This window comes from Dermacentor variabilis, chromosome 4 (genome assembly GCF_050947875.1).
Source record: "Dermacentor variabilis isolate Ectoservices chromosome 4, ASM5094787v1, whole genome shotgun sequence".
In the NCBI taxonomy this organism is placed as follows: domain Eukaryota; kingdom Metazoa; phylum Arthropoda; class Arachnida; order Ixodida; family Ixodidae; genus Dermacentor; species Dermacentor variabilis.
Window position 1 is genome coordinate 37585187 of NC_134571.1, and position 257200 is coordinate 37842386.

The window sequence follows — 257200 nt, forward strand, 5'->3', positions numbered from 1 at the left end:
AAAGCATATGAAAGCTCCAGCACCAGTTTAAGGCACAAGATTAGACCAGATTTCTTGAACAGAAAAGCTGATTTAACACATTATTAATGTACAAGGAGGGTTGTCCATGCTACCTAACCTGACAACTATTGCTTCTAGACCCTAAAGAATGCAGTAAAAAAAAGTATGTGCTTGCAGCAATGGAGAGAAACAAATTTTTCCTGTACCATACTGTAGGTGCTTACCCATTTTCAAGTTTGCAAAGCGAGTGCTTTCCTGCATGGCATGGCCACCACTATGGCTAATACTCATGCTACCAAATCTGCATATATTGTATCGCATGGTTTAACTTACAGAAGTTGGGAACTAGAAGCAGGGTTCATACTTTGTATATTTGTTTTCTTTCGTTCATTAGTTATAGTAAAAATAGCAAATCATTAACTTCATTCATGCTCCTCCAGTCACTTTTCTTTTATAGAATGTATTCTAGGGTTTTATACGCTAAAACCACGATTTGATTATGAGGCATGCCATAGTGGCGCAGTCCGGATTAATTTTGACCACGAGGAGATCTTTAAAGGGACACTAAAGCAAAACAATAAATCAGTTTAGACTAATGAAGCATTGTTTGAGAACCCTGCAGACAGTCATTTCAAGAAAATAGTTGGATTATTAGATGAGAAAATGAAGGTCCAAGTATCAGTATTTGAATTTCGCGCCGAAACCCCAGCGCCGGTACATTAGCGTGACGTCAGGGATTCCGAAGTATGTTTTTGCATTTGGGCCGCGTTGGCTGAATGAAGGTTCCTGAAACTTGCCATGTTTAATATTTGGTTCCTTTAGAACTCAACATAGTCAATCTGTACCGCTATATATAATTAGTAGGCCCTAGAAGATGCCATTAAAATCCACGACGTCACAGTCCCCAGGTGCGGGAACTCAAGCAGGCGTCGCCACCCGTATTTCGTTCTTGCGCTTTTTCTGGCTTACCAAACGTCTTAACGTTGTAACAGTGGTGCTTTTGGTGTTGTAGAACGGTGATTTACTGATGCAGAAGAAATCATTTTTCACTTTAGTGTCCCTTTAGCGTGCCACACAGGCGTTTCTTGCATTTCGCTCCCATCTAAATCTAAATGCGGCCGCCACGGCGGGTACATTTTTTTTAAACTTAAATATGCAATTCCTAAAAAAGATCCATCAGCAATTATTCTGCGTTGCTTCGATTCAAAATGGCAATGATCAGCATACAATTTAATGTACGACGGTATAAGTTGCAGCTAGTGCATGGTCAGATAAAATGTTAAAGCATGAAAGCACCATAAATGAGCACATTTCAAGCAATAAGTGAACAAGTCAATTGTTCACTCTGCAAGCCCGTAATGCAAAAATAACAGGTGCAGCGGTAATCGCGCGTTGCTTTGAGAGAATAAGCAAGTGTCTTACCTGGCATTGTCAGAAAGTGATACCTCTCATATTCCGGCTCGAAGAAATGCACGCTGATATGGTGGGACTCCAGTTCTTTCAAAGTCAGGGCTACTTCACACTCGTCGCAGTTGTCCTTCGGGTGAGTGATTTTGTGCACAAGTTTTATGTGCCTCTGCAGATTGCAATTGCTCGCTAACCGCCGGTCGCAGTACTGACATTCAAAGGAAGCAACATTCGCCATTGCGAGACTGCGAAGAGAAACATGGGTTTCCTAAAAACCGATTACGTAACTATGCTCAGTGCATGCGAGCGGGCCTTTTATATCTGCGGGTGCTCTGACCATGGAGGAAAGAAAAAGCTGAGAGATGCTGACGTCACTCTTCGCGAAGCAGGTGCGCGCGCGCCTGCAGCAATCCGAAAGCATCTACTATTCTGACAAAAGATGCAATCGCGATGTAACGTTGGCGAAGTCTGGGTATTCTGCCCTGGCATTGAAACAAGTTCAAAATAAACTCCTCACATTAGACCGTCACGTCGGACTCCGCATCTTTTGCGGGATTTTGTGAAAAAAGCAATATGGTGTATTGGTCCAGCCAACTTAAACTGTCCTGATGGCTTGTAGACCCACCATGTTGTATTAGTGGTTTTGGCGTTGCACTACGAAAGTGAGGTTGTGGGATCACATCTCGGTCGTGGAGGCAGCATTTCGACGGGGTTCGACGAGGTAAAAATGCAACGCTCGTGTACCGTACGTTGAATGCATGTTAACGAATGCTGTGCGGTGAAAATTAATCCGCAGTTCACCGCTACGATGTGCCTCATTATCAGATCTCAGCTTTGGCACGTGAAGTGTCAAAATTCGAATGTTTGATTAACTGCAGGTGAGGTGGCTGCCTAGTTCCTGCGTCATTTTAGATGACCTTTATCGTTCATTTCTACCTTCGTTTCCTGTTTGGGCTCCCTTGGGCTAGACCATAGTGGCTATGGCTAGACGCACCGATGAAAAAATCGACGAGTCTAGAAGCGTTGCAAATTTCGGTTCCTTAAAGTCAACTTTGCCATCATACACGGCGGCGAAGTATACCACGAATGCAAAGGGGCCACTGTGAGGGGACACAGCACGAATTCCTTCATTATACACGTGCATTCCAGTTTTCTGTCACAGTATGAGCATGGACACAACTAATAATCAGAACTTTATTTCTAAGAAGTCGTTACAATTTGTTGGGGTCCTTCAAGCGAGAAGCTGTTACAAACAGCTTGAAAGTGCTTGACAGCACAGCAGTCAGTGTAGAAGAAAATAAAGCACGCATATAATTATATATTGACACGTGTATGCATATATTTATCGGGCAACCACGTTTCGCCGCCTAACAAATCTTATCGCACAGCGCGGCACGCGCCTGCATGTATCCGAAGTTTCTGGAAAGTTATCGATGCTTCTATCCGCTGTCTGTTGTCGCCGAACCTTGTGTTATCCGATTTCATCGCGTGACGCGAATGGTGTAGAACTCTATAGAAGGCACACGGGTCCCAACGATTAGTCTGGAACATTCGATGACTACTGTATAAAAGCTGACGCGCTGGACCCGCTGATCAGATTTTCGACGGTCGCCGACTGTGTTCGCTGCTATCATTGTGCTTTAAGTGTAGCCTGTTTTGTGGGCACAGGTTCGCCCAATAAAAGCTAGTTTTGTCTTTCACAGTACTGCTGCTGTGTTCTTTAATGTCACTACCACGTGACAATATAGTGATATAGTACATACTATATTAGCTCGTGCTTAACAATGGTAATTGCACAGTTATAAAATAGTAAAGATGATGAAGAAATTACGGCCACTGACCAAGTGAAGGTGAAAGAACACACAGAGACGTTTCGGGACCCGTACGGGTTCCTTGATCACACTAAAAGCGGGCAAGAGCCGCAAGTCGTTTTTATGCCAAAATGTGACGTAGGGAATGGGTGTAGTTAGCAGGAAGATTTCCATCAGTCCTGTTGATACTGTTGTCAGTAGTTTGAATAAATAAAGATTCTAACAAGAGTCGCGTCATCGAATTCTTTTCCTTAGCCATTATAGCAGCGTTTTCCCAATCGATGCGGTGACTGCGATTATCAGCGTGTTCGGCAAGGGCGTTCGGTACTTTTTTCTTGTTGGAGACATCCCTTTGGTGCTCTTTTAATCTTCTCGTGAATTTGCCGGTTTCATCGATGTAGCTGCAGCTGCAGTCTGCGCATGGTATCTTGTATATGACACCGGGATAATTGGCGCGTCACCCAACCCAGCTAGAGTAATCTGCGCCGTGGAACGCGCCGTCACTCAACTTCCTTCCGAAGTAAGAGCTCGCACCCGCGCCATTGGTGTTCTTTCAAAGTGGCGGACGCGCAACCCTCAAGCCCGATTTTCACCTGCCGAGAAACAAGCCGTCGACGGCCTCCGGAACAATGACTCCATTGCCATCCTTCCTGCAGATAAGGGAAATACCATTGTGTTGCTCGACAGAAGTGACTACAATGAGAAAATGAAGGATTTGCTGTCAGACGAGGATACGTACGTCGCGATCCAGAAAGACCCGACGGTCAACCTGCAAACAAAACTGCAGAAGCTCCTCTCCAAGGTTTTTAAATTTGTTCCACCGCAGCAAAAGCATCTCTACCATCGCCTCTTGTGTACTAACGGGTCCGCACCTGCAATATACGGACTACCGAAAGTTCACAAGCCAGGCGTTCCACTACGGCCTATTGTAGACTTTACAAGGTCACCGCTGCACCGGTTATCAGGTTACCTACACCAAGTGCTGGACCCGCTCACCGGCAAGACAGCGACGCACATTTCAAATTCTTCAGCCTTCGTGGAGAAAGTGCGCGACATCTCCCTGGATGAAGACGACATTATGGTGTCATTTGACGTGAAGTCGCTCTTCACTTCAGTGCCTGTTGACCTGGCCGTAGCTACGTGCAGAGATGTCCTGCTGGCGGACGACACGCTCGCTGAGCACACCCCTTTGGAAGTAGAGGAGATTTGCGAGCTTTTAGACTTCTGTTTGAGCAACACCTACTTCACTTACAACAAACAGTTTTACAGGCAGATCAACGGAACTGCCATGGGTGCTTCCATTTCCATTACTACCGCTAACTTGGTCATGGAAGTCATTGAACAGAAGGCCCTCACTGACTTCACTCCCGCGCCGAAGGTTTTCATCCGCTACGTAGACGACTGTTTTTGCATTGTGCGAAAGCCGGACGCTTCACGCCTCCTGCGACTTCTCAACTCAGCAGACGCAGCCATACAATTTACCACAGAATACAAGTGCGACAACAGCCTCCCCTTCCTTGACGTCCTCGTGCGGCGAAGTGGAACGAGGCTCTCATTTGGCGTGCACAGGAAGGCGACTCATACCGACCAGTACTTAAACTTCAATTCATGCCACCCGGCTTGCCATAAGCAATCCGTTGTCTCATCTCTCGTGACGCGGGCCACACGCATCTGCTCAAGTGACCACGAAATGCAGAACGAACTGAAGAAAATTCGTCACGAATTATCCAGGAACGGGTACCCCAAGAAGTTTATTGACAAAATGGAAGCCCGGGTCCTCCATCCAAAGCCGTCTCGAGGCAAGTCATTCATGAAACACGCTGGCATCCCATATGTTCCTGGCGTCAGCAAAGCTCTTAGCCGCGTATTCTCAAGATACGATCTCAGAATAGCCCACATGCCATCCAACAAGCTGAGAAATCAGCTTGTTAACGTTAAGGATCGGCTCGAAAGCAAGAATTATCCCGGTGTCATATACAAGATACCATGCGCAGACTGCAGCTGCAGCTACATCGGTGAAACCGGCAAATTCACGAGAAGATTAAAAGAGCACCAAAGGGACGTCTCCAACAAGAAAAAAGTATCGAACGCCCTTGCCGAACACGCCGATAATCGCAGTCACCGCATGGATTGGGAAAACGCTGCTATAATAGCTAAGGAAAAGAATTCGATGACGCGACTCTTGTTAGATAGAATCTTTATTTATTCAAACTACTGACAACAGTATCAACAGGACTGATGGAAATCTTCCTGCTAACTACACCCATTCCCTACGTCACATTTTGGCATAAAAACGACTTGCGGCTCTTGCCCGCTTTTAGTGTGATCAAGGAACCCGTACGGGTCCCGAAACGTCTCTGTGTGTTCTTTCACCTTGACTTGGTCAGTGGCCGTAATTTCTTCATCATCATGTTACCTGACCAGACGAACTTTCGTCGAACTCTTGACTACTATAAAATAGTAAAGAGTGGTGGACAGTGCAACTCTATGTCTCAACCGAAACTAACATGAACACTGTGTGTGTATATATATATATATATATATATATATATATATATATATATATATATATATATATACAGAGAGAGAGAGAGAGAGAGAACAGCGCATTAGTAACTTCCAGTGACGGATATCCATACATTTGTTCCCACGTGCAGGCATCATGTAATGAATGATTCTAGACCAAAAATTATTTCGCGTTTCTTTCCGGATAAAGACATGAACATTAATAATGCCTTGGTTTTCATACTTATTAAGAAGTTAAGGAACATTACAGGTTAGCGATTGCATTAGATAAATTGTTAGCCTTTTTGGCACGAGCCATCTATCCTGGCTGTAGTCCCGACAGTGATTTTACAAGGGAAGAGACTTTGTTAGAGGAAAAAAATATGAATACAGTAAAGGAAGGCCATACACATCTGGCAGTTTGAAAAGTGGTGATGTTGTGAGGAGGTATGGAATGTTAGCAATAATTCCGACGAGCACGTTTCTGAAGAAAAAGCTTGTGTTAGTGTTCACAGTGGTGCCCCACACACGCATGCAGTAGTTAATGTGAGACGCAAATAGTGCTTGGTAAATTTGTAATTTCAACTGTTCTGGAAAGAAATAATATTTTTAAGGCTGTTGTGGCTGGACCATCCCAATGAAGTGGAAAGGAGCGCGTTCGCTTTAGGAATGACATCGCAAGCCTCCAGACCAGAGACAAACAGGCTGGTATCATCCACATATAGAATGGTTGTTGCCTCGCTTTCTGCGAGGGTTCATCGAGCAATAAGGTTCCCAAAGAGCTCCAGCTGCACGGGAAGGTGCGAGGTGAAGTTCGGCAACACTCATGCACGCGGCTGTTCCCCCACTCTCCATTCCCCCCAGCTGCGCTTTGCTTCGCTGCACCGCTCATTCTTGGCTCAGCAGCCGTCCGATATGGAGGTTCCCATTGTTGATCCCGCCAAGTACGAGATTCGTTCCATCATTCGCTTTTTGCACACCAAAGTGACTCCACCCGTGGATATTCATCATCAGTTGACAGAGGTGTATGGCGACAAGTGCACGTTCGTTCAACACGTCCGAAAGTGGTTCAGGGAGTTTAGTGCCGGTTGAAAGAAAGTCCACAATGAAGAATGGAGTGGAAGACCGTCAGTTTCGAAGGTGGTTATCAAGATGGCCCAACGCAAAGTGCTTCAATCGAGGAGGATCAACATCCGTGAACTTATTGCTCAGATTCCTGGAAGTTCTTATGGTACAGTGGAAAGAGCTTTGACTAAAGTATTGGGGTATCAGAAGTGTTGTGCTCAATGGATACCGCGGCTATTGACATCAGACTACGAGGAGAAACGCCTTGACTGTGCTCGCCAGTTTCTTCAAAATTGTCAAGAAGATAAGGAAGGATTGTTGGACTCCATCTTTATGGGAGACAAAAAGTGGGTGTTTCATTTCACTCCTAATATGAAATAAAAATCCAAAGAGTGGCGTCACCCAGAGTCACCAGTCGCAAAGAAGTTCAAACTCCTTCTGCTGGCAAAGTCATGGCCACTGTTTTTTGGGATCATAAGGGGGTACTGCTGATCCGATTTAATGGAACGTGGGACAACAATCAACTCAGAGTTATTGTGCAACACTATGAAAACTCAGGCAAGCTATCCAGAACTGCCGGCGAGGACGACTGGCAGCCAGTGTAACACTGCTTCACAACAACGCCCGACCTGACATCTCCTGTCAAACCCAGGAACTTTTGACAAACTTTGGGTCGACTGTCATGCTCCACCCACCGTACAGTCCGGACCTCGCACCTAGTGATTATCACTTGTTCCCCAAGCTAAAGGAACACTTGAGTGGCCAACGCTTCCAGAGCGATGAAGAAGTCGGAAGAGGTGAAATGCTTCCTCAACGGGTCGGCGGCAGACTTCTACGACACTGGGATACAGAAGTTGGAGCGCTGTATACAAAAATGCGTAGAAAAAAATACCGATTATGTAAGTTTCATCTTTCCAATAATGTAAATTTCTATGAGAATAAACAATGTTGTCTTTTTCTAAAATTGATGGGAACCTTATTTCTGGATCAACCCTCGTATGTCTTATCATGTCATTAACGTAAATGTCGAAGGGGACCTAAAATGCTGCCCTGTGGGACACCTAACAATATTGCCGTCGGAGGAAATACTATTTCCAATGACAATGTATTGCCTGCAATCAAGCAGATACGAACACAACAAAATGTGTCATTCCGTGTACACCGTTGGCAGTCAACTCTGTTAATAGAATCTTGTGTTGCATTGTCAAAAGCCTTGCTGTAGTCAATAAATATCCGGACTACTAGGTTTCATTTTTCTAGCTTCTTGATTAACGCCTGCTGAACAAGCAGTGCAGTTTCGGTAGAGCAGGTCATCAAAGCTGTTTCTCTATCGCCAGGGTTCGTGTCATGCTCTCCAACCATGATTCCTCGCTCCTTTGTGCCCTCCAGAGGGGCACGGTCATGGCCCCCCAAACAAGGGGCTTAAATCACCACAGCAATGAAATTGCAATTTTTCGCTTTTAATATGCTTCAATGCAATACATTGCATAAGCTTCCCTGCTTAACTCAACTGTAATGTGGCAGAGGTGACTTTAGGAACACTTTATAGACATGCCAAACAATATGTGCATTTCTGGTCGGAACTACACCTGATTTAACATTCCGACACGTCGGCATATGGATGGCCCTTGTGCAGTTTAAGAGCACGAATACGCATGCTGGTTGTGGCTTGAGGAAATGTGATTGCTTAAACAAGTTTCAATGCCAATGCCCTAGACTGAGCTTCACCGCAATGCAGTCGTGTTATGCACTGGAGCTTCCGTAATGTATTGCGGTCCATCACTGCAGCAACGTCAGAACCAGCTTTGAATGGGTGTCAGGTGAGTTATTAGATGTCTCGGTGCTCATACTGTGACAGATGACGGCACATGTGCGCATGTATAGTCGGGAACATGTGCAAGGCTGTGTTGCAGTCTCGTATACGGAGCTTGCAAGATGGGCGAAGCAAGGGCCCAAATCACCACAACCCTGCCGGAAATAGCTCTATATCCCTGCCTGTACACTTCTTAAGGGTCTCGGTGCTTTTACCGTAACCGGAGATTGCACATATAATAGTATATTTTCAAAACTGAGCTCATTGGAACATCTTCCTGTTCATGCTACGCACACAAAAATGAGGAATAAGAGAAAAATTATGCAGATCCCACCTCCTGTGGGAATTGATGTAAGTGAAGCTTTCCATGCTGGATGCTCTGATTGACGATAATTAGCAGTGTTGACGGCTAAAGCTTAATTTCTTCAACGTTTAGGCTAACATGAGATTGGCGAATTGATGTTAAACGTTACCTTGTGGGCACCACTGCTGTTTGCCTGCGTAATAGGCAGAACACACAGGGAGAGGTGTTTGCATGAGGCATTGTTGTGGGCCATATCTTATAACCCCTGAGAGGGTTGAGTGTTGTCATTTCTTCATATGGCACATCGCGTTATGGCAGAAGTATTAAACTTGAATTGGATTATGGGGCTGTACGTGCCAAAACGACACTCAGATTATGAAGTACGGCATAGTGGCAGACTCCAGATTAATTTTGACACCGTGATGTTCTTTAATGTGTCCCAAAATCTAAGTGCACATGGGTTTTCTATTTCGCCCCCGTCGAAATGTGGCTCCCGCGATTGGGATCAAATCCATGACCTCTCGCAATGCCATAGCAGCAGAGCTAATGCGGCGGGCACAGAAGTGTTGATTTGACGGTCAACCACTTCTGTAGTGTTTCCTGGACGCTGCGGTGCATTTTAATTAATGCGGCTCTGCTTCTGCACGCCCTGTGTGAGTTGCCCACTTGACATATTTGCATGGTGTTTATTTTTTCAGAAATAGCAGCAACATATTGCACTGTGCTTTGAACATAAGCACCCCGCAACCGCTGTTGTATGTTAGTGGAGTTTCCTTGCCTTCTCACGTCACTTCCCCCATCTTATATGGGAACTGCCTCTTCTCCCTCTTCTCTCTACAGTTCTATCTGTGTCCCCTCTCACCTCGCACGTAAGCGCTGCAGTTTCTTCAGTGCTTCCGAAAGGAGTCACGGATAATTGCAGCTGTCAGGTGGCTAATGTGACAACGGCCAGGGAGCTCCAGAGGGCATTGTGCACATTCGATGCGGTGGGGTGAAAACAAGCTTCTCCCATCTCCTTTCCTCTCTTACTTGTGCCTGTCATGTATATATACACTCTGAACACCCCCCTCGCCCCCCCCCCCAACATGGTGCGTGTGACATCAGCAGCTGGAGTGGGAAAGTCAAAGGAAGAGACAAAGAAAGCTTCACTTTAAAACAAAATGCGTAAAGGATTCTATGCTTACCCAATGAGGAAACCCGTTCGTCACGTAAGATGATTGCTTTCAAGATAAGGCCCCCATGAGCGAGCGAATTGTAAGATCGGGCCTGCGCAGTCGCGCCATAAGCAGCGGCCGCTGATGTACAGTTGATAATGGTTTGCATCGAGAGCAGGCAGCATCAATGACCACATCTACGTATGACGTCTACCTAACGTGACACTGTTCAATTACGTCACGTAGAACAGCACGCATTGGCCAATGCTCATCTTCCATGAAGCAGCAACATCATCCAAACGCACCATGATATAAAAGGAGTGAACAGTGCCACTACTGGCCTCTGCTTCATACTCATGCTGGTCTTGGTTTAACATTTTGGTGTTGCATCTGCGCTTCTCCATTTCACAATTTTTTTCGTGGCATTTCTCGCAATTATATGAAACGCAGCAGCATATGACGACAAAACAGCAGGTGATCAGTAGCAAATGCTTATGCATCATTTAGATAACTCCGACAGGATACTCTGCATGTAATTTTATCTTTTTCCACTTTCACTATGCTTCAGCGCTATGGTATGCTTGACCGCGCAACCTTGCTATGTCCAGTGTTTGTGACCCTTTCCCACTGTAGGTATACTTCATCACAATGCTAAGTGCATGGTTGAATGCGTAACACCACTGTATTGGGATGAAGCTAACTTATGGGTCTGACATTAGACAGCTTTAATTTAGCGTACGCAACTATAGCGTATGCTATACGCTATAGTATATATGGCATATGCTAAGCAGCACACATTTCTTTTAGTTTTAGTTGGCCTGTGAGATGTTCAGATCTCAGAGGCCATGTGCCGTCATTGCGGCTATCTCCCGACTGTAGCTATAGGTGGTGCTAACATGTCGGATGTTTCTTTCGTTAGGCTTCGACTCACTCGAAACGAGAAGCGATCTCGAAAACACCACGAGGTTATCCATAATACTCTCATCGAAGCAGCCTCAGACTAAGCGAAAGCCATTTACACAGTCAGTTGCTAAGAACGAAGTCCATTTACAAAAGCAACGCCAAATTCAATTCGAAGCTGGCAGCCGGGGCCGCCGCCATGTTTCATGCAAATTCCGCAAACCACACAAAGACTCTAATGCTAAATCTGAGAAATAGTGTGTGTACGCTATATGCAATGGGTCGTTTAGCGTTCTGCGCATGCGCAGTGATGTACGCTAAACTAAAACTGTCTATTATGCAGCACATTTTAGATGCTTGCTGGTTTTAAAGTACAAAAGCTGAGATACAACAGCATCACACACTATCACGTGAGGAAAACGAACCGCTGCATGCAGCAAGTAGCGTCAGCATAAGCACTAGATTACAATCGAACAGCTCTACAATGAAGACCACAATTAATTTGCCTGTAAAACAAAGAAACTTATGCGTCCCTGGCGGCTGATTTACGTTTATAAAACGAATGCCGCACCAGTGCCGCCACTGCCCCGCAAAGATGTCACCAGGGTAAGCTGTGCGCTAGCGCTAACAGCAGTGTATTTGAAGAGCGTGCTGATATTACTAGTCCTGTTGCTCTGCCCCAGGATTCACTCGCCTCATGTGCTACTTGTTGTAACGGATCAACGGCTGACGAATGCATGGATAGGCCGCGAATGTCAACGAAGGTGACCAAAAATTTTGTAGCAAGGGAGGCTTAGGGGCACTAGACAATCGGGGGCTTTGCTTTGCATGGTTCCTGCATTTGTTTGGAGAGCAAGCTGGAAACCTCAATGGAGCACAGGGTGGCTACAGTAGAACATGCTGTCAGGGATATTTTGCAGAGAAAGTTTGCGGTCTATTTCATTAAGTCTCTCTTGAATTCTTGTTAAAGATTTTCTTTTGTTGAAAGTGCTTAGCTATTGTGAGCAGTGAGCTGCGCAACCTTTAAAACAAAGTGACCTGCATAGCGAAGGATTTTGAAGGTGCGAGCACTTTGTTAAAAAGGCTTTGACTACATAGATACATTCAGAGCAGCACTTTCTGCCCTTTAGCCCATGCAGAATTTGTAGGTCCTGTTTGCGCCACCAGGATCTGCCGATGTACTGCAGTGAAGCCTTTAATATGTGTCCCAATGTCCAATGCTGCGGAGTTCAATATATCCATTTAATGTCTGAGCAAGTTTGATGTATGAAGTTTCATATACATGTAATTCTCTTGGTGATTCACCACCTGTTATTTAAGCAATAATTCTATTTATAATTGTTTCATATAACAAGGTTCAATTGTAATGAATTATTGCTATATGACATTCTTCCCATTATTATAACTAATACTCTCAAGCTTGGAACCTCCCAGCTTCCTCATACAGTTGGCCAATGTGACAGTACACCTGACACAACAAGCCATGTCATACACTTGATCTGTGCATATTCACAGCCCATGAAAGCTTGTGCTGAAAGCTTGTTGCTGCTTGCAGAGGTAAACATTTCACTTGACTGTTGTAATGACCTCGCTGACTATGTGATGGAATAAACAGTTACTCCACAATAAAACATAGTATGAGGCCATTTTGTAAACACGAGCTTGAAGTAAAACTGTGCCATGCATCGTCGAAAAAGGAAAACAACATTACAGGGATGAGCATAGTTATCGTGGGCTTGTCTCTATAGCTTTTATGTCTTGCTTTGTCCACATTATGCTGCACAGTATTAGTTGAAGCGGTTATTGGCTGGCAGACGTCTTCCCATCATGTTACTACGAGTTTTGATGAAAGCAGTCTTGGCTAGCCTCTCTACCCCTGGTTCTCTGGCTTAGGTGCTGGTGCCTCCAGTAGTTCAGATTTGAATGGGTGGAAATTAATTTTCCCTCTAGTGAAATGATACCAACTTTCCCAGGTTACCGGGCTTCTACAATTTCTCCTAAGTTGGACTTGTTCAACAGCTTTACCGAGTACTTTAAGTAGGCGGTGTATTCTATGTCGTAGGGCAAACAGAAAATTAGCATAAGCACTCTAGCTTTCAGGCTGCCATAGACTTCGAGTTAAAAGTGCAGTCCAGATCAACATGTCCGACCTTGATCCCTCCAGCCTATGTGCCAGCCTTCCCTATGAGCCAATACTTGTGCAGGTGAACATACCTTCTTTGTTCCATGCAAAACATTTTGTTAACTGTTTCCAGGAAAAAGTAGTTCAAGCATAAATGGCTAACACATGCTCTTCATACCAGGTTGCCATGGATAATGGAGACGATAGGAAAGTACAGGCCAGCGTCGCTGTCCCAGATCCATCCGGCAGCTTCTCTGTGTCCTAACTGCTGGTCTTCAATGGGAGTTGACACTGTCTCCTTCTATAGGGGCATTTTCTGACACGCTCTTCTGTGGGAGAATGCCCCATTCATAAAAAGAAACAACAAAGATTGGACACGAAATGGTGCAGCTCAAAAAAAAATTACTTGCTGGGTTCGCCACCGGGCCATATGCGTCGGCGGTCGTGACTCGACAAAAAGCAGCCGCAGCGGCACGCGCAAGCTCAGGCTTCACATAGTTTCGTGCCCATCGCAAGAGAGGCACCTCACGGCTACATTCGGATATTGCCAGCGCACAAGGAGGAAGTGCAGAAACATGCACACTTGCAGTCTCGGAGGGATGCGCATGCGTGCAAACTCGATACCATGGGTGCACAGCTAGAAGGGGAGAAGGGTCGTTTTGTCACACGCTCGCACTCCCTGTAATATTTTGTGGGCGAGTGTACATACTAGACATATTGTCTGTAGTGCTTATTTTGGAAATGTGATATTTTGGGACATATAATACATATAATATGCATCTTGGCTTTGTTGCACATTAAGAATTTATTTTATAAATACTATATAATTATCTGAAAAGATGAATGTTTCTTTAGATTTCACACATTTCTTTTGCTACATTGTAAATGTATATCCTAATAGATTAGTGTTTCGTATGTTATATGTTTGCCGATAGGAGACTTACTGCTGCCATGCGAGGGCCTTCAGGCACATTAAAGCTGTATGTTGCAGCTTTTCGCCTGAAGGACACCCAACAAAGTTTGTTGGAAATAAAACCATTTTTGGTACAATAAGTCGAAAATTCTATTTGAAGTCGCTGCCTCTAGACCCTTCGTGCCAACCGCCATTTTGGCAAGGCTGTGTGATGTCTGGGAATAAGGCTACTTCGATGGATTTCAAGACCAAATAGCAGCCTTCCTTCACACACTCTGGCACCAAAAAGGGCAGCACAGGTGTCAGTGTTACTTGTGCTACAATTCCTTCACTTGTGCTATAAATAGCAGCAGCAAACTGCCAAGATGCAAAAGCAAAACAATGAATGAAGGCCATAACGTATTTCCCAGCTCCTGAAATCAGTTCCAGTTTTTGCAGTAGACAAAAGCGTGGCCTTCAAGATCAGCTTCGATTACCAGTGGGAACAGTTTCCGAGGGCATAGAGTTTCTCACTATAACACCTAGAGGGTAATCTGGCGCCACCGTCTATGGGAATTTCTTAAGGGGGCACCGTGCCGTCATGGGAATGACGGTATATGTGTCTGCGAGGCTCGTGTTGGCTGGTGTTGTAAAAGGCTTCGTCTAAAACGTGGCTATGGCTACGCAAATAACGCGCTCTCAAAGTAAAATCTTCATAAAAGGCTTCTATTCACACATATTACATCTTTACTCACCCACAATGCATGACCAAGTGAAGAAAAGCAAGAACAGACGGCCAACTGTTTCAAAGCGAGCGCGAACCTTGTCGCCTGTCCTCCAACTTTAGTGGCACGCTGATACTTTTTACGTAACATATAGTCGTACACGCAATAGCAAGTTTTCATAGTTAAACAAAACATGTTTTCGCGTAATAATAAAGCTAAAATTGCTTTTTACGCGCTGTTTTAGTAGAAAATGAATCATTCTGACAGACTGAACGGTACTTGCCAGGCGCGTCTTCAAGGTGTCCTGTCTCTCCGAGAACGATGCCAATCCGAAGTCACAATATACCGGCATTCCCATGCATACCACAGCGCAGCAGCGCCAGATTTCCCTCTAGGTAATGTAGTGAGAAACTCTATGTCCGAGGGTGCCAATTCATTTCATCAAGATTCAGTGTTGCCACACTGCTTTTGATTCAAGTGTGAGAAAAAAAAATTGAAGTGAACATTTTCTAACACATTGAATGCAGTCAAATTTTCTTTCTGTTATGCTTTCCTTTTATTTCAAAGCAAAAAAAACCCCCAAAAATCTAAGAAAACAAGAAGCAAAACAGAAAGAAAAATATCTCAGTATAGGGCGAACACCATTGCACAGTGTTGTGAAACCAGATGTGCATGCCTGTGAGGGTGATGATTGGCGAAGTGTGTGCACTATACATTCAGTGATGCTACAGGCACGCACTGTGCTGTTTGCGTTTCATTTGACGGTGATAGTACATCCACACAATGTAGCCATAGGGACAAGTGAGCAGTCAAGTGAAGCTTTTTGAGATCATGTTTAGTTGGATCATGCAAATAAAATGCATTAATTAATCATATGCCATGGAAGATACAAGCACAAGTACACAAATTACTGTGCATGACAGGAGTGGCTGCGAAGATGTATAAGGCTCACACAAAGGCCGGACAGCAGACAAGGGACGATGATATTTAACTAATTTTGCCAGAAAAAATGACTTGGAAGTTTGTGCATTAAGTATGAAGAAAATCCGAGGACACCTAAGCACTTCTTATGAGTTGTAAATACTTTAATGTCCAAGTGAACGCCACTAAGCAGTCCGAGTTATGAACTCCTCGTGGGCAAACGGGCACGTTAAGACGCTTGGCATATATTGATTTAGCCTTACCGAGGCGCAGTTAGAACACACACAAGAGCTTGAGTAGACAAGGAACAGGTGGTAACACAGGCTTGCGAGAGGGAAGGTGATGTGTTGTCGTAGCAATGCACTCTCCCCTCGCGAAGTAGCGCAGCAGCAGATGTTCCCCTTCGCTCGCTTTCCTCTGCTGAGACACGAGCCAGCAAGTGCAAGCTAGTGTCATGAGCGCGCCTCCTGTGCTCACATGGCGTCACAGTCAACGGGAAATTAGGCACCGTTTTGCTGCTGCAGATGCTGCCGGCTTTTTAACTGAAGGAACCATTTAACTCTTGCATAAAAAAAAATCCTGTCACTGACCACATAATAAACAGCAATAAAGAAATTCCATTAAAAGTATTGCATCAAACCAGCTCAGAGCACGAAAAATTGACCAAAACTGTCAGGCTTGGCTGCTGAAAATTAATGTCTTGTAGCAAGGTTTAACGAGCACAAATGATATGCAAGAATACTCAGAATGATGCGAATGCTCAGATGCTAAGCTCTGCTCTTGTGCAGGAGCTTGGCAATGCAGCTGGCATAAATGCCAGTCTTCTGACTACTACACTGGTTTCATGAAAAGTAGGTTATTCTGGCAAGAGTATCACTGCAACATCACTGCACTACACTTTTACTTCATTGTGTCAGATAAACAAGTCAACAGACGTCTGAAGTGGTTCAACCACAATTCACAGCTGGAGAACAGGATAGCAACCATAGAATTTGGCGAGATTATTAGACAACAGGCAAAGGAGAGTGGACAAAAGTTGGAGGTGAAAGCTGTTCTGTTTGACTGTGACGAGGTGTATTGGAGTCTTCAAGCAACAGGCAATAGCGATGGTGCTTCCTAGCGTGCCGATATTGTTCTGGCTTCAAGGCACATAATGGTGATTATTGCATTTTATAGTGTCCCATTCTTCTTTAGATGACAAAGTATTTAAATTTGTATATTGGTTACATTTGCAGTGACGTCCAAAATCTAGATTTGTACTGGGCAAAGACAATACTTAAAAATTAAGCTCAGTGGTTTTACATGCCAAAATCACTAAATGATGATGAGGGATGCAATAGTGAGAAACTCTGGATTAATTCTGACCACCTGGGTTTAACGTGCGCCCAATGCATGGCGCACAGCATTTTTTGCATTTTGCCCCGATCGAAATGTGGCCGCAGGGGCTTGGATTTGATCCCACGGCCTTGGGCTTCGCAGCCAACACCAAAGCCACAGCACCAGTAACATTAAAACAAACTAGTGATTTGATAAAGCGTGTAAGAGCACAACAGTTTTTAAGCATTGCTTCATGCTAAGGTCTAAGTCATAAGCTCGGTACTGTCACACAACAGCCACATTAACGAGATGAACAATGGGGATAAAATGCCAAATTAAGCTGCAAAATTATGAAGCAAAAGCCTTTGAAGCTGTGAAGTTCTTTAGGAACTTGGAAGGTGTGGACATTTGGACATGCAAAGGATGCAGTCTTTGGAAACAACTTGCCAAGTTAATTAGTTGTTTTTTACCAAAGCAATATTTCATCACAAAGCAAATAGCTATAATTTCAATATGCTCCAAGATTGAATGCCCTATGATAAAAATTTCTATTGCATTTCTAGCAAGTTATATGGAGCAACCAAAGGTAAGAGACATTTGAGGCTAGTGTTCAATAAATTTCAGTTATTAGAAAGCACTCGTCCTGTGCCCTTCTGTGTGTCTTCCGTTATTTCCGCACTGATTAGTAAGTATGACGCTAGTGACTGCAATAGAATACGTGAAGGCCGAGAAAATAGCAATGGCAATGAAGAGCTATTGCTTGAACAACAACGACAAAAAAAAGCTTAGGTGTAGTGACAAAGCAGAAAGGAGAACATGAACGAAAAGTATGTGCAAAGTCATACATGACAAGAGAAAGCAGCAGGCAAGATGTGGTGAGCAGGGGGGTGGGGAGGAGTATTCTGTAAGAGCCCACCTAGTGGACTGTCCATTTCGGCCGCTACTGATTGGCTAGGGCTGCTGGTCTCCTCCTCTCACAGCTGAATCCAATCAGCAGTGGCCCAAATGGACAGCCCACTAGGTGTACTCTTACAGAATACACCCCCCCCCCCCCCCCCCAGGAGAAAATGATGAGATGGATTCTTGCCTTGTGAAGTGCAGCAACTGTTCTTTTTTTTTCGGTTCAGGGCGAACGTGAGTGAGACTGGAGATGTAAAGGCTTTGATGTGGAGATAAGCTGTGGTCTGGGATGAAGCACAATTTTGGTTTCCAGCTGTGGATGAATTTCCAGGAGACCCTGCAGATAAAAGTTTTTTTAGCAATTAATAATTCACGTATCTGGCAAAGGAAATCATTACAGTGAACATGCGGCATAAGCAATAGACAGCCAGGCACATATAGCAAAAGACAGTGCCACTGTAGAGGAATGGCGACAGGGAAGAGCAACAAAAAGTGATCAAGCATGTGCAGGGAGAAGGGTACAGAAAAAGTACAAGGGATCACACAAAGGAGATCAGTTTGACAGTGACGACAAGAGCAGCACTTATCAGCACAAATTTCAGAAGAAAGTAGCAAATTAATTGGTTCATCACTTGCCAAAGAGCAAGCATTTTCTGTCACGAATGCTACTGATGCCAAGCATCAGTCCTGGCGCTGTTAAGGAAGTGAAGGCGCAGTTGTGGCAAGGGATAGCAGCAGCTGGTGTCTCATAAAAATGGCAGTACCGGGCAGTACTGGGCTACAGTGAGCCAAGTGTACCAGCCTGTGCTTCTGGAAATCTGTCACCTAGCTATGTCGAGTTGAAATGTACTGCTAAAGTGGGTGTACGTCGGAAAGACTTTCTCGCCCGTGCGGCGCTCGTGCCGAGTTGGTGATGGCGGATTATTGATTTAATGAGCCATCTTTCGTCTCATTAAAGATGTTTTGTGTCTCTTCCGGGCGAGGAGTAGGGGCCATAGTGCAGACCAGGCATGCTCTCCTGGAGCAGTACCTTCGCTCGTGCAACGCTTTTTGTACGCTGCTCTCTGACTTTTAAATGGAATATTTGAATGGTCCCCTTCGATATAAATAAAGGTTCTTCAGCAAAACCATGTGCAATAAATCGGTAAGCGGGAGCCGCAGAGCTAGTGAAACGGAAGCAAAGCAGGCAAGTCGGACGTACATTTAAATTAAATTATGGGGTTTTACGTGCCAAAACCACTTTCTAATTATGAGGCACGCCGTAGTGGAGGACTCCAGAAATTTCGACCACCTGGGGTTCTTTAACATGCACCTAAACCTAAGCACACGGGTGTTTTCGCATTTCGCCCCCATCGAAATGCGGCCGCCGTGGCCGGGATCGGATGTACATTTAGACAGAGCGTTATTATAAGCTCAGGTGCTCTCGTGAGGGCTCCGTTTGCCGGTGACGTATGCCGTCCTGTCGCAGTACTGGTAAAAATCCATTATATCGTCGGGACGAAAAAAGCACCCCGCCACTTCTATAACACCAGTCGGTACACTGCGGCCGCCATCACGTTTCAGAGTGGTCTACGGCCATAAATTGCATAACGACTTTCGCTTTTCCCAGCTGCAGGGTGCTAAATGTTCACGCGTATCTCTTGAAGGGTGCAGTATGCACCGATAACCAACACACGATGGACACGGCGTAATGCTTTGGCATTACGCCGTGGCATTAAGTTATCCGATTGGTCCTCGATATCACAGGTTCACAGATCCCGTCGCACGTTCCGTATGTTACCAAAAAGCGCAACAAACCTACCGGCAACATCCAAGGAGCCGCAGGAGGAAAACTTGTGCACGAAGCACGCACGGCTTCGTCAAGAAAGGCGCCATTCATTTCAAGGATCGCCATCCGACACACGGCAAAATGCGCGCCTAGGGACAAACGCATACGGAACAAGCAAATCGGCTTCTCCTCCGTGGTACCTAGGCAAAGGGGGAAATTCAAGGCGCAAACGCCCCCAGATTTTCCCTCTCGCACCCGACAAACGACTGGCGATTCCTACAATGACCGTCTCGTGTAGACTTGTGCTATCACCTGCACCTCTGCCTGCACTAACGTTTTGGTCTAACATGAGCCTTCTAGTGGCTGTTTAACGCTGAATTTTATTTGCATTTTCATACTTTTGGCGAGTCTGGCTGTCGTTTTCGTGTATGTGGTCTCAAAATTGAAAGTTTTCATCTGCAGCTCCGCAGCACAGAAACAGCCAACTGAGTAGGCCGCTCTAATCATTTTAACATTATTTACCGCATTCTCATCCTTTTGCTCTTTAAATCAGATTGATTTTGCAATCAAAATTGTCAAGACTTTTTTTTTCTTTTTTTTTTCTTACTGCGAGCAGAAAAAAAAATCTCGCGCGTCCGCTCACAGCGCCCTTTGTGTCCAATTCCACAAACGACGTTTCAGATGACATTCTTTTGTTTCATCAATGCAACAGCTACATATACTACAACTATACGCACCACGTATCTGGTGAAAGTAACGTGGCATAATGTGATAATGAATTTGCATCACTTTTATCGTCAAGCGGTGATGGTCAAGGGCAAAGCCCAGTGAGGCGGTAAGCCTTCGCTGATTGAATAAAGTCCAATTTAGGCGCGATGATGATGATACTTGTCTCTGAAGGTCAAGTTGTTGCGAGTCGCGAGTCTTCCAGCCAACAACAGTAGATCGAGCAGATGTGTTTTTGGTGATAAGACATGCGCTAAGCATCGCGCGCTGCGCTGCATATGCCGTGCAGTATCCCGTGTGTGATAGTGATGGTGTGATGTTGCTATTGTTATCAGTAGCACCTGTAGTCTTGGTTGTAAATTAGTGAATGGAAAACAGCATACAAGTTTATTTGTCAAGCGTTTGCTTCATCGTATCGAATGTGGCGGTCAGGCTTTAGAGGTAAGTTCCCGTGTCGCTCGAGGCGCTCATCGAGTGAGCACCGGTGGGGAAGCGCTTGATCAACGTCGTATCCTTTTTTTTAGGTTTCGTGCGGTGGGGACTGCGGAAGCAACGCAAACCCAAGTCGGAAGACTCTCCTGACAAGCAAGACACTCACAGGTGCGACCCGTGTTCAGTTTTTCACGCTCGCGCTGCGAGCCGGGTCGTGACATGCTGTGTTGCACTTTTCCGGTAGATTCGTTGTCCCGGCTACGAATTTCGGCGCCAACAGACAGAACGAGCACGATCGACGTAAAAGAGAAACTTGCCACGAGGACGGCCGCTTTTTTACGAACAGACCAGCATGCAGCTTTGTGGAAACTGTCGGTTGGGTGGTGAGTATACCGTCTGCATTGTGGTTGTGCATTGAACCACATTTCTAAGGCGATCGCTGATATAGAGTGTAGTTATCGCTTCCGTGCACCTACCCCCTACATGCTAGCATTGTTGCCTATCTCGGAAACACGCCACTCGAACAAGATTTTCATGCAGAAGCGTGTGTGTGTGCGTATAAGAATATTGGAAGCTATTTCCTGTCTACTCACCGCGGCAGCACAACTTAAAATTTCTCGTAGTGCGCCCGCATGATTTCAGAGGAAAGGAGAACAGTCAAGTATTACGTATGCGGAAGGCCAGGTTACAAGAACTAGCCCGGAAACGAAAAGTTGCATTGAAATTTGAGCTTGAATATATATTCCGTTCTTAAGTTAAGCCGCGATGTCACTTCGTGACAAGGTGTCAAATTCGATAGCCAATTTTCTTGAATTAGTACTGTTTCTTATTCTTTAAAAAAAAAAACTAGCAAATTGCATCGATGTGCCTTGCTCACCTTGCCAAACTTAACATACAACAAAGATTGTATTTTTTGCTTGGCACAGCTTCGTAGCCACTCAAATTTTGGGCCAGTAGTGTATTGTGTAATAATCTGTGCATTAAAATCAAACATTTCATGTCAGTTTGTCCTGTTAATTGAGCAAAAATGAAAGACCACCGTTATCTCTGCACCTGTGAGCTCCACCAGTCAAGCGAACTGGTGTTGCCTCCTGCTGACAGAGCCATGCTCTGCTGCCTTCCATATTACTTGTTTTCGTTGCCCAGCAGCAGATGACTTTAATTCTTGCCTAATACAGGTGTTGCACAGCGCATGGTCGATCACAATTGAGCCCGATTCAAATCGAATTCCTTGACTGAGATTGGCTCCCTTCTGCAGCTTGCGCAATTAAGCCAATTGCAATTGAGAAATATGTTTATTTATTTCACAATACTACAGGCCAGATTGGCTCAAGCAGATCCTGATTGGGCTGTGTGAAAATGCACTGTGTGAAGGCAAGGTTCTGGCTGGTGTTGCATAAGTCATGGGCCGCTTTTTTGTTGAGACGATAGATTGGATTTTTTACAAGTACTGCTCCAGGAGGGCACATGTAACCGGCAAACGGAGGCCTCGGGAGAGCACCTGAGATTATAATAAAGAAGACAGCGCAGGATCTCTAGGGCACCAAAGGGGTAGTGGAGGGTTCAAAGCTGGAAGCAGAGCGGCCTGTGGGTTGGGGCCGCAGAGGCCGAAGCATCGTCCAGCCACCAACTTGTGACGTGAAGTTCAGCACTACCGCGCCCTGCAACTTCTGCAACACCAGTCAGAACTTTGCCAGTCAGAACCCATAATATTATAACTCAATTTACTTTTGCCCATAGCCAGGTGCACGCACAAAATATATATATATGTAAGTTTGCTGTGAAATTGGATCGCCAAAGGAGCAGTGGGGCATCAGTGTATTTTATGGAAATGGTACCTTACAAGCACACGGATAATATATTTGCTCATTTAAGATCCACACCCGCTACTTTCAAGGTAAAGAAAAATAGGGGAGTGTGAATATTCTAAACTTGTGAATAACATATGGAATAGTGTCTTATTTGGTTCGGTCTTCGTATTGAATAGTCATTATTTGTAAATTCAAGTGTTTTTGAATATCTTTCGAATATTTCAAGATGTCATCTGTGCCGAAGCAAACATAAAATTGGAGAAAATGTATGGTAAGCTTTCACCTCCACGAGCACAGTATAGACATAAAACAAGAGAACTTGCGTAGCAGAGCAGGCTGCATCACTAAGGTCGTCATACTTTACAGGTATGACGACCTGTAAGACCTGTAAGTGATCATTCGCGCTCTCTGAGATGGCCTGCACAAGCAAAGAATCTAGTTGTTTGGCCTTAATGCTCCATTTTTGCTTTTATTCAGCAATGCTTTGTAACTTACTATGTGCAATATGTATGCGCAGAAACTTACTAACTTTAAGAATACTGGGATGGAACATCATTTTGTATTAATTCCGATACGGCTACGAGGAACTTTATGAAAACGATCCTGAGAAGCGTCGCCCCTTAGGGCGACACTGCGGACCGCTCCCATGGGGGGACAGTTAAGTCTAATATTAATTGCGATAACGGCTTTTAATTGTACAAAAACTATTCAAAAAGTATTCCATTCGCTTTCGGCACTACTGTATTCGATTCTGTCTCAAAAATCACTATTTGCATACCCCTAAAAAGATATGAAAAGAAAACAGGAATTTGCCCAAGTTACCAGCCACAATACATGCACTCTCACAGCGACCATCATTGGGTGTGTGCTCATGAGGTGGTAAGCTTCGGTGACAATGGGAGTGACATCACAAGCAGGAGCGCTTAAAAATGAAAAACTTGATCAGTGATGCTGAATCTTAAATAGGTGTGTGTGTGTGTGTGTGTGTGTGTGTGTGTGTGTGTGTGTGTGTGTGTGTGTGTGTGTGTGTGTGTGTGTGTGTGTGTGTGTGTGTTTGTGTGTGTGTGTGTGTGTGTTCGTGTGTGTGTGTGTGTGTGTGTGTGTGTGTGTGTGTGTGTGTGTTCAATGGGTAGGTAGTATTTACATTATTTTTTACATAGTTTGAGACGTCATCCACAGTTTTAGCAGGTAGTCATATGCTCAAGTCATGTGAAAGCCATGCCCTGCCAAGATTCAGAAAAAAAAGGTGCAGGTCTTGTATCATTCACTGCGGTAACTTTACATCATTTCCTTCTTTTTTATGTTTTATTTCTTTACCTCACATTTTCTTGAGAATAAAAATTTAGCGCCCGTGTTTTACTTCTTCACAAGGCTTCTCCTCTTCAACATTTCAATTTGGTACGTTTAAGTAGCGCTGTGTCAAATCCTTGAACTCTCTTTTGCCAGTGTTGAGATAGTGCAATGTCATCATTGTGAAAGTGAGCTCAGCAGTGCCTTGAGAATAACTACACATGCTTCCTCTTTTATTGGCATAGTGCCGCGACCTAGCCCCCTATTCGTGACGAAACATATTTGGCCAGAAACTTAAGGGTTGGGTCATGTACCTCAGTGAAGTGGTTAGAGGAAATGTTTCATTACTAAGTTTAGTGTGTTTACTTGCATAGTGTGTTATTAAACCTTCATATATTGTTTTAAAGTATTTACTACATGCAGTTCTCCTTATGGTAAAGATAGACTGTTGTGTGTGCTGTGCATGTGCTACAAATTTCTTTTCAGCCATGAAGTGCAGAAGGGAGATGAAATGCACAAACTGTGTTCTAGGATGGATGACTGGCTGTATTGAGATAGTGCAGTACGTCAGTTGCCAAAGTGTTCTCTGAAACAATATGCTGAAAGGACAGTTTAAAATTCCTTGACCTCTTTCTTTGGAAACTTTTTATGCACCATAGGGGACGCTGCTTGCAGTGGGTCTCAACCTGCAGCTACAAAGTAGGCGGTGCCTGTGGGGCAACAATCAAGCTGGCCATGCCATCGCCTGTGATAATGGAAACCCAGACAGCACTGCACAACCTTGTTTCCGTGTGTGCCACCTTTTGCGCAACTTCATCTTTCGCCTTGTCATTGCCTCTCCACGTCCTGTCTCATCGAGCTCAATTCTACCTCGAGAACATCAGTCCTCTGTGGATGTCGTGGATCTGTCCTCAAATGGTGACCACACTCTTGCAGAAGGAAGTTTCGAGCCACCACTGTCAGTAAGTGGTGTTGCATCTGCTTTGCCTTCACTGTTTTACACATCTCTTTCATTAAGAGACTTTTTATGATATATATTATATTTTTTTCTTTGCAGTCTGCTGAAGCAAGTGAGCAGCTTGCCAGTGTGATGAATGAATATTTTGCCTGTCTTGAAGACCTCAATGGTGCCCAATTACTGCTGACCAATGAGGCTGAAGCCCTAATGAGCTTTGAGAAAGCACAAGCACTAGGCTCTGCCAGGGCACACTACAACCTGGGAGTCTGTTACGAAACTGGCAGGAGTGTCAACAAGGACTTGGAGAAGGTAGTGTAAGCCTATGTGGCTTGGCTCAAAGTATCAATATCCGTGAAAGGCTGGCGTACAACTAGCCCTTTTCTTCCATGATAATTTTATAAATTCAAAGTGTTGTTAAAGCATGAGTCAAGATGCTTTAACAAGAAAGTCCTAAAAAATGTCAGGCATATTCATAAATTATTTCTTAAATCTTGAATTGATTACTTTTCATAAGAACAAGCGATCCTCTGAGCCTGCTGTGGTGTTCCAGAGGCTACAGCATCCTGCTGCTCAACCCCAGGTTATGGATTCAGGGTGGCTACCAACCGGGAATACCGGGAATTCTCAGGGATATTGAATAGTCTTCAAAAACTCAGGGAAAACTCGGGGGATTTGTGCTTCAATCAGAGAAAATTTGCTGTCTTTTTAGTGAAAGGGAACGAAAGTCGCCCTGCTGCTGGCTCGAGTAAAAGAGAGGAATCGTAACGAATTGTCCTTGACGCCGTGTCGTCGGCTGGAAGAGTTGCCAGTGTACAGTCAACTTCCGATTTTCCGGACGCCCGATTTTTTTTTTTTTTAATGCCCGATAATGCGTGCGATTTCGCGGCACCATCACATGCCCCATGGAGTCAATGTATAACAACGTCTCTAATTTCAGACGCAAGAATTCTTCCCTGTCCGATTTTCCGGACTGTTTGCCGTGACCGCAGGTCCGCAACGGCTTTAAAGCCAACACCGCCGTTTTGATTGTCTCGCCGTCTCAGACCAGCGCTCTCGCACGCAGATCCGCTGGCAGCTGTAGCCACCACCGCAGCAACGCTAGGTTTAGCTGCTTCGACGTTCGCTATAAAAGTTCTTGCCGTTCGGTACCGTGTTTTTGATGGGAAGAATTCGCCGCTGTCAGTAATGGCACCGACCCTGCCTCTGTAATCCTCGCGATTGGCTTCGAAGCTTGGAAAACATGACGCGTTGCATAATGCCGGTTTTCGAAAGGCAGCTTCGCCTCAGAACAGCGATGTTAGGCGGTGAGGCGTACGTGAAGTATTGCGGTGAAGCTTAAGCGTGGGAAGGGGCAATTGTCACGGGACACAGTACGCATTCCATAATTATACACGCGTGCACCCGGCGTCTCCTGTCACAGTACGAGCACCGATATGCCTAATAACTGTACTGGCGGGCCTTCACAGCTTTTTCGGACGTACCCGGGAGGATTTGAGCCTTTATGGGCAGTAAAAGACGCATTCATTTTTTCGGACGTTTTCGTGGCCCCTAGACAGTACGAAAAATCGGAGGTTGACTGTACAACTGACCGAGAGGATGCTTCAAATGTCCTGGGGCGCACATGCGGTGTAACGAGGACAAGAATAGGAATGACTGTCGCATTGATCAGGAAAGGAAATGTGCCGCCTCTTCTTTAAAGGCGCTTGAGTTAAAAAATACTAAGTGTTGGCTGACGCAACAATCCAGGTGACCTTCACCTAAACAAAAATAAACTCTTGAAAGCAGTGAAACACAAAACGGAGGCATTGTGCATGGGCTAAGAGTATGTGAGGACAGTTGAGGTTGACTTTCCAACTGCTGAGAAAATCTCACTTGGGACAAATTTCGGGCCTAATACCAATGATCTTGCTATCACTTGATAAAAATAGCTCATTTTGAAAATATTTGCTTCTGTATGCATCTCTTTTTATTCATATTTGAAAATGTTCGACTCGATTTACAATGGGCTCTATCATTTTTCTTTTTTGCAGATACTTTATTTTCTGTGCTTTTTACTATCTCCTACCTTCAGTTTCCTATTTTAAATAAAATACACACTACTCCTTACTATTCAAACTGAATTAAGTTTTTTTTTTTTTTAATGCTTACTTGAGAGTGACAGCATTGGGCGATGTAGTGTCAGCCTGTCTTGACATGAAATAAAGTTATGTGTTGCACAGGAAAAACCTGGAAAACTGGGAATTTGAAAATGTCAACTTGTTAGACACCCTATGGATTTGATTCCCAGTGACATTAAGTAAACAAAAATGACCATGCACAGGTGTATGCTAAAGGTGTATGCCAAAGACCCTAACAGGATGAAACTTAATACAGAGCCTTTGTATAATAACAAAGGCTCTGAATTGTAGCTACTGCCTTGGAACAGCTGAATCAAACAATAAAGCCAATCAAACAACAAGCCAGAAGGCATTGTGAATGTGGAAGATGGGTGGCAACACCACCTTCACTCTCTTGGTACGCCTTGTATGGCCTCACCTTGTACACCTTGTAAACAGTCTCCATGTAGAAACCAATGAGCCATCGCTTACAGATAGAAGAGCCATGCTCACATGCTCGTACATTCTAAAAATCCGTTCGCTTCCCAAACACCTATGTTACCCCATAGTCACAAAGTGCCCATCAAGAACACTGCTTAACAACAAACCACAAGCAATTAGGCCACTCCTGCGTTTCGAAGAGATGTTCCAAAACCTCGCCATGCTAGACATATTGCCAAACATTGCCCAAAGACGAGGTTCACTGCCGCCATGGCACAATTTTCCCGAAATCTGTGATTTCACTCTGACACACTTCCGTAAAAAACAAATCCTGCAACAACATATAATACAAGAATTCCTAAAAAGTACAGTAATTTTGCAGATTTTTGCACAGATGGTTCAAAAACAGATGCTTACGTAGGAAGCGCAGCTGTACAGGGGAATTGGAATGAAATAGTAAGACTTCCACAGTGTGCTTCCATCTTCACTGCGGAAAGTTATGCCATCTTTGTAGCCATAGAAAAAATAGTGGAGAGCCTCACCAACAGTGTTATTTACACAGACTCACTGAGTGTGCTCGCGGCCTTTCATTCTGGAAATGCAATGTCTCCTCTGCTTGGAGACCTCATACACAGCATTACAGCAGCCGCAGCTAAAGGCCAAAACATCAGGCTCTGCTGGGTACCAAGTCTTGTCGGCATAAAAGGCAATGAAAGAGCGGATTTGTGCGCCGCTCAAGCTTACAGCAAGCAAATTAAGAATGTAAATATGCCCTATAGAGATTGCATGAACTTACTACATAGTAATGCAAGGAAAAAATGGCAGTCCACTTGGAACAACGAACTAAATAACAAGCTACAATTAATAAAACCAGTTCTAGGTGAATGGAAGTCATGCGTGCACCAGAAGCATTTCAAGGAAGTCATTATCTGCCGTCTCCGTATAGGTCACACACACATTACACACAACTTTCTGCTGAAGAAAGAAGACAAACCAATTTGCACTTGCGGAGATGAACTTACAGTCAATCACATTTTAATTTCATGTTGTAAACTGGAAAAGCTACGGAAAAAGTACTTTTCCCCATATTATAACCAATGCATCCCTTTTCACCCAGCACTGCTCTTGAGTGATAATGCAATTGTGGATATGTCTAGCGTTTTCAGATTTTTAACAGAAGCTGGTTTTCTTAAAAATATGTAAATCATCACGCAGTACTTCACCTCATACACCACAGCCATTTCTCGTTCCAGAGAAAAAGGCTGAGGACTTTATTTGATTCGCTGGGGCCTCGAGATCCTTGCCCTGGCAAGGATGGCCGCTGAGGTTACTCGACGCCCTTTAAAAGTTTTTATTAGTACCCATTGTTAGAATCTTTTTCTTACTTCATCATGAGGTACCTCTATCTATTTAAGCACTCAACACCACCGACGATTTTTTACATTTTTATAAAATTACACGAAAAATTCTCCTATACCTCGAGCTTGGCACATGATGGCCTTAGTTGCCTATGTGCCATAAAACACAACACAACACAACACCCTTGTATGGCTGTGTGTTGGGCTGCTAAGTACAAGGTCGCAGGATCGAATCGCAGCCATGATGGCCACATTTCGATGGAGGTGAAATGAGAAAAACACCCCTGTACTTAGATTGAGGTGCACGTTAATGAACCCCGAATGGTCCAAATTTCTGGAGTCCCCGGGCACTATGGTATGCCTTATGATCAGATTGTGGTTTTGGCATGTAAAACACAATAATTTAACTTAAATTTTTTTTGCACGGTTTTGTTTACTGACCAAAGCTAATTTATTGTTTTTATTGTAATTACTTTGCAAACACAAATGGAAAAACCGATTGTTGATAACTGTGGGATCTTTTTATGGGAAAGCGTCAAATTCTGCGACATCATTCGACAGCAACACTTGTGTTGCGGTTGGAGTGTAAGAAGAATAGAAGGAAAGATTGGCCTTGCAGTTGTTTCTCCTAGCAAATCATTTGTGTCCATTGAACAAAATTTGTGCTGGGATAATGTTCCCCTTCTAGCTTCATCTAACCTTGAATGCGTTTTTAGGTTGTCTGCCAGCTGTGCTTTTACAAACCCGGCCTGCTGCTTGGCACTACTGTCTAAATTGATGTCTTGCTTGCCTGCAGGCAGTGATGCACTACAAAGCAGCTGTCCTTGGTGGCCACCCAATGGCAACATACAACCTGGGTGTATTGTATCTGAAAGGCCATGGAAACTCTAACACTGGCCAGTCATTGCTTGAGAAGGCCTCCAACCTGGGAGTCCCTCAGGTACTGAGTGTACAACTGTGTATGGCAGTCACTTAAAGGGTGTCTTGAACAGTTTTTGTCGTACCCCTAGACACGGAAGGTGTCTCTCAAGGAATACTTTCTCACAAGAATTTCATGCCAGCGCACTATAATAACACAGGTGCTAGTGGTCAAACATTATCCTTCCCTCAAGCTGCGGTGTTTCCCCTCAACATTTGCATTGTGTGGCCCTTGCTATGTCCCGCCTACTTCATGTGGTTACGCAAGTGTTGTCTACATCCAGTTGATTTGAACCGAGTGTGTCCTGCACATTATTTCTCGTCAAGCTTGGGCTACATGGAGTGAAATTTAATAAAGATGAACTGCGTGTAGCAGATGGAGATGCAGTGCCACTACCCACAATGGTCGCTGTTTTTTATTACTACGTGAAACAGTTGAAGATTACTACAGTCAGCGACCGATTTTTCGGACGTGCACGATAATTCAGACGTTCTCACGGCACCGCCACGTACCCCATAGAGTCAGTGTATAAGAATATTTACCATGATTGCAGGTATGAAACAGCATTCATCGAAGCCAACACTAAATTAAACCAGCATGCTTTTACCTAGATCTTACAGTAATGTGATTCTTTATATGCCATTGTGTTTTTGCCTTGCCTGGCAGAGTAAATTGTTTCCATGCACATGAAAAATGTACTGTAATCAAAGCTGTAGTCAGAAGAAATGTAAGGGTGCTATGCAAATGCCTGCTGTATTGCAAATGGTGGGTTTCACTTGCAGGCAAAGACATTTGTTGCACATAAATACCTTGAAGAAGGAAACTTTGATGAAGCTGTGCCATTGCTGAAGGAAGCTGCAGCTGCCAAGGTACCTTTCGCCCTTTACAAAGAAATTTGGAAAGCAATACTGAATGGTACTTCATTGCCTCAGGATCCAGATGCGCTGTTCTACCTGGGCCTGTGCTGCGAGAGAGGCCTTGCTGTTCCAAAGGACCATACAGCAGCTATAAAACACTATTCACGAGCGGCTAGACAAAATCATGCCGCTGCTTTGGATGCCTTAGCCACCATTCAGAGGAAGGCAGAACCAAGTACGTGTTTTTGAAAGCACGGCATCACTGTTATCAATCCAAATGGGCAGTTGCTGTCTTTCAAGTGAAAGAAATACTACCTGAAAGTAAAGCGAAAGATTGGAGATTAGCATAAGAGTTCTTAAAACTTACACAACAAAAAAATTAGGGTTCTGGTGTCTGTCTGTGAGGCACTTCACCTAGCCCGAGAGTGAGGTGAAGTGCAAGTATCAGTTCTGTTAAACTGATGGCTTGACACCCAGCGCTCTTTTCAGCAACAAAGGCACCACAGTACATTACTTAAATAATCTGTGCCACACTTCATATGCAAAATTCATCACTAGGAGCATTGTACACACTGTAAATCGCCACACACTTGCAAATCTTTGATTGCCCACTTGTAAGTTCCACCACACTTGCGTGAGACTGTGTGGGAGTACTTAAAATCACCAGTGCACCTAGAATTCTCTGCAACTTTGTCTATGCAAAAATTCAAGTTATCTTTTCATTCCATCACAAGGTGTAGGTACTTGCTCTCCCAAACCTTCTCCTCATACCTGATTAAATCAGTAAAATCAATCGGTCACGATGGTTGTAAGGTGTCAGCATGGAAGACATAAAAAGTAGTGGTCAGGGTCTTAATTGATCCTTAACCTATGAGCCATCTAGTTACTTATTAAGGGTTTTTCTTTCGTAATGTTGATTTCCTAAGCTTTGACTTTCAGTACTTTGTGGTCTCGATAATTCTATGGCCTTGTTATGGAATGTGCATACAGCATATACACTTAAATCTCGTTACAACGAAGTCGAAAAGGCGCTCAATTTTGTTCGTTATGAGCATTAGTTCGTTATAGCCACTGGCTAATAATTTGAGACTAATTTATTGCACACGAGCATGCACTTACTACAGGTAAGCCATCGCTGCGGTATCAGCTCCCGTCGCGGCCGAGTGGCTGCGTCCATGGCAAGTGCTAATCGCCCTTACCGATATCACACACAGGGAGAAACTGGAATCAAACACATGAGAACTGATTTTATTGCCTTCCATGTCGATGGCGTGAACCTTTCATGTTGACGGCGCAAAATAATCGGTTATGCTTCGCTGCTGTGTCTTCCTTTTGTCCACAGTTGTCAAGAAAAGGCATATCTTGCGATTCTGCCTCTTCAACGTCTTGTCCCAATCATGCAGCCATCCCGTAAGAACTTCCCTTGTCATCCAGGCTTTTTGGTTTGATAAGTACTGCGGTTGATGTCACCCCTTTCCTCTAAAGCATTGTGGCGATGCGCTTTTTCCTATCACCAAAGGTGGCATCTTCTCTGATCCATCCATATTCGTACAAAGGAGCACAGTGACGCCGACCTTACTATGCTTCCTGCCGTGACGGAGCTCACCTTTTAATGATAGGGTCTTCTGTGGTAACATTTGGTAGAAGAGAGCTGTTTCGTCAGCATTGAACACATCCTTCTCTTCATACTTTTGAAGGAGAGGACCAACGTTAGCTTCCACCTACGCCATTGCGGTTTCATTGTCGACGGCCTCGGACTCGCCAGTGACGACTCTGCCAACTATATCGCGGCGTTCCTTAAAACACTGCAGCCAGCCATCGCTTGCAACGAAGCTGCCGCAGCCCATGATGATAGCAAAGTCCCTCGCTTCTCTCTGGAGCAGTGCCCCACTCACGGGCAAATTAGCAGCCCTTGCATTCAAAAACCACTAGAACAGCGCCTCTTCCACGGCTTCAAAGGCAGGTAACCACAGCTACTTCCGGCTACCTTTCACGCCACGTGCGCCAGCGATGACTATGTAGAAAGGGTACTCAGCGCGATGCTGAACTACTTGGCTACTTGAGTTTTCTTCGTGCCTGACGCAACAGCGCTAATTATGGCTGGCTTCTGATCCAAGACGATAACTTTACGTTTTAGCTTTAAGCTGCTGCTGGCTGCCATTGATTTCTCTGTTGTGAAACTGGCAACATGGAGGAAAAAGCACTGATGGGCAGTGTATGGAACAACGCAAACAAAGGCGTGCGGCACTCGGCTGGCAGTGCGCACTGCACGCAACGGACGGAGTGGCTTGGCTGCTTGGCCAGCGTGGCTTGGCTTGGAGCATTGCCGGATGATGGAGGGGTCGCCGCGGGAGATTTGAACTGCCGCATTGGAGGGCCACAATGCATCACGCAATTTAAGAAATCTATATGTTGTGTACAAAGTGGCTTGTTAGGTGCGATTTTGGAATTAAGATTTTTCGGTATATCCGTTGATCAATGAATCTTTTTTCGTTAAAACGAAATTTTAAACACATGGGTTTCTCTGGGGACTTTCAAGGGCAATTGCAATTCTTTCGTTATATCCATTATTTCATTATAAGCCATTTCGCTATAAGAAGATTTAAGTGTAGTGGTATACACTACCTAATGGTTTACTCTCATTGTTATATCAACTCCATTATACTGTGTCCTCTCCTTCGTCCTCATATATTCAAATGCTTTATATCTGTTACTATGCTACACCAACAATACGGAGCATTAACCTTTATCAAGGTCATCATGTATAGTGTGTCTCTTAAGTGTGCTGTTTCTCACATGGTGTGCTTTTTTAGAGCCCTGATTACATTACACATGCTAAAAAATAATATGCAGCGTTTAGAACCTTATATCGCATTTCTTGACCTGTGGACGCTAGCTTGCCATTCTTGTTGCCTTGCTACTTTTGCACGTTAAAGTCCAATTATTCATAGTCTTCTTTTTTTCACTTTGTTCTTCCATCAGTTCAGTGGAGCCAGTATTCAGCTTATACCCCTGTCCAGCGGGCAAGTTAAATACACTTATGGAGAGTGCACTCGGTTTTAAGTGCACTTTCCCGCGTCTAAACGTCGCAAGCTGACTGTACTCGCAGAAGAGTGCACTCCAGGCGGAGTGCATTCACAGAACGCACTTTGCTGGTTGAGCACATAGTCTCGCCGCCTGCGGTTTCAACAGTACAAAATGTAATGCATAGAAAAAGGACACAGAAGTTAAATCTAGCTGTTGAACAGCTTTTAACAAAATAATCAGAGCATAACTCGCTGATATTTTGTTCTAGCAGGATCAAATGCTGCCTCGTCGCACGTCACCATCGTGTTCTGAATTGGCTAGGCATACGTCTTGGCCGGCCTTGACTTGCAACACTCTTATAATAAAAATACTTTCATTTTTTTGTTGAGTAAATATAGATTATGATTGTTTTTTATTTATAATACAACTAAAGCAATCGCTCTTTATACGTTTTTAAAATTTTAATCTACATCTTCAAAAAACATGGTTTTAGTCTGTCGCCTTTTTCTTTCTTTTTCTTTTTGTGTGAGTGCATTCTGTTTTTCCGTTTAGCACCACGTAGCCTAAAGTGTCACTCAAGGTCCCGAAGTGCACTCCCCATAAGTGCACTTAACTTGCCCGCTTCACAGGGGTATTAGTGTCGCTTTGCAAATACTAAGAAAATGCTGTTATATCCCTTTAGGAGTGCAAGTGGAGCCTGTTTGCACCAGTGAGCCACCCGAAGACCCACCATCAGTGAAGCGTGCGCACAGTTTTGGTGTGTCTGAAATCTTGGCTTCCTCATTGCCCAGTCTCACATCTTGCAAACAGAGGCCAACTCCCCTACATTAGGTGAACATACAGCTTACATTGTTGTATGTTCACTGAACAAGTGTGCTTCCTGTGGAAAACACTAACAAGGAATCATTGACTTGCACCATCCTTGGTGCAGATTGCAAATAGTAAATTTGGCCTCAGATATACTCATTGACAGCAATGTTTTTCTTTCAGAGAACTGAAAATGTTTTGCAAGAGTAGCATACCAGTTGAAACTGGTTTATTTCTTTTTATCTTCATTATTTCCCCTGTTCACCCTGAGCACATTAATAATCAACTTTCATAACTTATTAAGTATTCTTAAAGGGGCCCTGAGCTACCCCTCTGACTTGAAGAAATAACATAGTCCACAGGTAGCATACGCTGCTCTGAACCTGTTAGCTAAGTTTTGTTGTCATACACGGTGCATTTAGCTCGCAAGCAGAGCGCAATGTCACCTTAAACACTCTTTTTCAACAGAAGCCTGCCTCCTTGCGCTCCTCTGGATGCTTTATTTCGTAATAAAGCGGATTCCCATGCGTAGCTACTATTGGTACCTGCAGTCAGCTACGTAGCTTAGATACCGCAGCTCACTGAGTACTACCGTGTTTGGCTTAAATTTAGCACATTGTAGGCACGAAATCGGAAGTACAATAGACTCCCATTAAGACACTCAAAGGGACCATGAAAATTTACATATCATATCAGAAATTTGTCTTATCAGAAGAATAACTGGCAGCATGACCAGGTGCATCCAAAATACCTAATTCAATATGGTAAATCAAATAAACTTAAAATGGGGGAAAATGACATTCAAAGTATTTATTTAGCTGAACTTAATAGAAAAATCTTTTCAAGTGGTACTCTTGCCTGGTTTCATCCAGTCCATGATGAAAATTTGGCATTTCTGTACAAATTGGCAAGCAGCCATAAACGATGTCATCTCACCTAACGACCTTAAATATCCTTCTGTGCCTTTGTGCTGCTGGGAAAAGTTCACTAGGGAGTAAAGCAGGCATCTGCCGTCTATCAGGTCATCAGTGCAGGTTCCAAGCTAGCAAAAGTATGAAGAAGCGCGCAGCAAGACAACGCAACCTAGATGAGTCTAGGTGACGTTGAGGAAAGTGGGGACGGAGAAACGAGGCAAAGCTTCGCGGAGGAGGAAGGTAAAGCAGAGGCATGCTGGGTTGACCTCCTCTTGCAGTTGCTACAGGTTTCGTTTGCCATACGGCCATACTGGATTCGTTTCCTGATAACATTGTCCTCGCACACCGTATGTTGTGTGTGTGAGTGAAAGTGTGCGATGGTGAGCAGACAATGGCAGCCCAGTCTAGCTTGCACAAAGGAGGAAGGGGTGGGGGGGGACCACGCAGTCTTCTGTCGCGCTCATGGCACCGGGAGGGGAGTGTTGTACTTAGGCTACGCACGGTCGCAGGGCTTTATCTTGAATGCGATCTGCTTTGGGGGCACAGTCTAGGGGGCCGATGACTCGTAGCTTTTCGTGTGCTGTGTTCGTGCCGCTCAGCGTTGAAGTGATAGACAGCACAAAGGTCACTTTGCTCGCTATTGTCGCGATTCCTCACGCCAGCGTTCTGACAGCGAGCGTTGATGACCTTCGAGTATGATGTGTTCATATTTGCCTGTGTGCGTTTACACTATGCTTGTTAATTTAGTTATGAATATTTACAAGGGGGCGTTCTACTCCGGCGGCTGCGGCATATGGCGCGGCCGCGCGAGCAGTCTTGAATACGCTTTGCAACGCGAACAGTCTAGGCGCGCTGAGGGCCGATAGCTTCGTATGTGCTATAGCACCTATAAGCTTGCACGTCACTGTCTCTTCTTGTTTTCTCCTCTTGTTTTCCACTCTGTCCACGAGCAATGTGCACGGCAGGCCTCCAGTAGGGTGCCTTGATGCACGCGCCCCCGGGCCCGGCGCATAGAGGCACCTTAGCCTCCGGGATCGGTAGTGGTGGCAGTCATTCCGAATGTTCGATTTGACCGAAGAGCATGCCTGAGGCATTTCATCTTAAAGCAGTTTTTTTTTTGCACTGAGTCTATTGAAAATCAAACAAACATTCCAATATTCTTGGTTATATGCAAGAATTCGGCTTAACCGAGTTCCTCTTAACGACAGTTCTCTTTAGTGGTGTTTAACATCCAAAATTAAATTTGAACTGCACGCCACAGTGACATTGAGAAGTTGGAACATTGTGGGCACACCCCACTCCGCCGTAGCCTTCGCAGTGCGAGGCATTGAAGGAGTGGACGCACCGCTAAGGCCGTGTTTGATTGCCAATAACTGTGCGTCTGCTGAAGGTACTTTTTGCAACAAAGTATTTCTGAAATAGCCTATTTTAAGTTCGAATGCATTTCTCCTCTTCGATAAAAAGTGGTTTGGGGCCTCTTTACTGACGCAGCCTACGACTTGTGTGGTTTAGTGACCCAATACAGTCGACTCTCGTTACAACGGACCCTCATAATCCAACAAAAAACATTCGTTTTATCTGAAGTTCGTAATATCCGAAACACCTCACTTCTGAAAATTTGGTCGTGATGTGTAACAACGTTAATGAAGAAAGTGAGTGACAAACGCCCAAAGTAAAAAACAAAGAAAAAATGTCACAGTTTCGCCCGAAAGGCAAAGCATTGATTGTGATAGCAAATTAGTAGACATCTGTGCAAAGTAGGGATAGTTTCACTGGCCATATAAAGTTGTAAACATTCGCTTACTAATTAACAAGCACGGCGTCACGCGCGCACAGGTAAATATGAAAACATCTCACTCAATGATCACGGAAAGTCGCTGTCAAAATGTAGGAGTAAGAAAGCGCAGCAGCAGCAGCGAGCGAATTGACCATCGCGTTGTCTCTCGCTTCAACACAACCTAAATGTTGAAAGCACAGCGCATAAAAGCTACTGGCACTCGGCGCATGCACTTTGACCGAATCGCAGATCATTTTGAAGATTAAGCCCACACGGGTGCACACTTTGTCCACATCGCAGATGGCTTTCAAGATATGGCAGCTGCGCCGTAAGCAGCAGCCACTGGAGTACGACCCCCTCTCCCTCACCTCTTCCCCCATGCCTCGCATGCGAAAGAAGGTGCAAAAGAAGACTGCACGCTTGCACCCCGCCTTCCTCTCTTGTGCACGTGATAGAGCACAGATTGTCGGCTTACCCTTGCAAGTCACTTGTCAGCCTGCATCGGCATGGCAAAAGTCCGTTTTACACGCTCAATTTTGATAAAAATTGCCGCTATTTCATCCGTTGTAGCGCAGTCTGTTAAAAGTGAACTTCTTTGCATTAATAAGATACGTAGAACAAACTACGGCTGAAATATGGTGTGTTATATCCGAAAGTCTGTTGTATGTGGATCCATTGTAACTAGTGTAGACTGTAATTAAAAAGTATGTACAAGGCTTCCATTAAGTCGACCTTGATGGGACCAAAGAAATTGATTGAATTATCCGGTGGGTCAAATTAAACAGTACACAGAAAAAAAGTTTGAAACATTGCTGCTTCATTTGGCACTCTTCTCCCAATTCCAGCATGCCTTCAAATCAAACGTGTGTCCAATTTCTATGTGTCCAAAGCAGAAAACTAACATATAAGTTGCATAAAAGCTCCTAATCGAAGTAGAAATCTAACGTACACCCAATTTTTTAGCAAGAAATATGCTCTAATATCTGTCGCACAACACGGGCTGATTTCCTTAAGTCAGCATGGTTGTAATATAATCATTTTATGCAGTAAAGCATGCATACAGCACAAAGGCACTTTTAGTATTGTACTCGATTGGAGCACGCAGGCTATTTTCGGCGCAACTTTCTCGGGGAAAAAAAGGGGGGGTGGGGGGGCATGTTAAGGTAAATTCCATAATCAAACATAGTGAGCTGTGGTTATTGCTTGAAAATCTTCCTAAAGGAGGCCAAAAATAGGTGTTTTCGATAGGAGATGATGTGTGTTCAATGTATTCACTGTCCCCTAAGCTTTGCTGAGACAGACGCTGCCTGTTGGGGTCAAGTGCCTGCATGTCAACTGGTCAATTTGAAATTATTTGACGAAGGCCAATTTAAGGATCTAAATAATGAAAGTTTGGGCCCTTTGAAATGCATGGGCACCAGCCGGGACCTTCAGCTGGTGTCGAATTAATGGAAGTCTACTATAGTATTGAAACAAAATGCTTTGATTCTTAAGTGCTAACATTGCATTCCCAGTTGGAGCTTTTATAATTTACTCATAGCTAATGAGCTATGTGGCATTGAGAATAAGATATCTTGATAGTGGTGCTAGTTTCTGCTCAGTGGATATTGTGTCTGTACTGCCCACCTTCAGCTCTGCATCTGTGTATTAGAATATCACTTAAGGAGCTTTATAAATGGTCTTGCCAAACATTGTGGTTTGTGGTCCACCTTAAGAGGCATGTGGGTGCTGTCGTTTTGTAGAAGCCAATACAATACTGCCATATATACAAAGGAAACATGTACATTTATTTCTTTCCAGAGCTGCATTTCAGTCCATACAACCACAGGCTAGAAGAATCCCGAGATGCTCTCATCAAGGAAGTTCTTGTAGATGGCCATGACTTTGGCCACAAACGCCTCCAGGTGGTAGATGGCCTTGCTTCCTAGCTGCAACCTGTGCTCGTACTGTGCTGCTAGAGCAGTAACCTCGCCCTTCAGCTGCCCATCACAGTTGGCCACCACCTGCTTCAGCAGGCCCTGCATGACAATGTTTAACAGGCTGTGTACTCCAGGTCATGATCACGAACAGCAAGGTTTGCAAGGCCCCAAGTAGCATGAGGCTACTGGGAACTGCAGGGTCTCCCTGGTAAAAGTACTGCAGAAACAGACCTTAACGAACAATGGTCATGTACTGCACCTATTCGACCTATAAAGTGCAAGCAAAACTGCTCCCCAGTGTCAGGTCGGCACTTAATGCGAACACAACATAAGCACATACATACATACATCTGAGAAATCAGGAGTGGCCAACTGGTTTCAGAGGTTTGCTTTTCCTTTACCAGTGATGACTGTGTCTATTATACTTAGATGACAGCAAAATGAAGCAGAAATTCAAATTTGTTAATTTTTCTTTTTCACTCCCATCAGCATACTTTATTAATATCTCTCACAGCAAATGCCCTTATTCGTCCTGTCCTCTGAAGAGGGTGCTTCTGTGTCATGTCTATAAGAGAGCATACTGAATGTTTTAAGCGCTTGCAACGTAAAAGCGCTTCAAAGAAAAAGTCAGTACTATTAACCCATAAGACAAATGTGGTGCACATTTACTAATTGTGTCCTTCTGTGATCTCTTATGTTGCTGCTTTAGAAGTGCCTGTTTACATGTAGCCCAAACATAGCTTTGCTGCTGTTTAGTGTAAATGTCTTGTAAATACCATAGTTCCAAGTTCAGTGTGCGCATCCATTTTGTTGTAGAAATGTGCAGGTTTGACTATGCTACCTGTTTGAGTGCCATCAGTATTTAGAACTCATTATGTGTATGTTGTTAGGCACATCTTCAGCTGTTGAAAGTTTAACGGTGAGTGAAAATATAAATGTACAAATAAATGATTTTTTTCACAAGGTTTAGTGCTGGTAATGGTTGGATTGCTTTAAAGTAGCTTTTCATGCAACAGGGTATGGCTCATGTAAAACACACACAAAACACTGCATCGGCTTCTGTCCTTGCCTTTTTCAGAGTAAACTTCACTTTCTTGACAAATTTCTCACATGGTGTTGCTACCCATAATGAACAGAATTGTTTGCATGTCAAGTTGGGACCATAGTCTCACTTGTATGCAGTGAAGCTCACCTTTGTTACAATGTAAAAAACAAACTTTTTTTTTTTAGGAAAATTCACCTCTGAAAAATTTTTCCAATGGGCTTGCGTTATATGATCATACAAATCGTTTCGGCAAGCTTCTAAAATATTTTTACCATCCATAAAGCGTTAACGCACATGGCACACACTTGAAACTTTCTGGCTTCCTGGGACAGAGCAAAATCGATAAATATAGCTGGTGGAAATACACTGACCCTTGTATTCTCAAACAACCCTCCACTCCAGTAATTCGAATGGAGCGCCACCCCTCAAGTGAAGGCGACTCTGTGCTTCTCAAGAATTGCCTCGGATTGCCATTTAAGCGCAGTGACCACTTCTGTCAAGAGGCAGCGCTGAGCAGAGGAACATTCTAAATATTTCTTATTCATTTCAAAATACTGCAAGCCACCAATCTGGCTCAAGCAGGAGGGGCCACAAGATGAAGATACTAGACAACTGATAAAATAAGTATACAACAATGTAATTTGCAAGCTATCAAACAGTATCAGTAACACAATAGTATATACATTTTCGTTTAATAGGAAGAAAAGAATTGCACAATTGCAGAATCAAAACCACTTGATGCAACAGTAGCTGTGAGAAACAGATTCCAGTCCTCAATAGTTCTCAGGAAAAAAAACTAAACTTAAACCTGTTTGTCTTCGCAAATATTTGTCTTCGTTTCCGGCTGTGACACATTTTTCGAGTGCTGAGGGGACGAACACAACTTGGTAGATTGTGATTAAATTTTACTGTCAGGTATTTATGAAGAAAAGTCCATTTTCCTGGTAGTATGTGGTCAGCTGTCATAAGAAGAAAAGGTGAATCATGTCTTTCATACTTGCCAAATATAAATCTCACTGCCTTACAGTTAATATGCTGCAGTTGTTTAATCTTCTTATAAGGATACCAGGCAATTGTGGAATATCTTAATTTTGCTCACGGGCATTATAAGCAAACAATTTAGCATGCACCTGGGTGTTTCTTAGCTTTCTTTTAAGAAATCCCACTTTGTGCAAAGCTGACCTGCAAAATGAAGTGATGTGCTTTGACCAATTTAATTTATTGGAGATAACAATGCCAAGATCCATCCACCACCTGCACTGTACAGTTACCAAGTGAATATGAGAACATGCTGGGAAATGTCTTTTTGCGTGCATAAGCACGGTTTTCTGTACATATAATTCAATACCCCAATGGTCACACCAATTGAAAATAGCAGTATAATTGCATCATGTAAAATTGTATGATAATCCTGCGATAAAATTTGTTTCTAAATTATGCGACCATCCACAACTATTTTTGTGATTACCCTTTCTGTAATATGGGTGTGAGTCAACGTGAGCAGTCAAATCATGCTTATTTATGATGTTCAGGCTACAGTGTATGTTGAAAGGTACTATGCACCGTGGGTTGGTCCCACTGATCTTGTCCCACATTCATGGCTTTGATATCCCAGATGTGTTGCAAAAAAAGAAAAAAAAAAAACATTTTTTAAGAACTAACCTTCAAGATGACATCTGGTGGGATGAGATGGGTCAAAAGCTCATAAAGGCGAGCTCTTACTTCGGACAACCTGAAATTAAAAATTTATAGATTACCACATGCTGCCTCAGTAGATGCACTAGGATCATACAATAATGTATGTTATATGGCTGTAGATGCAAATGCAACTGTGCACAAGTAGAAGTATGGGACAGTTCCACTATCTACTGGTATACATACCATAATTGTATACCATAATTCACCTTACAGTCACAGGCTCACAGCCTACACAAACAAAATGTTAAATCCAAAAGCAGTGTGCGTTCTAAAATGCATTTATATAAATTAAGTATTCTCGCCTATAACTCGGTAGACTAACTTGGAGATGCTATGTGCCACTGGTGTAAACGTGAAGCACAGAAAAAAGGGATGCATATTACCTATGTGCAAGACTATGAAGTGCAAACGCTGCATGGCCACTTTGTAAGCATGATGCAGTCCAAAAGCGAAGTTACAGAGCCTGAATCGCACCAATGTCACATAGGCGTGTTAATCTGCAAATGCAGACACACCTCGTAGTTGTTTTCAATATGCTCGCTAAGGGCTGCCAGTGAGATGGGTGAAGGGACAATTGCTGTGGTTTGCATTTTTTTTTTTTTGTAATGTTATTTTTTATTAGCCGTGTACATGGGAAGCAAGCAGTCATATGTCAAACATGAGGATAGCAGGGCTGTAAACACTCACAATTATGTGTGTCCTGTCATTGATGCCCCTCATAAAACCCGAAGCTTAATTACACATAGGTCACATTTTGCTCAGCAAGAGGCGAGGATAAGTTTTGTTGTTTATGAGACACTAAAGAAAAAAGTTGTTGCAGCTGCATTATAACTTGCTCTTCCACAATAACAAAAAAGCCACTCTTACAGTGAGGAGAGGTTTTGTAAGCCAGAAAAGACACAAAAGCGAAACGCTACTGGCGACACCGCATTGAAGTTCCCGCGCTCGCTCACTGTGACATCATGGATTATGATGGTGTGAACTCTGGCCTAGTTAATTTTTCATCAGTAAAGATTTACTGCGTTGTACTCTATAGAGGACCCAAAAATTGAAGTTGGCAAGTTTTGAGAACATTTATGCAGCTGCAACAGCCCAAATACGACAAACTATGAGAGTGAATCAGGAAGTCTTCGCCCCTATTTTTTATTCAACACACTAAGGTACATACAGGTAATTACAAATATAGTTACTATTCTACATACCTTACACTATTCCATCACCGGTCCCACCACAGCGCTAAATTTGAGATTCCCCTGTGGTAGCAGCGACGATCGCGGCCTCCCCGAATGCTTATTGTCATGCAAGTCTTCACAGCCCTTTGCGAAGTCGCAGTACCACCACCTCACACTTCTCAAAGCAAGACACCTTTCCCCATATGTGGGCAGCACATCCCTGTGGATTTCGATGATTGTTCGTCCCATGCTCCATAGAAAACGAATCAGACTTCGTTGTTCATACGCCGTGGACATGTTCAGCACAACTGCCATCTTCAACAACTGACAGCAGCACCGTGCCACGGAGCTACAGGCAGATAAGGCCAGGCAAGTACAAGAAAGGTCCACCGCTGGGAATGGATATGTTGACTTCGCATTTACAGCCGTAATTTGGCTAAAAAAACATAGGGGTAGAGACTTTCTGATTCGGCCTTGTACATTTGAAATCTGCGATGTCAAAATGATACACCAGTGCCAAGATTTGGAGCAAAATTCGAAATATGAAAATGTGACTCGTTTTCTGTATTGATAATCAATATTTTAACACAAAACTAACGAAAATAGGATGTTTAAAGAATATGTTATCAGCCTAAAATTCGTATTTCTTTTTAGTGTCCCTTTAAGTACAGAATCTTTGATCACGCACACACACACATGCTCAAACTCCATGTGCACAATTTGCAGTGTCAGTGTGAACACCAGTTAGCAGCACACACACTTTTGTGCACCCAGGATGCTTGCAGATGACTTGGTAGCAGTCAGAATTACTGGCAATAACTATGACTGGGCACTTACAAGGCTTTGTGCCTTAAAGGTTTCTCTCTCTTTAGCTCCAGTTGTCTGTGTAGCAACGGAAGTGGAAGTGCCAGTACACAAGTTCAAGTAGGGTGCATCTAATTATGCCAATGCCCATTTGTTACAGACTGCAAGCAACATTTGGCTCACCTCCTGACACTTTGTTCTTGAACAATCATCTTTGCAGTTTCTTCAAGATACAGCTCCCAGTCGGGCTGGCGCACTTTTTGGTTATCTGAGAATGGGTATCTGTAGAAGAAGTGCATGCATGTGGCATTCATTTTGCATTCACGAAGGCAGCTTCAAGGAGTTCCCTTTAATGAAAACTCGAATTTGACTGCCAATGCTTAACCCTTTACTTCACGCTTCTTTTACAAAAGACGATCTGAGCAAAGTCCATGCATCTCGTTCTCTCTTTCACGCAAAGATGGCGCTACAATACCATTAAAAACTTGGTTGAAACATTTTTTATAATCACCGACAAGGAAAATGGCGTCCTCATCGTGCAAAGAAACCAACTTTCTCCTATACTTGCATTTCTTTTTTTTCTGTAGTCAAAAATATTGTTTTGAATACATTTCTTGGTTATGTACATTGCTGATTCCAAAGAGCATTAAAGAAAAGTTATATGATAATTTCAGATGCACTCACTTAAAAACCACTCTAGCAATTTGTGCAGAAACTTCCAGACTAAAAAGAGGAGTGAATTCCAACAGCTCATGGGCATGAGATGTTAGGGAATTCAGCCATAAATTGTAATCAACCAAAAATGTCAGAATGTCGCTAATTCCTCATCAAAAAGCACTGTTGCTTTACAAAAACATAAAAATTATTGAGGCTGCCCTTGTCATGAACTCAACACAGACAGAATTTCCATCTCGAATGGACATAAACATAAGCACTGAGAGCTTCGTGTTTAGCTTTTGCTAAAGATAAACAAGGAGTTGACAGAGCAGAAAAGTAAATGAAACTGTAATTAGTGGCTCGGAAGGAAATTTGGGGATGCTTACTGCTGAGCTCGACACGCTTCGAGCATTAGCACTGCCCGCCTCAGGTTACGATGACTCTGCGCTGCTATAGCTCGAGCAAGGGTGTCTGGAAGTGTTATGCCTTCTCTTCGTGCAACAAGATTCAGCACTGTAATGACCTAAAGAAGCAAAATGCGGCTGTTTTCAGGGATATGTACCACAAATAGCTATGTTGCTATTCTCGTGTACTATTAGCATAAATTGAAACACAAACAAGAAATAGCATGTAATCGCTCTGTAGCCAGTTTCCAAGCATGGAGTAGTCCCGAGTGTACTAGTCTGATTTAACTCGCTGTTGCAAATGCATGTGAACCTGGAAATGGAATATTATGGTATTGGAGTAGTCTTGGAATCGTTCACATTTGAATTTATTCTGATAGCATCGTGTACATGTCCATTTTCTTTCTGTCCATTTCTCCTTCTTTTAAATCTCTGTAATTTTCTGAGAGCTGCATGTTCCACTGTACTTGCAGATTTGATGTGCAAGTTTCAGACCTGGCAATGTCAACTGCCTCCACTAGCACTACTGAAACATGTGCTACTAAAGGCATGCAATACTTGAATTGCACAGCCAATGCAGCAGTTTAATGTTTAAAACTGCTAGACACCAATGGACAGGTTTTCATGGTTAAACGGTTCGAGTGTGTTCACCTGCTGTATGCATGCCACAATATCAAAGGATGATCTAGTTCTCATGTTCCAAGGCACGTATATTGAGAGTAATTGAGCATACTTAGGATGCCCACCTGGTCAACAAATGCCTGCTTTTTTTTGTTGTTGTTAAGTTAAAAGAGTAAAAATAAATATAATAAAGAGACGCAAATCAAGAGTAAAAGCTAGCCTTCCAGTTGTGACAGAGCCATTCATGCAGGGAGTTTTATAGCGTGTTCTGTACTTTGCTGGTGCAGCCAAGTATGGTGACATGTTACCTGCAACAGTTTTATGACAATGATTTGCTTACAACACTGAAAGTAAAGACAAATGGTCAAAGGAAGCCTTAGTAAGTTGCAGCAGAGCCAGTTACCTCATCAACAGATGGTGCGGCCACCCTGATCGCCAGGCACCTGCTTCTTATAGCAGGAATCACTTTGCTACACGAGTTGCAACACAGGATCAGCCGGCACGTTGCCATGTACTTCTCCATGGTACGTCTAAGGGCATGCTGGGCATCCTTAGTCAGCTTGTCGACTTCTGTTAGTATTACCACTGAACAAAAGAGAAAACATGAGAACAGCACAGACTAAAGGATCAAGCATGTGGAGCTGAGCTGCGCATACATGCCTTTAAAATCCCTCTGGGCACTACTCTCAAGTTGCTGGGTCTGGGCAACTGTCTTCAACAATTCTTGAACCACAACTCTGTCGTGGATGCCAGCCTCGCTGAAAAGTACCATCCATAAAGATGCTTGAAAAACAGGCACACACCAGAAATGCAGCTGTGAAAGTTGTTAAATACTGTTGAACGGTGCGTATTTGCTAATTAGCATCATGAAAGCCATCAATTGCATAGGATGATCACTTAATTCACAAGTTGATGTTTTTAGCAGCCCAGTTGAACGAGGAGGAAAAGGGGCACAATGGCACCACTATGGTCTTTTTTTTTTTCTCATTATTTTATACTCTAGTATGAACTAAGACAGAAGGTAAGAGTTGTCACGTGCCCTAATTTTCTTTTCATAGTGCACTGTTACCTACCATATAACCTGAGATATAGGTCAAGGTGCTAATCCAAAAGATGTTTATATACAAGTGCTGCTCATGGTGCCAACTTGATGGTCAAATGTAAAATGTTTTGGCCTGGAACTTAAAATACTGTCCGTGAATGAAATTGAACATAATGTTGACAGATGGCATGCATGGCAGCTTTACAACGCTATGCAGTTATACCTTTGAGAAGCAGAGAAGGGCCTAGTTTCCTTGTCTTAACAAAGGAATTCCAGTGCTTCTCGTCAACAGTACAGTGCGTCTCAGCAATGTACATGATGGTAGACTTGTGGGAGCGGAAATGTAGTTCATTAATGACAAGTAATTTCAATCACAGTGCACCCAATAAAGCTGTCACGCAGAATGAAAAAGCAAAGACCACGAAAAAAAAATTGTATTCACAAGAGTTCAAAGCAGTCACAGTTTCCAAGCCAATTCGTTGTCAGCTCTTTTTACTTCAAATAGATCGCAAGCCAATTTTTTGAGATATAAGAATGGGCTTTCCACTAACTCACAAATGATTTCGACAGTCCAGACAACAAACAGGTACGGAAAGAAACAAAGACAAACATTCGTTGTTGTTTTTTCCTGTCATGTATGCACTGCATGAAATCAGCTGTTTTGAATTGTAAGAAGTAATTGAGTAATTGTGCTTGGGACTAAGGCACAAAATATTTACACTTGCACATGCGTCAAGTATCTGACCTGAGCTTTCTTAACTGGAGGCGCCAAGTCAAATACTGCCTTTTGCTTCATGTGGTTGCCATCACCCAAACTAGTGCCAAAGCTGTAGCCAGTGGTACTCGCCTCGGATTCACCTCAATGTGGTAGTTGCTTGCAACAGTGACAATCTCTATCTTTTTCTTGGATGGCGTAACAAAGTTCTGATGTTCTATCCTCAGCCTCTCCACTCCAGCACCATACAGCTCTCGCAGGACACACATAATTCGTGTCTTCTTTCCGGCTCCGGACGGTCCATATACAAGCAGGTGTGGAAAGTCGCCGCCGTGGACCTGACAAGTGAAAGCAAATAGTCATATATAATGACAGGTGAACGTAGTAATAATGACTGATGAAGGCAGTCATAATGAGAGAGAGCGCCATACAAGAGCAAGTCAAGAAAGTCACCGTCGTGGACTCGACGAACAGAAGTCGCAACTGTCATACTGGTAAGTCTGCCACTAGACACTGCACTAATTCAAGGAATAAATTGTCAGAGGTCTCTCAAACTAAGCGCTGCATTCCAATGCCTTGAAAACGCTGTTTCGCAATCCGGGAAGTTTATTCGTTTAACCATCGCGGTGCTAAGGTTGGTTTTTATTGAAATGATCACATACCTACTCTCGCGCTTTGCGAGATGAGTAGCAAGCGTTTTGTAAGCTTACTGGCTAAACTGTCCATTGCAAAAGTGATCAGAACCTTTATCAACTGACAGCTCCCAGAGATGTAGCAAGAACGCGAGCGCACAGTCCAAACCCGAGTCTCTCTTTTCAGACACCATTTTACACAAGAGCGTCAAGGTCGTGCCTGCCTGCGCTGCGTCTGCAAGCGTTACTACTAACGCGATTTGAAGTGCTTAACATTTTATGGAATGTGTCTTACCCGCTATTCAATGTGATCGGAAGCAATGAAGCAAATAATCAGACCATGTATCACGCACTTCGACTTTGAACATGGAAAACAGACGAACACCGTCGCACGCACTTACCAGTTTCTTCAAGTAGGCCGCCTGTTCTTGGTGGTAGTCGAGTTTCGAAAGGTTGGAAGGTCGATGTTTATCCACCCACAAGCTCATTTTCGTTACAGTTCAAGCGTCTGTTCAGTGAAATTCTACGCAGGAAACGAAAAATGCGCGCGAAAGGCGCCTGAGCAGCCGGCAGCTATTTAGACGGGATGGCGCTGGGTAAAAGACGTGCAAATAGTCCACCCATTGCAGGATCATCATCATCATCATCATCATGTTATGTGGACGATGTAGATCAGCGTGGATGGCGCCCTTTCCTAAAGCCCCGCAGAGCATCGGCGTATGATTGGCGCCCCTAGGCGAAAGCGCGCGATCGCGTTCGTAGTCGTCTTCATCCTCAGCTGGCACCGATGCTAGCCGAAAAGAAAGTGTCCGTCGGACACGACTAAATACGCGAAAATGTTACCGTGTACAGCAAAATAACATCTGCTGGAGTTTCACGTCTTACCTTGCCCCGGTTCCCTCTCTTCGAGAGGGGTTAACTTGCATCACAATTTGCACCAGTTGTCTAGTTGATATATTGCCTGATGCCATAAAAAATACATTGTCCATAAATATGATCTGCCTCGTACAAGTGGCGACCTCTCTCAAAAGAACCCACGCGACAACCATGCGCTGCCTCAATTACCGCGTGAGTAGCGCGCAAAAAGGTTTAAGCAATTAAAAAAAAAAATAACCTCCTTGAGCGCTAATCACGCGGCAATGGAGATCGCGACAGCCAGGTAGAGCGTGGTTGTCCCGTGGGCGTTCACATTCTACCATGGGAAATCCATTCCAGGCAGAATGGTAGCCAATGAATTTCGTTGGTTGCAGTCCCACAAACTCGAAACCATCACCGCCAGGTGCTACACCATGATTGAGCAGCTGCACTACTTGTTGATCTCCACACTTAACGTTCGCACCCTTGTGGCACGTGCCAAGGATGTACATATCTCATTCTATGGCATGCCTCTGTAGTTTGCCTTGCGGAAGCATGCATAGATCCCAAACAGCTGCTCGAAATCATGGATTATGAATACTGCTGTGGCGCTCGCAGAGACCAGAACTGAGCGGCAGGAGTGGCTATTTATTTGTGCACGGGGCTATCTGAAGTACCCATCAAAGTTTTTGGTATGTCTGATGAACTTGGTGAACTGTGTGCCGCAGAGTTGGACAACAGCTAGCTGGTAGTGGCTGTCTACTTTTCGCCTATTGCGCTCACCAAACATGTACTTCCTGTGCTTTGCATTAACTGCACATCAATCCACACCGATGCTAGTAGTGGAAGACTTTAATGTAAATAAGTGCAAATGAGAACTTCCTACCACTTATGCGCGAGAACACCCTGTTCCTCTTCATTGTAACTCCTCCCACTGCTGTGACGATCTCGCAAAACACTTGCATAGACCTCATCTTCGAGAAGCTGGCATTGGTGCGGCACGTATGTGTGCAAATGAAATATTGATCTCTAACTGTACATACATGCATGTGACTTTCAAGTTCCTTGCCTCAATATATAGCAGAATGAAAATGCGTATACAGCTGCAGTCAAATTTTGCATTAGAGTATCGTAATTGACAGTGACTTTTTGGTTAGCTTTGCTGCATACAGATTATAATGAGTAGATAATCACTAATACATTAGATCGCCTATGGTTAGGCTCTTTGGTAACTGAGTGGAGTTATCAGATGCCCTGTGTGTCCATTCATTCAGGATCCAGCTATTTATTCTCTGAGTGATTGTGTTGTGCTTTCGCACCGAGCTGACAAACCTGGGTTGTTGCAGCAAGGACATGGAACCAACACACACAACAAACGGATGGATAGAGCAGGCGCTTAAACGTTCTTTCAGACAGGCAAGGCCTGCATGCATGTTTAGCATGCATGCTTCAACACCCTGTCACATTCATGCGACAGACGTCCGACAAGATTCCCAGAGAAGTACATGTACAGTGCAGCATAGCTATTAAAGGGAACATGCAAATGAGGGACACAGTCAAATATCCATTTCTGGCGAACCTAAACCTGGCTTTGCAGCAACAAACTATTAACTGACATTAGTTCCTCAACAAATTAAGAATTATAGAAACTCTATGCTAACAATCTAAAATCACTCTACAAGGGGCTTATCAACATAGAGTTACAGAGTTCTACATGATTGTACAGTGTATTGACGTTTCCATGAGCAGCCACAGCTAGCTGAAGGACACTAAAAGTATGAGCCGCAAGTGCCATGTTCTCTTAAATGTAGTGTAAAGTCATAAAGTATTGCTGAATGGTCAAGTTGGTGCACCATATTCTTGTCTTGCTTTAGCGCAACCCAGTTTGAGTATGAAGGAAGAGGACAGCTGACAGGATAGTGCTCATCCTATCACCTGTCCTTTTCCTTCATACTCAAACTGAGTTGCACTAAAGCAAGACAAGAATATGCAAGATCATCATCATCATCATCAGCTCATTTAAGTTGGTTGTAGCAGTTATAGGTGGAGTGTACTAAAGATAGCTGTTCTATGACAAAGGCCTTGCACCAGCTGACTCCATCTTATGCCTGAAAATTTCCTAATTTTATCAGACCACCCAATTCTCTGCCGTCCTCAACTGCCCTTCACTTATCTTGGTACCTATATTTTGTTTAACTTTCATAGGCCATTCGTTTTCTTCCCTATGCATTATTACATGGCTAGCCCGAATCGACTTCATTGTCCTAATGTCAACTGCAGTATTGGCTACCCCTGTATGCTTTTTAATCAAAACTGCTTCCATATTGTTCATTTTGTGGTCCTTAAATTTTAAAGCTTCTTTGTTAACTTCCAAGTTTCTGCCTCTTATGTTAGCACTGGTAGAATGCAGTGATCGTACACATTTCTTTTCAAGAATAGCAGTAAGCTGTCATACAGTACCGGTCATCACCTGGTAATGCTTGCCATATGCTCTCAAACCCATTTTTATTTTTCTGTCAATTATCTTCTCATGATCAGGATCCCCAATAAGCAATTGTCCGAAATAATACATATTTTTTCACAGGTTCTAGAAGCTTACTGCCAATCACTGTGCAACTTCCTGTTGCCAACACACAGCAGCAGTACTTACTCCTCAACACTATTGTACTGCAGGGTCTGCACTGCGATATAACATATGATCATAGCTGCACTTCAAAGGAAGTTGTAGGTCATTCACAACTCAAATATCTTTATTTTGAATACATGTGAAACACAAAAATACTCACAACGTGACAAGCACAGGGCCAAATCCAATAGGCTTTTTCAGCAGATTTAAAGTGTAGTGAATAAGGAAAGCAGAGTTTATATTTTAGGCCCAGTTTTCTACAATTACCAGAAATAGCAAAATTAATCATCTGCATCAGGAAGACAATTATTCTGCATGACGTTAGTTCCTAAATAGCACAAAAGTCATTACTTTTTGTATGTTGCATTCGAGTGGCCTATTAGAGAGACTAGTTCTCACGGACGTTTCCAACCTTCTCTATTTATTTTTCATACCTTTACTTTTTCTCTGCTATTCTTTCAGTCTTTCATTTCCCTTTACCCTTCCTTCAGTGCAGGGTAGCAAACCACAATCTTCTCCCGTTAACCTCCCTGCCTTTCCCACCCCGCTTATCTCTCTCTCTCTCTCATTTTTTGTACGAAACTCTATACTAAATAGTAACTATGCAAAATTGATGCAACCAACACAATAATTTTGCATTAAAGCACTAAAGGTGAGGTTTCTCCCGGTTCTCATGTGCAAGAAACTAGGTCTCTAAATGCAAACTCGATTTTCTACCAGTCTCTAGGTCGAAATGCAATCTGCATCGAGTGAACAATTTCTGGGCAGTTATTTTTTCATTCATGTATGTTTGGGTAGAAATGAACTACGAAAAGCTTTCTCCATGTCACCTCATGGAGCATCAGCTATCAGTTGATTTACAAGGTGCCATGTTCGAACTACAGCCTCCGTCAATGTCATGATGCACAATACACACATTTGCTTGGTGCAGCATTACAGCTGAAACCCGTCGGTAACCTTACCTTTTAGCACTCCATTGCTTTAGCACACATATGAAGTGTGGAAAACATTATGTTGTTTGCAAATGTGACTGTAAGATATGCTTTGTCCATATGGAGGCTCAGGCTCTCAGTCGCATACAAAAGGTCATAATTCACACTGGTATGTGCCCACCAGACAGTTAATTAGCTGCCCCTCTGTTAACTCCTTTCACAGAATCCACTGCCCAATTAACGTGTCTGCTACCATGAAGTCCGGATCTTGTATGACACGATTCACCAGTGGGCTACATGTCATATGCTTCAGGTGAGCTGTTATCCACCACAGCTTTACCACTGGGACGCAGCACTTCTTCAGACATTGGGGCTCCTTCGTGAAGCAACTAGGTTTAGCAAGCTTCTTGCTTTTTTTTCTGCGCCAACTTTCTGCAAAGACGCACTTTCGCAATACGAAATGGACATGTTTACTTACTCCCACAGTGCATTTTACTTGACCCACCAGCAACTCGGAGTACAGTTTAGACAGGTATTAGAACAAAGGTTCAGTTGGTCCAATACCATGTTATGCCGCTTTCGTATGGAGTCCCTGTCCCATAGTGATGATCACATCACAGTGAACAAGTCAGCCATGGCCGGCTTGAGTGTGAAATGCTTTGCATACACTGTGGCAGGTTGCATGCATTGTAAATGCCACAGCCTATGCAGAAGAGCACAGGCATCACCCTGAGGCCAAAGAAGTACAAACACAACTAGCTGCAACATCAACGATAGTACACATATATCTTTATATTTGTGTCATTTGCATACACAACGATAACAACAGAACAATCTCTTATTCAATGCCAAAAGCAGAGTTTAGTGTTTTCCTGGTGTACTCATATGCAAGAAAAAGGGCTCCAGTTGCTGGAAACGTTCTCAACAATGTTGGTCCCAATCCATTGTAAAGGGCTAGAACACCTGAAATTAAGAAAGAACTGTGTCACGAGGCAACAAGAAGCAATGCCCTTTTTTTTTTTCATTCTTTTCTTGTAACTATATAGCATTAAATTAGTTCTACCAAGAAACACCTCAGCACCTTCATGCACAGCTGCTAGCAATTCAAGTACAGACAGGAACAAAACTTCACAGATATAGGTGTTGCAAAAAATACTAATTTCCTGTTCTGGCTTGCCGAGTGGAATCAAGAGGCACAGCTTATACACTTGTGTGCATTCGTGTTTTGTAATCGTTGCACCACATGCAACAAGGTAAAAACAAAATGTGCTTTTGTTTTCACTGCAGTAATACCGTAAAGACTCGTGTAATGAACATACCTTTTCAAAAGAGAACAGAGGCAAAGGTTGGGGATCAGTTTATTATGCAGGGTAAATTTTATGGGAACTTTTTCAAAACAGCACAGTTTTAAAAGACTGTAATGATTTGAAAAATGCACCTTTGCAGTAAAAAATACATGCACACCATTTGCAAACTGCAACTGTGTTTTATTGCACTGCACTCCAAGCGAGCAACAGACTCGCGAATTCTGTGCACCACGCACATTGCATCGCGCCCTTTCCTATTTCGAAGTGGTAAAGTTGCTGTACGCTGCAGAGAGTAGTTGCAAGTTTTTGCTCTTAAGTCTGCGAGGTGCTCTTGAGCAGGCACTGGCGGTAAGAACAGGCCGAGTTGGGCTGAGCGTCATTGTGCTCGCTCTTTTCGCTTCTGCTTGCTTGTCACAAGTGTTCTCACGTAATGGCTCTGCCGTCAGCTTCTCAGTCATCAAACCTACCGCCCTTTATGGTGTGCCATCTCGTATGTGGATATGCAGCCTACATGTGTTAGCTGTAGAATTTCGTTTATGGGATTTCAGCTTTTCTCGCGTGGCATTATTATTCCCAACACAGCGATGGGCACCGAGATTAAGTGCGCTTGCATTAAGCACATGTATGGGAGTAAAAGATTCCAGTCTCCCAGAAAGACAACATGGCCGTTCGATCGTGGAACTGTACAGGACCAAAGTTGGGGTTGCAATTATTATGCGAGTATGTTCATTAGGCGAGCACATACAGTATTTAAATTCTACTATGTACCCGGGGTAGGTAGTAACATTAGTGGCTTAGGTATTGCGCTGCTAAGCCCGAAGGTGTGGGATCAAATCCCGACCACAGTGGCTGCATTTCGATGAAGGCGAAATACAAAAATGCCCATGCACCGAGCGTCAGGAACAGGTTAAAGAACCCCAGGTGGTCGAAATTAATTTAGAGCTTCATAATCATATTTTGGCATGCAAGACAACCCAATTTAATTAACTTTTTGAAATGCTACTCTGGTGGTCATGGCTATGCCTATTAACTTACTCTTGCTAGCGATGCAGTAGTGTCAGAAGTGGCAGTGAAAAAAACATCGCTGCTCACGATTCAGAACAGTGACCAGACTTACAAAACCATGCCCCATATGTCCATGCCACCACTCACCATTGGCCATCCATTAAGGGGGGATGGTAGGATAAATGGGTCACACTGTTTCTGGCATTGTCTTGTAAAAACTACTGCATATGATAATCCACAATTTTGCATGCTGAGTGGAGGCATAACCTGTCAACACTTCAGATGGAGTTTAAGGTTTCAATGTGCCTTTTCTCAGAAACTATGGACAGGCTGACAATTTAAGTTGGCAGGTAAATTCCACGTATTGCTGTTTTCAAACTGAACAAAACAAATTTTGGTTTGTACAGGCACTATTTGAGAAAAAAATATTCTTCACACCTACCATTACTTAAAAGGTGAGAACATTGAGATTAATTTTTTTTTTGCCAGTACAACATTAAGAATGCTTTAATATTTTAGGTTAAAATTGTTGACAATAGAATTCCCTGGAAGCTGTAAAAGTTTGACTGTAATCTGGCGAGAAAACACAGGTAAAATTCGGCAAACATCAACAATCCAGTCACATGGACACAATACGCTACAGAAGCCACTCACTATCAAAATTTGTAGAGACAGCTAACAAACGTGATAAACAAATGTATTTTGCATATGAAGTCACATTATTCAATAATACCTGGAAATATACAGATTGAAACGGCTAATACAACATGAAAACACAAACAGCGTGTTTTTAAATACCAGGGTGCCTTGGCTATGGAGCCATTTTTATATGACTTGGAGTGGTCATCCACACTCACTGTTGCACTGCCATGTTCCTCAGGTTTTGTATAATTTTTGTATGCTAAAACTTAGACAGATTATAAAATGCTGACAGATTTACGACTAGTAATTTTTAAGCTGCAGACATTACTAAAACACACAGACGAGACAAATGAGAAAATTAATATGAGTGCCTCTTGTACATACATTGCTCTCAATACAATCTCGTCTTTAGGTTATAACAATGCCTGCAGCACTGATATCTGCCATTGTTACATACCAACTATAGCCCCTAAAGCAGCTTTGGTGGGCTGTTAACTCACCTTCAGTACGCATTATAGATCTCGCTACAGACAGAGCCGGCTCATTGGATCCAGAGATCTGAATGCGAGATTTGATAACGTCAGCAGGGAAGATAGAGAGCCAAAGGCATGTGCCACCTACACCGCCACTAATGATAGTTCTGGCAACACCTGTTGATAAAAAAAAAAAGAACAGAGACAAAGTTAGACTGATACTTACAGGATATGCTGGACTAAAGGTAAAAAAAAAATAGGAATCATAGCTAAGCTAGTAATGCTACCTCAATCAAAGCATGAAATGTGCGTGTACAGCGAGACTGAAGCCAAGTTCTTGAGAAGCCAAGTGTTCTTGAGAAGCCATTTCTTGAGAAGCCAAGTGTGCTTGAAAATGACCATGTAGCAATCCTTCACCAGCAGTGTATTCAATTTGCATTGACTGAAGAATGCTCTAAAGCTCCCATGGGACAGGAGCCCAAAGCAAGAAGAAACATTGCACACATTCACACACACATTGCAAAAGAACAGAGCCTATTATTGTTGGCTCTTCATGAGTATTCCACAAGACAGTGCAAGTTCAGAGCTAGTGACTGCAAACCAGGCTCACCTATTTCATCTTTCGTCTTTCCTGGTGGTGTGAGTAAGTAACGAGCTCCCTCATAGCCTCCAAAGAAGCAGAAATATCCAGGCATCTCCCTGACAAGAGTAGCTGAAAAACCTTTGAAAAATCCGAAGAAGCCATCTTGTCTGTAGATTTGCCTGGTAAGCTGCCACGTTCCACTGCAAGGCAATGTAAAAACCACTCTTGTGTCAAAAATATGATCAAGAAAACCAAAATGATTACATGTCGAAGTACCGTTGAGCTTTCAGTTCACATGAGTACAACCAACAAATAGTTACGAAAAAAACCACAGTAACTTCAACAAATGGATGGTGAAACAAATACTGCTCAGCATTTTCAGTTAAAATGGAAGAATGACAATAAATTATGGCAAGCTTACTAAGAACAATTCAATGAAGCACTTCAGAGTTAGACTGTACCAAAGGGTACTATATTCATCATACGCGAAACGTACCAAACAGCCTGTCTGACCTAAGTAGCAGCAGCTATGAGACAAAAGAATCTTGAGAACCTTCCTCACTGCATGCTACATACATGGTCAAGTGTGCATCTCATCACAGCATTTCCTAACAATTTTTTTCTCTCCACAAAGTCTCGTTAATGCATTGGGAGCTCTAGATACATTTTTCACAACTGCCATCTGCACTATATAGGCTTTTTTTTTTTACATTAAACAAAAAGCTTAAAAATCGCCCTTGGCATGTAGCACAATTCTGCTTCTTGAGCTGGATTACTCAAGATGGTGAACATTATTTGCATAAGAAATCAAAACGCACAGTCAATTGATTACCAAGATCTCACTAATTAAGCTTTATGCTATGTGCTTTAACACACATATTGCAATTTATAAATTGTAGCCAGTGAGCTTAAATTCATATTTACATGGAACAAATTCTGAGGATGACAACACCTTTAAGACACGTCTTTTCAGAGTGTGTGATGAAATACATCGGTGCTCGTCATTTTAGAGCTACAAAGCAAAAAAGAAGTTTTGTTAGAAAGGGAAAGTGGTCTAACCGTGCTTTTTTGTCACAAGTTTGACAGAACTTAGTTATCTCAAAACTGGTGCTAGTTTTAAAATTTGTTCGAAGTGAATGTTTCCCTGAAATCACTGACTTCAAGTCATAAATTGCAATGTGTGCACTAAAGTAACTAGTTAAAGAAAGGATAAGTGAAATTTTGTTAATTAGTCAATGATGCATTTTCGATTTCTTGGGAATGTAATGTCACAGAAGAAGGCCGTGCAAGCGCTGCTGCGCTTATTGCGATCTATCGGCCTTTGTGAACCTTTCCTCTGCTATTCCTTTTCGTCTCTCTCTCTCTCTCTGTGTCTGTCTGTCTGTCTGTCTCTTCAAGCAATCCAGCTTAATGGGTAGATTTGTGCTACATATGCCATAGGTGATTTTTAAAAAATTATTTTAATGTTAAAAAACCACCAGGAATACATAATTTTTAAATTTATTCGTATTATAAACTAATTCACGAAATGTAGAACAACAAGTCATGCTCCTGATAGCCACTGAGCCACTAAAATGGGTGAAAATATATTTTAGCTCAACAAGCTGGTAGTTGTATAAAGCACCAAACTCGCTGAAAATTGTTTGTACAAAATGTATGCTGTATGGTCGTACAGTACTGGTTCGATAAGCATCTGATACAAGGTCTTCACTGACATGGTATGTGTACACATCGCAATATTTCTTTTTCTTTAAACATTAAGACTGCTCTGCAAACACGTCACTATAGTTTTTAAACCATAATTTTGCCTTGCATTTCTAGTTAACTGCATCTCCAACTGATTTAAATCTTCAGTAATAAGAGGTAACCCCTTCCGTGGCTTGGACGATCTGGGTTCATCCACACATATCTGGTACAACGACGAGCATAGCTTGTCCATCAGTGGTACTTTGCATTTTACAGTAATGCCATGGACAACCTTAGTTTTGTCTCATTGCTAAGGTAGCGCTTTTGGTAGATGGCAGCACACAACCATTAGGGATATCGCACAAAGGAGCAAATTTATCCTTTCCAAGGTAGTAAAATGTATTAGGAAGCGGGGTCATTAAAATTGTTTGGCTGATTTTGGTCAGAATTAGGAATTATAGAATGACACGGAAGGGGTTAATCTGTGATGTTAAAATATGATGACCTTATATAAAAAGGTCAGTCAATCAGGACAGACAGCTGTACCAAGCTGTCCTCTAAACTGTTTTCAACATGCCCAGCACAGCTTAAATATTTTATTCTGTTGCATGAAATGGATGCATCCTGTGTTACAGAATAAGGACATCCTCTGCAATCACGCAACAACCACAACATGTCATTTTAAGTATAAAGCTTTAAGTAAGGCCTGTGGCATTTTTTGAACATTTAATGTGTTTCATGCACTTTGTGCTTCTGATAAATGCCCTACCTAAACTTACTTTACAGTTTTGTTCTGCGACACAGGATGCACTTGCTTCACGGAACAAATTAAGCTGTGCCAAGCTCGTCAAACAGTTTAGAGGAGAGCTGGGCACAGATGATGCAGGCTCGTCCATTTAGGAGTTGAAGGGATGCCCGCATTGAATATGATGGTGTCGAAAAAGATGACCCAACCAAACACACAAAATATGAAAGGAATGCAGGCGCAACTCACATGCCAGCCTGACTGGTGGCCCCTTTCACTTGAGCACTTTCTCGCATCGACTGCAACTTGCACTTGACTAGCTCTGTGGGGCAGAGGGTGAGCGAGGAAAAGAAAGCGGCAAGGAAACCTGCCGAGGCGTTGTCCAAGGGGCTCAGTTCCTGCACGGTGGGCTTCCGAACCAATTTCTGCACAACCCTTTGGCACACTCCATACGCACAGAAGAGAACTGAATTCTCTGCTACATTGGCCACCAGGGCGGGTACGGTTCCAGCATACAAGCCCCGCACACCGTCCTGAGAAAGAGTCTTCTGGAAGCACTTAACGCTGCTGGGGTACAACTCGGGGAAGGTCTGCATCTTCACTTTGACCGTGTCAAGCGGTTGACCGACTGCCACGGTGGCAGCGCCACCTGTCAGGTGAAAAAGACACGAGCATGAGATAAGCACACGCACGTCTAAATTGGACAGGTCAGCACATATAGGCAACCATACTCTAAACCGTTCTGTATGCGAAAGCAAAACTGCACGAAAGTTTGCTAGCTGGGGATCGTTCATTGGACGCCAGCCGGCAACCGGAAATGGCTAATTTTCTCGTGACATCTTGAAAAAAGAAAAAGATATAGAAACATCAACTTCGGTATGCTTCGGTGTTGGTAGTTGGGGAAGTGACAGTACCATATCTTACGCAAGCACATTCCCGCCAAAGTAATATGAAACAATCAGCGACTACGCATGCAATTGACAAGACACTTCAGGCCACGTAATTCGGCATCTGCAGCTTGGCTAACTATTTGTTCAGTTCTTATATTTAAAGTATAATGTATAGAACGAATACATTCCGCGAAGCGCCGACTTTCAGTATGCAAATCGGGCTATTTGCGATTAATTAACATCATCGTGTGGTTCCCTGACTTTGACACACTGCTGCACATGACAACAGAACGATGGGAGTGGCAGATAAACTGAACAGGAGCGGCAATCATGCCCTGCAGTACAACTTTATACGTCGGTAGGATTGCATAACCTCGTCGCTTACCGGCGGTTCCAGCGATCAAGTCGACTGCTGCTGCTAAGTAATGCTTGTACACCGTTCCTCCTATCTCTGGGTGATCGCGAAGCTCCTGGAGGTCATGCAGCTCGGTCGGAAGCGGGTTAGACATGCTGCCCGCTGAAATGAAACCGAAGATGAGCAGGTGTCGGGTGGCGGCGATCCGTACGGGTTGTCCGCACGCCCGGAAGGACGTGCAGCCCGTCCGTAGAGAAGCAACGAGTCAAGCACTTACGTTTTGTCTCGCCGATGTAGAAGGCAGCGCTCTCTGTGCCTGCTTTAATAACTATGCTAGTCACGGAAACGTGTTTGCCGCATTACTCAAAGACCTTCGCATTGACACGGCTTCCACACTGCTGACCGCATGATACCGGCGGCAGCGAGCGAAGCGGACGGACCACATGTGCGTGGCGGGAAGTGAACTCGTAAACGATAGATGGCGCGTGATTCGTGACAAGAGGTGTACATATAATACACAGGGTGGCAGCACATGTCAAGCGTTAACTATTTCCCACTAAATTTAAACATATTCATCGTAGGTCTTCCCGGCTAGCGCTCTTTTCGGTTCTTTCAGATCGCTTCGTTTTCACCTGGACTTCTAGTCGATCATCGGAAACTGAAAAAAGTGTGCAGGGGTGCAGCCAGGTGATGGCGCATTACGCACCGTGACCCCGCCCCAGAACTTTCTTAGATTGTATACGGCCTGCCCCTCCTACCCTCCTTCCCGAAAAGGGAGGAAAAGTGCTACACCGAATCTACCGTGCCCGGCAGATTCAGTGTAGAAACTCTTCATTGCCTGTTGCACAAGGCAGGGCAGCAGGCCGAAGTACCGATTAGAGACAGCTCCTCGGATAATATATATATATATATATATATATATATATATATATATATATATATATATATATATATATATATATATATATATATATATATATATTAGGGGTGTGCGAATATTCGAAATTTCGAATACGAATCGAATATTTTCCTTATTCGAATAAGCGTATTCGATTCGAGAAATGCATGTTCGTAAATTCCCGAATATTCGAGGACGGCCGAATAATGGTCGAAACGGCGAATATTCGGATAGACTGTGAATAATTTAGCAATTAACGAATTATATGCTTGCTCCACATTCTCCTGAGAACATGTTTATTCACTGAGAGCTTCACATGATCCGCTCATTATCTGTATGCTCTGCATCAAGATGGCAAGTTGGGCCAGTTGGTTGGGATTCATAGTTAGGTTCGTTACAGCGCAACACAGAACAAGGACAAAAGAAGGTACCAAACGACGACACAGCGTTACAGCACTGTGATCTTAAGTGCTGTAACGAACCCTATTATGAATGTGTACGCTTTGTTCCAGTCTATCTGCATCAGGCCCGTGAGACATAATCAGTTTCGATTTTTTTTTTTACCAAGCTTTATTCCAGGGCTCTTTCATAACAATATATGATGTACTTGCGGGCTTTGTAATATGCGCTATAAAATATGCACTTAGAAAATGTTACCTGGACAAATGTTGTCACAGTGCATAGAGAGCCCTTACTTTCTGAACATGTTGAGCAGTCAATTTTCCTTCGCGATAATCTGTAACAAGCGTTTACCTGACAGAGCATTACCTGACATTACCTGAGTGCATTACCTATAATGAGTGCCTCTTTAACCTAAAGCAACCTCGTAAAATGCAATATTATTTTTAAAAGGGTAATAAAGCTATTGTTACCTCGTTTTGCAATGTTTTAATACTACACATATATTCGATATTCGACTAGATACTTTAGACAGTTTTTCGCCTTATTCGTATTCGATTCGTATTCGAAAATTTCAATATTCGCAAACCCCTAATATATATATTATAATAACATTAATCAATCAACCATTTATTAACCGTGCCCAGGATCAGCCACAAGGTTTGAGTACTGACGCGCACAAACACTTAAAAAAAAGTTGCAGGAGAATACAAGTAAAAAAGAAACAGTCAGTAAAAAACAATTTTAATAAAGAACAACGATGATGACGATAATTATAGTGGTAAGAGTGATTATGATAATAATATTATTTATTTTATTGTGCCTTCAAGACCAAAGTGTTACAGGGGGAATGGGTAAACAAACGCACACGCACGCACAGAAACAAAATAAGGCAGCAAGAGATACTGAGCAGGCAGCAAATGCGTACTCTTCTGAAGAGATACTGATTAAGATCAAATGAAGCCTATAAGCTGTGATGTCGACTATGGCCATACGAAATTTTGCATTCTCTTCAATCGCAAACGCCCAAACGCGTACTCTTCTGAAGATACTGGTTAAGATCAAGTGAAACCTGAAGCGGTAATGTCGGCCATGGCCATACGAAATTATGCATTCTCTTCAATCGCAAACGCCCAAACGCGTACTCTTCTGAAGAGATACTGATGAAGATCAAGAGATACTGATTAAGATCAAGTGAAACCTGAAGCGGTAATGTCGGCTATGGCCATAAGAAATTTTGCATTCTCTTCAATCGCAAACGCCCAAACGCGTACTCTTCTGAAGAGATACTGATGAAGATCAAGAGATACTGATTAAGATCAAGTGAAACCTGAAGCGGTAATGTCGGCTATGGCCATAAGAAATTTTGCATTCTCTTCAATCGCAAACGCCCAAACGCGTACTCTTCTGAAGAGATACTGATGAAGATCAAGAGATACTGATTAAGATCAAGTGAAGCCTTAAGCGGTGATGTCGACTATGGCCATACGAAATTTTGCATTCTCTTCAATCGCAAACGCCCAAACGCGTACTCTTCTGAAGAGATACTGATGAAGATCAAGAGATACTGATTAAGATCAAGTGAAACCTGAAGCAGTAATGTCGGCTATGGCCATAAGAAATTTTGCATTCTCTTAAATCGCAAACGCCCAAACGCGTACTCTTCTGAAGAGATACTGATGAAGATCAAGAGATACTGATTAAGATCAAGTGAAACCTGAAGCGGTAATGTCGGCTATGGCCATAAGAAATTTTGCATTCTCTTCAATCGCAAACGCCCAAACGCGTACTCTTCTGAAGAGATACTGATGAAGATCAAGAGATACTGATTAAGATCAAGTGAAGCCTTAAGCGGTGATGTCGACTATGGCCATACGAAATTTTGCATTCTCTTCAATCGCAAACGCCCAAACGCGTACTCTTCTGAAGAGATACTGATGAAGATCAAGAGATACTGATTAAGATCAAGTGAAACCTGAAGCGGTAATGTCGGCTATGGCCATAAGAAATTTTGCATTCTCTTCAATCGCAAACGCCCAAACGCGTACTCTTCTGAAGAGATACTGATGAAGATCAAGAGATACTGATTAAGATCAAGTGAAGCCTTAAGCGGTGATGTTGACTATGGCCATACGAAATTTTGCATTCTCTTCAATCGCAAACGCCCAAACGCGTACTCTTCTGAAGAGGTACTGATTAAGATCAAGTGAAACCTGAAGCGGTGATGTCGGCTATGGCCATAGAAAATTTTGCATTCTCTTCAATCGCAAACGCCCAAACGCGTACTCTTCTGAAGAGATACTGATTAAGATCAAGTGAAACCTGAATCGCTGATGTCGGCTATGGCCATATGAAATTTTGCATTCTCTTCAATCGCAATGACCGCGCAGGGAAGATTGTTCCATTCTTGAGAAGACCTGGGAATTAGACTCATGAGGCACTGCGAAATTCCAACCTTATGGCGATGATCAAAGCGAGATAAAGCGTATGTCGGAGGTGAAATAATTAAAGTTTTAGCGCAAATAGTAATTCTGGAAGTGTGACTTGTGAAACAGATCAAGGCGAAAGTACTAGAACGCGGAGGAAGTTGCAAGGAGTTTTTCATAGAAGTTACGCGTGCTGTACAACTATAATTGCTAAAAATAAAACGCGCGACAATATTTTGAACTCGTTCAACTGATTTAATCAGGGTTTCAGAATGCGGATCCCAGATGGATGAAGCGTATCCCATTTTGCACATAATGAACGTCTTTTATAAAATTAGGTTTGATGATGAAGGACTGAGAAGAAGAGAAGTTTCGGAGAATATAATTAAGCATGCGGTTAGTATTGTTGAATGCGTTACCGATGCGTAAAGACCAGGAAAGTGTCGAGGTTCTACGAATGCCTAAGTATTCGTAAATAGGTTACGGCTTCCAAGGTAGTATCTTTTGGGCAATAGGTCGGAGGAGGAGGTTCACTGCAATTTACACGCATAGATTCGCACGTAGATGGATTAAGTTGCAAGAATCATATGTCACACCAGTTAGAGATAGCGTTAACATGGCCTTGCAGGCTGTTAGTATCAGCCCTGTCAGAAATTTTTGCGAAGAAAAAGGTATATGTTCGAACTAATTCCACTAGGTAAACCATTATGTAAATTAAAAAAAAAAAGATGCAGAGGGCCTCTAAAACGGATGCAATTGTGGAACACCAGATTCAACAAGGCTAAATAAAGAGAAGTGGTTATTTGACGCAACGAACTGCGACCGATGAAGAGGAAAATGCTCAAGCCATGCAGACAGGTTAGGATCCAGATTCAGCTTACTAAGCTTAAAAAGAAGCAATTTATGGCAGATTTTATCGAATGCTTTGGAAAAGTCGAAGAAAACACAGCCAGCGCAGGGCTCTTTGTCAAGCGTCTATAGATTAAGGCTGCGGGTGAAAGAAAGGAGTTTCACAGGACAAAGCTGCCCGGAAACCATGCTGTGCTCGTGCGAATAAATTATCGTCTAAATCCTTTACTAAATGTGAAAACAAGATATGCTCGAGTACTTTACAATTAAGGAATGCTAGTGAGAGAAATTCGGCGGTAGTCGAGAGACGATCGAACTTTTGCTAATTGTAATAATAAGGAGTTGAAAGGCGATTTAACCTCTAATTGACGTAATTGGCGCCTGACTTCCGTTCATTAGATATCCATAGGACTACACCTACATGTTTCCTTGTCGTCTGCTTTCGCATTTAAGTTGCGGCTAGCGCGGAAACCTGCAAGGTGTGGCGTATCACTGCCATATTTGGGCGAGTAAACCGCAAAATTGTGCTCACATCTGTCGTTGAAACTTACAGACAAGTTGCGATTACCAAAGCATCGAACCAATGTGATTCTTATGGTTTCTTTCCCCCTTTCTGTATTTCTTTCTTTCTTTCTGAAGAACGGTGGATATGAGCACGGGATGATCACGCATGCGGGGAAGAATGCAATATGTTTTTCTTTTCTTTTTTTTCTATTCTTTTAATGCTTAGTTCTTGCAGGAAAGGAGGCAGAAATTTTGTGGATTGGCTGCGATCCCCGCTCTCCCTTGTTACCCCGTCTCCTCACCATCATCAGCCGCAACATGGAGGCACGGACATGTTACGAATAGTGTGCCTAGGCATATTATATACGGGAATAATACGAAGAACGCATGGGTCCAGGGATGAGGTTTGGAAGCTGCCGCTTAGCTGCCTCAGATGGTAGGCGACTCCGATAGCTACGCTCATAGAGTTTTTTGCAATATTACCAAGAGGTAAATGGGGCGCCACCGTCTATGCGAGTTGCCGAACGTTCGCCAAGCCGTCATGGTTACAGTGAACTGTAACCCAGAATTCTTGAACATTTGTCTCAGAAAGTTGCTGCAGCCAGCCACGGGAAAGCCGGGAAATATGGGCATGCGAGAATTTGCCTCAAACGTGGCTTGGCCTGAAAACATGGTCGTTGCTGCGCATTTAAAGCTTCCTATAAAATAAACGCTTGTGATAACAACTTTTGACTCACCCGTACTACATCCTTGAATAAAGTCAGTTACGTGTATAGTGCATAAGCAGCCGTGGAAGAAGAAAAAAAAAACAGACGATGAAACTGTCTTATAGTGATCGCGTACCTTGTCTGTCTTTCAACTTTAGAGGCCTGCTGGTACTTCTTACGTTTAATATCATTGTACATCCCAGTACTAGCCTTCATGATTGAATAAAAAGGTGTTTTATGTTATACAAGAAAAAGAAACGCCATTTTTCATGCTGTTTTAGATTAACCATTGTAATAGGCGGAACGGTGCTAGCGCGCCTTCAAGGTATCCTGCCTTTCCGAGAACGATGCCGATTCGAAGCCACATCCCGGCATTCACATGCATACAATGGGGGCGTTGCATTAACAAGGCCGTGTCGTGTATACTAACAGACATTTCAGGCGGTATTCCACTAATGGGCCCTACTCCCCCCCCCCCCCCTTCTCCCATATGCGATTATACTTATGTCTTCGCCAGTATATTACAGTGGGGAGGAAAGGGCTGGATTGTGGTTCCTGTTCAATTCATTTTGATCCTTATTCTACCCTCGTAACCGCTCGACTGTATAGGTCATCTTCTCAGAAACCAAAGTCTGAAGAAAAAATCGAGGATGACCCTCAAAGTGATCAAGGAAGATGAAAAGGCCTGTTTACGCTTCGAGGGTTTCATATCCGTATTTATGGAATAATTCCAGCCGATGGTCTTGACCTTACACAAATTGAATTCATCAGTCAGATCTATTGCCATTCGACTGACTGGATTTAATTCCCGGCCGCGGGGGCCACATTTGAATGGGGGCGAAATTGAAAAACGCTCGTGTACTTATACAGAAAATGTTTCATTAAATGATGCGGACCAAAATGCGCAATCTGGCTGCGAAATTTGAGTGAAACCAAATCATGCTATAGCGGAAGGCCGCTAGGACTTCTTTTAAAGTTCTTATATATCTAAATAAAAAAAAAAACTATATGAAAGTGCACGAAGCCTACCGGTCCAATATGATGACCGCTAGCTTCTAAGGGCTACCGTTTTAAACGGAACTTCGACAAGTATAGTAATCTAGCCTGCTCGAGCTAATCAGGTTTTACTCCATCTATTGCAGTCTAGCATTTTTCCCATGTCTACTTTATATTATTTCTTTTCAATAAAACATCCGCCGTTATATTGAAAAGTTACTTGTGCCTGTAACGACCCAGGCTCCATTTCTTCCTCTTCTTTTCTTTTTTTTTTCTCAACATTACTCAGAGCGCTTTTTACTTATCTCTGCCTCGGACCTGCAGTTATCCTGTTACGAATATCTGTCCCTGTATGTTTTTGCGCTCAGGGCAACCAGCTCGGGTTTCAAACAGCAAGACGCTGCCCATTGTATTGCCGTACAAATTGTCCCTCCTGATTTCTTGCTTGCCGTCTTTGTAAATCTCCATGGACCTTTTCGTTTCCATCCTGTTGCACCCGTTGTAATTTACCGTCTCTGTTTCTGTCGTTTTCTTATTGATGAGTTCTGGTTTTCTATTCCCACTTCCGACTTCTCTGTACTTGGTTTCCAACTTTCTTGACCTCTTCCTTCAATCCAGGTCTACTCTTTTGAGGAAATCCAAATATTTGTGCACCTTAGCCGCCCATTTCTTCGCATCCATGTTGCTTCAAAGAGGCGGAGCCCATATCACCCCGCACTGCCTCAACTGTGGTTTTACTGTGCGCCCCCCCCTCCCCGCTCCAATGCCAGTTGGCCCACCGACCTTTACATAGGTAATATATATGTATATACAAAGAAAAAAAGCGACGCCGTTTTCCGCCTGTTATTTGTCGCAAACCTGGATGTTTTCAGACTTGGCACTGAGAGGACTTAATTCATGCTATGTGTTTCCTGATATGTGTTTCCTTTAATACCGTATACAAACTAGGCGATCGACTTTCTTTTTGTTGTTTATGTTTTAGTTTGGAAGCTAGAAGCTAGCCGGGTGGTAACCACGTGGCACGATCCTTGCGATCGATAGCTACCAGAAGTACATCGTGGGCGAGTGGCGTTTGTTGTCAGTGCGCATCTTGTTTACAGCACAAAAGGACAACAACAAAATTATGTAGATCCAACGTATATTTTGGAATCTACGTGAAGCGAAGCTTTCGTGAAAAGCTTAATCGAACGTTATGAAACTACTTTAGTAACGTCTGCTACCGGGCTAGTTGGTACATGGCTTTTAGAAAGGGTTTAAGGCGCAATATATAGGACACGGACAGCAGAATAAAACACACGGACAGGCGCACACTGACAACTGATTTTTATTTTTCCCGATGCTTCACTTATATCTCTATCTATCTCATGTGACCTCACCTGTGTATGCTTCTGTTCACATGCCTGAGGGTATATAAGTGAAACATCGGGAAAAATAAAAATCAATTGCGAGTGTGAGGCCTGTCCGTGTTTTTTATTCTGTTGTCCGTGTCCTATACTTTGCGCCTTAAATCATTTCTAAAAGCTATGAAACAATTTATCTTCTGCAACGCGTTTTGCATGCAGCATATAGCGATTACGTATGCCTGTCAGGCAAGACAACAACACGCGGGGACACCTACCACGCGACCACGTGATTGCGATCTAAACTGCCTCTGGGATCGGTGCAGTTGCATATACAGCGAAGATGCTACCCCCTAGTTGGTAGGGATTTTTGGTGGCGTGCTCACCCAAAAAACGGCAGCTGGAAAAGGGGTCCCAGTTTCAGCGTAACAGAATTATGTTTCCTCGCATATTCGAATTACACTCCGATGCTATCATGTCCGTATAGGTTGCGTGCAAGTCGCACTTTGCGCATTTTTTGACGTAATTAGCATTTGAAGATTAATTTAGTTCAACAAGGCACCTGCGCTTGGCGGACCGCCTAGAAGAATGAGCATGCATGCTGCACTTCCGTACACGTGCGTGCGTGCGTGGCGTACGTCGCGTGTGGTGGTGGCGTTTGTGTGACGTCGTCTAACGTCACACAAACGGTACTGAGGTACTTAATTGTCCCACGTGCGCACCAGATTCGCTGTACATCCGGTTTCACGGGGTGGAATACAGGTAGGCTTTTCTTCTCTTCTTTATTACACCATGCCCGCGATAAGCCCCGTTTACTGTTCCACTATCTCCGGGACCGGTCCAGTTCACTCGGCAAGAAGTCGACTGAGCAGATGAGCTAGAGCCCGCGAAAGAAAGCATAAAAAGCTCCACTCAATAAAGGCAGCGTGCGGTTAACGGCGCATACGCCGGACGTTTTATTTTATCGAAAGCAGATTTTTTAAAAAATTATTCGTGACAGGTAGCGCACTTCTACTTGTTGAGCTAGTCATATCCACTCCGAACGAATTCTGAGGATGACAACAATTTCGACATATGGTGTTGGGCTGCTGAGCACGAGGTCGCGGGATCGAATCCCGGCCGCGGAGGCCGTACTTCGATGGGGGCGAAATGGGGAAACACTCGTGTACTCAGATTTAGGTGCACGTTAAAGAACTCGAAGTGGTCGAAATTTCCGCAGTCCTCCACTACGGCTTGCCTCATAATCAGAAAGTGGTTTGGGCACGGAAAACCCCATAATTTAACTTAATTTTAATTAATTTAGAGATAGGCCTTCCCAATCTCTGCCACGAAATTCAGCGGTGTTCTAGTAACTTTTGCGGTTCAACGCATAAAAAGGGGTTTGTTAAAAGTTCAAGTGGAACAACAGTGCATTTTTACGGCATGTTTCACTGCGCCCATCTCAAAGTGGAGCGAGGCCCAAAATTTGTTCCAGGCGTTTACGGCCTTGTGAAATGACTGGCTTCAATTCGTGTACTTCGATATGTGCTCGCTAAAGTAATTAGTTAAAAGTTAATTAGATAGATTTTGTAAGTAATTCAATTATGCCTATTTATTTTCCGCGTAAGTATAATGTATACCTTTTCGAGTATTCCAGCTTAATGAGTAGATTCATGCTAAATACCTCAGACCATTAAAAAAAATCGTCTGTTAAGATTAATATAAAACACTCGGCATTTGTTGCAATCAGGATATTTAGGTTACCGTCTGTTGTTTCCCAGCAGAGTTGCGTAAAGAGCAGAGCAGGCGATGGTCACATCTGTGGAGGTAGTATACAGACGGAGCTATATACATACGACGTAAGCCTATTTGTTTTGTGAGTGACGTCCTGTGTGTTAGCTATCGCGCAAGACAGCAGCAGAAGCAACAGCCACGATCATCGACGTCCGGGTAAGTTCGCCTAGAAAGCTTCGCTTTCAAACAACGACTGCGGGGCTTCCTCGCGATAACCGCGAGTCGGATAGACAGGCGAACGACGACGGTGTGTCTTCCACGCCATCTTCCGCGGCCCTGCAGTGAAGCGTATCAGGCGCGTCGGGCCAGGTGAAGACTGGGACGTCCCGCGCGCGCTGCCGCGATCGGCCCCCTGGGAGGGGGGCGTGATTTGCGGCGGCGCAGCACAATGGGCCGGCGCCGCCGTCGTTTGGCGGCCGTGACGGACGGGGCTCGCGGGAGCCATCGGTCCTCCTGCGCGCACGATCGCTCCTCCGCCTCCCCCGTCCTCCCTGCGAAGAGAACAAGGGGGAAACGGCGCGGCGGCGAAGTAGCGCGCATACGTGCGGCATCATGGAGGAAGCATCAATTGCGATGGCTCCGCGGCGCGGCTTCTCCCCCACATCCCCACGCCGGATCATCTCTCTATACGTCGAGGCGGCTAATGAAAAAGCGCGTTTTGGCGCCACGCGCTCCCGTTTACGACCGAGCAGATTGGGGAAAGTTTGCTGGCCGCCAACGCCAGCGCCAACGCCGTTGCGGCGACGCGCCATACGGCGTGCACACTTTAGCCACTTTTCATACCCTCCCACCCCCGGGTCCGCTACGGTTGCTAGCTGCACCGACCGACCGACCGACCGACCGACCGACCGCGCCAGCCAGCAGGAGCAAACAGCGGGCTCGCGAGTGGCGCGACCCTGCTTGCCGGCAAACAGTCGTAAAATCTGGTCCTCCCCACATTTTTTTTTTCCCCTCCAACCGAACGCACACCGACAGCGCTCGGGAATTAAGTAAGCCGCGCATGGTCGTATCGAGCCCGTGTGGTCTCATTTTATACAGACTTTGGGCAAGGGTTTTCGCGGAAGAACCCTTCCGGCGGGGCAGCTGTTTGACTGCGTGGGTTAGACACAATCCATTCGCGGCACGATGCGGATTCCCGCAGGTGTCGGATCGCATGTTGTGTGCGATGTAGTTATTGTGAGGATTAACAAGTAGCGAAACAAAGTTCGAGCACGCGCGATCGGCCCTGCATGCAAAAGAATCCGCGTAGATATCCTGCATTATATGCATGTGCACTGTTGCTGATACTACTTGTGTATGCTGAGTCGCTTCCATCCGCTGTTTCTGGATATCTTCAAAGCAGCAGGAAATGTTGGACCGTGGGCTCTGTGCGTATTATTCTCTGACTGCACGAGTCGCACAGTGGCTTTCAAAGTCACAGACGCCAACACATGCACGAGAATGTATACCATCTGAGCCAACTGTACCAACTAGCCCATCCAGCTAGTTTTCATGTTCTACCACTTTCCTCGGTGCCGTTTTTCCTTACCTTCACTCAACGCAAGCCTTGGTTCAGGTCTGGTGTGCTTTGTGCACAGTGAGCCAGAGCATTCCTCCTTCTTTTTTTTTTATCAAACGCAGAGCAAAATGTAATGAGCGCAAACTGGATTTAGTTTCACAAACACTGAAAACAAAAACGTTATTACCCGATGGAACTGCGCACAGCACTGCCTCGTGGTGAGGCGCACGTTCGCGCACTGTCGGTTGTCCGCTGCCACATGCAAAGAACAGTGCTCAGAGTTCGCCACACAAGTCATCGCGTGCCCATAAAGTGGTCCGTATAAACACGCCGTAACTTGTAGTCCGTGGCACCACGTGTCCATGCACAGAATAAGAGTCCTGTTCTCCACCACGGCGCCATCTCGAAGGCGCGCACATTGTCCATTGCACGATGAGCCCCGTTGGCCTGCGCGTCCGTGGAGAAACGTATAGTTTCGTACAAAGATTACTTGAAAACAGTCCGGCCGTGCAGTCGTTCACTCGTTATGGTAACCGTTGGTAGGACATCGATTTTCTTCCTTTCGGCTTGGCTTCACCGAGAGTGCACGCTAAATCAGCCTCAGAATGCTTGCGTGCATAACGAAACAACACGCCTGCTACCTTTGGCTCTTCATCCTACCGAGTTGAACTTACTATTTGAAGCGAAAGGCCGCAATGAACACACCAGCCGATACACGGGCTCTGTCGTCTGCATAGCGCTAATTTGCTTTCGACTACGCCGAGTCAGTGCTCATTCTTATTTCGAGATCGTTATCTTCCCTCAGCATGTCCTTTTCTGCGCCCTATGGTGAATGACGAGGAAAATCCATGTACCTCCTGCTTATTCCCATCATTAATCCCTGTGCAGGTGGCTTTGAAACGCGACGTCGGTACACTGAACTAGAATAGTTCATTGTAACTTCGGTGCCCCGCACCTTCACCAGCGCCAGATTTCTCCCCTAGCGGTCTTCGTACGAAACTATACGTTGGCGAGGGCCGCCCGCGGCAGAGAGGGAGGGTGTGTCCACGGCGTGCATGTACTATGAGTAGCCGTCGGTGGGCGCCGCCGCCGCCGAGAAAGGCGGCAGCGTGGCGGTAGGAACGGGCTCTGCCTTGACCAGCTCTCGGTGCAGCATCTCCTCCTGTTTCTTGGCCTGCTTGCGATCCTTGGCGCGCCGGTTCTGGAACCAGATCTTGACCTGCCGCTCGCTTAGGCCCAGCATTGCCGCTAGCTCCGCCTTGCGCCGAATGGTGATGTACCGACTGTAGTGGAACTCTTTCTCCAGCTCCAGCCGCTGGTGGTCGCTGTACACGACGCGGTACTTGTCCTTGGTCCGGGTTTTGCCTGCGTAGAGGAAAGAGAGAAAGCACGATGCTGTACAACCATTATTGCTGAAGAAATTGAACGTTGATGTGCTATCACCAATTCATCACTATTGTCATCATCAGAAAGTTTACTGCAGGGCTCGAAGGACTTCTCCCAGGCAACCTACAGTTATCCCTGACCCAACTACGCCAGCAGATATCCTAATATCATCACTTCATCTAGCCCTCTATCGCCTTCGACTGTATTGCCCTTTTCTTAAACCCATCCTGCTATACTCTACAATAGACCACCGCTTATCTGTCGTATACGCATCAGATAGCCTGCACAACTTCATTTCTTCCTCTCATTTCAAATGGTCCGAAGCGAACAGTAACTCAAGATATATTCGATTAAATTAAATAGTTTCAGCACCGTCACTAAGTTCGCCGGCTTCATGTCACTTAAAACGTTTTGCATTTAGAATACACATCATCTGTGTCGTACTCATATTAGACTTCCCTAGGGAATAAATATGAAACTGCGCAGAAACGTCATGTATGATTCTGTTTTGCTAATTGCTGAAGAACGGCCACCATCACATAAACGAAAGCGGCTCTAAATATCAAATTCATAACAACACACATAAAAATTTATTGTTCTTGCTTTTGTAATAAATTTTATAATCGTTCTATCTCGTCTGTCTTTATACGCCTAGCACCATATATACCGTCTTGTAAATATCACCATCTTATGAGGTCAACATATCCCATAGCAACACAAAAACCCATGTGGACTCATTTTTAATAAAATAGATAATGACCAGACTACATGCATTTTCACGTACCGGTATTGCAGACTCTGCCTTTTTCAAACGCGTATTAACTTATATTGCAGTAATGTTTTGCATAAGTACCGCTTGTATGGTGTTTTATGTTCATAATGCACTGCTTTTAAGATTTTGCTCACTCAAGCGCGTTCTCAAGATTAATTAAGAAATCAAGTATTTTGTTTGACTGCGCGTGCGTGTGTGCCTGCGTTTTGCTCGTGATATTTATTTCATACATTGCCCCTTCATGCCCTAAAGTGTATACGCATATATATACCCTGAGTGTGAATGAATGACTAGCAAGATGAAGGGAATTGCGTAAAAGTAGGCTTCTTCACACAAAGGTGTTTATTGTGGTGAAGCCACCTTTCGGTTAACAGCCTTTTGAGAAACGGTTGAAAAAAGGCGCGCAGGTTCGGATATCAGATGCGAAAGAAAAGCTAGTTTTTTGGGTGGCTGAGGAGAAGAGCGCGAATACAAGAGAGAAGAGTGGTGTGCAGGTTTACTGGCTGTAACGTTGCGTGAAAGCACCTTGCGCAGGAGCTGTCCAGTCGAGCACCAATCCTAATCACCGAGCGGACGCAGTGGGAATCAAACCGCAGCTGCATCATCCTGCAGGGACAGCGAAAGCAACGGAAGTTGGGTAAAGGCTGAGATGTAGATGCCTATATGGTTTGTGGGCGTGGGCGATGGACGTGGGAGGCGTATATAACGGCAAAATGGGCAACAACGATCGGTGACCCTGGTGACAAGAGGAAACGAGGTTGGTTGGTCCAAGGAAGGGTGGCAGTACAATACTGAAGCTGCTCGGTACCACAAGAGTGAACAAGGAGTGAGTGAAGGCAGTGTCAAAGGAGTTTATGAGAACATACTTTTGGGCTAGCTGGTCTGACAATGGAAAAAGAATAGCACCTATGCGACGTGGGTGGAAGACAAAGACAGTGCATCATCCACGTCTGTCTGTCTTTCGGTGACCGCATTGCTTAAGCGCTATGTTTCCAGTGGGGAAGAAGCTCGCGAAAAAAAAAATGCGCTGCCAATCATTGGTTTTTCGAGCAAGTACAATATCTCTAATCCAATCAGTAAAAATAATAATAATCAAATAATAATAATCAATTGTTATGTCTACTGAAGGACGAAGATATCTCAGCGATTTCCAAGTACCGTTGTCTTGTGGCAGCCGACTCATGTTATGCCTGCGAATGTTTTATTATGGTAAACTGTATACCAAAATAAAGAAGAAGAAAAAGAGAAAGAAGAGAGGAAAGGACGTAAAGAACCGAGGAGGCGTTTCCTCGCGGCTCTTACTCTTTCCCAGTCCACTTAGTTATTTCTTTCTCTCTTTCTTTTTTCTTTCTATCTATCTACCACACTATCTTCTTTCTGTAGTTTTTGAAGAGCACGCGCCCGCTAACGGGTTGCTGCTTTTCGAGCTTCAGCCTTTGCCTCGGTAAGCCGATGCAAATGTCCCGGATTCGGCCCCCCGTCCTATAACCAGCGTCTTTTGCTTTCTTTCTTTCCTTTTCTTTTTCTATAATGGCAATGCTGGACCGATAGCGATGGTCGTCGCGAAGCTTTTTGTAATACTCATCTTTGACCTCATACCCGTTGTGTCAAAGCCATTTTCTTCTCACTGCGCATTGTTCTGCGCAGCCTGGGGAACCTGCTCGGCCGGAGAGGGACACCCTCAACCCGTTTCCTCGTCTGCAACGGTTTTTCGCAGCAGAAGGCAAATGTGGAGTAGTGGTAAGGGCGCTCGGATTGAAGACTCATGGACCCCGGTTCAGTTTCCCACACTACCGCGCAATGTTTTTTTATTTTAGATGGTGTGAGATTCGCATAAGCAATTCTTGCCAACAAACAGACGCGTTCACCTTATTCCTCATAAGTATTCCTCACAGTAAACAAAGTGCATAATAAAGACAGCGCACTGGCGTATCTGAACTTTATACAACGGAAAAACCTATATAGCGAATGGATGTAGGAGACGGGGCGCTATGTATCATCCTTGCTATGATTTCGTGCCCCAACAGTGCTCTATAATAGAGAGCTCGCGAAGACTGTATACCGTGCAGCACGGAACACTGAAGCACAGGATCTATAGATACTCTCGTGTGACTATAGGGGTTGTCCAATGCGTACTGATAGTTCACGTGGTCGGGTCATATCCATTTTATTTTTCATCTACACTTAGCGGCCTCTACGCAGATGCGTAGTAAATCATGTCCGTTGAGTGAAATACATGTGTACACAGCGTGCAACCGCCATCTTCTCAGGAACAACTTTTTTTACAATGCGCGCAACGTCTTCGCCCTCAACAACTATATTACCTGCGGCTTGGGCCCTCGAAACACATGCACGGATGCCGCCAGTCTCAGAGTCTACATGGAGCACGAAACCACGCTCAAATCGTCAAACGCCGAAACTGTGCGCTAACTCAGTTGCTATAGCGCGACCGGCCGAAAACTATACTCATTGCCGGAGGGGACCGAGTTCGCTCCCCAGTGGGGCTGGTTCATTTCTTTTTCGCAGTACGACGAGGATGAACCCGAAGATCAGGAAGCAACCTTACGTGCGAAGACGGCGTAAAGGAATGGACGGGTAGACGGACGCATCAAAACCAGCCTCAAGCTTTGTCCATGGTAGAGGTCACGAAGACGATCACATCCATTTGAGCATTCCCTTACACTCGGTCGAGATCAGTGTCGTTCTCTTCTAAAAGTGGACAGTTGTCCAGCCAGCCTGCGTCACATAGTGTTGCGGAGAGCAGTGTACTTGGCATGCACCAGGACGACAGAACTCCCAGAGCAGTTGTGTGGCAATTTCGCTTCAACAGCAAACGGCACGCAGAAGTCCATCGGTAATTCCAACGAGAAAGAAGTATAATGCGTCCTCAGATGGTCACCCTAACAAGCTATAGAGGCGACGCGGAAGAGTTTAGTTCACCCCGTGTACTATAGGTCAGAGAGAAAGCTCAGCTGCAGATGTGTATGCGGCAAGAGATGAAGACACAAGTTTGTGCAATCTGTCGAATGCCAGAAACTTCAGGTTCGCGCCAAGGCGCGCGAAGCTTACCCGCTTCGTCCACTCCCGAAAACGGGATGGCAACACAGACGCCGTTGAGGGCACATCGGGCGACTGCATCCGCTCGGTCATTTCCGTGGATTCGGCGGCCGTGGCACAGCGCATATGGAAGGAGAAAAGGTGACGCCACGTAAGCGTCACGTGACACCGCACATGCAGAGGGGCGGCTCGCGGCAGAAAGCGGTACATACTACATGCATGGCTGCTCGCCTGCGAGCTGCTGCGTGAAACTAAGCGAAGGGCAGCGGGGAGACGAACCCGTACTGCCCGGCAAACCGAATACGAAGTGGTTGGAGAAAAATAGCAGAAACGATACGCTAAAGAGTGTCAGCGCCGAACAGGCCGAAGACAAAAATGGAATGGACTTGACTGCCCAATGCACATGCACGCGAATCGGCTTCTATGCGCTTATGCAAGCCCAAAGCCATTAATAATTTTGAGTTGTGAGGTTTAACGCCCTGCAGCTGCTCAATTGACTCCGAGGAGTGCCAAGGAGTGGATTAATTTTAACCACCCATGAGGTTCTTTAGCGCGCACCCAAAGTTCAGTACACGAGCGTTCTTTGTTTTTTTTTTATTCCTCCCGCATCAGAATAAATCGAACCCTTGACCCCGTGCTCAGCAGCTGAACGCCAAAGCCATCGGGTCAAAAGAACAAGGAGAAGGGGTGCCAGTGAGCACGACTTGCACTCAATGAATTCACGCGTTGAAACGCGATCCCGATCGGGCATGTTGATTGTGTCGACGACGCAGACAGCGTCGGGAAAGTCGGATGTTGTGATTCAATTTAACAGGTACATATAGAGGATTGAATAATGTGCCTGTGAGAAATTAATGAGGTGTGTATACGTAATGGAAGCGGTTCACACCATCAAAGCCTTCGTCGGACTCATGATGTCATTGTGAAAATCTCAATTGCCAGAGATGGCATAAGGAGTTTTCTCGTGTGTATATATATATACACACAACATGTGCTGAAACCCAAGTGCTTTCTAAACGACTCTGCGCCACCTCGCGGCTTTCTTTTTCTCTTTCTTTCTTTCTTTTTCTCTTTCTTTCTTTCTTTCTTTCTTTCTTTCTTTCTTTCTTATTTGCTGTTTGTTGAAAAGAGGACATGACATAGCCTTATTTTTCCAGAGATGCCGCCCTTCTTATCGGCTATGGCTCAGCTGGACATGCCTGGCCCGTGTCTGCAGATAGGGATCCGTGGCGCCTCTTCTGTTTTATCACCCGTGTTTCCAGCTAATTAAGAAGACGCGATGGGGAGATAGGGTGGGTAGATTGCGAGCGGACTGCGCACAAACTCATCGATTTGCCAAGGGACGAGGATGTCTCGGCGCCAGCCGTCTGTGTTTTCTGGAAACACAGCTTGTACGTTTCTTCCTTTATTTATTTATCTTTTCAAGTAAGAGAGCGCTTTACTCTAACGTTCGGTGTTTATTTCTTCTAGCCGTTATACCGGTGTTGATATTTTGCGTACTCTCAAAGATAAATGGCGGCTAGGCCGCTCCCTTTTCTATTGAGTCGAAAGTCACGTATACTTTCAAAAACTAGGTCGCGAGTACGATCCCCGATGGCGTTCTGGAGGTTTGGAATGCAGAATCACTCGTTTACATATAACGTTTAGAGAGACTTCCCTCATAAAGCTAATTTGTACAATCAACAGATGTTCTCTAAACTCACTGCAGATATACCACTTCGCCTTCTTATATACCTGTGTGTTTCGGTATATATAAAAGCAAGTTTCCTTTGACTATTTCCTTTGGTCTATTGTGGTCAATAGACTCTCGTGCGGGTTCTTGAAGAGAGGCTATCAGAGGGGAAAAAAAAGTGATTCTAGTAGAGAAATAAATTGAAGTCTCTGAAATATGTAAGACAATTTATAAAAATCACGATAAGATGTCTGTATACATTTCTACAAGCTGTCTAAAGATAAACTGTGTAAGCGATCGAAGCACCTCAGGTTACCAAATTACTTGAGGGCTTCCTCTAAAGCGTTTGCGAAAGCCAAAGTGCAGTTTTGCAATGTAAAGTCCGTAAAGACAGCTAGAAGACCGTTAAGTATAACCTATTGGTGCACACCTCATGTTATAACTGGTAATCAGGTTTAAGTTTTACAGAATTTTTTAGAAATTGCCTGTAGCAGATAGGATAATGCTAGTCCTGGAGCTGGACTATTCATATCGCGAAACGCATATTGAACCTATATATATATATATATATATATATATATATATATATATATATATATATATATATATATATATATATATATATATATATATATATATATAATGAACAATAAGGCCTTTACAACGTTCCGCATTTCGCCAACGCATCACCAGTGCCAATGTTGTTGCGATATCTGCTAATTAAGTGGAAATCAAACCAACTTTACGACTCGGTGCCGAGTCCGTATACCTAGCAGCGTCAAAACAAACTGCTTATCTCAAAAATAACTGCGAAGCTCAGCGTCAGATTTAACTAAGCGATGACGGATTTTGACATTCTTTTTTTTTTTTTTTTGCTGAGATCGAAGAGCAACAAGCACGAATTCGTATCGAAGCGGGCAGTCTGGGCGCTGCCACGCTGCCATGTAGGTAATCATGGTTAAGGCAGCTGTTACGGTTACCGGTGGTATAACCGCCACAGTAATTCGTGGTATTCGACGTGCATGCGCAAAGGGCCTGACGCGTCACGTATCGCTGTAACGTATGTCACGTTGCAGCGATAACAAGAAAAAATAAACCTGTCTATTCTCACCACTAATCAGACAGTTACGACCGGAACTTTATTCCACTGCGCAAGGACATTGCCCGTGTAAACCTCCGCACCTTCGGCAGTGCTGCAAGTCACATGCGAGATGGAGTATGATTGGTCGGCGGTTTCCCGATCCGTCTCATCTCGTGCACCATCGAAATGCGACGCCTGCAACGCCACTGGCCGCGCTTCTCATCACGCCCAGGCTCGTGTGTTTCCTGGCATTTACAGCAGCCACATATGTGGGCACTGTTCCTGCGGCGCAGCAGCAGTTGCCTTGCCCGCTATACACAGCGCCAAGATGTCGCACCCGCGAACAGTTCGACCACGGTTCGAGGTGTTCAAGCGCGACACTAAACCTTGTTTGCCTCGTCATCGCTGTTACTGTTTCCTTCTTTATTTATTATTGGACGAATGAATGCCGTTTGCGCCTTTCTCCACCTTGCGTATTCCCGCATAACACGTTCTGTTAAACAGACGACCGCCGCCATTTTATCTCCTCTTATACGTTGTCTTGTTTCAACAGGCTTCGGCCGGTCGGCAGCTGCGCGCTCGAAGAGGACGCGTGGACCGACCGGTATACGCGCGGCCCGAGCGGCCGCATACGCGTGGGCGCGGTCGTTGCGGCGGCAAAGGAGATGATCCCGCGGATTAGCCCGCGGTGCAGCGGGAGGAGGAAGAGGCGAGGGTGGCCCGATAAGCGGGCGCAACGCTATCGGCCGGAAGAGGGCCGTCGCCGCCGCGGCGCGCAAACAGCGGGCCAACCCGTTCGCCCGACTCGGGTCTAACGCGCGGTTTCCGGGCACCGGAAGTATAATGCACTGCGCTCGCGGTGTACAGCTATAGCATGCATATGGCGAGCGAGGCCTGCCACGTGACGAACAGCCTCTTTTGAACTCGTCCGTGCGAAGAAATTTGCTTTCAGAAGAGAACTGCGTGGAAAACAACGGAAAGAGAATGGGGGGCGTTCAACGGCCGTTGTGAGTTTCACTTATTTCAGACTACGAACGAGTTGTACGATAGTCGCCATTAAACCAAAGCTATACGAAGAAACGGGAGAAAAGGACGAAAAAATAAAGAGCCGAGTTGATAATTCGTTACATTATCGGCGCATACATACACTATTTTTAAGTATAGGTGCTGATATGTAATAGAGAATGTGTTGGTGGAAGACATTTCTTTTTAGTGTTGGCTCGAAAACTACGAGAAGGTGCGTCGAGATTTCGAGGGAGTTCCACGAAACTCTGTCGACTCGATTGACTTCTGACTCGATGGCCGTGGAATTTACCCGCGTAGCAGCACCAAGTTCGCCATTGAGTCGAACGACTATCGGCAAAGGCTCCATCACTCAAGAAAAAAAAAAAAAAAAAGGCGGTATCACTGGTTCGAGGGCCTTCGAAGTGCACGTGTCGCACCGGCATACAAGACAGGACCTAATGAAGGTAAGTAATCCGTTGGGTAGTGTTCTTTCTGGTTCGTCGCGAAGAACACGGACGCAAGAGAGGAGTTTACAGGGCGACAGAGACGACAAGGTGGCCGAAAACGGCGGATTGAAGCCACAGGAACGTTGACCCGAACAAGTCGATAGGGGGCAACTTTCGCGCGACAAGGCGGCGCATTTTGTCGCCGCACTCGGACGACGCTTTGCTTCCGTTTACATTGCCACCTATTTGGACGGCCGCGACCAGCGCGGCGCAGCAGCGAGTCAAAGGGACGCGGCTCCGTCAAAAGAACGAGAGCGCGCGCTGAAAAAGAACGGTGGGGAGGGGGGGAGCGCAAGGGAGGTGGGGGGGGGGAGTAGGTGTTTGCGGAGCGCGAGGATTTACGAGCGGCCCGATTAGGAGGCCGCGCGGCTGCGTGCGAGCCCCGCCCCCCTGGTGGCCATATTTTATGCGCGCCGCAGCTGACGTCAGGCGTGGCGCGCGCGTGGCCGAGCAACGGCAGCGGTGGCGACTCGTGACGCCAAATCATACATGACGCCGAAGAAAAAAGAGGTCACGTGTCTGCTGCTGATTGCCTTTCGTTGCGCAGCGATGTCAACTGTCTCGCGTGAGTTTGTTACGCGGTGCGAGTTGGGGAACGCGGGTCAAGCAGGGGGTCGTTTGGCAAATAAGTACACTAATCTCTCTCTCTCTCTCTATTTCTCTCTTAATAAGAAATAACACGTTCCACGGACGCCCACACGTTGTGCTGATGTGGCACGGCCTGGAGTCGCATCAGCTGCCAGGGCAGATGGAGCGTAATTATGCTTTTTGCTCCCTTTCTTTCCCAATACCTCAAACGTTTTACAGGAGGGGTAGAAATGCTGAAAAATTCTCGTAGGTACTTGACCTTAATAAAACAGTCACTGCTGCGTTATGCTTCTGTGGTTTATGAGCGAAATTGGTAATAAAAGCAGAATTTCTTTTGCATATAGCAACACTTAAAATATATATATATTGATCCTTCTTTTATGTTACTTCAGCATTAGTAATATCCCGCGCCGCCCGGCTATAGCCCACTGCAATGACGATGCTTAGGATCGTCGTTTTCTTCTTCTGCAACTCTTCCGTTTTGTGACAATTTCTTACCAACGTTCATTTTTGACTATGCTGAAGCTGTCGTCGCAGTGTATAAACGTCTAGAAGTGCCGTCGTTGCAGACGGCATGCTATACGAAACTGCGGCACAGGAAAAACATCGAATTCATCGATTCCACGCTTACGTGCAGCTTATCTCTATAGCAGCTATGTAAAAGGTGTGAACAGGCTCCTAAATCCATGGCCTCCGTGACGTCACGTGCAAGTGTTTCGTAGATAGCTATTTATCGGAGAAGGGAACAAAAGGACGCGTCATACGTCGCGCAAGATGCAAGTTGGAGCAGAAAGGTATACATGGCGGTCGAGGCGCGCTCGGTATCAGTAAGTCTACATTGTGCTAACATTGCCGAAGCAGCCACATCCGTCTCACTGACAGTACTGCAAGGGCGGCATGCATTGCTTTTGCCCGGAAGCCGTTAACACACACACACACACACACACACACACACACACGTGTATATATATATATATATATATATATATATATATATATATATATATATATATATATATATATATATATATATATATATATGTATATGTATATATATGATTCGACTAATAACAATCGGGGCCTCGGCTTCCTTTCTTCTCGTTCATTACATATAGTCAGGGTCTCAAATCCAGCAGCTCTGATGCCTTCAGGTAACATGTGTGGGTTTATTGACCACTTGCCTTCACCCAAATAAGTTCACGTACATGATGCCTGCGGTGGATAGGATGTTCCACATCCACTGCCATGGTCGTTGAGTGGTGGCGCTGGGCAGAACTTCTAGGGCTAGTTCTATTAAACAGGCATAAACACCCCAGAAAGTGGATGGGAAAATGGCGCCGTGGTATAGCTCAGTTAGTAAGAGCATCGCACGCGTAATCCGAAGACGTGTGTTTGTATACCCCACCTACGGCCAGTTGTTTTTTTTTTTAAATCTACTTTCATTTCGATTAATTTATCATTCCTTTAGTTCAGTTAAGAACTACAAAGAATTTCCCCTGTGCTGTCCTCGGTGCCATTGTTGTTGGCTTCTTATGATCTGACTAATAATAATCGGGCCCCCGATTATCACACGGTGTTTCAGCGAAAGCTTTCAAAAATCTTTAAAATTTGCCTGTGGCAGATATCACAATTCTAGTTCGTGAGCTGGTGTACTCGAAGCGGCGGACAATACTTGCAAAAAAAAAATGAGATGCAATATCGGTTAATTAATACAAGTTCACTAATTAAGCTTTTAACTAATTACATTATGGCCCATATTGTAATGTACAATTCCTAGCCGTGGAGTTCGCAAGGCGGATCCACTTGGAACGAATTTTCAAGATGGCACCAGTTTCGAGATATAAATTCTCAAACTTTGCAGAGAAGTGCTTTGGCGTTCCAGTTAATTTGTTAACAAAACGTCGTTTCATGCACTGAAGCACGCAAGTAACTGGAACGGCGATGCATTTCTCCGCAAAGTTCGGAAATTTATGTCTCGAAACTGATGTCCTTCTGGGAATTTGTTGCAAGTGGATCCGCCTTGTGAAGTCCACTGCTAGAATGTGTAAATTACAATATGGGTCATAAGATAATTAGCTAAAAAGGTAATTAACGAATCCTAGGTAATTAAAAGAGTTTGCGTTTCAACTTTTTGTACAGGTAGTGTCCACCGCTTCGAGCAGACCGGCTCACAAACTAGAATTGAACCATCTGCCACAGGCAACCTTAAAAAATTTTGAGTGTTCGCTGAAACAACCTGTATATATATATATATATATATATATATATATATATATATAGCTCCCGCGGCCGAAACGTCAGTAATGTCCTCTTATTTTTCCTACGTGATTCTATTCCTTGAACTATTTCTGTGCCCGCTCCTGTGATTCTATGCTTCACTGATATATATGCTGCACTGCCTCTTTCCTTGTAGGAAGGAAATCAAAGAACTTAACATGACAGTTACTGAAGGACGCCTAGGCTGCCAGCGTCATTATAGAGTGCGCTAACTTCGCTGTGACGATCAGTGCTGCAAGTGTCTGCCTGGACACACGGTGGGCGGAAGAACGACGCGAAGCCAGATACAAAGCGGCGGCGGTCAAGTGGCGTCTTTGATGTCGCCGATCCGCTATCGGCCGCAGCATGCATGCGCCGCGGCAGGTCGAGAGGGTGCCTCGGTGCCAGCGACGCCGTGCAGGCTGCAGTGGCAAGCGGGGCCCTTGCCGCCACGCGGGGAAGAAGCAGTGCCCGGATCACGCGTTATCTTGACTTTAGATGAACGATAAAACGTCCTGCGAGGGTCAGAACTCTAGGGCCTCGAACTTGCGCTGCGGAAGCGCGTCTTGGGCTTTTGCGACACTTCTCTCAACCTTGAACGGAGAAGCGCAGGCTGTGTGGAGGCCGCAAGTATACGGTAATCTAGGCTACATATGATGATGATGATGATGATGATGATGATGACGACGACGACGACGACGATGACGACGACGACGACCACGACCACGACCACGACGATGACGACGACGACGACGATGACGATAATTGTATAGCTATGCCCTTTGTAGTTAATGGATCTGAGAGTTCTAGTTCAGTAATGCGGTGCAGTATAAAAAATTGAAATTTTATCCCGTGAACACCAAGCCCCTACCCTTCCCTTTCTTTAAATACGTTTTTCCCCACCTCCGCACACCCCAGTGCGCAGTCGCGAAGTATCTTGAAACACGCGAATGGTACATTTTATGTCAGGCCACCAAACGAGAACTAGTAGTAAAATATATAAGAACACGGAATGAGAACATCAACAAAGCAGGATTACGAAAGAGAATGAATGGAACATTCAAAGTGGCATTTGGAAATGTTCAGACAGACCCGTGGCGTACCACAAGGTGGAGTGCTATAAAGTTTTATTTAGCATTTTACTCAGTTCACCCCTTTATCAATAACACGTAAGCACTTGCGTTTTTGATTCCGCATGGGATATTCAGTATAGTATGAGTGCTTGCACGAATACCTTACGTATGAACAAGAGTGCCGTTCTTTTTTCATCTTCTAAATCCAGTGCATATATCAATCAAATCATTAATCTGTTATTTCACAAGTGTATAAAATATTAGATGTCTTGTTGTTTTTGTTTTTTAATGATGGAAATCTTAAACAGCGTTTACAATACTGAGCGTTTAGCAGCTGGGTCTATCCGTGCAATATTGCAGAGAAGTCGATGGGGCATGCAATCAGAGGGGCACACATACCATAATGAATTACCTGATATACATGAACGATGCATTCGATCTTCGACTTAGGGCGCGTCTTGCGCTCTGGTTCCCCGCCTATATTAGCCACATTCCCTAGTTCTAATAGAACGAGGAGCGCCGCGCGTGTGCGTACCCTTGTGGCTTACTGCAGCAAGACTTGACGCTACTTTTCAGCTTGAAGAATACACGGACGTGTGAATATTCGCACAGTCCTTGGAAATGTCGTAGTTCAGTTCGGTGCCCCAATTTCTGTGTAATATTTTTGGCAGAAGTCTCAGTGATAGTTCCAGCCCTACGCAAAATACGTACACCCGACATTTTTCATCGGAAGTATAATCATTGCACACCCATATTACCGGGTTCTTCTTTTGCTTTCTTGAGTCCATTAATTCACATACTTATAAAAAAGCAAAATCACACACACACACACACACACACACACACACACACACACACACACACACACACACACACACACACACACACACACACACACACATATATATATATATATATATAACTCGGGAACATGCACCAAGAATGCGTGCAATATGCCATCAAAAACTTCATTTGTGAGTCCCGTATACATTATAATATTAACGCTATTGCTCTCTTATATTTGTTCATTTATCTCATTTTGTATATTTATTTATTTTTGTTCCTTTTAGTTAAGATACAGAAATTGTTCAGGTCACGACTGACTGTTCAATAACACCCATTATTTTCTGCTCTACCTCGTTTTATTTACTGCGGTATATATGTACATTAATTAACTCATTTTTGTGTGCGTCACTCGATTCTTACAATGCTTAATTCCCCTTAGTGGGTATGTACCATGCATCATCATCATCCTCTTCTTCTTCTTCTCCTCCTTCTTCTTCTTCTTCTTATTCATCATGATCATCATCATAACTACACAAACAATGCACTTGCTTACTGGACGTTGTACGTCACCTGATTGTGGGTATGCGCTACAGAACAACAACAACAACAACAACAACAACAACAACAACAACAAATCGTGAAGCCCCCATATATAGTCCGCGGGTATGTGTGCCACTTGTGAACTACAACGACGACGACAGGATTGCCAATGCCTTTAGATGCGAATGAGTCAAGTGCGTCTCAAAATTTAGTCCCTACCATTTTATAAAAAATTAATTTGCTGTGGGTTCGTGGCAGCCGCGGTTTATACTTAAACGAAATGGCAGATTTATTAGCCAGAACTTCTTTAAATGGACCTTTCATTCCTGCTTTACCGGACAAAGCTTACATGACTGCATCAAGATGCACAAAATTTTGTTTGCAAAATGAATTAAGTAAATTATCGCTGATACCATCTCCACACTTTCAGCATGTCGGTTTGACGATGTCCCCTCTATGCCGCAACTGTAAAGAAATTGAATCTATAGACCACTACTTCTTTTATCATGCAGACGATATTCACACCAGAGAAATATAGTACTCGAAGCTCCACTCCGCAAAATTGAATTAGGGTTAAGTATACCAGTATTACTATCATTTGGGTCATCTACACTAGGCTATAGTCACAGAGACGTTTGTTCCGCAGTAGTTGGTTATGTAACTGAAACCAAACGATTGCCCTGCTAATGATTGTATCTTTATTCTACATATCAAATCTGCATTCATTTCACCTAAATTGGTTTCTCTAAATTCATTATTAACAATAATCTCTCCTTGATTGTAGCCTCTTTTAACATCCGCCTTTCAGTTAGTCTGACTGCTCGCTCGCATACTATAGTGTAGTTAGTGCATCATCTCCTTTTTTTTTGCATTTCTTTTACTTTGCGTTTATCGTCTTCAAATAAGAATTTCGTTTAGCTACCTCCTGCCGCCCGATTCTTGGCCTATCCCCCTTAGTGGGTGCGAGCCATGGCAGAGGTCCATCATCATCAGCAGCAGCAGAAGCAGAAGCAGCAGCAGCACCAGCGAATGATGCTGAAACATCCAATCCAGGCCCTTCTAAAATTCGGCCTAACGTGACCTCTCCTGTGTATCATGCAGAGCAGGAATCAGATTGGAGCTCAGATTGTGGCTCGCAAGAAACACATGCGGAGCTTGAGTCCCGCGCTCTTGAACGCCGCCCATCTCCCGTAGCGCAAGTATCTACAATGATACGTAATACGAAGACAAAAAGGTGCCAGAAAGAAAATATTTCTAAAAAAAATATTTTTTGAAGGATAGCATCCTAGACAAGGCAGCTTCTGCTGCCGGTCTCAGATCAGCACAGGTACACTAACAATAATGCAGTGGAATTGCCGTTCTATGCATTCCGCTGCTATTGACTTAGATTACCTCTGTACCCTGCACTCCCCTGATATCATTGCATTGCAAAAAACCTGGTTATTAGCAGAAAAGACATGTTATCCAAAAAAAATTACCGTACATTTAGTTTAGAACGTCCTTCTCGTGGTGGCGGCTTAGCTATCTTTATCTCTTCAAAAATCGCGCACCGGGATAAAATGGCTTACCAGCTTATGACATCAGAAAGTGAAATTCTAGCTATCGACATTTCTATTCAAGGCCGTATCCCACTGACATTAGTTAATGTTTATTTCCCCAGGGACATTCTGAATACTAGAGTTCTAGATACAGTAATTACGTCCTGCAGAAAAGAAATCATTTTTTGTCAGAGACTTTAACTTCCATCATATTTCGTGGGGGTGTTCAAGACCGATTCGAGTGGCAAACGTTTGTGTGCTTGGGCTGCTAACAAGAAGTTATCATGCATTAAAGCAAGAACACCCCTATTTATTTGTAATCGGTCACTTTACGCGATAGATCTCACTATCGGTAGTACTAATTTGTACATGGTCTGCTATAAACTCGGGCACAAGCAGAGATCATCTTCCTATACTTTCTGAGCTCGCATGCTCATTGACTCAAATTACTATCCATTCAAATACTTTTGCTAATTTCAGCACATTCAAAAAGGTCTTACACATGGATTTATGTGAGCAGCAATGGGATAATGAAAAAAAAGGCCATGTATTTATTTTCTATTTTAAAAGATTCCTTAAAGAAGTCTCAATTCACCGTGCACTCCGCTAAAAGTGGGTCGTCTAAACTTTGATGTAAGGCAGAGTGCTCACGTGATTACAGGACAAGAAAAGAAGCGTTGCAAAAACTAGTTCACAACCAGTGTCCTAACAAGTGGAGAGACTGTAACTTCGTGGCAGCAATATTTAGGAGAACAGCAGCAAATGCGACAGACAGCATTCTTTCGATTTCTGAGAAATGAAAAGGTCCTTTCGGCACAAATATATGTCGAGTCTGTGGTTCCAACACCCTGTGAATTGGCCAATTTTCTTGAAAATATTGTTAAAGGTCTAGAATGTCGCTTTAAGTCGAATTAGCCCGATCACGCTAAGCCGCCTACCCCTCATGGCGAAGACTTTAAAGAAGTTACAGTTGCAGAGCTGAAAAAATTACTAAGCCAGCTGCCTAATTCCGCACCAGGCACCGATGACATTACTACGTCAATAATAAAAACGTTATTTGAGATCTCGCCACGTGCATTACTTACCATCGTAAACCACTCTATTAAAAATTCGTGGATTCCTCCGGAATGGAGACTTGCAAAATTAATACCATTATTAAAGAAGCAAGGTGCCGGTTATGTCTCAGATAACATTAGGCCAATATATCTTGCATCTAACGTACTAAAACTCATCGAAAGAATCTTACACGACCGCATAGATAATGGGTTGATAGTGAAAATGATCTTGAGCCCATGCCAAATTGGCTTCAGACGTGGATGCTTGATTTGGTGTGCCCATGTATAGACCTAGAAAGTCATATTCAACTAGCTCGACGTCAGAAAAATATATGCAGCCTCAGTCACTTTGGATATCACTAAGGCGCATGACAGTGTAGAAAAGGTATAAGCCTAATAAACGCGCTTCAGAATGCAGGTCGAACAAATTATTTTGTCGCGCGTGTTTATGAATTTTTATATGGCAGAAAATTTTACTGCTCTCAACGCTGATCGTTTTTATTAACGTGTCAACAGTCAAGAGGTCTACCACAAATATCAGTTCTATTGCCGGCCATTGCTGTTTAATCTTTTACTGAGTACTGTGCCTTTGCAGCAGGATGTGCATGTGTATATCTATACGCCGATGACATAGAATTTTTTGCTGGATCGGCATATTTACGTGCTTTGTAGTACCAAACTCTACAGTCCTATATGAGCTGCCTAGAATTGTGGCTTGATGGCATTAAACTCCCTCTTAATATCAGAAAAAGCATCTTCCTAGTTTTCCCTCAAAGCGTTCCTGTGCAAATTTCGCTTCTTTATCGACAAGGGAGTATTCCACAGGTGAATTCACTTAAATATTTGAGTGTGATGTACACCGAAAAGCTTAATTGGTGTCCGCATATAGAGCATATTACCTCAAAGGGAGCACGCGCAGTAGGTTAATGCTGCGTAGACTTAGCACCAATCGATCAGGGTTGCGTCGGCATGCCTTCATTATAATCTATTTCATGTATGTTCGCCCAGTAATATAGTTGGGCTGCCTTTTGTTTACTGGCGGACCTGCATACAAAACTTTCCTCTGGTTCTATTAGAACGAGAGGCATTACGTTTCTCTTGGGCTTCCTAAATTTGTCGCTAATGATATTTTATATCAAGAAGCACGCCTGCCTTCTCTTCTCATGTGATTTCATATCCTTACAGTACAAATTTTTCTAAATATATATGCATCACCACAGAGGAGATTAAAATGTGTTTTCATTAATGAATCAGCTTCATTTCTAATTACCACTACAGCATCAAGTTGTTTTCGTACAAAAACTATTGGACCCATTCATCTATGCGAGGCGGTCTTACTAAATTCCGCGGTTCTAGTCGCTAAAACTGAATTTGATGATATGTATCCAAACAATGCTAAACATTTGCCCTATCAATATCTGAATAGTATATTAGAAGACCACCTGGCACATCTTGCACACCTGGATACAATGATCGTTATAGTAACTGATGCTTCTGTCTGCGAAGAAAAGGCATTGTATCACCAGAAAAGGCATTTTATAACCCCATATAAATTCATCGTTTTCCATTCGGCTACTTGAATTCACGCCTATCTTTCAAGGGCAAATACTGGCAAATATTTTAGCTTACGTAAATTACCATCATCTCTGTCATCAGCCGTTATCCTAACTAATTGATTGTCTGTCTGTTCTTCACTAACCACATCCAAATTGTCAGATTCGTTGTAAACTGCCTATTCTATCCTGCCAGGACACTTACGTCTCATTCGTTTAGTGTGGGTGCCAGGCGACAAAGGTCTAGGCTTAAACCAATATGCAGATGCGTTCGCAGTAGCATCCCACGATGGCCTGATAATTCCCATATTACCTACGTCAGCTTTCATCACTGCGGCGCGATTTAGAAAATATACTATGCTATAAATAACTTCGCGCAATCATCATTGTTAACTTCTTATTTCCCACATCTCAATTTTCTTTGGAACAACAAATTGTGCTCCACTAGAAAAATTGAAGTAACGATCACGAGACTATGGGGCCGAGTCCCCCCCACTCAACTTTTACCTCCACAGGTCTGGTCTGGCTATATTGCCTTTGTGTCCTTCATGCAATGAGAGTGGATCTCTGCAACACTTCTTTCTGACATGCCGCCGTTTCATTATTCGAAGGAAAATATTTTTAGAAGAACCTTTCCAAAAGCGCGGCTTGAATTTGACTCTTCCTGTAATACTTCCCTTTGGGCTACCGTACTGGGTTACAGCCTCAGGAAGGTTTGTGTGTATTTTTGTGCGTGAGTCAAAAAGATCGCATGCTAGAATTCTTAATACTTACTATGCTCACATAATTTTTGTGTAATACTTAGATAATTGATTATTCATATATGTAACAGTAGACGCTTTAAATCGTGTTTGCAAGATACTTATTTTATTTCACTCTAGCTTATCAAAAAAAAATGATAACAGTTTTTTCACCACCCGATTCATGGCCGATCCCCCTTCGTGGGTGGCGTCATTTCACTAGGAGACAAGAACAAGAAGGTAATGTAAGCGTGAACGCGACATCAAACGCAAAAAAAATTTTGTCTCTTCCTCACTCGCAGAAATATTTTAGGTTTTATTCAGTTTAGTATTGTTTTTTAAATTCAAGAAAAACGCACTTGTAAATTTATCTGCTTTTCTGACAATCGTTCGTATCTGCTAAGAGTCATTGTGTGGAAACAAACAAAAAAATATACCAACGGTGCCCTTTCGTGTTCTTTAAATACAATTTACCTTTGCCGAATAATTCTCGCAGCCCGTCGTATATGTTATATAAGCGTGAGTCTTTACTTGAGGATGTATAAGGGCAGCCGCACTGTCTGTAGATATACGTATGTGCCTGTCGGCGTCTCTTCTCCGTCTTCTCTGGTGAGGGACAGCACAGAAAAGTCTTCTTGAGGCGAAGCTTTCTTTGCCTCTTCAGGCAAAAATAAAGTTTCTCCAATCCAATCCAATTGCCTCTTCCCACCATTTTGTCGGTGCTGCCTGCTCTCTCGCACGATCGGCCTTTCCCGGATGTAGTAGAAACCGACACGGCCAGGGACGGTGGTGGGTGAGATAGTATACCTATAGGCGCACACGTCAGCGTCGACACAAACACGTCTTGGTCGCCAGATAGTTGACTTCATTCCTTCGTTGCCATGCCTTCGTCGTTGTTCCGTCATTTCCACGCCGCCGCCGTCCTTCCGCCGTCGCAGCTGTCGTCTTTTTGTCGTCACACAGATCCGCATTATACAATTTCGGACACTTCAGAAGCTCTGCTTGGACACTCGTCGCCCTATGTGGTTTCTCACAATTTCAAAGTGAAGATTTCTTTGACTCTCCCTCGACCTAGCTGGCGGGTGTTGGGTGTCGGCTGCTGTAGTGGGCCGGTCCCAGGGATACTGCCGGACACAGAAGGGGGCCGTTGGTTGGTTGAGTGCGCCGGGTGACGTAAGTGCAGACGCGGGCTCAAACACAAAGAAAATGGATCCGAGACGTACACACTATATACAAGTGTGGCGGAGACATAGGCTCGGTAGAAGCGTTGAATGGAGTGAGAATGTCTTCGAGACGCAGGGAAACGTGGTTTGGAACGAGAGCCTGTATATGTGCTGACTCGTAAACACGAAGCGGAGCGGAGTCTACACACACAGCGAATTTCTTGGGTCATGTGTGCACACTTGCTCGTAAACGTGAAGCCGGCTGGCGGCCGTACACAGTGACGAGCCAGCCGCGAAACCACGCAGTATATATGCAGGCTGTTTCAGCGAACACCTTCAAAAGTTGCCTGGGGTAAATATCACAATTCTAGTTCATGAGCGGGTCTACTCGAAGCGGCGGACAACACTTGCACAAGAAATTGAGATGTAAAATCGAATTATTATTAAAATATTCACTAATTAACTTTTTAACATTACGTTATGGCTCATGTTGCAATTTACGAGTTATAGCCATGGAATTCGCAAGGCGGATCCACTTGGAACGAATCTTTAAGATGACACCAGTTTCGAGATATAATTTCTTTGCGGAGAAATGCATTGGCGTTTCAGTTAATTTGTTAGCAAAACGTCGTTTCATGCACTGAAGCATACAAGTAGCTGGAACGCCAATGCATTTCTCTGCAAAGAAATTATATCTCGAAACTGGTGTCGTCCTGAGAATTCGTTCTAAGTGGATCCGCCTTGCGAAGTCCGCTGCTAGAATTTGTAAATTGCAATATGGGTCTTAAGATAATTAGCTAAGAAGTTGATTAGTAAATTCTTGTTAATTAGTCGATTTTGCATTTCAATATTTTGTGCAAGTAGTGTCCTCCGCTCCGAGTAGACCGGCTCATAAACTAGAATTGAGCTATGTGCCACAGGCAACCTTTAAAAAAATTTGAAAGTGTTCGCTGAAACAGCCTGTATATTTTTTTTTACAGGAGCAAGCAAATACTTCGAGGAACAAATTATGTAGGAGGAGTTGAGTTTGCCGTGTATATATGCGATATACTGTAGTCTCTGTCAGGCGTGTCTGAGGTGTTGGAGTGCCTCAAGCTTACGTTCAACGAGGCCTTCGGGATCGGCCAACGTTACCGAGCCTCTTCCTCATCTAACCCTATATATAAGCATGTATAAAGGCCACGCGACATTGTTTAATATGCCACCTTCGCGATCCGCCCAATTAAGTCGAACAGAACAGGCTTCAACGTTTCGTCGCCGTAGTACAAATGCCCTTGTGGTTTTAACATTGACCACATGGCATAGACATATACATAGGTACGTACGATAAAACAACACTGAGTCGCAGATGACGTCACAAGACATGTTTCTCGCGCTTACGCCCGTCCAGGAGTACCTGTACATAGAACATTGCGCATTTTTTTCTCGACCGCGAAGCGTTGTTTCTGAGAAATCCGAATGGGTCTTCTTTGTGGCTTCGTGAAACATTCAGGCGGATGAGGATTCTTCCCTTTCGTGATACTTCCTCCACCTTGCGGAATGCCGCATAACTAATTTGTTATATACAGAACCCAACTGTCCACATGTCGTTAACTCGCGTCGAACGGTCGGAGAAGAAATGACGCCGTCGCTGTCATACGATTGTCGTCACCGTCGTCGTCGCTATGTTGCTGCTGCCGTCAGACACACGCTCGCGACACGCACACCAACTGCTTGCCTTGTACAAACGCGTTGGTCGGCCTGGTTAAATTAAATTCTGGGGTTTTACGTCCCAAAACCGCGATCTGTTGATTATGAGGCACGCATTGATGGGGGACTCATTATTAATTTAGACCGCCTGGGTTTCTTTAACGTGCACTCAACGCACGCTACGCGCGCGTCTCTGCATTTCGCCCCCGCCGAAATGCGGCCGCCGCGGCCGGCATTCGTTCCCGCGACCTCGCGCTTAGCAGCGCAACATTGTGGTCACTAAGCCACCATGGCGGGTTGGTCCACCTCGTAACGCTTTGCGGAGCTCCAAACGATGCTAGATAGCTAGTTACCTGAAAAATGCTTAGCATGACATCGAGTACCCACATTGCATACATGTGATCTGCATAATTTCTTTGTGTGGTTTTGTTTTTCGTCGTTTGCGTAGGAGCTCCTCATAAGAACTACGTTACGAATCGAACCTGCGGCCAGTGTTGTGAACCCGAACTGAGTGGCGTGCGCGGCCTGGCACGCTTCACCGATCTTGGGACGGCAAACCAATTTTACGTTCATATCATCACTTTGCATAATTTATGCCGCCATAAATATGGCTGCCAGTCTTTTCGGCTCCCGTAATCCATAGTATTCGGCTCTAGAAAAGGAGCGTTCTAGGACTTATCGCAACATATCGGTTCACTGTGTGTAAACATTCACCTACAGTTGCGACAGAAGTAGAAGGAGAAGGGTCTAGGAGGTGAGGAGGGGACCCTAAACACTTTAGGTATTGTTGACGCTGGCATTCATTGTGTATACTTGGCCACAAAGTTAACTTCCGGATAAGTGACCACTTCCCATGTCTTTTGATTTCCTTCTCTTCTCGTTACCTCCAACCCTCCCCCTTTTCATAAACCATGTTCTTCAAGTACACTTTTGACGTCATTGGTCGCTTATTATTATTATTTTTTTAATAATGCAGAAAGCTGGCTGTTCGATATGGGACGTGAAATGCATTCAACGGCGTCAAATATGTTTTGGCACTGCTCTCACGGAGCCTTGCCGTGGAAAAAACAGCCAACCAATCGTTATCAGGTAGCAAAAAATGGGAGAACTCAGCACCACTAATGTACCACGGATGTACTTCTAGATTCCGAGGCGGGCGCATCGACTAAAACCGTGCGCGCATCAGTTCTAACTTGCGCTTGACAGATACTGCCTTGCTTGTGATGCGCCGAAATGCGGTGGTCGAGCTGAAAGGTGACATCATCATCATCATCATCATCATCATTTACGTTCACTGCCAGACGAAGTCCTTTCACAGCGATCTCCAATTATCCCTGTCTTGTGGCAGCTGACATCACCCTACGATTATATATAGGGGGATCGTTCCTTCTTTGCTACTGCAACCCGAAGGCCACCCTATATGCCTGCAAGTTTCCTCATTCTTGTCGTACCACCTATCTACAGGTGTACAGTTCACGGCCGTTTGTAACTGCGCTTGCCTTCCCTTAATTGGTGCTCATTTTCTAACCGGTTATCGGCCCTATGCGCGTTACAGGGTCTGTCCGACTCACTTTATTCCTTTTAATCTATAGCTAGAATAACCGGCTACCCCTTTTTCTCTCTTAATCCACCCCGCTGTACTCCTGTCTATCAACGACACCTCTTTCATTTTTCGTTTTATCGCTCGTTGCGCGGTCCTTAACTTTTCCTCACAATTGTTCGCTAACCTCCAAGTTTCTGCCCCATAGGTTAGTATACCAGTAGAATGCAATAATTGTACACTTTTGTACGCTTTTATTTTCAAGAATAACCGGTAAGCTGGCGGTCACGACTTGGTAGCTCCTGCCTTATTAATTATTGTATTCGTTCGTGACTTAAGTTTTTGCAAGGAGCAGGTGGTGGTGGTGGTGGCGGCGGTTGTGGTGACGACGAAACGAGATGTTTAGGTACAGCATGGTGAGCTTATCAGATGCAGATGAGAACAATCATGACTGCATAACCAACGCGTGTGACCGATATGAATCTCAAGCGCAGAAAGGGAGCGCGATATCTAGGACGTTCTGCCTCATATCCGCATTGGAAACCAAGGAGAAACTGCTCGCTGCGCGAGATAGCCGGTTTCACGGCTGAGCAAAACACCTTCCGAGGTCACCTCCGATGAAACGAGGCGTGAGTAAAGCGACGCAACATGGATACAACCGCAGCAATGCATTTATGCCGTAAGCACTGTCTCTATAACACTACCTCCACTTTCCTATACTCGGCAGCACACTATACCGTATAGGTACACCATATAGTACACCAAGAAGTGGCTAAAAGAGCACGGATAAATTATGCCAAACCTGTGAACTGACGCAAAATCGTGCACTTAACGCCTAAGAACTGTGATGACAGCCTAAGTCGGACCATAACGAGTAACAATTGTGTGTCGCATTTAGAGTGCACGCATTGGGTAAATAATGTGCATATGTTGTCGTAGTGTTTTTTTTTTTTTTTTTGCGTGTGTGCGCGTGTGCGCGCGTGCGCACCTCAGAGAGCAGATCCGAGGTGCATTGATCACCTTGTGCTTCAAAGCTGCGTTTGCGCTATATGCGAGACGCCAAAATGGAGGGCTCAAATTTCCATTGCAGTTTTCTTTTGTTATCTCTGTCTTCGAGTAAACGGCTCCGCAATATCCTAATTACCCTGATTTCCGCAGCTGGCAAACAACATTATATCCTCGGGCTCTTTCATGCGCACTCAAGTCTAGCGAAACACGGGCAATTTCGCATTCCGCCACCTTTTCAATGCGGTCGTCACAGCCTGGATTCGACCTCGTGACGCTCATTAGAAGGCAACACGTTACCATGGCACTGTGTCACTGGAACGGCTTGCAGACGACGGTGCAGACGACCGAAGAAAAGCTTTCGTCTGTAGCGGCGTTTCTCGCCAGCAGCAGCAGTATACTATAGCAGCAGCAGACGGCGCCTAGAGCAACGGGCGGCTCGGGTCGCTTCAAAGGTGGCCTCCTCCGATGGCCACCCTGTAGACCTTTTTTGTGCTTCCACAGGGTCTCCCCCGCACTCGTTCTTCGGCTTTTCTTCATGTTTTCTCTGTGTTATTTTTTCTTCGTTTCTTCAACGGGCACAGATAGTCGTCGTCTATGTAGGGAGTGCGTGAACAAAGCAGAGGCGGCAAAAACACGGCCTCGCTATCACAGAGTAGGCCCTGAGGAAACGCGCTTTGTGGCCGCCGCCCTGCTCCAGGACTGAGGACGGTGCTGACGGTGCCTCGATCGCTGAGGGCACGGAGCAGACGACGCAGTTGGTATATACAACTCCTAGATGCATACACATCCACAGTGCACACGTATTTTGACAATATTTCGTGTGCTCCTTAGAAACATTTCTTCCGTGGCGAGCGGGACGAACAAAGACGAAAGGTGCTATTAACCTGCATAAAAAATTCATTCTACTGTCTGTTGTTGCACTTGCTGCACTCGTGCAACTGGGGAAGGATCCTGACAGATGAATGACAGCCAGAATTCACAGCCGACAGTCGGTTTAACCTGCTTCATCGGAATGCGCTGAGTGAAATCGTAGGTATCATTCCTGGCGCTTCCTACACCAAAAGCGACGGCTCCCTCAGAATAACAGAAAGCATTTCCAAAGACAGCGCTTTTGCTTTTTACTGCGAGCGCCAGAAGCCAACACTGACGTCATTACGCCATTTTTGGACAATTGTTGTTATACGCTCTATAGTTTACAGTGATAGCTTTAAGAGTGGACATATCGCGTATTGTTTACAGTGATATGTTGTGCTGTCAGCACGTAACCAAGACCGTCGCACGACCTATACTGCTGCTGAAACAAAGAAATTGTCATAGCGACCACCTGATTCTTCAGGCTGGAATAACAATTTCTCTAGTGCTTATAGACCACGACACCGAGTCACCTCAAGCCACAAACTCTTAGTTTTCCTGTATGTCATAAAACCTCAACACTTTTCCACGCTCATCTGACTTCCCCCTTCATTTGGCACCCACTAGGTTACCATATAAGACATACAATGTATACCCACGTTTTATCTGTTTCACACATTACACGACCTTTTATTTATTTATTTATTTATTTATTTAGACCCGAGGTCATTATAGGAAGCAGTGATGAATAACAAATGTTTGCACAGTAAAAGAGAAAAAAAAAAGATACAGTTACAACAAGTAAAGAAAAACATGTTAGCAAAAGGCTTCATGAATGGCAGTCTTGAAGCTGTTGATGTCGGCGATGGAAGCGGGAAGGTGGTTCCACTCTTTGCTAGTCTTCGGAATGAAAGATTCCCTGTAACTATTAGTCCGACAACATGGCTCACCAACTTTGCAGTTATGGTCTGAACACGATGACACGTAGACGGGAGAGAGAAAAAGAACAACTTTTAGAATCGGATTATCATGATATATTTTGTGGAACAATGAAAGGCGAAAGCATTTATGGCGCAAAGATAGTTCAGGCAAAGCAAGTGTTGCTTTCATTGCTGATGCACTGGCATACCGAGAGTAATTTGATAGACTGAAACGAGCTGTGCGATTCCGTACGGATTCAATAATTGCTGAAAGTGTAGTATTTTTGGGGCTGCAGATAGATCTAATTTAGGGCGAACAAGAGTTTTTATATAGATGTAGCTTTACTGGCGAAGGTGATCGGGAAAAATTGCGTCGTAAGTATCCTAGCATGCGCTTTGCGTTGTTAGTAACATAGTTAGCATGTACGCGCCAAGAAAGATCACAACTGATGTGGATGACGAGGTACTTGTATGAAGTCAAAGGATCTAGTAGGATGCGTCGAGAAAATGCGCAATGCTAACAGTGTGGCCCCATCGAGATATTCGCATGCTTTTACACCTTTGGTGTTGAGCCGCATCATCCATCTATTGCACCATGAGGACAAGTGGTTAAGACCTTCTAGAAGTTCATGCTGATCAGAGGATTCGGCTAGTTTTTATAGAGGGCGCCATCGTGGGTAAAAGGTTCAATTGATGGAAACGTAATACAGTCAGGGAGGTCGTTAATGTAAATGAGAAAGAGTAAGGGTCCCAACACAGATCCTTGTGGGACTCCGGATGAGACAGGCGAAAGAGTAGATGAACAGTTGTTAGCAGTCACAAATTTGGTGCGGCCAGAAAGAAAATCTTTAATTCAGTGGAATACCTTGGTGTCTAAGTTAAGTTTTCTTAATTTTAGAAGAAGCAAGTCATGCGCCACCCCATTGAAAGTTTTAACGAAATCCAAGAATATGCAGTCAATCGCGGAGCTGATGTCGTTATTTATAAAGAGATCATTAGTAAAAGATAATAGCTGCGTTTAACATGAAAACATTTTCCTGAAACAATGCTGGAAGTTAGTGAAGAAAGAATTTCCTTCTAGAAATTCGATTAAATGAGAATAAATAACCCGCTCAAGAAGCTTACATGGAATGCTTGTAAGTGATATGGCTCTGTAATTATCTGTAAGATGTACATTACCTGACTTATGCAAAGGAACCACCTTCCCTGCCTTCCAATCACCGGGAATGGCGGAGCACTCTAAATATTGCGCAAAAATATTGGAGAAGATAACAGAGGAGTACACATCAGTTATTTATAATATTTTTGACGTAATCGAATCACATCCAGACGAAGATGAAATATTAAGATTACTAATGAGTTTACCAACGCCTACAGAATCAATTATTATGGGAATCATAGGAGGAAAGTTACGGTCATGAAAACATGGAAAAAAGAACAGGTGGGGTTTTACAGAAAAAAAAAAACGCATTCTTAAACACTGAGCAGCGCTGTGGTCTTAAGAGGGGCTAAAGTGCTATCATCACGTGCCAGTTGGATAAGACGATTCTCCGAGCCATTGACAATATTCCAGAACTTTCGCAGGTTAGTCTGCAACATTTCCGGTAAATTAGTGTTGAAAAACAACTCCTTGGCATGCTCGGTGCTGTTATTGTACTGCATCTTTACTTGGAAATAGGCAGCCCAATGATCGGGGTTATTGGTTCACTTAGCACGACGAAAAGGAAGTTTCGAAAAGCCGTCTTGGAGCAGTAGTAAAGTAAAGCAACCGTGGGTTAGAAATAATATTTCGCTGTGGTATGAAGCGCGGACTAAAGAACCCAGTTTATTTTTATAGAGACACCAGTTTTCGTCAACTGTGCGCCCAGAGAAACAGCACATAAAATCAAGGAGGAACGATTGCATTTCCGCTATTATCGACGTTGCATCTGCCCGACCGTATTCGCGAACCACTTTATGCTTTTTGTATGATAACGTCCTTGTTTTTATTGTAAAGTGAATCAAAGAATGATCACCTATGCCAGGAAAGTAAGTAAGAGGGCTAACTGCATCAGGCATGTTGGTCAACGCAAGTATGTTGGAGACGGACACAGTGGTTCGAGTTGGTTGAAGAACAAGTTGGGTTAAGTTAAAATCATTAAAGAGGCTCAGAAAATTAAAACAGTCAGAGTAATTATGTTTAAGAGTAGTAGCCTCAGTTATAGTACAATAATAATAACCTCAGTGACTGTACAATACCGTCCACCCGCTCATAATCTCTATGCTATGCATATTTCTTTTTTCATGTCTTAACGCGATGCCTATCGCATTTTCTTTCTTTTTTGTAATTTTCCTTTTGATCCCTCGTTGTGCGATTATATATATAAGGCTGATACGGTATATACAGCTTATACATTCTTGCATGCATATACAAAACACGAGTGCCCTTTTTATATCTACCAGATTTTGTTTAATCGCATATTGAGCCTATAGTGTGATTGGGCTTGTTCAGGCCGAATCCGATTTTTTAACTGCATTTGCCATATAGAGGATAACTATAACGTGAATTGGCAAATTCATTTAAAATAACTACTTGGACATGGCGTTTTCTCACGCAGCTTATCTGGCCTCTTCCAGAAATGCACCTGGAAAGGCGAAACAGTGTTATCTGTCACAGACACTTTCTTTTTTCAAACAATTAAGAGCTATATATGCGAGGTATGATATATTCTTCCAAAATGCGCTTGCTTTAATGTTTTTCTCCTTAAAACGCTTTCTGTATTGTCACCTTTTAACAGCATCACCAAAACCGAAGACGACGAAAATCGAACCCGGTTCGTGGCTTCCCCCCCCCCCCCCATTGAGGCTTCATCATCTACATCATTACGCTGCGAATTCTTGGCCTATCCCCCCTATTAGGTACGTGTCACAAAAGAGGTCCGTCATCTTCATCGTCATCTGTGAACGTGTGTCCTATTGTTTCTGGCCAAAAACCCGAGACGCTCTGCACGCATCGACGTGCCCGCGATGTTAACGATAAAAGAAAGGCACCGACCAGTGACCTTGCGTACATTAGCGACAGGAAATGAGTTCCCGCTCTCAGCAGCGGTATAGCTACGTTTAAACGGGGCCGTAAAACTTTGGGCGAGTCGCCTTGTCGAGCCGGAATCTGGATCTAGATGGTGTCGAACCGGGAGAGCGCTGGAAGTCATAATCAATATGTTCCCCCAAATGAACGAAAATATAATTTTGAAATAATACCTTAGCATCACAGTTAGATATATGTACAGTTATTTCGTTCGATATAGCCGATCTTCAGTCGACCGCAAATGTCTTGGGTGACCATATATGCTTATGCTTTCAAAAAAGCTTATATGGAAAAGGCGATGTCCCCAACAAATTAGCAAACTATCCCTGTTGAGCATCGTTTCTGTATATATATATATATATATATATATATATATATATATATATATATATATATATATATATATATATATATATATATATATATATGAAGATCCAATGCATGTTTTGGAATCTATGTGAAGCGAAGCTTTCGGGAAGCGCTTGATGACATGCTATCCTGTTATGCGTTTACATGTTGACAGGGAAGACGCAGTGACCTGACGACGAAACCGTGATAAGAAATAAACGAAATCGAGGTACTACATGATAAATATTGGCGTATAAACTAAAATTGAACACGCATACGTCCCATGAATGGCGTTCATGCTGCCCGATTTTTGTACTGTATAGTAAGCCGCAATGAAACCCGAACGAAAAGAAAACAAATAGAACACCTCTTACGTTTTATTTACTTCAAAGTGTCGCATGTGATCGCGGCGGAAAACTGGAGCCGAAATCGCAAAGCTTTTCGTTCGTAAGTGCTGTTTTTCATTGGCTGATCGCCTTCGCTAATAATATGTCCTACATCACTATTGGCTGGCAGGAACGCTAGCGTAAGAACGTTTTGTTAACACGGGCCCTATTCCCTAAATGCGTTACAACTCAAAAACAAAAAATCCTGCGAATGAATCACCCAACTACGCAAACTAAACGGCGCGTTATTGGTGCCTATATAATACAGTGTTATCCACTGTCAAAGCCAGCGCTTAACCACTAATAAAGCCAATATAACTGGGACATTTCTCCCCCCCCCCTCCGCCCTTTCTTTGTATCAGAAAGAAGTGGCTAATATAACAAATTGAACGTATACTACATCTACATACATAAAAAGTTTGTCTGCCTGCCCTCATGTCAAATATGAGTGGTTATCGGTGACAGAACGCTAAAAGTGTGTTGCCATCACGCACTGCATTACATAAAAAAGTACGAGTCAGTAAACTGCTTGTTCAGCGGTGTTTGCATGTATAGCAACAATTTCAAGTGTGACATTTCAAAATTGGCCTCAGACTTGTGTATATTGCACGGGATCAAAGTCAAGAGCAGGCGGGGGGGATATTTAAATGTATACTAAATGATGAAGTGACACCGTTCATTACTGTAGCGATTCATTTAATTAAGTGTTTGAAGAAAAAGTAATCGCATGGAATCAAGTCGACATTCAGAAAGACTTCAACAAACATGAGCAGGCCGATGTGCCCGACTGGTCATTTCACAACCGAATGATGTGGAGCAGAGGACACAGGCGTTCGTTAAAAAAAAAAAATATTAAACGAATAGTAAACTCTGGGGTTTTATGTGCCGAAACCCAGATCTGATTATGCGTGAGGCACGCCTCAGTTGGATGCTCCGGATTATATTTGACCGCGCACCTGGCGGTTTTCATGAGGTGTATACTTTATTTATTTTCAATACTGCCAGTCTCTTTATCGAGACCATAGCAGGTGGGCATATTGTTACAATCTAAGTACACGAGTGTTGCACAATCTTAAATCTAAGTACACGAGCGCTCTTGCATTTCGCCCCCCTTCGGAATGCGGCCGCCGCGGTCAGGATCGAACCCGCGACCTCGAGCTGAGCAGCGCAACGCCATAGTCAAGCTATTCTGCGACGAGCGAGACGTTCATTCCAAATATAGAAAAACGCGTGATTAAAAAGCTAAGCAAGTTTTTGGGTGAATCAGTAAACGTGTTCATGAGTAGGGAGAGTTTTACAAAATTCAAACGCTCAGAAAAAGTACAGGGACACACGGTGGCTCGTGAAGTATACCTGACTTATTTCACATTCGAGAAAGTCGTCCGAAATGCATTTGTGTCACCATACGTTAATCTCAGAAAAAAAAAGTGAATGTGATTTGATTCGTAGAAACTAAATTCCTTGAGCTAATGATTCACCATTGCGTCTGCAGATGTCGAAAGGGTAAAGTCCCATATATTATGTGCCTTGTAGAATAAAAAAGAAGGAAAAGAAATACAGCTGTATAATTGTAAGTATTGTGAGAATATATAGTTGTAAATCTTTTCACCTTCCTTGGCTTTGTGCTTTATTTCGTGCTCGTATTCTCTCCCTCCACCCCCCCCCCCCACCTTCCTGTTAACGAGTGTGGTAAATGGCATCGAGAAGATTTCATTTGTGTCAACGGGACACGTAAACGTAGACATTGGACTATATTTATATGTAATGTTTCGATCAAACACAGGTAATACTAGGTGCACACGTACGTATCAGAAACGTAGCATGGCTAGCGCTCTGCATTCGTGGAGGTACACAGGAGCGCATCAGTACCTTCAGGCGCTATGTGGAAACGCATTAAAGCAAAGTGCCTATAGTCAGTGAGCGCACCCGTATGGCGTGCAATACAGGAAGACCGCGAAGCGGCACGCGTCACGCGCACTCGTCCCGCCGTATCTGATGATATACGACGGCCATTAAAGGAAGAGCGGCTTCCATGCGGTAGCCGCTGCAGTCTTTAAACGATTGGACTGCGAATGGCTTCCCACCGTTCGCACCGTTTATAGCTAGTCCGATAATCGGCACCGGGGAGGGTGCCGCGGGTGCACGCTTTCAGCCGTCCTCGGCGCGTGGGCTCGGAGAGCAGCCTCCGCGCACGGCGCGAGAGGTCCCTGCGGAACGATCGCGTACCACTGTGAGTTACGGCGTTAGCGCTTTGAAGTGATGTGGGTCGCTACGAACGCGCGGGCTGTGGGCGTGTCTAGTTAGAGACCGGATAAATGTTTTCGGGGCTGAACGATGCACGCTCGTCCGCGGATAAGTGGTGAAAAACGTGTCTCCAAAACGAAGAGAGCCTCCTGTCCTCTGCTTGGGCCCCGCTGACGTTCGCGAAATGGATGGACCAAGCGGTTCGCGAGGGGTCTTATACAGGGAGGTCCACACCGCGTTCGACCCGCTCTGCGGCGCATGTTCGCTGTACAAGGTGGCGCGAGAGCAAGAGCACGTTCTCGCGTTCCACGACGTCGCCTCGGGAGGGCCTATGTAGCGGAGAAGATGCTCACCGGGGTTCGGCTGCACCTGGTACGACGGCTTCATCATCCACTCGTAGGGCGACCGCGCCGGCGCCGGCCTGGACACCGGCTGCGGCTGCACGAGTCCCGGCGAGGGCGTGCCACCGCTCAGGTCCGACGGGGCCAGGCCGGAGTCCGGGCTCGTGGTCGGGGGTTCGGGCACCGCCGCGTAGCCTCCGTACAGGCCCTGCGCCGTGGGCTGTTGCTGCTGCTGCTGTTGCAGGGTGGCCCAGTCGTCGTAGCGGTAGCCTCCCCCGGTCCAGTCGACGGCGTCCACCAGGCCCCCGTGAACGGCGGGGCCGAAGCCGGCGTACTGCGGGGGCGGCGAGCAGCTGGTCGGGTAGCAGGTGGCCGCCGCGTACTGGAAGGCGGCCGCCGCCGCCGCGGGCCCAACTTCCTGCCGCGCCGGGAACATGGTGCGCTCTGCTGCCGGCGAGCGGTGGCGGTGAGCGGCGCCGGAAGGCCGAGCGGGCCCATTGGACCCCGCCTACGGGGGGACCGCCCAGGCCGTGGGCCGGACCCGCGCGTACCGCCTCGCGGGACGATCGCGCCGACGGCGGCGCAGCGAGGCGCTGCTTGCGCGCCTGATTTACGGCGGGCCCGTCCGCGGTTGGAAGGCGAGAGATGAGGGGCCCCGACTCCCGGGGCCTGCGGCGGCTGCCCGCGCGGGTCCGCGCGAGCTGGCGCTGGGCCGCGGGCGCTGTATCGAAGAGCACACACAACGGGCCGCCGCCCGCGTTTATTGTTTTACCGTATGCAGCGTCGATGATCCTTTCCGGTGACACCCCCTTCTCCGCAGCAGTCGTTTGGCCCGCGTCATTTCGCGCACGCACACTATAGACGGGGCTTCCCTAAACGAGACGCCCTCGCGTTTCTCGAGCTTCGCTTCTAGTATATACTGTCGTTTTTTTTTATCGCGTTGGGGAGTCAACAAGGTGTGGACGTATAGTCGTGCGAGTTAGCGTTCGTCTTGACGACAGCGTGACAGACGAGGCGAGGCTCATGTCGGGGGCCCCTTCACTGAACTGGACGAGGTGAGCCGCGACGCTTGACTCTTTTCCGTTTCTCGGCGACCTGATTTTACTAAATGGTCCGCGGCCTGTGTGCAGTGATATGGGACCACATAGCGATAGATGTCAGAGGGCACGATTGGACAACATTTGTTTCGAGATGCGTTATTTAAGTTCGGCGAAGGACAAACAATTATTCCCCAATTCTCTGATTTAACCCTATTCCGCTTCAACCTCATCATTCTACATCTGCCTCCTCTGCACCCCCTCCTGCGTTTTCCTTATTTGAGCAGCTTATCTCTTCTACGCATCACGTGACCTGTTGACCTCTACTTTCCCCTTTTGATCTCAACTACAATATCATATACACGTTCTCTAATCCACTTAACATCACGTCTTCCAAATTCCTTTCCATATCTCGCCGTTCAATCCTTTGCTTGCTTATTGCCTGCTTTCTTTCTTTCTTTCTTTCTTTCTTTCTTTCTTTCTTTCTTTCTTTCTTTCTTTCTTTCTTTCTACGCTCATGCAGATGCATAGCAGCAGGATACAGCGACTACGTACCTTAATTTTCAAGGATATCGGAAAGCTGACTTCCATGCATGACTTGGCAGTGTACAGATGAAACAAACTCCAGGGGTACCATTCTAAACATTGTCAAATTCCACGACATTATCGAATTCGTCATCTTGTCAGGTTTGATTGGCCCAAGGGGCTGCTACGGCCTCTCTGATTGGCTTAAAATGCGGCCCTTTCAGAATTTGGCAATATGGCGGAATACGGCAGTACCCACGGTTTATGGAACCAATGACAAATACCGACATTTAAGTCGGCTGTGCTCACGCTGCGAACGTATCTTTACGTAGCTTTGCCATTCACTTGCAGACACAAAGAGGTGTACAATTATGGCTTCATTTACTCGTATTCGAATGCACGCCAAAGTATACTCTTTATAAGGACACGTAAAAATCTGTCAAACGCAGAATGTTCACGATGTCGACGTGTAAGATTCCCAAGCAAAAATGCATGGTGCGCCTGCGGGTGAAGACGAGATCATGCTTGGTGCGAATCGACACTTGAGCCGTGCATACTCGTCGTGACATCTGTGAAGCGCGTGTGTCCCATTACCGCATTATTAGCGGCTTGAAAAAGTGCATGTCGTTCATGCGGAAATCAATCACCGCACCGTATATTTTATCCTATGAGAGCGTACTGCAAAGAGAACAAGCGGTGTTGGGAAGAATAACGTTCGCTGAAGCAGTTTAGTTAGAAACATTCAATAATTAGCTGTTAGTTATTTATTATATTTAGGGCACAAGTTGTAGTTCAGTAGTGAAGTCATCTCATGCTTCGCAGACACCCTAAGACTGGCACCATATTTGAGATATATCCGCTCCCAAATTATGACAGAAAAAAAAAAGCATTGAAGTTTCAGTGAAGATTGCCCCGAACTGATCGAGGGCGGCCTTGGGAAAACCGATAACTAGAATGGCAAATGTTTTTCGTGCATGTTTTAAAGACGAAATTTTGGAACGTGGGGCTAGTCTTGTAGCGTGTTTTCTTTTTTCTTAACAGACATGGCTTCACTACTGTAACACTTTAATTTCGTAAGAGCAAAATGTGGCGAAAGCAATTAATTGAATAGCTAATTAGTAAATATTTTATTTAGTTACATTGACATTGCGATTTCTGTTGAACATAACTTTCACCTCGTGCAGAAATCTACCTGAATTATAAGCGGAACAAAGCTCACTGTCACTGGCGATTTCTAAAGAAAATATTTCTAAAGAAAGAAGAAAAGAAGGCAGGTGATATAGAATGGATACATAAGTATAACGCACCTATAAAGAGCCATAATATATGCACATTATGTGGCATATTATGCAGAGTGACTGACGTTCTTCGCCGAGCGAGCGATCGATGACAGTGAATGTGTCGGTACACCAGTGGTCGCTGTCGTATAAAGGGAGAACAGGGTTGACCACGTACAGGATATTTGACAATGGTCGCCTCAGTGTCGCGAAGCTGGAAAACAAACGTACTATCAGCATAAATTCAAACGCGATCAAGTCTAAAACTACAATGTGTTGCGCGTCCAGATTCCACAGCGTTTTAGCGTTTACAATCGTGGCTCACTTTAGGCTCCGAAACCTGCCCTTGGGGTTTGGGACTGTAAACCATGCTTAGACACCACACCGTCAACATAGTGATTCCACGTTACGCTCCCCTATCTGATAACGCGTAACAGGTGTTCTGATCGGCCTATTCTAGATCGCGTTTCAATTTGTGCTGATGCATATTCGTCGGCCACGGCTAACACCGCAATTCCAGTCAATGAGGGTAGCTGCATGGGCTTGTTTTTATGGCACTTTCTACTCTGCCGTAGCGCAGGCAGAACGATAGGGACACAGAAAGGCACATTAGACAGCGCTGTGTGTTTTTCTGACGTGTCTTTGTCGTTCTGCCTGCGCTATACAACAAAGTAGAACAGCAATTTCTCCGCGCACGCTACAGTTTGAAAAAAAATCTCACTGTCTCTTTTTCTATTTTTTAGGGGGGGGGGGTGTACACGCAGTCGTCGGCGAAGGGGATAAAGAACACGGATCCTTCAACCACGTGAACGGGCTGATTGCCTGCAGCGTCACGTGACGACGGTGAGCCAACGTTCTTTCGAGATACAGATTGTTTGCTTATAAAGAAAGAAAAACTGCGCAGCCTATACGACCGACAGGAAACTGCGCGTGTGTCAAGGCACTGTCTGGGTGGGTGGTACAAATCACACTTCGGAAAGGGAAGCGCACCTTCGGGTGACCGTTGGTGCCTGCGGTACCGCCCACAGTCGCTCTCGCCGCCCTTGCCTTGGCGCGCCGACGCGGAAGGCTAGCCGGCGTTGCGGCGAAGCGCTCTCTCTCTGCCGCGTGACAGGATGGGAGGCCGGCGCCGCCGCAAGGCGACATATTGACTTATAGGACCAAAATACCGAAAATGTGCAAGACGTTCCGGAAAAATTCGTCCAAGAATCCTTAAATATGTGTGAAGAAGACGAGACTGCACAATTTCCTCGATATCTTGTTTTTACCGCAGCAGCGCCCACCGTAGAAGCAGAATTATTCGATTAGAAGTCGGAGTTTGCATAGTAACCACCTTGGTCCTTAGCCGACAAGGCTAGCAATATGTCCATGTAATAATATCAATTAACATGCTAAGTTATACAGAGTGTGTCCGCTCTATATACAGTCGTACAGAATAAAAAAGAAGGAAATGTCGGTGTAGTACAACACTGCACAAATGCAATAGATATACGATCACGAACGGAAACACAGAAATTCAAAGAATGGCAATAAAATAGCGCACGATACAGAAACAGCTTGGTTTATAAGAGTGAAATGTATATGCAAATACAGAGTATTGTTTAGCACAGTTTATGAAGTGTACGACATTTTTTAATACTCAGCGGGAAAAAAAAACATATCTTATGTCCAGAGTAAGAAATTCTGCGCTTTCCGTGAATGTTGTCACTTAATGGGAGGTTAAAGGAAAACTGAAAATGATTTTTAGTGGGACAATTAGGTCGTGCAAATACCGAAGTCGAAAGAGGTTCATTGTTTTCTAGAAAGGTTTTAGCCATGCAAACAATATTATATAACCGCGCGCAGCCAAAAGTTAGTGTACACAGTAATTGCGAAAGGGATTATGAAAATTCGATTGCTTAACTTTTTATATTGAATTACCAGAGGGTCAATACTAACGCGACGCCTGAAGCCCGTCATCGGTAGAGTTCATAGCCGTTTTTTTATAGACCGTTTACAGCATCAAACCCATGGGGGCCGCCATATTTGGTCACGTGACAGCGCCCGCCATTGAGCGCCTTCTGAACGGCATTTACGCGCTTGTTTACAATGGCAAAGGCGGCCGCGGGCACGGCTCAGAAAGCCGTCATTTCGGCTCCCACCGCGAGTAGTGAGCGGGTAGAAGACGCAAGACTTCGGCCAACGCCGCAGAGGCAGCGCATACCTTTATGTTCAAGTCTTTACAACGGTGTACTTGTAAGACTGTTACGACCCTGCGTCTGTTGTTAACTCTGTATATGCATGTGCGATAACTGCGTTCGGTAATAGGAATGAGCGCGCGCGCCGAAGAAAGCCCGTTTGCGATCTGCTCCGATCATCACGATGGTTGGTTCCCACATGCGTCATTCTTGTCGCCAGCGCTGATCATGTTATAACTTCGGAATGGTTTTCTGATCACTTACAGCGCAGATTAAAATGTATTCGCGAACACGCGCGTGACCAAAATGTTGCAAGTGGCCGAGCGATCGCTCGCCGGCTGTATGATTCACGGCGCAGAAATGAAAACTCGCGGCGTCTGACCATTATTCCGCACTTGAGTTCGCTGATATCGAAAGTGAAGCTGTTCGAGTGCGTCAATCGCGTTTGCCGGCAGCTGGCTATGTCCAGCGCTGGCAGTCTAGAGCTTGTTGTGCTCGCCTTGCGGGAAAGTGTGCATGACGAATGGTCGCAAACACCGGGTACTCCTTGTGCAGCTGAGGCGGATGAAATTTGTACACAGTCTCGTCCCATACATTCAAGTCGCCGTCGCAGTTCTTGCAGTTCACGACAGAGCGCGTCTTCCCTTTGCTATTTAACGTTTTAATTAAATGTCATTAAGCGATCCCCAGCCTGTCGGCGGAACGTTGCTGGAGCTTTCGGCAGCAGCTCATGCCTGCTTGATCCCGCGAGATTTAAGAGGTGTTCAATGGCGGCGCGCCTGGGGCGGCTCCTGGTGAGCGGTGCGCAGATTGCTCGCTGTAAAAAGTCTATACACTAAAAAAAAATTAGGCCCTGCTAATTTCTGCGAAGTTATGAATTCCAGACAACAAACAATCGTATGCTGTACAGGCGCCCATGCATGAGTGACGTGCCTGTTCTGACAACGAGGCATCAAGTCTCGCATTAGTATCAATCGTCTTACAATCTTGGTGAAAAAGCTAATTCGCATAATCTTTAGAATCACTTGTCAACTTACTGCATCGAGTCATTTTAATATGTATATGCCGCTATGCCAAAAGTAATCCATGGAGGAAGTCACCCAAGTAGCTCATCTTCCCTCCTTAAAAAAAAAAGAAATATCGAACTCGTTTTCTGAAACGCCTTCTATATGCGTACGCATGCAGAGTGCCATACGTGCCACATATATACACAAGTGCCAAACCCACGATCGGGCAGTAAGTTACGCAGCGTACGCTAGACGGCTGCGTGATAGTTTTGTCTACCTGGAATTCTAATTTCACTCAAAGCTTACGAAACGAGGTTTCTTTTTTTAATTTATGTCCCCGTCGGAAAGTGACCGTGCCGAAACCGAGAATCAATGCACAACCTCAAGCTCAGCAGCCGAGTAACCTATAGTAGCCTACAGCCTACAGTGCGACAGTGGCGTTTTGCATTTCTCGTCGCATCTATGGCCGCGTTTATATCAATACGACAGTGGCGTCTCGCATTTCTAATCGCATTCATAGCCGCGTTTACATCAATGCGACAGTGGCGTTTCGCATTTCTCATCGCATACATAGCCGCTTTACATCGATTCGACAGTATACAGCGTTTCGCATTTCTCGTCGCATCCATGGCCGCGTTTACAGCATTGCGACAGTGGCGTTTCGCACTTCTCATCTCATCCGTATCCGCTTTACATCGATTCGACAGTGGCGTTTCGCATTTCTCATGGCATCCGTAGCCGCGTTTACATCAATGCGACAGCGGCATCACGCATTTCTCATCGCAACCATAGCAGCATTTACATAAATGCGACAGTGGCGCTTCGCACAGCACACCACGTACTGTGCGACAACGTTTACATGCTGCGCTTCTGCATTCGTCCGAAACAAGCTGGAACCTGTCTCCGGCAAACTGTGTCTCACCGTTGAGTGCAAGGAGAGCACACGGCGGCAGGCGCCGTCTCTCTCCCTCAATGCGACACGCCAGCGTTTACTTGCAACGCGTGAGACGACTTAACCCGTCTCGAACTGCGCTCTCCTGACGCGTTAATGCGATTCGCCTTCCTATATAGCGCTTTACCTCCAATTACGTGGATGCGGTGTGCTAGAAGCACAATTCGATGCGTGTACTGACGCATTCCTGTACATGCGGCTAACCGTGCAATTAACGCGCCTCCAAATAAAACAGATATCGCGATTCTTTAACCAGTATATATTAGAATGCCTAAAACGCACGCACAAATAAAATGTATTAGTTTACAGTCCGCGTGAAAGCGTTACTAAATTTTCGAAGGTTTCCCTAAAGCCGCATCAGTGGTTTTTGTAAGAATGGAGTATGCATTTCTGTCGACCTAATTTCACGCATAGCTCACATCACAGGGACAGCGATAGCTTCTTACAGCGATAGCTGTTACGGGCTCATTCTCCTGGTCTTGATGGCTGCCGTTATCCGTCGCTGGAATCGCGAAATCTTTTGCGAGAAAACTACAAAGAAAGAAAAATTATCATTGTGCCGCGAGAATTTGAATTTACGGCCAACCCATTCAAGCCAGTACATGCATGATTCTATGTCCCAGCCACTCTGCCGATGCTACAGGAGCGCAGGGTACTGATTCTGGAGGACAAATCTGCATGGTTAACCTCTTATGCTCTTATGTATAACAATTTTTGTTTCTTTCGGATGTATGCCTTCTGTTTGTCGACGCACGAGTTTACGTATTTAGTGCACGTAGTACGTAAATGATATCCTCGTGCTCACAAAATCTGCACTGCGAACGACTTCCCGATGTGTAACGTGTGCATATCGCGTGGGCCATTCGTGTGCATAAAATTACTGCAAATAGCGAACATCACACACTCAATTTTGCGCTCGCAGCTCACCATATACACCACTGCTGCTGCTACTAAATACTACTACTACTACTACTACTACTACTACTACTACTACTACTACTACTACTACCACTACTATTATTACTATTACTACTACTACTACTACTACTACTACTACTACTACTACTACTACTACTACTACTACTACTACTACTACTGCTGCTGCTGCTGCTGCTGCTGCTGCTGCTGCTGCTGCTGCTACTGCTTCTGTACGTTTCATCTTTTTCTCTCCATATTTCTCTTCATTTTTTTTTTGCTATGTTACACCAATGCTACCCCAGGTAAGCTAATCACACGTCATCATTTTTTGTTATAAATAAGATTTTCGCTCTTTCTCTCTCTTTGTGACTCCCCGTTACCGTCCACACCAGCGTGGTGTAAAAGGATAGTCCCTACGGGTGCCCCATCTCGGCTATTCCTACCGTCAGACCGTCCCTCTGTCACTTCATGCAGATTAATTTATTCTAATTCTTAGCAAAACCGTAAGCAATCACAGACTTCGTGCCGGCGTCAACGTGATGTCACGAATTTCGAAGATTTTTTACAGTGAAGTTGTTAGCCTCCCGTTGGCCGGACATCTTTCATGTCGTCATCCGTCGGCAAAAATGTGGGCCGATCCCGGAGGTAGTGCAATACCGGGCCTACCCGAGGCGGAAGTGAAGCAGGCTTCAAGTACACAGAAAAGTAAAGCGAAGAATGCATACATTCTTTGTAATCACGCATACAACATACAGAAAAGCATTTGTTTCAATAAAGAGCAAGCACAAGACAAGCATCCGAACCACATAATTGATTATAAGGCGCTTCTGATAACAATGCAAAGCACGTATCGCTCCCCGCATACGTTTCCCGGTAAATATTACTCTTGCGCAAGCTGCTGCGGCGACAGCAACTTGCGACGTGGCGAGTGACGTCATTAGCCTATCGTATATAAGAGAACCAGCCAAGCAACCGATTTCATTGTTGTTGCAGCACCACTATGGGTAGGCAACGCTTAGTATAGGACTCCCGAGGAGCAGCGTAAATACGAGGATCCACAAAGGGAAAAAGAAACAGCAATACGACCAGCGGCGGCGTGCTGTCAAAATTACCATTACTCCCATTACTACAATTATTATAAATTGCCGTTGCTACCACTCTAAGACAATAAAGCATTGCATTCCCATCTCAGCAGTTGTAGTGGCGTTTTTCAACAGTTTCGCTGGACATCCGCTTTCGCAGGGCTGGATGGCGTGTCAATTTTTGTTCTCCTCTTAACCAGAACATTTTCGCGCAGGAAATGTTCTCGAGGCCTGCTAGGATGAGCCTTCGGTTTCTTTAATTCTTTTCGTCGGCCCCTCTTTGTGGACAAACAATTAACGAGATCGCAGTAGACGTTCTCAAAAGCACATAATGTCACTTTCGTATATATTTTGCATCTTTTTCTTGTCTGAAACGTATCTTCCCAGATAAGCATCAGGACGACACGTGCAAATTGTGTCAGGAAAGACCAGCAACACCCAAACACATGCTGTGGGTGTGCAATGTAGTTATAGAAGGGATGGCAGTTACTACGGAGACCCTGTCGTCGAAGTGGGCCGCTGCTCTGCGCAGCTCAGACCTCAGAATCCAGACGTGGGCAGTCCAGCGAGCCCGTGAGGTGGCGTTGAGGCAGGGCTTTGAAGTTCCCCCGTGGGAGACCTGAGCCCGGGTCGCGTTAAACCTTGCCGGATGTACAAGAAAGTTGTATCCATCCATCCATCCATCCATCCATCCATCCATCCATCCATCCATCCATCCATCCATCCATCCATCCATCCATCCATCCATCCATCCATCCATCCATCCATCCATCCATCCATCCATCCATCCATCCATCCATCCATCCATCTATCCATGCATCTATCCATCCATTCATCCATCCATCCATCCATCCATCCATCCATCCATCCATCCATCCATCCATCCATCCATCCATCCATCCATCCATCCATCCATCCATCCATCCATCCATCCATCCATCCATCCATTTCTTGCCTCCCCAAGACCTCTCCCAAGCTAAAATTGCCGCGTTACTAGTGTGGAATAGTAATTTACTAATTACGCTTAACTGCATGTCTTTAGTGTATCTTTAAACAAGACGAATTTACCTCTCCAGCACTATATACGTAAGAGCATAACTGATCCCATTCAAGAGAGAGGTAAAGGCAAAGGAAAGACAGGAAGGTTAACCAAAAATTATCTCCGGTTGGATACCCTGTACTGGGGGAGGGGCAAATGGATGCGACAGGTGATAGAGAGAGAAAAGGATAAAAAAAATGAAAAAAAAGAAAGAATGAAAAAATAAAACCTACACACACACACACACACGTACACACGAACTGTTTCTGTGGACACTGTCACACAGCCCGCAAAGGCGTTCCTATAGTGTTACGTTGTGTCACCGTCCAATCCTACGTCACACAGTGTAGAATCACAATTTGTCAAAAAGTCCCGTGTCTTTCAAGTATCGCAGCAGCGCCTTCATAGCGGATCGCGCTGATGTTCTCGTAGGCCAGTTTCCAAGGATGTTGTTTTCTGTTATAGAGCTCTTGTCCAGTTTGTCTAGGGTGGCTGAGAAGACTGCTTTTTCGGCATTTTTAAATGCGTACCCTCTCTTATCGGAATGGCCAACAGCCCACTTTGTGACTTCTGCGGGTGCAATGAAACAATCGCGCACCTTCTTTGTGAGTGCCCTGATCCCATTCAAAGTGCCGTGTATGGCTAATGCTGCCAGGAACGTGGCGGGAGTGCAAATGATGCGATGTTCGCTTGGCTGTCTTGTCGCTGGAAGAAGCCTGGCTCATAAAGAGATACTTAAATAGAAGATCGTAACTTAATCAATATTAGTAAATAAATTACCATTCTAGAATACCAGAAAAGAATCACAGTTCGAATACATTGCATTGGCAAGCCCGAAAAGAAGGCAAAAACACGAATGGCGTGTGGCGAGGCCACCTTGAAGTTAACTCCCGCACCATACACTGTGACAGCGTCTGCTCAGACTCTATAGTTACTTTCTGACGCTAAATGTGGATTGCACAGCATCCTAATATAGCCGACGAATTGAACTTATTAAGTTTTAAGAACGTTTACTGAGCGCCACAACGTTCAAAATACAAAAAATACGATCAAATACATGATGTCTCATTGAAGTGCTGGCGCTGGGGTTGCAGCGAAAAATTAAAACGAAAAAAGAAATCGAAATTTGAACTTTACTTTCATTTTTTTAAAATAATCAACATATTATTATAGCGACATTAGCGAAAGCATATTTAAAAAATATAGAATACCTCATCTGTCCGAACTAGCTTAAAATGTCAAGAAACCCAAGCTCGAAATGTGAAGCGATGACATCCGACTTGATTTGTGTTTCAGGTGGATTATAGTTTCGACCTTTGTTATTCGTTTGAGTCGCGCTCCAACCCTCTGCGGTGACTCAGTGGCTGTGGCATTCTTCTGACCACTAGGTCGCGAGTTCGATCCCAGGCCATGGGGGACGCATTCCGACGAAGGCCACACTAAATATGCAATAGGCGACGTCCAAAACATGGCGTGTTTCCAGCTCTGGAATTACTTCCGGCGCATGCAGCTTGCGAAATTCCTCACTGAGACGAAACTATCGATGATACGTGGATTTGGACATTTCTTATTCTGTATGTTAAGCTACGGTTTTGTTGTCTGTGAGGTAAGCACAACGGCAGATGACAATGGCTTGCACAGTATCGACCGAAAAAACAGTGAAGCGTTTGTTGTGTTGAAACTCTTTCAGTAATCGTTGTCAACGGTTGTTTTTCTTTCCCAGAACATTGCCAGTCGATCTGTAACTTAATGAAGGCTGCCCGGCACCGTGACTTAGGAACAATAACGGTAATAAATATAAAAGAAGACGAAATTTTGTCAGGTGGGCTTGCATGCCATCTGGTTACCTGTCCGACTGGAAATGGATACCAGTGGCCTTCTAATGCAAATGCGACTTCGAAAAACCGAACGACAGCCAAGACGCGTCGAGGCAATAACTTAAATAAAAATAAAAGAAAAGGATAAAAGGTGAAAGAAAAGGATAAAAACCATAGTTATTCAAAAACTGAAATCGAACAAATTTTTTTATGTTTTACTTTACCATGTAGGGCTGACATCTTCAGGTTTCCAGTACCCTGTTTCTCTCCTCACTTTTTTTTTTTTTGCGCTCGAAAATATCATTTTCACAGATGCGTACGCACACCCCATAAGTAAAAATAATAAATAAACAAGCTAGCTTTTCTAGTAAAACACGTTGTTCGACTAGTTGGTGCATTGTATTTAAGAAAAAAAACCACTCGTCAAAAAAGACGCACACAGGAAACATACAAGAAGACAGGAAAGAGGCTGGAAACCATCCTCTTTCCTCTCTTCTTGTATGTTTCCTGTGTGTGTCTTTTTTTTTTTGCTGGTTTTTTTTTCTTAAATACAAGCTCGGTTTACAGTTCAAGCAGATCATTTTTGGCGGCACTTGTTAAATGTTCGCGTGTAATGTGTATACGGAGTCTCAGCTGTAGTTGGCCTCATTAATAAAGCTTTGTTTCTGACCGACTATTATGCAGCTTGACGTTTTCATCGTTACGACACGCCTATTAACTGACCTTTATTAGTGTTTATTATTTGCCTGTGTAACACGTGCCGAAAGTTTACGCTGCGAATGTTTCCACCATGCAGTCTATGTCATGCCATTGTCGCGGGCATCTTTTTTTTTTAAATTGTGCCTTTGCCTGACGATAAGTTTTTTATATACTCATGTCAAACCGATGCCTTATAGGCAGACTCGATCCTGCCCTGTCAAAGTGTTGGCACTATCGTTATTTTCATGGTCTTGCTTTCCGTGGCCCTTCAATCTAAATGAAGTGATCCGATTATAAGTTTAGTTTGGCTCACCTATAAAAGCTCGGCGAAAGACATGCGCCCTCCGATGAGCTATTCGCGGAATGTATATTATCTGTGCCTTCATCAAAGGTTTTGCAGTGCTCTGTAAATGGCCAGAGTGACTATTGATATAAATGCACAATACCTGTTTACGTACGTATACTTGCTTTCGAATACAAAAATAACTTAGCTTGAAGCCTTGAGTTTTCACCGTGTGACAATCCTTAAGTCAAAGAGTAGTGACTGCAAACATGCAAGAAAACAAGAAGTAGCGTTGTTGTCGCAGGGCACATTGGTGAAACTTTGAGCAGCAGCGATAAATGTAATCATAAGCTACGCAAAATAAAAAGAGGAAAACCAAGTTTAAGCTGAAATCTTAAACAGAAAAAAATAATACGGAATTCAAAAGTCAGACTAGGAGAATGTATATGTATAGTAATTAGAAAAAGTTGAAAGTAATTAAGGGTTTCATTAAACTATTAGTGGCATAAGCATGAAACGGTAATGGTAGAGAAAGGAAGTAGGAACACAACTTTGTTTCGTTGTTTTTTACTACTTCTTTATATGCTACGTTTACCGCAGCTGTCTTTATTTCGCTTGACTGAGCGAAATAATTTCTTTGAACGAAGGCATGGAGTTGGTCTGAGCCGGACTTAGGTCCGCTTCTGCTATTGTCCCGAGAATCTTCGGCCAAGTAAACACAAAATATCTGCAAATACGCCCGAGAGACTCAAGTGTAGCGTACTACAGTGAGATAAGCAGCACTGCGCAGAATCAGGTGGTAAGCACGTACAGCTCAGGTCCCCGGCAGTTTGCGCACGTTATGCGTTGCGAATACAAAAATAAAAACGGCTCGCAAACAAGGTTAGATAAAAGAAACGAGACGACGCGCTTCGCTGTGTCCTTGCTCCTTTTCCTGTTTTGCGAGCTGGTTTGCTTTACAACGTCAAGTCACTTTTAGCCCAATCTCTCGCGCTTCTCGAATTTACCTTACGCCTGGCGTCGCGGCATAAGCTTAGAACTTTGGGGCACTGTCTCCACTTATAGCCGCAGCATCAATTTTGGGGTTAGTTGGATTAAGAACGCGCAGAACCAACGCACTGTTGGAATATAAATGACGCGAACTTTGTTTGAGTTAGCGTGGTATAGCAGCAGCTGCAGATGACATCAACATAACCAGTATACACTCCTGTATACCCGTTACTCGTCTGGATCAAGAGATCGAAGACGATGTATGATGTTTGTCGAAAAGAAAATGGTGATGAGAAGGTTATGCAAAGAGTCAAGCATAGTTATTTCCGCAAAAAAAAATAACGTTTTCATACGATGAATGAAATTTTCTTATAATGATTTTGATTGTCAGTAAGACGTCTTTCGTTATTATTTACTTACATTCAATGCAACAATTAGGTGAAGAAAATAAAATTGAAGCTGACGCCCAGAGAGCGTAAACTCGTACTGCTTCTTCCAATCATATATATAGCAGCCACCGGTACTGTTCATGTTTGATATCATTGCGAAACTCAGCGTCAGCTCTCATGTAATAAACCAACAATTTTACATAATAATAACAAAGAAAAAAACGGAATTTTACACGTTGTTATGGTAAAGAATGAATAATACGTACATGAATAACAAGAAACGGAACGCTGCTAACCAGACGCGTCTTCGCAATGTCGTTGCTCTCCGAGAAAGATGCCAGTCCGAAGCCACCCCATCCCGGCGTTCTTGTGCATGCAACATCACGGAAGCGACAGCTTTCCCTCTTATAGGTAAGTATAAGGAAAACTATATACCTGAGAGCGTTAGTCATTAACAATCGTGGTCGTGACAGCGGATGGGGAAAATCATCAAACCGCAGGCGTATCGGGCAGTACCTGATCGTCGGAGGGTGTGTTCAGATAAAGGACAGGAGGTCGCGATTATTTTTAGTTTTCAGTGAAATTTTTGTATGAGGTAGGAAAATGTATCTGTAGAAAGCAATGAACCTTTGTTTTGCGAAATGTAGCACGGACTTATTGGAAAAAAAATGTATTTCGCTAAAGTTGGAAAAGATGCGCTTTAATTACTTGCAGCATTTACAAATTCGAAGGACTATCGCTCTAAAATTAAAGTATGGTGCATCAGCAATTTTTTTTCCGTAAATCTACACTACTAGTACTATAGATCCACCGGACATTAAGCTTATAACATCCCAGTAAGTTCTTGAAAAATTTCCAAACTTCGGTTTTTGAACAACTTCCTCGGTTGACTCCATAACCAGGGTTCTTTTTTATTTCGATTTTTGGGCGGGTTGGGGGCACTTTAGCTAAGACGATGAAGCTGAAAATATTTCTGACAAGTTTTCAGAAGGTCTCTCGCAAAACTAAAGAAAGAAGTACACTACACCAAGTATTTATTTCGTTATAAAATAAAAAAATGCTAAAATTGCAATAATAGCGAAAATCGCTACATTAGAGACGTTTTAAAAACATAAATGCAGCTAATTTTTAATAATATTTTATACAATACCTACCCCGCACTTGTAAATGTAGTACTTAAAAAAACATGTTGCAATATTTCATTCCAAGGGTGAAAATATAGCCTATTTTAAGACCCATGTATGATCATCCCAACGACGTTTCTCACTCTAATAATAAAATATAAATCGCACTCGCACTGAATCCTGAACTCACTCTTTCTGTTTTAGTAAAGAAGACTGACTCAAATTGCGTCTTTTCCGCCTTTTTTGAGCCGTGAAATGAGCTGAGCTTGACATTTCAGGGCTCCCGCATCCGTATTCCTACTACGTAGTACACTGAGGTAGCAAGCACGCGAGAGCGCGTACAGCAAGTTTTTAAGGACTAGTCAGGGGAACCTATTTAGGGCATTGATCTCCAACTACATCTGCTATCGGAAATGTTCCCCGTGTACATGAACGACGCACCAGCCCAGTGAGAAAGCGCGATGACGTAACTGAGCCAGCTGGGTATGTTCAGATGAGGACCGCCGCAGAACGGGTCCCGAAAATATTTTTTTATGTTCACTTAAATGTTTATATTAGCCATAACAATCCTTCCACACCACGGAACTGAAACTACTTTTCAAACATAGTTTTTTTCACACACAAAAGAAATCCTAACTGAGACAACGTGCAACAATGTCATCATCGAGTCGCAAAACGTAGTAAACTTTAAAAGCGCGTGGTACAGAGATAAGTTTCCTACACGTTAACCCATAATTATATATGCACTGGACTCTAGGTTGCTAAAATTATTAAATTAATTTTATTTATTGATAAAGAAAGACGACTTGTAATACAATTAGTGTTCACCGTTTTCGGTTTGAGCAAGAAAAGTACGCCCATCCTTTTTTAAAATTTGGTTTTAAGCGAAAGCGGTTTGTTAAATCAAATTTACCAGAGCGCCAACACGGCGATCAGTGTGCGTCTGGGACCAAGCATGCGCTCCTGGCGCAAGAAGCCCGGCGAGCTCAAAATTACGCGGCCGCCTGCAGCGCAAGGAAACGCAAGCTAAAAAGCATGCTGTGTCACAACAGCATGTTGCGAAACGATATTCACGTGGTGAATAAATACGATATACGAATCTTCTACCTAGTACAACGCAGAATTGATCGAGGAAGAGGCTGTCAGCGTACGGGTGATGCCCCAGCGGCTATCCCTTTCACCGAAAGGGCACTTTGCCACAACAATTGTGCTATTGCGGTAAAGCCCTAAAGAGCAAAACCCCGTAATTTCGCGATTCGTACTATACGCGCTAAACGGGGACGTCGCTCATACTGGCGACTGCTCAGTGTCGCGGACGTTTCTGGCCTATGATATCCCATCCAGCCTATCTGTCCTGTCACTGCGGGGCAAGGCCCACCACGAAGATCGAGCGGCGCGTTGACAACCTTGCGAGTGCGTTGCGTCAAGTATTCGTGCGCTGCGGCTAGACTTGCTTAACAGTCACAGTTTCTCGCGCGACGAGAGTGACTATCTGCTTGTACGTATTCCAAGACGCGCAACTGCGGAAGAAAGATTCCCTTCAAGATCACCCCGAGAATTCGACGCGATTCGGCCTGTTCGGGTGGATTACTTCAAAAGGGGGGCATCACATGCACGACAAATCTGTCTTCCGTTACCCAATTAAGATTTCACTGATGCACTTTTCTTTATTGATTCACTTTAGGGCACGTGCAGCAATTGCGAAATTGAAACGGAACAATCGCGAAGGCGTGCCTAATCAGTAGAAATCCTAAGACTAGCACTACGTTTGAGATACCCTTCCTTAAAATTTGTCGATATATACATTGGCGTTACAGTTGATAATTTAATGGTTGTGTTGTCGAAAGCCTCCCGCTGGCAGTGCGGGACAATAATTACGAATACGACTGCGTGACTTAGCAGATTTTGGGGGCGGATATCTGGAAATTGGTGCGCTTTGGGTTGTTTGATAAGCATGCAGGAGTTCAGCACTGGCCGGCTTCAATTTCGTAATTTAAACGTACGTCCCAAAGTAAATAATACTAAAAGCAAATTGCTAAATATTTTTAATTAGCTAGTTCAGAGTGGCGATTTATCGCGTAGGTAGCAATCGCCCCTTCCGGAAATTCACTTCGAAAAGCGAAACAAGGCCATTCTTCGTAAGGAACTTTTTAAACATCCGTTCGAGCTAATACGAACTTATAGTGAGTTTGGTGGTACAGCAATGGAACCTATTTCGTGCAGAGTGCGAGCTTGTAAAAATAGTGGAAGTAGGCTTTTTCGCAACTATTGAGTTCTACAGAAGATGGCGGACCTCCTGCTTCTGGCACCATTGAACCGCAGGTGGGATTGCAAACAGCGAGGAACAGATGAAGGCAAGCGACAGCTGCACCACTCTCCCACTCTCGTGCTCTCCCACTTTAGTTCCGCATCTAAGGGCGACGTGCGACAGCTTGCTTGGGCCAAACTAGATGTGTGGACAAGTGCACTTGCAAGAGAGAGAGAGCAAGTGATAAATGAAAGGCAGGGAGGTTAACCAGGACTGCGCCCGGTCGGCTACCCTACACTGGGGAAAGGGAACAGGGCACTTGCAAAATTTCACACATCCCTCATTGCTAGTCCAAACAAGCAGGAATGCATGGGTGCAATCGCCTATACAAGCTCTGTGGCAACTCATTTGGCATGCTTGCGCTCCCGGTCACGTGCTGCAGCGTGTATAGCTGATTATACAGTGCGTGGGTCTCAAACACGCGGCCACGGTGTCGTATGATCTATTAGACCTTGTGTAAGTGAGACATTTTCGTATCTCTGTAGCAAAAAAAGCCAGAAGGGCGGATATGAACGAGACAACGCTAGCGCTGGCCTTAAGACTTTGCTGTCTGTGGTTTCGCGCTGTAAACCTATGACGCATCTGCAAGCTATACAGTCTCGTAACAGAGCTTCTCTCCGCCGCCTGTGCGCATCTCTACGCATCTATGCCTGCTTAGTTGGCTTAGAAAGCGCAGCCACAGTTTCCGCTCGTGAGCAAGAGGTCGCAGGATCGAATCCCGGCTGATGCAGTATACATTTTACTGGAGGTGGGATACCCACGTTCACGGGAAACTCCGTGTACGTTGGTTTAGGTGCACGTTGAGAAAATACAGATGAGAAAAGTATTCCAGAGCCCTCCGCCGAGCCTATATCGAAGCCTCTCTCATATGTCAAGCGTAGGTTTGGCATATCAAACGCTGCCTAATTCATACCAACCCTATGCAGCTATCTCTCCTTTCTTCACCGCAACAAGGAGGCCTTCAGAGAGCCGCGAAGAAGATCGGTATCTACCGAAGTACCACCAGCCTTACCCTGTCCCGATACTGCTACCTTAGTACCAGTAAGGACTAGATCAGTACCACGTGCTACCATGCATGCAGCTCGTTGGTTTGTGCGCATTTGAGAGCTCTCCAGTATGGTGTCGTCACATCACACTGTGTACGTTAAACTGCCTTAACAACAACAAAAATAATGCAGGCTAGACACAGCAACGACTGCCGAAAAGTAAGATCTGTCAGCGACCTGGCGGGCGCAGCGAAGTTCCTGTGAAACTAACGAGACAGGGTTGCATTTACAAGCCGCCGCAAGGACATCGAGGTACACGCGGGCATCCGCTCTCCCGCGTGCACGTCTGGGATCGCTACCGCCTATACGAGCGCTACGCGCGCACGAGCGCACGCGTTCCGTCGAATTGGGGCGCGCACGTCCGGTCACCGGCGTCCACGTGACGCCAACCGTGGGCCGGGATCGGCGAGACAAGGGCGGGCACATCCCGAGAGCGCTGAGCCCGCGGTGGCCCGCTTATCTGCGGGGCGCAGCTAGCGCTTCTTATCTTGTCCGAGGCGAGGACGTCCAGGAGGAGCCCGCGATGTTTGTTTTGATCCCGCGTGTACGGGGCTGGCTCCGGGGCTGTTCTCTGATAACGGGGCCCGTCATTAGCTCGTAAAAGGGCGCTCTCGGATTGCCGCAGCCACCGCGCAGCGCAAACAGGGCGCGAACGCGCAACGCCGCTTATCTCGGACACCTGTCGCGCACCTTTTTCGCCGGACGAGCGAGCGAGCGAGTGACGGGGGGTCCCGGGGCGGGAGTGTTTGCGTGTGGCGCGACGTCAAGCGGGCCCGTCGAGTTCAGGAAAAAAAAAAAAGTCGACGACAGGGCGCTTAGGGTCACCGATGGGCCGTGAAATGCGCAGTGGTGGTCGAGTCGCAGTGGCTGCATGGGTGTGTCGCGTGGCCAGCGACGCCGCGTTGGCCACTATGGCGCGTGCCCCATAGCTAACGTTAGCCAAGCTGTTCAGCGAAGAAATTATTTCACTGTGTTTGTTAAATATTTCTTTTTCTTCGTTGAACAGATTAGCCAACGTTAGCTGTGGGGCACCGTATGTACTCGGGGATTGCACAAGAACGCTGCCATTGAAACGATGGTGCTGTTAATTTGCAAAGCATTCGGTTCTTATATACAGACTAAATTTCTAGATTTTAAAACCCCTTTCTCAGGTGGGCCGACACCCGAGTCCGCGATGGTCCAGTGGGCGTGGAACTGCGCTGCTCTTTACGAGGTCCACGGTTTGCAAAATGCCCTGCCCCGGCCTCCCCATTCCGACGTGGGCGGAGTGCAGGAAAACGGACGTGCACCATATCTTGGGCACGCGTTAAAAAATAATTCGGTCTCCACCACTATAAACGGTGTATCTCATAGACCATTATAGTTACCTCGTTCGCTGTCCTGGATAGTGGCCTTCGCAGTTTTTCAGGGGAATCGAACTTGTCTGGCAGCTACGAGTAAGGGAACAGTGGAGGGACAAACCCAACTCGTGCCCTAGCTCCCGATGTCAGCAGATGCTTCCTCTTACCAGCCTCTGTTGCGCATATGGTATAGGCGTCTCCGAAAAGTCAGTGCCTATGCTTTAAATTTCTTACACCTGTAGCTTGTGGTATCTAGGGCATCTATAGCCGGCGGCCTCTCGACGGACGCCGGTCAAAACATATCTGCCCGTGGCGTGGTGCTACCCGAGATCTGGTGCGCGCTCTCTTAACGGGCTGTTTGTGGCCCCGGTGCCTTTCGTGGAGGCCACGGTTGAATCCGAGGACCCACATCTCCGCAGTGTAAAATAAATAAATCTGAAATAAAAAAAATTAAGAAGCAGTTTATTTCGAGCAGTTCTTTTAAGAATTTCAGTTTCCTGGCTGTAATTAAACCGCACACTTTAAATCGTTGCTCGCACATGACTCACCCGTGTGCAACGTCGCCAGCATACAACGTTGTCGAGAGTCTGGTTAGGCAATCTTTAGTAGAGGTCACCTGCAGATGTTTAACTTCGCATACACATCAGCCATAGCGTTCTCCGCTTTTCACTAAACTTGATCTCGGTGGTCGTTGTAGCTCTTTCGGGTAGTGGGCTGTGTTTCTGCGTCGTAATGGAATCATGCACGCACCCAGAGAGAATAGTACTACATATAAATGATGGCTTTAGGCCTATTTTGGGAAGTGGGTGTCTGTGAAGGGAGCTCATTTAACACAGCAAGCTGGGCGAGTTCGTGACTGAACATATTTCTAGGCGTGGGCAGCGCAACCCGGACGAAGGACAAAAGGAAGTGGACGATATACGAACGCAGACTAACAACTGGCCGCGCATTGTCGAAATTGCCCACGCAAACCTGTGTTTGAAAAAAAAAAGCGAAATATTGTATAAAAATGGAAATCAAATCAACCGCGAGATTGTGGAAGCCTACTTCATGCATGTCAACTCAGGCGCATACGTCAGCCATACTTCCATCTCTCTGCATGATAAGGAAACGAAGTTTCTGTATGGCAAGATAAGCTGACACCCGTTCACCACTCGTACGCGTCACTTCATGACACGATCCCATCCTCTGTATATTTAATCACTTGTTTGGAAAAAAATAAACCAGTTTTCAGTCTGCGCTCGTATCGTCCGCTTCTTTCTGTCCTTCGTCCGGGTTGCGCTGCCCACCCCTATAGGTATATATGTTAAGGGATCCAGCTATAGGCACGGCTCACTATGAAAACTTCACACGTGAAGCTAAACTTTTTGACGCTAGCCTTGGTCGGACCCAGCCTTCATATATAAGCTAATAACACTTCGACATGCAACAGAGGTTCATTGTTTAATCCACAGCAAACCTAACCTTAGCTCTTGTTCAGTTGCACGGCTTGATGCGGCTTATGAACTCCGATATGTTTGTCGAAGTTCTAACCTCGCTCCTGAGGTTAGAACTTCGGACTTCAGACTTTCGAACATAACGTTATATATTTCTTGAATAAAAACAAGTAATCTGGAAAGCTAATACATGAGTTCCCGAGTAAAATGCTGTACAAATAAATGTTATTGACCCAATACTTACGTCACAACACAACACAAGTGACTTTATTTTTGCGCGCAGTCTTTCTTTTTTCAGTTGTAACTTAAAATGGTTATGATTTTGGATTCTTTATATGCTGCACAAAATTATTGATATTAAGTTTGTGCATGATTGTAATGCTGCTATGCAAGGAAGTTTGTTAGCCTCTCAAATGCACTGTTTGTCAACAATGGGCGGGCCTCGTCAAGCACAGAGCCTTTAGCCTCCATCCTCATGTAGCGATGTACGTTTGAACATTGATGTATGAAAAAAGGTGAATCTATCAATAAAGAAAGAAAAGAAATGAATAAAACAACGTTCCTTACCTATAGCTCAGGCCTATACAGCTCCCGGAACGTCTTGAGTCCTTCGCATTCCAGCACGAGGTGATGAACATAGGTATAGTTACTTCCCTAAACCATTTTACTTGCGGGGGTGATTGCACGCGACTAAAGTCATTTCGTTCTCCTTGCTACTGCAATAATGCGATGTTGTCGCTGTCGTAGCGTACTCTGCCTTGGTTGAAAGAACTTGTGTCCCTCAAAACGGTCCTCTGGGAAGAGGGTAGTGTGGATCAGGGATCGCAGCCAGAAGAATTTCTGTGCGGCGTCTCTGGCGGCAGAGCCGTTCCTCTTCAAGGCCTTGCTGTGGAACGTCCGGGGCCGAGCACCGCACATTTTGAACACTGCCTCATAAGCTTGAAGTACCTATAAGCTGCCCTCTATTTTAACGAAATATAAACAATGTGACTCGTTTGGTTCATCGAGGACACCGCTGACGCTTTGTATAACCCACTAATATATGGAAAAATCAAGGGTTCAGCAAATAATTGTAACAATCGCAATTAAGCCATAAGCGTCAAACTGTCCCCGCAAATCACCCCTAACGTTGCTCCCATATCCAACTAGTGGGAGCTCGGTGTCGCGTACGATGCTAATAGGACGCTGCATACGGAACAGTGAGGATAACGGTTTTATCGCGTACACTTTCGAGAGCTTGCTGAATATGTTTTTTTTTTCCAAAGGCTGAAAATTTTCCACACACTATAAGCTTCGCACGCACAATAGCGATAATGTTCCCTTCATGTTCCTTAAATTTAAACTCACTGACAGTTATTCTAGTTCTGCCAGGACAAAGCTATATGGCTAGATTCTTCGACGTTCCACACACTTAAAGCACTCTATATAGCGCTTGAACACGTAATTTACAGCAAAGGCCTTAATTAACTCACACACTCTGAATTTTGTCTTCAGATTACACGTAATCGTAACTCTATTTCCAAGAAATACAAACGAGGTGACTTGTATATGTAGTTCACCGAGCACATCGCGGGAACCTCGAATAACGCGTGAAAATAAAGAGGGAACGAGGGTTCAGTAGTGATTTGCGAACTTCGTGATTATTTCGGAAACATTAAAATTTCGCCACAGATTACACTTAGCATTCCACCTCCCCCTTTTCCTTCCTTCCCCATTTCCACCAAATGAGAACTCGGTGTGACATAGAGCTCTCGATAGGTACACGGGTGAGCGAATAACGGCCGTATCACGCCTTCGAGCACTTTCTGAAGATTTTTTTTTACAAAACCTGTAATTTATCTACACACTTTCACTTTCACATGCGCATTGTACATAGTTTTGCCCCTATTTCCACAAAGTTCAATCTCAGTGAAAGTTGTAGTTCTCCCAGGACAGCAGGCTAAATTTTGTGCCTTACATAAAATATAATGCTGCGGAGCACTTGAACATACACGCAATTTACTTCAAAATTCGTGACTGGCTCACACACTTTGAACTTTTCCTACACATAACCCATAACCTACCTCATAGTTTCATTAAATATAAAGCAGATGTCTCATTTGAGACAACGTAATACGTGGCTCCTAGAAACGCACGAAAAACTGTTGGCGACGAGGATTCGGAAATATTTTGCAAAACTCATAATTAAGCTGGAAACATTAAAGTATAGCCACACTTTAAACTTACTGTGCACCCCAGTTCTTCTCAATTTTAACTTCGTATGACGCAAAGTTCTCAAGGGTCACAATGGGAAACATTGCAGATAACGGCCGTAAAACGCCTTTGCCGCTCTTGTTTAAAGAATACTTTTTTTACGCTCGGAAAAACGGTATTATGTGGTACGTGTTGAGCAGCAGAAAGCTATCGGGAGTTTTTCATGTTGCTCTACAATTTTCTCATTGACACTTTTCATCTAATTGTAACATTTGAGAAGTGATTAATTAATTAAGGCTAATTATCTAATTCGGCAGAATGAAAAAATAATAATGTGATTATCTCCAAGCGACGGCAAACAACATTATCTTGGTTCTGTCCAGTTACGTGACATTTGCGTATTTTTATTGTCTGGCTCAAGTTACATGAGAGGCCCTGTATATATATTTGCAGGAAAGAGACGACGAACTTTTTGGAAGTACGACGTGTTTACTTAACGTTTTCGGCTGGTGGACCAGCCTTCGTCAGAGTACACGACGAGCTTTTTGGAAATAAGACGTGCTTACAAAACGTTCTCGGCTGGCAGACCAGCCTTCGTCAGAGTACACTGTACTCTCACGAGGGCTGGTCCACCAGCCATAAATGTTATGTAAGCACGTCATACTTCCAAAAAGTTCGTCGTCTCTTTCCTGCATGTGTTACGTCGGGTCCTGCGTGGTCAACTTTGAAGAAACCCCCTATATACATATTCTGGCACGCAAGAGATAAAGCAGACGACAGCAGACAGCGGCGCCGTTTCAGACAGACGGCAGACTTGCATGCGTCGTGTGGATGTCTGCGTGTGAAAGCGCTCAGGCGAACTCTCGATGTTGCAACCCTGATGACACTGTGTGACTTGTGTAATCCTCCACGGGCTGCTGCTAAGGTGGAGGAGCATGACTAAGCAAGTGAGCAGCAAACCCTGCATCAATTGTGAAGACACGCATCCGTATAATGTCCTCACAAGCTTTCCACCACTGTCTTCATGAAAATCCGTTGGTTATATATACGAGGTGTCCCATTTAATAGGCCAACGTTTAAAAAATATCACGCAGAAGCGGGCATAATTGAATGATGTTTTTTTTTTTTCGCGTTCTTTCTTTATTTGGACAAAGAAAAATTATTACGTAACAGGTAAGAAGTTAGAAGTTGCTGAATTCGATATTTGCTAGAGCGCTCTACAACTTTCTCATTCGAAGTTTTTCCATAATATTAATACTTGTGATGTTGGTTAATTAATCTTGACTATTTATGCGATTAAGGAAAACGCAAAAAAACATAAATAGTGTGACTTGCTCTATACAATAGCCCACAGCATGCATTTAGTCGTGTCCTCCTAGAGTGCTCCGGCACATTTTTAAACCTTGACTAAAGTTAGCTGAAACGCACTGCATATCTGAACGAGCGCGCCAACTTGCAGATGATGCTGGAATCTATGCATATAGTTAGGATGGAGTAAATGTCGTGCACCTTCTCTCCGTGAAATGAAATGTGCAGCTTTCGAGCAAGATCGGCTGGTGATTTTTCTATAGCATTGTACAGTAAAAACATTGGCGCTGACTTCGTAAGCTTCGTAACTCCGCGACGATGGTCAGTGAAAGAAAATCTCTTTGTGCAACATTCATCGAGCACAGCACTGTATATTCGCTTTACGTTGACTATACATCCACTTCGTCGTTCTGATTACCGATGCGTATCGGTCACGGTGGCGCAGTGGCTGTGGTACTGCGTCGCCGAGTACGAGGTCGGAAGCTCGACTCCCGACAGCACAGGCCGGCATATCGATGGGGGTGAAATGCAAGAACGCTCGCGTGCTTGATGACGAACCGCCAGCTGCGGTCAAAATTAATCCGAGGCCCCACACTGAATGCGGTCTGCCTCATGAACCACTATGCACGTTCTGGACGTAATAAACCCCGCAATTTAATTTAATTGCTGATGCATGCCGCTTGTTTGCCTCAGGAAGCCGAAGACAGCGTTCGTGCCGCAGAGTATCGAGCAGGTATACCGCGATTTATCGAATCAGATGAAGAGAGGATGATCAATAGATACTTATCATCAGGATAACCAAGAGAACCGAACGGACCAAGTGCTTGTCCTCTTTGGCTCCGTTTCCTCCGTTTTCCGTTAATGTGAACTATACCTGCTTCACAGTGCAGTTTGGCTCTGCAGATTATGCATTAGCGAAATGGAAGGCGCCATATTTTCACTCGTTCATGCAAAAACTTGAGTCAGGGTCTAATCTTGGATGGCCAGCCGCTTGCTTTATACTCTGCGTAAACACAATTAAGGGACACCTCGAATTAAGGCCGTCGCTTGTCTTTTAAGTGCCGTGTTTAAGGTGAAAAAAAATATATTCGGGTTGCTGAATTATTCGAGGACAGCGGGTCCTGTAACGAGCTAACGCAAACGAGTACTGGGAGAAAATGTATGTCTGTTAACGTTTCTTCTTTTAATCTTTTGGACAGCTATCGACCCAGTAATTACGTTATAGAGCCTCACTGCTTCGAGAGCGCAACAAATAATTAATTATGCTGCCTTTTAAGGCAACTAGTTCTCAACGCCCGTTAACTACACAGCGCGACAGCGGGGTTTTCCTTGGCTTTTCCAAGAGAAGCACGCAATGGGACGAACCAATTTGGAAGTTTTCGACAGCACCGCCATTGTGTGGTCTTCAACTGACAGGTATATATATATACGTATGCTCGTGAGTTGTTTGTGGCAGCACGTGACCAGCACATCCGTTTTCGGTGTCGTGGAAAGCCGCGTTGAACTTGGCGCGCGTTTTAGAGCGGGTCGCACAAATAAACGGATCGCAATTCAGGATTTGAAGCTTCACACAGTAATTAAAATTTGACAGTTACAAAAATAATCATAATAATGACAGAAAAGAGAGATAAACAAGCCAATGCGGCACGTAACGTTATCGTGCCAGTGCTCTTTTAAATGGACACTCGCCGTGTAACGGTTCTTCGCAAGCGAAGCCCCAATACTGAGTCATACTTAGCCCGACCTTCGTTCTCCACATCCTCTTCCCCAAATAGGCATGTAGTCGTCGGTTTAAACACGGTATTCTCCCTATACATCTTACCAGTTCTAAGCGCGATTTCATTCTAAGCACTCTCCTCTAGTTCACAGGCGAATGATCTTGCGATAAAGGGAGAGAGCAGGGGTGTATAAATTATCTTATGTAATGTATTGCACAGACAGTACGTTCAGACAGTTTTCTGGTAAACATTCCTCGTGCATTATTTGCCGCCTCTCCGCTTTTGCGCACATCTTTGAAATGGGCAGAAGTGTAAAAGGCGGAAAGCTTTTATTTAGTTATTGTTGTTCGTCAGTTTCTAAAATTTGTCGTCATGACAGAGAGGTGACGCACTCCTGAAACGGCAACATTTACGCCTTTTTTTTCGCTTCTCTTTAGCATACAAATCAGTGGCAGTATTTTGTGTGAATTCCTCTCCTCCAGTTTTATTAATAAAGTCCTACCATTTGCCCCACCAAGTATAGTGGATGCCGACGATATGGTATGCGCGGGACTTCCTGCGATACAATGGCAAAATGACTGGAACCATGACCTCCGAAACTGAACGGCGCGCATTTCGAAGGCCACAGTGGAATTAACATACCAAAGCTTTCTACACAAAAACTACTACAGGCAACTATATGGCGCAGCGATCGTTCAATTGCCACGGTAATTGCGTTTTACTGAACTTCCAAACAAATATAGTTTTCTAAACGAAGCACATGCGGGACCGTCGCGCATTGCCTCACTTATAACGCGGCAATCCGCACTTATATAAAATTGCCGCACTTACATATCTTGTCGAAAACTGAACAATTTCCAAAGTCGCAAAGCCGTTCCAAGCCAGAAAGACGAAATTTAGACAAATAGATGCATTGCCTATCATTATTCTATAACTATTCCATTCCTTAATATTTACCGTCATCGGTCTGAATTCTCAACTTCCAAACTTTGCTTGTAATGAAGAAGAAACCAGTGACCATTTCATTCCTTCTTTCCACCGCTACACCTTCTTGCGGAAATGACTATTCCAAATTTATTATCATTTGGGGCTGCGCGTAGTCTGGCCGCAGCTACATGACAGTTTGCAATGCACTCCATAAGTATATAGAGACATTAAGCCGGTTACGTTAATTACTAGAGGCTCAATCTCTCTGCTAAGATTTTGGGTCACGATCTTTAAGTATACGATTTCGTTTACTAAGTTCGCTATGTTTTTTCATATAAATCATTTTATTTTCTTGCTTTTTCAAACTTTGATTATTTATCGATACCTATTTAGTTTCTCATTTGTGTGGATGATCCCCGTCGTAGGTATGTGTCATGTTGGAAAGGACTCAACATTTTAACATCAATCATTTCCATATGACACCACTGTCATGAGTTCCCTCTTGTAATTTTTCAGTAGACGCTATGGAATGGAAAATTAAGACTTGTTACGAAATATTACGGCCGCCTGTAAAAGTCAAAGTCAACGCCTTGCTCTAGGCTCGAAAAAAAGATATAACCAAAACATGGAGACCACTGCACTGCTGTATACTCTATGCAAAGGTTATCGCGGAAGATTGTGAAAACGTGCCCCTTTATAACGACTCTGATAAGAACGCCGACGTCCGTATCAAGATGGTCACGTTTCCATGTGCATGAAAAGTGTATTTCGCAACATGCACTACAGTTTAAGCCGACTGCATAGAACAAGACGTGGGCAATAATTCTTCATGCGAGTCCACATTAAAGCGACCTTAAAGGAAAATGTTAAGCCCAGTTAGATTGATGGTTTATTCGTCTATAGAGGTCTGTCATCGTTATCTGTGTGCCAACATATGACTTTGTTGCGAAAGAAATTGCTTCCACTGGTTTCTCCATTGCTCCTCAATTTCGTGAAAGGGAAACAAAATTGTCAGTCACCGCACTGTAGCACGAAGCTGCAAAGGTAGCCCATAAAAGAGTTTCTCAAAAAGAGAAGCTTCGACGTTCAAGAAAAGATTCATCTTGGTCCAGGTTTCATTTGTAGCTTCGTACTACAGTTGGGTGCATGACAATTTTTCCATTTCGTGAGCATTACTCCACCTTACGAGCGTCCTCAGAACTGATCTGTCATGCTCTTTAATTTGATTTGCCCTCGCCAAAACGGACGAGCTGACGTTTAAACCACACTTGAACTCCCTCTCTGCTGGTTACTTGATTGGGTTTAAACTGTTTTCGTGTTTTGTTTTTTTTAGCGTTCCTTTCAAAGAGACCCTAAGGAGCAACACTACGTTTTGTTGGACTGATGAGGCTATAGTTGTAAGGTTCTAACTGCATTAATTTGGCGAAGAGAGGTTGATTACACGCAGAAATGGTAGCTACAAACTTTCGGCTTCCTTTCTTTTTTCGCGTCCAAATTGCAGTTACATATGTCATGGCGTGACGTCACGCATTCCATATAATCATCATTATGTGGGCTGTTTCTACGCAGTAATGTTGTGAAAGCTTGTTAGAATGAGTCATTGGTTTCCCTAGAATACAATATAATCATTTTTATAGACAAACAGTAAACCGGTCCTGAGTATACGCCGTCAAAACTTATGACCTCACTGTCGCTTACGGTGAAATTGACGTTATCAGTATTCAGTATTTCTGTATCAGTATTCAATAATCAGTATTCAGTATCAGTATTTAACTTATTATGCCACCTTATTGTTCATTTAGTAGACTGAGTGGTTTTAACTCCTCCGGTATTGTAGGAGTGTCATGTGATAAGGTGATGAAAATGTGGAGCAGCCACAGCGAAAACACAAGCGACACTGCTTTATAAACGGCAAAAAAGCATTCATTTTATCACCATTCACTAAGTTAAACACTTTCAATATACATTGTAAAGATAAAGGGAGTGGCAGACAACCGCTTTTCTGAGGGGGCAGCTGCTCGTCCCGTATTTTTTCTTTTTTTCGTGGAATAAATTCGCTCTCCCTAAATACAAGGAGGCTGAATGTGAAACGCCCTCGGGGTGTACGAGAAGTCTAAAAAAACGGAATCGAATATCACAATGCGCAGTTGCTGTCGCAAAGGGAATGGCCAACACTCCCCGTCTTTTTTCTTATACACTCTAAAAACAGTGACACCCTTTGGGGCGTACTTTTTGTAACACAGCACACTCTTAAGCAAAATTACCCCCTTTTGCCGCACAACGATAATCGTCGTCTGTCTTGTCCGCATATCCTTTCGTTAACGCGGTGAGCCCGATACTTCCAAGTCACGAACGGCATGCCCGTTATCAGCGTGACATGTCATTCTCGACAAGACAGTAACGAGTGCGGAGATTTCAAGAAAGGAAACGAAAGCAAGACATATGTGATGATAATTGTTGTGTGACAGAAATCCACCCCAACGGTTGCAAACCTTTAGAGTGTGGGTACACAGCATTAACGCATAAAGCACAACAAGCAGCGAAACTGTATACGCCCAATATTTGGTCACATGGGACCTATATCGATAGGACAATGTTGGCCTAATGTTGGACCCACTTACAGTGCTACTTGATATTCGAAAATTTATAAACATACTTTCTCTCCTAGTATTTCTTACTTTTCTTCTCTCTCTTTCTTGCGCTGCACCTAACTTTCGCGATGTTTTTATGTAGCAAAAATAGTGCTCGCGCGGCTGGGTGGCGACCTCGACCGGGCTGGATGTAGGAGAAGTGACGCACTGGTCACATCTCATTAAGGTCGGTCCTAAAGCACTGACGAAGCGAACTCGCAAATGGTTGTTCTCGTTCTCTTGCAATGACAAAATGGAAAAGTACGCTGCTAAGTAGATAGCCATCCGAAAGGTCATACAGACAACCACTCAAGGGTATGCGAAAAGAGTCCACACAAATAACAATTCTCTGTGACGGCCAAAAATTATACAGCGAACAGTAATAATAACGAACAACTCGGAAACAAAATTAAAAAAAGAATCGTACGCACAAGGCATACAAGTAGTAACAGCGCAACACTGTACGCAAATGTGCGAAGACATTTTTTAGTAACTCGAACTTTGCGCTCGTTGGTTCTTTTATACTCAGCTAAGAGCTTATATCCTGAACGTGTGTAAGGAATAATAGCAGTCGAAAAAAGAACGTCTATAGAAAACGTGATTCGGACAACGAAAAATACGGCAATTTTTCTTTTCTTTTTCTTTCATTTCTTTTTTATGTCTCCTCTGAGTTGGCTAACGCCGGCCAAAGCCGGGGCAATATTCGGCTCCGAGCGCGTTGCGAAGTAGATTAGCGTTTAGACCTTGAGCTATTTCTCGCTCTATCGCGAGCAAAAAGGTAGAAACGTCATTCGCCAGCTTTACGTGCGTCATGTGTTGGTCTGGACAAGAATTTTCGCAGCCTCTTTAATCCAGGCACGCTAAATGCGCGTGCAAGTGTTGGAATAGCTTAGGCTTAACTTGCATTTCTGTACCACCAGTTTAAGTGCTGTATCTGACAAGAAAACAACGCTTCTGCTCTTATATGTACTTTTCAGTCATACCATGGCCAGATGTCGGTTTAATTGAAAACTATTCAAAACATATTCGATCATGTAGAACCACAACTTCGCAATGGATTCTACTTGTTATTTGCGACTTCTGGCTATTCACATGCGTCCACTTTATATTCCTCACGAAACTTCACGAAACAAAGTCAATATTCACTTCACGAAGCAAGTCCAGCGGTATCTTATCCCATGACCCAAATGAAGGTTTTTTTTTCTTTTTTTTTAAGGAGCAAACTTTAATATGTGAAAAATTTATACGTTCCCAACCACCAACAAAAGTAGATTGTCTCTGACAGTCAATAACCCAATGAGCGATAAAGCGGAGATAACACAGAGAAAATATAATAAAGTTCTGAATCGTGGACTGTTCTAAAATACAGAAATCTGCCATAGGTTCCGCTGTATCATAATCATACTACTCGTTATTTCGTTCCATTCGTATTACTATTTAAAATCAAAACAACCTTGAAGTTCACCGCCCTAAGAATGGTACTTACGTGTATACGCACCAGCACCCGAGGGCGTACATTTAAAGGGGCGGTGGGGGAATCCTAGAAATTGATATTTATATCAATCTCCATAGTCTTACACCGAGCACCCGGCAGACCTCCCGACGTCACATTTCATCGCTCACCGAGTGGGGCATCTATTTTTGACAAACGTTTGCCACGTAAGCGTATACGTCTATGGATCTGAGCAAAACTCTCGTCCTTTCGGTATGTTTTCGGCCAGCCCCACAATCGAGTCACATCCTCACTCGGGGAGGAGGTGGGATTGAGTGCTAACGTGGGGCGAACTTAAACAGACCGCCGGGCCTCTCTCTGACGCGAACTCCACCGCTTACCGCATTCCTATGATGGACGGAAAGCAAAAACGCCCGTGGACCGTGCGTTGTGTGCAATTTAAGGAACCCCAGGTAACAAAAAAAAAAAAAGAAATCTGGAGCCCCAAAATATACGGTGTGCCTCATGATGAGATCACGGCTTTGGCACGTGACACCTCAGATATTAAAATTTAATTTTCTCGGTTTTTCAGCGACGGTTCGTAGCGAAGAGTGCTGTGTATAGGATAACCGTCCTTCGAAGTTCATATAGGTATATTTTTCCCCAGCTGATGACGTCCAGCTTGTTTACAACTCGTCCGAATTGTCCGAAATTCCCATTTCTGACCAGTTAAAACCGACATGAAACATACTCGGCCCGCTTTAACACGTCTTGACTATTTAAAAACTTTTTGTGCACGAGCAAGGAAAGCGACAAAGAAGAGGAGCAACACAAGGACGAGCAAGGAAAGCGCTCGTCCTTGTGTTGCTCCTCTTCTTTGTCCCTGTTTGTTTGCGCACAAAAAGTTCTTAAATAATGAATCTGTTCCAACTAGGCCGACTCGCAGTGACGCCTTAACTATACGGACGCCAGATGTGCGTTATCACCAGTGGCGTTGTCGTGCTGTCACGGTATCAAGGCACGTGCGCGGTCCGCTCGAGGAGGGCTAGAATGTTTGCAGAGTAGCGCAGTGCGTTTGGGGGGGGGGGGGGGGCGCTAAAGCGACGAATCCAAGCGGGCGCAACGTCAAGCTGCGCTCAGTCGAACCTGCCGAAGCCAGGGCCACTCCTGGCATGAGCGCTGTGTGCATCAAGGAGGCTTTATAGAAATTGGTAGGTGGCCCTAATCTTTGACTTAGGAGTCTCTTAGTGGCACTCGCACCTCGGCGTTCGTGTTCTTTAGGTTAACTTTAGGCGAACGCAACGCACGAACCGAACTCGGAGGCCACTGTTTCCTATTAATTAGCTGGTTAAATATCGTGCCACCGTCTTGTACGTGACGTCATTAGTGACGTCATTACTTACGCTTTCTGCTTCCGGGCTTCCAGGAATTTCGCCAAAGTCATGCTCACGCGGAGGGTCTCTAAGGTCGACGATTCTTTGCTTTGGTGTAAGGTAATCAGTGATTTCTAATTAATTCTAATTATTCCAGATACCTCAGTAACTTAACTTGCAACTAAACTTATGCTCTTATATCATATCTATAATTAAACTCGCGAATTTTGTACTGTAATATTTCCTGTCTATCTTTGTCTGATTTATTTTGAATTTCGTCCCCTGGTCGTCTCAGGAGGTGAAACTGAAGTGCTGCGCAAGAAACAAGAGTGTCACTCGATGCTCGTGCCACTAAAAAGTAAAGCCTCTTTGGTGCGCACACGTACATTAGCGTTCCTGCTGAGCAGCTGAGTGCCAACCCCGTCGTGGTGCATACGTCAAGGCAAATCTCTCTAGTCCTTTATTTGCACGCCTACGAACGCCGACGCTTTCGGTCTCTTACCTCGTATGCCATCAAGATGCGACGCCTGCAACGCCGTTGGCGATGCTCCTCGCCACGCCAGAGGGGGGGGGGGGGGGACATTCTGTAAGTGTCCACCTAGTCGACATGTCCATGTCGTATACAGGCTGCTGAAGTTCGGATTGGCTAGGCTGGGGTACGTGTGAGGAGACAGACACCCCCAGCCAATCAGCACTTCAGCACCAGACGAAATGGACATGTCCACATGTGTGCCTCGAGCGGCCAGTCGCGTGGCAACTTGGCGGCTTTTTTCACGCTCAGAAAAGATACTCTTATGTATCACGTATTGAGCAACAGAAAGCTGTATCGGGAGTTTTTCACGTCGCTTTACAATTTTATCATCGAGACTGTTCATCTAATTATAATATATGAGAAGTTGGTTAATTAAGACTAATTATCTAATGAGGTGCAATGAAAAATAATTTGAGTATCTCCAAGCGACGGCAAACAACATTACCTTGCTTCTGTCCAGCTACATGGCATTCGCATATTTTTAAACTCTGGCTAAAGTTAGCTGGGACACCCTGTATATGTCAGAAGAATAAGCGAATGCGTGCGTGCGTGCGGGCGTGCGTGCGCTATAAGCACACGGTCGCGGTATCGAATCACGGCCCCGGCGGCCACATTTGGTTGGTGGCGAAATGCGAAAACACCCGTGTACTCCCACCACGTCGCCCACTAAGAGTCTCCCACTACCGCACGTAAAAGCCCATAAGAAAATAAAATAGTCGCTTAATCAATTCACCCGGCACCTATACTCACGCTCATACTCTTATCAACTCTGTTTTAAAGCCGAAGCCTCCCTTTGCCAACCTCGCCTGATTTCGTGACCGTAGGTGCTGCGGCGTGGCTTTTCTCTTGCCGAATAGGCCAACCAATCGCAGCGGAGGACGCGCGCCACGGGGTTCCTTGCACCACCACCAAATGGCGCTCGCCTCCGCGTATCCGCAGCCAGGTGACTATTTGCCACCGCCCCGTTTCAGAGGGGGTGCTAATAAATCATCATTATCATCGCCGCGGCAGCGGCGGCGCCGGCCGTGCGGAGTGAAGAAAAAAGAAGAATCAGAAAGCTCGCCTTCGCGCATCTGCGGCAAGGGCAGCGGCGGCATTACATTAGGCTCGGTATACAATGCCTGAATAAAGCATTCCTCGTCATTTTGTGCCAACATTCAACAAACACAAACCCGTGTTTTGACTCTATCTTTATGCACTCACACAAAGCTTCGCTATACATATAGATTCGAACCTAGTTGTATCTGCTGCCCCGCCCCTCCGTTTTTTTTTCTTCTTTTTTTTGCTTAGCATTATGCACAGGGCTCAGCGACTGAAACGGGATACTGAGACCGCACGGCGGTCGGTACTTTTTGCTCCACCAGTGAGCGATGGGTCATCGCTATAGAGGGCGAAATGCAGTCACAATGCACCACAAAGGTTCTCGCTTGCGTGTGGTACAAAAATTCACCAGCTCGGTATCTCCAGCACCTACCAGTGGCGTAAAGACGTCGGATGCCGCGATCCGAGTATCACGTTTTAATAGCTGATTTACTATTCTGGACATTGTCTAATTGCTCCAAGTTGTCTAATTCGGTTATGGCGGCGCTTTGAACCAATCAGAGTGGCCCACAGCAGCCTGTCATTGGCCCAAAATGCCGTCATTACCAAATTCGACAACATGGCGTAATTTGACAATGTCCAGAACAGTACCCCTGTATACCAACCAAAGCCCTCTTGATCGACGCTCTTCTGACGTGAAACGACATGGATCGCAGCAAACTCCGACTCATCGGCACTCACTCACATACATACCGAAGTCCACTCACGCTCGCCGACAGTCACTCACCGTTGATACTCAGGTTCATTCAGACTCGCCGCCATTGGCTTTCATTCATACTCACGTTCGGCGTTCACTGTTGTTCACCCTGCTGTTCACGCTGATTCCCCGTTTATACTCACAGGTTCACTCACATCCTTCGTCAATCGCTATAACGCTCTATCTCACGCCTGCGATATGTGTGGAACCAGTAGGAGTCAGTCTACTCGTGATTGGGCATGCCGACCTATGGTTCCAACTACCTGACTTTTTAAAAGCGCCTGGGGTGTGTCGACGTGACCGCAAATTTCACCGTGTATACCTTGCTCAGCGTGTGCCTTTGTCTCGCAGCTTTCTGGCTGCAGACACTCGAACGTCTGGGCAAATTTATAGATGAACACGACATCGATTTTCAAAGGAACGCTTCAGCCATAAGCAGAAAGCTAGTTATCTAGCCATGCTGAAATTTACAATGAAGGACCAAAAAGTCTTATTTTGGGCTCGCACGCCGAGCCCGCGGAGCCAGAGCTCGAAATGGTATAGGGCAAGTGCTGCTTCACTACTGCAAAAATTATGGACAAATGCTGACTTCATTTCTGCTGATGAAGCTGCGGATGCTGTCACCCCAGAATTTCTGGTGTCGACGTCATACCTGTAGAGGTGTGACCTTCTCATTGTGGCTATATTTTTTACATGCTCTGGCCACACTAGCGTAGGAAGTCGCCATTTTATTCAATCTGTCTAAAAAAAAAAAAGTCTAACTCCGCCCACCTGCATGAAGCCAATAATTTATAGCATGTTTACAGCAAAACTATACGCTTTCAAAGCAGCAGTTTTGATGAGTGTAGGCCGTAGACGACAGGCAAAACAAGCTAGCGCGTTGCAAACGCATAGTGTCATTTGACTTGCAACTGTCGGACACGGCAGTGAATGTCCTTTGGACGTACGGCAGTGAAGTGCTGAAGTGACCTTGTGTCACAGAGGAAGGTGAGCCAATATTCCAAGGACGATAAAATTATCGTAATCACGGATGTTGCGTATTCAGCGTGCACTGCGCATTCGGGATGTATTTATCTGCAATTTGTCTAGATATGTTCAAGAACACTTGTACATTGGCGTTTAGCTTCAGGCAATGGTATACACGCAGCCAGTAAGTGCGAATTAAGACAGCCGAAGTGCAAAGTCGGGCGCTTTACGTCTACGCAGAAGGCAACGCGTAGTCTGCTCTGATTGGCTACAACCCAGTCAGCCAAGTGCAACACAGGCAGCGCACATAGCTACAGTGTACTAAAATATTCTAGTATTCTAGTACACTAGGGTTTTTTTTTTTTTTTTACCTACACTGACTGTACGAGTGTAGCTAGCGTAGGGAGTCACCATTGTTTTTATATATATACACACACATTATTGTGTTATATATATATATATATATATATATATATATATATATATATATATATATATATATAACACACTCTAATAACAGTTGCACTCGAAAAAACTTCGTGCGACCTCGAAGAATTGTTCCCCTCAAGTGACGGCCTTATATGAGTGTTTACAAGACCTCACAGTAGGAAGCGGTTCTTTTTCACAGCCTGACTTCCCTCGCACCACCAAGAGATTGACGTCTCTCGGATGAGCCATATGACAAGCGGATTCCGTTAAACACGTTAGGAAGATGTACGTATACCCTATGTGTTTCGTGCGTGTTAAGTCGCACAAATGCACATCAAGGAAAAAAGCCATGTAATGCGCTGTGAAAGTTTTATTACACAAAGGTACAATCAAGAAATCGTTTCCTCGTACCGAACGCGATTGCTTCTCGGTTGCATTTTTTTTTTTTAATATTGTCTGTCTAGTTGGGGGTGCGGCCCTTACACGGATTTATACGGTAAGACTCTTCCTTCGTGTAACTGTCTTATACTTCTCTATCACTAACACGGCTTCGCCTTTCTGACGAAACTGCAGCTTTTCTTCTTTCCTTTTCTCCTTGAGTCCGAGCATAAGCGCTGCTGCGCTTAACTACTGGATTCTGATATGGAGTGAAACCGGCTTGGCCTCATTTTGGTTAATGACTGAACTATATGCTTGTGACCTCTGCATGCAAGTGGCGATGTTTCAATCCCCAATAAATATTGTAAATTATTAGAACAGCTTTCTTTTTTTTTAATGAGTTGTTACCATTGCCTACTGGAAACAGAGACGGTACTGAGACACACATCATCCACGTGCATTTCACACACCGTTGATCGAAGATTGCCGAAGGGGCCACTGATTTCTGCAGGTTTTTAAGGGTCAAAAAAGCACGCAAAGCAATTTGAAACAAGGTGAACACATAGCAAAATATTCATTCTCTAGGCATAGGCTATCCATACCATCAGAAATAATTTTTAACTGTCTACCTCCTTTTCCTTAAAAAGTATAATAAACTTTGTGCTGTGTATATATTCAAATACATTGTTTCAGATGCGTGCATGGGGTTGACAGCAGAAATAAAAGAAAAATGTTGAGGTGAAAAAATACGGATGAGGTAGCCGTCGCTGCTGCTTCCAATGCGCATGTCCTCCTATTGTCAGGATTTGCAGAAATAAAGAAAAAGTATGAATTAAAAACCGTGCACGTCCGCGCGAACAATGATGCAGTAAGATTTAAGTCACAATAAGATTTTAACTGCAAAGGTAGAGACAACTCAATAGAAACCTGATACCGGTGTCGCACGTACACTTCTTATCGCGATCGGCACCGATCCGGATAGAAATTCTCGACTGCGATTGACTCTCACGCAAATTTTGTGCAAAGGAGCCAATCACGGCCGAGAACTTCGATACGGATCGCCAGGATCCGGCTTGATCGCGATCAAAAGTGCGACGTGTGACACCCGTATGAAATGATGCAGGTAACATAACTCTGGTAATACTACTTTGCGGGGGGGAGGCTTCGGAGGGAGCTCAGCACAACATAACTGGCACGCCCTGCACCTTTTACTTTGTGGCGCCGAGCACCTTTTTTTTTTTTTTTTTTTTCTGAATCGAACAAACCTATTATCTTACTCACGCTTGGGGCAGATTGTTTTAGACCCAGGTGCGCTGCGCATTCACGATATATTTAGGTGCAGCTTATCTAGATTTGTTGCTGAAAAGAAACTCGTACATTGGCTTTTAGTTTCAGGCAAAGGTGTATACCATCATGTGTATACGCAGCAAGTGCGAAGTCAGGCGAATTGTGTAGTCAAGCGCTTTTCGTCTGCTTATGGAGAAGGTGGAGAAGCATGGAGAAGACTACCCCCAGTCATAGAATAAAGGACCAACTTGCGCAGTCTGCTGTGATTGGCTGCAGTCAAGTCAGCCACGTGCAGCCCAGCGCACGACGTCATCTGTCCGGCACATGGCCCGGCATTAAATTCGTCTGCGCGAGCCTGCACAAATTGTGGGGGGAAAAAAGATGAATGGCGGTTTAGCAGACAGAAATTATTCTTAGAAAGTAGAGTTTTAGAGTGTACTACTGCTACTAGCCATTGATCTCCACTCGATTCTCCGAAAAACGTGTGCGCACGGCACGCGACGCAAGCACAGTCTGGCGACGCTGTACTAGTTTCGTTTCAAATGTTTCAAATTATTTCCTTAGCAACGCAACGGTTATGTGTGCGGCGGTTTAACGGAACTTGTCCAGCGGTTTGAAAGGGCACCGCGTACGGACGCGTTGTTCCCACGCTCCGGCTGATAACAAGAGTGCAGATTACACTCATCAAGATGTACATAGACAAGGTAAGTACATGCAACTATGCTAAACATTAAGCTATAGAGTGCTAGAATATTCTAGTACACTTTGATTAAGCGTAGAGGTCGTCTGCCATCGCGAAAAGTTCTAATACTTGACCGGTAATGGCGGTAAGTTTGAAAATTGAAGTTGATGAAAACGAATTTCAGTTCGCTCCGAGTTTTTTATCGGGCTGCCTGCTGCACACTTGTCTGAGGCGATGGCTTAGCGCAAGAAAAATAAATAAATAAATGAAGCTCTTTCGCAGGTTCGATCTCTCAAATACAGGAACCGTATCTGGGTACGCAGCTTCGGAGTTACCGTTCGTAGTTCAATTGATGCCTTCCGTACATGTTATGCGCTCGATGGAGCGCGTACGCCTCAGTATTTCATTTCGCGTTTGCAATGTAATTCCGTTATTTCCTTGATGGAAGTAAGTGTATTGGCAGATGAGCTTAATTCACGTACGGACAGAGAATTTCTGTTTTATTCAAATATAACAACGCGATCGCCTGCCGTTCAAATTCGCAACGGTTTACATATATATATATATAGGTTGTTCGCACTTCTCATATAAGGCAGCGCATTTATGTATTGATCTGCGAAGTGTGAATACTACTAAGTAGCAATTACAGTAATGAATAATAATAATAATAATAATAATAATAATAATAATAATAATTTCTTTAGAATTATCAGGCCTATCTGCTTCTGGGATATGACCATAAATTGAATACTTTAAATAATTTATTGTAATTATGTTATATATATGAAACCAAACATTACATTATACTTTCAGGTTCCTAACTAATGTGGTTCCTCTCACATACAGTCATCAGCCCTGAGTCTAGCAAATATTTTTGTGTGGAATAAATAATCCATTAATATAACTTTACGTAACCTTGTATTAGTTATCTTTTTCTCTTCCTTGTGTAAATGCAGTTATACTAATGAGAGAAACGCAACACTGCAGTTCATTGATGTCTACGCGTGTCTCTCTTTAACTGTATGAGCCGTAGCGTTGTCCTAATTACAACGCCCTTCTCTCTTTTTTCCTTTATTTCATAAACTTTTTTCCTATATTTCATTCTTTGGTTATATGTTTGTTTGAGTTTACTAAATGGTCTATTCCAAGACTCTAATTTTTCCATGTTGTTGGTTTTCATTACAGGTTATCCTTGAAGGGTTCCTGAGCTACCAGAAAAAAGCGACTCTGGGCCCTCTTTCCCCAGGTCTCAACATCATAGGTAAGTAGTTTCTGCATTCCTTTACTTTTCATTTGTGCTGTGTTACAAGTTCTAACAAAGGAAAAAACAAGTCCATTTCTGGCGCCGCACAATGTTTGCCATGGTTCTTTTCTTTTCTTTTCTTTTTTGTTTTCGCCATTGTAGTTGGTGAGAATGGGGCTGGAAAAAGCAGCCTGCTCTGTGGTAAGTAGCTCTATGTTTTTTTGTTGCCCCCTCCCTTTCATTATTTATTCAATGGCAATGTTCTCACACCTATAGTTTGAAAGCCACAAATCTGATAATTTGTATGCTTTAGCAAAAAAAAAAATATATATATATAGCAAAAAAAAATCTGCATCACTTTCTGAAAAAGTTATACTAGTGTGATTTTTGTTATACTTAAGAGAATCATTCAGACATGGAGTACTTTTCACAGAAAGCTTTCACACGTTCTGTGATGGTACGCCATGTTTTACAAGAATTTAAAAATGGAAGCATTTAGAAGTTACTGCTGTCTCACTTCGAACCCATGCCCCATGCAGCTATGGATGTCCCACCTCATTGGGCACAGTGGCCATTGACAGTGGTGCACCAAAAGGAGGGAGGGTGGCTTAGGGTGAATAACAATGCATTTTAGTAATATATGTTGAATTAATGATAAATTTTTACATGGGAAGGACTGGCTTGATGCGGTTGGGGGAGCGGAGTAGAGAAGTGATACAGAGGAGTGGAGCAAATAGTACGGAAGATGATAGATCACAAATGATGGTCAATCTCTGCTTCATGTGCAAGGTCCCAAAGGTACTGCAGTGTTATGCGAGCTCGACCGTCGTTGATGTTTTTTTTCTAGGATTTAAGGGCCTAATGTGTAACTTGAAGTATTTCTGAGGGCACTTCCACATGTGTTTCATTGTTGATTGATCTGCATGGCATGTCGAGCAGGTGGCTTATCGAGGGGTGGGATCACTTGGTTGGCATTCTTGTGTACACAGTGTTCAATCATGCAGTTTGGTGCTTTTATGGTGACAGCAGTTATGTGGACACTACGTGCCGTCATACTCATGGCATCAGCGCCATGTACTGTATGCCTGCATGCATATGTGTCTGCGAAATTAATAACAGACTGAGGGGCTTGATTTTTTATTAGTCACAATCATGTCAAACAGACGAGGAAACAGTTTCTCTCAAATTAGTTGTCTGTTTGTTTCATGGTTTAAATCTGTGTGTACGCGATCCGAAAAAAAGCACTTAGCAGCATGAGCAACAGCTTCATGAGGCAGTGGCCGCAGCGTATCTGATGGTACTATAACCATAACCAAAGTGCAGGAAAAATTAATACACCAGTATGTTTCCCACCTTGTCACGTGAGTAGTGCTGGTACATGGGCTAGTTTGTTCTCGATTCATGTTACCAACACAATAGAAGTGGGGCACGAGGAAACGCAGACACCACAAATGCAATAGAATTGTCGCATGAGGCTGGAGTCTCCTATTCTAAGTGCATTCCAACATTTCCATACGTCACAGCACCTCATAGCATTAATCCTCGCAGCCTCACAACCTAACCAATCAGTGTTCCCAGTAGCATATCTCAACAGACATTCCAGGGAGCTATCGCTTGGCTTTAACAACCATCTGCCAGCGACTTCTGCTCAATTTTTGTGCAACACAAAGTTGTGCTTGCATTTCCGGCAACCAGTATGACTCCATGCAATTGGAACTCATTATTAGGGATTGTAGTCATTGCATTGCAACAAGGACCTGTGCAGGCCAGGGAGGAGGAATGGGATGTCAAAGAAGGCAAGAAGTTGAGAATAATGACAAAAAATAAGATATCTGTTGAAAAAGTCCTTCAGTTAAATTGTGGCTGATGACAATGACAGCTCAGGACAGCTTAGCTGTAATGAGGCCAAGCAATGACATTACTCTGAATTTCCTTCCTTTCCTCCAACAAAGAATGCACTGTCTTCGGGACAATCTTGCTATGAAACCACTACTCAGAAAGTGTGAAACAAATATGTTAGTCAATTGCACTTCATGACAGCTCAACTGTGATGATGCTATGCAATAATATTACCCTGAACCCTAAATGATCGAGCCAGGGAACATGAGCAAAAGTTAACGAAAGATGAATTGGCGCACTTACCTGCGCACTGCAATGCCTGTCGCTGTGCACCTCTTTTTGAGGAGATAAAGATTCTGGGGAGAAGCCATGACCAGACTGCACGTGAACTGATGGAGGCTTATCACATAAAAAAGAAAGGCCAAGACTGTGTTAGCGATACCTCCATTAGGTTCTTTCAATCGAAAATAGATTTTTTTGATAATTGGTTGCCATGCTAAGCTGATGGGTTATTCTTGTTTGCTGCGATCTGCGCATGTTCTATTTGCCTATATATGCCCACGGGCTGCAGTGAATAAAGCAGTTGAAAGTTACCGCTCGCGATGTTTATGTGTTCTCTCCCTCTGTCCCCGTCTTTATTTGCGGTCAGTATGATATGCAGTAAATACCAACTAGGCCAAAGTGAAGTTCTTCTGGAGTACAGCCCACTGGTTAGCTCAGGCTGACCTCTCTGCCTTCCTGTAAATAAATTTCTCTCTCTTTCAACCCACTGTTTAAAAGCAACACCAATTGCTATTCCCTTCAACAGTGGACTGTGCTGTACAGCACTTCTGCTAACAATTGGTTTCACCACTGTTTGCAAGCTCACTTACTCCTCATTTCTCATGTCTTCTTGCAGCTATTGAAACCCTGATCTCAATGGAATTTGAGTCACTCGACCGTGCGCAGTGCCTAGGCCTACTCAGTTCTGCACCTGGAGTGCAGGTCAACACCGCCACAGTGGAAATGGTTCTCAACAACACCACTCGTGATCTGCCAGTAAGCATTACTAGGCTGTATAGCTGAGATTTGACAGCCTTGCCACACAGACACTTTCAAGCATGCTTGAATTAGTGCAGATCTAGAACAGGACAGATCAAGGACGTCTACCTGTTTTCGAGCCTTCTGTTGTTAACCATGGCTTATGTTTCCATCTGGTTTGAAAAGGTCAACCAAATTCAGTGAGGATCGAAACTGTTCTTGCTGGGTTTATACTCCTGCCACAAGAGCACATTTTGATGTGCCTGAATTAAAGGAGATTAAACTCAGCATAGAATGGGGCCTTCTACTTGTCTTTGAACCTTGTATAATCATTCCTCTTGGTTCAATCATGCTCAACAAGTTTCATCAACTACAGTGGGGATCAAAAATGCCTTTGTGACAGGCATAGCGCTTGCTGCTATGCATAGCTGCGAACTTTCCCAAATTTTCCATGATGTTTACAAATTCAGCTCGGTCTACATTTGTATGAATTTTCCTCAAGTTTTACAAAAATAAGTTTCGTGCACACAAAAGTTATGCTCGTCAATCTGCAACCATACCCTTGTAAGTCTTCTGATTATGAAAGGACATAGAGGGGTACTCGCTTCGACCAAGTTTATTCAGGCAAGTTCCTGAAGCAGGCAATATCAAAGCCACAGTAAAAGTGACTATGATCTGAAAGCCTGCTGGCTTGTCAGTTTGTGCTGTTCTGAGTTTGCTGCATATGGACCAAGCTTGTGTGCTGCATCTAAAAGTAAATCATGATTGATAGAGTGCATATGTATCCTAGGAAAGTGGGCTCAATGTGTTGTGTCTGCAGAATCTTTACGAATTTCAATGTTCACAGTTTGGCAGTTGTGTTGTTGTAGCACTTGCTGTTGCTACAACACCAGCTCCACAAATGGAAGCCTGTCATGTGCCAGGCACATATGCAGCTGCGCTCTGGTAGATTCAAATAAGTACCACTGCCTTCCGTGAATGCTTGCATTCTTTTGATGAGATGAGAGTGTGCTCACCTCAAAGTGCAAGTAAAGAGCATGCAGGGAAGCTGTATGGCCCCTGTAGGTGGTGTAATGTTTCAATTGTTGGTATAAGACTGGTTGAAAAGGCAATATCAGTGCTTGGGCTTGGATAAGTCATTCCCAGCTGCATTTAATCAGGGACACTGCAAATTCTGGTGCATTTCTTGTAGTGCATGATTTGCGTGATGTAAAACATTGCTCTATGCACTCCTAAGCATTTCTTGAAAGGGAAAAATTATCATCCACCCAACTGTAGCATGAAGCTACAGATTTACCATTTCATGAACTTCCCTTCGCCTTGCAGGCTGACACATAATTGATTTGCCTTAAGTATTACTTGTGTTGAACACATTACAGACATGAAGCAAATGTTGCCATTCACGCACATTAGGCCGATATATTGCCCACATCTGTTTGGTTTGAAAGATGTAAGCTGGAATTATTTCATGGTATGCACTTTTGAATTCTGTTCTTACATTTGTTTCCTCCATGAAGTACCACACCAGCTCTCAAAATTAGCACATTTAAAAAATTTTCCTTGATGTTTAATACGAAAGATCTGTAGAACTCAAAATCTTGTTTCTGTGTGAGTGCATTGTAAATAAATGTTGCGCTTGTTGGTTCTCCAGCACAGAGACTCTAGCACTCCATCTTATTTTTTTTATTTGGGGGTTTTCCCAGGAGACATACATAGTAAAAGCTTTTGAAAAAAAAATGTGAGGAGACTGAGGCAATGCCACGTGGCATTGACTTGCACACGGGCAGAAGGTAGGCAACTGTGTGTGTAAGCGGATGGTGTTCGCAGGAAGTCGGAGTGTGTTTGTGGGACAGCAGATGTTGCAACTTGCATAGGAAGTAGGTTTATGGTAAGTTCGCGAGAAAGTGGCCTCGCCAAAGTGAGCCGCGTGCGGTGCGGTGTAACGGGACGTAGAGATCTCAGGATCCTGCCGGACTATAATTGTTTCTGTCAAAGCAAAAGAGATCACGTAAGTGCATGAAACCCTGTGATACAGGTACTGCTTGACAATAAATTTGTTCATCTGTTGTCATTAATACAATGGCCATAGTTCTCTGGAACATCATGTTTGAGCTTTAACACTTCAGCTGATACATTATATTGCTTGCCTTGATTTCAGAGTAATAAAGATGTTGTGACTGTGACAAGAACAATCGGTTCATCTTCTACGACACTGAGGCTTGGAACTACCACAATTGGGTGAGAGTCTTGACCTTTTTCTTTCACATCCTTTTAAAGTGAATAGCTGCTAATGGCTTAGGTCTAAGAGTTTTGTGTTTTCTATACGGGCTGTGCACCCAATTTCATCACTTGAACTTGAGCTATATTTTTTGCAGTTTCATTTCATTTCCCTTTCCTTTATTCCTTGTCATTGGCTTGGAGACTGCCAGACTGCTGTTATTGAAAGGACCAGTCACATAGCATGACAGGCTATAAGAAGGATGAAAAAATGGATTGTTACAGAACACTATGCCCCTTGGGTCTTCCTCATGAAAGGGTCTCCAGCATTCTCCAGAACAAAGCTTCTCCAGCCGCACATAAGTCTCCCATAAGTTGCCAGAGATAGCTGCAACAACCTATTTTTACACTGAACTGGAAACTGGAACTGATGGATAAACTGTGGAAATGAATGTGGTGATGTAAAGCAGCGCATTCATAACTAGTCAACAGTGTGACATGTCAACAATTGTTTCAGAAAGTTAAGCAATTATGGCAGCACAAAAAGAGCACAGGTCTCAAAAAAGAAACCTGAATGTAAAGAATACATGCAGTGGAGATCTCACTACCTCTCACTGCACTGTGTCATGGTGAAACAGGTAATCGTAGGTAAGCAATTAGCTAAAAAAGAAAAAAATAGAAGCAGTGTAGTACTTAGATGTTTCACTATTCATGATTTGCGGCTCCTCAGGGTTGGTCACAGGTGTTTTAAAGGGGTGTGTGACGGTGGACTTTCTACACTGCTACGGCATGTGGGTTTGTTCGGACACCAAGTGGGCCCTTGTCCTTTCAAGAGCAGCCATTTGTGTAAAGTGAGCAGTAGCTTTAATGTTACTATAGAACCCTGTATATGTTTCAGGAAGAGTTGCTCATATGGAGGAATGCACACAGAAAAAAACGAGGTAGATGAAAAGAGTGTAAACTATTAACTTGGCTTATTTGTATTGTATCTGCATGTATAGGCAGTGTTCACAGGCGACAAAAAGAAAAGGGAGAAAATGAGGAGGAGAGAGCAAATCAAGCCTGCCAAATGTCAACACAAGTTGCACAGGAAATTGTGTTCAGCGTGATAGAAGGCAACAGAAGTATCACTTGCACAGTCATTGCACTTTTCCTTGATGTGAAAAGCTTCTAAAAGCTCATGGGCTATTTTATTTTTGCTTCTGCCTAGTATCTTAATTTTGTTAAGCAGTGGTCTACATCCTTTACATGAAATGCAATAAGTGGGCAAGTGTGCTTCTTCTCTTTTCCTAACTGGCAATGCATGCTTCCCTGCGTGTTCAACAAAATTCAACTGTTCAACAAAATTAAGATTCTAGGCAGAAGCAAGAATAAAATAGCCCGTAAGCTTTTAGAAGCTTTTCACATCATGGAAAAGGGTGATGACTGCATAAGTGATACTTCTGTTGCCGTATATATCACGCTGAACACAATTTCCTGTGCAGCTTATGTTGACATGAGGCAGGCTTGATTTGCCCTCTCCTCCTCATTTTCCCCCTTAATTTCTTTGCCACGTGTGAACACTGCCTATATATGCAGATTCGACAGAAATAAACCCAGTTGATAGTTTACACTCTTTTCGTCTACCTCGTTTTTTTTCCTGTGTGCGTTCTTTCTTACGCGCAACTCTTCCTAAAACATAGCCATGCACCAACTCGCCCAGCAAAAAGTTAAATCAGAACCCTGTAACAGCATTAAATGTGGCAGTGCCTTGGTGCGGAAATTTTAGCTCAGTGGTTAAAGTTAGCATGCTAAGATTTCCAGTTTCCACATTTCCCTGCATTCTCAGTGTGCTGATGATTATTTCAAATTTGAGACTCTATTTGTAGTAGATTGAGATAAGAGTTTCGAGGAGTCGTAGACATCAAGTGTTTTTTTTTTTTTTTTATGTTTCAGGAAGAAAGAATTTATTAGCTACCTTCACTCAGCTGGCTTCTCATCTGACAACATGTTTCACGTCATCAGACAGGGCCAGGTAGGCTTTCCACTGTTCTTTCTGAGATTTGGTGCAGGCCAAAAACCTGGTGATGGTATTACCACAAACATTCTAGGTTCAAGATATCCTGCGCATGTCATCCCTGGAGCGCCTGCGCATGTTGCAGCGCTTTGCTGGCTGGGATGCACTCACTAAACTGGAAAAGTTCTGGGAGGAATCCACAGACACAGATGACTTTGATCGACAGCACATCGCCAAGGTCACTGAAGAGTGCCGAAGGAAACTGCAGTTGGATGAGCAGTATGCGAAAGAAGCAAAGGAATACAAGGCACTGGAGCTTGAGATCAGGTGGATGTCTTACTGGTGCATGCCTGTCTATGCAAGCAGCTTTGAAAGGCCCTGTGATACCTCTTAAACAGCTCCTCACCAGGCCCTATTGCAAATTTTGGTTACACCCTGGCAGTTGTAAGGTACCATGCCGTCTAGGGAGTGTTCTACTGAAATAATTTTTCAAGTTGTGTCGTTATCAGAGGAGATAGAAGAAATTGAACTGTTTTGTTATGTCATGCCACCAAGAGGTGAGAGACACTCTTCCCCTTTGCCTCGATTAATGTCTGCCAGGGGCGTTCCTTCCCTGCTTTCTCCCTTAGTGGAGCTGAGGGACCACGTCACGTTCATGTGATAAGCCCTGCCTCCACATTTTTTTCCCCTACCTATATTGATTTGCAGGGCATTTTTGGCAGCAGCATTGCACATTTCGCATAGGATGATTAAACGAAATCTTGGGCCATGGCTGGCGACGTTACAAGCCGTGTTTCTTGGGTAGAACCATTTCTGCATGTAAACTTCACTCTTTCACTTGAAATGTGGCTCCCTCGGAAAGAAGAACAACACAGGATATTCTGTTCAAAATTTTGAACATTTTCGCAGCACACAGCCATTTTATACTTTGCTGACACGGTCATCACCATTTGGTCAACGCGCTGTGCTTGTTTTTTTGTAATGCTCAAACCTGGTGAGGGGACCTTTAATTAATGGGGGTTTGAAAATTGTTCGGTGTTAAAGGAGTCCTAAACACCCTTTGACATTTGCTTATATATTCCGAACGGATGTGTATATTGCATAGAGAATGCCATAATCATAATTTCCAGTGAATGTGCTAGTGCTACACTTCGTGGGAGCATCACAAGGTCAAAAAACAATCCTGTACTCCTCTCCTGGCTTTTACGGTGCCTCCATTGTGAGCCGTGATATCAACAGGGTGCTCCAGGTGATGTCACAATGGGTAAAAGCTAGCGATTGTTCCGTCATCGAAGGATAACAGTGCCAACATGACAATAGCCAAGCGTGTGTTCCGAGAATGGAGCAGGGTTCAGTTATTGTGCATCACTGAACCTCCTATAAACCTTCCGTTCAGTTAGCTTCATGCGGAGTGTGCCTAGGGGCAGACAATAAAGGAGCCTTTCTTCTGGTGTGCAGATGCAATTGCCTGTAGCTTTCGCTGTACTGTGTAGAGTTTGTGAGTGTATGCGGCAAGGGGGAGAGATCGCACGCAAGTGGGGAGAGTAGCAAAGCAGAGCTAGAAACAGTGGCGGCCATGGTTTCGCTCATCAAATGCCTGTAACTTTGCTATTACTACACCATTTTAAAACATTCTTGCAGCTATGTGTTCATAGTAGACTAGTACACATCAGCCACTATGTAACTAATTTTCAAGCTGAGGGTGGTTAGGGGCACTTAAAGGAGTACTGATGCATGTACTCACAGGTTATTATAAAAACTCTGCTGCACGCATTTTGCACGTAAAAGAATGAAACTTAGCAAGTATGATGATTTGGAAGCAAGATATTTTCACTTTATACTTAAGTTGGTCTCGACATGCGTTACCTGGCATTATCAACATTATCATGGTGTTATAACACCAAGCAAAATTTGCTTGGTGTTGTAATGTAATGTAGCAATAAGGCTAGTTACGATAATGTTTCTCACAAAAAGAATTTCGAGTGCAGCGCACATTTCTTATGCCTACACTTCCTTGTGGCAGCCATAGCGTTTGCAAGAACAGAGCAAGTCAGTGTATCATGGCGCCATGATGCACTCTCGTCCCAGGTACTAAAACAGATTCTGGTTTGCAGAAACAAGTATTATAGCGAATTACTTACGGTGCTTTGATATTTGCCAGTAACCTATTCTATGGTTCGGAAGGCTTGGACCTTCCTTTTAACGCAAAAGAATGAGTCGAAAGTGTAACGTCAGTGCTGCTTTAAAGAGCTCGTCACATTACAAATCTTCTCCAACAGAAAGTTTGTTGAATGTGTCACTCATGAGCAGATTTATATTTTGCAATCGAACACTGCCTCTGCCATGCCTTCATGGCTTTCCTCCTCCTTTTGTCATTCCTACTGTTCTCATAACCTGCGCTGAAATGCTGACACAAAGTGATACCCACATTGCTCCTCCTATAATCACACCAAGATCTGGTATTGCAGTGGGTTTGGAGGTCTGTTTTTTTGAGCTGCTTGATCTTAGAAACTACAGTATTCACACACTGTTCTTCACTACTCGATAGTGCCATTACTCAGTCAGTTATTGCTTTAACAGCCAGACCTAGCACCTCATAATGAAATCCTGAGATATTCACCCAGCAACAGCCGTAGAGAATGTCCGCTTTCCAGAAGCACTGGTATTCATAACAGATGGAAGAATTAACTGGTCAGCAGCCAAAATAAGCAAGAGACATTTAGAGCGTTAGTGAAAAAATTTCGAGTACACTTAAGCTTCACCTTTAAGAGTGGAACGCGATAGCATTCATAGATCCCTGACTGTTCTTCACGCTTCCTGGCAACTGCAGCGTATGTAAACGTAATGTTTATCGGGAAACACTGGTGGCGGACACTATACATGAAGGCGAGCTTTCTGGTAGAAATGCGGCCTCTTGTGTGGGCCGATCTCCTGGTACTGTATTGCACTTTTAATATTTCAGTCTGAGATCTAACATAACAGGTATGTGCTGTTATTGTTCTTTTTGCATGACATTTGTTTGTCGGCAGTCATTTTCAAGATTGCGAGGGATAACTTTGTAAAGAATGAAAGACAAGGTGTGAGCAACTTTGGTGATTAAACAATAGTCGGGTATGTGTGCTTCAATATGATTGTTTCCAAAAGGGCTGTCGACGCTGGACGCCAGACGCCAGATTTTCTACGACAGGGCCCTTCATGCTATCACATTACAAGAAAAGCAGACAGGCCGATAGAGCCAGGGTCATTACAGGTATAGGTAACTGTACAATGTATAGATAGATGTTTTAATTAAGAGAGAGAAAGATCAGAGAGAGTTAGGCAAAATGCTAGAATGCAATAGATGTAATAGAACCTGATCAGCTCTAGCAGGCTACGTGACCATTTGTCGCCACCCCATTTCGAAGGGAAGGCCAGTAGAGATCATCATCATCATGAGTTTCCTTTATGACAGGCACTTCTGGAGGCCCTGCCTTGTCATGATGTGTAAAAATATTTAGCCAATAAATGTTATGCTCATTGGAGTGTCACGATATTCATGAGAATGGTGGGGCTTTCAAGAAAGAGAGATAAAATATATTTTAGTAAAGGGGGAGCTAACTTGGGCGTCCTCTAGCACAAGTTAGCTATGCGGCATAAGCTTGCTACTCTACACAGGGGAATTGACAACGAAAAAGCACAATGAAAGATATAATGCAAGTTGAAGATAAAACACATAACACAAGTTCAAGATAAGTGTAAACAGCCATTTGATTGAAATTATAGGGCTTATAAGGACAGTATCGTGTGGCAGAATAATGCTTGGCACAGGTATCTGTGAAAGCGCTGTGCAACAATTAGGCGTGTTTATTTACCGCATCCAGAAAGTGTTGCTTGTCCCTTTAAGAAACCATTCTGCATGCACTTCAAATGTAAGATGCCAGAGAGGTTTTTAAACTTGTTGATGAAGGAAGGCAAGTAACCTTATCCGTCCATGCTGGTAATAGCACCTTGCAGCTCAGTACCGCATGCTATCCAGCAAACACACCCATTATATTATTCTCTCGCCATCTCCTAATCTGTCCTGGCATCAAAAGCCAAATAGCTCAGCTGGTATTCACCAGATGATTGTCCCATTCCCACCTGTAAAAACTAAAAACAAACAAGAGAATGTGCCAGCTGGCATTTTCACAACAGTCCACTTCAAGCGGTCAGTTATTTTTCACCTGAAGTCAGTGGCCAGTCTTGGTGAGCACAATATCTTCACTCTTGGTGAGCACAATTTGTGTACACAGTACCTGATGGGGATATGATTGGTGAAAAGTTGGAGAAGGTTCCACCTGTACAGTATTTGGCAGGTGTAGTGGTGCTTTGAAGCAATATTTAGTGCTTACTTCTTGTTTCTCCCTCTAGAACTGTAAATGGAATTTTCCTGGAAAGGGAGGCTGCTGCACTCAAGACAAAGCTGGAGCAAGTAAGAGAGCAATCAATTAAATGTGGCAGTGATGTATTTGTGCTTCAGTGCTTCGACAACCACACATGTACCTCATTCTGAATGATAGCATGCTGCGCTACAGCAGACTTAGGTGACTGGTAGGAAACAATACACGCATGTCCCAGTTTTGCCATAGATTTGGTGAATGATGATGCGAGTTAGAACAAGATATATTAAAAGAGAAACAAAATGTTTGAAAGGGTAAAAAATAATGGGCTTTTAGTTCTTACAAGAGATATCAGATTTTCCAGTAGGTGTACAAGTAAAAAATTTCTAAAGGTGTATATACTGCAATGTATACATACCTTGAATTAATAGTTTAGTGCAGTGTGTATACAGGTTACTTAAATGAAGACCCTTCGTGCTTGCAAAATAATAAAGAATTGTGTGCAATTTGGTTGTTCTTGCTACCTGAAGTTCCTCGCAGAAATGAATGAACACTGTACTGCCGCTGTGTGCCATATGATATACAGATGTGCAGAATTCTGCACAGAATTCATATTATGTAAGAAGCAAGCACTCGCTGAAGGCAAGGAGAGCATGAAGGAATTAACATATTTTATTTATGGGAAGAAATTCATTTAATTCATTTATTCTACTTTCTCCTTTTTTTTCGATATTGAAAAGGGGAATAGAAAACACGGCATGCAAACAGTGGGGTACGAACCCACAACCTCTACATGATGCCTTCGATGCAGTGTTAGCTGATAGCCAAGTTATGGCAACACATCTTTTCAAAGTGTATCAGTTCCCCTGCACTTTTCATCACTTGAAGGGCAGTTGGCTTCCCTAGTAATTTGCTTTTAAAGCTCTAATTTTCCTTGTTCCTTTGGCCAGAAGTACACAGTTTGCTGGAAGGTATTAAATATAATTTGTTTTCGTTTGTGTACACTTAATGAGGTTGAAAAGGAGGGATATACTGTGAGAGTCCACCTAGGCGACTGTCCATTTAGGCCACTGCTGACTGGTTAGAGCTGTATGAGTGAAGAGACACCTGCAGCCAGTCTCCTCTTCACTCATACAGGTCCAGCCAGTCAGCGCAGGACAAAATGAACAGTCAAATAGGTGGCTGGCCTCTTACAGAATACTTCCCTAGAAGAAGCATGTAGGGCCTGCCAGGTTATGTACAAGTAGTTTTTGTGTGCTGCTTATATGCGTAAAAATGTGCAGTGATGTGTGACAGGTGACCTGGAGGCTAACATTTCCTTTACTCTCCCAGATTGAATCCAGCATTGAAAAAATAGCGCCTCAACACAACCTTGCCAAGCGAAATTACGTGCACATCTGTGACGCACTCGAGGTGAGAGCTCAAAGGACAGCTAGTTGAACAGAGAATGCCTTTTCATGCACTTTTGTGTCATTTTTTCATTTATACAAAAAAGCATTGCTTTAAAGTAACAACAACGATCAAGATGCACAAAGTAAACTTGGAGCAAGACTTCCACTTTCAATGTGTGTACATGAATCAATGCATGCGTTTGTGCACAATTGCAATTCTATCGTAAACCCATCACTACCCTTCGGCCATGGGCCCAGACAGTTCTTGTAATTAAAGTGTGCTCTTTCTGCTCGATAAAACTGAACTGATAGCTCATACACACTCGCCACTTTCAGGTGAAGCAGCGCGAGCTCAGGCGGCTCAAGGAGGACGCACAGGAACGAGTGGGCAGGCTGGAGGACCTCAAGGAGGAGCTGTGCAGGGCTACAACAGGCATGGTCAGGGAGAGCCTGCAAGAGAAGCAGCTCGAAGAAGAGATTGGCACCGTTGAGAGGGCACAGCACGAGTTGGCAATGCGCCTGAGCGCTGCTGAGCATGCAGTGCAAGAAACAACTGTGAAGCTTGCTAATACCGTGCAAGCATTGCGCAAGCTCGAGAGAAAAGAGGATGATCTGGAGACCAGGTACACTTGTTTAACGACGGCACTTTGGCTGGCTCCTATTGCACTCTGACTTCTATCACAATGATATGGAGCCCGCTGCAAGTCGGATCTAAAAGAAAGCGTGCCTGAGCCAAACACTCAGTCACTCTCTCGGAAGATGGTAGGAGAAACAAGTTGATGTTGCTTCTCTTAAATGAACATGAATGGAAACGAATGTCTTTATGCACAAGCATAATTCTGTCATCATGGCAGACACCATGCCAACAGCAGGATTTGCAGCAGCCTGGAGCTGCATCAGATATCAGATGCTCTGTCAGGTTAAAGGTTAGAACACATCCAAGTGCTCTATGCTGGCATGTGGTGCTCTGAACAAATACAGGTGAATGTAGTCTGAGAATTCTACTTTGACTAGCTGAATAATGTAAAGCATACCACGACAGCACTCTAGAGTGCTTGAAAGTGACCAGTGGAATCTACCACTGCAAGTTCTCTGGAAATTCACGCTGTGGAGTAGCAATGCTGACTGTTGTAGTTTTCAGTCAAGTGGAAATTCTAGTAAGCGAAAAGGCTCATGAAGATAATTTTTGAACTACTATATTTGTTAACAGAAAAGCACAAATGGCATCAATGGTAAAATACAAAAGACTGAAAAACTCTACAAGTCATTAAACAAAAGTGACATGCACAAATTCACCTAAATTAAGTGGATCCAATTACTCTGATCTGCTGTCCAGAGCCCCATTCTGTTTAGCATGGAGCTCCACATTTTGCTGATTTGAATCTTGCATCTACTACCTAAAGTTTACTTGCTTAAATAGAAGCCATTGGGACATGCAAAGGTGGTTTGAAACGTTAATTGCTCAAATTAAAAGAGCTATTCAACACACATGGGTGCCTCTTATTTTTTAATTATAATGCTGGTCAGATAAATGGACATCCATACAATTGCAGCCACCCATATATAGTGTAATTTTTGCATTGCACATCTGGTTAGACAAGTTTGGAATGAATTGCCCTCTTCCAAACTGAAAGATCGCTGTCACTTCCCCAGTGAAAATTCGTATAGACATTTGTATTAGTCTAATAAATTCTTGTATTTGACGTATAAGATAGAAGTTTATATTAGTCTAGAACAATCCTTCATTAGTTTTCTATCAGTCCAGAAGCATTTGCATTGGTTACCATATTAGTATACACACTCCATCTCACAAATCATTTGCAGCATTGTGGAAGCTGCAGGACTCCTTAGCCAACAGGAAGGCTGAATGCCCTTCGAGATGTGTTCATCTGCACAATATTGTCTGCTCAGCAGCTGCTTAATTTGCAATTGATGATGTGCGTGCATGAAGGTCTTAACATGTCACGCATTGCTGTAATGTATCGTGTACCAAGCAAAAACAAAACTCTGTAATCCTGCCACTAAGACATTTATGCCCAAAGCTGTATTCAATCACTGCACAAGGATATTTCCTGTGTGCACCTTGTACCTTCAGCAATGATGCAGACGACTTGTGAAATGGAGTATAGTTCATTTGTATGAGTGCCTAAACAGTGTGACGACGCTTCTTGATAGACTAATAGAAATATGTACTAGGTCCACTGTCAGTTTCCAAGACTGTTACAGATAAAGCTTTCTGGCATTGTAAGTTGTAGTAACAGACTAAGGTCATGCATATTTGTGCTGGAACTGGCACTGTAATTGGAACTAAATTCCAGTTGGTCCCAACAGAATCCAATTGGAAGTTACTGTTTGAGCAATGCCCTTGAAATAACAAATTAGATAATGGTAATAGAGTAGTTATAATGTGAGTTCTCTTCAAAGATATCTTTGTAGTTTAGTATGATCAGTCAAGAACAGCATTTAGATTTTTTGTCCATTATAAAATCAGCCTAAAACTTTACTTATTTCTCTTGAACCACTGGCACTACTTAGTAACCCAAATCGTACCTATATATATATATATATATATATATATATATATATCATGTGAGGGATTGCATATACTGAAACAATGGAAAAGTCATTGAAGTGAATTGCCATTCTGTGTTTGTGCATGAGTATAAGCTACACAAATTTAGTGTCAAATGTTTATTGGTCTCTAGGCTATCCAAACTAACTTTTTATTGAATTGGGCTACTGGTTTTTTCCTATTAGAGCTTCTTAGATTAATAAGCTATTAGTTGCCAGTAACTTTGCAGACTATTAGTCTTTTTATTGCAATTTTTGCTAGGGTTGTTACACTGAAACATGGTGACAATGCTAAGGAAGACTCAACACACACAATATGCACAGAAAGGACGCTGGACGTCAACTGGCTTTAGTACACAAATGATTGCAGGCATGAAAGGCCCACATTTGCAGCTGAATTAAAGATAACATGACACACAAGTTGAATCGCCCATCATGCCCATGCTGATAGGTCAAGCATCCTCTTCTTCAAGTAATCAGTTTTACTTGAGATGCCAATAGAATATTTACATAATCAGTTATCGGCTTCTTGTATGCAAAGAGCTTCGTATATTAATCAAGAAGCCAATAACTGCATAAAGACACCAGATACCTTGGATCAGCATCCCCAATAAAGAAATTGATTACTTGAAGAAGGGGATGGGCAATTTCAGCGGTGTGTCATGTAATCTCAAATGCTGCTATGAATGTGAGCCTTTCATACCTGTAATCATCTGTGCATTAGAACCAGTCGATCGTCACTGTTGTGTCTTCCTTAGTGCTGTGTAATCATGTTTTATAATGCCAGTAACCAACTTGCCAAGTTTTCAGCAACAGAAGGGTAACCTAATTGATAAATTCGACCAGCAGGACTGCCCCACATAGTGTCTTTAACCTTCATGTTTGCTGCTGATGTATGTTACGCACTTTCGTTCGAGCTAATGTAATGTCCCTTCAAAAGTTCAATACCAACTGCTTAAGCTGATGTCATTTTTATTTTTCATTTACCAACTTTACCAGGATGGCAAAGTTGGCTGACGAGAAGAACTCGGTTATGCAGCGTGTATTCCACAGCCATTGTTTTCGCACGACTCAGGAGCGTAATATTTGGATTGAAGGGGAGCTTCGAAAGCTTGAATCTGCTGTGCAAGAAATTCAGCAACAGGCAAGTATTGCTGCATTCTGTTGCTAGTGAATCACAAGTGTGAAACACGAATCTACTTATATGATAAGTGAACCATTCACCACTGCTTGTTCTTGATCTGTGCACACATTGTTGCACACAGAGTGATTCACAGCAAAATGCTGTTTTCTCACCCATTCCTGTGCAATGTTGTGTAATCACTTGCGAAACACGTACCCAATCCTATGCGATCATACCCAATCCTGTATGATCATGGGGAGCCAGATACATTTTGAATACATATCAGCAGCGTAAAGCTACAAGATTATGGCAAATAATTTTGCTGGCAGGATATGTGTACTTGTACGCTGACATACTCCAACCATGTGTACCGCTGCAGGCAGTGCACTTTGATTATCCCAAATGCTGTAATTCAAAGATTATGCACAAATTTTACACAAAGAAGAATTTAATTGGAGTGGATATCTATCAACTGTTCAAAGTTCCAGGTGTGCGATAGTTGTAATGAATATACTTTAAGGATGTTTGACTAGCTACATTTCTCTGTAATCAAAAATAAACCTTCAATTGCTGTATATACTGAAATAGGTGTGAGACAACAGTAATTACTCCAACAATGCTTTGTTAACAACACTTTAGAGTAGAGTGGCCAGGACATTCCTCTTTCCCCTGGACAGTGCAGTTATGGAAAGTGTTCTCGCTGTCTTGTCATTGCTAATTGCATTCTTGCCAACTTCCTTTGCTTGGGATGTCACACACCGAACTGCCCATAGTGTGAACAGCTGCAGTCAGAGCTTCAAACTAGCAATGCTGAAAGGAACCGCTGCATATCTGAGGAAGAGGTAAGTTTTGCATGTGACTGTTTTGATGGCATAGATGGCAATAATTTCTGCATGTTCACTCCGATGGCTCGATAATCTTTTTTTTTTTTTTTGAAGGATGCACCTGTTTTTTGCTTGTCTCTTTGGCTATGCAGTATGTTTTAGTGACTGACCACAGTAGATGTGCTTTGGCATGAGATTATTTGTAGGTGCTTGACCTATTCCTGTGGCATGGTGTTTTTTCAGCAGCATGCAACTCCTCACTGCACGCAAAAGTGCTTCATGTAGGCATGAAATTGTGCTGGTTGGTTTAGGTTCATGTGGTGAATGGAACCAACAATGGGACAAAAGAAACAAACAGGACATGCGTGATATCAGCCAACAATTTTATTTATAAGTGTCATAGTAAATATAACGAAAGAACACAGCATACTTCAAGGAACACAGAAAGAGGCAATCTAGTAATGTGAAAAGTGCTACACAGTATGAGTCAATTGCTCAGCAAACAGGTGAAAGAAACAGTTGCAGATGGTAACCCATAAGAATTGTACCACCAAAGGTCAATCACTAAACAAATGTAACAAATGAGCAAATATAGAAATCAACAAAAAAGCTTTGTAACACATTACCATAAAGAGGACAACTGAAAGCAGGAGTGTACGAAGTGAGTGACATCAAAAATTGCGCGTGTCAAAAGAAGCTAACAGTACAGCTTGCAGCAGTTCTGAATAAAATGATTAGTTGATGCATGTTCAGCTCTTGCTGTCCTGTCTATTCCTCTTGTCTGTCATGTATGCTGTTTGTAGTGTTGAAAACTGTGTCTCACTGAGTGAGTTGTGCTATTGTCTGATGTTTGGCTGGTTTTTGGCGCAATCCTGCCCCGCCAAGCAGCAGGTCCAAGCAGAGTTGGCTTCCTTGCGGCAGCTTGACGGAAGCATGAAGGCTGAGCTTATGAAGCTGCAGAAGCAGAGCTATGCAGCCATCAACGAACACACGTGAGGCCATTGCATGGCAGCACATTTGTTGATGTTTCTTTGCGCTGCTGCCGCTGTTCACAACCTTTTCAGTGTCTCAGTGGCTATAGTGGTCTGCTGCCAAGTAAAATTAGGTCTGCATGGTTGAATTCTGACTGCATTTTGGAAGGCAAAATGCAAAAATACCTGTGTACTTAGACCTTGAAGCACGACAGAGAACATCAGGGGTTCAAAGTTGACCTCACCATCCAATGTGCAGCATAGGCACATTAAGCCCTGTCAATTATTATTAATTACTGTACAAAATGGAACCAGCTGGTGATCAATTAAGTGCAGAGTATCGCTGTTATATAATAATGTTGTCTCTGTATTTTTTGTCTTTTCTGTGTGTCGGGTGTTAACCTATTCTCTTGGCACATTATAGCTGAAACTCTGTGCTGGCATCTTTGCAGCACTTGTTCCTAAGCTAGTTCCTTTCAGTGTCACTGACGTAGTGGTACATTTTTACCTTTCTGTCCTGCCATGTAACTGACGTCAGATAGGAATGCGACACCAATGCCATGAGAGCATTTACTATTATCGATGTCAATCTTGCCCTTCTGCATAACGAAAAATAAACCGTTATGTTCGTTTTATAATATCTAAAAACAAGAAGCTGACTCTGCAGGTGCGTCACCACCAAAAAGACTCAACACTGAAAGAGTTAATGCAGCCACAAACCTGCCTCGTATGTCCATGTAAAAAATTATCTCTTCAATTAATTTAATCATGGGTGCGGTCTGTGTCCTTTCCACTGCTTGTGATCTTCTCATTCATGCTACTTAATTGTGACTAATGATGTGTCTCACTGCATGTGTTCATGGTACTATAATCAAAAACAAGGCAGCATGAATGCTAGCTACCTGTATCAATGTTAGGTCAACCTGAACTATAATATGCTATTAACGTATTTACTCAATTCGAACATGCAGTATTAAAGTGACGCTTTCTTTGCGAACCCTCCTGGACTTTTTCGACTGCGACTGCTGGGTGCTGCTGTCTTGACAAAGAGCTGATACATAAAAAAAATGTTTAATTACATGCGTTATGCCAGGATCCAACCTTGGTCCCCCAGCCCAGCAGCCTGTTGCTCTAATCATTAGGCCACAATGGCTTGTGTACTTCTTTCGTGCCAGTGCCAACTGGGTCTTTGAGATGATTGCCATGTGTATCACACTGCATAGCATGGGTACATGGGAGTATGTGCATGTGTGAGTTTTCTTTACACCTAAGACACAGGAATGAAATGAGCAGTGGCGTAGCCAGACTTCTTTTTTCTTCATTTTTTTTAGGGGTGCATCGTTTTGGCCCAGGATGGAGAGGGTGGGGATTGAGTGGGAGCCTGCACAGACCGCATACTAACACAAAAATTTCAGGGAGGTGGGGGGTGCACGTGCCCGGTGTGCTCAACTCCCCCCCTCCTTGCCTATGCCACTGAAATCGAGCCAGCTTATAGCATTTTATTAACCGCTTCACAAGATATGCATTGGATCTGCATAGTTTCTTTTCTGGAAAAATTTGAAAAGATATTACATGCGTGTTAGAATCGATATGAAACCAAAGCTGCAATAAATGTTGTTGAAATCCCACCTTCCAATGTCAAAGGCCGTGCTTTATGATACTGAGAGTACCTGGAGCTACTGTGAGCACCAGTAGTTTGTGATCATTGGACATCACCTATGGCTGGTGTCCAAATCGCATCTCCAGCACCTCAAAGTTTAAAATTTTATTTTTTCAAGTGAGAACAAACTTCTATTTCTCTTTTTTACCATGAAAATTTAGTGAGGGAACAATCAAGGATATTGAATTTTGCACTTTTTCAAGTATAGAAATTGGGGTGCGCAGTACAATCAAGGGCGCATAGAATCAAACAAATATGGTACGCCTTCTTACCAGAAACATTGTGTGAAGTAGGTGTTGTTCTTCCAACATTTTTCAGCTGTAATAACAAAATTTGGCGTTGACCAAATGTTGGCCTGTACAATGCGAATGTCTTTGTCAAAGTGATAGAATCACCAATAAAGCGTCAGTTTGATGGCTGTTGGCCATTACATTTTTTGTGGTACTTATGCAGAGTGCACCAATCCTGGCCTCTGCTCGCTAATGGACAAACAAAGCAGTGCTGCCATTGCACATGGCACATTTTAGGTATTCATTTGCCTAACCACCAGCAGCATTTAGACAAGTGCCTAATTTTATAGCGCCACGCACAGTACACACCCAGCAGTCAAAAGGTTTTGCTGTAACCATTCTAATAATAATTTCTAACATTCACTCAATCCACAGTTCGCAATGTTGTTAAGAACAGCATATTAAGCTAATTCTCACAGAAATAAAGCCCCTTCTTCTATCTTCAAAACTTGCATAAGGAGACACTACACTCTGAGTGACGATCTAAGAATTCAGTACAAGCTCCACCCATAAAACTGCTCTGCCTCCGCGCCATGAGCCATAGTTCCCAATTGGAACGCAATCCATCATAGCACTTCATCATCTTTCACTTTGCATTTCGGCACAGCACTTCAACGTCATTCAAGAGGTCTTTTTTTTTTTCATGACTACTTGATGTGTTACAACTACAACTAGAGAACTAAGGTTATGTCAACTCGCATATTGCCTGGGCACCCTTGTGCTTCCAGTATACGACAAACTATGCTCTGGTTATGCATGCAAGCAGTGCGCTGTGGCCAATTGATGAAGAAATGTGCGATTCCACTTGTTTGGTGGTAAAGTGGTTAAAATCTGCAACACCTTCCCCATAATAATTATATCATCGTGTAAAACGAATGCTAAATCGAATTACATGAATCATGTCTATACATTTCATATGTGATGCACTATTTTTCCATTGCGAACACGAACAGTAAGAGAAATCTCTATAGCTTTCCCAGCATTTCCTGCTATATGTGAACCAGAGTATAGATTGTCACTAACTATGTATCTGTCATGTCACTTTTTGTCTGCATTATTCATTTACGTATACAGTGACTGTTGTTTCATTCGACTGCACAGGGGCACTCAGCGACTGCAGGAGGATTGTCATGCCACTTTGAACAAGGCACGGGAAACTGCAGTGCGAATCCAACCTATTATGGTCACCACAATGGGCGCAGTACAGTATTTTTTTCTTTTTTGACAATATTTGCTGCATGCATAGGCGCTATTGTCTTGACGTTAGGTAAAGTTGCCACGTTTCACAGCCGGGAAAACCGGGAATTCTCAGGGATTATGAATAGTCTGGATATACTCAGGGAAAGCTCAGGGAATCTGTGCTTCTATCAGGGAAAATTAGCTGTCATTTTATCTAAAGGGAACGAAAGTCGCCCTAATGTTGGCTCGAGTAAAAGAAAGAAATTGTAACGAATTGTCTTTGATGCCATGTCGTCGGCTGGAGGAGTTGCCAGTGTACAATGAAGGACCGATTTCCCAGACGCCCGATTTTTGGGACATGCCCGATAATGCGGACGGCTTCACGGCGCGACCACGTACCCTGTATATTCAGCGTACAAGAACGTCTGAAATTTCGGATGCAAGAACCCTTACTGTCCGTTTTTCCAGACTGTTTGCCGCAACTGCAACTCCGAAACGAGATTACTCAAAGTCAGCACCGCCGTTTTTGATTATCTCGCCGGCGCTTTTGCACGCAGATCCGCTGGCAGCTGTAGCCACTACGCGAGGACTAGCTGTTTCGATGTTTATATGAAGGTTCTTACCGTTCGGTGCCATGTTTTTCATTGAAATACTTCGCCGTTGTCAGAAATGGCACCGACTTCACCTCTGTAATCCTCGCGATTGGCTTCGAAGCTTAGAAAGCACAACGCATTGCATAATGCCGGTTTTAGAAAGGCAGCCTCGCCTCAGTACAGCAATGTTAAGCGAAGAAGCATACGTAAAGTATTGCAGCAAAGCTTAACAAGCATGGGAAGGGGCAATTGTCACGGGACACAGTGCATGTTCGCCAATTATACACGCGTGCACCACCGTATCCTGTTACATGTGTCCTGTCACATGCCTAATAGGTGTACAGAGCTTTTTCAGACGTGCCTGTGGTGATTTGAGCCCTTAAGGGCAGTAAAAGACATGCATTTATTTTTTCGGACTGCCCGATTTTTTGGTCGTTTTCGCGGCCCCTAGGGAATCCGAAAAAACGGATGTCGACTGTACAACTGACCGATAGGATGCTTCAAATTGTCCGTGGGGTGAACGCGTGGCGGAACAAGGACAACAACAAAAAGGACCATCGCCTTGAGGAATGATTGGGAAAGGAACTGTGTCGCCTCTTCTTTGAAGGAGCTTGAGCTCAAAAAGTGAAGTGTTGGCTGACGCCGCGATGCAGGTGACCCTCACCCAAACCAAAATAAACTCTTTAAAGCAGTAAAACGCAACACAGGGATTCTGTGCTGGCTGAGAGTATGCCAGTTGAGGTTGTGAGGTTGTCAGTTGAGTATGTGAGTTGAGGTTGACTTTCCAGCTGCTGAGAGAATCTCTCTTGTGACAAAGTTTAGCCATAATACCAATGAGCTTGCCATCAATTGATAGAAATAGCTCATTTTCGAAAATATTTGCGTCTGTATGCATCTCTTTTTATTAATATTTGAAAATGTTCGACTTGATTTGCAATGAGCATTACCATTTTTTCTTGAAGATATTTTATTTGCTGTGCATTTTACTAACCCCTCCCTCAGTTTTATATTTTTAATAAAGTAAACACCACTCCTTACCATTCAAAGCACTGGTCGTGTGTGGTCTTAGGACATCGTTGTGAAAAGCTTGTCTTATCTAATGCCGTAGAGGGCACTGAGGATGACTGTACCCATGATGTGTGGTACTGAACCGAATCTGAGAAGTGGTGATAGTGACAGAAGTGAGGGCTATAGATGGGAACCCACTATCCAAGCTTACTTGCATGAGCAAAAGTGTGTGTTATAAAAACAACAGCGTTCACTCTTTTTACACAAACAAATCGAGAGTATTACACATGGCCGGAAAAATTAGGTTGTAACGGCCTACCCCCATGTAAGGGGCGCACCTCATCAATATTGCGAAAAAAAAATTCAGATCTTACACAAGTGAGTATACATGGTAAACAGCCAACTTCCAAAGACACCACCTCTGGTCTTCATAAGAGATATTTATAGAAAAGCATTCATACTACAAAGACAAAATTTGAAGAATACTCTCTGAACAGTGCACTTCATAGAGGTGTTTCTGGTATGCTTGTGGCATGCATTTATTGATATAGTAACTTAATTAAGGCTTTATTTTTTTTCCCCTGTCTCTGACTGTGCAAATCCTGTCCTGATCTACGAAGGTCATCCATTACAAGTGGCCTCCCTTTAGGTCATGGGACTGCACTTTCGCAGGCCATTCAGCATAACGGATTAGCAGATACGCAGGTCTGCTGTTGAGAAGTAACTCACCGGTTCAATTACCAGCAGTAGTCACTGCAACCACTTTCCTGTAGGGCATAGTGCAAAAAGTTATATTCCGCTCCACAATATAGACACTAATGAAAGTTTGAAGTTAAACTAAACTGATAGAAGGACACCACTAGAATTACAAAGGCTTAGGTGACTTTTGCAAGAGCAAGTGCTTGGTATGCTAGGTAGCGGTGCAAATGTGAAAGATGGGTGGTAAAATGTCCAGCTCACCAATTACGTAGTGGCTGAGTAGTGAGTGAGTGAGTGCCACATTAATTGTGGGACCTGGCCTATCCATAGACATGAACGTGATGATCGTCAACAGAGGAACACCTGAGATGGTGATCATCCAATTATGTGCTGTGTGTGTTTTCCTCACAAGTAAAGTGAACTTCAATGTTGTTGTTACTACAGTTATGGTGGCATTACGAGTACTTTGGCACTTGCATACTAGTTTCTCATTACATGGAACATTGTGAAAAAGTCTGGCCAAGGCTAGTCATTTGTTCATAAGTACAGAAAATGTGGCTGTGCATTTGGAAATTAACAATGACTCATCCCAGTTGACCTTTTCCTGTACAAAAAGGACCTGTATGTGCAGATGCCGCAAAAATCTGTGACACTGCAGTGACATCATTGGTGCCACTGTCCAGGCATGAATTCCCACTGAGAAGTTCGACCTTTTATTTTTTCCTCTAGTAGGTCATATCTTTTCACGAAGCAAATTAATGCACAAAGAGATTTGCAAGAGCAGTTTGCGGTAGCTTCATTTATTGTGTTTCTCTGGCATGCATTTAAAGAATGCCAGTTGACCAAAAATTATTGCTGGTCTTTCACTAAGCATCTCTCTTATACCAGGCATTGCCTAGGCACATAAGTAACTTATTAACTTTACTAACTCATGAAGTTATTAACACCCATTACTCTTTCAGGCCGAGTTTGCCGGTTGGCAAGGATTGAAAAAGGTGCTGATGGACACTGATGATCCAGCCATTGGAGAGTACATGGGAATGCTTATTGACCACTTACAAGTGCCAGACTCCCTGACCGTTGCTGTGGGTGCGGCACTCGGCAGAAAGTTAGTGCTGTGACATTTGTATTTTTCATTTGTGGCTAGCTGCCTCACTTAATTTCAAGTGTATCCAGTTTTATTTAAAGTGGAATGTTTGGTTGTCCAGCAGAGTGCGAGTTTTCACATGCCATCCTCAAATGACATAAATTGCTGGATGTGGCTTTACACAAATAGAGGACATGAAACATTCTATTTTCATTTAACAACAACTAGTACTTATAAGCTAAAGACAGTTTTGCATAAACTGAGGAAATGTGTGGTGAAAGGGGTGAAATGAACATCTATCTTGCCCAGGTCTAAAATATACATATTATATTCAGGTTCTTTAAGCACCACTCAAATGCTGTCTTATATGAACTTGTTTTCTTGGTAGCTGCTAGTGTGAGTGCATGTGATGTTTGTGACAAGAAAGATGACACCTTTCAAATGATGAAGAAACAAAACAGCTGTGTAATGCAGGTGAGTGACTGATTTAAAACTATTGCTTACATCTCAGCAAGTGGGATGGTAGACAGTGGTGCAACAGGAGGCATCTTGTAGTATAACAGAAATTTCTTCAGGCAAAAGCTATTCGCAGGCATTGCTGCTAGCCATTTCTTTGCCCATTACATTAGAGCATCATGAAGCCAGATCTGACATGAAACTACTTTTGCTATATTCAATATTTGTTGTAGGCTTATATTCAGTACATGCTAATATCAGCAAGAAAAAAATGTTATTTACTTCAGCATATGCAATAATTTGTTATATTGTCACGTTGTTGTGAAGGTGAGGAACCAGAGAGTGCCAAAACTGTGAGTCATGAATCTAACTCTTTATTGGGCAAACTTGTGGGCAGAAAAACAAGTTACACTCTAAGCACAATGACAGCAGTGAGTGCCTGTCATAGGTCATTGAAATCTGATATACAGGTCCAGTACACCGGCTATTTATATGTGTCCCATCTCATATAATAGAGTAATCATTGGTGCTCGCATGTGTTTGAGAATTTGCATCATGCGTGCAATCTGATTAGATAAGACTCTTTCACCATAGAACCACCAACAAGATTCTGGAAATTGTGGATTCATGTAGGTGCATTCTGCACTGAGCGATAACATTGTAAGAGTGGTTAGGCGGTAAAAAAACAGCAATTGGGATGAAATAAACAATGCACTTATGCCAATATTCGTGTCCATTATGTCAAGGGTCAACCGTAATAGTGGAAAAATGCTAATTACACAACCTCCTGCGTGTGTTCATTATCGCTTACTCTCACTTTATGAAAAGTATAGTCAAATGCACTCCTAAAATGTGGTGAGAGGGCAACATTTCAAACTGTGCACTCTTTTCGTTTTCAAGTTCCTCTTCTGACATGTGTACTGCACTTTGTACCTTCTTTTGCTGCAGGCTGTTCACTCACCTTGTGCTCAGCTGCTCAGCTGCAACAGCCCTCCTGCGCAAGTTCTACGCTTTGAAGGTGCGAGGATCCCTTGGCTTTCAGGCGTTGGACAAGACAGCTGTACAGGATCAGTACCCAGCACCAAAAGGACACGTATGTGTCACTCCTACTTCAAGGAATCCTGATTCTATACACGTGTCACACATGTCGTGTCTAGTTCCTTTGAAAGAGGGATTAGCCAGGGATTACCTTGGTGTCATGGTAGTGATGCGTGTGTTTGTTTGTTTGTTTATTTATTTATTTAGTTATTTGTTTGTTTATTTATTTGTTTATTTATTTATTCTTCTGCCATGCTATACATTGCTTTTATCTTTTAATCAGAGGGCCTTTAATAGTGAGGGAAGCTAGAATGTGTGCACGTAGACTACAACTCTTAAGCCAAATTACGTACAGTCATGAGCAAAAGTCTGATAAACCACAGGTGCCACGAAATAATATTTTTTCTTTGCAGTTTTAATCATGAAGTCTAAAATCAAGTGTTAAAGCCTATATGCCCTAGTCCAAACAATGTAATGCATTAAGGTTATTTTATGTTGCACGGCTGTGCTAAAAGAAATTATTATTTTTTGCTTGTACCATAGCCCCTACACTTTGCTCTCAACTGCATCATTTCATTTTCACAAGTTGCATAACGCAAGCCAACCTGGCTTTCCCTTAAAAGCCGTCTGCAACGAAATTTCACTTTGGCTAGATCGCGTATAAATGAGCAATACATATTCTCTCGACGCAATCTTGGGCAAACTTCAGGGCTGGAAATTGTCTGATTTTATTATTAGCATCCTTTTAAAAACAGCACTCGATCAAAACAATGCATGTATGAGATTAATCCCAGACTATGGGCTTTGAGATTTTCGTCCAGCCTGAGTACTGCCCAATTTACAAGGTCATGCCAAGAACCTGTGCAGGTTTTCAAATTTATGGTTTGTATATCATTTCTAGCAAACAGTAATGGTGGCATTATTTCCAGTTGTGGTATCAAAAAAGTATATTTTTATGCACATTTCGTGACACATCCACTCATATTTCAAACTTAATTAAAGTTAGCATGGAGGTTGCTACATATTCGCACTATTTAAAACTAGACTTTTTAGTGGTCCAAAATATATTACAGTTGAGCTAAATCAGAAACACTAAATCTAGAGAAGACTAATAAAGCGTTCTTTCAAAGCGCCACTTTTTGTTAATTTCACAGTGATAGGTTATTAGAAGAGAAGATGAGGCCCAAAGCGCCATCTTTTTATCTTCGCACCAAAATGCTAGTGGCAGTACGTCAGTGTGACATCACAGATTTCAAAACATTTTCATGTATTTCAGCCATCATGGCTTGAATTCTTGAAATTCTTGAAACTTGGCAAGTGCAGTCTTCGGGTGTTTTAAAAAACTCTGTAGGCCCAAACAGCCAGTGTCGAAATTGACGATGTCACGGCTAGCTGTTGTGGGTATTTCAGGGCAGCATCACCACCCGTGTCATTCTCGTGCCTTTTCTGACCTATAAAGCCTCTCCTCATAGTAACCTTGTTTTTTGGTATTGTGGGAGAATAATTTACTAATGCAGCTCAAATTACTCTTCCTTTTAGTGTCTCTTCAAGAGGCCTAAAGGCATGATGAAAGAAGGGAAAAATGAGAGACTGATGACAGAATCACTGACTAGCAGTTGAGTGTGTATTTAATGCATCATATGCTATACATAGCGCTTCTTTTTTTAATTTTTAACAGAATCTTTTTTTAATTTACCCGTGGTATATATGTAGGACAGTGCCAGTTCTTGAGATGGATTACTGTCAAAGAATGTTATTTACTTGACAAATAAAAAATGCATAATCAAGAGATTTTCAATATATTGCTAATTAACATTTACACTGATTACATTATGGTACATACTATAATTTAGGAATTGTAGCCATTGAGTTTGCAAGATGTATGCAGCTGGAACAAATTCTGAGGATGACATCACTTTTGAGATGTACGTTCCCAAAAATTCATTGGCATCCCAGTTAGTTTTGAGCTTCAATGCATAAAAACTTGGAAAAGCATTTTATTACTAAGGTAAGTGGAACAATGGTGCATTTTTATCACAAATGTGATAGCACTTACCTGAACACTGGTGCTAGTTCCAAATTTCATTCCAAGTGGATGTGGCTTGTGAAATACTGGATTCAGTTCATAAATTGCAACCTGTGCACTAAAATAACTAGCTTTAAAGTTTATTCGTAAAAACTTTTTAACTGCACCATTGTGGATCTTTATTTTTTGAGAAAATAATGTCCACCTGTTTGAGTAATCCAGATCAATGAGCAGAGTTGTACTTTTTGCTACATGCAATTCTTTTTTATTCTGTTAAATTAAAAAAACACCTGTTATGCTATACATCAAGAAAGAAAATGGCATCACATGAAACATAATATGCAAACTACCAAAAAAAGGCTGTTATAAGTTTAACAGTTCAGGTATAGCTGACCTCCTCTGCCATGTTAGTGGCATTATAACGATACATATCATGCCTTGTTTGTGACAGGAAAAAAGCTTAGCAGATCTCCTGAACACATAAATACTTCGTTTAGCGCAAAACAACGGACACAAGAAAAGGCGACAGGACAAGGCACTTCGTTGTTTTGCGCTAAACGAAGTATTTATGGATCCGCACCAACTAGCCCGCCAACACATTGTGCTCCTGAACACACCTGTTGCAATAGGATTTCAGGTTCACACACCACTGTTGCTCAATTCTGCATCTACAAAATCGGAATGTCATGCCAAATAGGTGCCAGAAAATGCTGTCAGTGAAGTCTCATCCTTCCGTTAATGCTTGTTTAACTGATGACCAGTTTGGCCATTGAAGGTACTGCCATATGACAGGACACTTCATAAACAATGCATTCTTTTCATTCAACCTATTGGCTAGCATGCTTATTCTGGCTCTCACTTGTTCATCACGACTGACTGATCTGCGCAACCTGCTCGATTTGTTGGCAGCATGCCAGACTGGCTGCTGCTTCAATGGCTGCCTTAAGGGAGTCTGTACCTTCACTGAAGACATTTGCTGGCCACATTATGGCATTACATTTCAAATCTTTTGGATGCCAGCCCTGCATATGAGGAGTTATGCTGTGAGGAGTCATGCTCCAACAGAGGCCTAACCTCCATTGCTTGAGGTTGGCATAATTACGTCATTTGACAGATGCCGAGAATGCTGAGGCTTGTTAAGTAGCTGTAAGCAATCATGCTCATGCCTATAAGCAGGGGCAGACAAACAACAGTGATGCCTCCTGGAGCAAAGCAGAACTAGCAGCAATGTGTGATCGTGTTTACACTTGTTGCCACTTTTTATTTTACCACGCTTTCTCTTTCTCTCCCCTTATTCTCTCTTTCTCTTTTTATGGCTGTGCCTCATTCTCTGTGTGCAGGGTAGCCAAAAAGACTGCCTCCGGTTAAACTGACTACCCTTCTATGCATCCTTCTCTCTCTTGCTACTCCACCCGTGACTCTAGGTTGCAGAGTCTGTTTCTTTTCGCAGTGCTGTTTTCTTCCAGATACTTATTGTTACTCATTGTGGTGACACATTGAGTACGATCAGTCGTTAGTAAGTGTCTGTTTCATCTGTCTACCTTTTTGGAAATGTCGAACAAACTAGGCACAGCCTGCAGCTTGATCTACTCAAACCCTTGCTTCCTGCTGCAGGACGTAAGGCGCCTGATCGACATGGTGGATTGCACAAACTCTGACCTGGCTCCTCTGCTGCCCCACTGGCTGGGCAAGTGGCTGCTCTGCTCCAGCCTGGAGGTCGCTCAAGAGGCAAGCCGCCTGTACAAGGCCAGCTGCGTCACACTCGAAGGTCAGCGCCCACAAGGTCACTGTGCAGTGCGGTTCACTCCTGTTTAGAGTGCAAGAGTGGCCCACGTATCCCTGTTATTTCAGGCGTACATCAGATCATACGTTTTTCCAGATAGCATGTTCTTTGTTTATTGTTTTTTGAATACCCCCCCCCCCCCCTCTCCTTATTTTTTCAAAATGTCTGAATGTGGTTCTGCTGTACTGACACACAGTAGCCCAAGGATGTAAAAAGAGGTTCCTTCATGGCCGAGGTGGCCAAAATTAAATCACTCTATCAATTCTTTTTTTTGCTTCTTTTATGTGTGTCATGCAGCTCTTGAGGCACATTTATATGTATTGACGAATAAGAAGAAAACTTGTTTTTTTTTTTTCTGCAGGAGACATAGTAAATGTCAGAGGTGCGATGACAGGTGGCTACCGTGATCCCAAGAAAAATTTCTTTTCTGTGTACCAGGAGTTCTGCCGGCTTTCTGACGTGCTTCAGTCAGCTGAAGCCTCACTGAGCAATATGTCTGCTGTATCTCGGAGTATCCTTTTTAAACACTAATTCTATGTTATCCCTTTGCTGAAGTTTCCATGTGTTATATAGCTGTGTGGCTAGGTATGTGGTTTTACTTTGGTCAAACGTATATGCAGAAGACAAAGGATAATGATGAATAACTGGGCAAAGGAACAAGAGTTCAGGATCTCCAGTTCAGCCTCTAGAGTCTGTGAAGGAGTATGTTTACTTAGGTCAGTTAATCACGGGAAACCCTGATCATGAGAAGGAAATTCATAGAAGAATAAAAATGGGTTGGATCGTATACGGCGGACATTGTCAGCTCCTGACTGCAAGCTTGCCATTATCATTGAAAAGGAAGTGCATTCTACCAGTGCTGACATATGGAGCAGAGACTTGGAGACTGACAAAGAAGCTTGAGAACAAGTTAAGGACCGCACAAAGAGCGATGGAACGAAGAATTCTAGGCATAACCTTGAGAGACAGAAAGAGAGCGGTTTGGATCAGAGAGCAAACTGGTATAGCCGATGATGATAATAATGATGGCAAGTTTACCAGAACAAAATTTTTTATAAGAGAATTGAAATTCTTATGGCATTGTCTTATTCCGTAACAAAACAAAGGTCTAGCCACTGAATCTGCAAAACTGCTTGACAAGATCCGAACACTGGAACTGAAAATCATGCGGAACACGTAAGTGTTGCATTTCTGCCCTCTATCCCTTTGTGAGCATATTAAATACATTGAGCTTCGAACCTGGCAAAAAATAAGATAAAAGGACACTGATTACACAGTTGGAATAGGATTGCGACCTGGCCTCTTCTCCACCAGTACAGCTGGTTCTTCCCTCTCGGTGCCAGCTGCGAGTTCAACCCCCACACTGGCACAATATTTGACAATGTTCCAATTCTCTTAAATCGGCATCTTATGAACAGCATTGCAAGTGCTCTGCCAGTCATTTGTATGTAGCAAACAACTGAATTGTCACAGATGGATTCATTCCGAGTTTCTTACACTTGCAATCATTGTGTTATCTGAAACTGCAAGATTGAGCTGTCCATCCTCCTGCCTTCTTTTTTTTTTTTTTTTTTTTATCTTCTGTCTTTCTCCTCAAAGCCCAAGTGCATCCTCCACTTCTCTCCAACACATCGTTTTGGTGTCCGCCCACTGCTGGCACTTTTCTGGTCAGCTGGCATGACCAGTTTTGGCCACACGAGCAAAATGGATGCATATTGTTTGTTCTGATGAGCCACTGCATGTGGAAAGAGTGCTGATTCTCCTAGAGCATGTTTGTTGTCTGTTGTTTCTATTGCGTTCAGCTCGCGCTTCCATTCCATTTCTCTTAACTCTTTCCCTGCCATGGAAAAGTGACCGTTATAATAAAGCTTTAGTAATTCTTTTCTTTTATTGAATATTATGTCATCATTATTTTAACAGAAAGCTGCAAAAAGTATACTTTCTTTAACAATGACAGCTTGAAGGTATTGACTATACGTGTGCCAAATTTTATATAATGCCATTCAATAAATTTCAATCGTGTAATGTTTTTACTTGGTGCATTATTACCTAATATTGTTTTCATTTTATATGTATTTTTTCACATACAGTACATTGTACAAACAACATGCATCCATGTACAACAACATGCAACATAATGAATCCTTACCAACTAGCTCAGCTTTCTGTCGTTCTATGCGTCCCCCCCAAGTCCCTTTTCAGTGTTGGTTTTTCTTCTAGGCAAAGTGGCAGCCTTAACTCAGAAACAAAATTATTACTAAATATAATACAGGAAACTAACTGGATCATGATGACACTGTTAATTGTCGCTATTGCAAACTTCAGTGTTACACTCCCCCTATCTTACACATAGTGTGAAAGGTCAAAGCTTTAAAGGTCATTTCTGCATGCAGCAAGAGACATTGAGCTGTTCTGACCAATAAAAGTCTGCTTTGTTTACCCAGGAGCGCCATGTCAAGCACTGAATCAAAACTGACTTTGCTTCACTCCTGCCTTTCTCAAATCGAAGATGGCATTCGAGTAAAGGTGAGTTCTCCTTTCATTCAGATGGGGTTCATAAAGTTCATGAAATGCTCTGAAGTTCTTTGCTCCGACATGAAACTACATATGGATGAATTCTTGCTGTCATAACTGCCATGTTTCAAGCTTGTAACTCATAAAGTTTTTCGTTCTCTAAGCCTTTTCTAAGCAGTTGTGCTGCTGCTTGTGTGTACAAAAGCTAGGCAAGTAACATTTGCAATGTCACTGATATGTTACTGAAGATGATGCTATGCAGTGCAGCTTTAGTTTCAGTTCACTGTTTCTTGGTGTTTCAGTAAAGTTTTTTTTTTCCTTTTCATGCTATAGTATTACAATTTTCTCTGAAGTAGCACCAACTTCCTTGAACTCGTTGCTATTTTCTCAAAACACCTTGCCCACCCAATGTTTTAAATGCTGCTTTGAATGAGATCTTGTTGAGCCCTGTTACCATGCCCTGTGACATTGATGCCTGACCTGCGCTGTGTTATTCAGGAGAAAGCATTGCAGCAACGCCAGCGTCTGGCCGACAGCTACACTCAACAGAGAATGTCCTTGATAAAAGAGCGCTCATGTGCGCGTACAGAGCACCTCTCAGCTGGTGCTGAGCAGCAGCTGTGCGACAACACGCGCAAGCTCCAGGCACTTCGCAGCAAGCTCCGGGCAGTCACCGCTGAGAAAATGCAGGTGCAGACTCCTCAGCTACTCACATTTGAACCGCCGTTCTGACAGTTGTTTGGAGCTCAAAAGGTGCCCTAGTTGAGTTCAAGTCTCACATAGCAGATATAAGGTGTCGAATAAGAAGCGCATGACCGCACAAATTTTTCAAATGTGCGATAGTGGCAGAGATTTGTACATTTCAAGCAATAGCACTTGGCTTCTTAATAATAGTCTCTTCATTCCCTCCACCCCCACCCTTTTCTTTTAGCTTCTTCACAACAAAAACAATTTGGAATCCTTGCTGAACAACTGCCTGTCGCCTGGCCTTGAGAGCCTGAAAAAAGTAAGTGTGTGCTCATATACGAGGGTTGATCGAGAAATGAGGTTCTCAAAGAGCTACAGCCACACGGGAAGGCGTGAGGCAAAATCTGGCAACACTGCTGCGCGCGGCTGTTTCCCCACTCTTGATTCCCCCCAGCCGCGCTTCGCATCATGGCTCATTCTTGACTCAGCAGCCATCCGATATGGAGGTTCCCAATGTTGATACTACCAAATGCGAGAGATTCGTCCCGTAATTTGCTTTTTGCATGCCAAAGGGACTCCACCTGTGGATATTCATAGTCAGTTGACGGAGGTGTATGGCGACAAGTGTATGTCCGTTCAACACATCTGAAAGTGGTGCAGGGAGCTTAGTGCCGGTCGGAAGGAAGTCCACGATGAAGAACGGAGTGCAAGACCATCAATTCTAGAGGCAGATATCGAGATGGTTCAAAGCGAAGTGCTTCAAAACAGGAGGATGTGCAACAGTAGGAGGTGCAAGTTGGAATCGGCTAGCGCAAGACAGGGGTAATTGGAGATTGCTGGGAGAATTTTAAATATGCTATACTTCAAAACTGTTGTCACAAAAAATGCTGAAATAATCTTTGCACTCTATAACCTACGTCACAAAGGCTTTACAGTGTAATGATTGTGGGCTGTTAACAGGGGCAAATCAGCCATAAAGCTGTATTGCTCCATGTTGCCGCTGAGCCATGTGCATAAAAGTGGTTGTACAGACAGATTTGACGTTTCTCAGGTGCATTAATTTGGTGTCATTCCGCACAAAAAACGGAAAAAATGCACGTGTTGCAGTCCAAGATGGGGGTACCCACAAATTGTGAACGAAGTCTTACATAGAGTCACCAGAAGAAAGTAAAAGATGCTTAAGCTCAATGTGCATTGACGGCTGCCTATGATGAACCCTTCAAGATGAGAAAAAAAGAAAGAATGCAAAATGATGCTGAAGTTTATTTCGGCCCAGAGACCATTTTGTGAGTCACTTGCATCATGTGCCTTTCATTTTACATAATTAGGACCCATTTAAGCTTGGGAACACTTGTTGACATGCAATATGAACTTGGCATGAGCTGTTATCACCGACAGCAGCCTGCATACCCATACACTATTACTGTCATAATATTTACTATTTGTCCATGGTTCTCTTGATTTCATCACATTTGCTTATAAGACAAAAGAAAATACAAAATGCGAGTTTACACCACATACAAGCCAAACTCTCTCGTAGGAAAGGCAATCCCTTGACGACAAGAAAGCAACTCTGGAATGGGAGCTTGAGCTCTCAAAGACAAGACTGGCTGCTTTTGATGAAACAACAAAGGCATCAGAGAGACAAATTGCAGGTGGGTCTTTCAGTGTGTAATAGCTGGAGTCACATTCACTATGAGCTGTGACACAGTGTCTGTAATTGAAGGAATCCTAGGACTTCACCAATACACGAAAAATTGGAGCACTAAATATTGGTCCCAATACAGGTATTTATTAAACCACTCTTCCATATGCCGGCACCGCGATGCAGTCTTGGTGCCCCTTCAGCCACTGTCACCGTGTTGCAGCTAATATTGAACATGATTTTTCATGGTAGAAGGCCTAATGTTGGGGCTGGTTCATTGTACATGTCAAATGAAACTCATCGCTGATCAACAAGAGTGCAAGGAAAAGGACGGAGGCAACACATGGACACATCATTTATGTACTCTTCCTTGCATTCTTGTTAATCGGTAATGTGTTTCAGTCGACACTTGATGAAAGGCTAAATGTATAACAACCATCTTTAGCTCAAGCTTGTTTATTTCTTGGAATATGACCTTATTGAAAAGTTTAGATAGGGGAGCCTTTTCATTTGCAAGCTTTTATGTGTTCTATTGAACCAAAACAAATGTTTTGAGCAGATTTCCGTAAATGCAATGGGCAGAACTTAGTGTTTGCTGCTCTGCTCATGAAAGCAGAGAACGCGGCCACAAATTGGCATGCCAAATACAGTTATCATTTACAGTTGGCATCAAAAGTTTACAGACAGTGGGACCTGAGAAGACGCTAAATTTTCCAGCAGTTTGGGGCCGTAGTCAGTAAAAGTGTATGTTATGTCATTTGCATAGACAGTCAAAGTAATCATGACTATCCCTGAGATTTCTATAGAAACCCATGCATATAAAATCTTGCTTTAACAATGTGAAAATTTCTAGTAAAAGGATATAACGAACCTTTCTTTTTTAGTTCGTAATGAAGATTTCCCAATAACTTCACATTATTTAAGCTGAAATTTGGCGGCGCATGGCACTGCCGGTAATTCATCTGATGCAGCAGTTACAAACTTCACTGAGCACTCTACGAACACCATCAACCCCTGCACATCCATGAGCAATACACTATGCAGGTTGTGTGTTGCAGTCAAATGGTTGAAGGTTGTGTCCGTGCACTACTATGCTGGAATGAAATGAGAACAACAGAGTGGCACTTAGAAGAAAGGTGCCGTCCGACTGTGGTGGTGATAAACTACTGTGCGTACTTAGACAAGAATTTTAGGGTACCATATTATCGTTTATATATATATATATATATATATATATATATATATATATATATATATATATATATAACAGTCAATTTCCTTTTCCATTCTTTTCACGCTTTGTCATTTGCTCACACAAAGCCACATCATCATCATGGTCAGAATTAGTCTATTGGCACTAGAAATGATAAAAACAGAAAATGAAATGAGTCATTATAAAATAAGACACCTGCACTTATGTTCTCTGCAATCGCCAGGCTTATCAGCCTATCGGCAACATGCCAGCTAGTGGAAAAAGCACTGCAAGCTACTGATTTGGTGCAGCTGGCACTCATCGCTGGTTGTCGGCATAAAATTGAAAACTTTTTTTTTTTCACTCAGCAACAAGCATTGTATAAAATCAGGAGCTTGAAGCACATCCCTGATGGCTCACAACACCCTGGACTTGTTGCACCATGACAATAGCAACGGATTAGTGTTGACAGCTGCATTATAGAAAACATGTCTCACTGAGTAGTTGTAGTAGGGAAAAGGGGAGTTAGGAAAGGAAGGGCCATGAGCATCGTAACTGTCTCACTCCTCAGTGGACACCTGAACTGTCCCACAGTCGTGAGAAAGATGCAGGTGAAGAGAAAAGACGCGGGAGAGGAAAGTTATAATGTAATACATGTAAAGCGAGAAGGGAAGAAATAAACTGGAAAAGAAATACATGACAATATGTGAAATACATGAAATACAAGAACATGACTAAAATATACAATAAAAGAAAATGTCGAATTACACAAAAATGTATGTGCAGCAGCGATTCACAGCACAGTGCTGTGCTCTGTTTCATTCATCTATGCAGTGGTGTTATGTGCAGTGCTATACAAATATGTGGCAGAAAACATATTGGCAGTCTTTTAGTGATTCGCTGCAGACTTTTGCATCAGATTCAGCAACTCACCTCCTTCCTACAGCAGGCATTGTAGGCTGCGAGGGTGAGTAACCATTATAACGAAGTAAGTTCAGTTTATCTATAAACTTTGCTATTACAAGGTTATACTGTGCTCTGTATTACTACAGGCAAAAAATCCAAACACGAGGTTGCATGCCCAGGTTCCATGGTCTGTAAATTTTTGGCACTAACTGTACATTCACCTCCCTGTCCTGTTTGAATGACAGACCCCATACGTTTGGCTGCATTGGATGGAATCACCAAGACACGCAGTGTACCATTTCATTGATAGTCAGTACCTTTGTCCTTAATCTTTCCCCCGTCATCTGCACTGCACACCTCAACTCAAACAAAAGTCGCTAAATACAACGAGTACACGCGCAGTGTCCAGCTGCCATTACATTTGCTAAAACACTTTTTTCTGGGACTTCCAGAGCTTGAGAACAATTCCAATGCTGCCTCTCGGATTTATGACCTGGAGCAAGCTGTTCAAGAAATGTCTGAAGAGAAAGCACGCAGTGAGGAAGACTTGAAAGCTGCATCGAAAGAAATGGAGCATCTCACCCTGAAGAGGTCGAACACGCTGGCTGTGGTGTGTACAACAGGTTCCTTAACTTCTGATCAATTGTTGCTGAGTGCTGTATTTAACTGGTGCCAGCACAGTGCAGGTCTTTGCCTTGACAGCTCTTTCACAGTTTAATTGCACTATGGCCTTTCTGGTCAGACAAATAAAAATGTGCAACCAACACAGTAGTGCATAAGACTTAGTAGCGCATAAGACACAGTAGTGCATAAGAGAGCGCACATCTTTTGTCTTTCATGAATACAGACCAATTCACACCTAGCTAGCTGTCCTGCTAACAAAGCTTTGTTTTCATCAAGTTTCATCTTCTCTCAATGCTCTGGTTTGTGCTCTTTCCAAATCAGACATGGCACATGATCGGTGAGAGTAAGTTTAAGTGATGCCAAACAACATGCACAATGTAAAAAGAAGAAAATGTCCAACACTCTTGCACATTATTATACTCCCGGACAACTTTCTGTGACTATGAAGGGAAAGCTACGGAGGCAAAGCATGCACAAGTGAGAGTGCTTCCAAAAAGGGTTCCGTGTTTTAATCCGCTTTTAGCCTGAGGAAGAGGAAACATAAACATCTTATCAGCAACCGGTAAAAAGACAGAACACGCCACTGAGTGTAAAAGTTTACTTATTTTGCGAGTTTTCCCTTCTGTGTCAGGGCAAATGCAAAACCGTCGCACATGGAAGCTGCATCAATTCAGCATCTCTTGCGAGCAACCAAAAGCACTGTCAACACTGCTGGACTACTTGGCACCGCAACACGTGTGCAGCAGCCACGCGCTCGTAGCTTTCCCTTCATAGCCACAGAAAGTTGTCAGTGAGTATAATTCATCAACAAAACTCACTTGGGACAAATAAGGTTTCTAACTACCCTTTGCGCCTGAAGAAAAAAAAATGATGTGGCCATTTACTTGTCTAAATGATCATTTGAGCCTATTAATGTTTCCTCTGTTGGTCAGACCAGGCATGTCAACCTCCTATGTAAGAAGTGCAGTATTCATGATAACTGTCTCTTTCATCATCATGCTATCAATTAACTTGCGAGGCTTATATGTCTTTGTTAAGTTCATGAAACAGAAATACAAATAGCGTTGATGTGCCAGGGGGGTGCTTATAAAGGGTGTGTACGTGTCATGCTTTATGTCATGTATGCAACTGTGAATGCTTCAGGCTTCAGTAACAGACATGTGAATCTAATGTTTGTTCTCTCTCCTGTCCCTACCAATTTGCAGTTGGAGGAAATTACAAAGAAAGCCTGCATGTTTGGCACTGTTTCTAAGAATTTGAGCAGATACCGCCACATGGAGAAGTCAGAGGTATGTTGCACCATCAATAGACTCGGTGTCAAGATTTTGGTTATTGGCTTCTACGTGCACTTTCCAGATGCAAGCGCTGTAGGCTGTGTTCAGTACCAACTGAAAGTAACCACGTGAACATGTTTTACTTGTTTTACACTTGGCTAGCAGTAACTACAGTAAATGCCATCGTAATTATGTAGCCAAGCACAATTGCCGTTCCCATAATGCTCATTAAGAAAAGAAAACTGGAACGGCTTTACACTTTGTTGTGTGTGCCGTACTTCTATATAGTATTGAATACAGCAGGAATTATGCTCTTATGTCTTGGTTCCTTATAGTAGCGGGCCATAATAGCTGCGAGCTACAGGTGGCTGCAGGCCCCGTGCGACGTTAGTGTGGATAGGTGGTCGGCAGCACGCATTGAAAGGTATACGATGGCGCTTCACTGTGGACAATTTGACGCGATTTCATGGCAATTAAATGCGCTGACAGCAGTGAACTAGTATATATTGCCCTACAATGCCATATTTTTGTAGAAAATGTGCCGAAAATCTCTTGTTACTTGAAATTAAGAAATGCAAACTATCAATTAACAGGGGACTAGCACTCAGCCGAACAATCTGTTTTTTGTGCCTGTTTTGCTGGTGTTCCGCCTGCTCTGCTATGCAATATGTGAAACTTAATTAATACCATGTTCTCTTAAAAATCTTGAACTGGGTATAAAAAAATCAGCATCCCTGTACAACTAAATTGAAGTAGCAAGTTAACGTGCATTTTACATTACCAATTGTAGGCATACGTTTGCATTCCTTTTTTTTTTTTAGTGTGCTTCAAAATGCAATCAGTTAATGAAAAAGAAAATATTTGGTTTTACGTGCCAAAACCACTTTCTGATTATGAGGGACGCCATGGTGGAGGACTCCAGAAATTTCGACCACCTGGGGTTCTTTAACATGCACCTAAATCTAAGCACATGGGTGTTTTCGCATTTTTCGCATCCAAATGCGGCCGCCGTGGCCGGGATTCGATCCCGCAACCTCGTGCTCAGCAGCCCAACACAACCAGTTAATGAGTTCAATTAAACTAGCTAGGTCACTATGAGACAGTATGCCAGCTGGATCACCAGGTTGCTTCAGACAAGATTATTTTTATTGCAGCAACACTAAAAAAGCTTCATTTAAGCACAAAGCTGCCTTTGCATGGTTATGTGCAAAGTTGTGATTCTTTGAGGGACTAAATCATTAGGTTTTATGTCAGATTATAATGGCTGCTGTTTTATATGAAGCTAACTACTTCACACTGATGAGCGAAAGGAACTTATAGTAACCGCCTATCAGCTCAGTGTTATGATGTCCTGTGTCTAGAGACTTCTGTCATACATGATCCTTATTAATACCCTATTTTAGCGTTCCTTTTGTAGCAGCGAGTAAAATCAGAAGAGCTCACAATTTATTTGCAGGGTAGAATAATTTCACCCTCATTGCATGAGAACTACATTTTAAAAAAGCCCCTCAGGCTGTTGCATGACCACCAAGCAAGAGTTGCAATTACTTCATTTGTCATGATGCAGTTATCATAATATAGTGCAAAGTGTATCGTTTCCGAGTGATATTTACGCTACCTCATTCATGTTGCAAGGTATCACAGAGATAGCGGAGTGATCAGCACATTGCGGCAAGTTGATGAAGCGCAGCCTTCACGTATAGCTGCAACCACTTGATTTACTTAAAACGAGGTAAAATACTTTCTCTGGTGTGCTGAAAACATAAAGCGACAATAAAATTGGTATGATTGTGGCGAACAAAATATGCGATGGTGATACACTGCATGCTCAACATGGCCAGTCATTGACCTTACTACAGTGCAAGGCTCAATGCTTCTGTACATTGTCGGAAAATGTAGACCAGCATTTACAGCCATGCTACAACCACAGAAGAAATGGTCTTTTAAGATATGGATGCTGTAAGTACACACGTAAACATGTAGGGCCTAGGAGACGAAACGTAGCGCAGTCCACACTATTCATGGTTTGGCCAATGCCCACCAGGCAGCGACTCTGCTCGATCTCATGATCAATAGGGCGATATCCATCTGCTGTTGACAACTTGACAACGTAGCCAATACCACTTACTAGAAGTGAATTTGGGCTCCTTACTTTCGCTGAGTCGCTTGAGGGCTCTTCAGTCACCTGTCATAGTCTTTCAGACCTGTTAACATTCGGGTCTCTTTTCTTCCCCAAAAATGTAACATGCATTCTCGTATTCGTGAGCCCTGTATCGCGGCCAACTTTTCAGAGGGCCTGGATTGAAGTCTCGCAGCTCCTATTGGAAGTGAAAAGGGCAACACAGAGGCGGCCAACACAATTATTTAGGACATTGCACTCAATGACAATGATCGGTTTCTCACTGTTTCTCTTGCAGTGTTTTAACAAATTTGGCCAGCACTCAAAATGTGTATGATTATAGAGCATGCAAAGTGTCTAGTATTTATGTTAAAGGGAGCAAGGTTTTCAAATAGATTTTTTTGTGTGTGAAACATTCTGCTTGCTCTGGGCTATTTTCGGATAAGCCTCACTGCTTATTTGGACTTGTTTTGTGAGAGCTAATAGCTCACTGACCCAAATTCCCGTGGTCGCCCTGCAGCTTGAACATGAACGGCAGCGCCTGCAACATAGGATCAGTGAGATGAACCCACCTGACCTCTTGGCTGGCAGACTACTTGAGCAGGCCTCGGAGAAACTGAACTATGTATGCAAGCACCTCACCGACATGAACGTGACTCGCAGTGTATGTACAGTTGTATTGTTGGGAAGCTTGATCCTTAAAATATACATAGCGTTTCCTTCATGGGCCTCAATGGCAACGAGGTCACGTGCATGCCACCAGAATATGCACTGACGCATAGCACAACCTATGGGTCCCCTTTTCTGGTGTGTTCTGTGCTGTAGTTCGTATGTTGCCATGCAATGAAATGGCCTAGCAGCATGTTGCTTGAAGTAAGCCTTGAGTGCTTTTATTATTGTTCACCTGTGTTCTGTTATGTTCCAAGAATAGTCCACCTGTGTTTTGTTATGTTCCAAGAATAGAAAGCTATGTGATACATATTTCATTCATCGTTTGGAGTCTTCACTCTGTATTTTTGTGTGTGTGCATCCATGCAATGTTGTATTAGCCTTGATCTCCCATCAGACAACTTTGAACATATACAGTATCTGTGCAAACTGGCATGCACTTGCCTGTGCTGTTGCCTTAACTAAGTCATTCACATTGTGAAGTATTTAATAAAAATATTATATAATTCACAACCCAAGCAAAACAATGAGCTCGGTGGAAGATCACACTGACCCCCACGGCCACTTAAACAATAGGTGGCCCGATCTCAGCCATCTGGGTCGGGCCAGGCTTGGTTTTTGCAAATGGCCAGCCTGTTTGCCGACCACAAGAAGGCAGTTGGTAGACGACACCAGTCTTCCATCATGACGACCGGTTAATTCATCATGGCCCACACGTGGGTCACAGACTTCCCCACAATGCAACAGTGTGGCTTGTCTGCGGCCAGCGTTCTTTTGCCACTATTCATATTTGGATTTCTTTCTTTCTTTTTTCAGTCATGTATACAGGGTGCTTCTTTTTATATCGATTTCTTTTAAGGCACCCTATCAGAGGTACCAGCATATTCCTCTTCTTCAACTGGGTTACCTTAACTGGTCAACATTACATTCTGAATAAGTCGCAAGCACGGAAGCATTCAATTGAAAAGATCGCGCTACTTATCTTTCTAATTAATTGCTTTAGGGCATGCATTGTAATGGTGGAATTAAAGCCCATCAACGTGTAGGACCTATTCATGTCAAACAAAATTTGTAACTAGCACCAATATTGAGATATACGAAACCAAAGTCACCAAATGAATTGGTGTCATAATTATTTCCCTCGAGCATTGCATATAATCATAGTGCAGCAAGAAAATAGCTATAACACCAAGGCAATTTTGCTGCACACTATGACGTGACGTACATCTTGCAACTGTTAACTATAATTACAAAATTGGTTCTAACTGAACGGCCCCTGCATGTCAATGAGCTCATTCTTGCCATTGCAACATGTGCGCTAGTACGATTAATTAAAAAGGTAATTGGCATGATTTTGTCAATTACCAACTTCTGCACTACTAGTCATTTAGAAAGTAATGTCCACCTGTTAAAGGTAACCCGGATGAAGAAGTGGAATGCTGGTATTTGCAACAGGAATAAAAATATAGTTTGACATAAGAAAGGACATCCTGTATAATTCGCTATTTAATTCATGCGCTCATTTGCTTCTTAAAGCGTGCTATAGAAGGCAAGCGCTTTGTAGACAAATTATCACTACATTTGATTTTTCGTCGAATTTTATTTAACTATTTAGATACAAACACAACAGAAATCGGGAAACATTTGTTGTGAAGTGCTGAAATAGTATGTTAGTGGTAAGGTCAAACATAAAATAATCAATGACAGTCTTGTATGGGCATTTTAAAGTGTCCTTCCTTGACTTGCATAAGCCCATTCACCAGAGAACTGTGCAGCCACGTCACTTGACTGTTTCTGCAATGGTCACGCTCTGGCATCTGGAATAAAGACAATTTAGTATGTAAGTTTCAGAAATGGGACACGTATAACAATTGTTTGGGTGGTGGATATTGAATCAGATATTTTGTGGTCTCTCAAAATTCTTTAGGCATTGTACATAGGAACAGATTCTGATGTGTCCGTGATTTCTTTGATTTCCTAATACAAACACTAAATACACATCGCATATGCACACGCAATGTTACGTTATTTAGTTAGCCTCAAAATAAGCGTCGCAAAAATATGACGCGAGCGGGGCGAAATTCACCTTTCTTCAATCTATCTCACATGCGTCTCCATAACTGCAATGTACATACGTCGTGCGCACAACATATAACACACTATGGGTACTGCATGCACACATCAGTGTTCTATGCACATCATGATGAACCCACACTCTCTTAACTCGCTTGCCTGACAAGCTTTGGCATGTGAATTCTTGCATTAAATGTAGCTACAAAGACCACAAGGCATTGAGTCTAGACTGCGCTATAAACATTTCGATTAATATTTCGGAAAGCGCGGACGAGCTCTTGAAACAAAGAAACCCAGCTTCAACTGTACTTACGAGCACTCTCTCAAAATTAACTCTGCAAAAGATAGGCTCAAATGGCGTAAATAAGATGTGCAACTTACATGTAAATATGGAGGTACGTAGGAGGTGAAAATCCGCTGGCTGGAAATTTTCCATGCACATTTAGAGCTGATTTCCCGCAAACATGAAGCACAGCGCCAAAGAAACTGTGCGAAGCTGTGCCGATCAAGCAGCCACTGTACACTTTTTAAACCCCTGGTCTCTCCTATCTTCTTACCACTCTTTCCTGTTTTGCCTGAAGTGGTGGAAAGAAGAGAAGTTGAACAGAAGAGGAAGAAAAGCCATTCACATGCCTGCCTTTTGCCGACTCCTTCCCTGTGAATGCTGCCTGACCTGACTGCCACAGACGGTTGAGGCAACCTGCTGCTCTCTGTTCTTTAATTTCCCAATCTCCTCCCCTGGCCGGCACTGCACCGCACATTCTCTGCTTGGCTTGTAGCAGAAGTAAGCGCTTTTTCAACTACCACGACCTCCTTTATAAGAGGAGGAAGGAAGTCGGCACCAGATGTCAAGGGCATCCTATATGATTGGCCAGCGGCGGCAGACCAGCGTGAAGCCAACGTCTCTGGCCAGCCAAAACTCCCACACTCGGCATTATGCAGCCCTATGCATCTAGGCCAGCATCTGTGACCAAACAAGTGCCAACGAGGCCAGCTTTTTACGGCCCACACGCTTCATGTCGACATGATCGGTTCCCAGTGATCTGCCAAGCACTGCCCTATGGTCAGCACTTGGCCAGTTTGGTTGGCAAGCAGCCTCTGTAATAAAAAAAATTCTTTTTTCATCATTCATGCATGAAATAATTAATCAACTTTTCTGAGACATATTTCTTACATTGATATGCTGGCCCATCTGCAAGTTCATGATAATACAATCAGACTTACTTGAGGCAGTATTCACATGCTGGTACAATAACTATGACATTTTAAACATTCACTCCCTCCCCTCCCACCCAAGTTGTTGGGGCAGGGGCAGAGAGGTGGGGGGTGAAGGTCATCACATCAATCACATCAACGTGATGACCTGCTCAGAAGTGACGATCGACGACAACTCAGAAGCCATCAACGACGGGAAGAAGGTGAAGTTGAAGGCAGCAGTGATGAATACTCTACAGATGAACCAAGAATTTTGACAAGAGGGGCAATAGCAACATCTGACACTCTGCAGCTCTACCTCGCATTGCTTCCACAAAGTGTGCCATGAACATCAGTGTGATAAGGTCGACTGAACCCACACACCCCATCGAATAAAGTGCATAGAAGAAAATTTTCAACTTCTTTCACTAAGTCTTTGTGTCATGTTAAATAATGATTTCCTTATCGTGAACGTGTTTAGCCTGCTCTGTTGGAAGTGCTAGTACCATAAGAAACTTAACAAAATAGTACCCTGTATAAGAAAGGATGTTGTAGGTCACAAGCGCTTCGTTGTAAAGACGTTTGACTGTATATTTTTCTTGCTGCAGAGAGCTGAAGAAATGAAGGACAGTCAGAAGGAGCAACAGTTCTGTAACATTGAATTTACCCTGAAACAAGTATGCAAATACTTTGTGGACTTCTTCAAGAGATTTGTGCCTCATGGCCATGCAAAGGTGGTGATCAACACTGAAAAGAGAAATGCTGAAGTGAGTATCTAGAAATTGCCCATTGATATCCCATGCCTAATGCTCATAACGAAATCTCAATATAATCAACACAGATATAACTAATTATCAGATATAACAAAGCAAATATAAAATTTGGTTGGTCATGCTTTATTTTAATGAGTATTCTAATGCTACATAGAAACCGAAAATGCAAGAAATGAGACAATATCAGTTTATATTTGTTTGCTTGTGGCTTCGTGTTTTTTTTTTTATCGTGTGTGTTTGTGTGTTGCAAAAGTGTCAAGCACAGCAATAGAAACTTGAAATGGCACACTTTAGATGTGCGTGCTCTTTTAAACCAGCAGCTCAACTTGGCTGGCTCTCAGCCAGCAAGCCAATTTGCCAACCTCATGTGATGCTGCACCAATATGATCGGCTGCATATTAATGAGTGTATGAAGGATATGTTTGTAATTTGACCTTGTTCATGAGTCACTTATCGACAACTTCCAACTATAGTTTATGGCAGCTTCCAACTATAGTTTATTGAGTACACAAATGCAAGAATAGGCAAAATGAATATGGGAAACTGAGTGGCTTGATTTGTTTCTTAGAACCACAAATAATGAAGCCAGAGAAAGATGGGAATAACTTTTTTTTTTATTTATGTGTCTATTTAAAGAAGAAAAAGGAGGTGAGAGTGGATGAAAAGACCACTTGCTGTAGGTGGGCACCAAACTCGCATCTTTCGCATTATGCGCATTATTCTCTACCATTGAGCTGCGACCCTGCAGCCATCATACCCTACACTTTCTTTTATATTTACTTATGTGCGCTTGATCTAATCCCGGGAGCTTTAGCCAGTGCTACTCATGACCATGGCCAGCACCAAATAGAGGCAACATACATATGCATACCTGCGAGCTCTCCGAATTTTTGTAAAGTTTATGAATTTGGTCTAGTTTTACGATTTTACAAATATTGGGTCAAGCTTTACAAAAAATAAATTCCATTTGCAAAAAGAAAAAAAGAAAGTGTCGCTCTTTGGTCTCCAACGACACCCTCACATGCTGGTGACAGGACACAGAGGGGTACTTGTTCTGAGCAAGCGAATGGGCTAAATCGACTATATAGCAATGTAGCTGAAAAATCCACTGTGATATAAAGACATTGTATTGCTGTTCAGTCTTTGCTGTTCCGTGTTTGCTGTTGCTGTTGCTTGTGTGATGCACCAAAAGGTAAATCATTGTTAATAAAGGGCATAGTATCCGACAAAAGTTCTGTCCTCAGGTGAAAAATTACTGCTAGTCTCTCTCCCCCCTTTTATAATCGTGTCTGCAGGATATTTACGAATTTTAAAGTTCACAAGCTGGCAGGTATGTGTGTGGTGGAGGATGGGAATGGCACTTCATACCAAAGGCATATAAATCAATGTGTACAAAGACAATCAGTTGTCTAACAAGGTTATTTCTGAAGTTCGTGCAGTAATGCAGCAAAGGGGAGAGGAAAACAGGGTGCAGGTGTTCAAATTTGGAGGCAAGTGAAACAGGCGGCTCGGCAACACAGCTGCCAGTGTGCTTTAGTTGCTGAGAATATGTGGACTCTTTTTAGCAGCTTTCACTGATATAAAGTGTCATACAGGTGATAATCTGAGAACACCTCACTTTGAAGTCGACCACAAGACTTTACCCAAGTCCGTTTACGTGCTGGTGATACATCGGTTCACCTGCGTCAAATACAGGGGAACTGCTTTGATGAGTAGTGACTGCTTCTAATCCTCTCTGTTATAATGCAGAAAAAGGTTTATACAGGTGCAATTGTTACTTTTCAGTGCTGCCTTATACTATATTTGCAGTACATCAAAGGCTGCCTTTATCAGTAAGCCTCTTTTAGTGCCTTTGTTGGTCTCCAATAGCTAGTGTAGAGGTGTCTTTGTGTGTTTTTGTAAGGTAAGCAATGGTGCGTATGAAAATGAAGCCTGTCTCTTTCAAGGCCATGGTTTGCAATTAATGCACTTTGCATGCAAGAAAGCTTGCAAAATATGCTTATTAGGAGCAATAATGAGGAAGCTACATTCACTGAACCACTGTCCATTTACTTTTTTTTTAATTAGCACAGAATAGACAAAAGCCCATAGCATTACATAGTGTGTGCTATAAAGAAAATAATGCATGCCACTTGTTTAAGAAACCTTTAATCTCAGAATTTGAGCTAAGTAGCATTTACTTTGTCTTTTGCAGGGAGAAGACCAACCTGAGAGGCAGCGGATATGCAAAGGCATTGAGTTTCAGGTAGCAGTAATTCTCTTGTTTTCATCATGCATTGTAAGTTTTTTTTATTATTATTATTTAATAGTAAGCAAGAGTTCAAAGCAAGTACACTGCAATGTGGTGAATGAAGAGGAAGGCACAAATATATGGAGTTCCATGTATACACTCATTCATTTCCATTTTGTTTGGCAATTTGAACTCTTGGCTTGTCCAACCAGTTAAATATATAGAGAGCCACTGTTGTTGGAAACAAAAGACATCCTTGTTTAGAATGAGATTTCTTAGGAGCATCTGCTGAAAGCTACCACAGAAAACTGCCATGTAAAAGAATGCAAGTATAAATGTCATATACTCAAAGTTTGGTTTCGTTAGGCTAGGTTAAGTAGGAAGTGTGGTGTTGGAGCCACGCTAGTTATTGGTATGAGCTTTATAACATGGCAGTGTGAAATTCTGCAAGCAACTATGGTGTTTTAACACTGTCATGTTCAATTCTTGATACTATATATCTGCTGCTGTCATATCAGATTTCACACAAACACGCTTAAAGTACTTTTTAGAGCAAAAGCTCTACTCCTCAAGGTACAACTCCCAAGGTCAATCTTGGCACATGTTTGACCTTCAGCTGCCGGTGTGCAAATGTGAAGGTGTGACATCACGTGATCCTCTGCAGAAAGGCATCACAACTGTGTTCTCAAGCCTTGCCGCTGTGTACTACGCGACTAGGCGAGGGTTTAAAGGAGTGAATTTATTCCAACGTAGCATGAGCATGCACACACGTTGCATCACATTGCCAAGAACAACAGCATCTCTAGTTCGTCTGACGGTTCAACGCACTGGCATAGTCAACATAACCGGACGCTGCCAACGCACTCTGATGCACCCGGTGTCGAGCGACGCTTGCCCACTCATGGATAATGTCAGACTATAAGCGTGCCTTAAAAGGTGCTTCGACAGCGCTTGGTTGCTCAGTCTCGCTGTGGATGAAGCATGCGCCGGTGTGAGTGCGTCAACTCTTCGCTGCAGGCACCACGCTGAGTCTGAGCACCCTGCTGATATAGCTCGCCGGGAAGAAGCACTGAATAACAGTGTCTAACCATGCTTATCAAATCTTTGGCTCATATAACTAGCTTCAAGCCATGTTGAACCCCAGCTAACTTTTTTTATTCCTCCTGCAAATGAACCAACAGTTTCTGGTTGAAAGAGCGATGCATTTGCTACATTGGTCTAGTATATCTTTTTCTCAGAAGCGCTGACGTTTCTTGTCAGTTTCAGTATGAGAAACATTAATTTTTAATATTTGTCTGCAACACAGCCAACCACATCTTGAGCGTAAAGTTTTGCCCTGAGCCTTCTCAGCATCTGAACAGTATTGGGGATAGTTTTCACATGGCGCAAGATTTTCTCACAGTTCGTGTTTACCAGAAGTGCACTGAATCTATAAGAAACTAAGCAAAGATACCCACACTATAAGCTAATGAGCTTCCTCAGCATAAGCAAAGCATTACCTGATGTGATGCATACCGAATCTTCGCCTTGGTCTTCATAAACAGAGGATGACTCCGTGAAAGTGTCTGCACATGGAACTTGCAGTAGCTAGCAGATTGTTGTGGTTGTTCTTTATTCTTAATGGTTCTTTGCTTTTCAACAGGCCTCCTTCAGCTCGCGCAACATCTTACAGTCTGTGGAATGCTTCTCTGGGGGCCAACAGACCGTGGTGGCCCTGTGTTTCATTCTGGCTATCCAGAAGTGCGATCCTGCACCTTTCTACATCTTCGACGAAGTGGACGCCTGCTTAGATGCACAGCATCGGCAGTGTCTCGCTGGTAAGTGCACCAGTCCCAGCTTCTTGTATTGTGGCTTCAGTGACATTTACAGTTTGGTTTTTATCATGCTAACATTGCTTCCTTGTAAATCATATCAGAGCCGCCAACTTTCAGAACTGGGGATTTTGAAGGCTGGCCATGCAAAGCATAGTTGCAGAGTTTGGTCGTCAATCGTCATGGTGGCTTAGTGGATACAATATTCTGTTACTGAGCACGAAGTTGTGGGTTTGCCTCATAGCTGCGGTAGCGGTGGAATTTGGTGGGGATGAAATGCAATATAAATGCTTGTGCACTTAGGTGTAAAAAAAAAAAAAAAAGATCAGGTGGTTCAAATAATCCAGAGCTCTCTGTTATAGCTCCGGTGTTGTTTTGGGACATTATACATTCAGATCTGTTATAGTCTGAACAGAGATGATTCCACAATTCAGAAAAAGATATAAAACATCACCTTTCTCATGACATGCCTGAAGCCTGTGCAACAGCTAGCTTCGGTGGCTGCACTGTATCAAACACACAGTAAACATATATGTTAAGTATAGTTAGAGTGATAAGTTATGCTCTTCAGAATATCTCAGTGTTTCAACAGCTTCTTTTGCAAGTGTACACAGTGCTACAAAAGGTGATGTTCAATACATGGCAGTCACAACATGTTTCAGGCATCTGCAATCGCTCTTGGAAACTGTGGTACACAAAAGCCATTGAGATTTGTTTTCCTTACTCTAAGAGAGCAGTTGCTGAGAGGTGCAATGTAGACACCACCTTGTCCAAATCCAAGCCCCAGCGACAACTCCTTCTAATAACAGAGACCAATGTCGAGGGCTATAGTTTTGCTGGATGCATCATATGGAAGCAGTTGCAGAGCTGGAAACATATAATGGATGGATGGATGGATGGATGGACGGATGGACGGACGGACGGATGGATGGATGGATGTTATGAGTGTCCTCTTTGGAACGGGGCAGTGGGTTGCGCCACCAAGCTTTTGCTATTATACTGCCTAATGTCCTACCTAAGTTAAACAATTAAAAAAAGAAAAAAAAAACACTATCAACTCCCACAAAAATTTTCTGATCCTCTATTGCGAACTGTGCTTTTTTACGTCTCCATTTTTTGTCGTTTCCCTACTTTTCTTCCACCAATCCTCCAATCGCCTCTTACTAATCCCTATTGCGGACATGTTTACTTTTCCATTGCTTTCGCTGAACCCAAGGGCTTCAAGGAGGCCAGTGATGCCTAAATCGACCGCTAGGTAGAAGTTTTTACATTCTAATAATACATGCTCCATAGTTTCCCTAGGTTTACCGCAGCAAGCATATGCTTCTTCTTCCTTCTTATCTCTCGCTTTATATGTGCGTGTTCTAAAGCATACTGATCTCGCTTCGAAAAGTAATGAGCTTCCCTTTGAGTTACCATAAACTGTTTCTTTCCTGATTTCGTTTTTTTCCTCTTAAGTAGTTACTCATGGCAGGTTTCTTTTCCACTGCTGCCACCCATGAGATTATTTCAGCCTCTCTGACTTTCCGCTTGACGTTCTTTGTTGCTGTGTTGCCCACCCTACAGGCCGCATACTTGCTGGTAAGCTTCCTAGTTCTTTTCCTCCACATTGAATCAATGTTTTTCCTGTACAGATATCTCAACACTCTTCCAGCCCATTTACTTTCTTCCATATTCCTCAGTCATTCTTCATACTCAATTTTACTGCAAGCTTCCTTCACTTAAAAACTAGTCCAGCCCATATCACCCTGCACAGCTTCATTTGTAGTCTTCTCGTGAGCGCCCAATGCGAGGTGACCCACTGACCTTTGGTTCCCGTCGAGTCCTGATTGTACCCCTGATTTAAAGCAAACAACCGCATTTCCAAAAGTAATTCCTGGAACCATTACACCTTTCCTATACCTCGGTGCACCTCGTACCTATTGTATCCCTATAGCGCTCTGTGCTTCATTATGGCTGCCATTTCCCTTCCCCTTCACTGTCATTGTTTTTTCCTGTGTTTCCATATATCTATTGCCTTCGTTTATCCATATACAAAGGTATTTATATTCTGTCACCCGAGGTATTTCTGGGCCCTGTGTCGCCACTGTCTGTTCACTGTTTTCATTGAATACCATAACGCCTGATTTTCTAACACTACATTTCAAACCTACATTGTTGCCTTCCTGTCCACAGATATTAGCCAGACGTTGCAAATCACTTTGCTTGTTAGCTAGCAACACAATGTCGTCCGCATAAAATAAACCTGGGAGTTGCTGCTCTACTACTGTACCCGCCTGTTTGTATGAGAGATTGAACCCGATATCACTTCCTTCTAGCGCCCTCTCCATCCTCACCATGTACATCATAAACAGCAGTGGGGATAAAGGGCACCCCTGCCTCAGTCCCTTGCTGAAATGAACTTTCTCCTCGCTCCTCATCCCTTTCCATTCAACGCAAACGGTATTTTCTAGGTAAATCTCTCTCAAAAGCTGTAGACAATCGTCACCTAAGCCTTCCCCTTCCAGAATATCCCACAAAATGTTGTGATCTACGTTGTCGTAGGCTCCTGTAATGTCTAAAAAGGCCACATACAACGGTCTGCTTTCTGCTTTTAATATTTCAGTACACTGAGTAAGAACAAACAAGTTATCATCCAAATGCCTACCTATTCTGAAGCCATTTTGAAGCTCTCCCAAAATGCCATTATTCTCTGCCCATGCTTGAAGCTTTAATTTGATTGCCTGCATTGCTAACCTGTATATTACCAATGCAATGGTCAACAGTCTATATGAGTGAATTCTTTCTTTCTCCCCCTTACCTTTATAAATTAAATTCATTCTACTTTGTCACCAACTGTCTGGTATTCGTCTATCTTTTAAAGTTTTTTCCATTGCTTTCACCAGAGCTTCCTTACTATCACGGACATCATGGTTTGAGTGCCACCTACATTTCTTGCTGTGTTGAGAGTCTCAGAGGTCACGCTCTGCTGCCACCATAGCTCTCACAAAGTAAAAAAGTTGCACATAGAGTGGTGCCCCGCTTTCCACAAATAGTGTTGCCTTAGCGGTGTGGAGAAATAGCATTACTAAGTTCTGTGGCAGAAAATATAATCAAATTGCCTAAATTTGATTTGCTTGCTTTCATATTGAAATGCAGTGCAATAGTTTTATCAGTAGTGGTTGGATATTTACTATTTATAAAGAGACATAAGTCGCCATCAGAAGCTGGTTTCGTATTTCATTATGGTGGTGGTAATCCTGCCCATGTATACGTAATTTTAATGCGGAGCATTCTTGCCTCATTCTTAGCACTTTGCGGTAGGCAGGTAGGCAGGTTCCTGTCTCACTTCGCTTTAAGAAAAATGAAATAATGTGACAGCTCTTGCTCTGACGTGCCCTGTTAGACTGCACTATCTCCAGGACTGGCCCACTTTGCCCAGTACTTTCCACATAGCAGCTTGTACTACGTAGAAACTCTGCGACGTACAGACTTCATGATTGTCCAAGTTAATCAAATTTTAACATTTCCTTTCCTAAGTACAAATGCCATTGTCGTTTTAACATACCCCACATGAAATAGCCATATGCACATACGACTGTACAACACATAGTTGGTGATGATGTCATAATCTGTATTTCTGTCACTTCCACACTTCCACTACAGATGCAGAACCCAACAGTCGCCATGCCATAGGCTCACATCAGACGGCTGGCATAGAAATCATGCCATTGCCATCATATGAATGTCTACAGTGTGGTTGTCCATTGTGCTGCTCTTATCACAAAAACATACACTCATGACTCACACATACAACTACTCAATGTACGGGAACACGTTGGTCCAAGTGGTATCATTTTGCGGAACCTCAAACAATACTGGATAGCCAGGCACCCGCAACATGCCCAGCTTAGCATAGATTCCCACAGTGCATGGTATCTGCACAGTTTTCTAACAATAACTAAGGTGGCAGTTTGGCCAGTTTGGAGTACGTATTAACTATCTTTTTGGACAGTCATAAGCACTGATCTATCACTTTAGCTCAACCTAATGCTTAACGTTAAGGCATCAAACAATTGTACAAGGTTTTGTACAGTGTGTTGCAACAATTATGAGAATTAAAGTCATAATGTATTAAACTTATTCTAGTGAAATTGTAATGATATCTGATCATTCATAAAGCTTTTGTGATCTTTTTAAATAGTATACTATGCTTAATAGTTGGTAGGGAGCTGCACTAACATTGTGCTTAAGCATTCTTGAGCATTGTGCTTGAGATCACATGCCGAACAACATGGCATCAGAATAACTTTTACAGTAACAATGGGTAAGAGCTCAAAACTGGATTTGCCTTGTCTGTCTGTCCGTCCATTCTTTTATGCTGACAACCTTGTCGTCATCAACATTATTTTGTCATCATCAGACAGCCTCGTCATCTCCAGCCTCACCATAGCTATTGGGAGGAAAAGAAGAAAATGTTTTCTGCAGCCACCATCACCACTGGGTTTCAGACCCATGTATCTGCCACATAATGCGTTTGACTGTTGGGTGTGTTGGGAAAATAATACAAGGTGTTGTGCTGCACACGGACTCAGAGTAGTAGCGCCTGCATATGTATTTCAGAGGTCAGGACAAGCAATATTGTGGCAGACGAGGACGACATTATGTGCATCGTACAGAAGTTGTTCTTGACAACAGGGCAGTGTGTTGCTGTGCACCTCTTCATCATCATGCTCATGGCAACAGCGTGGACAACAGAAAAGAGATGTACATGACAATGATGATGATGAGCCTCGAGCATGGCACATACTCACAATAGAAGATGTGGCGAGTGGTGCAGAACAGTGTCAAAAGTCTTGGTAGAGTCACTGCCAACAACGGCATCACTACAAGCCTGCCACATAGTTTTTGTATAGCTTTTACATAGTGACCCACATGATTTACAGTCGCCAATAGCTTGATATTTGAACACTGTAAACAGACTAGGAAAAAAATTTTTTTCTCAGTTCTCGTAACTAGCAATGCATCATTTCACTTATGACATCAGTTGTAGAAGTAGCTTTGGGCTCAGAGTTCAATAATCCCCAGCCAGGACCTTTAAAACGACTCATTGAGCATGAAAAGCAAGATGCCTTTAACATAGCAACTACCTCATCACGGGCGGCTTAAACATTGATTTACAAAAAGAATCCGTATAATGCTATAATAAAACTTCATACTTCCCAAATGCCACACTGCTGATTTGTCAGGCAGGCAGTTGCTTGGATGTTGCCCTACTGAACGATGGCAACAAAATAATATGGTTGCTTAGCACAAATTCTCAAAACTTATTCCCTAACCACAAGAAAACCTCACAAAGCTTATATGAAAAAGAAACCAAAGTAAACATGATGCAGCAAGGTTGTCAAAATTAAATGTTCTCAAATAACAAAATTTATAACTCGTGGAACAGGAAGCCTTTGACCAAATAGCTGAAAACATGTTGAACTAAATAAATCTAGCCTTTAGACACAGGTGGCCTGAGAGTGCTATAGTCTGCGCATGTATTTCAAATTCCACAACAAGCATTACTATAGCCAACAGAAAGTTGCACACATCATAAAGAAGATAAACGCCCAAATTATTTATCTACACAACACTTCTATTCCTCTGATATCTCAGAATTTACCATTAGCTTTTAAATATTATTTCAAATATTTCTTTCTTCCCTATTTTTACTTTAAAAGGCCTCTCACTAGGTTTGAGCATTGCAAGCAGACAAGTGTGGTGTGTAGATAATGCAGTGACAATCATGCCTGCAAAGTATTCAGTGACTGGCCGGTGTGACAACAGCCGGAACTTAAAACAGAATCCCATGCACCCTTACTCTCAAGGGAGCTCGGCTTCCAACCCGAGTCAAGGTCACACACACAAATACCTCTACCTAAAGGGACTGACAACTGGCCAGAATGTGTTGTGAGACATTGATGGAAATGACCATGATTTATAAGGATAGAATTCAGCATGCTGTTCACGATTTAAGTAGGAAATATAATTTTAAATTGGCAAAGAGAGGCTCAAAAACGAGTAAGTGGCAAGGCCTAGTGATGAAATCATGGTACTTCAAATGTAGTCTATGAGAGAACTGTATGTAAGTTGGTTGTGATTAAGTACAACATAACTGTTGCTTAAAATTGCAGTTGCTATACAATTAGACACTTGCGCTTTATTCTATCCTTCGGAAATCAAAAGCGTACGCATGGCTACGGTAACACGCTGAACTGCGTATATCGTTAAAATTGTTGTTTCTTTCCTGCTCCAATTGGTTTAATTTTGACTGATTAAATACTAAAGCAGTTGGACAGGAAACCATGAAAACACGTAGCTGTCATCACAGAAATACCTTAACACTTCGGAGAACATGAATTGCAGCAACATCGACTTGATAAACAAAATAATACTTTCTCACAATTATGGCCGGACTTGTTGCCTGCCTCCCACTAATGCCGGCGTATAATCACTACCGTGCTCACCTATTACCATTTTCAGCATGCTCTTAGTGAATGACTACATCCTCACTGCAGATTTAAAAATTCCGATAAAAAATGTTCCACTGTGTTTTCTGCATTACCATTTTATGGTAAGACACTCTGACCGGCAAGCTTTCCATAGCATTAAAAATATAGGTACCATGAAAATTGGTTGTCAGTCCCTTTAAAGTGCACTGCCCACAATGTCAATGATTAGGCATGAACAAAAAGAAAGGGGGTTAATTGAGGGGCCCGTCGTTATGGTATGTGATCTAAGTAAATTATCTATTGCAAAGTGTGCAATACCATTACTGGGAGTGCACCACGTAACGAATAAGAAAGAGAAAAAGAAGGAGGTGGAAGAGCTCGTGACATACGGGGTTTGTCCGTAAAGCAATGAGACTACCTGCCACGCGCGCTGCAGTCGCCAGTAGCGCATTCCCCAGAGGTAGAATTTGTGGCAGGGTAGAACCCCCACCACAAATCCCATAAGCTAAGTAGCACATCGGAGGGCAGTCGCATCCAAGCTCTTACGCAGTGAGGATCTGAAGTGGTGCAAAAGCGGTTTTCGAGTTTTTGTCATAGCAGAAAGCGGAAAAAAATGGAGCATCTGCTGGAGCAGTGGTATGCAATTAAATCTTGCTTTCACTTCGGAAAACCTGCATCCGTGACGCTTCGCTTAGTTAAGGAGGCTTACAAGGACAACACTCTCTCAAGGGCCCAGGTTTTCCGGTGGTTCAGCGAGTTCAAGAACAGACGAGAGACCATTGAAGACATGGAGCGATCTGGAAACCCTTCAACGAGTGGTTTGTATGAAAATGGGGCCAAAGTGAAAAATCTCCTAGACTCTGACCATGGTATGAGTATCAGATGAATCAATGAAGACCTCAACATGTGCAAAACAATGGTTGACAAAACTATTTCTGAAAATTTGAACATGCAGAAGGTTTGTTTGAAATTGGTGCCAAAAGTGTTGAGTGATGAACAAAAACAACAATGAATTGACATTTCCCATGAGATGTTGGCGCAGTTAGAAAGTGAATGGAACTCTTTAGATGGTGTAATAACAGGCAATGAATCATGGGTGTTCCAGTACAACCCTGAAACCAAGCGCCAAAGTTCGGAGTGGCACACCGCAAGCTCTCTGCACCCCAAGAAAGGAAGAATGTCGAAGTCCCAGGTAAAGACAACATTCATTATCTTTTTTGACAAGTGTGGAGTGGCCGACAAAGAATTTGTACTTCCAAGATGAACCGTCAGCGTCGTGTTCTACAAAGAAGTTCTTGAGTGCCTTTACAGCATGGTCAAACGGAAACGACTGGAGATTGACGATAATTGGAAGCTCCACCACGACAACGCTCCAGCCCACACCGCCTTCGTTGTGACTGCCTACCTGGCCCAAATAGGGGTTGAAGCCTTGCCACAGCCACCATACAGCCCCGATGTGAGCCCGGCAAACTTTTTGCTGTTCCCAAAGCTCAAGAGAAGCCTGAAAGGTCACCGTTTCAACGATCTTCCCAACATCCAACGGGTAGTCACAGAGTCTCTGAAAGAGGTTACAGCAGCTGACTTCCAAGGAGCCTTTGCAGCATGGGAATTGCATTGGCAGCGGTGTATCGATGCCCAAGGAGACTATTTTGGAGAACTTTAATAATTTGTACCGATTGGATCAATAAATTCTCTTTACCAGACCCAGTCACACTACTTTACTGACAAGCCCTGTTCATCATATGGTGTGGGTGAAGCAGTGCACTGAACAGGACAAAGCAGGGAGAACATAAGAAAACATGCCATTCGCTGAAATAGTAGGAGAAATAATAGAAGCTTTCCACATTAATAAAAGAAATTGGTATTTTATCAGTCAACAATCTGTTCTCCTGAGCCACCGTGAGGTCACCGTTTTTGGAAGAGCAGTAGAATACATTTGTTATTAATAAATATAAATGTGACAGGGCTTCAACGATTATAGCACACCATGTTAAATATGTTGCCTACCTTTAACATCCGAGTGTGCGTGGGTATACGAATAAAAACTGCTTTTTAATCCTGTTTTGCCTATCTTTGACACCTGACGGTGCATGGGTATATAAATATGAAGTGTTTGTTCTGGAATAAAGTAGTTGCGAGTGCTGCAAATGCCCTGTTTCCACGTGTTTTCCCCACTTTGTCCTGTTCAATGTGCTGCTTCACCCACACGGTATGTGGTGATTAGTGACCAACTTACCCAACTTTCCACTCTACTGAACTCGTGACAAACTCGTGACATGGTTCTTCAGCTATAGTATGGGAAGCAGATAAAGAATGGCACTTCTGGACGCTAGTCAAGGCAGAAGGAAGGAGTGTCTTACATTGGCAGTGAAGTGCACTTCCTGGCAGCATGGAATTGCAACATTTCAATTTTTCCTATCTTCTTTAATAATGAGCCAGCCTGCAAAATTCTTGTGGTAGAACGCTCCCTAGACAGCACCCTACACGACCAAAGTTTTCAATGGGGTTTGGTGAGGGTCTTTTTAAAAATGGCACGTGATTCTGAGCATGAGCAAGCCCCCAGCCCCCATTCAACAGCCCTCAAACCACTGGCTTCTTTGTCATCCTCATGTGTTTGGTGAGCACAGTTATTTGAGGAAAAAGCAGGAAACAGCAACAAGATTATTGTCTTCACTGTGGGAGAATGCTGCTGTCAAAATAAGTAAGTTCAGAGCAGGAGAAATTGCTGAAGTCTGTTTTCTTTTTCTCTTCTGGACTTCCTATTTCATTACAAGTGCCTTCTTTCTTCCTCTGTATGCAGATATCCTAGAGGAGTTGAGCTCACAAAGCCAGTTTATCTGCACAACCTTCAGGCCTGAGCTCACGTTGAAAGGCAAAATTTTCAAAGTCGTCCATCATGAAGGAGTAAGTAGCCCTTTCTCCTGTGCTCCCTGCACGTCATCGGTGCAGTGTTTCTGTTGGCGGCGAGTGGGTTGGTATCTTTTAGTTCAACACCAAAAATATTTTGCTGTTGGGGAATGCAAGTGAAAATTCGCTCAGCTCGGTAAACAACTTCGTCTTGTGTACAGCTTTGGCACTTGGAACAGTAGTGTAATCTATTAACACAGATTATACAGGCATGAAGGCTACATGCACATAAAGAAAAATGCATGGGTGTAAAATTTTTAAAAAACGCGCAATTCAATTCTTCTTGAAGCTGTATGAGAATAAGTAAAACCTTGTTAATTCAACACTCATTCATTAGGAAAATCGGATAATCTGGACTTGCCCTTTGGTCCCGGCAGGTATATGCATTATTTAATGCAGTAAAACTCTCGTTAATTGGTATGTGTTTGGCCGCACATCGGTCAATTCGGACAACTCTCAAAGCTCGGTGAGTGCCGCAAATGTGCGACACAAAAGGGAGAAGACGGCGTTAGCATCCACCTAACTGGAGCGGTACATTTCGCCTCACCGTAGTCATCAGTGGAAAATGTACGTGAATGACAGCAACGCCAAAACATCACATTCCTATTTGTGCCTTAAAAGCCTTCACTCTTGCATTTACTGTCGCACTTAGCACCCCGTTGGCGGCATGCCTTCATGACTGCGTAGTCGCCATCCACGCTCGCGTTGACAGAGACCGCGGTTTTGTCTGCAGTGGTTGCGAGAAACAGCAGCTTCATTTTTACTCAGTCCAGAGCTGTCAAGGATGAAGAGCGCCGTTTACATCGTGATGGGTGGCGACACTGGTGAAAAAAAAAAATAGTTGTAGGCCACCTTAATCTTTGACTTAGGTGTCTCTTAGTGGCACTCGCAACTCGGCATTGGTGTTCTTCAGGTTAAGCAAGTGAACATATTTCCCATGGTACGATATGCAGGCAAGGAGCAAGGGAGGCTGAGGAGGAAGCGAGCCCGTGCCACCTGGAGGGCGTAGCCCCCTAGCGAGCGGCACACGAAGTGCACATTGCGCGCCTCTCCGGCACTGATGTCAGAGCATGTAACGAGCGTGCTTGCGCAGCTGTTGCGAGCAAGTGAGCGAGCGTGCAAGCAGCTGAGTGCCAGGTGAAGAGAAGCGAGAGAGAGGAGACGGTGACGTCACACATCCGCTCTGCTAGGCAGATGTTCAGTCTATGCCAGGCAACTGTTCTCCATTAATTAGCAGGTTAAATATCATGCCACCTCCTTGTGTGTGACATCATTAGTGGCGTTATTATTTCCGCTTTCTACTTCCGGATTTCCAGGAATTTCGCCAAATTCGTGCACATGTGGTGGGTCTCTAAAGTCTATGATTCTGTGCTTTGGTGTGTGGTAATCAGTGATTTCTAATTATTCCAGACACTTCAGTAACTCAACTTGTAACTAAACCCGCCGTGGCAGCTCGATGGCTATGGTGTTAGGCTGCTGAGCACGAGGTCTCGGGATCGAATCCCCGCCACGGCGGCCACATTTCGATAGGGGCGAAATGCGAAAACATCTGTGTACTTAGATTTAGGTGCACGTTAAAGAACCCCAGGTGGTCCAAATTTCCGGAGTCCTCCACTACGGCGTACCTCATAATCAGAAAGTGGTTTTGGCACATAAAACCCCATAATTTAATTTTAATATAACTTGTAACTAAACTTGTGCTCTCATATCGCATCTATAATGAAACCCATGAATGTTGTACTGTACTATGTTTTTTTTCCTGATTTATTTGTATTTCATCCCCAGTAATCTCAGGAGGAAGTGCTGCGCAAGAAACAAAAGTGTCACTTGATGCTCGTGCCACTAATAATCGAGATGTGCACAAGCAAAACGTGTCTGAAATGAAGACACGTGCCACGGCTGCACTGCCAAGGAAATCGATTGCGAGGCCTTCGCCGCTGTGAGCGCAAATCAATCACAAGATGACAAGATTGCAGCTTCTGCATTGCTTTTGGGCAAAATTTCTAGAAACAGGATTTGCTGATTCGTTCAGTAAATAAGGGCGTGTTCACATAGTAAGCATGTGTTTATGGTTGTCTTGATACCCTCGATAATTCAACATTTGGTTAATGGACATTTCTTTTGGACCAGTGAAATACGAATTAACGAGGTTTTGCTATACTAGGCCAAATAGTCATAGGGGACTCAGATTATGAAAACAAATTTCCAGATAAACAAAAATGGGTTGGAGTGCATATGGCACTTCCAAGTCCCAACCGGCAGGTTGCTGCTATGCTTGGAAAGAAATGTGCATGATCAGTGCATTACAGAACCAGTACTAGCCTAATTAGGTTGACACTCTGAGAATAACAAAGAACATTGAGTAGGATCTAAGGACCCTGCAAGGAGCAAAGGAACAAAGAATGATAAGCGGGAAGTTGAGAGGCGAGGAAACAACAGCATAGATGAAAGAGCAGCTGGGTATAGCCAATATAGTTAAAGTAGGGTTAAGAGAAAAGATTGGTGCTCAGCAGGTGATGCGATGGGTCATGTAATGCATAGAATGTACAGGTAACCAGTTGTCCACTACAGGATGAAGGCATTGTCATCATTAGCCTATTTTATGTGCACTGCAGGATCAAGGCTGCAGCTACCTCCATTTACCCGAGTCTTGCGCCAGTCGAAACTTTTTGATCTCACCGCACCACATAGTCTGCTGCCGTCCCAGACTGTGTTTCCATTTCCTTGGCACTAATTCTCCTAGTTCATTACTCTAAATTAATAGAAGTAAAGAAATATGATGATGACAATGAGTTAAGTGCCACCACATCAAGCAAAATGGACAGCCAGATAGTGCATGCTTTTGCTAAGAACTTAATTCTGCATGCAGATGACTTCTGTTAAGTTGGTACCGATTATTTCCACCCACATTTTCATATGACTATATTCAAAAGTACCCCCAAAGGTACCTCCAAAGGTGCTCATGTGTGCTAAAGACATCTTACTTCGGATAAATTGAGCCAGTTTTTTATATCTTCCATGTTTAACGCAAGTTTCTCTATGTTATTTTTTATACATTTTGGCACCTGTTGGCAGTAGATGTGAATGTTGTCATATGCTATATCTGCATGAATGTAATGTGTGCGAGCACATATTAAAATCCAATTCTTTATTTAAATAATATGATTATAACATGAACCAACAATTCCTTATGCAACCAGTCATGGGCAAAAAATGCTTAGTGCAGTGTGACTAGCAGGTTGACCAGACGAATGCAGGATACTGAGCAGATTACCCACTCAGAGCAAGCTCAAACAAGCAAACTGGCTTGTTCAAAGACAGCCCAGCATGAAAATTATTTCATTCGAGAAATCAGTCTGGATATCTGGCTCATGTAAATGAAAAATTCACTCTGTATAGTATTTTGACACATGTTATTTTAATACATGTTTTTGAAGATGGGTGACATGAGTCAAAATGGTTGTTTTCATCCATTACAACATTGCATTGTATTAAAATATGGTGGTAGCTAATGGACTATTCTTTACTCTCGGTTTGGCAAGAGTTGCAGATCTGAATATAACTCCAGACAACCTGGCAATATGGCCATAACTGCCTTTTTTTTTTTACATTAAGATGGCTCAGATGCCAGCAAGCCCAAGCAACTGCAACACTTGACCGGGGAAGTTTAAATGACTTGGAGAAAAGCAACTAACCCAAATCCACCTGTAACGCACATAATTGGTTGAACTGGTGATGTGCTATCTACAACAGTGTTATGGTTATGAACATGAGGTGCTTTTCTAATCTGCTAATCATACACACTATAAAACTTGTATTTGTGCAGAGTATGGCAATACGTTTTTATGCTCACAATGGTGCACCCTCGCTTCGATGTGTTTCAGACCAGCAGCATTGCAGAAACAACACGACAGGAAGCCCTGCGTATAGTCCAGGCCATAGAAGCCTTTTGAGAGTCACCGAAATCATGCATCGGATAGTTGCATTCTAGTCATCTTTGTTGGTGCTTACTGACCAGCTGCCATCGCTACTCTCTTTTCAGCTTTGTATGCTTTCACAAAAGCTTCGTGTCTTGCCTCTGCCCCCCCCTCTTTTTTACAATCTATGTTGCAACTGCTATGACATGGTAGATGCCCTGTATTATAAGGTGCATATATACATATATATATATATACATATATTTACTTCATTCTTTAATGACACATCAGACAGCTTTCCCGCATGTTTGACTATGTTGCTGTTCAACTTATTTATTAACAAAATATACTTAGCATCACATTGCAGACAACTGCTGGAGTTGCAGGACCTATTTCATGTTTATTATATATATTGTTGTTTATTCATATTTTTGCAAAAGAGTTATATATTTCAGTTTATTGTTAGCACTTTCTGACAACAATATTGTTAGCACCGTTTCTGACAACTACCCAGTGGGTATGCTTTCCTATATATATATATATATATATATATATATATATATATATATATATATATATATATATATATATATATATTCATTTATTGTTATCATTTTAGTTGTATCTGACAACTACCCAATGGGTATATTTTCCAATAAAAGAAATGCTTCTGCAAGTCTTCGTATTCTTGATGTGGTGGTGATGGTGGGTTGTAGCAACAGGCGGGTTTAGCCTGGTGATCAAGGCCGGCAACTACTCCACCTGAGCATCTCTTGCAGTATCACTGCGTTGTTTCACCACATGTCCATCAAATCGGTCTCTCTTGAAAATTCAATATGAGGACGTGGAGTTTCTTTGCTGGCTATAACTGATCCTTCCGGGAACACAAGGTGTTGTAGGCACACATGTGAAAAGTCCTTTTCCTTTCTTTTTTTTTTTCTTTTTCTTTATGAATCTCCAGGAGAGCATCCCTTTCACCTTGGCATATCGGGCACGACCACAGAGAGCATCCAATGTCTCCTGTCTCGTTGCATATCATACAGTTCAGAGAACTGATGCTCCCCATCTTAAATAACCATGCTAGCGTACGAGCAGATCCCGTCTTTAATCGATATAGAAGTGAGGCTTCCTCTCGACGAAATCTCTTGGTTATGCAGGGCATATGTCGTAGAATCCAAAGCAAGCCAAAGTGATTTTTAATGTCATATTTTTTAAACTTCATTACTCTTTGGAGCCTTGAGTACAACGTGAGAATGTGTAGTTTACATTGAACAGAAAGCATATAGCCTCAACCAGACTTTAATGGCTCTAGCTAGCAAAACATTGCTTTTGCTTTAGTATTGGTAAACAATACATTGATCCATTTATAGCAAGCACTTGTGGGGATGCGCGACTCACGCGCGTCCCCAGATATCTTGTTTTCCCCCATCTCCTGCAATCCCGCTTCGCCGCGTGGCCTGCGTGATGCCCGCGGCGGTCGATGTGGTTGGGGCGCAGTGCGAGAGATGGCGCGAGTGTTGCGTTGCTAACGCCGCCTCACGGCAGGGTTACTTGGGGGCGCAGGGGAGAACGGGCTGGGTCTTTCCCGGCGGGTCGGCAAACAGCGTGGACGTCCCGCGCGCCGCCGACCCATGCTTCTGCGAGACCGCCTCGCGTGGCCACCTTGGAACGTGCCACCGTCCGCGTGACCGTACACGCGAACGACCAGGCGTTGGGATCCAGCATGGGGCAAACATATTCGCTCGCTATCAGGTCGCGGTAAGTCGGACTTCTAGATTTGTCGCGCGCCCATCGGCATGTTTTGTGGATAGCAACTCGGCTAGCACGCATTGATCTATGAAAGGTGCAATAACTGCCCTTGTGATTGTTTGCACTACTGTGTTGTCGTTCCTTTGTCCCAAGAGCACGGGAGGAGAACCCCACACACTAGACTATAATAACCGGATTGTTCATGACGATTCTACTGCATGCTGCTGGCAAAGAAATAGCTGCACCTTGAGCCTATCGTGATTGGTGCCGCTTTCCAATTAGACACCAAACGAATTAGTTAATCAAGCGCAACAAACGTCAAGCACGAGCGGTAAGGGCAGCTTGGTGTGCGGTTTGACTGCACTGAGTAAGAGTTAAAATGAGGCATTGCCGTGCCAAAGCATCATTATGCAAATGAAACCATTGCTCGCCCCAGGTTTCACACTATGCAGGAGTGGCATATGTGGCCTTGATGTACGACCACAGCATAACTCCGCCTCCCCCCTATATTTATTACTTGTCTTTAGAGTAGTAACATCATAGTGAGGTTGCCTGAATACGATAAAAAAATGGCGGCAGAAACCATCTCGAGATAACTCGATGTTAATGCGATTAGCATTGAAGCAATGTAGCAGAACATCGTACTGGCAATACAGACGCGCATCGTGTATGAGGTGTATACTGCAGCAAGTCTCCTCTCGGGCTTCACTATGGAGATGCTGCACCATCTAGCGGTACTGCCATAAGGTCTGTGCGTGGCACACATCTGAATATATATTAAGCAGGATTTTCTGAATACAGATATATGATGCGGGTTTGATTCCGCCCAGCGTCAGATATTTTAAGAAGAAATGTTATTAAAAAGGATGGTCGTGCAGTTTTTGTTGTGGTTATGGCAAAGAAGTCCGGCACGACTGTGGACGACACAAAGGACACCTACAGGAAGACGCAACAGCGTAGGCTTAGCCAGTCACACAGGAACAGCGTCTAGCCCGAGCCCCACTTCAGTAGCGCTGGCCATCAGGCTGCGGAACTCTGCATTGCGCACTTCTTCATTACATGGTATCTATTTTTGTCATTGAAGAGCAGCGTGTACCTAGTGACACATACGCAGTGACCCAAGTTGGCCTGAAAGAAGTTAGATACATCATACAAACACCGAAAACTGCGTGAAGTTCCCAAAGAATGCTAATCACGTTAAAGGATAAAGAACCTGCTGTGTAATAGCACTGTTCCCTGTGAAATACGTTGCATAGGTGCAGAGTCGATAACATTGCAATTACAAAGTGCTTGCGTATGCAGCGATTATGCAAGTATATTACACATCAATACGCATGGAATCTTGTATTGCCCTTGTGCCAAGCCTTTTCGCAGATTGGTCAAAAGACCTGCTTCCATGTGTTATTTGCATTTGCTTAGCAATAATTACCCTTTCACCCACTTGGGGTAAAGTGGCAGAGCCTCCGTCTGCATCGAACTGTACAACCACTGGGGTGTGTTGACTTGGCGCTTCACCGTGGTGGAGCACGGGATAGCTGCCTGAACTCACCCCGGCGGTCAAGTGAGCACATGCGGTGCTCACACATGCGGTGCTCACAAGACTCGCATATCTGGATTCTGCGAGTGACGGTGGTGTGAACCAAGGTATATTATCAAGCTGCTATGCCAACGATGCAGTGGAAGAATTTCACCCATGGACAATTGAGCTTACCCGCGACTGAAATGTCTTGAGCGATAGCATTCTGCAAAAAAAGAAAACGAAACTATGTATCGCACCTAATTAGCCGTAACTATACCGAAATTTGCATATTTTTTGCCCTCATGAACGCCGCAGCGCCAATCACGTGTGCCTGTTGGGAAGGTCATGGCTAGATTATGCAAATCCATAATTACATGATAATGAAGATATATATCTATTTTACACAATGTGGAATCGTTACAAAAGTTGTATTTGTCCATGATTATCAACTGAAGTCACCATGCAAAAGTTTGGCAACGGTTAAAAGCAGTCATGTGACAACAAAGCATAGATAAGTGTAGGGCTAGCGCCACGATCATGTGATAGGAAACAACAACACAATCAAGTAGGAGCGCAATTATTACGCATGATGCAAACACTCTGCGTGATTTCTGCTGCATGAATGCCCACGCAGTGAGCGACGCGGAGTGCCACGTACGCAATTTCGCATCGGTGGAGCTCCTGTATGTAACTCTCTCCTCCAAAATATTAAATGCGTACAGATGCGCCTGTTAGGGTATGTATCTCGGCGATTATGGTGCTCTGCTGCTGATCCAAGTACCTACAGGATCTAATCTGGGCAACGCATCATCCCTGCTCCACAACCCAATGGCAGAACACAAAAACGCTCCCTATTGTCCCAAAGATGAAGCAGCATTTCCATATCATCGTGACACGCTCAGCACTATCACTTTCGTGACCTTCAGTGCATACAAGGAAGATCAAATGAGCTGCGGAAGCAGATATCCACGACACTTCTGTGTGTGGCGGCCAGTCTTAAAATGAACTGTGTGAAAAGGTCTTGGTCATCTTTCGACAGGTGATTGTTCAGCCAACGCTATTCGATCAATTTGCATGTGTGCGTGCAAACGATGCACGCATGCATGCTAATGGCGATCAGTAGCTAGGGCACCATGGCCGCCTGAAACTGAGGTATTGGTTTGGAAGTGTTGCAAGGCACATTTTTTGGCGCACAAACAGAAAGCTTGTTGCATATATGCACCTTCAAGCGAGAAACGCTCGAACTGTAAGTTTTATTTAATGTACCAACTTGATGATTTGCCAATTTACAAAACTATATTAAGTCCACTGTATGTGTTGCTCAAAGGCGTCGGTATAATCGGCTTCTTATAATCGAGGTGCTGTTCCTGCGCACTGTATCACCGCGTACTCGCCCGTAATCATCCAGTCTGGTGATCGCTGCGCCACCTCGCTGACAACAGATTTATCTACACCTGCCACAGTGTTCGACTTAATGGTGCGAAGGGTGCACAGGAATGTCGGCTCGAAACCTCTGAGTGCCTGCTGGAAGGGAACCGATGGGTCCCACTGAAGGTCTCCCACCAGCTTACGGTAGTTGACGTCCCCTTTGAAGAACACCAAGTCCGCCGATTGCAGAATCTTGTAGAGCTGGGGTCGCCGTGTTGCCATATGGGCGTAGTCAAAAGGCTGCGTCCAAAAGATGTCGTCCAGCACGGACCAAACGCCATCACTGATTCGGCGCTGGCATCGCTCTCCAAGTGCCCGCATCGACTCGTGCTTGCTTTCTTGCATCTTCCGCAGAGTCCACAACACGTCGTGGCACATCACGTCCGACACATAGTACGGTATCGCCTTGGCGTGGATCGTCACTCTGGCCACGTAGCCCATCACATGTAGGAAGTCGAAAAGGGTCAAGTCCGCGGACAGCTCGTAACCCGAGTTGTCCAACACGCAGTGCAGCCACGTCGGCTTGCCACCGAGATTTCGTTCGCGAAGCTTACATATGTGCTCCAGCAGCTTGTCAGTGTGGTTGGAAATGATGAAGGGCCGAAGTACGTCAGTCTGTTGCAAAGCATCGGCTTGACTTGACGCGTCGGCACCACAGGAGAGAGACAGGTCACATCGGTTGCCCCACAGAGACATTTCAATCAACCTGCACGAGGTACAGCATTGTCAACAAGGAAATGGGAAACTTAGCTCTATGATTTGTTTTGAAGCGATGGGTTTTGTTTATATGTACTCCGGAATGTTCATCCTACTTTAAAAAAGCAGTGTACAAGACGGGAAAACGTATCATACAATTATGCCTATAATCAGAAGAAATAAAAAGCATTTGCGCTACCTCACATAAGTTAGGTCGGACAAGGGATGTCTGCATTTTTTCATAGTCCGGCCTATTCATTTCAAGTAGCGCAAACAATTGGCCCACCACTAGCGCATAGGGAGCGCTCCTTGATTATTTGTCTAAAGAAAACAAATATATTTGCATCACATTTGTTATAAGTTAACTTCAAAATTTGACCTGGCAGCATCAAAGAGACATGGGAACGGCTAGGGTCGAATATATCCAAACAACATTAGAAATACATACCATGGATAATCAAAGTCCCATCCAGTTACATTGCTACTGTTGCAAGGGTATCACAGCTGGACATACGTGACCTCTAACATATGTTCATTTTAGGCATGCAAAGGTCTATAGAACACAGACATATATATACTGTATACACATAATGTGATATTTCATGTCACAGTAGCAAGCCATATTTGTAGGTGCTACAGCAGTTGTACTATCAAAAAGAAATTCAGTAAAATGTTCGCAGCAGATGCTGTGGCAAAACGTCCACACAGCAAGATCAGATACATCACGTGCACACATTAGTGCACACACCCACGGCAAGGAAGCGCAGCGAATTCATGCTCCCGGATCTCTGGTGTGGCAGATTGAGCATAGTAATTTAACTAAAAGCGTTAAAATTAAGCTTTATGAGAAAACAGACAGAGTAGATAAATACATATATAAAGATTCAGTCATGATAGTTTCCAACTATAATTTGAAAAACTGAGAAAAGATCCTGTTGAAGGGAAATTGGGAAGAAAAGGGCCTAAAGGGCGGAGTAACTATTCATGTGTGGTCCGAAAAAAAAAATATTTTTTTTTTTGGTCATGTTACAACATGCATTATGCGTCATGTGATCAGCAGCGCAATGTGCAATAGCCGCGGCTGGGCTGCCACATTTCGGAGCAAAAATTCTCTGAAAATTTTTCAACAAGGTTTCACTCTCTATTCTGAAGTTATGGTTCCACCTTTTCCTACTGCAATATTTAGGTACCACATTCAATGTGAATGGCATCTCATGCGCAATAAAGCTCGGAGGACTAGCGTTTTCAAAAATCATGTCGCATAATTTTACCCCCCAACCAATATGCCATCTTAAATCGATCAAGAAAACCTAAATTCCAACTACCGGATATGACGTAGTGTGTACATCTCCGAGACGTCAGTATGTTGTGTCCAAAAAAAGGCTAATTCTGAAGTAGAATAAGCATCAACAAAACATTGGCTACTTCATATTTGCAAAGTGCACGTTAGTAGGACGTTCTTTAGATGTTATGTTGAGATGTGAATGGATGAATGGATCATACCTGGATGTTGATAGGATATCAGTGGTTCACTGGGATAAATTCGTCGAAACTGCACTGATGTTCACAAAAGTGGAAATGTTATTGCAAGGAGCGAGAATATTGAGAAGCATAATCTTCCTGCATTATGCCAGACATGCAAATGTAAAATTAAACCACATTAACCTAAATAACCTAATTAAGCCCCATATGAATTCAGCGCGTTTGTACCGATATAATTCTTTGCCTTATGCCCCAGTCACCCGGGCCCATTTTCAATTGTGATCGAACCCACTAAAAGATTAATTCTGGTGTTTTACATGACAAAACCACGATATGATTGTGGGGCACGGCGTGAGGGATTAATTTCGAATTTCTCAATCATGATTGGCTTCCTTCCGCAGCTTACACCATAAGGAGCCAACCCCAATCGAAATGATTTGAGTCTGGCTCGCTCGATTGAAAGTGCCCCATACGTGACACCGGCATCAAAATTTGAGAGCTAGCCCTATATTTTTCTGCAGAGTACAGCACTCATATCTCCAGGAGGAAAATTCAGGTGCAAGCTCAGCTTTCGTGTACAAGCAGCGCGGCAGCACACCTGCGAGCGACCTGCTTGAGAGCCGTCGGAGCAGCGTCGCGGTGCGCGTTCGAACTCGCAGAGTCGATGAGGACACGCACTGCATCGATCGCGCCATCCAGCGCATCCCGCTTGAACTTGGCAAAGTAGTCGTAATCCTTCAGCTTTGCAGACATGTAGAACGCTCCGAAGATGCGCCTGTAGAAGTAGGTCTCGAAGTACAGCCACGGCGCGTCGTACCAGCGCGGCGGGCTGCCCTTGCCGTCGGCCGTGTACTTGTCGAGCACAGCGTTCCACACCGCCGCATCCTCGAAGTCGTCGTCGAGGGCAACCAGCGGCTTGTTGGCGGCGATCTCATCGCGCAACTTGGACAGGCGTGCCACGACGAGCTTGGTCTCCTCACACGCCTCGGGTCCCATCTGCGCGGCCGCGTCGTTGGAGGCGGTGTCCATGGTTCTGGTCAAGATGACGGCCAGCCTCTCTCGCACCGTCTTGTATGCGAAACCAGCGGGGTCCTTGGCGGTCAGCGGAGGCGGCAGTGTCGCCGAGTCCGATTTTCGCTCGCCGACTGGGAACCCGTGCGATGGAGCACCCGACGCGCTGCTGGACATTGCCCGCGTTGGTCTTCCTCGAGCAGTGAACCACGACTATACGATCACTGCAGGACTGTAGCATATGACCGCTACACGGGGAGGCCGTGCTGAAGCCGGGGCTCGCGGCTTTGTTCAGTCTCGCCCATGGTCTCGCGCCATTTATTCTCTCGCGCGTGAGAACGGCGCTAGCTGTTGCTGGCATTGATGGGCGGCCGGTGCAGGTGCAGGCGCTCATGTCTCTCACACTACGCCCCCTACGCCCACGCGCAGCAGTTTAATAGGCTAAATATAGAGGGGCCTCGTGGTTCCCTCGTGTCCTTGTGGTAGACAAAGGTTATTTTAAGTCCTCCTTTATGTAGACCTTGTGGCGGGGCCTCTGGCCTGAGCTGGTGGCGCTCCATGGCGAGCGTAAGAGCCCCCCTATATACGCTCTTAAAAAAGTTTGCACTTTTGGGGTTTATCTTGTGCGGCAACGATAATCGTCGTCTACCTCGCTGGCGTTTCCTTTCTTAAATAACTCTGCGCTCGCTACTTTCCTGTCGAGAATGCAATGTCACGTTGCTAATGTGCGCGCCGTTCGTGACCTGGACGTACCGGACACGCAGCGTTAAAGAAACGACATATGTAGGCAAAATGACGATTAGCGTTGTGGCACAAGGTGAAACCCGAAGGGTGCAAACGTTCTTTAAGAGTGTGTATGCGTGACTCTCCTTTAACGGCTGCGCGCCCGGTACTTCTAGACATTGAATGACATGCGCGTCATCAGCATGCATGGCATAGCATTCTCGACAGGAAAGTAGCGAGCGCAGAGTTTTCAAGAACGGAAACGCGAGCAAGGCAGGTGATTATTGTTCACTCTTAGAAAAATGTACACCCTTTGGGGTTTATCTTGTCCCACAACGATAATCGTCATCCGTCTTGCCCGCGTTTCCTTTCTCTAACGCGGCGAGCCCGGTACTTCCCAGTCACGAACGGCGCCGCGTTATCAGTGTGACGCAGCATTCTCGACAGGAAAGTAGCGAGCGCCGAGTTTTCAAGAAAGGAAACGCAAGCAACGCAGATGACGATTATTGTTGTGGGACAAATATATACACCCCAAAGGGTGCAAACTGTTTTTAAAGTGTAAAAACAGTTGCACCCTTTGGGGTGTATATTTGTCCCACAACGATAATCGTCCTGAGTCTTGCCCGCGTTTCCTTTCTTTAACGCTGCGAGCCCGGTACTTCCCAGTCACGAACGACATGCGCGTTATCAGTGTGACGCAGCATTCTCGACAGAAAAGTAGCGAGCGTCGAGTTTTCAAGAACATCCTTAGAGAAATTTACACCCTTTGGGGCGTATCTTGTCCCACAACAATAATCGTATTCTGTCTTGCCCGCGTTTCCTTTCTTTAACGCTGCGAGCCCGGTACTTCCCTGTCACGAACGGCATGCGCGTTATCAGTGTGACGCAGCATTGTCGACAGGAAAGTAGCGAGCGCCGAGTTTTCAGGAAGGAAACGCAAGCAGGGCAGATGACGATTATTGTTGTGGGACAAATATACACCCCAAGGGTGCAACCGTTTTAAGAGTGAAAGGAAACGCAAGCAAGGCAGATGACGATTATTGTTGTGGGACAAATATACACCCCAAAGGGTGCAAACTGTTTTTAGAGTGTTAAAAGTTCGCATCCTTTTGGGCTTATCTTGTCCCCCCCCCCCGACACACAACGATCATCGTCATCTGTCTTGCCCGAATTTCATTTCTTTAATGCTGCGACCTCGGTACTTCCAAGTCATGAACGGCTTGCGCGTTATCAGCGTGACATAGCATTCTCGACAGGAGAGTAGCGAGCGCAGCGTTTTGAAGAAGGGAAACGCAGGCAAGGCACATGAAGATTATTGTGGGACGAATATATACTCCAAAGGACGCAACTGTTTTAAGAGTGCACTCTATAAATAAATAAAAAAGGCGAAAGGAAATGCGCGCAGGCCATACGGCGATTATTGATGTGTGGCAAAAATACACTCCAAAGGGGGCATATATATATATATATATATATATGCATACATACAGAGTGTACTCTCTACACACTTGGAACCAATTACCCTTTGGGGCTTATCTTGTCCCACAACGATACACTCTACACTCTTAGAAAATGTTACACCCTTTAGGACTTATCTTGTCCCACAACAATAATCGCCATCTGTCTTGCCCACGTTTCCTTTCTTTAACGCTGCGAGCCCGGTACTTCTGTCAAGAACGGCATGCGCGTTATCAGCGTGACGTAGCTTCTCGACAGGAAAGTAGCGACAGCCGAGTATTCAAGAAAGGAAACGCAAGCAAGGCGGATGACTATTATTGTTGTGGGACAAATAAACACCCCAAAGGGTGCAACCGTTTTAAGACTGTAAAAAAAGTTTGCACCCTTTGGAGTGTATCTCTGCCACCCAACGATAATCGTCATCTGCCTTGATGCGTTTCCTTTCTTGAAAACGCCGCGCCCGCTACTTCCCTGTCGGGAATGCTATGTCATGTCATATTGTTATTTGTGTGGCAAATATACACTCTAAGAAAAGTTTACACCCCTTAATTATTGGAGTGTATATTTGCCACACAACGACAATCGTCATCTGTCTTGTCCGCATTTCCTTTCTTTACCGCGGCGAGCCCGGTACTTTCTAGCAACGAGCGGCATGAGCATGATCAGCATGATATATATAGCATTCCCGACAGGAAAGTAAGGAGCGCAGGGTTTTCAAGAAAGGAAATGCGGGCAAGACAGATGACGATTATCGTTGTGTGGCAAATATACACTCCAATAATTAAGGGGTGTAAACTTTTCTTAGTGTGTATATTTGCCACACAAATAACAATAATCGTCATCTGTCTTGCCCGCATTTCCTTTCTTGAAAGCGCTGCGCTCGCTACTTTCCTGTCGGGAATGCTATCATGCTGATAACGCGCAGGCAGTTCGTTACTGGAAAGTACCGGGCTCGCAGCGTTAAAGAAAACGCATCATGGCCGATGACGATTATCGTTGTGTGGCAGAAGGGGCACTCCAAAGGGTGTAACTTTGCCTAAGAGTGTGTGGCAAATATACACCCCAAAGGGTGCAACTGTTTTAGAGTGTACAGTCCAAAAAGTGTAAACTTTTCATACAGTGTACACTCTTAGGCAAGAAGTACACCATTTGGGGTGTATATCTGCCACACAACAGCGCTCTAAAACAAAATTACACCCTTTGGGTCGTATCTTGCCACACAACGATAATCGTCATCTGTCTTGTCCGCATTTCCTTTCTTTACCGCTGCGAGCCTGTTACTTACAAGTCACGAACGGCATGCCCTTTATCAGCGTGACAGAGCGTTCTCGACAGGAAAGTAGCGAGCGCAGCGCTGAGCTCGCTACTTTCCAGGCTTTTTTCCTGTCGAGAACGCTCTGTCACATTGATAACGGGCACGCCGTTCGTGACCTGCAAGTACCAGGCTCGCCGCGTTAAACAAAGGAAATGCGGACAAGACAGATGACGATTATCGTTGTGGCAAATGGGTGTAATTTTGCTTAAGAGTACACTCTAAAAACAGTTGCACTCTTTGGGGTGTATATTTGTCCCACAACGATACACTCTAAGAACAGTTTACACCCTTTGGCTTGCCCCTTCTGCCACACAAAAATAATCGTCATCTGCCTTGATGCGTTTCCTTTCTTTATCGCTGCAAGCCCGGAACTTTCCAGTGACGAACGGCACGCGCGTTATCAGAAGGGGCACTCCAAAGGGTGTAAACTGTTCTATGCTGATAGCGCGCGTGCCATTCGTTACTGGAAAGTTCTGGGCTCGCAGCGATAAAGAAAGGAAACGCATCAAGGCAGATGATTATTTTTGTGTGGCAGAAGGGGCAAGCCAAAGGGTGTAAACTGTTCTTAGAGTGTAGTCGTCATCTGCCTTGCTTGCGTTTCCTTTCTTGAAAAGTCGGCGCTCGCTACTTTCCTGTCGAGAATGCTACGTCACACTGATAACGTGCATGCCGTTCGTGACTGGGAAGTACCGGGCTCGCAGCGTTAAAGAAAGGAAACGCGGGCAAGACAGATGACGATTATCGTTGTGGGACAAATATACACCCCAAAGAGTGCAAACTGTTTTAGAGTGTCCTGCCGTGGTTGCTGAGTGGCTATGGTGTTGGGCTGCTGAGCACGAGGTCGCAGGATCGAATCCCGGCCCAGGCGGCCGCATTTCGATGGAGGCGAAATGCGAAAACACCCGTGTGCTTAGATTTAGGTGCACGTTAAAGAACCCCAGGTGGTCAAAATTTCCGGAGTCCTCCACTACGGCGTGCCTCATAATCAGAAAGTGGTTTTGGCACGTAAAACCCCAAATATTATTATTAGTTTTAGAGTGTACACTCTAAAAAAGTTTACACAATTTGGGGTGTATATCTGCCACGCAACGATAATCATCATCTGCCTTGCTTGGATTTCTTTTCTTGAAAACGCCGAGCCCGCTATAGTTTCCTGTTGGCAATGCTGTCATATGCTGATAACACGCATGCCGTTCGTTACATGGAAGTACCGGGGGCGCAGCGTTAAAGAAAGGAAATGCGGACAAGACAGATGACGTTTATTGTTGAGTGGCAAGATACGACTCAAAGGGTGTAAACTTTTCTTTACACTCTTAAAACGGTTGCACCCTTTGGGGTGCATATTTGTCCCACAACAATAATCGTCATCTGCCTTGCTTGCGTTTCCTTTCCTGAAAACTCGGCGCTCGCTACTTATCTGTCGAGAATGCTGCGTCACGCTGATAAGGCGCATGCCGTTCGTGACTGGAAAGTACCGGGCTCGCAGCGTTAAAGAAAGGAAACGCGGGCAGCACGGATGACGATTATTGTTGTGGGACAAGATACGCCCCAAAGGGTGTAAATTTTTCTAAGAGTGCTATAGAGTGCGTTTATGGACGACGAGCAAGCGTCTACAATGTCGTCTGCTAAAGCACGCTACATAATGGTACTATACAGTTATGGAGGCTGTATTTAGTTCTGCTTGTCCCATGCATCGCAACACTAGTAAAGTCAAAGTCCCTTTATGATGCATTATTTGTTGGCGCACCCATGGAATGGCATTTAGTTCTTTGGCAGCGTTGCCCAACTCGCGGCAACATTGGCGGCATCACGCCGCCAGCGCCGCTTCACTTAGCTGCCTTTTCGGTGTACACGTAGTAACGTCAAACTAGGTTGCATTTTTTTAAAGCAGTGTTAGGGTTTAACTGTGCCACAAAAATTATATATTGTCGAAGTAGCTTGCCTTATATGAATTTTTTAAACACATGCTACACTACGGCCAGGCATCAACAGCAATGCATACTGCCATATTTAATATTGTGTTGTGAGTGCGCTACGCGAGCCGTGCTCTATTCAAGACGAATTTTACGATTGACCCGGATAATTGTGGAGGGCTTGCTGTTAACCTGTCCTTGCATGTAATGCCTACCACAGGTATTTTACAATTCATTTCTTCACTCCACTTCCGTAAACCTTAGCCTTGACCGCGCTCGTGTGGGCATTCTCTTGAACTAGCTTCGCTAGACAGGTTTTTCTAGCTGCCACTGCCGACCGTTGCATTGCTCGAAACAAACCTACTCAATTTGCTTTTGTGTGTAATTGGGAACGTCTAGTGGCGTGACAGCTCCTTCATTTATGCCAGCCAGACGTGTTTTGTGTGAAGGGAAGTTTGTTTTAGGCGACTGAAGGACGTTGCTTCTGCCGTTGCACTGAAAAGCAAAAGTACAATGATCATCTGATATTTTTTCTTAAGTTGTGACGCCGTGCTAATTGTTGAATGCTGTGCTTTTGACGCATGACAACTGCACCTGTGGCCTCCTACAGACTACATGCCACTTTCGCGGAGGGTGGCGATGTCATAGAAATTGTACGGTTGTACTTCGTGCCCGCCATGGTATTCGCAATGGGCACCACGAAAGAAGACGAAGCCGAAGGCAGTTTGACGGCGGATGGCACTGCTACCGTCGCCCCTCTTGCGTCCGACACCGCATCTAAGCTGTCGTCGAGGGATGCGGCCGCGCCGGTGGCGTACTTCGGCGTAGCCCTGGGCGCCGGCATGACTCCCTGCGATGACGATGGTGAGTGTAAAGGCGCGCCCTTGTGTTTATTCGTGAGGAGTGGATCCGACAGGTGTGCGGTCTAGAATACTGTCCCGCGCCCCTAGTACTAGTCTTCTGGCGTTGGCCGGACAGTCCGGCCTCGTACACCGTTAGCGGACATTGCTCGTCGCAGCCTGCCTTCCCTTTTCCCTGCCGCATATGTCAAAAAGATATCCCTTGAAAAATAACTTGAAAGGAAGCCAACTTTCTTTACTTTATCTTTTCTGGCGGCGCGAAAATGTGCTGCGCCACCAAGTCGGATCAGTGTGCGAAGTTACTAAACGCACGTGTTTATTTTTCTTTCATTACGAGGGATTAAAAAAAAAATTCAAGCAGTTGTGCTGTGACGATCAATTTTCTCTTGTGCAGAGTTGCCCTTCCCGTGCATGTCTAAAAGATATCCCTTGAAAAGTAACTTGAGAACAAGCTAGCTTTCTTTATTTTATCTTTTCTGGCGGCGCGAAAATGTGCTGCGCCACCAAGTCGGATCAGTGTGCTAAGTTACTAAACGCACGTCTTTATTTTGCTTTCATTACGAGGATTTAAAAAAAAAGAATTTCAAGCAGTTGGGCTGTGACGATCAATTTTCTCTTGTGCAGAGTTGCCCTTGGTTTTTGTTGACCGCACCCTGGCATTACGCTGTGTCAAGAAGTACCGAGGAGCTCGGTTTAAGGCATTTAGCTCCAGGGAGGAAGCTGCAGCATTTAGCGTTCAGCCAGCAGTGACAGCCGTGGAAAGCACAGACACACCCGACTCCACAACAGGTAGGTAGCCAGGGGGTCTGTTTATGAAATTCGAGAAAGGCAGCATGGATGCAATCTGGCCTGCTCAGCTTGTTTCTTCCTTCTTTGTTGTGCTGTACCAGTTTTAGAAAAGGGAAAAGTTGTCATGGATCCTAAAGCATTGCGAAGGTATAGAGAAGTCCTGTACATGTTCCTTAGAATGTTTTACAGTTTGAGGAAGATTCTTTCCTTGTCAGCATACTTGGAGCAACAGTCCAGGAAAGGTGGCGTTCCCAGTTCTATTTCCAGGCCTGTGCATTTACAATCTTCGAGGGAGCTGTGTGCGTTTCTTTTGACACCAAGGATTCCTCTAAAAGGGTGGGGGGGGGGTTGGATTGACCCCCAATATCACACACACACACACGCGCGCACACACACGCATGCACACACACACACACACACACACACACACACACACACACACACACACACACACACACACACACACACACACACACACACACACACACACACACACACACACCCCAAAAAATGGCAGGCAACAAAGCAAGCAAATTTGCCCAACTAATGGCACACTGATCATTGTTAAAATGATGGTCACAGTGCTATGTGCACATGTGGATTCTTGTCCCTTGTGAATGGTTTCATCACGAGAGCCATGTCTACATTTTCCATGCTGTGATACAAGAAAACAGTGCTTTTACATACTGTCTTAAAAATTACTATGTCACCATTGGTTGGGCTAACTGCCTCGCAGGAAAGCTAGCTTTACAATTATGAAAGGTGCCTATTCAGTTTCCCTCCTTCTGCCCACCCCTTGTTTCATGAATGCTTTGACCCTTATCCTAACTTCCTTCATGAGGGTGAGCCTTCCCGATGTTGTTCGCGCATGCCTGTTGAAAAATCATGGCAGAAATTGTATGTAGAACATGCAAATGAAACAAGATTGAGGAGCTCTTCTGTGTGTTCTGTTTACTTTCTGCCATGAAGGCCTACTGAATGCCCCAGTTTTCTGCCATATGCAGATGTGCTTTTCTTCTGCTTTCAGTGGCACTTGTTGGAGAGAAGAGCAGCAACTACAGAGCTCCAAAAAGCCAAGACCTTGTTCAGCTCCGCAAAGCCATTGAAGCTGGAGATGCCAACTTCTTCAGACAAAATGTCTGGTCCAATCCTCGCTACCTTGTTGGAAGCGGCGACACTCCAACCATCCTGCAGGTGCTCCTTTTCTTTCATGTGCATCTGATACAATTTAGCTATCTATAGGAATAGGGAGGTGTCTGTTTCGGCACCTACCCAGTGGCACATACCCATTCTGGGGGACCGGCCAAAAATTTTCGCATACCCAGTGCTACGTGCCCAGTGTCACTTTTTCAGTATCCAAGTTGTATAATTGGCAAGACAGCTGCAGCTAGCACCCACAAAGTGGGAAAATGACTAAGAAAGGTTTGCTTTAAAGATATGACCTCAGGGTGAACCATTGGTATGACAGTGAAGTGAAGGGAAAGTGCTTTCTTACACTGTATAGCATGAACACACAAAAGCAGGCAAATGGTTGTTGCTGGCAATGCAACTGCATTACCAGCAGTTTGCTATTATTTTTATGGCATGCTCACTGCCATGCTCATTGCTGTGGCACTGAGTACCTTTGCTGCGGAATAAGCTAAGCACTCTTTGTCTGTTAAATGTGGTTAGGCATCACAAAGATTTGCTGCCCACCCCCTTCTTGATTACATCCTGTCCACATTTGCCCCCTGAAAATGATCTGGACTTCCGTATGCAGTCAATGTAGTGCAGATGTTCATCTGCTGGAATAAATGCATTGTGTGCAGGAAGGATACCGGTACAATGCCCTGCACGTTGCCTGTGCCAAGCGGCAGCCCGCACTGGTGCAGTTGCTGCTGGACACTCTGCAGGATGCACACTTTCTCGAGCTGCTCTACCCCGATGACAGCATCGATGTGAGGAATCGGCGCAAGGTGTTTCTCCTTGACCTGTACCTGAACACGCCAGACAAAGGGGTGAGATGGCGCTTTTCTTTAACAGCCGTTGTTTCTGTAATCTTTTGAACGTAGAGTGTCATCTATGGCATGAACTGCAACGGCCTGTCTGGCTCATACTTTACAAAGAAAAACATATAGTATAGGCAACTGGCAGTGAAATTTAACTTCTGTTAAATTAGTTATAAATGAGGACTATATACCACTGAAGCAATTTCGACAAAGACCCAGGCCTGGTAATCGTATAATTTTCTTATTGCCAGCCTCTAAATGGCTATGACCCAAGTTCCAGCCCATCACCACTGGGATTTTTCAACTATGGCCACTGCATAACCTCAAGGGTCATGCCAAGAAACTGCCTATTCTGTCATACACCACTTTCTGCTTGAAGCTAAACATTTCGACAGAATTAGATGTCTGGTTGGGAAATTGATTAGGACTTTCAGCAATGTCAAAATATTTAGATTCAAGTCTATATGTGCACAGACTAGAGGCAGTGCAACTTGCAAAGAACTATATAAAAGCCATGAAAGGAATATCCACCTTCGAGACTCGCCTAAACTTCACCCAGAAATGCAAAGACAAAAACATCGTGCCACGAAGTCTCCAGCTACGCCAACCGATCAACACACCGGAAAGCCGGGACATCGTTAAGAAGGCCCAGCAAAGATTGGTGACAGCGCGGATGAACGACTGCCACACAGTGATTCGGAAGAAAAAGGAGACACATTTTTCGCCATTAGGCAGCTTGAACACCAGGTACCCCATCTCTTTTCGTCAATTGATTTGTTTGCAAAGGCCATCGCGTCTTCAGAGGAAATGAAACGCCATGAAACGCAGAACAAACTCTCTTCCCTAAACAATGAAATCGAGAAATCGGGAGTGTTAAACAAACACACAGTAACGAATTTATCATCGAGGAAGCTCACAACTGAAGAAACTTCAATCCTGGCAGAAGGTCACAAATTCAATGTTACCACAGATAACCCATCCCTCCCCAAGATGATTGCCGTCCTGGAGACTGGCATCCAGCAACTGGACCCCAAAGTGCGGGAACAGGTCAGACTGAAAGCAGTCAGCATAATAAGGTCCAATAACAACCGCAGAAGAGAAGGAACCTTGTCTTCTGATGAAATAAGAGCACTGAGAATACTGAAACAAGATACAAGCGTCGTAGTCCTACTGGTGCAAAAGGGGAACTCAATCGTTGTTTTGAACTTACAGGACTGCGAGGAAAAGGCGTCCACCCTACGTAACAGCCAAGACTACGAGAAACTAAAGGACCCCACTATGAGAACCCAATAAGTGCTGAATAAGATGCTGGTTGAAATATTCTCTAGACACCCGAATTCTCAAAATCTCAACCTAAAATTAATGTGCAGGAACGGATGCGCCCTAGCATTTTATGGCTTGCCAAAACTCCATAAACCTGGAATCTCCTTACAACCAATCGTAGACTTTTCGTGTTCCCCACTGCGATCACTATCCACATATATTTGCACCAGGTTATATTGCCACTCACCAGAAGGACAGCATCCCACGTGTGCGACTCCGAGAATTTCATTAAACTCACATCAAAGGTACGTATCGAAGATAATGAATACCTAGTCTCTTTTGATGTGATCTCTCTGTTTACCAGAGTACCCATTAAGTTGGCTATTTCCGCAACTGGAGACACCCTGGAACACGACGATACGCTCTACGAAAGAACCTTCTTGAGTGTAGACGAGATCTGCCGCCTTCTTGAGCTGTGCCTGTCAAATGCTTACTTCACATTGAGAGGCAGCTACTACTGGCAGGCTAAAGGAACTCCCATAGGGGCCTCAATTTCCGTTGCCATGGCTAATTTTACTGTGGAGAATATCAAGGAAAGAGCTCTGAGTACCTTTTCTCTGGAACCAAAAGTTTTCCTCAGATACGTGGGTGATTGCTTTTGCATCGTGGAGATGGGGCAAGTTGAAAACCTGCAGAGACACTTAAATTCTATAGATCCGGATATACAGTTCACATATGAGCACGAACAGAACGGATCGCTTTCATTTTTAGAGGTAGAAGTTAATGAACAGACGGCATTCTAAAATTTTCTGTCTGCCTTAAACCAACCCACACGGGCTGCTCCTTTACTTTGAATACTACCATCCGGCAAACCACAAGGCATCTGTTGTAAATTCTTTATTCAAAGGAGCCAAAACTCATTGCTCATCGTAATCAGATCAAAGAAAGAAAAGAAAATGGTTTTCAACAAACTTGAAAGGAATAGCTACACAGAGGACTTCATTCGAAAAACAACATGACAATGACAAAAAAAGAAACTAACTACGGGACTTGCAACCGTTGACTTCTCCCCTACCCTAGAAACGAGTGTTCATCCCACGCGTCAAAGGTACTAGCGATGATCTCAGCCGAATATTGAAAAAAGAAGCCCTCGTTGCGCACAAACCGATAAACACTTTCAATATCCTCCTCCCTAAACCAGAAGATCGTCCACCAAAAGAAAAATCTCAAGGTGCGTCTGCAAAATCAGCTGTGCCGACTCTCCGGCGTCATACATCAGGGAAACCAAAAATCTAAAAGGAAGAACCGGACAACACGAGAATGCTGTCAGAACATTCAACCGAATACTCAGTGCCGTCGCCGAACATTCTGAAGACGTTCACCACAAAATTGCTCAAACAGAGACAGTTTGCTCAAACAGAGACAAACTCGCGAAAAAGGCTAGGGTACTACTGGAGTCATGGCACATTCAGAATATGGGGGTAACAAACCGTGTGAAGGGCAACCTACCCTATGCGTACATCCATGGCCTTGGCAACATGACGAAAAGAAGGAAAGGACGCCCAGCCAGGTAGATCCCCCCACGAGGTCACCAACACCAAAACATTTGTGCTCCCCCATGTTCCCCCCTCCGCACCTTTCATCAACCACACTCCCCCAGCATTGGTCATCCCAGCCATCCTCCCTTTCACCCCCCCCCCTTCCTGTCTGTCAAATGTCTCCCCCACGTTCCACACTCCCCTCCTTTTTATGAAGGACCCTTTAAAAGCTGCACACCTCCACCCCAGAAGAATACCCCCCTGAAGAAGGTGCAGAATGTTCTCCAAAAAGTCGGGCTAATGAAATTCACTTATTTGGTTGGAATCAGTCTGAAAGTCCTAACTACTTTCAGGAAGCTGCAATTCCAGCATTACATTCTTTGTGTGTGTTCTTGCTCTCTCTCTCTTTTTGCAGTTTCACTGTCAAGAACAGCAATTTTTGTGAGCTTTTTATGACTCTTCAAATTGTACTTAAAACGTGAAATTTTTCTCTGAGGCTACTCTGTCTACTATTTTAAACTGGGCTTTTTACGTCATCAAAAACTTTGTTGCAGTTTGCCTTTTAAATTGTCTAGGCTGGTGCAGTATGTGCTTTTGTGAAACTATGCTGCTACTACCTGTATGAAGGTCGTGCAAGCAGATGCCAGAATTAGTGTGACTTTGATCGACATATGTTAATATGTCGATAGTAACATGACATAGTAAATGAAGTAATGTGTATGAAAAACTGGGGGCACTGCCAGCCGTTAGCCTTGCGGGGTTGGCATCACCATAGTGACAATGGTGATGCCAACCCTGCAAGGATAAGGGATAAATAGGCGACTATTAGTCACTTGATTTAATTTTGGCAATTGGTGATGTAGAAGACATTTTGGCTGGAGTGAGCTGGAATTCTGGCTAGAGTGCAGTAATCTGATGTCATGGTCATATGAACATATGAGTGTTCTGTTTTTGCATTATCGCCAAGTATTTGTGGAACTGCATCACTTCTGGTTTCCGAAAAATTGGTTCTAGTGCTGTGAAAGTCCACAAAGTTGAGGGAGGTTCACAAAAAGGAAAATTATCCTCCACCTGACTGTAGCAGGAAGCCACAAAGGAAACTTTTACCACTTGGTCAGAAAAAAAGCTTTGCAGTTGAAGAAAAAAATTGACCAGCTCTGTTGATCGCACCCAGAACCAACACCTTTCTGAGGTGGTCGCTTTACCGCCTGAGCTAACCAGGGGGCTAGTGAATTGGAGAGTGAGGCCGAATTAATCGTCAACTTGAAACACAGGGACACTGCTGGAAAGTTATCATGATTTGGTTATGTAGTGCAAAATTTTCATAAAACTCATTCCCTTTCTGGGGGAATGATCATTGTCCTTTTAATGAATCCTAATTTTTGACGCCTTTCATAGAACTGATTGGCCGCACAGTATCCCTGTGCTTCGAGTTTCAAAGTTTTTGCAACTCTTGTTCTTGTCTCTCCTGCTTGGTCTTGCAACTATTTCAGAAATGCATTTGTCTCAGCATCAACTTCAATGTCTCTCTACTCCTGTTCTAGAGAGGCAGAGCATTGTGGGTCTTTTTGGATTCCTTGAATCGTGCAGAAGCCATTGATGCCCTGTTTAGCGAAATGTGAGAAACAAGTTTGTCGAAAAATTCCTTGTAATGTAAGCAAAGTAGCGTAAAATTACAACAAAATGAGACAAACAAAAATGGACTTGGTATTCAAAATAAGCGTATAAAATTACATGCCTACAAGTTTTCAGCACCATAACTCGAAGAATAAAGATTTCTTATAAAGAATAAAGACCTAAATCTTCCCGTCGTAGAGTCCGCTGTTCTCCAAGAGTTACCATAGGAATCTGTAGGGTGAGTCTAACTAACAGCTCTTTCTGTTTCAGCGTTGTGAGACACCGCTTCACTTTGCCAGCAAGTTTGGCTGCTATGAAGCAGTCGAGCTCCTTGTAGCATTGCCAGAGTGTGATCGAAACAGGCTCAATAAGGAAGGACAAACACCACGCCAGGTCAGTACTGCTTAACTGCACACTTTAGAAGTTCACCATTAAGGTAATAAACTGTAGACATTTGGTAGCACTTTATAGAACAACTCTTGCAATGTACTTACATTAGAGTATTTGTAGGTAAGTGTCATGGGGTTACACTAATTTCTGGGTCAACTCACGTGACTTCCACCCAGCCCTGTCCCTAAAATGTGTACTTGTTTCGCATTTTTTTACTCATAATGCTAAGAAAGGAGACTTATGGACACTAGAGAGCTGGAGACTGCTCTTATTCACATGTGTAAAAAAAATATATTTAGAAAAGAAGACACAGAGGACGCGCTCTTTGCATGCATTGCATTGAGCCTCTTGTTGGTATTCATTGCATGTTTCAAGCTCAACAACTGCCAATCACTGTGACAATTCCAAAATGTGCTACATTCATCATGGCAAGTTTTCTACTACCTGAAATGATGGGCCACATTTTGGCAGTGATGCTACAACGTTGAGCAACATAAATCTTGTACTGTGAGCACATTATGTGTAGAGGCAGAGATGTAACGTTGATGTTAACATTACAATAAAAAAAAGATTTCAAGCACTTTCTGCAATTTTCTCATTGACACTTTTCAAGTTGATTAAATAATTAGGACAAATTATGTAATTAGGTATAACAAAAAAATAATGTTGGCATCTTCAAGCGACGGCAAACATTACCTTGGTTCTGTCCAGCTATGGGGCATTCACATATTTTTAAACTCTGGCTAAAGCTAACTGGGACACCCTGCAAATCCAATTCATGTTCTTCACGTTCTTTTTTTTTAATGTGACTTTGTCTGCTAATCTGTTCTGTCTGTTCCAGATTATTTGCGACCGGCTGCCATCTGCAACTGCAGACTTGAAGAAGAGGATGGACTCATTGTTCGAAGGCAAGCTTACGCTCACTTGACAGTTTCTTTGTGCATTTACCATTCCGGCACCTTCTGGACAGCTCCAAATGCAGCATCGCCTAATTCTATGAACAGGCTCAGTGTTTCGTTCTGCTTGCTCTATTTGAGATTTGAGCTCCGTCTAGATGTGACACCGTTGAAATATTGAGTCCAACTGCTTTCATAGGGGCCATATCCTCGGCCAATCACTCTTGGCAAGATAACTTGCTTCACATGGATTGTCTAAACCAGTCCTAGAGAATGTGACAATAGCCATAAATGTATCTACCATCAGCTTTCTTTTAATGGGCCCCTCACCAAGTGCAATTGCGTATTTTATTTACACATTAGCAGTTGTGAGTGCTGTCTAAGGAGCATCCCACTGCAATAATTTTTCAAGCTTCTGCAAAGCACTGCAAAATCTGACAACCATATTTACCACTGTAAAATGCGCCAGGTATAAGAGACAGACCAATTTGTGATGGGGCACCAGCACACCATGATGTTTCAGCATATGCAACAGCCTATCAAACGTGGGTCTGTTCTTATGAACGGGCCCATCTGCACTGGTGCATGGAGTCCCGCTTCCTCTTGTCCCTTGTATTTCATTGGCTGCCACTTCCAATCGCACAGCCTGCAATCCCATTCTTGTACTCTCGTGGCAAGGCTTCAGTGCTGTCATTTCAGCCAGAGTTTGTGTGTGAAACGAACATAAAAGCAGAAAATTAGCCTTTGGTTGTGCTTTCCTCTGCTAATGACTTGCGATTTTCTACAGAACGGACAACTTGGGCTAGTTGGTGGTTGTCCATCTGGTATAAAGGGGTTATTGCTCTAGAAACACACAGACAACAGGCGTAGAAGTGGACAGGACGCGCGTAGTCCCCTGCACGCATCCTGTGCACTTCTTCCGTCGTCCGTGTGTTTTTGCACAATACCTCCTTTCTACAAGATGAATAGTGCAAAGAGTTGCACAATTGAAGTCTGGAACCCTGTCCTGATGCCTTTAGTGCCTCTTTAGTCAGCTTCTCTTGCAATGACTCACTGTGGCATTCTGCTTCTAACCATGAAGTCGTGGGTATGATTCCCAACCATAGAGGCTGCATTTTGATGAAGGCAAGATGCAAAATTGTTTTTGTATAGTAGAACCTAGTCTTTCAAGGGACCACGGAAAACAGATTAAGAGGCTTTTGTTAGGAATGCTGCAAATCGCCACAGCAACGTCAGAAACAACTCAATAGCTGGCAGTGCAGTTATTAGACGTCTTGGCACGTTTACTGCAACCGGGAACAGCGCGTGCACGCATGTGTAATTAAAGGACACATACAATTTTCCATGACAGTGGCCGCTTTCCACTGCAATATTTTGCTTATGCTTCACTGCATGACATGGCTTTATTGCAGCAAAGCTGCCTAAAGATAACCACCCATTATGCACTTCTACTGGCCCTAAATAAATGTAGCCCTGTGCTTGGTTCGCAGTAGGTATTAACCATGCACACGTCAGTTACATTGCAAAGTCTTCACCAGCTGCTCTGTAAATGGTTTCTTGCATTTTCTTTTGATGTTTCTAGAAGCTTTGGTAGCTTGTTGCACCGTGTACATATGCAACACCAGATACCGTATTTACTCGCATAATGATCGCACTCGCGTAATGATCGCACTCCTGAATTTTGTCGCCAAAATTAATTTTTCTTTTATTTCCCGTGTAATGATCACACCCCGAACTTGGCGCAGCGATATGTCGTGTGCCAAGTCTAGCTAATATTGATCGCGCTTACCATCTGTCGAATGCTACGCGAACGACTTTTCAAAACAAACCAAGCGGTCTGCACGCACCAAACATTCTTCATAGCTATGATCTATTGATCTATTCCTTAATTTGGCAGAACGCCTGTTTGTGCCGGTGCTGCGGTCTGAGGACAACTCGATGACACCGACAGTCGGGGAGCCATTCTCACCCAATGCGTCGCCCATGCATGATAGTCCTGTGACGAGCCCGCGTGACACCTCACTTACTATCATGGCCACTGCAGGACCAATGTCTCCGACTGAGGTACTGTATGATTGCGCTTCATTCCCTGTTTCGTGGGGTTATAATTGGTTTACCACAATTACAGCATTATAGCGTGCATCCACTTTTTATTGGTTCACAGTGAAAGGAAAAGACACTCGCACTGTGCACTTAAATCTAACGTCCACCAGCTTTCATAAAAAAATAAAACTGTGCAGATTTTTTACTGTTGAAACTGGAAAAAGTTAAAGCCTGTCACCTTCACAGAATGTCACTTTATTTACATTTGATGTCCAGCAGTGTCACTCTCTACCCCTGTCTGTGGGTCTTGTGGTATCCCCCGTGCGATTTATTGCATTTTACATTCCACTTTTTATTTTTTTTTTCAAGTGGCTCCTCAACAGTCGCAAACCAGATGGTTGCCGATGCCTCGATTAAGCACGTCTCAATTTTTCCTGCAACTTGTATACGTCTCCAAAATGGTGAAAAAATATGTATGCAGCTTAATTGCAGCAACCTTAGCATGTGAAATAATGTGTAAAGTTGTAAATGAGCTTTCATAATGGAAGCTGCATTTTGTTGTCGCCAACATGTGCAAAAACTTATTCCATGCCCACTATTTGCCATCTCGTGATAATGGTGATGATGCTGTCTCTGGAGGTAGGCTGTTGCCATGGGATTAATACAGGCGGCTGTTGCTAACAGCCATTAATGCAATTTGCATTTTCTGTCCAATTGTAACACGCAGGCAATTTTCGGATCCTTTCTTCTTTTTTTTTTTTTCAAATATGTTCTGAGCTTTATATTCCCAAATTGAAGAAGTGCAAGCTGTTGGATACACACATGGTGCTTAAAGTTTATTATCTACAGTGCCACAGGACATGACCAGAAATGCAATTAGATAGGGTTGACCATCAACTTGAATTCCTCGTTCCACACATTTAACGCCGTTGATATGACTGGCCCAGCTTTTAGCAAAAGCTTCACAATGCAGAATTTCAAAGTGCAGTGTTTCGAAGGCTGTGGCATTTACCAGTGTGAACATTGTGGGAACACCCAGCAGCCATGCAAAAGCATGGCAGATGTAACCTCTGTCTACTGCAGGACATTTACCTGTATCCAGCTGCTTTCTGTGATGCTGACGTGCCCCCTCCCCTCTTTCTTTATTTGTGTCCCGACACCTTCTGGTTACCTTTTGGAGCCTTTACCGGCTTGGCCTCCGCACTAGCTGCCCGCAAAGTTCTCGCATGTCCATTACGTTTTCATCGGAGCCATTGAAAAGTATTAAATGAAAAGTAAACGAATCGGCCACTTGCATTTATTGTTGAGGCGCTCTTAGCCTCACCAGTGCATGCGACACCATTTTGGATCACCTGCCTTTATATTCCTCTGAGTTCTTTGAGAGCAGTAATTTGAAGCAGCAATGAACAGGTTGCAGAGACTCTTTCTATAACGAGTGATGAGGTTAGAAGGGCCTTGCAAGACATGAAATTGGGAAAGTGGCTGGAGAAGATGGAATAAGAGTCGATTAAATCATAGATGGAGGAGCCATAATGCTTGAAAAACTAGCGGCCCTTTATACGAACTGTCTATCGACTTCAAGGTTCCCAGAGAACTTGAAGAATGCCAACATTATACTAATCCACAAAAAGGGAGATGTTAAAGAATTGAAAAATTATAGGCCCATTAGCTTACTCCCAGTCTTATATTAAATATTCACCAAGATAAAACTTTTGTTATCCTGGTGGGCTGCCACGACTGTAAAAATGTGTCGGCATGCTTGGGTGGCATTCTTTGTGTTTGCATATCCCACAGTGCCTTTCAACCTTCACCAGGCCCATTGCATGTACCGCCAATGGAAGATTCCGAAGCGGCGCAGCATAGGGATCAAAGAGCCGCTCTCGCCCATGGAGAACATGCGATTCACCGACTTAGAGAAGGGTCTGGAGTATATAGGCCGGTAAGTTTGCTTTGCGATTCTTGTGAAGAAGGATTGTGATTGACATCTACTACACCTACTAATATACTTTTGCAACTGGAGACTAAATTTGGTATTGCTGATGCAGCAAAGTGGTCAGGGTCACATAGACTTCACAAATCTATTAGTAGCATTTTCGTATGATGCGGATTTTGCACACAATCCTCTGTAATGGTTAAAATCAAATAAGTTTAGTCGGAAGACACTAGCACTACTGAAACTTTCACTAGTTCTTAAATGTTTCCCTGCGACTGCCTTCCAGTGGCCTTGCCAAGGAGATGAATGTGCCTTGGAATGAGTACTGGCCTTTCCTCGGCTGCTGGTGTAACTTGGCTTCTCCAGAGGGCTTAGAAAAACTTGAGGCCCACCTACGAAGCAAACGTTCACAGGTAAGCATTTCTTTTTTTTTTCTGTATCGGTTTGCAAATAACAGTAGTACTCGGGATGCATTTCCTGGTTGGTGTTTTAGACTATAAAGAGTTTGTGAAGATGTCTGAATAATCGTGCAGTGCAAAAAAAAAGTTTTACAGATGAAGTGCACACGATCATTCCATTGCTTTTTACAACAGAGGTAAGATTAAAGGCTCATTAACAGACTTTTGTTTGGTCTTGTGCTTCTAGGCAGCCATGCTGCATCTTTGCATGTATGCCTTTTTTTTCATCTACCCCACCTTGTGTGCAATAATATGCACCCCTGTCACGTCTGGAAGATGAAAGATCTGCACGTAAACCTGCACAAATCCGTATCAATATATACAGCAACATTCTTATTTTTATATAATGGGAACATGAAAAAACTGACACATTAGGTGGTTTCCAAATCTCACCCTCCAGCAATGGCTTCCTTGGCTTAACAGAAGCTGTTCTTGAAGGCCATGCCTGTGTGCTGCAGGCACCAGAAATCATCGCAAAACCTCAAGACGCTTCACGTTTGCCGTGTTTGTTGTACCAAATATGCACTGCTCTAGAAAAATAGCTTTTTATTATGGTTGTGTGAATACAGGATAGAATAGCCTTTTTCCCTCTGAAGCTCCAGAAATAGCAAAGTGCTTAATGGCAGTCTTCTATTTCTTAGAAAGCATTGCTTTCCAGTTCCAAAAGCAGGAGTGTTTTTCCATCTTTATGGCAGATGGTTTCCATGGGTTATTGTCAGCTCATTAAGGCCAATCTGCATGACAGACAAAAGTGGGGGAGTGGGGGGAATACAGGATAGAATCCCGCCATCCGGCATCGCTCCGAGTGGTCATTGGCGCTGCACGCGTGGTCTGTGGTAGGTGCCGACACTAAAGAGTTTTCAAAATGCGAGGCTCACGGCAAGTTCACACGGCAGTTCATTTTTTCCAGTGGCAAATCGGCCCGATGTTCACACATGCTTCCATGCTTTCCACATGCGCTGCTCTTTTCGTTCCCTCTGTTAGCGTAGCGTTAATACTTTCAGTCGATCTTGTTGACTTGGTCAACCCTTGTACCATAAAGATTGTGCACCATGGGAATGCTGTGTGCATAAGGACACGACAAAGGCAGTGCAAAATGCTCAACACAAGGTGGAGTGGGTTGAAAGCTGCCTAGAGTCAAGCAAGATGAGGCGGAAGAGTGGGCGTGCGACTGCATGGCACAGGCATGCTAGCAGACGGGTCAGGATCGATGTCCCTCATTTATGGAGCACTCGACAGCTTTTACCCTGGTGATGTCACTTGCATGATCCTCTTGGTGTTATGAAGTGAGAAGAAAGGGCCGGTAAATTTTGGAGGAGCACGGCAGAGGTTGTTTCAGGGCCCTTTAACGGTTGTGTTACGCAGGCAAGCCGTCCAATAGAATAACATTTGTAGACGAAAGCTAGAAGGCTTGTGACACATTGTATTTGTGTCAAATGTGCACAATGCTCATTTACATTTTTGTTTTGTCTGGCTTTGTGGGGTGAGCTGATATTCTGTATAGGCTACAATTTGAAATAACATAGACTGCATGCAACGAAATATGATTTCACCCTTGAGATTTAATATAGTCGTTCATGCAGGTGCTGTCTGAAAGATGGTCCCTAGAGACTTCCCCAGCGGCATCTGATGAGCACTCACTGTTCAGTCCCATCAGTCAGCTTTGTGAAGCGTTGGGCGATCTCAAATTAGGCCCTGCATTTGAGAAGAGCTGGGGGAGTAGGCAGGCAAGCCAAAACCACCTCCACTGTGCCAAGCTGCCAAGGACACCCAATGGAAGGACGCTTTCATCAGCAGGTGTGTGATGTCTTTCGTGCACTGCATCTGATTTAAGTGCTGTTTATGTTGCACTAGCCAGTATCTGACTAATGTGTGTGTATTGTAAGAAGCCAACAAATAGACACCATGGGCAGCATAGTGGAAATTACTTGTACTTTTTAATTGAATTAAAGAAATGATAAATTAATGGAAAGTGAAAGTGGATGAAAAAACAACTGGCCACAAGTGGGATACGAACCCACGTCTTTGCATTACGCACATAATGCTCTTACCAATTGAGCTACCGTGGTGCTGTTTCCCCATCCACTTTCTGGGGCATTTATGTTTATCTACTAGAACTAAACCTGGGAGTGTTAGCCAGTGCCACCACCCACGGCCTTGACAGCGAATGTGGAACATCCTTTCTCCTACAGGCGTCATGTATACGTGATCTTTTTTGAGTGAAGGCAACTGGTTAATAAACCCGCACATGGTAGCTGAAGAATCCGTCAGCATCTGTCAAGTGTGCCTGTATGTGTGGGTGTACACAATAAGTTGAGTGCTGCTTGACTATGAATTAACGTTTGTCTTGGCAGAGCCTGGCTGCAGCCCTTCTCTGTGTGGGGCGCCGCAGAAGGGTGTTCCCCTTGCAGCTCAACGCTTGGCAAGGGTACTGTTCGACTGGGCAGTAGCTCACGACACCGGCCCAGAGCCAGAAGCTGATCTCGCCTTGCAGCTAAGTGAACAGGTAAGCCTTTGCAGGGTGCCTTGACAAACCGACCTGGCAGGTCAGGATTGTTCTGACAGGTTTCTGTGTTCCAAGTTGTACGCTTTGAAGTTCTCTAGCAGTGGGCTTGCTACACATGCATTGTCACTTTTTGCCTATGATTGGTTTAACTGAGTTATCGCTATTGCAAAAGAAGCATCCGATGCATTGGAACCTTTGCTAATGCTGTTGCCATATCATGAGACAGGCTCGTGATGACCAAACTTTATGCACACAGTTAACCCAATAGTGCGCTCTGAAATCCGCTTAAGCTCTGCCAAGTGCTTATGGGACATATGATAATGGCACAAATATTAAATAGCAAATGGACCTTAACGCTGTTGTTTGATTGCATTACTGCTAGCCGTGCTCGTTATTGTGCTAGAAACCTCTGCGGTCTGTCGAAATACGTTGGCCAAAAATATTTTGTAGTTGGTATGAAATGTTTGTGGTCTCTGGGAGTGCTCTAGATTGCTCTAGTAATTAATGTCAGAAGGAGCAGGCTTCCGCTTAGAGTTCAATAAAAAGAGTTCTGACATGATAGTAAAACTATTGTGCCAATTGTGGTAATTGCCACATGATGATGGGATGCTGGCAGACACTGCCAGAGCTGGCCCACCTGGAGCACACCAGCGGCCCGGATCTGTGGCGGCTGCACCCTTGGCTGAGCCGGGAGGTGCACGCGCTCCTGCGCGACGGCCTGGAGGCCTCCGAGCGGCAGAGCCTGTGCCGCGCCCTGCGCACGCAGTTGCCTCCTCCATTCACCAACCGAGCAGCTACCGCGTCTCCACCCTCTACTGACGACGAAGATGATGGCGGCAGTGCTGGCGACATGACACGACGTTACCGACAGGTGAACAGCCATTATAACATGCAGTGGGCCACCGTTGGACCACATTCTAGTGATAGCTATTCTGGGCTTATTCCTGGCTTGAACTAAATGACAGTACTGGCAACAGACTGCCTAAATCTGTTACGCCATTTCATCAACATGCCATCATGGTAGAAGACGAAGGCCACAGCTGTGCTTGGGTGCATAATAGAATGCCTTGGTAACTTCATTATTGGTCATCAATCTCGTCGTTTTCCTTGACATTTCATTGGTATTGCCGGTCTGGGTAGTCCATTTATATGGCCGTCTGTAGTCCTCATTTTTCTGGTGCACAAAAGGAATGAGCATTTTTTTTTATTGCAATGACTGCAGTGCCATGCAAGAAACCAAAGTATTGCATAGACAGGATGTCTCATTGGTTTTGTGCCGTGTCCACTTCACAGGCCACATTTTACTTCCTTGCCCATTTTCAATATTTACAGGCATTGTGTAAGTAAATGATGAAAGTGTAAGCCTTTGTTTATACAGATACCGAGTTGCAGCAACATGAATATACAGTCAAACCTCAATATATCGAACACGGATATATTGAATTATTGCGTATATCGAACACTTTTTATAGCTCCTGGAAAATCGCATGCATATTTAATTTTTTGTTTCGAATTGGGTTGGACGTAAAATGCATATATCGAACTCCACCAACCCAGACTACGTGCGCTCTGTTGACAGGCAGCGAGCTTTCCCGCAACACCCTCGAAAATAGCGGTGGCACGACGGTCGTTCCCGACTGCTGCGCACACGTCGATTGTGCCGAGGGTGTAATGTGAACGTATGCGGCGGCTTGGCTTGACAACGTCAACGACGCATTGCATTTGCCGCACTGACCACATTGACTCCTCCTCGGTGCTGCGCTCTGCGCCTGCCGCGCCTCGTGAGAACTGGCAGTTTGCATCCTTAAAGACGCAGACGCCTTGGCAGACGTCACTCGCTTGTGGGCCTATCGCTTGTGGGCCTATCGCTTGTGGATCGTTTAGACATGTTGAGGACTCCGTGTTTAAGCACGCGGCTGCCATTAAGAAGCAGGCTGCATGACTGCAGTACTTTCATCCAAATAAATAAGTACATGTGCTTTGTGCAAAGCTTCAAGTGAGTATTTACTGCACCACGATTGGGGCGCGATCAGGGATCGTTGTTCGGAGCGCGCATACAGTTGTGCTGCGTGTGATTGGCCTAGACCTCGCGGACTTCACATGGCTGACGAAGTCGGTGCGGCTAAGCCAATTGCTTGCGGTGCAGCCGAATGCGCACTTCAAACAACAATCCCCGATCGCGCCCTTGGTTTATTGATTGATTTGCATAAGTTTTCGACGCATTCTTTATGTGATTTTATATATCGAATTCTGGCTATATCAAACTATTTCACAATTACCGCGCTGTTCGATATATCGAGGTTCGACTGCAGTATTTTAAAGGTCTGATCAGTAATTGGTATGCAGGGATACTGCTTAAATTGAAAATGTTGCAACAACTCTGAGTGCATCTCCATAACAGCAGAATAAAGTGGCAGGACTAGAATTGCCAATCATTCTAGCAGGTCAGTCACAACTTCTGAGCAAATGTCGGGACCCAGTTGAGACGGCCAAATTTGGGACTGCCAAATGTCCTGGCTTTTCCTTTTTCTACTGAATAGCAATCAGTAAACCAAATTTCACTCTTGTAATGCTCTGTATTGGTAGCCGTGGTAGCTGTGTTGGCCAGGCAACTACTGCACCTTTCTTAATGCAATTCATCAAATGGTAGGACTAGAAAAATGTGTGCTGGTTGGTGCCTTCTGGAATTGACAATACCAGTCTCAGTCACCAGGTCCCCATTCCAACTGTCTCCTCAGGAGTAGGCAATTTTAGACAGGAAAAAATGGCATACACAAAAGAAAGTGCGTACAGGAGGAATGAAAGAGGTTCGATGTGTTCCCGCTTGTTGGGTTTGTATTGTCATTTCACAGTTCGGTTGTGCCACAAACCAACAAGCCTAGGAAGCAGGTGTCTAACATTTTCTAGAGCACGTTACCAAAGAAGCATTTCTTGTTCTGTTCTTCGAATTAAATGCCAACTGTCCCTCTCTTACATGCACATCAGTCGAACTTCAACCTCATAGCAAAATACTTGTGTTACATCCGATATTCATTTAGGCATATACTCGCTATAAGCTCATATCAGCAAGAAAAGTTAGCTTTACTTCATCAACTGATAATTGCTTTCATGCTTGTTTTGTCGAGGTTGGACTGTGTGCACACATAACCTTTGTTCACTTGCGTCACTGATTTAATCCTCATGCCTATTTATCCAGTATTCTCTGTGCACATAGAACAAAGCAAAGCGAATTCATAACAGGTTTGTGTTCATATACAATTGTGAAATTGGAACAGGTAACCTATTCAATATATTAAGATACAAATGTGATTATGGCCAACCACTTTGTTATAATCAGCTATTTGCTGAAGACTTTGTGTACAGACAGTTAAACGTGTATGAGTTAAAATGGTGCCTGCTGTAGCATCTGGTAGAGCTTCTGGTTCTGTTTTTAAAATGTTGCTTTCACTATCAATACTGAATGGGGAAAAGTTTCTTTAGCCTTTTGTCAGTAAATAGGTAGATGCCAGCCACAGGAAAACCGGACGATATGCCACTGCTTTCTATGCGCAACTTTGCAGTTCACAACACAAGTTGCCTTGTTCAAGTGAATTGCACTGATTGTGTCAAGCAGCAGAGCACCATAGGCACTATGGCAACTTCAGCGGGGCACAAAGTTCTAGGTTCACATACCAGCCATGGCTGGTGCATTGCATTGAAAAAAATGCTCATTTAACATGGCCCAATATCTTGACAAAACCCCAGGTGGTGAAAATTTAATTGGTGCCCTGTGCGGTAGCGTATCTCGTAGACCATGTTTCTTTGGGACCTTAGAGGGAGAGTATAGTAAATTATACTTTTCACTGTACAGCTGTAGACCAGTGTGCAGATACAGCTCTGCTATTCCATAATCCGGGTTGCAAACTAATTTTATAAAATGCAGAAATTCAGCAGACATACAACAGCTCTAAGGGCATAATTTGATACTTCTGTCTACTGTTGTTCATGACAAGTGACTAACATGCATTCGATTGATTAATGATGCCCAGATTATTTATATTCGCAGCAGTTGTTTCATACTTGCGCCGTTTGCATTCTGTGTTTGTGCAGCCATCAAGTCGTCGGAGAGGTAGAACTCTGAAGCGGCATCTGCAGTGTGTCCTGCGTTCTCTGTATGCCTTGTTGGAGGCTGACTCGGCCGATGCGGAACCTTTCCACTGCTTGTGCTCCCAAGCAACAGCAGGAAGCCTGGAAACAGCATTTCTCAGAGATTGGTGAGTTCTCGTGGAGCCTGTGCAGTGCTTTGAAAGGAGTAAGGGCACATATTTTTGAAAATGTAAAGACTCTGTCGCCTGCTTCTCACACGTTAATGGATGAAACTAGGCAAGGTTGAAAGATTGAAAGCACCTATGTTTGTAAACAAAATTTAGTACTTTAATAAATTCTAGACCTGGTGTCATCAACATTAATGTGACCTCGTGGCCCCTAGCAAAATTAGCTGACATATTGTAGCAGTAAGGCTAGGGTGAGATAGGTTGCTCATGCAAAAAAACACTGAAGAGCGAGTGCTGTGCATATTTATTGTGTCTGCGCTCGCGTGTGGCAGCTGCGGTGATTGCAGAAACAAAGCGAGCTAGTGTATTTATGATGTCGTGACATGTGCACCTCTGTGTGCCGAAGGTGAGACTGGTTCACAAAAACATTACAGTAAATTATTGAGCGCACTCTGGCACTTGCTAATATTTTAGAGTGTGGCTGTTAATGGCCCGTTCCTGCATTGGCAGCAGCAGCATAACCGAGCAAACGAGCTTAACAGCGAAAGATTAAAGAGCGAATGCGGAACGGCAGATGAAAGACGCAAGCCACAAACGGCGGACACCAATGAGAGCGGCCCCTTCAGTGATGTGCATGCGGGAAACTGGTTTCATGCAGACCTGGCCGGCTACTCGATGCGTACTCGAATATGGTTTTTGGCCAGACCGCTCGTTTTGGGCTATGGTCTGCTTGTGTCGGCTCTTGCTCGTGCTTGTTTAGTTTGCTTGGTTTGGTCTCATTGACGCTTGTTTCGATTGTTACGTTTAACAATTGTTTTGTAATCTGATTGTATGCGCGGCGCGCATTGTGTAGTACTTTCTGGAAGCCAAGACGCATCGGCGATTACACTGGAACCTTCGATAAGCCATGTATAAAAGCTGACACGTTCGACCTGCAGATCAGACTTGCGACAATTTCCGACTCTGCTACATTTCTCTCTCAAATTCTTTGCCTCAATATATTGCAAAATGGAAACATGCATAGAGCTGTACCCAAATTTCACGTCAGGGAGTATCGTAATCGTCGGTGCATCTTTTAATAGGGATTAAAGGGCTGTTCATACTTTTTTGCATTACACGAAAGCACAAGTTTAAATTTTCATGTCAATTAGTGTTCTGGTTTTCTCCCCAGTTTTGCACATTCAGCAGCACAATTGGTAATGCTTGTCCAATATCATGTCCCTTGGTTTGTGTTATGGTACCTATGTGTGACATTCGTAGCTGCTTCATTGATCAACTCGCGAATTGCGGTTATGTATTGTAAGCATGTGCACCACCTGTAAGTAAATCAAGAGCATTGAATTGAAATTTCTAAATTGTAGACGGGAGTTGCGAAAATTGACGCAGCAGCTACTGCTCCTGCTGCTGCAGCATTTGAGCAAGGCCGTGAGCCACCAAACAGACCCCTTAATGCTTCCAAAGAAGGATGTTAAAGCTTCCTTATGCAGCTTCGCTGTCTTCGGTGTATCGGTTGTCAAATCGGTGTATATCTGTGAAGGCATTTTTTTTTATTGTTGAATAAGTAACCCTTATAACAATCATAACTTATTATTGTTCTTTGCAGTTGTGGTTGTCCATGCGAGCGCACCATAATGTACAGTGCCAGCTTAAATTAATTTTCTACTATGGAACTCTATTTTCTTTCACTGTTGCACAGTGTCATCGCATAAAGGCAATGACACGTAATAATTTCCTGATTATACAATTTAGCATAAAAACCCGCATCTACCTCGGACCCACACATAATCCGAGACGTAATTTGGGGACAGCAAAAAAATAAAAAAATAAAAATTTATCCACATATTTACGAGGACGATATCGTCTATGTAGCAAAGTACACTCCTGCAGCCCCTCAAAATTGAAGTCATCATCTTTTGAAAAGCAGCTGGTGCAGAGGCGAGGCCGAAACACACTCGACGGAACCGAAAAAGGAAATCGTATGTAATGAATGTCATTGGATCGAGGCTTTCAGGCACTAATTCCATTTGATGGTAAGCTGATGCCTAGTCAATTTTTGAAAAGTGTGTTGCCTCTGCTAGCTGATGTAGTAGGTCGTCACTGTGTGGTAGAGGGAATCTGTCAACGATGATAGCTTTGTTGGCCTCACGAAGGTCCACATAAAGCTGAATGCTGTCGCTCTTCTTTCGGACTGCTACCACCGGAGATATTCAGAAGCATCCACTTTCTCGATTATACCTGCTCTACTTCCGCTGACACTTGTTCCCAAAGGGCCAGAAGAAGTCGACGTAGCTTAGCAGCCACTGGAGTCACATCCAGCTTGTGGTTGATGTGATGAGCAAAGCCTTTTACTAGTCCTGTCTTGTCTGAGAACAAGTAGCTGAATTTCTTAAGAAATTCTGCAGATAGACGATCAGAAGCGACACTTTTCATTTGTAGGCATTTCAATTCAGCCTCATGTATATGCAAGTCCAGGCTGCTGATGGCGTCCAACCCAAGTACAGTAAAAGCTCATTAAACCGTACCCACTTAAACAGTAGTTTCATTTTAAAAGTAGTAAAGTCAAATCCCCGACTTGGTGTCCATGAAACATATTGTGTTTTGTACCCGCAAACCGTACCAGCTTATTGCGTACGTATCGGTTAACATTAATGTTTCCACTTTTCGGTGCGCAAACACGGCGGTGCGTCGTCTCCGTCGGGCAGCCGGGCAGAACAACAAGCCTCAGAGATCGGAACAACGGCCTCCAAGCGCCCTGTGCGTTTGCGCATGAAGCCACATCATCATTTCAGCGCCGTGCTAGAGAGCTTCTTTAATCTGTGAGAGGGCGTCGAGCCATGGTCGAATGTTGTGGCGTCGTGTAAGCAAGGACTTGCATCATGCCGAAGATCATATAAAAAAGACTCCGAGTGCTCATCATAGAAGAATAATTGGACATCGTTCGTGCTATCGAAAGTGACACGAAGAAGTCGGCACTGGCATGCGACAGGAATCTACTGTTGACTAGCGTGTAGGGCATTTGGATGCGAAGAACTTGCTCAGCAGCGCTGCTGTGACCGCAAAGAGATGTCGACTACGAGGTTCGACTTTTCGCCATCGTTGCCTCTGTTGTTGCTGAAGTGTTGCCTAGCAACAGTGATGAGGACGACACAGGAAGCGACAGCATGGGCGATTCAGGCTCGACAGTGGCAGAAGCTCCGTGTTACGTCAGCCTCATGAATGCAATCGTCGGGGGGGGAACAGCACCCTGCGACTTCAACAGCACTACCATGCCCGTGCACGGAGAATATGCAACGCCAACGAGGAATCTGCCATGCGAGTGTTTGCAGAGAAGAGGGTGCTGGCTGAAAAGCTGGCTCACAGTTTCAGCAAGTTTGAGGCCACTGTCGTTCCTGCTGGGCCGCCTCGGCATCAAACGAAAATAACACTTTTGTTGCGCGTAGTGAATAAATATTGCATGTTTTCCCCCCCTTTCATCGCACTCTCTGAGTTCAGTTTTTGACTGGTAAGTGGGCGATCTCATGCTATTTCGGTTAAGCAGTACTACCATTTAGTACATACATTTTCCGAGCTCCGGCCAACTGCGGTTCCCTACTGTACAGCATACAAGAGAACAGAGACAGTGCGCTGCTTGCACGGAGTAAGACATGTAGGAGGTGAAACTCCCGTCAGCGCGAGCGAGCGCGGGCGACCAGATAAAGTCACAATTGTTGTATGCTCCGGCGGGGCCATATACAGTGGCGGCGCCATGCGGCGTGTCGTAGAAGCCGCGGCGAAAAAGAAATGCAGCGTCCGGGCACCGGCGCGCTCTCGATGACGGTAATTTCCTTCCAGGCCGCCAGGCGCCGCCAGCACGATAACGGCTCTGCGGGCTTGTGACCTTTTCTGGAGAGCAAACAGCGGAGTTTCCTCTCCTAAATGTTTCTTGCTCCGTGGCTGCTTGTAAGCAACGATAGTGGGAAAACAGCCCTTCACCATGATCTTGCTGTTAGAGTAATCCAATAAAGCAACAGCAGGTGGTAGCAATGCCTTCATAGTTTTAAAATGCTTCGTGTAAATGTCCTCCGTTATTGTGGATACTGACGACCCTGTATCTACTAAAAAGTTCACAAAAACGCCTTCAACTTGCCGTTCCATGTAAATGCTGCGGCATGAAATGCTGGCTGAGACATGTAGCAGCGTCACATGATGCTGAACATTCTCTTGCACTTCCCTCACACTCTCTTTAAATTCTGAACTGCAGGACATAACCTGAAGGTGGCCGTTTTTTTCTGCACTTAGAGCATCTCTTATGTTTAACCTTGCAATTTGGCGCATTTGCCAAATGCTGAGTAGACCTGCAGTAAGTAGTAGCAACAATGCTGATTTGTATTCCTTGCAGACGCCGGCTGCGTCTGTTCACATTTCTACGGCAAGGGCATAAACTCTTTACGACAGCCGTCACGGGACTTGATCGCAGAAGCGCCTGAATGTCGTACGTACTTCACCTCCTCCGCTGCGCCGAACTCTTGAAGGCTCTTCAAGGCTGCTTCATAATGCTCTGCTATTGTTACTGCCCTGTCCAAGGTCAGTGTCGCGCGCTTTCGAAAAGGAAACGTTCACGAAGCCTGTCTGATGCGATACCGTAAATTAGTTGGTCGCGGACAGCTATGTGAGAGGATTTCTCGAAGTCGCAGTTCTTTGCTAGTTCGCATAAATTAGCAATCTAGACATCCGTAAGCTCACGCAGATTTTGTATACTCTTTTTGAAGCGGTGACATTCAACAAGCACATTCGTTGTGGTAGAGAACAGGTTGTCACAAATGTGCAGCATGGCTTGAAACGCATCTTCCGTCACTGTAACATGTAGAAGTAGTATGCTGGTCTGGGACTGGCACCGTGGGAGTAGTGGCAAGCACATTCGTCCACGTGTTGCGTAATTTACGTTGCCCCTCGGCGCCAAGCGAATGAAGAAGTATGGCTCTCCGTCGAGACGCAGCAAACTCGGTGGCATCCATCGTCTCCAAATTGGTAGAAAATAGTTCCTTCCGCGGGGTCGGACGGCTTTATCGAATCCGCTTTGCAGGAGGCAGTCGAAACCGCCGAGTCCTACCTCGACCACACAGGCCTCAAGTGCTCCTCCCCAAAATCGAAGCTGTTGTTGTACTGCCCAAAATGACAAGGCAAAAGGCCTAAGAGATGGAAACCCCCACGCTGCGTGCGCGCTTGCCGACCGCGCCTCGATGAGTTGGAGGCAAACAGGGACGCACCACCAGTAACGTACAATGAAATCGCCAAACACTTTTACTTGGGATGAGGTCTCTTTCCGCCCCTGCACCCCAAATTAAACAGGCCACAGGCGCTAATGCTATGCTTGTTACAGACACATACCTATCCATACCCAAACCATGCGTGCCCCTTGTGCGGAGTCACGGCGACACTCGCACATGTGCTCTGGGAGTGCAGAAACGTTCCGCCTGACTCTACCTCCGACAAGTAGGAGAAGGCCATACGAAGCCCACTCCTACAAGACCAGCAATAGGCCGTCCAGCAGGCTCGCGCGGCGGCCGCCAGGTACTCCCTGTCGGTTCCTGCGTAGGAAACACCTGCTGTGCGCTGACGTGCGTCCTGCAGGACTTTTATTAAAGTTTGTCCAATCCAATCCACTACTTCCATGGTATGGGGGGCTGACCAGGGATTTCCAGAAATGCAGGCGGAGGCTAAGTCCCGCGAAACTCATCATAAGGCTTAGCTTGTCGCCAATATGTTGTATCGTAGGTAGGTAAGGCGGCCACACACACCGAGCCACGCACGGGGGCCCTCCGTCCAAAAGGACGACTACAACTCCAATGGTCTGCGATCGCATGCTGCCTGATCCTTCACAGCACCGACCTTCTTATTCCAACTATGACGTCATGTATGAAGTAAGCTAAATATGAAGACTAGCTAAATAAAGGAACCGAAACCAGAAACCAAAACCAACTGCACCACAATACAACACACAGATTAAGTGGTTGTAACTGGGATGTCTATGATGACAAACACGGTGCTGCACTCGTGCAGCAGTCGCTTCACTGAGTCAGCCAAGTGAGAGCAAGAGGCATCCAGGGCAAGAATACCTTTGCTTGCAGCAGCTAGATGTTGACGGTGAGGTGCGTGCCTCGCTATCTCATTGTTTTTGAATGAAGTGTGTCAGCTCCGGTACAAGTTCTGTGAACATTCCATGCTCTGGCCCCCAAATACTTCTTCTCAGGCCGTTGAACATGAGGAGGACTTCTTTTTGCTTCCTCTAACAGTGAATTTGTGCTCGTTGACATCAAACTGCCACCCTGCAGCGCAGTTGCCGATGGTTTCGGCAACTACGATCACTTTTCTTTTGAAAGTAGCTGAATATTGCTTTTGTGGTCCTAACTTTGTGCAGCCATGAAGTCTGTGTGATTAAAATGGCGACTGATGATAGCGCAAGACCCTGATGATAATAGTGTTCAGCAATAGCAGAACTGCAAATTCAGGCAATAGCAGAACTGCCAATTCAGGCTGAAAATTGTTGGGATCCACATATAGTACAGAGCAGAAATTTCACATGGTAAATCTGGGAAAAAGCCTCAGACTATACGGGGTTCTTACAGTACATGCACTTCCCAGTCCAGATGTGAGAAGTGAGACTGTTTTAGGAGCGTATGAATTAGTGACATTGTCTGGAAGAAAGATGTTAGATCAGATTCCCACACATTCTAGTCATAGCATTACTTTAGTGAAAGCAAAAGCTTGCATTTTGCCGTTGTTGCTCTCAGTTTCTGCTTGTATGTTCGATTAGGCAGGTAGCATCAAACTTGCAGGTGGTGCACTGCAGTTCATAAAGGAATGCCTGGAAATCCTCAAGCTTCCCCCCCCCCCCCGTTCTTATTGTTTTTCCTTGCTCCAGTATTTATTCAAGTGCCTGGTTGTAATGTCCTTTGACTCCCAACTGTTTCTCTAGCAAAGCTCAGCCTGTGGAGGAAGAGGAGGAAGAAGTGTTCTTCACCCCTCCCACCAGCCCGTGCTCCTCGAGTGGATCGTCTTCTCAGGCACACACCCCTGATGAGGGTCCGATGTTCTATATACAAGGGTGAGCAGGCCTCACCCTTTGCTGGGTTAACTGTAGCTGCAGCTTTCCTCTGCTTTGCATCGTCTTTGACTCTCTTCTCATTCATTAACGCACAGGATCGGTTCAATGTTCTAAAGCAATACAAAGGCTTTAAGGGATGCTGTAGTGAAGTGCTCTGGATGAATCTTGATCACAAGGGGTTCCTTTGCGTGCTGAAATTTTGTTAAGCTACTGCTTTTATACTGTCCCCCATCAAAATGTGACCACCACAGAATGACTTACTAGCGCTACATTTTCATGTAGCTATGTCTGCTATTAGTGGATATGTGGCACATATTCTAGGCCGTGCTCTTACTGAAGTCAAGTGGTAGTGTCCAGATAAGCATAACCTCCTATGTCAGCAGCACATTGTAGACTTCTTGTGCAAGGGAACCCCATTCACCACAGACGATTTGAATTTTGGCCATTTGAACTGCACTGCTACTTCAGTAGTGATTGGTCAGAAACTAACTTACCTAAAGACAAATGTTGCAGTGTTTGTAAAAGAGTAATCTATCAACCTGTGCTTTGTACATAAAAATGCTGCGAAAATCTTTCGAAAGCCACATAGTGCATGGGTTCATCCTGCTTGGTGCAGGTCCCATCCAAGCAAAGTGGACTTGGATGTGCTGAGGGCTCTTGAGCCGCATCTGCTGGAGCCTGATGCCTTTGACCCTCTCACTTATCCCTGCGTGCACCAGTGGATGCAGGTTATTCGCTCGTACCCAGTGGAAGCCACTTCACGGTGAGCTCATCGTTTACTTGAAGAAAGTCGCTGGTAGTTGTGTAATTGTGTAACTGAAGTAAAGATGACTGAAAAATTCTATGCAACAGGCAAGTAATTGCATGGTAGTTAGAACAAGGACCGCACCTAAATGTCATGTAAAGCATGTATGAAATGAAAACACTCTCGTGTCGTGCATGCCACTAGATGTATTGTGCACTTAATTGCAAGGCTATTGGGTACTGACACTGCACCTGTCCTGAACACTATGCACACACCACGGACCATTGAACCAAGACACTGCTGATCCTCATCATACCCATGGCGATTAGCTAGATTTTTCTGCCTGCTATGGGGGGGGAGGGTTCCCAACAGGCTGTTGTCTATAAAATGATACAGCTTCTTACACTTCAGTCACTTGATGTGATAACTTGTAATTATGGCTACTCCTTGTTTTCGCTACCTGTCTGGTAAAGATAATCAAATATTTTGTTTCCTGCAGTGAATAAGTGAAATGACAGTTATCTGTCAGGTTGTATTTTCTTTTACCCCTCATACACTTCACCCGCGTGCTTCTCTCTGCTTCATCATCAAAAAACCAAGAGCACCTACAAATCTGCTCTACCCTGAAAGGTACAGTAAAACCTAGTTAAACCATACCCGCTTAAATAGTAGTTTCGTTTTAAAAGTAATAAAGTCAAATCCCTGACTCAGCGGCCATTGAACATAATGTGTTTTGTATCCGCATAAACCGTACCGCCTTTTTGCATACGTGTCAGTTAACATGTTAACACGGCCAACTATGGTTTAACAAGGTTTCACTGTATTGTTATAGGCAGTCTAATTTTGTTCTTTCTGTCTGTGTGGGTCCATGCTACAATTTATAATCGGAGGGCAGGCATTCAGCGTCTTTCCACCAACTGAATGGTAACTGAATGAACAATAGCTGTAGCATGCATTCACTGAATAGCGGTGCAACTTGTGTCAATTTGTTGCAGATGGCCAAGTCCTTCAGTGACAAACCTGAGGCACTCCTCACGCACAGTATTCTCGCCTGACTCTACACGTTCGAATGGAGACGGCAGGCCCGACGGGTGCCGCACGCCCCAGAGGGAATTATCAAGCACTCAACTGCGCCCAAAAGTCCTTTGGAGTGCCAGTCCGGGACACCTGTGACACACTGCGTACCTGCTGCTGCTGCTTTTACTAGAAGAGACCAGTGCCAACCTTTATCAAAGTGAAGCCGGTGCCACAGTCAGCCTTCTGGGGTGTTGTGTAGTGCATGAACACCTGGTGAGAAACACGGTGCCTCAAGACTATTGACAACCTCAAGAATGGGGGACAGTTTTAGTATTTCTGACCCTTTCTTTTTTTGTACTTTTAGTAGTTTTAGTTCCGAATTTTAATTTATTTAGGCAGTTTTCAGAAAGTATGGAGTAAACTTGTTTTTCAACTTGCCTTCTGCGTAACCTTGATAATTCTGTCAGGCTAAGTGCCAAATGTAAAACTGGTGGTGCTTGCATCTTGCTGTAATCACTATGTACACTTGTTTGTAAGAGCAAATAGCTTGCTGTGCTCAAGATGGCAGATCATTATCTGCTTAACATGTTGATTCAACACACCTAGATAGCATGAAAATTTTGGCAGGGATGCCTCTCTACACTGGATGGAAGCTGTAAGGAGGAGGCTGGCAGTGCTTCAACAGATTGCTATGTGTAGAAAAATTTAAATCCTCAACTCACTTCAGGGTTCATCATCAATCATCAACCACTATGAATAGTGGTTGGTGGTTACTGTACATTGCCCCATTGCATTTACTGTTTTTTTTTTTCTTTTCTTAAAGATGTCTCGAAATGGGGTGGCTGACTGATGACCTATATACAGTCTGCCTGTGGCATAGACATAGAATTAACCTTGCATTAGGTTGCAGTTTAAGCTTCTGTTCAGTCGGTCCTGAAGTCAGTTTTCATTTTCCGTAGACAGAGTTGAACTTTATTCCAAAGCTGTGCATAACAAGACAATTGTGGTTTCAAGTTTAGAGTGCCCAAAAGCGAAATTAAAACTGGTCTTGCAAAGCAGAGGTTATAGTACTGCCAGCACACTTCATCAGCAAGAAAGTACAAACATATGTGAGGCAACTGCAACTTCTTGTTACTGTGGCAGTTTGGAAGCGAATTTTAGGCCCATGCCTTTTTTAAAACACTTGGCAATGCCTTCACTTCACTGTGGCAAATGTGTTCTGTGTGTAAAAAAACAACCGCCAGCGTACCAGAACACTGATATAGCTCAGATATATACTGCTGTACAGTTCTTAGGTGATGCACAATGTGCAGTATGTTCTTTCCTTGTGTGCAGTAAAAATTAAGTTGTGACTTACTGCTTGTATGTGTCCCTTCTTTGTTTTGTCGTCATAGCGTTGTAGTTTCTCGGTGATCAAATTTTGTCAGAACATTTTGTTTTTTTCTTACATTTCCAGTTATCTGCTACTTTATACATGCCTAACAATGACACCTCAATCCTTCCAAAAAGACTATATATATTATATATTCAAAAATTTCGATTATTACATATTTGTATTTAATTCAAAAATAGGGATCTGAAAATTTTGTAATATTCAGTTTGATGCTAATATTCTAAACAAATCGAAGTTATTGGTGGCTGTGTGGGAGCAAAGATGGTTCATAACGTTTGTCTACATCTAAGAATGTCTCTGGTTTAGTGCAGAATTTTGTGATAATCTTGTGCTGCTGGCGAAATTTTGTATGTAAAGTGTGTTCAGTTGTGCAGGAAAGCCAGCCTCTCGGCAAGCGGGCACTGGTTTCTGGACAGTGAGGGCAACGAAAGGGGATGATGGTGACTGCGGACAGTAATCCAACTGCAATATGAATGCTCCTCACGGGAGTACAGGTCCAATGAGCCTATCCTCAGCAGCGATTCCCCAATCCTAAGCTTATTCCTTGACAGGAAACATGAGTGACGGCTGGCACAGGGGTCAAATACCTCTGAGTTTACCAGTACTGGATACTATATAGTAAGCCACAGGTTGGCAAGAACAGGCATAGTGGCACTTACTCAGTTTTCCAAGTTAACGTGAGTCAAATGTGCAACATTTCATTTTTAGTATAACAGCTTACCAGTCTCATTTTCTTTTTTAAACTGTTGACAATGTAATTGTGATGTTCCAACATGTTAAAATCATCAAACTTGCTGATAAATACAGTTGCGCATCATTATTCGATACACAATTTGATATTCCACGCTAAGTATTCGTGTTCTCTTCATATTCGACGAATTTGATATACCCACATCTCTAATATACCAACCAGGTGTATTCTTTCTTATTTAGCTGTGCCAGTTTTTTATAAATTCCCTATGACAGGCCATAGAGCCAAATTACCCGAAGTGGCCATTATTTGTACAAAAAATCTAAATGCTTAATTGTGTAATTACACGAATTTAATTTTACTGAATTACTTTACAGCAGATATCTTAATGTACAACTTCTAGCCAATGAGTTGGCAATACCTGTCCACTTGGAAAGAACTACACCAGTCCCGAGATATAAATTTTGGAATGGTCCGATCAAATGCATTATAGTTCGTTACATTTTCCTTCAACATATGAAGTGGCGTTTCCTTAAAAATTTAAGTGGAACATTGCATTGTTATTGTAAATTTGACGGTGCATATCTCGAAACCTGTGCAATCCTCAGAATTCGTTTCAAGTCAGTATGCCTTGCAAACTCACTAGCTACAATTTATAGATGGAAATAGGTGCCGCAATGTAAGTAAACAGTTATTCACTGTATTTATGTTAATTATTCAATTAAACATTCTGATTTTTTAAGTGATGGCGGCCTGATCGAGTAATCTAGATCAAAGTTTAGAATTGTGCCATGTGCCATAGGAAATTTTTTTAAATTTGGTGCAGGAAAAAAAAAAACGCTCTATAATATAGTCCCACTTTGTGCTCTGCGTCTTTTGTCCTAATCACTATGGGAACTCCGGCATCGGAGCCAGCAGTCGAATAAGTGGGAGACAAAGTGACTCGTGAGCGCGAGCGGTAGTTCAAGGTTCGGCTGGGCAATCTTGGGTGCGGCCGGCCAGGAGCGGGACCTGCTGGCGTGGACTGAGGGACTGCGCCACTCCCACAGTGGCACCTGTAATGTGGGGCCCCGGCTGCCTTCCGGGACAGACTATGATCGTAAGGAAGGCAGATGCTGCCCGTTCCGCGGCCAGTAGCGTCGCCTGCCTGGCCTGGTGTGTGACCATCTTCAGGGTGTGAGCTGCAGCTCTGGTGTTTGCTGAGGAGTGTTTCCGCTGGCTCTTCCTCTGTCACTATCATCAGGTCTGGCATAGGACGCGGGGGTGGAGCGGTCTCCTGCACGCTGCTGAAGCTCCCGGCACCACCGTTGGAGAAGAGACCTGGTGGCACAGTTACTGCATCAACGCAATGTAGTACTGCATCACCGGGACAAGTTGTCGAAGCACAAAGACCGTGCATGGCTCCAAACATGGCGGCACGGCCACCTCTAGCGACTCGGAGGTGTCAGAGAGCGCGACGACCTAACCGTTGATGGTAAGGGAGCCACCAAGGCACACAAAGGCAAGCTGTTGAAAATAATGGCTCGGAAGTGCCGCTCGTTAGGTAGTGAAGCCGAGAACAAGAGCGGCACGTTGTCCTCGTCCGAGCCCGAGGAGGGCGAAGTCTTGGACTCTGGTGGTGGTTCCTCGGCATTGACCTGCGGCAGTGGCAGCGAAGATGACGGTTCTGAAGAAGAGTGCAACGACGACTATGACGAAAACCTCATGGGCGCTTGAGGTCAGTTGCCAACAGTAATGGAAGTGGCACCATTGAGTGACAATCATTATTATCTGCAATCTTCTCCTCCTGTTAACTGCATGGTGCAGTGCTGTGTGGTCTCTATGCGGTGGAATGGCAGCGAGTGGGCAGCTGCTTCTTCCGGCGACCTGCTGCGTGCACTCGTCAGTATGAGGTCAAGAAAGAAGACCAGACCAGGTGTGCGTCCGGGAATGGTTTAGGGACTTCTGGTTCCTGCAACACCTTGACAACTTGCAGGCTCCACCACCTGGTCTGCCGCATCTTTGCGAAGCATACGTCCCGGAAGCCAGCCAGGTTTAGGGCCCTTGGGTTTCTTGAAGACCCTGGTGACTCGGACGTTGCTTGCCCCCCCCCTGATCCTTGTTCACTGCAATAGTCTGCAAGGTTTGCCTATCACTGGGATGCGGTGCCATCACTGCAAGCCTCTGTGGGCCAGTGTCAGCATCGCCTTCGCAGAGGGAGGGCATCTCAGCAATCGCTCAGCGACTGTATTTGAAATTTTTGTTACCAGAATATACATTTTGCGGCACCTGCAAACGAAGATTTCCTTTGCTATATAGACTCAGATCCATGGTAGGTGGATGTGGAACATACTTTTTCACCCGCTGGCTAACAGTCCCAGGGCTAGATCTAGTAATCATAAATAGCCAAGTTAGTGGACAGGTTGATGGCCGTGCAATGCACACATAATGTGGAGGTTTTCGGTTCGGTTCCCACTGGCGATTTAGCTTTTCGTCCACTTTCATTTTCTTTTATTATTTTTTACATTTCAGTTTCAACCATAGTTAATTACCCCGATGCTTTCCTCGGCTTCAATGCCTCTTGGCTTTATGTGGTCGTGATTAACAAATATCAAGCCCCTCAGTTTCCCTTCATCTCTCATGCATTCATAGCAAGGGTCTCGAATCTGACAGCCTTGTTGTCATTATAGGTAGCATACAAGGGTCCTTTAGCCACGTGTCTGCTTTCCTAACTTTACGTGTTTTTTTATGCCGATGGGCACATCCATCCACCTTGGCTTTGAATGGCACTGGTTAACACTCCAAGGGCTAGATCTAGTAAACATAAATACCCAAGTTAGTGGATGGAAAGCGAGTGCACAAGTAGGACCCAGAAATGAAATTCCGTATGCCTCACAAGCTCAAAAGAAGCCAAACAAGCATGGTGCACCGGATTTGCCCTGGTGTCGCATTCACCAAGCGTTATAGACAATCTCATATGTTGAAGTGTTACTTGCCCAAATTACGAGTATAGTGTCAGGTGCTAGAAACACTTGATCACATATTTTGTGTTTGTCCTGCATACGCCCAAGAACAACAACAACTGGTCTCTTCCATTGCAAACGTCGATAAGAGGCTGCTATCAGATAAGTTTCTTTTGGGCCCTTGGCCTAATGCAAACAGTGCAGCCTTGATCACAAGTGCCGCCATAGCCTTTTTACAACCAACTGGGCTAGATGCACGACTGTAGAGATGCCACAGCATTGTGAACTTGTATATACGCACATTCTCCTCATATCATCATAATCATTCGACAGCCTACTCCCGCCCCCATTGTACAGTAGCAGGCCACAGCAGCCAGAGGCCGACATCTCTGCCTTTCTGTAAATAAAATTTTCTCTCTCTTGATGGCCGTCACCGTAGCACAAACGGTAGAGCAACGCATGCGTAATGCGGAGGTTGTGGGTTTGGCTCGCACCGGCTACATGTTATCTTTTCCGCCTACTTTCATTTCCTTTTATTAGATTGTTGCATTTCAATTTCAACCACAGTAAATTACCCCGATGCTTTACTTGGCTTCAGTGTCTGTTGGCTTTATATGGTCATGATATATATCATCATGATCAGCCTATATTATGTCCATGCAGGATGAATGCCTCTCCCTGCGATCTGCAATTACCCCTGTCCTAAGCCACCCGATTCCAGCTAGCACCTGTGAATTCTTAATTTCATCGCCCCACCTTGTCTTCTGCCATTCTTGACTGCGCTTCCCTTCTCTTGGCACCCATTCTGTAACCCTAACGGTCCACCGGTTATATAACCTATGCATTACATGACCTGCCTAGCTCCTCATTTTTTTCTCTTAATGTCGATTAGAATATCAGCTTTACCCATCTGCTCTGTGATCCAAACCGTTCTCTGTCTCTTGACACGACATTCTTGATTCCATTGCTCTTTGTCCAGTCCTAAACTTGTTCTCGAGCTTCCTTGTCAGTCTCCAAGTTTCTGCCCCATATGTCAGCACCGGTGGAATGCATTCATTGTACACCTTTCTTTTTAATGATACTGGTAAGCTCCTAGTCAGGATCCGACAATGTCTGCCGTATGCGCTCCAACCCCTTTTTATTCTTCTGTAAATTTCCTTCTCATGATCAGGGTCCCCTTTGAGTAATTGACCTAGGTAAACATACTCCTTTAGACTCTAGATGCTGACTGGCAATCCTGAACTCTTGTTCCTTTGCCCGGCTATTGATCATTATATTTTCCTTCTGCACATTAATCTTCAACCCCACTCTTATACTCTTTCTGTTAAGGTACTCAATCATTTGTTGTAACTCGTCCTCGGTGTTGATGAACAGGACAAAGTCATCTGCAAATCGAAGGTTGCCGAGATACTCGCAATTGATTCTTACTCCTAAGCCTTCCCAGTTTAATAGATTAAATACTTCTTCCAAGCACACACGCATTAGAGAGATTGTGTCTCCCTGTCTGACCCCTTTCTTTATAGGTATCTTCCTGCTTGTGTAGAATTAAGGTAGCTGTAGAACCTCTGTAGATATTTTCGAAGGTATTTATGTAAACGTTCTGTACTCCTTGATTACGTAATGCCGCTATGACTGTT

General features: G+C 44.0%; 7 protein-coding genes across 13 annotated transcripts; 3 read left to right on the plus strand and 4 right to left on the minus strand.

Annotated features, from left to right (window-relative positions):
* Positions 1-20483: 20483 nt before the first annotated feature.
* On the plus strand, positions 20484-38955 carry LOC142578944 (uncharacterized). Its single transcript, XM_075688673.1, has 10 exons — positions 20484-20771; positions 20855-20930; positions 21007-21145; positions 24523-24825; positions 24921-25130; positions 29513-29656; positions 30418-30504; positions 30568-30727; positions 34202-34350; positions 38818-38955. Exons 1-9 carry the CDS (start codon positions 20750-20752, stop codon positions 34348-34350), a joined length of 1290 nt encoding a protein of 429 aa, XP_075544788.1. The 5' UTR covers positions 20484-20749; the 3' UTR covers positions 38818-38955.
* RfC38 (replication factor C subunit RfC38) lies at positions 38784-48331 on the minus strand. The gene is made up of 8 exons (XM_075688675.1): positions 48128-48331; positions 47227-47432; positions 45998-46095; positions 45741-45922; positions 44699-44835; positions 43839-43937; positions 41644-41713; positions 38784-39035 (listed from the first exon to the last, which is right to left on the minus strand). The coding sequence occupies exons 1-8, from the start codon at positions 48212-48214 to the stop codon at positions 38847-38849; spliced, it is 1068 nt and encodes a 355-aa protein (XP_075544790.1). The 5' UTR covers positions 48215-48331; the 3' UTR covers positions 38784-38846.
* Positions 48332-52899: 4568 nt separating this feature from the next.
* LOC142578946 (mitochondrial ornithine transporter 1) lies at positions 52900-60283 on the minus strand. 2 transcript variants are annotated; one of them, XM_075688676.1, is made up of 6 exons: positions 60103-60282; positions 59856-59987; positions 58830-59229; positions 56177-56349; positions 55594-55743; positions 52900-53102 (listed from the first exon to the last, which is right to left on the minus strand). In XM_075688676.1, the coding sequence occupies exons 2-6, from the start codon at positions 59977-59979 to the stop codon at positions 52978-52980; spliced, it is 972 nt and encodes a 323-aa protein (XP_075544791.1). In that variant the 5' UTR covers positions 59980-59987; positions 60103-60282; the 3' UTR covers positions 52900-52977. The 2 variants fall into 2 exon arrangements, with proteins under 2 accessions (XP_075544791.1, XP_075544792.1); XM_075688677.1 differs by lacking the exon at positions 52900-53102 and adding an exon at positions 54825-55024 and having other exon boundaries at positions 60103-60283.
* An 11063-nt stretch (positions 60284-71346) lies between these two features.
* LOC142578947 (homeobox protein CDX-1-like) lies at positions 71347-105115 on the minus strand. 3 transcript variants are annotated; one of them, XM_075688678.1, is made up of 3 exons: positions 104394-105114; positions 76443-76505; positions 71347-72580 (listed from the first exon to the last, which is right to left on the minus strand). In XM_075688678.1, the coding sequence occupies exons 1-3, from the start codon at positions 104815-104817 to the stop codon at positions 72276-72278; spliced, it is 792 nt and encodes a 263-aa protein (XP_075544793.1). In that variant the 5' UTR covers positions 104818-105114; the 3' UTR covers positions 71347-72275. The 3 variants fall into 3 exon arrangements, with proteins under 3 accessions (XP_075544793.1, XP_075544794.1, XP_075544795.1); XM_075688679.1 differs by lacking the exon at positions 76443-76505 and having other exon boundaries at positions 71347-72610; positions 104394-105115; XM_075688680.1 differs by lacking the exon at positions 76443-76505 and having other exon boundaries at positions 104394-105110.
* A 2858-nt stretch (positions 105116-107973) lies between these two features.
* Positions 107974-208410, plus strand: LOC142578948 (structural maintenance of chromosomes protein 3-like). 2 transcript variants are annotated; one of them, XM_075688682.1, is made up of 31 exons: positions 107974-108063; positions 144666-144741; positions 144886-144924; positions 147461-147600; positions 149741-149820; positions 151735-151813; positions 151890-152122; positions 156185-156245; positions 157486-157566; positions 157881-158167; positions 161115-161259; positions 162012-162080; positions 162951-163054; positions 166085-166184; positions 169425-169570; positions 170954-171098; positions 174684-174837; positions 175214-175363; positions 175959-176028; positions 177297-177378; positions 177865-178056; positions 178298-178372; positions 179594-179708; positions 182249-182406; positions 183626-183709; positions 186334-186477; positions 190358-190516; positions 192717-192767; positions 194395-194569; positions 203840-203943; positions 207831-208410. In XM_075688682.1, the coding sequence occupies exons 4-31, from the start codon at positions 147481-147483 to the stop codon at positions 207897-207899; spliced, it is 3432 nt and encodes a 1143-aa protein (XP_075544797.1). In that variant the 5' UTR covers positions 107974-108063; positions 144666-144741; positions 144886-144924; positions 147461-147480; the 3' UTR covers positions 207900-208410. The 2 variants fall into 2 exon arrangements, with proteins under 2 accessions (XP_075544797.1, XP_075544796.1); XM_075688681.1 differs by lacking the exon at positions 107974-108063 and adding an exon at positions 143374-143502.
* A 3938-nt stretch (positions 208411-212348) lies between these two features.
* On the minus strand, positions 212349-216288 carry LOC142578949 (damage-control phosphatase ARMT1-like). The gene is made up of 2 exons (XM_075688684.1): positions 215336-216288; positions 212349-213265 (listed from the first exon to the last, which is right to left on the minus strand). Exons 1-2 carry the CDS (start codon positions 215923-215925, stop codon positions 212479-212481), a joined length of 1377 nt encoding a protein of 458 aa, XP_075544799.1. The 5' UTR covers positions 215926-216288; the 3' UTR covers positions 212349-212478.
* A 4851-nt stretch (positions 216289-221139) lies between these two features.
* On the plus strand, positions 221140-250975 carry Ankle2 (ankyrin repeat and LEM domain-containing protein 2). Of its 3 annotated transcripts, XM_075688685.1 has the most exons (17): positions 221147-221377; positions 221768-222021; positions 222642-222806; positions 223834-224000; positions 224615-224803; positions 229483-229605; positions 230444-230510; positions 232396-232562; positions 234356-234480; positions 234761-234887; positions 236516-236729; positions 237287-237438; positions 238055-238309; positions 241528-241691; positions 248647-248775; positions 249392-249538; positions 250516-250975. In XM_075688685.1, the coding sequence occupies exons 2-17, from the start codon at positions 221835-221837 to the stop codon at positions 250691-250693; spliced, it is 2556 nt and encodes an 851-aa protein (XP_075544800.1). In that variant the 5' UTR covers positions 221147-221377; positions 221768-221834; the 3' UTR covers positions 250694-250975. The 3 variants fall into 3 exon arrangements, with proteins under 3 accessions (XP_075544802.1, XP_075544801.1, XP_075544800.1); XM_075688686.1 differs by lacking the exon at positions 248647-248775 and having other exon boundaries at positions 221141-221377; XM_075688687.1 differs by lacking the exons at positions 248647-248775; positions 249392-249538; positions 250516-250975 and adding an exon at positions 246070-246174 and having other exon boundaries at positions 221140-221377.
* Positions 250976-257200: the final 6225 nt, after the last annotated feature.

Coding starts and splice junctions, on each gene's coding strand:
- LOC142578944 (XM_075688673.1), top strand. CDS start 20,750: ATGTGGCGGTCAGGCTTTAGAG. Junction 20,772..20,854: donor GTGGCGGTCAGGCTTTAGAG/GTAAGTTCCCGT, acceptor CCTTTTTTTTAG/GTTTCGTGCGGTGGGGACTG. Junction 30,505..30,567: donor AGGAAGCTGCAGCTGCCAAG/GTACCTTTCGCC, acceptor TCATTGCCTCAG/GATCCAGATGCGCTGTTCTA.
- RfC38 (XM_075688675.1), bottom strand. CDS start 48,214: ATGAGCTTGTGGGTGGATAAACATCGACCTTCCAACCTTTCGAAACTC. Junction 47,433..48,127: donor CGGCCTACTTGAAGAAACTG/GTAAGTGCGTGC, acceptor TTCACTTGTCAG/GTCCACGGCGGCGACTTTCC. Junction 46,096..47,226: donor CACATTGAGGTGAATCCGAG/GCGAGTACCACT, acceptor GGTACTTTTCAG/CGAGGCTGGCATCCACGACA.
- LOC142578946 (XM_075688676.1), bottom strand. CDS start 59,979: ATGTCTAACCCGCTTCCGACCGAGCTGCATGACCTCCAGGAGCTTCGC. Junction 59,230..59,855: donor CTTGATCGCTGGAACCGCCG/GTAAGCGACGAG, acceptor TTCACCTGACAG/GTGGCGCTGCCACCGTGGCA. Junction 55,744..56,176: donor AAAGACGAAAGATGAAATAG/GTGAGCCTGGTT, acceptor TTTTATCAACAG/GTGTTGCCAGAACTATCATT.
- LOC142578947 (XM_075688678.1), bottom strand. CDS start 104,817: ATGTTCCCGGCGCGGCAGGAAGTTGGGCCCGCGGCGGCGGCGGCCGCC. Junction 76,506..104,393: donor CCAGGTGCAGCCGAACCCCG/GTGAGCATCTTC, acceptor GAGCGGATGCAG/TCGCCCGATGTGCCCTCAAC. Junction 72,581..76,442: donor TTCGGGAGTGGACGAAGCGG/GTAAGCTTCGCG, acceptor TCCTCTACGCAG/GCAAAACCCGGACCAAGGAC.
- LOC142578948 (XM_075688681.1), top strand. Junction 161,260..162,011: donor TGCAAGAAATTCAGCAACAG/GCAAGTATTGCT, acceptor AACTGCCCATAG/TGTGAACAGCTGCAGTCAGA. Junction 169,571..170,953: donor GGTGCGGCACTCGGCAGAAA/GTTAGTGCTGTG, acceptor CTTTTGCTGCAG/GCTGTTCACTCACCTTGTGC.
- LOC142578949 (XM_075688684.1), bottom strand. CDS start 215,925: ATGTCCAGCAGCGCGTCGGGTGCTCCATCGCACGGGTTCCCAGTCGGC. Junction 213,266..215,335: donor CTCAAGCAGGTCGCTCGCAG/GTGTGCTGCCGC, acceptor TACCTCGTGCAG/GTTGATTGAAATGTCTCTGT.
- Ankle2 (XM_075688685.1), top strand. CDS start 221,835: ATGGTATTCGCAATGGGCACCACGAAAGAAGACGAAGCCGAAGGCAGT. Junction 234,481..234,760: donor GGTCTGGAGTATATAGGCCG/GTAAGTTTGCTT, acceptor ACTGCCTTCCAG/TGGCCTTGCCAAGGAGATGA. Junction 236,730..237,286: donor AAGGACGCTTTCATCAGCAG/GTGTGTGATGTC, acceptor TTGTCTTGGCAG/AGCCTGGCTGCAGCCCTTCT.